We start from the raw sequence: 288,358 nt of genomic DNA on the forward strand, positions 1-288,358 counted from the left end.
GGTCAGTAAGATAATTTTTTCCTGTTTTATGCTTCTTCCTTGTGCATTCTGACTCCTCTCTGCAGCTGGAAAGATGACTGCAGATGTTGTCACACTAATGGCATTATTACAGCATGACAGCTGAGGAACAAAGATGTGGCAAAATTTGTAAGGCAAAGTAATATTTTTTTTCATTGGCCAACTGATACAGCCAGGTAAAAATAGATTAGCTTTTGGACACCATACCTTTACAGGAATATTAATTCAATATTGTACTTGGTTGTAGTTATAATTAATAAAATCATAGAATAGTTTGGGTTGAAAGGGACCTTTAAAGGTCATATATTCCAACCCCCCCTTGCTGTGGGCAGGGACATCTTCAACTAGATCAGGTTGCTCAGAGCCCCATCCAACCTGACCTTGAATGTTGCCAGGGATGGGGCATCTACCACCTCTCTGGGCAACTTGTGCCAGTGTTTCACCACCCGCATTGTAAAAAATTTCTTCCCTTATATCTAGTCTAAATCTACCCTCTTTTAGTTTAAAACCATTCCCCCTTGTCCTGTCGCAACAGGCCCTGCTAAAAAGTTTGTCCCCATCTTTCTTATAAGCCCCCTTTAAGTACCGATAGGCTGCAATAAGGTCTCCCCGAAGCCTTCTCTTCTCCAGGCTGAATAACCCCAACTCTCTCAGCCTTTCTTCATAGGAGAGGTGTTCCAGCCCTCTGATCATTTTCGTGGCCCTCCTCTGGACCCGCTCCAACAGGTCCACGTCTTTCTTGTGCTGAGGGCCCCAGAGCTGGACGCAGTACTCCAGGTGGGGTCTCACCAGAGCAGAGCAGAGGGGCAGAATCACCTCCCTCAACCTGCTGGCCACGCTTCTTGTGATGCAGCCCAGGATACGGTTGGCCTTCTAGGCTGTGAGTGCACATTGCTGGCTCATGTCCAACTTTTCGTCCACCAGTACCCCCAAGTCCTTCTCGGCCGGGCTGCTCTCAATCCCTTCATCCCCCAGCCCGTATGCATCCTGGGGGTTGCCCCGATCCAGGTGCAGGGCCCTGCACTTGGCCTTGTTGAACCTCATGAGGTTCACACAGGCCCACTTCTCGAGCTTGTCCAGGTCCCTCTGGATGACATCCCATCCCTCGGGTGTGTTAACTGCACCACTCAGCTTGGTATCGTCTTGCTGAGGATGTGCTCAATCCCACTGTCTATGTCACTGATGAAGATATTAAACAGTACTGGTCCCAATACAGACCCCTGAGGGACACCGCTTGTCACCGATCTCCATCTGGACATTGAGCTGTTGACCACTACCCTCTGGATGCGTCCGTCCAACCAATTCCTCATCCACTGTATAGTCCACCCATCAAATCCATACCTCTCTAATTTAGAAAGAAGGATGCTGTGGGGGACCGTGTCAAAGGCCTTACAGAGGTCCAGACAGACGACATCTGTAGCCTTTCCCATGTCCACTGATGTAGGCACTCCACCACAGAAGGCCACTAGGTTGATCAGGCAGGACTTGCCCTTGGTGAAGCCATGTGCTGGTCTCGAATCACCTCCCTGTCCTCCATGTGCCTTAGCATAGCTTCCAGGAGGATCTGCTCCATGGTCTTCCCAGGCACAGAGGTGAGACTGACTGGCCTGTAGTTCCCTGGGTCTTCCTTTTTTCCCTTTTTAAAAATGGGGGTTATGTTTCCCCTTATCCAGTCAGCGGGAACTTCACCGGACTGCCACGACTTCCCAAATACAATGGATAGTGGCTTAGCAACTTCATCTGCCAGTTTCTCCAGGAGCCACGGATGGATCTCATTGGGTCCCATGGACTTGTGCACCTTCAGGTTCGTTAGATGGTCTTGAACCTGATCTTCTCCTACAGTGGGCAGCTTTTCATTCTCCCAGTCCCTGCCTTTGCCTTCTGCAGCTTGGGTGGTGAGGCTTGAGCACTTGCCAGTGAAGACCAAGGCAAAAAAGTCATTAAGTACGTCCGCCTTCTCTGTATCTCAGGTTTCCCGTTTCGTTCCGGAGAGGGCTCACATTTTCCCTAGTCTTCCTTTTATCCCCGACATACCTGTAGAAGCTTTTCTTGTTGCCCTTAATGTCCCTGGCCAGATTTAATTCTATCAGGGCTTTAGCTTTCCTAACCTGATCCCTGGCTGCTCGGATTTATCTGTATTCCTCCCAGGCTACCTGTCTTTGCTTCCACCCTCTGTAGGCTTCCTTTTTGTGTTTGAGTGTGTCCAGGAGCTCCTTGTTCATCCATGCAGGCCTCCTGGCATTTTTGCCCGATTTCCTCTTTGTTGGGATGCATTGCTGCTGAGCTTGGAGTAGGTGATCCTTGAATATTAACCAGCTTTCTTGGGACCCTCTTCCCTCCAGGGCTTTGTCCCATGGCACTCTACCAAGCAGATCCCTGAAGCGGCCAAAGTCTGCTCTCCTGAAGTCCAGGGTAGTGAGCTCGCTGTGCGCCCTCCTCGGTGCCGTAAGGATCTTGAATTCCACCATTTCATAGTCACTGCAGCCAAGGCTGCCTTTGAGCTTCCCACTCCCCACCAGCCCCTCCTTGTTGGTGAGAACAAGGTCCAGCATAGCACCTCTCCTCGTTGGCTCCTCTGTCACTTGGAGAAGGAAGTTATCATCAATGCATTCCAGGAACCTCTCAGATTGCTTACGCCCTGCTGTGTTGTCCCTCCAAAAGAGTCTGTATCCCTCCATCCCAACACTCCAATCATAGGCGCCATCCCACCACGTCTCTGTGATGCCAATCAGATCGTAGCCCTGCAGGCGTGTGCACATCTCTAACTCCTCTTGTTTATTCCCCATGCTACGTGTGTTTGCATAGAGGCATTTAAGTTGGGCCCCCGATGAAGCTGTCTTACTGGCTGGAGTTCCTTTGTGCTGTTCTTCAGGTGCTGTCCTGCTGACCTGTGATCCTTCTCCAGGCTCTGGGCGTCTATTGCTGGCACTGGCATCAAACTGGTAGGAGTGGGATGGATTGAGGTTCCCCGCCCCCGGCAACTTTAATTCAAAGCCCTCTTCACCAGCTTGGCAAGCCTATGCCCGAAGATGCTCTTCCCCCTCTCTGACAGATGGACCCCAATTCTCCCCCTCCAATAGGATTATATAAAACTGTCTGTTATATCAGGGCTTAAAATGCTTTATTAGTGAGAATACACATTTGGTGGTGGTTGTAACAGAGCTGCAATGTAAATCCTGATAGGGAGAAGCATTATGGGAATTTGCCAACAGGTCTTTGTATGGGCATCTGCGCATCCATTCATAAAGGCATTCACACTATTGTGTTATTGTTACAGAGTGAGATTCGGATGCCAGTTTTTCAAACTGTATCAACAGGAGGAATACAGAGAAATCAGCCTGTTCAAAGGTGACACCGCACAAAAGCTGACCTACAATAATATGTCAGACAGGCGACGATTTCTGAACATTTTGCTGTTGTACATTTGGTCAAAACATATAGCAAAGGAGCACACAGTAGTTATAGCAGCGGGGAATAATGGCTGCCATTCGACACTAAATACCAGTTGGGGTTTTTTTCCAGATCCCTTCTCCCTCAGAAAACAAATCCACCCTTCACATAGATTCTACTAATGGAGCATGAAATACTTGCAGAACTGAGGGCACAGCGTAAAGCAAGGTATTTTAGTCAGGTGGTACCTGGGTGCATTCGGAAGATAACAGATTTACCTTGTAGGTATATGGCATGATAACATTTTCATCAACTGAAAGGATGCCGTAGCCTGAAAGCTGATTCCAATGCAACTCCTCTGCTAAATTCTGCAGAGCAGAAAGTGAGTGGGATGCTGAAGCGGAGGGGAAAAGCCCTGTTATTTTGGAAGTGAGAGGGCTTGAAAGGGAGCAAAGACAGAGTACCAAAGGATGCGTGTAGGAGTACAGGATTCTCTAAATGAAAGCAGGCAAAAACTGGATTTTTGGAAGGATGCAGCTCAGGTCTTCATGTGCGTTTTGGGCTGGGGGGAAGGGAAAGAGGAGGTCCTACTTTATAGCATGGAAAAGGTCCTTTCTCAGCTACAGCGGCGGTGCCAAGGAGCTGAGCAGGGTGTCAGCTCTGCCCGCAGGGGCAGAGGGGGAAAGCAAAGCTGGCGGAGCAGGAGCACGGCTGGCTCGGGGGTGTACCCACCCACTGTGAAGGAAAAGTCCTGGCGTGGCTGTGCGCTTTGCGTGGCTGTGGCGAATAAACAGGCAATAGAAAATGGGAGAAGAGTTCTGCCGATGCATTTTAGAGTGAAACCGCGAAAACCACAACACCGTTTTCCTTCTGATCAGTGGATAGTCACACTGTTTCTTCTGAGCGTTTAAAATGCATGTTATTCCGTGTTCTCACTCATTGCTTTTCTCTGTGCTGCTTTTTAAAGGCACTTCTCAATAACAACTTTTTTTTTCTGTAGTAGGGCTGCATATGAACCATGCCCAGAATAGCTAGCTTTTCTGGCTGGGGATCTTACTTGGGACCAAAATAATGAAGATGAGGTTAAATCTCTCCACTCAAGTTCTCACTAACATGGAGTAAAACAGAGAAGAATCATGCATGAATTTCAATTCTCTGCTTCAATTTAAAGACGTGGATTGTTGATCACTACCTCTCTACATCTTCTCAATGATTGCAAACTGTCACTGAAGTACTTAAGAGTATTTGCTTGTAAGCAAGATTCATGTTTGGCCGTTTATTCTTACCTTCCATTTATTCTCCGCCTGAAACTGTTATCCTCAGCGGAAAGCATTGGTGCACTTCTCTTCAGGGCTCACTGACAGAGGGAAAGGACAGAGACTGATAACGCTGCCTAGAAACAGATTTAACTATAGAGTAAAAGACCTGGGTTTGAGCTTCTCCTGGTGTATCTGTAATTTCCACAGAACGAGGCCAGGCGTTTTCAGTTCTCCATGACATGTCAGTAGCAACATAACAAGCTCTGTCTCATCTCTGCCTTGATCCACCTGGCTCCTTGCGGGTGGCAGGCGGGACACCGTGATGAAGTTACCAACCATGGACTGTTACAAATGCAGTGAACAGCCTCGGGGCTTCATGCTGAAACAGATTCAGAAAAAGAAGAGGAAAGGCTTAGGAGTATCTCACAGGTTCACAAATAAAAGATATCCCAAAGTCTTGTATCTCATTGTGCATGAGTAAAAGCCCTTTAATAAAGAAATAATCCCTCCCTACGTTACTTTGGGAGGGACTACATTACTGAAGAAATTAACAAATAATTGTATCGGTTGTATTTCGACCGATATCGATTGTTGTATCGATTCGACCGATAATTGCAAGCGTTTGGACAGTGAAAGAATAAGATTCATTCCTACTTTCTCGTGTTCTTTTCCACTTTCTGGTTTCCCAAGCAACACTGAGCCCCTGGGTTGTCTCTCTTCTCAGCTAAAGGTGAACAAAGAGGCAGAATTTAATTTGGGATACAGTTTTGCACGTTTTAATGTTTTTTTTTTTTTAATTTTTATGAGTCTAGCTAACCATGTTTTGAATTAATCTCCAGAGACTGATGGTTCTGTTTGTTTTTAATAGAGATGACCGAATAGGTTTTGGTTTATTTTACTGTTGGTAAATAGCTTCCTCACCAAAATGAAGATAGTTATCCTTCTCAAAATATTTTTTGTCAGACGTTGGCCAAAATGCCTTTCTCAATTTCTCTTCCCATTTTGTCCAGAGAAAACTGCTCTAATGCTCTAGACAGCTCTAGCTTATCAGATATAAATGAAAACAATATTTCTTATGCAATTACAAGTTTCTGGCATTTTTTTTATTCATTAGACATTATCATGTTAATACTATTTTTGTCAGCGTATAACTCTACACAGCAACACACTATGAAAGAGAATGTTTTTCTTCCTCTCAAGCACCAAAAGCACATTGAGATTTCCAAGCTTATATTTTACTGAGAACTAAGTAGTATCTGTTAGGGATCTCTAGCTGAAAATGCTGTATAAACACCCAGCTAGTATTTATGATTATTTTATTGCTACCTTATGGTCAGGACATAGTAAACTAACTGTGTCAACTTCCTTCATGCTTTCCTTCCTTCACCCAAAACATTTTTCAAAGCTTCCTTCAATCATTAGTCCAGGGGAAGTTCTGGACATTTGGAAAAAGAGCCGTGGAACTTGGGATTGTCTATTTTCAAACTCAAAAGTTGTTTCACTGAATATCTAATTGCTATGGCGAGAATCTTAAACCACAGATTTTTCTCTTGCTGCCCTTTGCTAGGTGACTAACTACTGACTTTCATCACTGTGCTTCAGACTATTTTAGCAGATGAGCTCGGTCCTACTTCCCTCCCCATCACCCGCCATGGTCAACACCTCCCTGCAAGATGTGCTGTGCTGACACGCCTTGAGTCAGGCGGAGGCTACTCCTTTGTCTTGAAAGGCTGTCAACATCTTGCTACGTTGGGTCTCCCGAGTTTAAAGCGCTCGAAGCCACCCCTTAGCTGCCACTCAACCCTCAAAGTGCCCAAAGTAGCCAAGACTGTGCTCCTGAAAAGCCTGGAAAGGAGCTGGCTACTGACTTATACACAACTCTTCCCAGGGCTTTGTGGGAGTCCACAGTGTTTCTCAATGGGTCTGATAGGGGTGTCTGGAAATGCTGAACACAAACTGATGGTACCAGCCCAGGCTGAATTTGCCTTTTATGCACTAGCCAGGAACTAGAGACTGGGCTGAAATTGGGGACTGCCTCAAATCCTTTCTGAGAGAACTTGAACTCGTCTCCCACGTTTCAGGCTACCTGATTACTGCAGAGAGGTGCTTTCTACTGCTGGAGTCACTCTGTTGCCATGAAATGACGACACCCTCTCTGCTGATTTGGGAGGGCTGCGGGCCATGTAGGGCAGGCGATGGGTTCCCAGTGCGAAGCATTGCCGCCGATGGGCAAGGCTCACGCTGCTGCTTCTTGGCTTGTGGGCAGCTTCTCTGCCCACTCTCCTACGCAGCAAGCACTTCAGCGATAACCCCAGCTGGGCTGGGACGCCCCATCAACTGCCCATGTCCCACCTGAGGGTATAATATATATATATATATATATATATATATATATATATATATTTATATATATATATATATAAAATATATATATAATATATTTTCTTCAAAGACCCAACGAAGCTGGTGGGTACACGCTGACATACAGCCACTGCTTTGGTAGCGGTGCTGCTGGCTGGAGCGTGCTCCTCTTTTAGGTTTGCCAAACCCCCCAGTTTGCTAAATTATCCATAAAATATCTTCACAGGATGTATTTTGACTGGGCGGGCACCGTGATCCCGGCTCCCAGGCTCCCGCCTCGAACGCGGGTCTGACCGCGGAGGACCCGACAGGCGCGAAGCGCTCCCGCACGCCCCGCAGGGAGACGCGGAGTGGGGACAGTGCGGGAGGGAGGGGGCCCGGGTCGCCGCCGCCGCCCCCGGGCGGGGGTCGATGTCCGCCAGGGCGCGCTGGAGAGCGGCGCGGCCGCCGCCGGGGCCCGCGGCTGCGGGGGGAGAAAGAGGGGCGCCGGGAGGGAGGGTGCGTGGGTGCCCTTGGCGCTGCCCATAGGAGCGAGCCCGGGCCGGGACCTCCCTCCCTCCCTCCCTCCGCCGCGGCTCGGCCGGTGCCGGCGGGTCAAGCGGGAGAGGCGGGGGGAGGTCGGGGCGCGGGGCCGCACCGGCGGAGCGGAGCCCCGCAGCAGCCGGCTCTCCGGCCGCCGTTCCCCTCCCTCCCCCGGCGGCGGGGCCCGCGGCACCCCGCGGCCGGGGCGGGGTGGAAATTTACCGGGGCCGTCCGCAGCGGGGTGGCGAGCGAGGGAGAGCGAGCGAGAGCTAGGGCTCGGCGGGAGGCGGAGGGAGGGAGGGCGGGGAGCGGCGGAGCATCGTCTGGCGGGGAAAGCGAGGGACCAAATGACTGTGAGGAAGGGCGGCAGCCGCCACCGCCGAGAGAGGAGCCAGCCGCGGCGCAGCGACAGCAGCCCCGGCAGGAGACCCGACGCCCGCGGGGCCCGACTCCCCCCCGGCCGGCTGGGCGGCGATGGCGGCGGGCGGCGGGCGGCGGGCGGGCCGCCGGCTTTAGGGCGCGGGCGGCGGCGGGGCTGAGGCGGGCCCCCCGCCCGGGGGCGCCGCATGGCGCGGGCCTGATGCCGGAGCGCGGCCCGGCGGCGCGGCGGTGCTGCGGGAGGAGGATGGCGGGGCTGGCGTGGAAGTGGCCGCGCACCCGCCTGCCCGTGGGGGCCAGCGCCCTGGGCGTTTTCGTCCTCTGCTGGCTCTACATCTTCCCCGTCTACCGGCTGCCCGACGAGAAGGAGATCGTGCAGGGGGTGCTGCTGCAGCAGGGCAAGGCGTGGAGGAGGAACCAGACTGCGGTCGCCCTGTTCAGGTAGCGCCGTGCGCGGCCCAAGGGCAGCCGGGGACGGGCGGCCGGGGACGGGCAGCCGCACGAAGCAAGCGGGCAGCCGGGCGGCGGGAGGGCAGCCGGGCGCCATCCCCACCCCGCCAAGCCCCAAACTTTATTTTTTCCTACCCGACCCTTTGTTTTTTTCCCAGCGGGCGAAGGGCAGGCAGGGCCCCTCTTGCCCAGCAAAACTTTTTGGGTGGCTCTGTTTGCTGCGGGGAGGAGAAGGGGCTCGGCGCGGGGGATGGAGGCTGGTTTCTCCTCGCAGGGAAATAAGCCCCTCTTAGATGCCTTTCCTAGGAGGGCTGAGGTTTCTGAGGCGTGCGGTGTTGCCTGCACAATAGGATGCTTCTTGCTGCCTGGATAACAGCTGCACCGGCAGCCCCTCTGGCTGCTAACAAAGCAAGGGGCTCGGAGCCTCGCTTCGCTTATTGATCGTGACTGCCTGCGTGCTGCCAGGGAAAGCTGAGCTTGTGGATCTCCCTGGGAGGCGTAAGGGAAGGCTTGCGTGGATGTTCATCCGTGTCAGCATCCTCGCTCCGAGGAACACTTTGGAAGCTCCGCGCTGGTCCTTGACTCGCTGCAGTTTATTATAGAAACCACATGAAAAGGCACCCTTTTCTCTTCTTTTCTTTTGACGTGGCTGGGAAATGGCGATAATCCTTGGAGCCCTTTTCACCTTCCCCAGCTGCACAGGAGAGGAGGAATGTTGCAGTCAGGGTGCCACGTCCGATAGTGGTGGAGAACCAGGTCCCTGCAGCGGGGAGGATTTTTTGAATGATCCTGGCTTAAAAGCGTGTGCAGTGGAGATTTGCATCCATCCCCTCGAAAATTTCTCACATGTCTGGGAAAAATACAGACAGTTGGAAGAGAGGCCGATTTCCCTCCCTTTCCTGGAGGGAAGCTGGGTTTTCTCCCTATCCTCTAAGTAGCAAATGAAAGATCAGAGTGAGGGGGAATCGAACTGCCTGCAAAAAGGCCCTCTTTCTTTAGTAAAATGCTGGAATGAATCAGATGCAAATTCCAAGGGACTTCTTTTCCTTTTTCTTTTTTTTTAGAGTGGTGTACAGCTTTATTTGATTTCTTCAATACTTTTTGAATGCAACTCAATTTGCGTTTGTCAAGAACTGGAGCCGGCATGTGATCGCTTAATATCTTGTCTGCTGGGATAACAGAAACTTTACAGTTCTTCAAAAGCACATTCTTCCTTTAGCCCCTGAAGCTTGCAGGAAATACAAGCAATGAGAGGTGATCAGTGGGCACGTGTTAATATAATCTCATTGGGTAGGCCTGGAAGTCCTCCCTTTAATACAGAGCTAGCAATAAGATACAGATGCAGGATTCTTTTCCTAAAACACTAACACTAGAAACTAGGTTGATCTTCTCAGATACTAATTCATCTTAATCCTGCTGTGCCACAGATTCCCATTTTTGGGGGTAGATGAATCCAGATTTTTAAAAATTACCCTGATAGGTGATGTAGGAAAGAGTTTGATGTATTATTTTTCATGTTTGTAAACCAAATGTTGTTTGAAGATAGATTGGTAACGCTGCTGCAACTTCAGTTTAAAAAACAGTTTTTAGACCATTTCCACCACATGGTTTAGTAACAAAAACTCTGCTTAGCTTGTCAACTACTCCACTTGCCCATATGTTTTTCCACTCCCTAAGCATAGTGATTATCTCAGAGATGCTATTGAAGAGAGTCTCTTGCAATAAAAGGAGCTATTGTTTCTGGTCTGTGTCTCTTGATGAGTTGGTGCAGCGCTAAATACAATGAGCTTTAAATCAATCTGCTTCAAAAAATAAAGTTTTTAAGAGGAAATGTACACTGGCGATATGTAGTGAGTATACCATAATATTTAAATAATTGTGACGTAGAACTCTATTTTGATATGTAAATTTGCTTCTCTTAATATTGGTAGAAGGTTATGAAATCGAAGTCTGTGTCAGGTAAGCTGCTGTATATCATGAGGTGATCAACAGAAACAATGTCCCGCTCTTTGCTACGATCCTGCTGTCTCTATGCAAGAGCACTGTAAAAGCTCCAAGTTTCGCTTTCAACTGGAAACTGCCTATGAATGTGACTCTCTGTTTTAATTGGGAAGGAGGTATAGAGCTTCACAGAAATCCTGCGTGCGGACTTTGAAGTAATACGGCTTTCCGTAATAGCCTAATATTAAGTGGGTTTTAATATATTATTAATATATCATTATTTAAGAATGACATTAATTGCCATTCTTCCTAGCCCTCCTGCCACATTCTGGTTACCAAACAATTTGAGTTTTACTCAGTTTTGAAAAATAAATTTGAATTTATCTGTGCTAAAAATATAAGTGAGAAAGTGCAAACTTTCACATTACTGCTTGTATAATACGGTGACATTTGTGGTACTGTACAGGTGTTTGAATAGCCAGGTTCTTGGTATGCAGAGAAAACATCTGATCGTTTTGTATCTTTCTCCTCCTATAAACTCACTGGACTCCTATTGTTGAAGTAGATTATTGTCCCCGACTAATTAACTTGATCAAAACATACTTTTCAAACCTCGGAAGTGCTATTCCCTCTTTGCCTTCTGTACCTGGATCAAAGACAGCTTCAGTAAGTAACTTAGCAAGGTCAGCGAAAATGTCTGGGGTAATTTGGGTTGAACCCTGGCAGCGGAGTGCCAGTAACTCCTCAATCTCCACTGCTCCTTCCTCCTCCTCTCTGTACAGCCAGGAACCTCATGTAAAGATCTGACGCATATAAACTCTTGCTTATGCAAGACTGTCCTGTTGCTTGTGGGATGGTTTACATGAGGCTTTTGTGTTTGAATATAGATTTGCAGAATCGGTTTTCAAATATAAATACCTGTGTAAATAGCCACGGATTGCTGCTTTTGAGGTGTGTGTTGCCTTGCTGCAGCTGTGAGTAAGGATGGTTTGTGGGAGTACCAAAATGAGCAGGATTAAGCCTTTGACTCCGGTGTGAGTCTGTGTTGAAAGCGTGCTCTCAGCCTTGACTCTGCATACACGGCTTCCGTGAGTAATCCTGGCCTGATGAGTGCGCCGAGTCCCTCTGCCAGCCGTCCAGTGGGTGTCTGTGCAAGAGCTGCCTGGGTTGGACGGAAGGACAGATCCTGAAAAGCCTGAAGATACAACTGAGGTTATTAAAAGAGCTCTTGGTCCAAATCCCTTCCTCAGTTGAACGTAGCTTCCTTTAAAGTCCTCAAATTCTGGGCATTTGGAGTTGAGCACAGCCCACTAGCAAGCTATCGCTATTAGCATCCTTTACATTTCAAGACACTAGTGGCTGAGGGTAGTCAAACTCTCTGCTGTGGAAACATCTCTCTGACAAATGCTGAATAATAGTCTGTCAGTCATGTCAGATGGTAAACTGCTTGATCTTGAACTACAAAGCGGTCAGGATAGGAATGAGACCGTCATTAGAGTCACAAATGGCTAACTTGTCTAATTTACCTACAATACAATGGCTTGTCATCTTCTGAGGTGGTTAATGTTATTGCGCCCTAATGGTTTTTACAGATTACTTAGTTTTCTTTTTTAGGGCCTAGTGGTGCTTAAATTATTTAGGCAAAAATGTTGTTAATTGCTGTTTGTTATTAGTGAAGTAAATGACATACAATAATACCTTTAGGATGATTTTATTTAAAATGATTGCAGTTGATTAAAGGCAGAGCTGGATCTTTTCATCTGCCTTAGAAGCTCCATACAAGCACAAATCCCAAGCGCCGTATGTTTATCTCGCACTTCTGCTTCATTTGTTGCCTGGGGTGGACCTCCTCTAGGGAGTGGGTACACTTGTGGGGGGCAGTGGGCTTTTGGCTGTCAGGACGCCCACTGAAAGAGTTTGATGGCGATTAATGACTTAGGTTAGAGGTTCTTCAGAAAGAGATGGGACAATCTTGTCTGCAAGGCAACAGAAAGGCTGCCCTTGAGATTCAGATTGTGTTCTTGCTTCTGCTGCAGCAGTTTTGTGTGATGCTGAAAGGTCACCCAGGGTTTCTTCTGGGGGTGGCTTGGTTGAGCTGGTGGCAGATGTCTCCTGTGAACTCCCTGTTTGTGACCTGCCTCCAGTCCAAAGCATCTGCTACAACTTGGCTCTGCTCCCCAGTGCTGTCCCCTCTGTCCCTACAGCCAAACTGGCCATGCTTATCTTGGCAAGTGGTTTCTTCACTCCTTTTTCGTCAGGTTTGCCCTCTTGTCCATTTTCCAGCGACAGAGAGGAGAAGCTCCTGGCCTGAAATCACACAGCAGGGTCAGTGGCTGAACTGGACAGAATATCCAGACGTGGTGGACTCTGGTGCTTGCAGTGTGAATGTGCACAGACTGCGTGAAGCCTCTTCTACTGTTAGCTTTCGTGTGCCTTGCAAAAATAATGCTCTGTTGCCGCCACGCGCCGTGCCGGAGGGGGTCTTCCCACTGTAACCTGCTCTGCCAGCTGCTCTCTGCCAGCTGTTAATGTCTGTACCTAGAGTGCAATCACAACAGGCACCGAAGAACGTCCCCTTGTGCAAATAATTTTTCATTCTAGATTGTATTAACACAGAACTAGAATTCCAGGTCACTTCCCTGTCTGGGTAAGACAAATGCTATTGCCAAGTCAGCGAGAGTTTCTTTAGTTCAGATGGCTTTTTTTCCTTGTCTTTTGATGTGAGCATTGCAAATTACAGGAGTGTTGCGATCCTCACTGGGATTTTTCAAGGCAAATCTGAGATGAAACTTCATCTTGCTCAGGTTGTCTAGATAAGAGTTTTGCCCCCCTTAAACAGCTTTAGCAGATACTGAATTATTCCCACTTCTTTCACTGAGACGTGTGGAGTGGAGTTAGGATTACAGCTTGGAGATGCTGGATTAGATTAGTTCTGCCTCTGTGGCCCATGAAGACCTGCCCTGAAACCATCAGATATGCTCAAATGTTGTGCGTTGGCAGTGGCCAAATCCAGCTCATTTTGCTCTCCTGAGTAGGAGTTGCTACTGCCTGGCTGTCTTTTTGACTAGGTTGTTAACATTTTGAATACTTTTTTTCAGTTGTATTTGCTGCATTGGTGATAATTGAGTATTTGTAATTTGTAGTTTCTTGGTGTCTCCAGCTGAGATGGGAAGTTGTTTTGGTGAAGAGGTACAATTTGAAGAGCAAGGTTAAAGGTGAGAGGAAAGAAATGTTCTTATTTTATTATTTGGAGATGAAGATGAAGAAAGCAAGCTGTAGAGAGATCTGGCTCCATATCTTCAAGGTCTTTAGGTGTCTTTGGTTACCTAAATTACATGAAAACAATGAGAATTCGTTATATGAGTTAGCTCATGGCATCTTTGCAGATGAAGGCTGTGGTGGCAAGATAGGAATTGACTTCAATTCCTGAGTTCCAGCTCATGGTATCCTCCTTCCTTGCCCCTAAGTAGCATTTTTTTACAGACCTTGATTCCACCTTCCTCATGAAACAGACAGTCGAGATCCCTATTTCTAGTATCTGCTCCTGCAAAGTTTTGGATTGCTGCTTTACTTTGAATTTGTAAAAACTCCAGTGCTGCCAGCATTTATGGGAGGGTGCAGCCAATTCCCTGAGGCTCTTTTCCTGTTAGCTGGGAGCATCCGAAGGCCCAGAGCCAGGCACTGGGGAACAAGAGGAACAGAGACTTTACTGGAATTTAGGTTACCCGACTAGGGCCCCCAAAGTCTGGTATGTACATACACAGACACTGCTGGATGTATGTATTTTCACATCTGTGCTTTCCCTTTTTCTGCCTTATAGTGGATGGAATGGGCACTGAATCATCCATACAATATAGTAACCGGTGATTTATTCCTCTTGTAATTTTCATCTTCAGAGCAGTCGAGAGTGTTGCTCCCATTTGATACGTGTTCAATGACATATATAAAAAGACCTATTTTTGAGGCTAATTCCTACTAAGTAAATGCATGGAAAATGAATTGTCTTTCCCCCTTTAGAATTTATCCTCCCACAGTGAGGATGAACCTCACTGAACTGAGGAGTCTGTTTGGACTGCAATCTTCTGTTGTTCCAGTTTTCTAAGCACCAAAAAATACTTAATTTTAAATCTCTGTATATATATTAATCTCTTTCTATATGCTGCATGTGATTCCCAAAATGCAAGAAAATTGCTCCTAATGTTAAATCATTTTAACATAGCTGCATGCAGTTAAATTCATACTGAAGCATATTAACCCATATTATGTAGTATTTGCAAACCTCAGTGGAGATTCGGGTTTTGTCGTGTCACAATTTTCTTATTAGAAGACCAGAGACAATTCTTCTCCCAGGTCTTGGAATCTAAACTGATCAGATAAACAGAGGATGGGGTGGGACATGGCACTGATAAGTCACTTAACCCTAGCAAAGTCTTTGTAAAGTAATTATTATGGAAGCTCTGAGCTTCATGAAGAAGCTGTGCCTGTTGACTTGACCTTAGCGGTATTTGAAATTTTTAACGAGGTGAATTACACTGTGGAGAACAACATCCTGGCTTTAACCAGGATTCTGGAGGTCACTTTCCCACTGCTCCATTCAGGAAAAAGGTGAAGGCTGTGAAATTAGATTGTTTTAAAACATTTTCTGGCCAGCAAAATGGTGGTTTTTTTGGTTGTTGTATTAAATCAACAGATTGAATTATTTCGACTTCTATTCCATCTGCCTGGAAAATGCCCTCCTGAATTTCTCGGTTTAGAGATTCTCTTTTCAAGTGGAGATGTGGCTACAATGAGGCTTTCAAACCTGCTGGAAACAGCTGAATAGAAATGGTTAACTTTTTTGTCTTCCATGTTTGCTGTGAACATCATTTCTTTTCCTGAACAACCATTCTGTTTATCTTTTTTTTTTTTTCCCTTCCACCTCTTCTTCAGTCTATTCCCATTCTGAAGCTGCTTGATGTCCTCCTCAGCTTTCAGGGGACTCCCATACCCTTTGGATGGCTCCTTTTATGATTATCCAATCAGCATCCATAGCAGTGACGTAAAGAACTTGTCTGAAATTACTTACTCCTGTATCTCCCTCCCCTACTGAGTTGCCAGTCACCTTCTTCAGAGTCCTGCAGCTCCCACTGATGCTCGGGGCATCTGTCGTTTTCTATCCTTAACATGCCAATTGTTGGCTCTCAGGCTTTCCAGGTAAACTGCAGACTTTGCCTTAATGTAGTAGCAAGATAAAGTCTCTACTTATCAGGTCTCCTCTGCTCTGAGGATGCCCAGGCAGCTTGAATTGAAAAGCTGCTATACAGCTCGCCTATATTTTAAGGAACGCTAGGAAAACAGATCAGCTATTTTGCTTGCTTTCCTGTGGGAAAACTTGCTCTGCCTATTTCTGGAATGCCTGGAGTGGCCATCGCTGTAATAGAGGAGTAACGGCTTTGTATTTCCTGTCAGAGATGAAAGACAAACAAACAAAACTTCCCCCTGTCCCGCCAGTGAAAAGATTTTAATGTTTTCCTATGTACTCTGTGGTGGCCAAATGTCAGCTCTGGTAATGCTGTTTCGTCTGCAGCAATGTTTGGAGTGTCTGTTGTATATGATGTTCCACTCATGCTGTTGGTCCCACGGTACGGTATGTCCCAGCGCAGGGCGGTGAGGTATCTACCGCTATAGGTAGTACTCAGAAGTGCCACCAGAGTTGAGAACAGCCCAAAAAGCACTCAAATATGCAATGAGGGGGTAATGCTGAATCCAAGGCTCACCCATGCCTGCCTCTCGGTGAAAGTCGCTAAGACTTAGGCTTAGTGACAAATGAGATGAAGACTCTCAAGTTACTCAGCTATGTTTGAATCTTTTTACTTTTGACTGTCAGGGGAGACTTGATTCTGGTTCCCCAGGTACTTTTATACAGCGAAGGAAATAGAGTTATAAAGGAAGTTAAGGAAATGGTGTCTCCATGACATGGTTCTCTCTTGTAACTGAACTTCAGGTCTAGGTCACCACTGAAGTCAGTAGGGAGTCCTGTGAATAATTACCAGTTTGTACAGAAATTATCATTTATTCGGTGCCATAAGCTTGCAGAGAGACATGCTGTGCTCTGAAGGATTTGCAGTGCAAGAATGTGTGTAGTGAGATTTATGTCAGCTATGCAGATTAGGAGTTTTGATTAATGGAATGGGTTTTCCCTCTGTTAGTACAATTTTTAATGCGAAGAAATACCTGGGCTATTTGCTAGTGACACGCCGCCTGAATGTTCTCTGGAAGAATGATCCAAATACTTGTGCTGAGGGTTTGGTGGGTACTGGTCCTTCTTGCTACTGGTACCTGGAGGCACCAGTTTACTACTTGTAAAGTGCTTAATGCTTTTGTGTAAATTTTTGTCTTCTTTCCATGGCTTCCACTGAAGCATTAATCTATTTAAAAGGGAATAGAATAGGTCTTTATTCCATGTATAGTATTCACTTAAGAAATGAACCCCTGTTCCTGGATAGTAAATTACAGTTTTACTTTGTTTTCCCTAATGAGTTGCAATGTTAGCAATGCTTGCATGGTCTTCTTTTTTCTAAATGTCGATAAATTTTTAATTACTGGTGGGTAAATATTTTCATTACATTTCACGCTCTTACATTTGTCACAAGTCCTCACCAGTATTTAAATGATGGTATGTTATCATTTGCAATAGGTTGTATGCTCTGTCTGGATCAGTATTTAAAAGCATGCATGTGGAATCAAATACGTGCCTTTGTGGGGAAAAACATAGGAAAGGATTAACCAGAGGCTAAGGTTAACAAAGAAGCCAAAGAATGAATCTTCAGCTACTGATGAAATTCAGATTCTCTACTTTTGACCACACACACTTTTTATTCTTCGGACTAAGTGACTGCTTGCTTTAACCATTGTCCTTCTCCTTGAGCTGTTTTTGTTCTCTGTTCTTTCCATTTATCTTATCTTCTACCAAAGTCTCATCTGGGGAGAAAAAACATAGCCATTGTAGAGCTTGTGTGCTGTTTGCTGCCATCGCCCTCCTCAGCTGCCTGGTACGTGCATTTTCCTCCCCCCCCCAGATTTCTCTTAAGTGTTCGGTCTCTGTCATCTCTCACTTACTGAGCAGCGCTGCCGGACAGCAGTGCACCCCTCAGCTTCATGCCGTCACATTGCACTCGCTGGCAGCCCCCAAGCAGCGGTGTTCCCTAACGCCTCATGTGGTGCCTCACGTGGCATTGTGCTTTGGGCCCTACAGCATTGCCCTGTGTCTCAGAGCCACTCGCCCCACAGCACAGGGGTCTTTCGGTCCCCTGCGCACTGGCCCCATGGCAGCACCTCCACATCATCCTCAGGCACGCCTCAAGACTTCTGCTGCAGTCGTAGGAGTCGGAGGGTGAAATGGTATTTGGCGCAAGGTGAGAGCTGCTTGTGTGGAATGGCAGGAAATTAGGACCGCAAGAAAGGCAAGGAGGCAAAGAGAAAGGAGGTATAAGGCTAGTTGGGGAGTTGAGCATGAGTATTTGTTACTCTTTCTTCTTGAAGCATCTTTTCAGTTGGTCTTCATGGTGAACCTGACCCATGGGAGCCATTGACGTAGTGTGTTCAGTTTCTGGGACTGTGGGAATAGGAATGATGGGAGAAGTCTCTTACTACAGCTTGCCTGAAGACAGATTATAGCAGTGCTTGCAGAACCACGTGCAGGGCTCCTTGCCTTTCCTGGCCTCCCACAGATTGCTGCTCTAGGAGGGCAAATAGTGACAGAGCAACTTGTGCAATTGTTAACCCTGAAAACAAGCGAACAGGGAGCAGACAGAAAGGGCTGTGAAGCGGGGAAAGTGTTGGCTTGTTTCTTCCCACAGCCTTTGAGCACAGGAATGGGTAAGAGCGGTGCAGTGACATCAGTGAGGTGGTGCAGTTCCGAAGCACGGAGGATGCTTCTGCGTTATATTATGTAGGATTCTCTGCGATGCATGCTACTGCCTGACGTGGGTTAAGGCTTTCCAAATTTTTTTCCAAATGTTTGCTGCAAGTGGGGAGTGTAGTGTGTGTATATGTGTTTGATGGGTGTGATGAGGATAGCCATTTCTGGAGTATGTGAGTGAACTATCAAGATGCCTGGAGTTCATGCTAATGCTTGAGTAAGCCTGCGTGGGCAAATGTAGAGCTAAAGAGCTTGCATCAGTGGAAGGCTATATGTTTTTATGTGATCGAGATGTTTTTGCAGAGCAGCAAGATTTCCAGAAAAGTCAGAACAAAGAAAGTTTTAAAAAGGAGGTGAACAAATAGGGAGAATCTTCAATGAAAGTAAATCATGTCTTGGGCAGGAAAAAGAGGGGAAAAATGCTTTTCTAGCAAGGAGGGAAAAAACCCTCTGCAGAATGATCTGTGAGGTGCACAGAAGATCATGGGCCATGCTGGAGCAGATGATTGCAACCCAGGTTGAGTGAAAAATACCTTTGAAAGAAATACTTGCTGGATTTAATTTTGATATGCTTTTTATTAGATCTCTGTAATTTTTTTGATATTAATTAAGAAAAACTGATGGGATGAGAAACTTAAGTCTGTCTACATATGTCTGTCCTGGACTTCTGAAGAATTATCTGTAAACCAGATAGTTCACCTGTAAGTTCTCAGAAAGTTTATACTTCAGTCACAACTATTCCTTGCTTACGTGGAGAGGAGTTTAAAATTTATTGCTGTGAGGGTCTTAATTAAGGAGTATTAGGAGACCTTTTTCGAAGGGCCATGACCCTGACTGTTTTCAGGCTCCGGAGCTCTAAGGCTCAGCAGTCAAGGGGATGTCCACCTGCAAAATTTTACCTGGCTTTGGTGATGGTTGCTCCTCTCCCAGAACAAAGCAGGAACAGATGCTGAACTATGTGTGCTTGTGGTTAGGGGCAGTTAACATGACTTGGGGAATGCTACAAAGTCTGTATTGCCCACCCTTGTAATAGTTGTGCCAGCCCCTGCAGTCAAGTGAATGTGTGATAGTCTTGATTTCATGGAATAAAAATGAAGAAGGAATTTTTTTTAGTCCTCATAACTAAAGTGAAGGGCTTGAAAACTTGAATGGCGGCTTGTGCCCCAAAAGGCAAATAAAAGTCCATTGTGGGTTGTTGTTTTTCAGATGTGTAATTTCTGTGCCTTAATCATAATTTTGGGGGCCTGACTCGATTTTTAACTGCTAGGGATTGCTATAGTGAGAATTACATATGAGCCTATAATTAGATGCATTTTTTTTTAACTAAGGAAACTGCAACAGTGAAGGGAATAGGAGAAACAAAACCAATCTGGGTATTCCTTTATAGGTCATGTTATTAATTGAACATTTTGTCTTGGCACCCAGCAAGCATCTAGCACAAACACACTTGCTGAGCCTTATGGACAAATGCTGAACATCTCCAGAGTTTAGTATGCCCAGTTGGATGAAGCAGTAAAAACGCATGAGATATTTATTCTTTCTATCCCACTCCAGTCATTGCCTTTAAATGTTTAAGCATATCCAGAAGGGAACAGCAGAGTGTGGAACTTGAGTTAGCTGATCCAAAAATGGTAACAACAACAAAAAAGTAAACCTATCATTAGAGAAATCATGTGTTTTGGTAGTTCTGTTTAGACAACAGAACAAGTGAAAACACTTATCTAGCGTAGTTCAGTAAATGCTAGTGGGTCCAGCATGTGATAACATGTTTATTTTTGCCTTGGGTCTTTGATGAGTGAACATAGTGCTTTCTCTCATTTTGTTTTAAAAAATCTGTTTTCTGCTTCACTTGTCAAACAGGCCATTGCTAGTGAAAGTCTTGTACTAAGAGGGTTGAGTTTGTTGCTCTTCTCCACCTAATCTGTGGAAAAATGTATTGGCTGGCCTGAGTAGTTATACAGTCAGTTGTAAGTTTAGTACAAATTCTGCTTTCTCTTCTTCTGCGGAACAGCAGATCTACATCATGGAGAAAAGGAAAGTTACCTCTGCTGGCATGGGGGCAAATGGGCTGGTGGGGTTTCCAGTGGGGTGCGGGCTCTCTTCTCTGTAGCATAACCAGGAGCATGTGTGTAGTGTGCTTTCACTTGAAATCACAGGTCAGCCTAGATGAATATGAGCTTACTCAGGACTGTAGAGCTTAATAAGTTCTTTCCCAAGTTTGACTTAATCATTGGGTTTTAGGTGGTGTCTTGTGTGACTGTGCAGTCTGTCCTGTGAGATTCTTACTCCTTTCCATTAAGGATCGATAACTTATTTTGCCTTAGAGAAATTAAAAAGAAATCCTAAAAGTCCTGAGAAGTAAGTTGTTTCCACTCATGAAATGCCCCCAGTCTACAGGTATTTCTTAAACAGTTTGGTAACTGCTAAGAACAGATTAGCTTTCAACAATTCAATGAATAGCTAGGCTTTGTCATTTCATTATCAATGGGTCTAAAGTAAATGGGTTGAATGTATTCGGGGAGGAAAATCTCCCCAAACACACTGGCTCTGGACTAGGTGGTACGCCTCCTCTCAAAAGAGGGCTAACTAACATTTCTGTCTTTGTGTGTCAAAGTTTGTATGACATTGAGTGTCTCAAGAGCAGACCTGCACTGGTGCACTTATCCGTTTATTTTAAACTGAAGCAGTTGGTGAAGACTCTACTCAAAGTTATTCTCTACAGCCAGCGTTGCTGCCATGTCCTCTCTGCTTACCAGCGCCTCCTCTGAACACCGCTGTCTGTTGCTGTTTTAGCAGCTCTTTGCTGGAGGGGTCCATTGCTGTCTTACACCATAATACCTGAACCCTCCCAGCATTAGAAAGGGAAAGAAATGCTACAAGTGTGCCGGTGGGGAGGTACCCGTAGGGTCTCTTACTTCCTCCCCCTGTCAGGCCCTCGCCATCCCTCCCTGCCTGGAGGCCCGGCGGTGGCTGCGGGTGCTGTCCCTTGAGAGCTTCACTCACGGGTGACGCTGCCGGCGCCCCGGCTCACGAATAACTTGTGCCCCGGTGTTTCTGAAGCGGATTACCTTAATGCTTTGGATCAACTCCAAAACTACCTCAGTTGTCACCAGCAACTCTTCCCACTTCAAAGAGTAAGTTGTTCTATAAATAGCAGTGCTAATTAGGCGCCGTTTGTGTCCCGGTTCCCTCAACTCCTTTTGTCCCCTGTGACACGACTGTGGAGCGAGAGGCAGCAGGTGCTGACCGAGCTCTGGCAGGGTGCACAGCTCTGCCGGCATGGGGCTCATAAATTTGGGTCTCCCTTCTACCCAAGTTTTCACAAAACTTGTAGGATCTTAATCGTATTTGATACTTCCCCTCTTCCCTGTGCAAATGTTGCTGAAGTTAACCAGCAAATTCAGAAGTCTTCAGAGGTGGACAGGACGGGTACATCAGCCAGTGCCCTCACTTAAGCTGTGTTTGCCATGCCTATTTAAAATACATCCTTTTCTCCCAGGTGCCCTCAGAATTGCCCTCGGGCCGCCGGAGCCCTGCCTCTCTGGGCCAGCCAGGGCCAGCCCAGCCCCTGCTCGGCGGGGAACAGCCTCCACTTTGTGACTGGGGGCAGGCAGCTCCCCGCAGCTGCCAGGCCTCTGTCCTCCTCCCAGCAGGCCTCCCCTGCTGGGAGCACAGCTCGGACCAAACCGTAAGCCATAGCGAGCCGTCAAGCCGGGAGCAGACCAAGGACAAGAGTGTGCTCTTTCCTGCCTGTGACAAACCACGTACGATATTCCTTCTCCCCTCCCCACATTAGTCTTGTCCTGATTGCTGGCTGTTCTCAGGGACAGGATGTCTTCCTTCATATATTCGTACTTAAAAACTGAGTTTTCTATTGGGAGATGTGTCAGAACGCTCTTGTCGGAGGGGAGGAAGGGATTGTGGCGTGGGGTACTCCAGGAGGAGAGAAAACCTATGTGCGTGGAGGGCAGGGTGGGAGGGGGTGACAGTAAGGTGGTGAGATGGAGGGGCCTTGGGAGGTTGGAAGGCAGGTGAAAGATTGGTAGGGTTTAACACAATAGAGGCAAGTAGTTTGTAATGGCAGGGGTGCTGAAGAAGAAGAAACATTAAAAGCAGAGAATAAAATAAAGAAACATTTATGTGAAGCAGTATAGCAGAGAAAGACTGTAGTTGAGAAATTTGAGAACAAATATGCGGATAAATCAGAAGGGCAATCAATTAAGAATGAAACATTCAGTGAAGTGCACAATTCAGTTAGTTAGGCAAGATAACCCAAGGAGGTAACAATTAATTAAAACAACATGGGTTAAATTATAATCTTAGTTAAGAAGATCAAGTATCAAATGGAAGCAGATCACTTGAGTAAATTGAGGGTCCAGTTTCAATGGCCTATGTGAGGTATAAGAGAGGCTATGAAACTGTAATAGGAGAGGGCATTTTCATGCCACAAGATAGGAGGAATGGGAATCATTTGGCTCTAGAGATGACTGTTAAAGTGGTGAGATTTGGAAGTAGAGTGATGAAATATGTGGAGTACAGCCCACTCACTGCAGCTATCTCTGGTACCTGTCCTACTTAAGAGCTGTGGTAGGGAAAATGTCCATATGGTTAGCAATAAGTCAGGAAGACAACATTTGTTGCTCTGTTTTTTTTCATTCTGCGATTGCATTTTGCCAACTAGACAATCCACAGACTTGGCATCTAGTGAACTTCATGTTTGCTGAGGTTTAGACTGTCCTCTGGGACACCAGCAGCTCATGCTTTTAGGGATGATGAATTACAATGGGTAATTCTTTGACTTCTCATCTCTAAAACTCGGGTTGGTTACTATGGTTTTGGGGTGAGACTTTAAAACAAAGGCACTCTTTGTTCTCTCTGGATGCCACCCATAGCATTTCTGCTGAGATGACTTTTCACTTGGTGTTCTAGTACGGTTGTATACGCGGTTGGCATTAAATTGATGCATAGATAATGTGTGTTTAGAAACAGGGACTCAAAACTGCTGAAGATATTCAGCTACTCCAGAATTCCTTGGCCACCTGCACTTGGCTAGTTTTGGTTCCAAACTGTGGAACAGCTCTGAGAAGGTGAGGGATTTGTGGGGGCAGACATGGAGCTTCTACGCTTCTCGTTGTCAAATGCCAGCACCTTCTCCAGACTGATCTCACCGGTCAGGAGGCAGAGTGGAAAGTGGCGAAATTCTGTGTCTCAGGTGTTCTCTCTCTCTTTCTTGTATTGCAACATTTTCATCATCTAGCTTCTGCCCCAAATATATCTGCTTTCCAGTGGCTGTGAAAATACACCCTTTGGGGATCTGCAGGGCAGTTTTGTGAGAAGTGTGCAGCATAAATCAATTGATAATGGACTTCTATTACAGTGCATAAGAAAACAGAAATGTCTTTAGTAGGACAGATTACTAGATCAAGTCCATTTAGTTTAGTTTCCTATCTCTGTCAAGGGCTGGCACCAAATGTTGCAGAGAAAGTCCTGCAATAGATAGGGATATGTAGTATAATCTCCCAAATAAATCAATGTCTCAGATTCTTATAGTTATGAGGCTTACCCTTCAGTAACTTAGTTTAATACCTCATTCAAAATTACTGTTGTTAATTATAACAACCTTTCGTATTCTTGGTGCATACATAAACAATCAATCCCTTCTTAACCTTCATTATGCTTAATTTAGGAAATGCAGGTGTTCTCAGAATGGTTAGTTCTTAAATATATATGTCTTATCCTTAGATTGCTGCTTAATCACTTTAAAAATACATATCTCCTCTTCGGCTGGTATACTCTTTTTGTACTAGTTTGCTTATCATCTGGTTTATTTTTAGATTGTAACATTGTACCAGAAAACAAAATGTCATCATGCCGTTGAAAACTAAATAGCTCATCTTCAGCCCTGTAGTAAACAGTTTAATTACTGTGGAAACTGAATTATTGCTCTTTAAAATTGTTCAGTTATTACTTCGGAAATATGATTCTTCTTTCTAAATAATTAACTGCTTGAATTTCTTTGAGTAGCATAGACCAATTGAAGGACATTCTCATGATTAAATATAGCTCTAATAACTTGTCATGCATTCTTGAGTTGCAAGGTGAATTTTCAAGATGAGTTTGAGACCTAAAAAGCTGGCAGTTGGACTGCCCAGTTGCTGGATGCTCTCAAAACGCTGCGTGAATTTTCACCACCTAGTTTCAGGCCTGGGAGCTCTGAATGTAATGAAAGGCTCAGTCAAAAGTGTTCCTAGAAAGCAAATGTTGGGTTAACTTTTGTGCAGTACACATCCTGTGAATGTGAAAGTCTTCTCACGCGAGAAGACGGAGGCATTTATCTGCCTGACAGGACACATTTCTCATGTTCACTCAGTAGCAGGAAGCAAAACCACAAACCCAGCAACTGTATTGGAGTCTATTGTTGGTTCATTATGAAATCAGTCCAGTGCTGCCCCAGCAAGCTGGGGAGGAAGGGGTCAGAAAAAGGGAGCATCCTGGGTGACCGTCTCTTTGGGCCAGGGACTGCCTCTGCTCCATGTGTCTGCTGTGGGACCCTTGTTTTTGACATGTAGTTTCCACAATACTCATAAATGATTATGAGCTACTTCCAGTCCAACCTGATGAGTTCAAGATCAGTCAATAAATTATAGAATCTGCTACTCTCCTTTCTCGCTCTCCTCAAGATCTTGAATGCCACTGTTTCATGGGCCAAGGTTTCTATTGATTATCATATCCCCAACCAGTGCTTCCTTGTTAGTGAATAGTAGATCCAGCTGTAAGTTGACCCATCAATACCTGTATTAAAAATTATCCCTGACACACTCCAGAAATCTCCCAGGTTGCTTGCATCACTCTATGTTGCCCTTCCTATAGATGTCAGGAGATGTAAGTCTCCTAGTGAGCCCAGAGTTTGTGATCCAGAGACTTCCTTGAGTTGTTTAAAGGAGGTTTCTGTTACCAGCACTATGCCTCACTCTTCTGGAACTGACAAGGTGGACGCCTGGGTAAAAGTAAACTCAGGTTACAGATCTGTTTGTAGGAGAGATGGGGAGTTGCTCAAGACCATCTGCAGCTGGAGGTGAAGCAATGGAGTATGAGGGGCAGAAGGTGGATGGGAAACAAGAAGGCGGTTCCTCCTTTGAGGAGAAGAGTGCTACTTGACAGTGGTTAAAGGATATCTCTGCTGTCTTGAAATAGTTTGTTCCCCATGGTGATTACCTAGCATGAGATGAAGGTAGAAGGTCTGAGCAGATGCACACCACTTCAGCTTGCTGCCTGTTTGCTATGGAGAAGGGCCCTGGTTGTTGGAGCTCCAGCTGTGCAGAGTTTGCATAATTCTTCAGGAGCAGTACAGCTCCTTTTCCCCTTTCCTGTTCAGTGGGATCGCTTGGACATGCCAGCCTGAGAGACTTTGCATGGCTGTGAGTTTTATGTCTTGTTCATAACTGCTGGTTTATAAATTCCCCTTTCAGCTCTTTTCAGAACCTAGTTCCAGTATTTTTTATTATTTAGATTTGTTTGGATTATGGGTAGTCTGTGAAAACTAGAGTGTGGCAGTTAATTAAATGTAGGATTTCAACAGTCCTTCAAGTAAAAATAGTTTCCTGTGATATGTGTGGCTGTATATGTCAAATGCTTCAGGTTTCACTTTTATTTAGAATTTCATAATGTTTCACTATATATAATTCTTGCAGGCATTACAAAATAGCATGTTTTGCATTGCTGTAGTATGCCAGACAGCTATCTAAACAGCAACAGTTTACCTATTTACTACCTTAACTCTAATGAATCCTGTAAACTGGGTTTTTGGGAATAAGGAAGTCTAGGAAGGAGGGAAGACTCTCAACCAGAGCAGAAAGAGGAGGGACAGTAAAACCCCAGACTTGAATTCTGACGGGAACGTTTCCCGTAGCTGTAGGGAAGCTGTTTTGCAGCACTGGAACCCTAGGGTTTCCCAAAACTGCCCGCTCGGCGGGCCTGCCTGTGCGGAGGAGGTGTGATGGTATAGCTGGAGGCAGGTCGGCAGATGGCAGAGGCAGGAGAAGTAGATGGAAAATAAACATCTTGGCAAAGTTAGGTAGGAGTCATAGTATGTAGTAATCTCTGCGGTTTTGTGTTTGATAGGCTTTTAGGAATTATTCTCTCACATTTAGTGTTAACTTGTTAAAGGCCACCAGATTAGACAGAGGGGTGAAGTTGGATACGTTGCTTTTTTTGCCAGGACTTCAGACCTGGAAGAGCTTAGCACATAAATCATGTTTATCCCCAGGGAAGCTGCTCCGGGTAATGGGGCTCGTGCATTCCTGACTTATTCCCAGCAGCACAGAGCATAGCGCAGCAAACTAGTTAGATTAGGATAGGCTCGAACATGGTTCCTGTCTCCTTCTCACCTCTTCTTTTTCACTGCCAAGCAACTGCCTGATTTCTTCTGCTGCTGCTCCTTCTATGCCTGTTTAGGCAACCTCCCCACCCCCAAGCCCTCAAAACGAAACCCAAACCACTAAACATTGTGGTGTGTCGTGAACCTCCGTGTTTGCAGTGAGTGCTGCCAAATATCAGTTGTTTAATGGTAATGGCAAAATAGTGTGCAATGAGTTGGAAGCTGGAGTTGTAAATATGTGATGACCTTGATGGCCGAAGCGGTTTGGATTATGCTAAGGACCGTTTCAGAGGCCTGACAAGATGGAGTGGTGTGCCTGTGAAATTCTGGGAGCTTTGGAAATGGGAGTTTCGGAAACTGTGCTTTCAGTGCCATGTGAATATTTGTCCTGAAAGGCCACGTTTATGTTCCCTGATTACACTGGCAAATTCTTTCTAGCTGGTTGGGGGAAGTGTTCAGGGGAATCCTGCCAGTTCCTCTTACGGTCTGGAATAGCTCAGATGATAAGCCTCTGCGGGTCCTTTGAAAGCAGCAGTTGACTAATAGAAACTCAGAGTACACGTTTAGAGTGCTTAGGTCCCGGCTACTTAAGTCTGACCCAGGAAATTCCCGATGTTTTATACACCCTGGAATCAAAGTGTATAGTTGTGGTGGTGAACAGTGAATTGGTGCTGTGACTCTAGCCAAAGGGACTTGGCTCAGGTTAGGTTGCCAGTGAAGGAGTGGCGTGACTCAGAAATGGGATGATGTGAGTGAAAAGTGTGAAAATGTCTGTTGGACTCTTCCATACCTCCTGTTAGATACTAGCTGGGTTACTTTGCAGTGGTGAGAACTGGTGAGAGTGGAGGTCTGAGCACATGTTAAGTAATCGCAAGAGACATTTCACATAGAGTTGTCAGTAAGTTGGCAGCACTGTTGAAAGCAAATGGCAAAAGTTTACTTTTGCATCAGCATTTTATCCTTTCTAATGAGGTGCTGGAGGGAGTAAGGTATACGGCAGTTTTTGTTACTGAGATATGTTCAGAAAGGAAAAAAAAAATATCACTTTCCTGTGATTGTGTTCCAATTGTCTAGGCCAGGGGATAAGCAACAGATTTTAAAGATGTGTAGTCACCTATGGATATAGCAGATTGAGGTTCATCACACTTACTTTAACTATCTAAAAGTTACATTTCTCTGTTAGTACTCTTACTATAGTTTCCTCCTGCTGTAAGTAATGAACAGGTGGAGGGACTTGCAGATACTGACAGCTCTCTTCTGCCTTAGATACCTGTGTTAGGGTAGGGTAAGTGTCTTTCTGTTGACTGTGGAAAGTCTAGGTGACCAACATAAAATAGATGCCTAACTGTGCGGTGGCTGGGCTTTGGTGGCATGAGCATCTTAGGAAGAACACTGAGACTTGAAGCGCACCAGTAGACTGTTACATGACTGCAAAATGGGGCTTCAAGCACTGAGTGCTCCTGCATCGTGATTCAGTTAATACAACCCATAGCTGTCACAGCCACTGAGGATGGAAGTAGGAGAGTTGCAAAAAGAAATCCTGTAGTCCAGAAACAGGCTTCGCATTTGCTTCTGCTTTTGCTTTATCATACCAGAGTCCCAGTTCTGCAGTATACCCTGATGATCATCAATAAACTTGTTTTTTGCTGGGCCTACAGGAAAGCAAGCTGTGAAGGCAGAGAGAGTATGTTGCTGCTTGTTCCTGGGACAGGTGTTTGGAGATGACTGGTGAAAGCATCTCAGCTGACCTTCCCTGTAAGAACAGACTCATTTCAACTCAGAGTTGGTGAGATCCTTTCTGATTTCAGTAAATCTGTAAAACAGGCAATAGCCAAAATTCAGATATGATGGAGTTAAAGATGAGTGCAAGATGACTGCTGTTTAACTTTTTTCTGTGGCTTCACAGAGGAGAAGAGAATTTAAAAAGACTTGGGATTGGAGCTTCTAATGAAAAGACGTTCCAAATGGGATGTGCCTTTCCTTTATTTTAATCCACTTACTGCATTTAGCAAAGTATTTGCATCAATGAAACTGATTTTATAGCACCTAGTACTCAGACAGGACTTAAAACACATTAGCAAAACTGCTTCAAAAATGAAGCTTGTAACCGCAAACAGTGGGAATGCAAGTTCAAGGTATGTTTCAGGTAAATGGCTCTGTTTTAATCTGTGATAATTTTACCATTCATTTTCATCTGTTAGAAGCCATCTGTCAGACAAGAAAGATCACACAAGAAGGATCACTGAACTTAGTTCAGAAATATCTTTGGATACTTGGCCAACTGATCATCAGCTGTTTTCAAAAGCGATGTTGATTGTTGCAGGAACTCGAGCTGCAAATGAAGTCCAGTGTCGGTGCTTGATAGTGCATTAAATCATGGCTTTCACCCAAAATTGGACTATTACAGCTTAACTGGTGTATAATTCTGGGTATGCAGGGGCAACAAAGAACACATAGTTTTGTCAATGTCCTTTTCAAGAAAGCTAAAGCAAGGCATTATTTGGCACTTATTGGATTCCCTGCCCCCACCCCCCGCCAGCCAGTAGGAAATGTGATATATATGACTGGAATCTCAATCATAATCCACCCCTTTATGAAATTTGTCTCATTGGCTAATTTCGTCCAAATTAGACAGAGTAATGGAAGTCTTAAAGATAATCAGTTCCTACAAGTTTCATGAAAAACAGCGGCTGGATAGAAGAGAGAGATCAAAACCGAGGCTTCCTATTTTGTTTGGCCTCCTGTTTGGCCGATCAGCTTGTCCTGCTAGCTGGCAGGGCATCATACGGATGCTTCCCAACCAGGCAAAACTCGCTCTGTCTCCTAAACAGCTGATAGTTATGAGATGTGGGAAGCAGTTTCTGAAAAGCGAGAGGAACAAGTTTCTCTTCAAAACAGGGCTTCCTTAGTTGTACATCTATTCATATGTCTTTGATGGGTTAAAGCGTCCCCCCAAATGTGCAGCTTCGTATGCCTTTGAAAATATATTTCATGCCTGTTCATGTGATACTTTTACATATTCTTGTCTCTATCACATGTATAGGCAATGGCTGCTTGGTTACCTACAGTTTTTGCTTCAAAAAGCACTCAGACTGACCAGTAGAGGATTATTCCTCTCCTCTTGATTTCTGTGGTCTCTGTTTTTAGGCATTTCAAGATGCTTAAATCTGTGTAATGGAGGAAAAATATTTTTTTTTCCCTGGGCAGTTCACCTTCTGTGGAGAGGCATGACTTAACTGATCAAATTAGTAAAAAGCTCCCTATGGACTTTCTTGGATTGGAGCGTGGGGACACTTTTGTGAGGAGCGTTATATAATACTTACAGGGCTTTTATTTGGGTTGCAGAAGCAGGTGAAGTCACTGTAGTGAGATAATTGACTGCTTAGATCTAGGTGGTATGTATCATCACTCTAGATATTACAAGCTCAAATGTAAGATTAGAGCTGCTCAATTTATTTTTAGTGAATCTCCTTCTCCTGGAAGAATACAGCCATTCTCTGCTCTTGTTGAAGTCAAATATTCCTTTGTGCTTGTAGGGGCGCAAAGCAAGCAGCAATTTTGCTGAAAGGAACAAGGGAAGTGGTAAGAACAACTCATTTTTCCCCCCTGCAGCAGCACCATCACATACTGTAACTTTCTGTCTCAGTTGATGGTTCTGCTATTTTGCAAGACAGCGATTCATTAATTTCACCTCATCTCTGTGAAAGCTGCTCTCCTGCCAGGTTTATAAGATTAAAAAAAAGAAGAACAGCGCATGAAGCAATTAATCTATTCCCCCTGCCCCACTCCCCTTTGCATCTGAATTCTCTCTGACAAAACTACCAGTTCATGCAGTTGTGCCATCTCATCTTGCTGACAGCCCATTGTAGGGCTGTATGAACAGAGCTGGAAGACGGTCAGATGAGGCTGCTGGCAAATAGCATCCTTCTCTGAGATGCTGTAGACAGGCAGAAAACCTACAGTCCCTCCCTCACAGCTCGCATTAACTGCAGAAGCCTTGATAGGCTTTCTGAGGTCTGGAGCAGCAGGTCTGGCTTCATGGATTGGAACTAAACTACCAAATGTAGATGTCTCCATCTAAAGTAGTTGGTCTCTTTATGGTCATTGGAGAGGAAATAGGTGTGTGTTTAGTTTCAGATGAATCACACCCTAAAAGAAGCTATATCTCCGCTACGAAGAAGCCTTGGAGTGACTTGGATAGAGGTGTTTACATTTCAAATACTGTGAAGCGAGATGAACCTTGTGTCTTCCCTGGGATGGGCCCTCAAACACAGTTGTTGTATTTAGGGGCTGGTGGTAGTGGCATTAACAAAGCAAAGGAGCAGACTGGTGCAGTGCCAGTGAATTCCAGCATCGTGTGAGGTCATTTCTCTTGAGCTGCTGGCCGCTACCCAGAAACCATCGGCCCATGCTCAAATTCATCACTTCTCAAGGGAATGTGGCTGTTCGTTGCAGTTCCTAGGTGAGATGACGCGTTACTGCTGCTGTCTCTCCTGGATGTGGTTGGGGTTTCATTGGGAACAATACAGACAACTCGGAGGCATCTAGTAGATTTTACTGCATGAGTAAGAAAGCAGCGCTACGGTGCTGTTTTTGCTATTGCAAGTCACAACTTGTGGTGGTTTCCTTATATATAGCTCTTTATACATCTGGTATGAGAGTCTTAGAAAAACTTCATCTGACCGAATACTAGAATTCATACTCAATAATTCATACATTATAATTTATACATTATAATTTGTGTTTCAAAGCTTATAAGCAGGCTTTGTGCATAGCAGTTTGAAGCAAGTTTGCATGAATCAAGATGTATTTTCTTTAAAAAGAGGCTAACAATTCTGTGTTTCAATAGCTTTCTAGATCAAATCGGCTCAGTTTCTAAGTAAAAGAATTGGCAGGAGGAAAGGTAAACTTAAGGCTTGTCAGATGTTCAGGTAGACTTCTATTCACTGAGAAATATCCTGGTTTCTTCTAGTTCATGAACATTGTTCAATAACAAAGATAGTCCCTGGCAAGTTTTGGCCTCATCTGTACTTCTACAATCTAAATGTTGCACAGTCCTCCTTTGCACTTGCAATATTAATGAAGGTATGGAATAAATTGATGTGATGCTATTGAAAGAATCATGTCTGTTTACAGTGGTAGAAAAGTATATCCTTTAAATTACTTTTCTTAAAATGCAGGGGTTTGACCAAAGAGAGAATGCATAATCAACTAAAGTAACTGCGTATCTTTATCACGCTCCCTGAAATTTGAGTTTAAATTCAAAGGAGAATTAAGAGATTAGATGATAGAGATTAAATAATCTGAAATCGTATGAAGATTCAGAGATTGAGCTGAGCCACAGTTCAATTTGAGAGAACGGAGTTTAGGCAAGTTTGGGGAATTACGAGGTGCGCCATGTAATACCGTTGCTAGTGCTGTCTTCTGAAAATGGATAAAAGACTTAAGATCCTTGAAATTTTAAGCACTAAGTCTATCTTTTTTTGTTTGGAAGGAGGGCAGAGGAAAAAAAAAAACACTTTCCATGATACTCTGAACATTTCTGGAAAAAAGGTATCACTTGTACATTTCCAAAACAAAAAAAAAAAAAGAAAAAAAAAAGAGTTGGACAAAATCAGTCACAGGTTAGGATAATATGCTGCAATGGCTGACAGCTCAGATTTTGCCTGCTGCAAGGCAGTAGGGTTCCTTTGTACCGGGCCAAGCTTGCAAGGATAGGGTAGCCCAACACACAGGAGAAAAAAACAGTTTTCTATTTCTTTTGCAGTCTGGAAAACAGAACTGCTAACTCTCTACGTGGGTGGCACCAAATGTTTTGTTCAGTGATTTTAAAATAAATAGCGAAAATCCAAAGATATAATATTCTCAGGTTAAATAAAATACTTTGTTTTCCTTTTGGGCACTTCAAAAAGGCCTGGAAGAAAGTTCTAAAGGAAAAGATACAGATGGTACAGAAAAGATGGAAGTGCTTGTTTTCATAATTTCCCCCCCAAACTATTAATTTGGCAATTTGTAGCAAATTATCCAACGGTTTATAGTTAAAATTTCTTAGTCACTTTAAAAAGTCCCATACAGCTCTCATGCTAAGCTAATGAAGGTGGTTTTCATGAACTGTCCTTATTCTGAGACGTATCGATGGTCTCTGCAACCTCTTTCCTTTCATGCAGGTTGCAGTGCCAGGCAGTTCAGTACATGATTTGCTTCTGCCTGTGACCTTATTATTGTTCTGATATCTTTCCTCTCTTGAGGAAGATGGGGGAAATATTACATGATCTTTGTAAAGTCCAGACACCAAGAATTGCTGCAGGGGACACTGAAATAGCCTGAAAGTTTCATAACAAGGAACAATATAATAATAAATGTGAGGAGAAAAACTGTCATCACTTTAGTCTTCATAAAATCTTATCATATTGCAGAAAGCTTGGCTGGGAAGTAGATCAGATTATCTCTCTGTTCTGCTCTGCGGTGTCCACTCTTTTTCATATTTCATTTTCATTGCATTTAGACCTATTCTTCAAGCTTAGGTAACTGGGAGATTTTCAGAAATGAACCCGTGCAGAGCAATGTATTCTTGATTTAGATGTTGTTTTTGGCAAAGGTCTTAATTTTAGTTAGAGCTTAAACTAGTACTGCTTTCCCAAAAAAACAATTTGGTATGCTTTTGTGACTATCAAGAGCATTTGCATTGGCTGTGCTCTTATGCTTTTGGTACTTGTCCATGATGTTCTTAGGAGGGGAATTTTAAGATCGTATTCCTGAATAGTTGTGCTGAGGGTAGTTTTAAATTTCATCTCAGGTGAGGTGGAGTCTGCTATAGAGAGGAGTGGTGCCAAAATACTTGACAAGGCTCAAGCCAGTTTTGGTTTTGATGTGAAGGAGAAAGACCACGTGGCTCTGTGTTGTGTGACTTGGAGTTCATTCAGTGCGTGTCCTTAGCATCTGGTGGTAGCAGAAAGGCAACAACCTCTTCCCTCCATCTCCCTAGTAAATTCATAGCGGTTACTCGTGTTCTACCCACAGCTTTGGTACAGGGGCAGTTTGGTGTTTGAAGCAAGAGTTTGATGTGTGTGATATCTGCCCTAATAAGAGAAGAACATTATATTGCACTTTCGGTTTCCTTACACTTGCTGTCTTCTGCCCTGCCTAAGGTGCAGGCTACCTTGCCTTGAACCCTTGAATAGTAAGGTACTTTAAACACCATGAAAACCTCAAAGCCTCAGTGACTTCTTCAAGCTAACCCCCAGTTACAAGTATTATATTGGGCGCTTTGGGAAAGAGAAATTCAATGTGTGTGACCAAATCCAACTAATGCTGTTTTCACAGAATATTCAGAAGCCAAATGCCAACTGCAGCTACAAGCTCATGCGACCACACTGACTGTAATTGAATCAGTGATTTTACTGTTATTGAATGGCTTCTGTAGCCTTCTGTAGAGCCATAAAATTCTCAGGCTGCCAGCTTGGAGCGAAAAATGGCCACAAATATAGCCATTATGTTGCTATATGAGAGGACTCTCTTATAGCTGTAAGCATTAGCTACTGCCTACTGTTGGAGAGGGGATATGGGCTAGATTTTTTTTATGTTCTTGGATGGTGATGGTCATTGGGTGGATGAATTCAGGATGTGTCCAGGTGTGAACTTGCTCAGATTAATTCTTGATCCTTTGCATTTCTTTTAATCAGTGATCTGCAAGACAACATTAACATATTGTTGATAAATTTTTCAGTTGAGAAAAGGAGAGGGCAGCAACTGAACCAGGGGACAGGCCCAGGGGACAGAGCAGCCTGGGTTTCCTGCTAAGCTTCCTAATTTTCAATAGAGCTGAATGTGAAATCTCACATTTAGCAAACCAGAGTGCAGGTTGCAGTTACAGATGGATGTCCCCATCCTGGAAAACATTGGCAGCAAAAAGAGTGCTAAATAGTTCATCAGTTAAATGGGCTTTGGCCTTGGACGTGGGACGCACGGGCAATAGCAGAGAGGTCATTTTGTCCCTGTAGTTGGCAGGGGGTGACTACCCTAGAAATATTATTTCCAGGCTTGGAATATTTAGAGGTGGATTTTGAAAAAGAGAGAATAGCCACAGGAATGATGGAAGCAGTAAAAAACTCTGTTCAAACCGAGAAATTCAGGAAACTCCAGCTTTTCCACTCATCAGAGGGGAGGTTGAAATTTGAGAAGCCAGGGATCTCTTAAGGGGGAGGCGGAAGAATAATTTTAAAAATCAGCCAAAACCTGAAATGCCAAAAATTCAAACTCTAAACTGGGTGCAAATTTGTTAAAGGCAAGATTTTAACCATTAAGCAACAATTGTGGTTTCTCCCCTGCCACCAAAACTTCTTGCAAGAACATGTAGATGTATTGTTCTTAGGGAAACATTACACTGAAGACCTAATTTAGAGAATTTCAGGATTAGATTTTGAGACTCATAAGTTGGAGGTGGTCAGACCAGTTGTGTTTCAGAGCCACTATTGATATTAATCCCTAAAGTATTTCTGATAGGGATGTTAGCCCAGGGTCCCTTAAGCGTGCATGAGCTGGGACATAGGTGTTGATGTAGTTGAGGAGTCCACGAGAAGGTCCTCCTGCCTCTACTGGGGGATACACAGATGGAAGTAATTAAGCAATTGCACTGAAATGGAGCTGTGCAAATCTTCCCTAATGAACCCAAGCGACCACCCGTACTCTGGATTTCAGCAGCGCCACAAATCCCTGGTTGTAAGCGAAGGCCTGATGGTTTTGGCTTGACACCAGCTGAAACTCCAAAGGCAGATTCATTTTTTTCTCTGGGTGTTCAGATTCATTTGATCCCAAAGCAAAACATGGGAAGTTGAGGCAAACATGAACTGCAATGTAAAGAAAAGGAGGTTTATGTCAGGCCAAATGCTGCAGCCTTGTGCTGTCAGTTCCTGGCTCCATTTTGTGGTCACCAGATGTAGGCTAGCATGATATCAGCTAAATCCAGGCAGCTGAGCAGAGTCTGACTAAAGCAATTGGTTTGACCAATTATTTTTATCTCAAACTTGAACCTGAACCTCAGTCATTATTTTAATGCTGCCATTAAAGCCAAACCGTAATGAAACAGTAATAACAAGTTTCATGTTACCATTTTTGAGCAATGGTTGAATCAGTGCCCTTGTTCAGCATGGGGACTGCTGGCGCTTGCTGGGAGCTGCCGAGCAGCATCAAGCTGTAGCCTCTCCTCTCCTCTCCCCCTCCCGTGCGTGCAGCATCATCCTTCACGGGGCACTGCTCTGCAGTCCTGATGGGGTCCTGTTCAGTGCAAGGTTCAGCAAGTGTCTGCGTGGGATTTGCTAGAAAACTGCTATCCCCTTGGGGCAGAAAAAGGGGTGTTGGTAGTGTTACCAGTGTCAGGGCACCAGTAGGCCTTAATAGCCCTGACCAGCCTCACCTGGGACCCTTACTCCCGCACCCCGTATGCCGTGCCATGCTACGCACCCTCTGCCCATCGCTCCATTTAAGATCAGGCTTAAGCCTTCAGTCCTCCTTCATGAAGCTTCCCTCCAGTTGCTGCTGCCTGACAAGTGGCTCCCTATCAACCTGATCTTTTCCTCATTGATGTACAACATCCCCCTTGCATGGATTTAAAAGGAAAAAATTGAGAGAAGGAATTTTTCTCCCCCTCCCTTGCACAGTGCTGATAGCACTTACGTGCTTTGTGTAGCGCAGCATCACAAGGCAGGCATGGCAAAGAGAGCTGGAGAAGTCGTGGTGTGCGGGGGAAGCAGGATCTGCTCCACCTGTGGAGAAGAGATAGCTAAAGGGCTGTAACCTCCTGGCTGACAACCCATGCTGTGGAATTGTCCATTTCTGCTTTTAGATGTCATGTTTGCTGGTTTTAAGCCATTTGGGATGATTGAACTAGCTACTGAGTCATTATTGGCTGGGACTCGAGTCAAATCAGGGTAAGATTAAGCGTTAACTGGCTGCAAACTGGAATCAAACTGAAAAAAAGTTCATTAACTTAAGATGAAGAATAAGTAGTTTGGGATTTTTATGCAAGCTCTTTCACTAACTTTATGTATGACTTTAGGTTTAGACTTTGCAAGGAGGTCTGGCTTCCCCTCTGCTTTTAGGTGGAGGAGAGTGCACCTGTATTAGCCCTTTGGTCAGAAGCGGGCTTTTGAGGCAAATCTCCTGATTGTCCCCAGTTACTGCACTTCAGTAACGCACTCACTGTGCTACAGCCACTCGCAGGCTCTTGTGGAATCAGACCAGAGTTAGTCTGCAGTAAATCCCATGAAAATAAGGTAATGTGGATGTAGGATCCTTGGCACCAACTATTTCACTCTGCTTCTTTCAATGTGCAGTGTCTGCTGGTATAACCTCAGCAAAGTATACCGCGGGGGTACGGCTAACGTCTCAGCAGAGCTGCTCAGCTCCCACCTTGTGCACAGGTTGCTGCTTGAGTTGATCTGCAGAGCCACTTCAGTGCTAACGCTGCCTTGTAGCTAATGACCTGCTCAGTGCCCAGTTCCGGCTGAAATCTTAGAGGCCTGAAGTGAGATTTTCAGAGTAACTTTCCTCCTGCTTCTCTCACAAGTAGGGACTTGTCCCTTAAGTGCTGTCAGATCTGAGGGCCCCCAGTGCCTTTTCAATACCAATATTCAAGTTTAATTCCTCTCATACATAGGTCTCCTCTGAATTGGCAATAACTTTGAGTCAAAGGTATATTATTTATGTCCTGGGAGTGAAGGAATACTTGCAGTGAATTGAAATCCTTGGCTAAAAGCTGCTGTAGTTTTGCAAATTCTGGATCAGAAAGGGAGACTGAATAATGGGAGATTTCTAATAATTATTCTTTTCTGACAGAAAACGCATGTGAGTGCACAAGATTTTTGTGCTAATACATACAGATGCATACTTGAACTAGTGACCTGCCTATCTGTGGACCTTCCAGGAGGCACCTACTGCTTTTCATAATAGGTTTATTAACGAAGGATTCAATGGGAACTGGAAGAACGCATTTTTGGGGAGGGGAAAGAGTAGGTATATATATCTAGTCTAATAGATGGGGGGGAGGGAAGAATCATACAAAGAGCTGTTCCTTAGTTCACCAGTTTACCCTGGCTAAGGAAAGATTCATTAATATAAAACATTCCCTAGATACTTTTCCACTGAGTTCTCTGTTATTTTTATGCTTCTTGCTCAGACCAGACTTCCAGAGAAGGTATGATTTGCAGGATTTCACTTGGAAATTTTAATTTTGTTATACAGTTGTATAACAAACAACTATATGTAGAGTTGAGGCTCTAGCTGATCTTGGATTACCTTGCGCTTTCTTGAAAAAGTTGCCGTGGGGATAGAAAATACAAAGAAAAGGAGGGGAAGGATAGGCAAAAATTATTTTCTTTCCGCTTGACAGAGAGAGAAATAATTTTCCAAAGGCTGCAAACTGGAGTTTGTGGACAGCCAGAAAAATCTCCACTCTCAAATCTTTTATTTGGAACAATATTCCGTGCCTGTCTTAAACTGTTTTGCAAAGGTTATTTGGTGAGAGATTTCAAATTTCCTCTAGTTTGATTTTCACAGTTCTGTGGTGAAGGCTTTGTTTGAGCATCAGCAGGAGGATGATGTGAAGCCTTTCAGCGGTGGGTATAGATAGACCCATTGGTGTTTCTAGGAATGGAAACTGCCACTCTGGCTAACACATTGCTTTGTTCTGCTCAGAGGGAGACAAACCAGCTCTGCAACGGGCAGTCTAAGGGAAAACAGTTCCAGAATCACAGAACCGCCGAGGTGGGAAGGGACCTCGTACAATCACCTGGTCCAACCTTTTGTGGGAAATGGAGCCTAGATGAGATTATCTAGTACCTTGTCCAGTTGCGTCTTGAAAACCGCCAGCGATGGGGACTGCACCACATCCCTGGGAAAGTTGTTCCAGGGAATGATTGTTCTCACTGTAAAAAATTTCTTTCTTAGATGAAACCTCTCCCAGTGCAACTTGTACCCATTGCCCCTTGTTCTTCTCCGTATGGCTCCTTGTGAAGGGAGAGCCTCCATCCTCTTTGTAACTGCCCTTCAAATACTGGAAAACTGTGATGAGGTCCCCTCTGCGTCTTGTCTTCTCCAGGGAGAAAAGACCTGACTTGTTAAGTCCTTCCCCATAGGATAGGTTTTCCTGCCCTTTGATCATCGCCATGGCCCTCCTTTGGATCCTTTCCAGTCTGTCTGCATCTTTCTTGAATTGCGTGGTCTAGAACCAGACACAGTTTTGTCCTAGACTTCAATAATTTGGGGTTGACTTACGCACCCGAGCATAGTAATTTACATCTTTTTCTGAAATATTTATACAGGTGGAGGAGTTCAGGTGTGTATGGAGAAAACACACGGAAACAAGTTAGTGCTCGTAACACTTCAGGCTGAGCGGCAGCACGTTCTGCGGTCGTGAGCCCTGTACCCTCACAGTGCCAGGTCTGGATATGTGGTGGAGCCTCATGCTCTGCAGTGCAGCACTGTGGGGTCAAATGGACAAAACATTGAAATTTTGAGATGCAGCACCCTGTCATAAGCTTCTGATTGAGTCTTCGTAAAAATCACTCACCTCTTTGGCTGCCTGTGGGGACAGAGGGGCTGCTCAGCCTATTACAGGGGGAGAGCTTACTTTGTGGCTCTTTGTAGAAGCTGACTCGACTTACAACAAAATGTGATATCCAGTTACCTTGTGTAATTTGTTTCCTTTTAACAGTCTAATCTGCCTGCATGTCATGTGCAAAGGCTACTCTCAGGTACCTGTTTTAGGAGAGGAGTGGACCTCCTGCCCTCAGTCCAGCTTCCCCACGCTTGCATCCTTGCTGTCCCTTGAGAGCCTTCCTCCACGCGAGGAAGTGTCCCAGGGGCCTGGGGTATCGGTGGGGGCAGCGCTGCCCTGGAGCTGAACCAGAGCAAATCACTGAACTTCCCCAGCGGGGAAAGCTAACGAATAGCACTGACACCCATAGATTTTCGGTTTGCCATGCAACATTTTCAAGCTGTTTCCTCTTCTTCTAAGATACAACAAATCACTCTACAGTTTTCATCAAATTTTCAGTTGAAATATATATGGAAAATGGTATTCACACGGTTGGAGAAAACTATTAACTTACAGCAAAATCAATTTTTGATAGGGGAAAATATTGATTTTTTTTTTAAATATCAATTTTTAGAGAAGAAAAGTAGCTGTAAAACTTTAAAAAATGCTAAAAAAACTTAAATGTTTCTGTGAATGACTTTGGGTTTTGAATAACATCTACTCTTATATAGAGGAGAACAGCTATATCAAGCATTTTACTAGTCACTAATAACTGATGTTTTTCTGCCTGCCACTTGCAACTCTTATGCAGCCACTGGAAATGGCGTCAGTCTCTTTAGGATTCCCTTTAAAATAAATGAGAAATGTATATAATAATATATTAATATACTGTAATGGCATAATTCTGCAATGTGTATTTTACATACATCTATTACATATAAAAACTAATAGGAGTGTCACCCTTCCTATAGAGAGCTACTCCTATGTGGGCTTCAGAAAGATAGGATATTCCTGCCCTGCAGATGTCTAGAGCTTTTCATCATTCTGTATTTTAGAATATTAATTGCTGAGTTTGCTGTGATGCAGAATTTTTGCTCAATACAACCTTCAACCACCTCACCAGCTCTCAAATTTCTACTCAAGCTGAGTAATAAGTATTTTGGGGAAATGAAAGTGTAAGAGGATATGCGGTTTCAGCGAGGAAACAAGAAGTATAATATCCACTATATATATCTATATCTATCTCTCATACTGGGATGACTCAAGTTGGACTTCAGTTAGAAGGTAGGCTCTAAAACTGCTGTGAATGTAGCACAAGGATATTTAGTAACTGGAGAGAGATGCCAAATTTTGCCATACTTAAGTTGTGTAACTGTGGGGTTTTAGGAGGCCTGCTCTTCATGAATAAGGTTTGGTACTGAATTTTCATATGCCTCAGATTTAATTTTCAAAGGAGCTTCTCTGATTTCTGTATGTGTTGGAGACCAGTTTTTTTTATTAATTAGAATGGGTTGTAGAGAATGGAGTTTCTTTTGCTCAATCTTGGTTCTATTACTATGCCATTCAGAAGTGAATGGAGGTTTAAATTTTTTACTGTCTATTTCTAAGATTTTATTAAATAAAATCGGGTTTTCTGGTCCTTCTGTAAGTAAGGAAGAGTCACCCATGGTTCATCCACTGGCTGGGAAGATGAATGGCTTGCTTTGGAGCATCTTAGAGCGGCAGGATCTCAGGTGTGACGGGTGGTCATTAGAGAAGGCAAGCTGAGGCTCTAATTAATATGGCTCTTTCTCTTTTGTTTGCCTTCCCTAGGAAACTGCTGGAAGAATGCTGTGACCCTGGGCAGCTCTTTGCTATGACAAAGCTGAACTCCCCAATGGGAAAGAACCTCTGGTTTGACGGGGAATTTTTATATTCTTTCACTATTGACAATGCAACTTACTCTCTCTTCCCACAGGTTAGTAACCTTCTTTTTCTTTTCACTTTAAGTATCAATATACTAAATGGTAACATGGTACAAATGAGTATAAATAGGCTAAACGCTCCTCAAGAAATTGTATCTTCATTTCTCAATACAAAACAGTCTCCTCTGTTTTTTTACTTCTATGTTCTGAAAATGATAAAGTGTTTGTACGCGTGTTAATATTTCCCTGGCCACTTTTCAGGTGTGCAGATGTACAAAAGGGATGAGATTGTCTTGATTTTTAAAATGCTAAGTTCTGGCTGTTTTAAGAAGGTAATTTCTGCATTTCAGTCAGTGATCACGCTCACTGGGAGCACCATCCCTCATCTAGGATTGCTTCAGTTCAGATCTGTTTAGCTAAGATGCGACAGTGCTTTGTGTGAAGGTGCCCAAGTTACTTCCAAATTAATGAAGTTTATTGATGGCAAGCAATGTGAGCCCAATAACAGAAGCCAACAACTTGACTTTGTCGATTCTTGCTGTGTTTTGAATATTAGAAGTGGTTTGTTGTTGTTCAGCAAAGGTGTTTTGGGTTAAGTGCAGGGTTTTTGAGTGCTGGGAATTTGTAATACCGATGAAGGCTTCTTCTATTTTTAATTAATATATGAACTGATGTTAAATAATGAGTTTGTTATATTGAATTTTGTATGTGGAAGGAGAGATGTTTTATGTGGCTACACATTTAAAGAAAGCCAAGCATCTGGACTTATTAATTGATTTACATGTTACTTTAATTTCTCAAATTAAAGACGTAGGTATTTATTAAGCCTCCCAGTTGAGTCGTTCACACTGGGCTTTTCACTTGTTGCTGTTTCAGTTAAACATGTAGCAGAGTTCTTACTTGTTAAACTCATCCTGCAAATAAAACATCAAAAAGGTCGTTTTTTTGGTTTTTTAAAAAAGTAGTTTCCAGATCTCAACAACAGACTTATGACTTCGAATGAGTTTCTTTTGTGGAGAAAGAGCGAGGGGAAGCTGCAGTGTAGGGAAGAGGAGATGGGAAGAGCCACTGTCTGTGTTCAGACATCATCCGGAGGAGCAGCGTTACAGCTGTGTCTTGTGTAGGCTGCCAGTCCGCCGTCTTGTCACTCGGCTGTGCCTGTTGCAGTGAACCGGTTAATGGACTGTCCTGGTTTCAGCTGGGATGGAGTTGATTTTCTTCCTATTAACTGGCATAGTGCTGTGTTTTGGGTGTAGTATGAGAATAATGCTGATAACACACTGATGTTTTAGTTGTTGCTAAGTAATGTTTACGCTAGTCAAGGACTTTTCATTTTCCCGTGCCCTGCCAGGTGCGCGGGGGGCTGGGAGGGAGTGTGGCCAGGACGGCTGGCCCAGCTGGCCAATGGGCTATTCCATACCATGTGACATCATGCTCAGCATATAAGGCTGGGCGAAGAAGAAGGAGGGGGGGACGTTCAGAGTGATGGCGTTTGTCTTCCTAAGTTACCGTTACGCATGATGGAGCCCTGCTTTCCTGGAGGTGGCTGAACACCTGCCTGCCCATGGGAAGTGGTGAATGAATTCCTTGTTCTGCTTTGCTTGCGTGCACGGCTTTTGCTTTACCTGTTAAACTGTCTTTATCTCAACCCACGAGTTTTCTCACTTTTACCCTTCTGATTCTCTCCCCCATCCCACCCGGAGGGGGGAGCAAGCGGCTGCGTGGGGCTCAGTGGCCGGCTGGGGTTAAACTACAACATGGACCTCTCCCTCCCTCAAGCTGCTCCCCAACTGCTGTGCCCCTGCAAGCCCAAAAAAACAAGTAGATGCTGAAATGTGCATGGCGAGTGTTTTTTCCTGCAGTAGAGCTGGAGAGGGGCTGCCCGGCTGGAGTGAATTTCTCTCCCCGCCTTTGAGACTGGTAGAAAGTTTATGGTGTGTCGCAGAGTAGCAGCTGTAAATCTTTTTTATGATGATTAGTATGATTTGTTGCTACAATATTGCACTGTTTATTGGAGAAAACTGAAATCCTTGGCAGAGCTGTGAGCTTTGTACCACACAAAGGTATTGGTGGCAGCTGCTCAAAATGTGTACATCCTTTCCAGTGTTTCAGAAAAGCCCCACCTGGGCTGGCACAGGAAGGTCATTATTTTGTGATAGATTTGGGATTTCAGATTTGGTTTTCTTTGGATTAAAACCTAGCACTGTGCCTGGCCACAGTGGTGTCCTACCTCCTCTCAGAAAAGAGGAGAGTGCTGGACGGGCTCCTTCAGAGCGGTAAATGCTGGCTAGAGAGGAATCACGGTCTCGGGAACTCCAGTGGTTCCCAGGCTCCCAAGCCCTATCCTCAAAGTTCATCAGCTGGCCGGATTGAGAGTGAGGATCTGGGAAGCCCGGGAGAGACAAACTGCTGAGGGAGAACATGAGCTAAGGAGTTGGGACTTCAGTGTCCCTTAGGCTTGCCAAGCAGGCTGCAAAGCAGATGGCTAGATGCTATTGTATGGGTGGCAGTGGAAAAGGTGAATTTTTATGGTGTTCCAACCCTAGAACAGTGCTAGAAAGCAGCTGTAGGACTGGTGCCAGAAATGCTATTCCTTTAATGAATTGATGGGCAGTTCATTTCTGACAAGTGCTACTCGCTACTACTCCCTCTTTTCTTGCAAGTACCACTGTCTCTAACTTGATGTGTTATTCCTATGTATTTCGCCCAGAGGAATTTTGTAAACCTTTATCAGATGAAATCCTGCTAGGCTTAAAAGCTTAGGAAGATCCATTTGCAGTAAATTCTTAAACGAAGTCTTTTTCTACCTCTGTCTTTGTTTCAAGAAAAATGCTCGCCTAAATTTTTCAGGCTCCTCCTTTGAAGAATGGTGTCTATTAGCTTGCTAGCAACCAGCAAGGGATTTTTGTGAAGATGAATATTCCTTTCAAAAGTATCCAGAAGCTTAAAACCACTCATAAAATATGGGTAATACTCTGAAATGCTCAGGAGATGTAACAGGAATGTAAAGGACCGCAGCTATGTTGATATAATCGAAAAAATATTTCCTCTGGAATAAATAAAAAAGGCTCCAGCCACATCAATCTGCTGGGCTTAAGCCATTTTGTGCTTGCAGAAGACATCTCAGTCCTGAACCAGTTATTAACTTATAGGATAAAGTAACTCAAAACTAAATAGGAAACTTGCTATATTTTATGGCATAGAATAAGCTGGCTATGCATCAGTGGAGACTTACACAGAAATAATGTAAGTATTTCAGAACTTAATATGTAAAATGTCACTTATTTTTGAATGTGAACAATACAAAATACAGTATTTTTTCTTCTGAGTAATCCGTAGATGAAGTTCTTACAGCTGGTTCAACATGTTCTGATGGAGTGCTTTTCCAATAAAAATGCTATTTCATCAAAATATAAATTTAGTATCAGCTCATTGGTTTTTCAATCTTTCTTTGAAGTGAAAAGGTTAAAAGGTTTTGGTGGTGTTTTGACATTTCATTTTACCATTTTTTGAATATAATATTTCAACTGTTTTTTTTCATCAGCTCCGTTGCTAGCTTTTTTTTTCCTCAAACTTTGCTTGATTATATTTCTCCTCTTTTTATTTTTTTTAAGTTTTTGATTGGCCAAGGGAGAAATTTGCAAAAGAAAAAAGCTTTTATGTAGAAATAGTCATTCGGTGTTTCATTTCAGTTTATAAGAACAAAATTTGAAGTTGCAGAGTTTTGCATGAACCAACAATTCCAGCTGCTGGAAGTGGCTCCTCTTACTCTCCCCCTCTCTCAGTGTCATTTTCCCCCTGATTTCTAGAATTAAAGTTTTTGGAAACACGAATGAAATATTATACAGACTGCACCATCCTTCCCATCCTGGAGAGAAACTGCTAGTGGCTCATTGTCAATACCTAACGGTCAGGAGAAGACGCGGGGCAGGACGTGGCTCATCACAGAAGATGGCCTAGAGTGCAGTGAGGGCGGGCATCCCACCTACATCTCATCTCCCAGCACGTACTATGGTGGCATTGCCTGGAGCTGTTGGATAATGGAGTGTCATTTTGATTAAAATCAGACATTTCTTGACAGCACCTTTGTTGTATTACTTGCTGTAATCTACAGCGTTATTTCCCACTCTTAGGAGACAAAAAGGGTAGAGTCTGCATATAACTGTAGGTGTAGTTTAATATTAACAACGAGACGCTATTCCTACTGCGTACCTACCACTTTTCTAAAGCTTTTCATGTAGACTTGAAGCTTCAATATTAGCCAGTAATTCTGATACGTATCTGGGGGCACTGAGAGTTCAGAGATGCAGGTGATCCTACTCCAGTCGAGATCAGCGGCATAGTTGGATAAACCTCTGAATAGCCAGGCTGCCATGTCTCAGGTTGGCCACTAAAGGCCATGGGTAACTTGTAAATGTAATTCCTCTCCATTGTGGTCCGACTATTATACAGAAAAAGGAACCGTGTGTTGGTGAGTATTCAGGAGTCCTGTCCCTTGACAGGACAGAGACATACACCCTCCTTGCTCTTCAGCCTGAAAGTTCAGCCATGTGACTCTGGTCGTGTTGCGTTGTATTGAGGCACGACTGAAGGCATGACTAGCATTTTCCCCCCTTTACTGTCTGACTAGAATGGAAGAAACCAGGCTTCCATATATTCCTGCAGTAATTTTTAGATGCTATGAGTAAACGTGATGTAACCACAGGAGTAGCTGGAATGTAACTCAAAGCCATGTGAGAGAAACGTGAACTAACACTCACCTGCTTTTGAGTTAGAGAATAAAACAAGCCCCAGTGTCAAACGTTTTTTGAAATAATTTTGCACTCCTTCCTGTCTTTTTCTTCCTCAGAGTTTCAAAAGCAAATTTCAGACTATCTTTACCATTATTGGGGAAAAAACCCTCACCCCAGTATTTAGCTGTTTATGCAAATAATTGATTTTTGTTGCTTGTTGGCAAAAGCTTATAGCAAGGAAGAACTGAGGTGAATTTCTGAGGTCTCCTCTCCCCTTCTCCCAAAAGGTTAAAGAAATAGTTAAATCAAGTGGAACTTTTCACTCCACCATGTAAAGTATTATTTTGGAGGGTAGAGGAGTGAATACATTTCAAAAGAAATTTCAAATGTTAAGCTTCAACTTTTTAATTTGACAAAAGAACTCATTGAAAAAATTTCAGGTTTTATTGTATTTCACCTGAAGCAGTTAGACACATTTGGTACCAGTAAATTATTTCAAATTACTAAAATATGATTCCCCAGCTGCTCAAATCCTTTCCAAAGTTTCACCTGCAAAATACTGTCAGCTAGAAGAATGCCTACTTGCAACGAGCTTCTCGTGAATAGTCATCACAAATGGTGTTTGAGAATTGCAAAGGAAATAGCTTCAAGCCACAAATAAATTTGGGAAAGCTGGCAGCTGTTTTTGGATACTTTGTGATAAGGAGAAAGGCAATATTTTTCAAATTATTAATTAGAGTTTAAATTCTTATCGTTAATATAAAGGCAGGGAAAAAGTTAATCTCTCTACCTGTAAGTGTAAGATGGAGACATTCTCTGACATTTTCCGGGTTATTGGGGTGAATGTCGTATTGGGTAACAGTGAATGATTTTACAATTGTGCTATGTGATTTGTGGTTTTCATTCAAGGGTACCTGTTAGATTCTGGGAATTTGTTTAATTTTTCTTGGTTGCTCACAACATTCCTTATTCGGCCGGAGATTTTATCGTGTCCTTCTCTGATGCTGGTACTTGTGCTGTGTCAAAGCGAATTCCCTGGTCTTACAGTAAGAGCCCGCAACTAGTAGAATAATTTGTAATTATTTTGGGGAGATAATTCAGATTTGGAAAGGGAGCTCAGTGTAGAGTCTGCGGGCTTCTCCCCTTTTTGCATGACGAGGATTACAGGAAAAACATACTCGTCCTGAGGAAGAAAATGGCAGTTTGATTCAGGTAAAAGGTGAGGTCTAGGAGCAGCAAGTACTGGGAAGGGTTGGGTGGGAGCACGGCTGCTGCGCAGACGCAGGTGGAATGTGAAGCTACAGCTGTATAAGGAATGTGAACCCTATTAAAAGGACAATACTAACTTGCTTAGGGCAAACGCTATGTGTTGTTTGGACCGATTTTTAGACCCAGGTGATTCAAAAATTGTGTATAAAATGGGAAACCACCTGAAATGAAGGGGGTTTGGATTTGATGGACTGCAGTGTGGCCTGGAGGCGTGAAATTATTGCCTTTGGTGTTGACTTTAGAAGCGCTCTGTTAATTTTTGCTACCAATCTAACTTACCGAAGTACTTTGTTCTCAGTGAAGCTCTGTAATTAATAGCTGCTTGGAGAAATACATTGAAATATTGGCTGTCATATGTGTCCTGATTTTTTTTTCTTAATGTCTTGGATAGGGGCATGAAGTGCCTGCAGACCTAACATTTATTAAGCAACTCTTATATTTACTTCCATTAATTCTACTGTGTAAATAGTACCTCCCTAACTTCTTCTGAGTTGTATTTAATTAGGATTTGGGGGGATTTCTTGGTGCTGTGTCTTTTCCCCCCTCCTTTTTCCCCCCTCCTTTTTCCCCCCTCCTTTTTCCCCCCTCCTTTTTCCCCCCTCCTTTTTCCCCCCTCCTTTTTCCCCCCTCCTTTTTCCCCCCTCCTTTTTCCCCCCTTCTTTTTCCCCCCTCCTTTCCCCCCCCTCCTTTTTCTCTTCTCCCCAAGTATACTGTAATGCAAACTATGTTCTTGATTGGGGCTACATATATTTATTCAAAATGAAAATGTAATAAACATTAGTTATTGCAAACATGGAAAACATATCATATTCTAAAAGGTGAAGAGGTAGTTATATCTTGTGAAGTGACATCTGCCTGTTAGGAATGCAATTAAAAAGAGATCTTCTGAATTATTCAAGCAATTGTACCATATAGTGCCTTTCATAAACTGGGATATGAAATACTATCTGTAGAGACCTGACAAATTGTGCTTTTTTGGAGCATGAGTGTTCCCTTCAGTCCTGGATAATCTCTAGCCATTGGCATCAGGGTGATTGAGAACAAAAATCTGGCTTAATATTTAGTTAAGTGAAACCCCTACCCTCACTTTGATTGCATACTGACTCATTAAGAATTGTGTAATTGGACCATTTTGTGCAGCCTGTTAGCAAAGCTGGAATAGGGCATCATCTGTTCTATCTGGTCAGTTAAGCAAAAGCCATAGTCCATCTGGAACTACTCCATATAGACAAGATGCAAACATGCCTGATGGTGAAAATCAAATTTATGCTAGAGAGACTGAGATGCAATGTGTATAGTTTGAAGTAATTAACTAGAGGATGGGCAACATGCTCTTGTTGAAGCGAGTTAAAACAGGCTAAGGAGTGGCTTTCTGTCCCTATTGATCATCGGATGTGTGCTTTGGTCTCTCTGGGCTTGCTAAGATGTCTTCAGCCAAGCTGCTTAGCCAGGCTGTCTTTGGTGAGCCCGATTTTTCTGGAGTTTATCTGCAGTAACACCCATGCCAAATTGGCTTTATCTCAGTCTGTGCAAATACATAAATAGATGCTGACCTTTCCAAATGTAACGGAGAGAAAGGGAAGGACTAGATCTGGCTGCAAAGTGTCAGTTTGGCCCGCAGGCAAAGAAAGAGGAATGGCTGCCCTAACTCAACGTTTCTATTTCAAATCTAAAGTGACTGAGCATCAATCACTCTCTTTCCCAGGTAACACAAGAGCTGATCCAAGCACACACCAGTGCCTTTGCCAGACAGACCCTCATGCCCTTGAGCATTAAAACCCCCCCACAGATCAATCCCATCCCTGTTTGGGATTTTGGGGATATGAGGGTGTGGAAGAGCAAATGTGGTCCAGCTTCTGCATTGTTATGGATACTGAGCAGTACTAAAAAAAGTATAAAACCCCGTGGGATTGTTGTGGAGCCACCGAAGACAGAAGGGACATGGGGTATTTTCAAGAGGATAAGTCAGCCATGAGGGTGTTGCAACTTGGAGTGATTTTATATTTGGAAAGCGCTTCAAAGAGCACATTTATTCATTTCTATTGGTACCCAGGGCTGTACAGTTACTGACTAGTGAAATGCCAGCCTGCGCATGGAGCAGCCGCTGGGCGTGAAGAGGCCACGGCAGGGCTGGAAACACGGGCAAGGCTGTCCCATGTGGCGGTGGTGTGCTGTCCCAGGGAGGGAGGGGACACTGTGGAAGGGCTTCTGCTAGCAGAGGCAGGGAGGATCTCGCAGCACAACACACTAGTGCAGATTTCTGCTTATCAGCTGCATAACAGAAATTTTCTACCTCAAGTAACGTTTTTGATGTACCTAGAAGTCACAGTTACAGATAAGAGATGTTATGCTGTGGAGTTGTAAAGCACAGAGCAAAAAGGCTGTTCTGAACCCAAAGAGGAAGCGGGCAATGCCAGAGAGGCTGTACTACTGCCCTGGGAATTTTATGGGCTTTTTAGTCAACGTTTGTCTGCTTTATGGGGACATAAAGTTGCTGCTTTATAAGCAAGAAATGTTGTAAGCAGAAGAATAATTAAAAGAAGTGGTCACAGATGAGAAGCTATAGGAAGAGCGAACTTCTGATGGCTAGGAGTAACTGCAGGGCATAGGAGCTGCCTGGCTGAGGGTATAAAAATAGAAGTAAGAGTTGGTTCTGGTCTGCCCAAAGGCAACACAGTTAGATTTCTTTTGTTTGTTTTATTGTAGCTTTATATAACTGATAAGATGCTAAAAGGAGGTTCTTTCTCCATGCAGGGGTTTTTCTGGCAGTGAACTCGTTTATATACCAAGACTTCCACCTACAGGTGCAATGAGACCTTTGCTTCTTTGGAAGTCAGTGTCTAAATCTTGAGTAAGCTTTATCCTTTATATCCTGACCACCTGTTAGCCTTTCTTATGATTTATGAATTTTATTTTTAAGAGTCATCTTGTTCAGTTTATAGACTTTTTACTGTATATGTGACTATATATTTGAATTATTCAGTGATCAGATTGCATTGCTGTATTCAGTAGTTAACTTTATTGATGAAATACTTCTAAAATAGGCTTAATACCAGTACTGGCTTATTTGAGGCTTAGGTTTGGTTGCATTTCGTGCCTGGCACTTACCACCTGGCAGAAGAATGAGTAGAAATTTATGAAATAGTACATATTTCTGTTTTTCATACAGTTGTTGGTTTTCTTGATGTGGCTTATGTAAACTGGTACTGGAGCGTGGCAGGATATCAGATTATGTTCAGAAAGTATTTCACCTGCAGCAAAGACGTAGCCCCCCTCTTCTTCCAGGTATTCCTAAATACGGGTGGAAGTGTGGCTTAGCAGAGTCTGCAGGCTTGAAGAAAGTCAGGGAAGGTTACACCACTGCAGAAGCTATTAAGAAGGGGTAGCACGGTTACAAATCTTGTAGGAGGATTATATAGTGACTTTCAAAAGATCCTTTATGTCTTCTTGCTTAGGGGGGAGTGTAAGCCCAGCTTTACATTTAATGAGAAAACTGCTGCATTACAGTCCAGGAATTGACTTATGTAGCCAGGCATGGTTGATTTAGAGTCCTTATAACCTGATATGGTGTGGAGGGGAAGGGCTGTGGTTCTCTTCTGGAACAACTTTTATCATCTTAATGGCTCCCGTGAGGCAGGCATTGGCTTCCAAATGACATTTTGGACGTTGGGAAAATAACACAGTACTGGTTTTCTTACAACAGGATGCACCGGATAAATCCTGTTGATGCTGGATGTGCAGGTGAAGTACCGTTTAACTTGCTTTTGCTCAGATCAGGAATTCAGGCTGTTTTTTCCTTCCTGATCAATAGAGCTTGAAGAACTTTTTCAAAGTTTTTAGGGAGAAATTTGACAATTAAATCTGTGCTGCTGATTGTCTAGTGGCCACCTCACTACTATCTGAGGTGACTGTTTTGTGTGTGGTGGCTAAAGGGATAGTCTGTAGTGGGAGGCAGAGGCAAGATAACTGAAAGCACTGGTGTCTTTCCAGCTGAAATGAGTCAGGATATGACATTTAACAGCCTTGTGAATCTGGACTTGTGTAATAGAACCGTGAATCCCAAGTGCAGAAAGAAATAGTTCTTTCCAGTGCGGAGATGGTGTCTTTTTTTTCTTCTTTTTTTATTTATTTTTTAAAGAATGTCCTAGACTTCTGCGAACTGTGGGCATTTGGGGCTGTGGACAGTTGGCAGTGCTGGTCTAAGTATGTTTTGGAGAAGAGCAACTTGCATACATGCATATCTGGGTTCGCAGGTGATTTGAAGGAGAGATACTTAAGCCCAAGACCATGGCTTACGCTCACTGACTTGAGTCCAGTCCATCAATCCCAGGAAGACTGCTTCAGGCATTCACAGGATATACTCATGTGAAGTACATTATTGCCAGTACGATTCTGCACACTGTCCTAAATGAACCCTTGACCTATAAGCTGAAAGTCAGTTATAAAATCCTGTGACCAGGGTTAGGGTGGAGGTTCAAGGTTCCTGGCATGCCAGCATGGTGGTTGCAGTAGAGCTACCTGAATATTGCCTCATGGAAGCTCAGTCTCCAATGGCTGTGTTTTTGTCAGTGTAAAATGTACTGGACTAGTGGTCTCCAATTTCAGAAGGTTCAGATGAAAGACATTGGGTTCCAGATGATCATTTGATCAAGAGGAAATTACCTGAATTACAAAATACAGGGGCACTGTCAGTTGATTCTAATGGTATCATAGTGAAACCTCTGCAAAGTCATTGTCTGGAGGGGATACTCAGTGGTCACTGCCCTCTTGCCTCTGTCCCGTGGCAGACAGCTCTACCTGGGCTGTACATGACAAATATTTATCTAGTAAATTTTTAAAGCTTCCAGTAATGGAAATTCCACAGCCCACTAGGCAGTCCATTCCAGTACTTTGCTGTCCTTATGTGTAGGATGTATTTCCTGATGTCTAACTTAAAATTCTCCCTTGACTATAATTTAAGAACATTTTTTCCTTATCTTTTCCATATATGACTGCTATCAAGTCTCCCCACAGTCTTTTTCTCTAGGCTAAACGACTGCAACTCTTTCAGTCAGATAGTTTTTTCTAAACCTCTGAACATTTTTGTTTTTCTGATAGTCTGTAAGGAAGATACATGACAATTAACCATGTGGTGCCCTCAGAGTGTATCCTGAGACTTTCCCTTTAGAGATGGTACAAACCATCAATGCCATATCCTCTGAACTGCAGAGCTTAATGGCACCTTTCTACTTGAACAAGCTTGTATTTAGTGTTGCTGATTATTCCTGTAGCTGTAAGATCACTGGATGTTGGTACTAGTGAGGCAAACCTAGTGTCCCTACATACACGCTCATCTTTTCTCCTTGATAATGATGTGCGCCGAGGACAAAACAGGGAACAGAACTCAGGAATCTTCTCCTTTCTAGGGTAAGATCCCTGTGTGCTGCAATCACAGCTTTGACAGCCTGCGTCGGCTAATCTCGCCCATCTCTCCACCTCAGTAAACTAAAAGTACTTAATGTAGCTGGAGACAGACAGACAGCGGCGAGCCCCCTCTCCAGGGGGCACAGTGAAGATTGCATGGAGCTACTATTGTACATCTTTATTTCTCAGTGTATAAAGCCAAGCTGAATTACACCTGCCTTCAGGGCATGAAATAATACCAAGCAACACTTTCTCTCTGTTGATGATTTTTAACGAGGCTGTGAATATGACAAGAATGTAGAATTGGAATGTGTAGTGTATTTGGGTTTTTAGGCTGGCTAACCTATTTATAGGCTAATTCATTAATAGACATTCCTCCATCCAGATCATCTCCAGTCTTTTACTCAATCTAAAACCCACTGACTTGTCTCACTTCCCTTCCCTTGCAGCAGGGCTTGACATATGCGCAGTGTAGCTTGGTATTCAGGAGCAACGCTGAAAATTTAAGTGATGAGACTAGGCTCAATAGGAGACAGTTTAGGTGAAAGGAGACAATAAATGCAAAGGCTACACAGATCTATTCTGTGATCCACTATTATGCCAGAAGAAGAAATGAAAAAGCCAAAGATAAATAATTCTTGGTATGAGCATGATGCTCTTTATAGCAATTCCCTGAAGCACTTTACAGTCATTCAAATTCAATGTATGGTGTTACTGCACAGTTAAATCTATGCCTAGAAATCTCTGGAGACAATTAAAATGAGGGTTTCTGCATGGGGAGTGTGTGGGGAGGAAATACTGCAAACCCCCGTTTTCCCATACAATAAACAGACATACATGATGAACCGCTATTCCTTTTGCTTCACAGTCAAAAAATTGGAAGAGAGCTATAAAGCCCCTGTGATATGAGTATGAGTATGTATGAGTATGGCAGACAGGAGCTCTTCTCCACCCTATGGTATTAAGCAAGGCCTTTGAAAAGCGGGACTACCTCAGTTTAAGCTCGCCAGCATTGCCTTCCTGGCTCCGGTCTTGGTAGACTTCTTGCAGTTCCAATTCTCCAGTTTAGGGTCTGTCCTCCAAGGGGTACCCAGGGCCAGCACTCCCTCATCCTAGCACGGCTGAGGCTGTGGCTGTGGTCAGCACCGTGCTTGCCTTCGTCTTTTCAAGGCGGTTACTGAGCGGGGAAGTGCGGGTGCTGGATAGTTAAGCACCAAAAGAAGCATGGTGGGGAAACGGGTAACAAACTATGTTGCAAAAAAGGTCAAGTGAAGCCTGGTTACACCAAAGTCAATAGCAATGTTCCAGTTGACTTCAGCATGGCCAGGATTTAGCCAACAGGATGCTCTTGCTGAGTACAGTTCTGCTAGGGACACGTACATTTGTTTTTGAGGCTTCTTCCCAGTTAACAAAGAATGACTTTTTTTTTTTTCCTTTTCTCGGCCTTCATGAGCCTTTGTTTTCATGTAGCGAATGAGTGATTTATACTCTTCATCTGAAAAATACTGGTTTATACCCCTTAAGGCAGACCCTGGGTGAAAAGGCAAGGCAAATTTGAAACAGCTACTTAGATGAGATAAAATGGAGCTTTTTGTCACTGGTCTTCCTTGCCCCCATCCCAGCTGACAACATCGTTTCTGTTGCTCATGCCAATAAGCAAGGAATCATCCTTGACTTGGTGCTTCGCTGAGTCCTTGCAAGCAGGCTATGTGGAAGTCTTGCAGAATCTTTGCACACTTTTCTACTTCTCCATCTCTCTCAATGAGCCGATCTTACTCTAAGACAGTCACTTTTGCAGGGCAAAGGCAACCTTTTTGATATGCTTGTGCACTGCCAGGAACGATGGAGTCTGTGTCTGTGTACGAGGATGGTGCATACAATGGTATGCCAAAATGGTCAACAACACCGTATTAAAGTGAGGTCATCCATAGTTTTGTTGGCTTTTATTTTTCGTTTTGTTTTTAAGTGGTACAGAGATCCTTGGCACGTGACCCAATGAAAGAAGTGAAATCATTGGCATCCTGGTTTCCTGATGCAGTAGTGGGTATGTTATTTTCTGCAGCTTTTTCTTGAGAGAGGATCAGATACTATCCTCTTCAGGTATGAATCTACCCCAAATTGTCATCAGGATGCCTGGGTAGTCCCTGTGTTTGGGATTTTGAAATTCAGTATCTGTTACTTGAGAACAGACTGTCTGAGAGATGAGGAAGTTGTAGAGAAAACCTATGTAGTGATAATTAGCAATGGTGGTTTCTCTTTAAAGTTTGATATTCGGTCCCACTGGGCACTTGCAAGGCTGAATACTTTTCTGAAACCTGCTGTTGTGTGAAGCCTACAAAATAAATAACTTTTCCAATGAAGATCAGAAACTTGCTTTTTGTGATTTCAAAGGGTCTTCTTTCATCAGAGATGGAAAACGTGGAGGCAAAGATAAAAAGTGTTCAGGGTGGTTCTACTCCAAAGTAAATTAGGTTCTTCCTGCTAGCTTCATTGCTAGTATTTTGATCCTGCAAGGAACATAGCTGTAGAATTCCTCATTCACACTAATTAGGTATGCAAGAGATGAAATAATATCTGGTTTTAGTCTTTTAAATATAAGCTTTCAGCCCTTCTTTCCATTTTTCCAGGCACTCCAAAGTTTGATATGCCAGCTACCTCCATCCAATATTACTCTTGCTAAGCATGTAAACTTGATTTTCACACTGATTTGGTTTGTAAAATGCATGTTAATAACTATGTCCCTGTTATCCTTCCTCTTTTCTTTCCCCTACTTCTGAGTACTGCTGGGTCTGCACTTCATATAACTTTGCACTTTATTCTCTTTGCCAGCTTTAGTTGAGGGTAATATTTGTCTAGGGTAAGGTAACCTGAAAGGCCAGCTTGACCTGGCAGGGGCCTTAATGTGGTGGCTGTTACAGACTCAGGTTTGGTGGTTCCAGCAAAGTGCTGAGGGGAGATGGAGTGAATGGGATGTAGCATAACACGCTCTCTGTGAGTGTAGCTCTATCAAGTCATTTAACTTGCATATATTTACAGAAATGTGAGCTTGTAAAAATGGCACCTTGTTACTCAACAGAGCCCCGTCGTTCATATCCCCAAAGTTTATCTTCCCACTGACGAAAGCAAGTTTTCATTCCTGTCATTCCTTCAGAGCACATTCAGCTACAGAAAAGCAAATCGGATTGTATGTTGCCTTGCTCCTAACTAGTGTTGCCAGCTTCATAGGGTTCTTATCATATATTTGCCAAGTGCTGAAATTTTACATGACTCTCTTACCCTTGCTTCTCCATGGAGCTGACAACATACAAGGCAGATCAAAATCAAACCTGATTTACTAAGAGACCTAACAGAGGTCTTGATTTCAGAAATTACGTGTTCTCATAATAGGCACTTTCTCTTTAAGTCTGTAAGAGCAAAACTCTGGCTTGTCAGTTGAGACAAGATCTTTCCATGCCTAACCTGAAATTTGAGCTGGTGTCTGACTGAGGGGGGGGAAAATATAAAACCACAGTAAATACACCTTCTGTCTGATAGCAGCAGAAATTTTGATAATATAGAAGTAAGGTGAACTAGTATGTACACTATACTATAGATGTGGTTAATCCTATTACAGGTAAGAGAGTGAGAGCAAATCAGTATTTTTCAAAACTCATTAATTCCAGTGTACTTTTGTGTTGGTTCTTGTCAAAGACATCTGCTGTCTACAGCATCCCTTTGGATCAGTATCCCCTTCTCCAACAGAGAAGACCTTTGTTTCTTTCCTGCTACACAGCACAAGAAAGTTACCCCCAGACACGAGATGCTCAGCCTTAGGTTTGACTCTCTTCAGAGGGAGCCTAGTTCCTGACTTCTTAATGTCCGAGTAACTCAGCCTGTCTTTCTCCCGGGTTCCAGCCCAAGCACCCTGTACCGAGCCACTGCTGACAGCTCTCTGGTCTGCTGCTTCAGGTCTTTATCCTGCTTTCTCACCGTGTTTTTGTCTGTGGCTCTGACATCTCTCCTAGGTAGTCTCCAGCCCTCCCCACCTCCTGCTGCTATTCTTCAATCTTTATTAGTGTCTCTTTCTAGTTGGCCTTTTAATCACAGTTAGGGGGTAAACTGACTCCCCCATTAATGCTTTCTGGGCTGCTGTCATGTTGTGTGGAGTTCATGCAGCTTATCGTAGACCTTAGAGACAGAGAGTCATTGCAGCGATAAAGTCGAGGAGCAAGAATCTCATTTTGCACCTGTTTCACAGCAGTGTAATTCTTCTGGCTTCTCTGCTTTATCCTGCTGTGGGGATTTGAATCCTGCATAAAGATGAGATAACCCCTTTCCACGTAAGTGCTACTCTATTAGTCCGATATGGGGTAATTTGCACACCTGGAGTGAAATTCAAAGTGTTTAGAAAAGAATTACAGGTTTTCATGCTCATTTTTTTCAACTGTAAAATGATTTGCTCATGATTGGCGTCAGATAGGGGTTGCAGTTGCTTTGCTGTTCCCTATTCCTTTGCTGTCTAAATGCCTTTTTTCCCCATAGTAATACTTTGTAATAATGTTCTCCTGATATTCTGATAGCCTTGTTATGGCTTTGAAGGTCTAAGAACACAGATAAAACAAACTTTGTAAGGAGAGGTAATATTTTTTTTATTGAAGCAAGATAAGCTTAGCTCTTCTAGGGTGGTCTTTCTTTGCAGACCCCACAGTACCGATTTTACTGTTGTTCTCTGTTTTATGGATGGGGAAACAAGCAGTTACCTAGGGGGATGAGGTGATTAGCAGAACCTAGAGCAGAGCTCCAGTTTGATGAACATATATGATATAGGTTGTATGTTTTGTTTGCCATGTCCAAAGCAAACAGTGCACAATTCTTAGAGGCTTTTAATGCTTATATGAGGTTTTGGTACATTCTGTATTTCCTTGATCTAAGCCACTGAGCTTCCACTCTTGTCCAGTGGTAAAAGAGGACTTCAGAAGGTTCACTGGCCTGAAAAAGTTTTTTTTTTCCTTTCAGATTGGTGGAATTTAAGCTCATCTCCTATGCTCGATGCACTAACATCCGAAGTTTAACTGGCTAGTTGCTAAATTTCATCAAGCAACGTAAAGTCAAAACAGGCAGGGTACTTACTAATCACAGGCAATATAAGGCAAAATGATGATTCTGCAGAAGGACTACACATGCATTTTTAGATTTCTAACTGAAATATTTTTGGAATTTCTTTTCTGTGAGAATTTTTATTCTTGGATTAGTTGGGGTTTACCTAACTTCAGCTGAATTACGGTTTTCTTTTCTTTAATCCTCCATAGTTAGAATCTTGTTGCTGATACTTATTTTCTGAATTTTCCTGCAGTGGGAAGTTCTCCATTATGGCATTGCACTATTTTAGTAATGATGTTTTTCTTGCATGTCTGAACATGCAGTATCCCCTCTTGTTAGCCCTCTTCCCAACCCATTATTTAAGAGTATAGGCACATTACCAATTTCTTTCTTTTGCTCTCTCCGTTTGTTTCTGTGTGGTTTTTTGATCTTTTCAAATCACAAAAATACCCAGATTCCATTCTCAGTTAACACGTTGTGATGATGTTTGGCTGTGGCATTTTAAAGTGAATTTGATATTGTTTTAATGCTCTACAGATCAGATTTTTGGAAATCATGTAAAATTATTTTGTTAAATATCTCATTAGCAGGCCAGGTATGGCACATTTTTGAAATCTCCTTGAAACTTGAGTAAATACAGAAAATCTAAGATGTGCAGCATTCCTAATTTGACAGTAAGGCAATCAGTCACTTAAGAGCCCTTTTAACTGTAAATTTAAGAGGTTTCTTCCAGCTTCTGGCAAATAGGTCTACATCCCATTTACTGTTGTACTTTCAAGGAAGCTAAATACAGTGTAACTTGCAAAAATGTGACAGGTATGTGTGTGGCTTTGATGAGTAGCCTTTCTGCCAGAGTTCATGGAAGTCCTCTTTCAAAATGCATTTCCTCTGAAATTATGCTTTCAGGGTCTTTTTCATTTCACTAACATATGCTTAACTACCATTTACTGGCAGTGCACTCCAAATTTCTGTCAGAGGGAGTAAATTTTAAAAACATGGGTTTGTACTTTAAAATTTGTCTTTTGATTGCCATATCTTTATGTTTTGCCTTCAACAGATGTCTAGCTACTTAGTCAAGGGAGAAAAAAGCTGTCTGCAAAAATGATGAGCTGACTGAAAATGATTTTTTACTTTGGCGGTGTGTTAAGAGCAATTTACACTGTGCATTGATATTCTTCCCACTCCTTTGGGACTTGTCAGGAATCATTTGTGATAGTTTCATTTGAATGGGGAATAGGAACTTTAATTTGAGGGAAGGAACAGAAAATAAGTCAGTTACGATAGAGGCTATATTGCAGCCTATAGGTTCTCTGGGGTTTGGAATCCCTGTGCTTGGAGTGCCATGGAAAGGCCGCTGGCGGATCAGATCCCAAGCATATGTATGATGATGATTGTTATTCTGTGGGCCACACTTACTTAACACCTTTCCTCAGATAATTTGACACCTGCAGGTGCAAAGTGCTCTGTGTCATTACCTCCAGCGCAGCAGGCTTAAAGGCCTTAAAGCAGGAACCCTTATGACCCAGCCTGACCTCCCGAGAACTCAAGCTGTAGGGTTGCATCTGGTGATTTCTCAGTCTACTACAGTAGCGGTGCTTCAGCTGCAGCACGTTAGCGCTACAAGGCTGCAGTTACTGTGCCACAGCACAGTTGCTGCATCTGGATACAAACTCCTTATGATAGAGGCTTTACCATACCCCAGAAGGAGTTCCAGTAACTCATTATTGCATCCAAAATATATCTTACTTCCACCATCCCCAGAAGTATACATGTGGGAATAGAACTGCTGACTTTGCCCATCAAACTATGCAATACCAAAATACATCACTGTATCTTAAAACACTGATTTTTAGAAAGTTTGCCACCTAAGTCTACCATGCAGACAAGACATATAAAATGTATTACCTTACCAAATCATTGAAACGCATGAACAATCAAAACACAAATGAAATACAACACACATCCTGATTGCAATCAGAATACTGAGAAATGCTAGCCATTATCCTAAATTTAAAATTCACTGTAGAAAAATACAGATTTTATGGAGAAAATATGTTAATTTCTATTTCTATCCCCACAGCTACTTGGGCTGTTAATTGAATGATTGAGCTTCTTTACTTTTGTGCTTTAGGTGCTTTAAAGCATTGCTCTGGCTGTGCAAATGGATATAAATTACATCAGTGTTTAGAGACAATGAAAGTTGGGATCTCTTGGGTGTCCGATCAGCTGTGTAGGATATTACCTCATCTGCTGGGTCAACAATGAGAACGTGCTCTTCTGTTACATTTATTGCAAAATCACTGCAGTATTTTTTTCATTCATTTATGAAGCTTGTTGGTTTAGCTTGATTCATCGTAATTTTCCCTATTTAATGCTTTTTCCCAGCCATTACAGTCTATAATTGCATTTTTGTCGTTATACTCTCGCTTTATAGGTATATCTGTGTGATACATATGAATGTAAAATTACACCATTCAGCACTTTGGAAGTAACTGACAATATTTTATCTACCAATGAAATCTCTGTTGAAAACTCTCCATGTTACGGCTTGATATTTCTCCATACGTAGACGTGCTTCTGGTTAGGAATTAAAGATTTTTTTATCTGACTAAGGTGTGAGGTTTTGCATTAGAGGTCTGTCCTTCGTATCAACCAGATCTACGGGCCTCAGCTAAAACCCTTCTTTCTGTCTGTCTGCCTGTGTGTCTTCATTTTGGAATACTTTTTTGTGCATGGCAGCAGATAGAAAGGGAGAAATGCGGAGTGCTGGCTGCCTGAAAGCATGCATCCCGCTATGCGATGCTCTTGGAAAGGGTATCTCTTCAACTTTCACTGACCCAGTATATGAAACTCCATGGAGCTACTCCCTGGGCCACTCAGTGGGAAGAAGCAGAGAGGTGCTTGTGGAGAAGTTAACTGTACCGTGAGATAGTGGATGTGACTGTGTGAGATATTCGTGAGAGGTTTCTAGGAGGCGAGGCTGCAGCTCCATGTGGAATGGCATTTCATGGAGTTTCTCTGGGCACGAGACTGTGGTGGGAGTCACACTTGCAGCTCTTCTCTTTCTTTAACAATCTGTGGGCTTATCAGGCAAGTGCATTTGGGATAAAAAGTCCTAAAGCAGGAGAGAATGACTAACTCGTACATTGATGACACCGTAGTGGGGGAATGTGATGCTGGGGATGAGTCTCATTCATAATACCTGAGGCTTGAAAGGTCTGAGAAGTGTTTCATCTCAGACCCTGGAGGACCTGACAGGCTATGGCTCCAACCCTGAAGCATATGGGTTTTGTTCTTGTTCTGTTGTGGGATGAGATCTCTGGGCGTGCAGCGAGCTCGTAGCTCTGTGTAGGGTCCCGTTACGTACCAATTACTGAGAGTTCAATGGAGCTGTAGCATTTCTTTGATGTAGTGAATCTGGATGTCTGAATTTTAAGTAGGAGTGGGAGAAGTGATTTAAACAAAATACTGTAGCCTGTGACCCATAGCTTTGCCAATCTCAATATGAAAGACTTGCCCATTTTGAATTCTAATGTAGAATCATTACTAATTTATCTTTAGCATGGTGTTGTGAAACAACCTCCTCTTCACTTCACTGCAATATTGGGAGTGCAGTATCTGCCAGTCAGTTGTATCTACAAGTATCCTCTTCAGGCTTAATGAAACCTTGATGAAAATTTTCACTGCTTAAATGGAAGCTTTGCAACTAGACTTTGTGAACAAAAAATGCAGGTCATTAATGCATTAATATCCATAAACTTCTCAGCTGAATCCTGATTTAGTTTGTGAAAGACTATGAATTTTACAGGCTTCCAAGATTTTCATGCAAAAACTCAATGAAACTCAGTAGTTCTGGTAAGGTTTCACTTTGGGATTTAACTCTGAAATGAACCAATGTGATTTTGAAAGGAAAGAAAAGAAGATGTTACATGTGTGAAACACAGTAAAACTAATCAGACTCTTTGGCCGTTTTATGTTGTGCTGTGGTTCTGCTAGACATCCAGGGGGCCGAGGGACTTCTAATCTTGTGCTGGACCATTATCTGTGTTTCTAGGTTGCCTTTTCTGTCATCAAAGCCTGCAGGTCTTTCACTCCAGCTCAAGAAGGACCATTACGTTTCCTAGGTTTTTACCATCCTCCCCACAAGAGGCCTCTGATTTAGTAAACTTCTTATGGGCATCCAGGTTATCTATACTCTAGCCTTTAACAAAGATGACAGCCCAACTGATCTTACAACAAGTGTTGTTAATCCAGGGGACAAGCGTAGCTGATAACAGAGGTAAAGTTTGGTGATATTGGCAATGTTTTTGACAGGAGATAGCAGAAGAGCCCTTCTCTTCACCTGTTTTGCTTGCTCTTAGCCTCCTGCCCTCAGAACAAGTGCAATTTGTCTTTGGTAAAGCTGCTTCTCAGAAAGTACTCTTCTCAGTGTGACAGCATGAGGCGGGTCAGAAATGTGGCTTCCAGCTCTGGCCCATGGGCTGCATTATGACCAGTACAACCATCATTCCATATGTGGTCACAGGCCACATGTGCCACGGCCTCTATGCCTGGGTGCTCTTCTGCGTTGGCCTGTTACGTTTTGGCAAATACCTTCCTTCTGCAAGTGGGTATGCAAAGGACTCCTGGTACAGTTAAACCAACCATAGCTTTTGACTGTATATCTTGGAGATGTACCAGACAGATAAGTTTTATTATGGATGTTTTACATATACTAGGCTAACTTGGCTGTGTTGGTGGTAGAAACAATGAAGGTAATACCCAAAATATGCCATGCCTTGCTAAAGCATGAGAAAATGTAGGCTGTGGCCATTCAAGACAAGCAGAGTCACATTTGTTCCCAGCGAAAAGAGTACAGATACATGTTGAGAGGCATGAAAATGTAATTAGGAATAGAAAAGGGATGCTGTAAAAAAGAATCTATTTAATCTACTTGTTCTCTGCATATTCTGAAGTGATTACACCCTTATTTACTGGAAAAAAGCACAGTATTATTGTTAACTTGGTTGTTACAGCAGAATGGTCTAATAGTCTTTTGTTTCCAGGTATGATGAATGGCACTGTCAGGAGACCAGCACAAAAATGGAAGATCTAGGCAGTCCACTTGTGCTCTTACTCTGTGCAGAATCTTTAATAGTGATGGTAAAAATACAAAAAGAGAAAAGAACCTGATCTGACTTTCTAATCAGAGGTCATATTTTGAGAAATTATATCCCTAGGGGAAAAACCATCTTTTTTATTTTAAGTGTGACATTTTTTAGCTGGATACAATTGAGAAGGAATACAATGTACAACATTCACAATGTCATTTTACAATAATTATTTTCTACGTCTGCCCTTTAAAGGCTATCCAGACATGAGTGGATAGCAACACCACTTGAACATCTCTCTTTAATTGACTGTCTGAGAGAGCTCTAAAAATAAACTTACAGATACTGTGGGAAGACGAAACTAGAGGACAGTTACATGTCTCATCAGAAGCCAACAACCAGGTTGTGCTGTATTTTTCCATGAGATTCCTCATGTGAATAAGGAAAGCTAAAAGAAAAGTTAGCAGATAAGTTTGGGGAGTATCATAATCAGACAAGTTAGTTTTCAAAGGGTGGAAGATCATGACAGTTCTTGTATGACTTCTGTCTTTGTAAAAGGATGAAAACTAAAGCAGTACTATTAGTGTAAAAGGCAGAGTGGTTTTCTTATCCAGAGAAACAAGCCTGGCAAGGATATGTGTTTAAAAATGCTGTATGGAAGCTACAGTCGTCTGTCATGTTTGAATGTTAGTGCTATATGCTAGCAAGTACTGAGAGTGGGTTCAGCATGAGGCTAATTAGTGACCTGTCATCCCTGTTGGGATCCCAGATGTTCTTCACTGATAAACTCCAAGTCCTTTGTTCTTTTACTGCTGTCCTTTTCCAAGTCACAAGGCTCAAATGTTTAGTGTTAGGAAACTTCGCTCCCCAGCCTAGCGTTTGAAAGGGGTTGAAGCAGGGCCCAAAAACTAAGTGGAGGCAAAGCCCTCCAGACCTTGAGAAGCTTGCTGCTCTGTAGTGTTGTGCACTCAGCAAGTAATCAATCACTCCTGCTGAGTGAGTCGGCTTGATGTTCGTTAGTTTACTCTGGAACTTTTGGTTTTAGAATAGCTTTTAGTGAAAAATAAAATTAGTTTTAGTCTAATAGAAAGCTGAAAAACTATTCATCCAGTCTACAATGTTAAAAAAAAAAAAAAAGAATATGATGGCTTAGTGGCTACTCTGGTTTCCGTGGTGTTTTGTTCAGCTGGCAGAAGAGCGCTGCAGCTTATAAAAACTTCTGACATTGTCTTTTCCAAATTGCAACCTCTGATAGGGGACAGCACATCATTTTTTGAACTTCTTCACTCAGTGAATGTAATTATACCGCTAAGAGATTTTTTTTTTCCTGACCAAACGGAACAGAGAGTAGAACATGAAAGACATGAACATAATGGGCCATCAAGAATATAGGGGCTGTATTTGCTCAGAGCAACAGGATGATCAAGGTACGACAAAGAATGGAGTGCTGTCTCATAGAGGCACACAGTTCGTTGTTACTGCAGTTCTTCACACCGGACCCCAAAGGCTAACACTTTCATCATCTAAACAAATAATCCCGGCGGGTACTTTGGACCATTCCTGCGGGTTTACAGCCGTGGCGGGGGCCCGGAGCAGGGCGGGGGCCCGGAGCAGGGCGGGGGCCGGGGGAGCCGCGGGGGCCGGAGCCCGGAGCAGGGCGGGGGCCCAGAGCAGGGCGGCGGGCCGGAGCAGGGCGGGGGCCGGGGGAGCCGCGGGGCCCGGGGCCCGGAGTAGGGCGGGGGCCGGGGGAGGCACGGCGGCGGCCCGGAGCTGACCAGGGTCCTGACCCGTGGGGACGGCGGCGGCCTGGGCCGGGCCCTGCCCTGCCGGGCCCCGGGCGGGTGCGGTCGGCGAAACAATCCAGCAAGTTGCAGTCGAAGGCGACCTGACTGACGCAGAGACACTGAAGCACGTAAGAAACAGCATATATTGACCAGTTGTCAGGGGTAACCCTGCCTGGGGCAGGAAGCTGGACTAGATACCTGAATTACGTGATGCTAAAACCAAGGGAAGCACCAAGTCAGGGAAAAAAGGTGTCCCTTTATGATAAATTAATTTTCTTCTGTATTGCCTTTCAGTAGGCTTGCGGTTGCCTCAGTCTGCACAATTTAACCGGACTTCTAATTTTCACATTCTGATGTCTACACTGCGCTACTGAGACTTCAGTCTTTGGTTGGGTTTGGTCCCTGATGCCTCGCGTCACTGTTTTGCTGTGCTCTCAGTAGAGGAGCTAGCCCCAAACAAACTTTTGTGTAGGCTTGCGACAAATGACACGTTCTGTTTGCTTTTTGGGGAATCTACACCCTTATATAATGAAATGACACTTTCCCCCATTTTAATCTTGTATTACTAAGTGGTTTATTATTGATACAGAAATTATAGTTGTTTATTCAAATCAGTTTACGATAAGTTATTCAAACAAGTTCATGAATTACTCTTATGCCTCCATGTGAAATACTATTCATTTTAAGGATTTTTGTTTTCATTACTGCAAATAACGAATAGCTTATGGAAACTTCATTGATTCTGTAATTGTAACAGCTTTTCCCCTCTGCCTCCCTGGACTTCTAAACTTCTGTTTTCATAACCTTTAGAGATGACATTACATGGCACTTTCCTTTAATTGCTTCCTTGTTTGGTAAACATCCATTTTTAAACAATTTGGTAGTCACTCATTATATGTAAATCCTATTATGCTGCTAACCACCTTTTTTACTTTCAGCAAGATCTTTTAATCTTGGCTCTACGTTTCTGCAGAAAGACTGCCCTAAAGAAAGATAGTACTCTAAATGAAGACCTATACCCTTGCTTTACACGTAGTCCTTAAAATTCTTTGTGTTGTTTTCTTTGCACACTATTATTTGCTTTTCAACTCTTATAGGTCGACTTTTCTTGTGTTGTTAGTTACATGAATGAACTCACATGCTATCTAGGTTTGTGGATGAAGGACAGCTAAAGATGTAAGATGCAGATTGATGCAGGCTTCTGACCTGGCCCAGACATAATGGCTCTTTGGAGCTGGGTACATTTATTGATTCCTCAAACTGTTTCTTATTTCTTAGTGTATTTTATGTATTTGGTTTGACTGTGTGCTATGGGAGGGGAAAAAGAGATCGCTCACTTCTCTGGATTCATGCCATTGTTTCGTCCAGTTCAGTAGTGCGTTTAGAAGAACCCACTGTATCTGTAAGATGATCTTACATATTGGGTTTTTTTTAATGTTTCTGGGCAGCCCTATATCATAAGGCTTTTTCATCCAATCATTACCCATAAACTATTCTAAACACTTTGAAACACCAGAGCCTGTAGAATGTTTCCTAGCTAGCCTTTCTCTGTTGTGGTTCTCTTTGCTGTTTATCTCCATTTACCTGATTGGAATCAGGGGGAATTGTTTGCTTTTTACTGAAAGAAAGATCGGTAAATGTATATGAATCTGTTTTATACAATTTGGAATTTTCAAAGTCTAAAATTTGGCTTGGATATTTCCTCTTTATCTATAAGATGAATGAAGCTTTCTTAAGAGGCTTAATTTTTCTTATTAATGGAGAAGAAAAAAAAAGTAATCTGCAAGTATTAAAGAAAGTCAACAGTGCTTTCATGCTGCCAGAAACCAATCTCAGTGTTTAAACTCCGCTCAAACTCTAATTGCAGATTTCCTAGAGAGATCAATCCTTGCTAGTTGTCTTTGATGTCTTTTTAACTAGTGATTCTCAATAGACGTCATTGATTCATCTGAACTATTCAGAGGTAAAGCAAAGGCAAGAAACATTTTTTGATTAGTGGATCTTTTCCTTGTAGAAGCTCATTGTTAATATTCTAGCTAAATGGAAGTGTATTGCTTTCAAGACATCCTAAAAAATAAAAGCCAAAGCTTTAAACTTTGGTATCTATCAGATGATAATTAAATCCGTATTTTGGTGCCTGTGTAAGTTGATTGATTTCCTTTGCTGCAGCTTCTTATTCTTATCAGTGGAATCAGAGGGCCTCCAGGAATTCAAAGAGCCATTCCTTTCTTTAAGTGTTATTGACTTTTAGACAAGTAGAATTGGAAGCCCTATATATTTTTTATGAGCTGAAACTAACCTTGTTTACTGCATATACTGTGTGCTGCTAATAAGATTTTAGAGAACTTCGTGTTTCTGTAGCTGGATGAGCTTTTTAGGAAATCAACCACATACGTGCAGATGGGTCTCTGATACTTCTTCAGAGCACTCCCGGGTGCTGTCTTTCCTACTGCCACCCACGTTCAATGCAGGCTATCGTTGCATTTCACAATTATTTGTATTCTGCTCATGCGATTGTAGAAACATTCATCCTGCATCAATTTTGCAGGGTTAGGATTGATCTTAAAATGCTTAGGAACTGTGTGTTTGATTGTGGATGGTCCTGGCAATAACCTTGCGCATATATGAAGCTGTGTTGAAAAATCCTTTGTAATGCTGGGAAAATAAGTGAGTAGTACTTGTTACTGAACAATAGCTGGTCTTGCAAAATTTCCAAATATTTTGCTATCTTTGCTGACTGTGTGTTGTCCCACGCTTTCACAAGAGAATAATTCAACATGAGAGTACATTGTCTACTTATTCCGCCACCAGGTATAAGTAAGCAGATACCCTGCAATTTTCCCTATTCTGTTTTGGTTTCAGCTTGTTACTCTTCTTCCATCCTGAAATCGTTGAGGGAGAAAGTACAGTCAGGGTTGGAGGACATTGTCACTGGGCAATCATATTATTTGTTTTCTGTCTACATGTCTCTAACTTGAATTTTATAGTTATTTACTTTAACAAAAACTTTCGTGCATAAAACTTAAAAGGTGTGCCTATATACAGTAACTTCCTCAGCTAGAAAATTGTGCACTGCACCGCAGGAGATTAATTAAAAAGTTTATACTGCATTTTCCCAGGTCTGCAGAATAACTCATTAAACTCTCATAAAATAGTAACTACTCTTGTTTAATAGACATGCATGACCTTAAAAACATAGTTTTTCCCCCCTGAAGTGATGGTTTGTGCTTACCCTTGTTTCCATGAAATATCTAGTCAAAATTCAAAAATGTTTCAATGCGCTGTTTTTGACTTAAGCTTAGAGCATTGTATCAATGTGACCCTGGCGTATACAGTTTGATGTACTTAGCTTTTTCTCTTCTGCTGAGACTTGGAGCAGATTAAGAAAGGAGCAGGGAAAAAGTAGAGGATGGGCAAAACCTTCAGAAGCAGCGTCTGAAAGTTAGGTCTCTAAGCCCAAAAGATAAGGGGTTGCTGCTAAGCATTCAGTGTAGTGCAATATTAAGTAACCACTGGACTATCTGGTGTGTCTGAATGTCTTTCTGCCATAGAGTGCCAGTGAACCGGGAGGTGAATTGCTGCCTGGTGTGTAAATGCTGTACAGTGCCAGCGTATACGTCTGAATCAGGTGAAATCTAAGTGGGGAGGGTGTTGCGTACCTCCCTCTGCAGGTGCTGGCAAAGTAGAGCAGGACTGAGAATCCCACACAACGGATGTTGTTTTCCTCTAAGCTCGCCATGGCTTAAGACGATGTCAGATGGTCAAGTAAAAGGAAGGATTTGCTGAGTGTTTCTGTGGCTATAGGCAGAGTTTAGTGATTTGACCTATGAATCGAAGTTTATCCTTGTTACCACACAGGATTAAAAAAAGAAAAAAAAAATCGATTGAGTTATTCAAAGGCGTAAGAAGGTGTTTAGGGAAGCCAACACAGGCAATTATTTACAAATTCTGGTCAAGCTGTTTTTCAGGAAATTTGTACATTATTTTTCCGTTTTGTACAGTTTACATGGGACTGGGGTGCTCCATGGAACATCTGAATGCAGCTATTTGGAAGGAAGCTTAAGTCCTTCTTGAGGCCTCTCCGTTCTGGAAATGTTGGAAGCTATAACATCTTCCAGAATAGGAGACACCCTCTTCACCCCAGTAGGTTGAGTTCTTTTTTATAATTAATCATGAAACAGTATTTCCTTTTTCTCATTTTTAATGCAAAGTTTGGGGTCCTAGTACATTGCAGGCCATAAAGTTTGGATCCAGAAATCTTCCAGAACTTTGAAATTTCCAACCCATTAATGTCTCCTTGTCTTAGATGTCACATAAAATAGAAGCATTCCTTTCACATTCCCAGAGCATTCATTGTTTAAAATACTGTTTATGATATACCATCAATAGTCTGTTTTTTAAAATAAACCGTTATACTCTCCAAATGTGAATTTTTTTCATACTCCCCACACTGTGCTATCCTGGCTGTATGAAGGCCAATTCCATTGAATTAAATGCCACAGTGGCAATTTGAAATGTTCTTTTAATTCACGGCAAGTACTCCCTTGCAGTGGCTTCATGCTGGGTGGAAAGCTATTAGAGAGCACACTGTTTTGAAGTTCCTACTTAAAGTACAGCTTGAACTAAAAGTGACTGCCAGCTAGTTACTGGTGCTCCATGTTTTTTGTGAATATGCAGGTATGTTGCAGAGCATTCTCTCTTTTGTGTGTGGTTCCTCTGCAGTTAATATCCCAGGTATCGTTTTGGATATAAGAGGGTTTTCTGTAACTGCAGAACAATGCGTTCAGTCTCCTAAGCGGTCTTTTGCAGTCCTATGTCCCTGTATAAATATTTCGCAAGATATTAATCTCATGAAAAACGATATTGCCTGAAGTACGTATTTGTGAAGAGCACAAAGTTTACATGAGCTTGAATGTTTAATTCCACTTCAATCCTTGATAAAGACACTGCTGTCATGACTGAGACATGCTTGCATGGTACCACGGAGAAGCTTGCCCCACCTGGACCACTTCTCTTTTCTGCAAGCAGTGAGCTTCAGGTTTCAAAATGTGTTAGTTGGCAGTGCCACTGTGGAGCAAGGAAACTATTAAAAAAAAAGAAACTGAAGAAGGTAGCTGGAGGTTCATTTTAAGATCTCTTTCTTATCTCCTAGAGGGATTTCATAGTCAGTCACTGTCACAGTTTCTTCCTGTAATAATTGCTTTGTAATCAAATGTTGGGGTTTGGTAGTATCCAAGTCCAGAATTTGAAAAACCATGCTCAGCTTATTTACTGATACTCATAATTAGCATGCACAAAGAGGCAGTGTGCTCCATACCTGGCATTGGTCTGGCAGGGGCTCCATTCTGATCTGTTCCACAAGATGACTGTAAGTATGCTTATACCTGTCCCGCTGTTCTGTGACAGCATTACTGCAGAGGCAAGGTTTTTGGCTTGCTTCTTACTTAACATTTCACATATTATTTCACGTATTAGTGGAATATAAAGAATTTTGTATGAGTTATAGCTAACACACACATTCAGCAAGTCTCAGTGGAAGATACATTGTGATTCTGACAGATTTTGCACATGCGAAATGTAGCTTTCAACAGTTTCACTAACGTGCTTTTGTAATACAGCTTTGTGTGAACACAAAAGTATTTACGAATTATATGGCATTCAGTAAATCCACCAGTAAAGTATTAACGTGGTTTCTTAGTATGTTGAAATGCAAGTATCTTCCAGCCCACGACATTCGCTCGAGATCTATGATATGGAAAGGATTTTCTCCCTTTCCAGCACTTGTACACAGACGCTTTCATTCTAATCCATGTTTCTTCTGTTTCTCTATAAAAAAGTAAGTTCTAAATTATTGTTAAAATTTTAGATGCATTTCAAACTTTGTGCAGTTATTTCAATCAGTAACTACAAACAGAAAGGCCATCCTGAAAACAGGTGTATGAAAGAAAATGTCTGAAGTTCCGAATTGCTACATGCAAGACCTTTTAGATAACAGTGCACCCAATTTGAAAGGAAATCTTCCTGAAAAAAAGTCCATCTTTTATTTTTCAAAATTTTCAGTTTTCACTAAAAAAACCCCAAGCCCTAACCCTAAGCATTTTTTGGTGGAAACAGTTACTTTCCTGAGAAAATAACAATTACTTCTAAAGGATGGAAAGAAGAACGTCAGCTGTCTCGCTGTAGTGGCGTAGTGTGGGAGGTGGGCTGAAAAGTCCTCTCTCTTTTAGGAGGAGCAGCTCCTCCTGACCTCTGTGATGTTCATTATCTTGCCATCAATAGTTTCTCCTTGCTCTGGGCTCTCGTGCCTGGGTCAGGGCAGGACTGGAGCAGTTTGGCGGAGAGGAGCGAGTGAAATGCAGGGAACCAGAGCCACCTTCCACATTCCCCTATAGAGAATACCCTGTCCCTGACGTTGATGTTTTTTGGAGCCGGTTGCCATCAAGCTGTCATGTCTTGACAGCTCTGTAGGAGGAACAAAAGGCCCATCAGACCGAAGATGATTTGTGAAAAATGAAGAAGGAGCATTTGCCACCCCGCCATGTCTGACAGTGTAAAAACCAATGCCAGGTTACCTGTGGCTGACACACAGAGAGTTATCCTTTAAAGTGTCAGCTGCTTCCTTATGCAAAGGTGCAAGAAAATGTTTTATTAAGAGCGGAATTTGGCTTCTCGTTAACTCTCGGGGTTTTGCTGTCTCTTTAGGAAAACCGGTAGAACAACGCCCTTCTCGTCAGGATGCTGCTTTCTCAAAAGGGACAGTAAAATCACAGCATCTCTTGCAAATTCAAAATGCTTATTTAAAAAACCATTTTATTCTAATTTATGTTCTCAGTGTTTTCATTGTTTTTGACATTTTCAGCATTACATCAGAGGCTGAATACTGTAATTTTTCCTGTTTTCCCAGTAAGAACTTGGTTGCTGATTAAAGTCTTTGGCAGGGAGTGGGCAAAAATTAATGCATTAACAACCTAACAATGAAATCAAAGTGAATTAGAGTAGCATTATCTAAAATAAATTGTATTTTGTTAGTACTGTGTAATGTTCTTTTAGCTGATGACAATGATTTATTTCTACTTAGATGAATGATGAAACTAATCAGTGAATTGCTGGATAGATGCTTTGTTAAATTAGTCCCATATTCAATTGGGAGTCTTTAATCTATTGCTTTGTGTGCTTATTTGTCATTGAATTCACAGGGGGATGTGCAGGTTCTTCCTTCATTTACATGAATATGAACTAGAACATCTTCATTGATTACCAGTGGAGTTTCATTGTGTTAAGCCAGGGAAAATGAGACAATGGGGCCTTTCCGTCTTCGGTTTTGTTTGGCGATGCCTTTTAAAAACCACCTTATGAAATCCTTTTTAAAATTATTTGAAACTTACTTTTAAAGGGAATTCATCCTGCTTATTTCCAATATGCAAGGTGTTTTTAGTTAACAGTATTTGCAAATGCTGTGGTAATGATTGCTTAAAAATGGAGGTGAGTTGGTAATTTATTTTTACATTTTCTCTATTACAGTAGATTAACTGATGCTGCGCTATTTTTTCTAGTCCACCCACAAGACTCCGGCTGTTCATTAAAATTTTATGAATGAAGAAATAACAAATGTGTTGACAATGAAAATAACAGAGTTTCAGGAAGCTAATATTAATGGAAATGCTTTTGTTACAACTTCACAGTCCAAAGCCAGCATTTTTCAGGCCAGCTTACAATTCTAAGGAGAAAAACAACTGAGCTTTTTGTGAGCATTTAGCATAAATGATAGCTGGGTCCCCACAATGTGAGAACTTGTATGCTGTTAACTATGAACTGACGGTTTGCCTAGAAAAGAGTTACCCTGTGGGAGGTAAAGAAGGAAAGCATGAGAAGGATTTTGTAAGTCCTGTGAAACATATTTTGCCGGTAATAGAAACCTAGAAGCAAACAAGGGTTCACTATATAGTATTATCTCCAAATAGCACCATCACCTTAAAAATATAACACTCTTGATTGAAAATTGCCTCTTACTGAAATTACAAGTAATGCCCAAGTCTGCTTTACCAGAAAGTAAAACTGGTTTAATTCTGGAGCAAGTTGTAGCATTCTTCTAACCCTTCAACCCCAAAATAACATTCAAAAAACCTGAAGGCAGATCACCCACACCATGAAGATAGCATAAGATCACTTGGCATGAGGAAACAAATCATTATTGGAGTCCATCTTTGATGTTTTTTACCCTTAGAGGAAAAAAATAACTCCAGGTCTTGATAATTAATTAAATATTAAATTCAACCTTAAATCCACAGTGCGTACCCTGACAAGCCAGCAGTAGGAACAGCTAGAGGTTGCAGGGAAACATCTTGAAAGCCCAGTAGTGATGTGGAAAGCTAGTAACAAGCTGAGTAATTCTACTGTGTGTTAGGGCTGGAACTACCTTTTGGTTAATTGTGTTGCAATTTTGCTTAAGCTGTTTGCACCTCCTATTTTGGGCGGCCCAAAGGAAGGAATGAGCTGAATGCTTATGGGAAGTCACAGAATGAAGCCCACAGCATTTTAGCTTTGAAGAGCCTCTAAGTGCCTTTATCTGTGCTATCTGTCCCATGAGCATCCTTTGGTTGTGGAGGGGAGGGACGCATGCCATTGCACTAACGTCCTGCAGCGGGTTGGGTATGCTGCTGCTAACTAGATGACAGGATGGTGATTGCCCAACAATTTCAAAGCCCAGGAGCCTGTTCCTTTGAAAGAGGGAAAAGAGAAATGCCTTTTGTAGAGAGAAAAAGGAGCCGTATGTTTCATAGTCGCTTAGGGGCAACACTTGAGTTTAAGGCTTGTATGATTTGTGTATGACCAGGCAGTTTGTTTGGACAGAGAGGCTCAGGGCAAAGTTCCTGAAATGCCCCTGCAGTCTCAGCAATAATACAGATCTGCGTTTTAAATGTTTGAAGAAAAGTCATGTTCAAGATAACAAATGCAGGTTTCTCCCAGGTCATCCTAAGCAATTGCTCTTCATTAAGCTCAAAGCAGCTGAAATCCCACCAAGCAGCGGGGACACTTACTCCTTAGGCCTTTACACCCCCCCAGCCCCACCTCGTGATGGTACGGGAACTCGGTCTTTTGCATAATGTCTGTAGAAAGTTTGTAAGTATGGTCTTCTGGAAAGTGCATCCGTTGAACATTCTGAGCTAAATGGTGGCATGTAGACTCAGTCTGATGTCTGTGCCATGTCCTGAATTTTCAGTACTTTGCTGGGGGAGGCAAAAGCTTCCGTGGGCTCTTGTGGGCATGGTGGCTTTTCACAGAGAACTGTGTTCAGTCTGGTTTTCCTCCCATGTCCATAGAGCGAGTGGACTTCTTCGCAGGTTAGGCAGAGGGACAACCACCATGGTGATTTTATCTGCCCCTTCTACTTTCCGTTGGCTCCCTCAAATCACCCTGGCAGCCCTGATCTTGCTCTTTTGTTTCTTGGACTCTCTGAAGGACGAGAGTTTCAAAGCTTCACATGCTTTTGGAAACAAAAGTATGTATGCAAATAACAACTAATATTATCATCTTTGAGCATAACAGGATATAAGCCTCCTTTGAAGAACAGCAAGTCTCTCAAGCAATATCAAAGGCTGTTTGCAACTCACAGAATTTTGAAGCATTTAGTAACTCCTAAATGTTTATTTTGGGGGTCTAATGCCACTCAACATGTACTAAAGCCACATAATTTATGTGACAGAGTGTCCACAGCTCTTAAAAACGAGAGTTAATGGCTGCTGCCTTTGTCTGTGATTTGTCACAGCCTTGCCTTTGTATAACTAGCTCTCTTGGAAGGAGCTTTGATATATCTTGAACAAGAAAAGTACTGTTATTTATAAAACATATCTCTTCTACATTTCCTCTGATTCCCCTCCCCCTCACTTTACTGAGCATGTGAGCTCTCATTTGGTCAGGGTCACCTCAGAGATGAGATGTCCTTTGAATTTCAAGATATGCTCCTAGTTCAATAACTGTGTAAATTAAAAAATGTTCTTGAGAAGGCAGATGCAGGACAAGAATGCAGCTGCATACTTAGTATTGCTCTGCTGTGCTATCACTGGGTTCTTAACTGTGGCTGGGCCTCAGGAAACTAAAATTTACTTTTCTGCTTTAGCATATCTTAATCCAGAGTTAGGATAAGCAAAATGCTTTAATGTTTTTCATTAGAAAGCAAGTTGTGGCTTTATACTAACTGAATGGAATCTAGTTTTCTGAGAAAGGAAGATAAAGCAAATAAATCTAAGGAAGAAAAGAAATAAGAAATTAGAAATAAGTCCTAACAAATACAGAGTTTGTGCTGTAACGCAAGGTCTGTTTTCTGGACCATGTACACTGTCGTAATGCCTGGTGAATACATGATGCAATGTTAGACGTTGCTCTGTACACATAAGTGAGGACAAGTGCTGGCACCGTTCCACCTTGTCCTCCCGGAGAGGAGACTTGTTTTGCGATGCTGCATCCTGTCACCGTGGTATTTGCATTCTCGGAGGCCTGTGCAGTAACTTCTGGCTCTACTGCAAAGACAGGTTTTGACAGGTTTGATAAATAAAAAATCCCTGCACAATTTTTTGCATGAAGAGAATACTAACTGTTGTATTGTAGACAAATTCCATTCTGTAACTAAATCACCCTGCTTTAAATTCACATGTCTTTTCACCACCTTTTTTTTTTTTTTTAATTAATATGCTGGGCTGCACTGATGCATTGCGTGCTGTTTAAATGACTGTCCTGACCTCACTAAAGGTGAATGACTTGGGGCTGACAGGAAGATGTCCCACTCATAGTTCTGAGATCCTCTGCAATGAAGACGACTATACAGATCTAATTTATTACTGTGTTTGATGCATAAGATAGAATGACAATTTGACCTTGCACTTTAATGCCCTGCTAAGCTGCTACAACAGCTGCTTAGTTAAAATGGTCCCTTTCTAATTTTAATTTGTGCTGTGTCTGGGCAGCTGAGTGTTTAAGGAGCTGCTGTCAAGCTCTAAATATCTCTGCCTAAGGCTTCGGAGTGACCTGTCCCAGCGACACAACCATGGAGGGAGTCAGGGTGACTTCTGATTCCCAGTGCCCTTCTGTCATCACCTTGTTCCCTGTTCCTTGCTTCCTTTCTTCCCCAGAGCTGTCTTTTGTATATCAGCTCAGGAAGGTCACTTTCATGGATTTTTTTTTTTTCTTCTTTTTTTCCTGGCTGTCTTATTTCCCCCGTGACCTTGCCGCTTGGCTAGAAGGCTCATTCTGACCTGACTGCCTGGCTTGGTCAGTATCTGCATCAGGACTTCAGGCAGTTTTGGTTTTGCAGAGATGTTGTTATCTTCTGTATCACGTTTGTTGCATCCTGGTTTGGGGAGTGGGGATAAGAACTGTCCTGTGTCTACTTACCAGCTAATTTCTGTACTTTTTTTTTTTCCCCCTAGCTCCTAATTCTCCCTTTTCTTTCATCACTTTGGGCCCTGCCAGCTCCCCGGGTTCTCCTGGAGCGGCTGCTACAAAGATGTGTGTGTTCTCCTCTGTAAAACCGGTCCTTGTTTTGTGTTGCTAGGCTACTCCCTTCCAGCTGCCACTGAAGAAATGCTCCGTGGTGGGAAACGGTGGGATCCTGAAAAAGAGCGGCTGCGGCAAAAAAATAGATCAAGCAGATTTTGTCATGCGGTAAGACAGAAACCTCAATGACACATTGTCTCCCCTTCCCCCTGCTAAGTCTTGGACTTTTCAAAGCTATTCAGTTATGATTAATCAATTATAATTTGCCTTGTTTCCCCCCACCCCCACCCCTTTGCAGGATGCTTTACACAAATGATTTGGGTAAAAGTGTGAGCAGAGGCAACAAAGAGAGTTTTGACTGGCTTCTGCAAATGTGTGTGTAGTGTGGGGGCAGTCTGCAGATGGATGGGTTAAGGTTGTGACAGATTGTGCAGTGTCACAGAGAGGTACTGAAGAGCTGCTTTTCTCTTTAATTATGCAGTGTTAGGCAGGGTCTGATACTGCACTGTGCTCTGTCTTCTGCAACTCTAAATGCCATTGTATGCAACCCATTGAACTCAAGATGAGTAGGTACTGATTTATGGGGCAAGGCTTAAGAAGTAAGTTGGAACAAGCTAAAATGTTCCGGTGTTTTTTTTCCCTCAAGACTGATTTGTGGCCGACTGTCTGAGGAAAGGCGAAACCTCTTTCCTTGATGCAGGTTTTTTGGGATTCCTCACATTTCCTTTCCCTCCAGCCTTCCTGAAGTTGTAAGAACCTGACAGGAGGGATGTTGAACCAGCTACTGCTTTTGTGATTGAATTTGGCACTTTCTAGGTCTGCATTCTTTAAGGAAGAAAGACAGAAATTAGTTCCTCCCTGTTAAACATGAACAAGAAAAACATTGTGGGGGAGAAACTAGACGAATGCTCCCAAAGAAGTGAGAAATTGAGTTTCTGTAGGTTTTGAGATGGATGCATAATGAACACCCACTTTAGCAAGTCTCCTTATTAGATCCTGATGGCTTATTATAAAGCCATACAAATTTGCTGCAAACCAAACAGTATTACTGTAATTTCTGGTTTGCATCTCAAAGACCAAAAATGCCTTCAATGTTAAAGCAAAGAAATACAACAAACTAAAGGCAAAAGGAAACGTCTACTTAGAGCATTCACAGAAGAGAAGACGTAAGGCACAGGGGGAGAGAGGCAGTGTGCTGATTGCCATTACTGCAAAACTCCTTAGGTGTTCCACAGACTAAATATAAGAAACTGCAGGGTATATACCATGGTAGTATTATCTAGATGCAATGGGAAATGGAAATGCTGTAGGAGCAATCAGTTACAAAAACAATAGAAACTTTTTTTAAAAAAACAGCATTTGTTGTAGCTTGATCAGAAAAATCCTTTTCTCTCCAGGGAGGGTAAAGCAACCATTATCTGTACAGAACTTATTTCGAATCGGAAATAAGTGAGAGGGAAAATCCTGCAAAAATCCCAGTAGCTGCCTGCAGGCTGTATTGTATTAGTGATGTGCAGCCATATTTATGGAAAATGTTTCAGTTCTTTTGGCTTAGAAGCTAATACACCACTGGGAGAAAATATTTTTATAGCAGGTGGAAGGCAGGATTTAGTTGATCTTTTCTAAATCTGACTTCTATAATCTGAGACCTGAGAGAGAAAGAGCACAATAGTGACTTGCATAACATCTTTCTTTTTTTTAAAAAGAAATTTGTGTAATATCTTTAAAGTATTTCCACAGTGTGAAATGTCATGCCAGGTTTTGCCCTTGTTCTTTTCTTCCATTCACGTGGTTTTTCATTTCACTTAAGTGTATTTCCATAACCTCTGACTGCAGCCATCTTCTCTGGTATATTGTAATCACTAAGGTTAATTAATGAGTTTAAACTCCTCTTGTTGCTGAGCATCTTCTACAAACACAGTTGTACCAACATAGAGATTAAAACAGCAGCAGTTTTCATCCCCTAAGGCATAGCACACTGCATCTGCAATGAAAAAGGTGCATCGTATATGGGCTACATGTTTAGGTAGTGTGGTTATAATAGGCTCTTCTGATACCTGGCTGGTTTTCAAGTTTGTAATCCTTATTTCTAAGAAAAAATTTGGATTTGCCCTCTCCCTTCCTGCTAACGCTTATTTTAAGAGAGAAGTGTTGGATAGTAAACCCTAAGCAATGTTTTTGTCTGTATTTTGACAGAGGAGACACATTTTCTTGGCATTAGATTTTGAAGAAATATTTCTACATCTCACAATTCTCCCTTCCCCCAAGCACTTTCCATGGCTCTGCTGTGGTTTGTACGTTTCCCAGAGAGAGGGTTTCCCCTTGTAAAACAACAGGGGATTGCGGGGAGTTCTCCAAGCTGTTTGCTGGTGAATTTATTCCAAAACTAGAAGCAACTTGTCGCTATTTCAAGTTGACTAGTGGCTGTCCTGGTTTGGGGAGGCCAAGCTGTTATCTTTTAATCATGCTGTGCCATGCCACCTAGCCATAGCAGCCTAGGTGGAGCTGGGGAGGTTAAATATGGTGGCACTTTGGGTTTTGTAGACAAGTCGAGAGAAACATGGCTTTCAGCTGCCTTATGCAGTTATTGTCTTGACATTGGCCAAGGTGCCGCAAAGGAATAAAAATGAATGTTTGCAATTACATATTAAATTCATGTTAGTCCCTAGTGTTTAGTGTGTGTACATATATAACATTCTGAAATAGCTAGATAGTCACATAGCATCTACCAAGTGCACATGCATCAGCCAAGTTGCCTGGATTCTCTGCACCTGCGGGACATGGACTTCTGCCTGGGCCAAACCCAGAAGAGCCGTTTCTGCCCAGTGAGGGTTGAAGGATCTCTCTCATTTTACCCTTGTAGCTGTTTCTACCTATTGAGTTGGAGGTCTCAGATGTGAAAAAGGCACACAAGAACTACTGTGCCTGTTGATGATTTTTTTTTCCCACCTAAAGGCTGGGTCTAAGTCAGTCTAAGTGGGTCTAAGCCTAAGAGTTCCGCTCTTCTGGTTAGACTCATGTCAAAAATGCTGGCCCAAAACGCTGTCCTGGTACTTCCTTCTTTCCTGCACATTCACGTACTTACTCCTCAGTACCAGGACCAAGAATAAGATAATTAAAAAGGCATTTCTTAGGATGAATCTTTTGTTTCTTGGTGTGTTCCTCACTTGCACAACACTCGGCACTCTGCTGACCTGTTCAAGAAAATAATCTGAAAGGCCAAGAAGTTTCTGTCAACCAACTGATTTCTTACTGAGCTTCCTCTGGATACTCGGGCCGTTTCTTAATATTTTATGCAGAACAAGCTGGGGATGAGATTTACTGATGAAAGGATGTGTTTAAATAATGCATCTGGGACTGGCTTGTGAAAGTAATTTAATTATTGAGATGTTAAGATGATAAAAACTAGGGAGAGATCTTGGTCCTTCATACTGCTTTTAAATGAACTTCAACCAAAAATGGCTTCTTAAAAGCTTGCCCTATGAATTTCTGTTTATTCAGATCAGAAGGCATTAAACTGTAATCTGCCAGTGGTTGTTTATGCCATCCCTCTGCTCTGAGGCAAATCACCTATATATCTTGCTTCACAAATATTTGTTTGACCTGCCATTGAAACTGCTACTGAGAGGGTTTTTACAACCTCTCCAAATAGTATTAATCTGATTAATTTGTATCCTACCCAGTGCAGGTGCAGGAAGCAATCTATTGCAGTCTTTTTTATTTATTTATTTTTTTATTTTATTGTAAACCTTTCTCGATTTTTAAGGTTTTATCATTCTTTATGTCTGGGAATTAAACTTCCCCTATGCTTCTAGTCTTTTTTTGTTTTCTCCTCAATGATTGCATTTTCTGAAACTTCTTATTTTGCTTCCTCTTTTCTGGCTTCTTTTTCAGTTGTCTAGCTTCTCTTCAATTGTGGTAGACCAAACTAGAAGCTGTTTCCTATCTGAGATCTCAATACATTGTACACATCTTAACAAATGTAGTCATGAAAAGGAGAAAATTTTATTTTTCTTGGTGAATGTGGTTGAATTCATCTATGTTCCATATAGGTGGGACTTTGCTGTCCTTCTCCTTGGCATTTCCTGATTATGTGAATTTAGGAATATGGTTTTGAGAGCTGGTATTTGTCTGCAAATAAATGAAATTAGCACTACTGTGTTTTTTCTTAGGGAATGTGGGATGTTTTGCATTAACAAACATTGCAGGGAGTATACCGTGTGCACACTAGTGCCCTCTCCGGCACTGACCTTGCACAAAACCATAACACGTGGAGATGTGGCTGGGAATTTGTGCAGCCTCGTTTGCTGCACTCTGCTGTCGCAAGCGCCTGGATACCTTCTCTGAATGCTGCAGAGGTCAGTGAAAATGCTAACGGAGGCAGCGACTGCTGTGGAAGCAAGGGCTTTCCTTGTGACGAGGCTGATTTTCCCAGCGTGGTGGAAGAGTATGGCAATCTGTAGTACAAGAGCCCAACAGTTTCTGCAGTAGCCCTGGAAACTGCCACCGAAACTGAACCATAGCTCACTTCACCAGCTCCCGCCTCTCACTAGTGTAGGAAATGGGCCTCTGAATTATTAAGATAAAAAAATCGGGTAAGCAACTCGTCGTTGTTGGACTCAAGGGTTTCATGACTGACACCGGCTGGCTGGAGGATGCCCGCAGAAGAAGTGGAGTGCTACAGCGGGTTTAATGGAGAAGCCGGTGAGAAAAATGACATAGATCTTCACAGGCCTAAGACCTGCAGCAAAGGAAGCCGTGTCTCCCTGGTACAAAGAGAAGTCATGAACATGAAACAACACCTCTCTGCGCTGCTGCCTGCCCTCTTCCAGTGCTGGGGCCTTGTCCTTCGTGGGGGTGGTTGTCTGCAGAGCTTGGAGGAACCAGGGGCTGCTTGACCCTCTTCTGTAGGGCCAGCATTTGCTCAGCACACGCTCTGGCTGGGAGCAGGAAGAGGCAGGAGCTGGCGCCCGAGCGTGCCCCTCGCCTTTCCTTTCCTCGTGCGCTCCGTCTCTGTGCTGCGCCTTTCCAGCGTGCTGCAGAGAAACAGTGAAACCAGCACGTGCAAATGGGGATGTCTTGGTTCAATGGTTAAACTTAAAAATTGGAGGGCAAATTTGGTTATGGTAGAGCCCAAAACTTTACAAAAAACAAACAAACAAACAAAAACCCCAACAAAACTCCCAAACCCAACAACACAAAAAACGGAAAGTCTTCTTCTGAAAAAATTCCAAATTCTACTTTTCTCTGAGAACCTTGGTTTCATTTTTGCCCTTTGAGCATTAAAAATACTCTTCATATGTTTGATTTTAAAAATTGGACAAATTTGAAATGAAAAATATTGTTTTGACACCCATTTTTGGTGTAATTTCTATGTATTGAGTAGATTTCTCCTGATGGTAATTTCTGGAGCAGTGCATAGGCTTGGATACTGTTGGAATGTATTTTCATCTTTATCTACGGCACCTTCCTTCTTCTCCTAGGTCTTTACTACAGAGCATTTAGGACTGCTTGTTGTCTGGAAGTTTCTCTCTACTACTGTTTTTTGGAGTCTTGGCTCTCTGCTTTCCAAAGTAAATTTGCTCAGTCGCTTTCTCTTGGTGACGTTATCAACCCACCCACCAGAACAAGACTGTGAGCAGAACTGAGATGCACATATTTTAATAGCCACTTAGAAGTTTTCTCTGTGTTTTCTTGGTAAATTCTGTACACTGAAGATACCCTGCAGTGTAATAATAAAAATGCTAGTCGCCCATTGTTTGCAAGACATGTAATGCTTGTAATACCATAGAGTGGTAACAGTCTGGAGCCTGATACTGGTAAACAAGACAGAACAGAGTGAAAAACAGAACTTTAAAAGAGTTTGGAAAAAAAAGTCTTTGCTATAGATAGTAACGGCCTCTTCCACAGCCTTTCAGCCTGTCGGAAATGCCAAGTCTGTGTCTTTGTTTTTGCTTAGTAGTTACATAAGATCATCTCTGCAAAAGGTTTTATTTCTACATTTCCCCACAATTTGGTACAAAAATGTCCTATTGTGCTTATAGGTGTGGTACAGTAGGGAACATTTGTAGCTTGGTTTAGTATTTATACAGCACTTTCACATTTTCTGACAGCTTGCTTTTTTTTTTTTAAAAAAAAAAAAAACACCCGCAAACTTGCAGATTAAAAAAGACTGAGGTTGAAGCCTATCAGTTTAAAATCTTGACTGTCTTTCTGTGCACAGGTGCAACCTTCCTCCTCTATCCAGTGAATACAGCAAGGACGTTGGATCGAAAACCCAGCTGGTGACTGCAAATCCCAGTATAATTCAGAAAAGGTAGAGAGCATGTTGTTCCTTCTCTGGTCAGGGGAAACAAAAAGAAAAATGCTTCATCTGTGTTATAGATATTAGTGCATCAGAGTTATGTTCTTAATGGTCTTCTGATCCTGGAAAAGGATCTGGAAAAGATGAAATAGGCAACATTTTGATGTTAGGTGAAATAATTCAAGACTAAACCCCTGCTCCTTTCACTGTAAGCAGGGAAACTAAGGGAGGCTGACTTTTACAGAACTATTTCTTCTACCATACTCCCTTCAGTGCTTCCAGCTCCCTCCCTTTACCATGCGCTGGGCACGTGCCAGAGGTGTTCTGGCTGCTCCCAAGCCAGGCACGTACTGATGGGTGGCCCAAACTACTCTGCCGGTCAGGCCAGCTGGCTGCTGCATCCCACAGTTAAGGAAGATGCTAATTTGGGTTTCTTTTTGCTTCACCACCGATAACCTCTGCGTCCTTACTGTCTTTGTATTATTTGTTTGATATTGACTTACGGGTACAAAAGTGGTTAGGATGGAACTGATTGGCAGGTTGTGATCATACAAGCCTCGCTTTCTTAGGAAACAGGGACAAATTTTTGTTGTTTAATTATTAGAGTCGGTTGAAATTTTCCAAATGTCAGTAGCTGATGAGACAGGGGAAGGGGGGGGGAAGTCAACGCCATCTCTCTGATTTTGCCTTCCTGAATTTTAATTGCTATGTTATTTGTTTATCACCCGGAATGAGGTAGGCTGTTCTCAGGCAGAACAAGATCTGGTAGTAACCTGCCATGCTCACTGAAAAACACAGAGAAAAGGCATAAATCAAGGGGATGAACAGGAAATGATTAGGCATAAAGAAATGTATAATGCGGATACTGGGAGGTGAAGGATTGTGAAAGGAAGCAAAGCAGGGAAATAAAATGAGTAACAGAAAGCCAGGTGTTCTAGAAAGAAGAAAGGCACAGACTTGGAAATGGATGTTTGATGGTATTTAAATGTAATATTTTTCCCCTCTATCAGGAATTGAAGGGTTCTCTAGTTTTGTGTGTGGAAAAGATGACAGTCTTTGACAGAGTAGAAAAGAGAGGGCGGGCAAGAGGGAAATGGAGTAGTAGTCAGCTTCAAGAGCTGATTCCAGGCATAGTGTCTGAATAGGAGAAGGCACAGAAGTGCTTCTGGGATGAGATCAAAGCAAACCAAGCAGAATTGGCAGAGGATGGCACCAGGTGCCAGGCAAGAAGAGGGAGCTGCTCGGGGCAGTGGACCTGAAGGTGGGGAATCTGAAAATCCTGTGGGACGTAGATGGCTAATGAGGTTGATTTAAGAAGTGGGATGAAATGGCTGGAACATCCCATCAAGGAAAAATCAGTTTGGCCGTGGCATTTTGGATAACATGAAGAGGAGCAGTGTGAAACATAAAGCTTACAAAGGATTTTACAGTTGTCAAGGCAGGGGATTATTAAACTCATGGATATTTATTTTGCACCCTCCCCTCCATCAAGGCCTAGAATGGAAAACTCACTGTACTCAGTATTTTTGAACAGAAGAAGAAAAGGAAGACGAGTTTTAGTGGTGCTACAGGGAGACTATGGAGCTACACTAGAGAGACTGTGGAGTTATCCAGCAAGAAGGAAGGGAAGGAGTGAGCAGGTGGTTGAAGAAGCAGATGGAAAAAGTGAGATGCTACTTTGTGAGAGGGGGATATCACAAGGAGGAGTGGAGGGGGAGGGAAATGGGAAAAGAGAAAGGGAGGAAGGAATAGATGGGGAACAGGAAACGGGATTGTGTTCAATGTCAGTTTTCAAAATGAGTGGACTATAACTGCTATGCAAGACCTTTGATGAGAAAGTAATGTGGGATGTATATGCATGTGTATTGATTAGGAGGAGATATACAACCAGTAACTGAGAATGACAAGGAGAACAAATTCATAGCGCTGAAAATTGGCAGAAACCTCCTCTGAGGCTTGGAGCTCTTGAGAGATCTGACACTTTGCTTCCTCTGCCTGGTCAGGAAGAGATTTTTTTTTTTAAATAATATTTTACTGATGTTTCCCGTATGCTGTCCAAACTCATTATTTTACTTCCTGTGTGTTACGTTAGAGTTGGAAAAAAAGGTTAAATCTTGGAAGTTAAAATAGAAAAAAAGACTACTACTCTGTCAACAAATGATCCATTTCTATGGAAAGAAGCTTTTTAAGGAATTAAGACTGCCTATAAGTCCAGACTTTCATGAAATTCAAGGACATTCAGATTGGTGACTGATATGTATCTGTTTCTAAGCTATAAGTTAACTATCTTCACATAACGGTATTATTCATTATCATTCTTGCCCTCTCCTTTTGTCCTTACTTTAAATAGGTTGATATTGATGAGGCTTGACATCTCAATTATCTCTCAAGTGTGTTATGGCAGATTTAGTGAATTGGTCCTGCAACACCATTCATGGCTTCTAAAAGATTTATCCTTACCAGATAATTTATGATTAGGCATGTTGGATAGGGCAAAGTTTTCATACCAGGTATGTGGAGGCAGTTTTCTGTGTTGTTCTAAAACCAGAATTATTGCCTTTAGAAAACTTAAGTTGTTGGCAGTAATTATTGCAGAGTGATATCTGAGCTACCACCATTTCCTTTTAGACTTACAGCCTTAGGATGGGAGAGTCAAGATTTTAATCTGAGAGTACATTGAGTTTAGAGATACCTTCTAAACATTGCCGTTTGCAGAACTTAGAGATCAAGTTCCTACTCCGTTTTCAGCAGGAAATGTGACTGTGCAGGTAGTACAGTTTTCACTTGTAAAATATTGTGCTCAGTTCTCACTGGGGTTTGAAAAACAATGAGGAATTTCCTACCCTAACTTTGCTTCATATAATACAAGAGTACTGACAATAGTCGTATTGTGATAGAAATTTCCCTGACTGACTAAGAGGATGCATGATGCCTGCCCCAGTTTCTTTTTTTGTCTAAAATATTTCACAGGCATCTCCCTTCAATGAATATTGGAACTTTGAGCCTGTGTAAGACTCCTTTTTCCACTTTGTATTCAAAATTTACTTCTCTGTCAAACCCTGGTTTGAGGTTGAATTGGGATTAAAATGTTGCATAAAGCTACTCCTGGGGCCACTGCGACCTCTCCCACCTCTCCCCCCCAATACTGTTGAGGGACTGCAAAAAGGTTGGTATCTTTGATGTTTCCAGTTCATTCCCCTGCCACCCTAGTCAGCATGGCCTTATCTGTAGGGAACCACTTTGTAGGCAGAAGATTATTCTATATTTGTTCTGGTTTTTCTTCTTTTTCCATAAGTAACTGCTGTAAGTCCCTGCTAGGAAAGAGGCAGTGCAGTAGCAAGACCTGTGATATGCCTACAGCCGTTCTTAGGCTCGGGGAAAAATCAACAAGGTTATGTCATTTACAGTGATTGTTTCTATATTCTGAACACTCGTCTACAGCTGTGGAGAGGGACTAGTCAGTGGTTCACACGTGAACATAAAAATGCTTAAATAGGTAGTGATGATTTTCGACCAGTGGCATAAGATTTTTGACTAAGAAATGCAAAGAGTTACTATTTGGGATGTGGATATTATGTGTTTCTGAAGTCACTGGCTCTGGGCTGTTTAATTGCAAATTCTAGCAATTTCTTCCATCTTCAACAACTCTTGCAAAGTCAGATAATAATACTCTTACCTTTTGTCTAAACTTTTAATTAAATCTGCAAACAAATGCTGTTTGCAGTAATCTTCCTTTGTAGTCACCATGTCTGCTTACTCTTTCTAACCCATGCACACATCTATCATCATTAATGTGTATATAATAGTCCAAATAGATGGTTTCCCAGCATTCAGCAAGTTTCAGATTGACTGATGTTTGTTGGTGAGTATTTTATCTACGAGCTGCGTGAGTGTTTCTGACCTGTGTAGAAACAATCTCATTAGAAAATGGCACGCCAACTATGGTAGCGTTCTTTATTCGCCACAATTCAGCATCAGTATAACCGACAGAAGCCCCCGAGGTATGTAAGACACACCTCCCAACACTGTCTTTGAGACGTAATCCGGTAATCGGTTGAATTGTGTGAAGCTCTTCCCCCTTCTCCGTTCAGGGTGCTGTATTTTCTCAGGACTGATGGTGCTGGAAGGAAGACATGTTGCACTTGGGGGAGAGCAGGCAGTCGTGCAGCTGCTCTGGGGGCTGCTGCTGCTGCTGCTCTCAGCTTGAGGAGCAGATGGTGAGGGGGGACCTGGGGTCGCTGCCCTCGCAATCCCCTCTGTATGATGAGTAATTAGATCTGCTCCTTTCCCTAGGGGAAACCCTTCTCGCCTCTGAAGGGAGAGCTCAGACTCTTTTGCTACCGGAGCCCTCCATGCTGGAAAGCACATCAGTCCGTGGCAGGGGCAGAGCGTGGACTGATGCCGCTGGTCTAGCGGGAGAGGAGAGCCCTGCTGCTGAAGGGAAGAGCCAAGGTGCCCTTCCCCACCTCCATCTCTCCTCTGCGGCTGCTTTGGTGCCGCGCAGGTCCCTGAGCGCGGGAGCTTTGTGCGTGCAGATGCTGCAGAGCCAGGCTCTGAGGCAGAGCTCTGCCGCCCCTGTTTGATGAGCTCTCCCCTCCTCACGTCAATCCACTTGGATGAGGACCGGGTCATTCCTGTATGTGTTTAGGGCTTTGGAGGTTACTGTAATTAGGTTCATTACGAAAATTTCTGTAAAATACCTGTGCTGTCAGAGACAGGGTGAGGGTGTAGGTGATCCGTGTTTCTGCTCCTACAGTGTTTCTACTAGAGCCTGCCTTGTCGCTTTGAATACAGAAATAAGTGAAGGGTTAGTTAAGGTGGTATCAATCTTCATTCTTTGAAATGTGGATATTTTTATTTAAGTCTTCATAGTGGAGTCTCTCAACGGTTGTATAACATTGCCAATGGAAATAGTCTGACTGAAACTTGGATAACCAGATTTAGGATCAGCCATTACACTTCGCAGCTCAGTATGAACTTCCATCACTGAAAGTGAACATTTTTTTTCAGTAAATTAATTCACTTTTTTGATCTCTGCGATGTTTGACAAGTTTTTGCTGCATCCAGTTTCCTGCACTAAAGCAAGATGAAGGAATGAGACTAAAGGCTAACAAATGCAATTATTCTGCCTCTGAGCTTTGAAATGTCAGTTAAATATCGCTGTTGTTTATTAGGTTCCCACGAAATTTGAGTGGGATTAAATTTGCTTTCCAGTTCTCCCTGCATCTTAGAGCCAACTAATAATCTTTCCTGGAGACATCTTTGAATCCAATTGACTTAAGCCATTAAGAATGAAAAGATGGAACTGAGGCAATTATTTAATTTGATAAAAGCTTCCTTCATCTTTGATTAAACAAATGTACAATATTAAGCCTGTTGCTGTCACTCATGAAAATGGTACATGGGAATTCCTCTTGACTATGTCTCCATGTAAAAACTATATATTCCGTTCCTAGGTAGTTACATTTTAATTTGGTAATTGCAAAAGATCAGAAAAAGAAAGAAAAAAAAAACCCACCCATAAAATAAGTCATTGAAGGAAAACCCCTCTTGCTCATCTTGTCCTTTGTTTAGGAGTCAGGTGATGAGAAGATCTTTCCTCGTAAAGTCATTTAATCACCAGATTTTAAATATTTCACATAGAGGCTCTTCTTTCATTCCTGGTATCTGAATATATTTCAGATTATTTCATTGAGAAGTACTCCAAAGTGATAAGAATCGCTGTTTTCATTCACATTGCAAAACTGCCCTTTTATGTTCTTCTGCAAGAGTCTGTGAACATCTATGCCAACAGCAAGGGGATAAAATTTCTGGGAAGCACTTCTTTAGAGGCAAGACTATAATAAACCCTTCTGTATATGGAGGTTGCGTGGAGCCCCATTTGTTGGTAATCAATCTTTTCTCTTCTCTAATACAAAATTCTTTTAAAAGCTTTAAATTTATTAACAACTGAAGCCTTAGTTTCCCTCTGCGAGGAACACCTATTTTTGTCCTCGTTCAAACAGAAAAGGAAGCGAAAGCGTGGTGATAGAGAGGACTTGCCAGTGTTACCACCAGGCCAAAGGCAGAGCCAGGAAAAAAAATCCAGAATTTGTGACTGGCTTTTGTGATTTATTAGCTGATGAACAGAAATATGTGGAGTTGCAACAAAGCCATGCTGTGATTAGGACAATTTGATGCTATTATTATATGACCCCATTTAAATCAATGGGTTTTACTTTCTTATCCATCCCCTCTCTCTATAATTTCCAGTGTGTACAGGATTATAATCTATTTTAAAGTCAGAAAAGTATATAGAATATTTTAAAAAAATGCTAATCTATTTTGTATTTTTTTCTGCTTTTTACAGATGAGATTTAGATAATTTTTCCTTTGAAAAGTTGCAGAGTTTGGCTGCAAAGTCATCTAGAAGTGATCTAGAAATCATAACCTATGTAGGGAGACTTATGTGGAACAGTCTTTTGCAGTCAAATCAAACATTGCCAAATAATTTAATTCATTTGAATTAAACCCCATATGTACAACTCCAATTTAAAGTCAGCTTTTGAAATCATAGCAGTATATCAGTCTCCCTGAAAAGCATCTATCTTCCCACTACAGATGTGCAGCCAAAACCAAATGAAGTGGCACTGCAAGCATTCGAGTTAGAATTCAAAGGTATAATGAAAAATTAGAGAAGCATTCTGAACTAAACAGGAAGCTATGCAGAAAAAACAAATGTAGAGTCCTCCACGTGGGGAGGAATATGCGAAAAACTGGGGGAGTTACTGGCTGTGGCATTTCTACAGAAAAGAAGCAGGCGGTGTTAGGTCAGTGACTGAGCAAGAATAGGCAGTCCTACTATTTAGATAACAGCAAATGCTGTGTTGGGTTATCTAAATAAGTGTAATGCATGAAGAGATATATTTAAACTCAACTATGGCCTCAGCTGGCGTACTGTACTTGGTTTTGGCACCATGTGGTTAAATAAGCCCCAAATCCCAAACATGGAGTGTCCACTGCAAGCAGCAAAGAGCAGGAAGAAAGAGAACTATGAAGCCTAAGCCCCAAGGAAAGGATTGTTGCATCTAGAGGTGTCTCAAAATATATCGGTGGCTTCAAAGAGAAATGTCGGTTGCTGTTGATGAGATGAGAAACAGTGGGCTGAAATCTTGGGTTAGGAAAATGAGAGTTGAGAAGAAAAGTTATTAATCTGGTAGGGGAGAAGAAAGGAGAAGGGAAAACTGTGGAGTGCTGTAACAGTTCCCGGTGGTGGGGTTAGCTAAGGTGGTGGAGGTGAGATAATACCTCATCAGCAAAAGCGATCGCTAGATACTAGGAAGAACTTCCCAGAGAGTGCTGTGAAATCCATGTAGCTTTTGCTTAAGTACAGGTCAGATAAGTCGGGCTATCCAAGTAAAATCTCCCCTGAGACAGAGAGCAGGTAAGTTGATATTTTGGGCAACTGTCTGTTCAATTAATCTCTAAAACTCTCCAGATTACAGTAATTTAAAGGGCTAATTGATAATGGGATGAAATGGGAAATTATAAATGAAATGTCATGAAATTATAGTTTGATGCTTTCTCTTAAACAAAAATAAATGTTTTATTAGGGATCATCATAAAGCAGAGAGAGAAGATATCGGGATTAAAATAATCCATTTGGATTTCTGATTGAAAAGTCCTCAAATTTCAATTCTAATGTGTGTTTATTGTAGAATTGGAGAGGAATAGGATGCATTATCTTACATGCGCATTTGTATATCTCCTACCTTAAACTGGGATTCTGATGATAATTGTAGTTATCTCTATTGTGAATGGCATTTTAATTGCAAATCTTTGCCTTACCAAAATCACCAGTGCTTGCCCATATGTGCTGATATTCATTAACACATTGTCTCACACATTTTCATTTTCTTGGCAAAGTCATTGCAGGAAGACTGTTGCTTTTTGGTTTGTTTTTTTTATCCCCACCTCCTGCTGTCTTCTTAAGACCACTGTATTGAAGAGTCTGCCAGCAGTACCAACCAGAAAGACAACCAACTGTCTGATTTTCCATTATTAGGTTTGTGAAATGGGAAAGCTATATATGTCCTTGAGCAAATAATGCGCTTAATTAAGGTGATTTTTTTTCATCCTTATATTGCTGCAGTAGGACTTGATATGAGAGCTTCTAAGTCCTACTACCAGTATGTGCCATAGCGTACCCAAGTGCCTCAAGTTTAAGTATGTGAGTAATATCTTCAAAGTCAGTGGAATAACTTATATGTGTTTTGCTGGATCAAGCAATTTAGTGTCTTGTATGAGCGACCCAAGTTTGTTGAGGGTAACAACCCAAAAGATTTTTAAGTGCCTAATCCTAATCTTTCTTTGGTCTTTGGCTTTAACCCAGATTTTTCTACCACTATCCCATCTCTTGAATTTTTTTCAGATATTGATTGGAAAGCAAATATCTTTTTTTAAATGAAGATACAAGGCATCCTGCAATCTCAAAGACTGCAAATAATGAGAACACAGAAAACTACTACTTCTCTGCAGTCTGTCAGATTGTGACATTCCCACCTTTTCTTTTGTTCCCATCTCTAAAAAATAACTTTCACTTTTAACAGCATCTGCAGCTGTGTGATCCCCTAAACTTCAAATAAAGCCTCCACATTCAGGAGATGGTCGCAGGAGTGTAAGAATTAACCTTACGGGCTTAGTCACAGGCCAAAAGCTTTAGGTTAAGCATAGGTGTCAAAGAAGCAGAGAGGTTAATTAGTATCTATTTTCTCATTAAACAGTGGAGGGGATTGCTGGGAATAAAATAATCTATCTGAGAAGACTGGTGAGTTTTATTCCTCTGCTAATCTCTGCTGATGTGTGCAGATTGGTGAGATCCCAGCGCTGCTGATCTCAGGCAGCGGCCGACGGGCTGTGCGGTAGGTTATTCAGCAGTCTTCAGTCTGGGCAGCAAGGTAGGTCAGGAAACCAGTTGCTAGGTTGGTCAGCAAGAGCTTGTGCCTTAGAAGCCTCCTCCCTGTTTTTACTTTTGCACTCTCAACTGGGGAGGACAAGATCTGGCCAATCATTTTCAGACAGAATTTGTTATAATGAATGCCAAAGTATTTGAAATGTTTTTCTGCTGACATTTTAGTTTTCATAGTCAACATTTCCATTCATATAATGTCTGGAAAGATTTGCTTGTTTGAAAGCAATGTTTTTCTCAATAAAAATTTTAGGATATTATTTCAATGTGAATTTCAGTGAGAAGTCTAAATCAGTAGGACTTAGAATAGATACTGAAGGAAAAGACAAATGGAGAGAGAAACGCCAGTGTGGAGTCCTTTAAGGGAACAGATTCTCTCCTGGTGTAAATCACTGTAGCTCCCACTCCAGTACTTTACACCCACCAAAAACCTGACTTGGATTTTTTTCTCACGAGGGAGGGTTGGCTCTTGCACTCACGTAGCTTTTGGCTGGACTTGCTTTCCAAGCCAAAAAATCCCAGAGGGTGTGGATGAGACAATCCCTTCTTCCCAGTCTGCTCTGGGGTCCGGGCAGCCTTCTCAGCCCACCCTCCGTGCTGGAAGTATGGCCTGCCCTTTGAAGAGGACATGTAGGCAAGTTGATTTGTTGGAAAGCATCAATACTAAGAGGCTGCTGGCAGAGGCAAGGCAAAAGCTGATGCTTCATAGCTAAGCCATTTGGTGTAGTTTTTAACTGGAGAGTTTTCAGCTCTAGGTACCAGTGCTAGTTCTGTTCTAGCCAGCTGGCACCATAGATGCTAGCCAGTGTGGAAATCAGAACACCTTTTTGACCCATAATTGGCTCTTTCTCATAACTGGGTTAGTACCAGCATGTGTAGATATTTCAGCACCATCATCTGTGGTCTATACATTTACTGTATAGACTTAGCGAGTTGCCAAAGTGCACGTCACTAGTCATGAAGATAGTCTCACAGAAACCCCCAAATTACTCCTAAACAGTCCACACTGAAAGAAAATCCTGTTACATCCCAGAGAAATATAAAGATTTGTTGACATTTGTTGTTTTTCAAACTATTACGCTCCCCCTAAGCTGGATGTGCAGTTTAAAATCTAGGAGTGTGAGGTTGTGACTCATGAAACGTTTTTAATAAGCAAAAACTGAGCTGATTAAAAGGACAATTGGCTTGAGTCAGAATGTTAAAAAACTGCTGTATCTTTCTTACAAAAGGATGCTGTTAAATTGCTAGAAATGAGTCATTGTAAGCACTAGAGAACATTTTTCATGATCAGCCTTTTATGTACGATAACAGAAATAGAATAATTTTCAGTGAAAATACACCTCCAAGTAGAAGCGGCTTTATTTTACTTTATAGTGAAACTGCTATTTTTCTGAACAGAACAAATCCACTTGTAAAAATTGGCATTTGCATTTTATTGCTTTTAGTTTACTTCTGTAGAAAATTTGGGAAGTTGACAGCTGTCAAATTAGTGTTTTCCTTACATTTGTTTAGATGAACGTTTAGCTATAAAGATCCTTGGAGGGTGATACACTCGCTTGGTGATACACTGTGACTGAACTACTGGATCATTTTGTGCGTAGGAAGGTTGGTTAATACAGTGTGAGAAGGCGTGGGGTTATCAGCGAAGGTCGGCTGCTCTGGTTAGCTAGGCAGACACGGGGCTTTTGGTCGGGTTGCTCTTCAGGGCCTCTTCCTGGTGCTGGTTCCTGCCAATATTTCATGGTTTCTCAGAGCAGAGGAAGAATCTGTGGCTGGAAAATTGAAGTCAGCTGTAAAAGGATGCCTGTTGCTCTCCGCATGACACAATTTTGGTGAATACTAGCAGCTAACCCTGTCTCTGAGATTTTATGAAGATCTGATGCTGAGCACTTCTACCTTATCTCTAAAACCAGGAGGAAATACGCTATTGCTTCTAAGGGAAAGGAGAGTGTAGTCAGGAAAGCTTTCTGAACAACAGTCCTTTGAAGAGGAACTGCTGTAAAAAGTTGACTGTAAAGGGATGAAGAGAGGATTATAAAGAGGAGGCAATGGGAAAAGATGTCTTCCTCTTAAGGACCTCAGAGTTTTCCTCCTTCAGGGGAGAAGACCAGTTTTAGATTTTATGATACCATGTTTATTCCCTGTCCATTCCTCTGCACAGAGCAGGTCATGACAGGAGGCTGTAAATAAAGGTAATGTGCTGGGGGAAGCATCAGCACCTTTGAAAGCACTGTGGGGTGACTGCCCTCCTCTCTCATGCTCATGTCCACTGTTCTGACCAGCTTGTCTGCTGGCAAAGAACAACTGGAAGAAAGATTTTTGCCGATAAACCTGTATAGATTGGGCAGTAAAATACTCAAGAACATACACCTTCCCAATAACTTCATGCCTATGGCTGTGACAGAGGCATATGAGGGAAGAAGGGGACGAACTCAACTCTAGATAGACACATCTGTTCTCCAGCAGTGCTCCTCATATTAGATGTATGAAAATATCTGTGGGGTTATTGAACTTGGTGGCTGCTTTGAGCTAGAGATACAGCAGGGTCTGTTGTCAGTTGAGGCACTGCTGTCTTGGAGACTGTCTCCAAGATCTGATATTTTTTCTAGTGAGGCACCACTGACGAGGAGGGAGGAACTACCAGTTGCCTCTCTTTCATGTAGTGTAGTAATAAAGAAATTGTACATTTTATCTTACTAACTCAGACATTTCCTGCCTTGCTTTATCTTTGCAGTTTCCTGTGAGGTACAGCTGCTTGTATGTTCTTTTCTGGAGGGCTGATGCTACTTAATATAGCCTCATCCCCTTTCTTTTTTAATGCTCCATATTAGGAGCTGGATGTTGATCCACTATCTTTTATTATTTGCTTACTGTTTGCCCTTTCTATTCCTTGGATTTGCTACTCTACATACAAGAATTGGTTTTGAAGGAAATGTATTTGAAATGTTAAAAAATGAATTGGAGAGGTAGGAGGAACAGAGCATGAACAGCAGAGGGGAAGAAACAACCTTTTAAAAGTACCTGCACGCTAAATTGAATCTTTTATCTTTTATAGTTTTTTTATTTTCTTTAGTTTCTCTGTGGGATGACTGAAGGGTAACAAATCTGGTCATTACATGATAAAGTTAAATTTGTGATTCATGAAATTCCAAACAAGAATTTTGCAGTAAAATTCTTAGAAATTGCTAGAAATTTATTAAAAGTGGAATAATACAACACCTGCAAGGCAATACTCTGATATCATTGAGGAAACTAGCATTTGAGAAACTGTAATACGCTGAAAGAAAGAGGAGGACGTAGGCTAGAGCAAGTCTAGTGCACGATAGTGAAGGAGTCAATACAGAGAAGATAAACATTTAGTCTTAACCAAGGGTTCAGAAGTGAAAATAGAGAACAAACAGGTTAAGGGATTTTTAGGTAAACCAGAAGTTAGAGAGATCTGTAGAAATTTTTTTCAGGAGTTTGTAAGTAAATAGCCAGAGCAGTATCAGAACCACTAAGGAATGATCTTTGGGACTATTTTTTCACATGTTCTCAGTGAATGGTAAAAAAGGAAGAGTAGTACCTGTATTAAGAGAGTGGGAAAAAATGAAGGGCAGAAGGAATTAGTTATTGTAACTTAGTTTAGTACACGGAAAGAGAATGGAAATGCTTAAACACTAAAGGAAGTATCTAGATGTTCAGAAGGCCTTTCACAGAAGGTAACAAAGAAGTTAAATGGCATCATCATTGAGCAAAATATCATCGGGGACTGAAATCTGTTTTTCAAAGCCAAGGAGTGCAAGGTATGGAAGTCAAATTTTCAAGTCTGTCTCGGAAAGTTGTGAGCTTCTTCTGATACTGATTGATTTATGTTCTGTAAGAAGTCTTGAAAATTGTAAATGGCTTAATTCTGACAACTCTGGAATGTGTTTGTAAACTTGGAAGCAGGGGGAGAGGAGGAAGAAAGCGTCGAGCAGCTCTACCCACAGACTCATTACTGTTCATTAAGAGGTCTTTGGAAGAAATGTTCTGATTTTATTGTAGAGATGTCTGTGTTTCACTTGTATGCAGGCTGACAGAATGAACAATTAGGTAACTGTGTATATGCAAAATGGGTAGAGTATTTATGGAAGCCAGCATTTCAAAATGACATAGCAGGGATAAAAAGACAGGTGAGTTTTTTTACCAGAATGGTCCTGTCTTTGTATTTCTCTTATGAATTAGTTAAATTTGTGAAGAAACATAAACTCAAAACTGAAGGATTCAGTTAATATATGACCAAGTCATGGTCTATTCCTGGAAAACTCTTTGGAGACCTTCCAGGAGGAGCAGTATGGACAACAAGGGGATACAATGGGTCGTTTTCTCTTTATTCATCATGCCTAGAAAGAGTTTTGCTTCCTTTGTTGGTTCAGTTTAGGGATACAAAAGATAAAGTCTGTAGGGAGAGAGAATATTCAATAAAAATATAGCCAAGCATTTAAGCACACAGAAGCCCTTCCACAAAACATAAACAAGAAAAAGTACCAAATTAACACTAACAGTTCTGAGAACTATTTCTGTTTTTTACGATGAATCAGCTGATCTAAGACACTACCTCTCCCTGTAGATCTTGCCTTGTGTATCTGCTGGGGAGGTAAAGGCATAGATCTTCTTTCAGTTCTCCTCTGCTCCATCCATACCCTGGCAGTGTAGCAAGAGTAATGCTCTCAAGTGTTGACCTCAGACCCACAGAAGTTAATGAAGCCATGCCCACATTGCAGTGAAAGAGCTGCTTCCAAAGCAGATGGAAGCCAGGGTATTGCTTCTGTTCTTCTGGCAGCCTGAGGCTTTTCTTTCATGAGTGTTTTTGGTAATGCAAGCCTGATTTGGTCCAGAGGACACATTTTGGCGACACCTGAAGTTGGACTCACAGATTCATACCATAGAAAAAAGACAAGCCTGGTCTTGAAGGTGGTCCTGGAGTAGCCAACAAGAGACGGTGAGTCGTGGTTGCAGAGGGTTCCTTTAAGGGTTTCCCTGGGCCGTGGGGGAGGGAAGAAAGTGTAATGTGTGGCCTACAGTGGCATCAGTTCATCTGCATCTTCCACCAGAGAGCTTAGCATCAGGAAGTCCTCTGCAAGAGGGTAAAAGGACCTCAAAAAGTGGATGGTAGTGACAAGGGAGAGAGTCTAGTGATGAAAGAAGTCTTAGTATCTTTGGAGGTCCTGGTGTGGTTTTGATTGTGCAAGTGCAAATGGAGAAAACACACAGTAGATGTGCCTGCATTTTGGGATCTGATGTGAGAGGCTGTCATGATTATTTGTAAACATGGAGGACTGTTTTATCAACTTACGGTTTCCTTTTCTGACTAAGCTAGAAATACCTTACAAGGAGAACGTATCTACTGCTGCTCTGCTTGGGCTCAAAGTGAATGTGGAGTTGCATTTAGTTTGGACCAGTAGAAAAGATAGGCCTAGAGGAGAGCAAGAAGGTGATTAGGACCAAAGGCTACAGTGTAAGTTGGGAAATGCTCTGAACATGTGGCATCAGCCATCTGACTGGGCAGGGGTTCCCCTCGTGTGCTCCATCTGCTGCCTTGTCCTTTCCCCATGCAGTGGAGAGCTGAGCTGGGGAATGTACCTGTGTGCTTGAACTAATCCAGAAAGACTTCCCCTGACTTCCATCAACACATAGGACATATCAAGGGAGAGTATGGCAATTTAAGCTCTACCTCCTGTCAGTTTTGTCATCCCTGCAAGGCTGAAAGTTTTCAGTGCGTTTACTTGCACTAATCAGGGATCCCTGCCCCACAGTGCTAGATGTTGTCTGAACAAAAGACAAAAAGATGGAGCAGGACAGCTCCAAAGAACTTGTGGTGGAAATGAAGGACAAAGAATAACGGTACAGAGACACGGAGGAGTTCAACAAAGCCATACGGTTTGGCATGACTAGCAGCAGCCTCCACATTGCCTGAGTTTCTTTTTTTTCATAAAGCCACTTGGCCAATGCATAGGCTGGATTGAGTTTCTTACCTTTCACTGTGCTGTTCTTATGAATAAAACCTGCTTCTCTTCGGACATAAGGCAAGAAATAAGGCAAGGCCTCTTTGAATTTGATACCATTTCTAAAGCAAAAACCTGCCATTTACATTAACGGAAACCTTATCTTGAGTGCTTCAGAGCAACTTCCACCAAAGTCCATCGATACTATGGTTTCTTTGGCTGGTCTGTACACAGCATTCACTTTTTCTTGTTTGAGATTGCACTTGAATAGCAAACACCCAGTTACACTGAGAGCTCCAAAGAAAAATCCATGACATCATAGTAAAAAATTAGGGCTTGAATGGCGAATAATCATAAAATAAGCTCAGGCTTGCATGAGTTTAAATTTGATAAATTAAAATAGAAAACTAGATCAGAGTGTGTAGACAGCTTGTAATGTTGAACTGTATTATTAACAGCTAATAAAAGATGGAGCTGTAAAGTGCGAGTATAAAAGAGCTCCAGTACAGTAATTTTAACACTCTCCCTTGAGTATGTGAATGTATAATTGTAAGATTTGGCATTGCTGATTTTGGCATGCTGTTTAAGCATTTGAATAACTTGTGTACTTCTTACTGAAGCAGGCGGGCTGCTAAAATCAGACCCTTAAGGTTCTGACTCTTTGAGTCAAATTGCACACTAAAATTAAGTGTTCATTTCACGTGAGTTTTGAAACAATACACAAGAGATTTCTCAAGTGTCTTAGAATAAGAAATTTTAGCCACCTTATGAACTTTTGTCCATGAAATCTTATAATTCTTTTTAACTTCACCCGTGCCAGCCTTCTAATGGGCTTTTCCACAGGGATGTGGATTCTTCTTTGTGCTTTAAAAGGAAAAGGAAATGCATTTCTTAGACTAGAATGTTCCACTGTGACTTTCCTATCTTTTCTTCTTTACTCTATCTAGAAGGATAGCAAACAATGTGCAAAATATGTGTGTTCTTGAATTTCTATTTCATTTATTTCATTACGTGCTGTGAGGGTGTTGATTCTTGTATGATAATTATTACTTCTGCTACTGTTGGCAGGGTTTACTTGCAAATAAGACAGTGTTTCTGCCTAGGTTTATGTCCAGAGCAATGTTTCAAATCAATAGCAGTGGTGAATATGTACTGTTCTCAGAAATAATCTTGGCTCAATTTTCTAGTGCCATGCCTGTTTCATACAGCAGGTTGGCATTAGTGAGTAATGCTGATATGAAGCGCAGTGTAGAATAGAGAGCTGAGTCCGTCACTGTTTCTATGGCAAGAGTTCATCCTGCAGCTTAAAAGATGGTGGCTCATTTATAACTTAAATCAAAATTTCCTTCCTGATTCTGGTCAAACTCTTATCAGCTTCATTCTCTGCTATCTTGCACTATCTAGTAATGAAGTACTGTGATACTGTAATACAGTAATGTAGACTTATACCGGATGGTTGTATTTTCTGTCCAACTAAGAAAGACACTAATCTAATATTACCTTTTCCAACTCTACTTCAGGCAGAGACTTGGCTAAATCCTGTGGGTAGATTTTTACATACTCAAGTCTAAGCATGTAGTGTGTAATATTCTGCTTAGATTTTTACATACCCAAGTCTAAGCATGTAATGTGTAATATTCTGCTTACTCTCTGGGGAGACTGAATGGGTGCAGATATTTTCATAACTAAGATTACTTGCCCAAGTCTTTGCAGTGCTGCAAATATACAATCAACACAGCCATCATCTTGGCAGGATAGAGTTGAAATCTTTTTTATAGCTAAGCCTGATCAGGATTCATGGAATCACAGAATGGTTGAGTTGCAAGGGACCCCTGGACGTCGTCTGCTCCAACCCCCTGAACAAGCAGGGCCCAGGACCATGTCCAGTTGGGTTTTGATTATCTCCAGGAATGGAGACACCACCACCTCTCCAGGCTACCTCTTCCAGTGTTTGACCACCCTGACAGAAAAAAACCTTTTCTCTGTGTTTAAACAGAATTTCCTGGTTTCACACACCAGTTGCCTGTGTCACTTGAGGTGTCTGGTTTGATAGGTCTGGTTAGCTGTGCATAGCTGAGAGTGCTATCAGTAGTTGCTAGAACTTGAGCTGAAGCTCTGTGATATAACCACATCTCTGTATAATGAGATCTTAATCTTTTTTTTCTCTTCCTCTGTTCCTGTCTAGTAGCTCTTTCTTTGTACTTGCTCTTCCATTTTGCATGCCAAAACATATTAAGGAGGCATTCTCCTTGTCACTGATACCTTAGGTCATGTACTCTTTTAAAGATTTTTTTAAAAAATTGAAATCTAGTCTAACGCATGTAGAAATACTCATCGTGCTTCTTCCACTCACTCCCAATGACAATATTAAAGACTGAGCTGAGCTACCTGGCCCATGGACCAGTGAGTTGGGTGGCACTACTCTGCTGTGTCCTAACTGGAGGTAAATCACAACCAACTAGAAGGAAAAACTGCCAAAATGAGTGAAAGACAAAATGTAATAAGCAGGATAAAAGGATGAAACATGACTTTGTTATTTTTTCTTTTTATAAAGGTCAGTTCAGTAACTCAAGATCTACTTACAACTGTACAAGGTAAAATGGGGTGTTTCTTAGATTCATTAGACTAATCAAACTATTTGGCTTGCTCTTGATATGGTGAAGGGTTGCTTTTCAGATATTTCTGACCAATCTACATCCTACCTTCCCCTATTTTTATGCCAGACTATCCTTTGGGGGAAACAACTCTCCAAGAAGTAGCCAGATTTGTATCCTCACAGTAGACTGCTTGAGCAGTAGTCAGGACAAGAAAACAGTAACTGTTAAGCCTTATTTTTTAAGAAAGAGAGTGAGTTATAAAACAAAAGAAAAAAAAAAAACAAACAAAACCAAACACACTATTCTTTATTTGCGGTTCAATTTTGTGAGACCTGGACCTTAAAATAGAAGGTACAAATTTAGTCAGATATACATCAGAGGTTGCCAACTAAAATATAGTGAAGGTTTGTGCCAGGTTTGTTGTAGGCTCCCGTTATTTGTGGAAGATAGGAATGATGAATAGCCAGGGGAATAGCCTGGTAAATCTGAGTCAGGTTAGGGGTTAAGGCGGAGTAATACTGAGCTTGTTTACCTATAAGAAAATGATCACGCTGCATGTAAAGATCCAGACCCTTTCATGGGTGTAAAGCACAGCTGTGGGAGCCAGTAAAGCTCGTTACTCTCTAAATGATTCATTACAGGAGACGGGCAGCTCATCATCTGCTCATGCTCTTCCCATCAGCCCTAAAAAGGTCAGGTAAGTTCAGTTTACTCTGGGGTGACCCAGCTGGGGCTTTAGCAGGGATGTGCCAAACGGATGGATATCCCAGGAGTCCTAGTCGTGCTCTGTCCTTAGGTCATGCTCCACGCTCTGTCCAGCTCTGCGTCACTCAGTCGAGCCGATTTTTACTGTGATCTCGTCTAGGCCAGTAGAAGTTAATGTAAGCGCAGAACAGGCTTGAATCACTGACTGCAAACTGCTTGGAGGTAGAACAAAAATAAAAACAAGTGTTCGTATTGGCATGAAGGTGTCTAAATACCTAAAATGTCTAAAAACAAGTAAAATGGGAGGCAGTTCAGAACTGCAGTTCCTTTACGGGTTGTCTCTTGGCTCGAGTCCAGTCATGCCTTGTCCCAGTCAGACTCCCAGTGAATGACGACTTAAGCTGTTTTCGTCCTTCTGTGTCAGGCAGGAAGGAGCCTTCGGAAAAGCTGCAGAGTGTGGGTGGTACTAAAGCATGTCTGACAGCCAGCTGCAAGGTTTACAGTTGGCCTTTAGGAAGGGTTTCTGACTGTTGATTGTGAACTGTAATGGAGAGCAGGAACCAAAATGCTTGTTTGTGGGGCGTGATATAAAAGATTTGATCTCCATCCCACTTCAGAAGGTGGGTTTTTTTGTAAATGGAGTAAGTTTAAGTCAAGCTGCTGTTTACAGACTGTGGCGAACCTGAAGCATTTAGCAAGGCAGATGAAATATCATTGTCCCTTATTTTCAGATAGGATAACAGAAACACGAGGGAGCCGTCACAGACCAACACTGAGTCAGAGTGAAATCCAGAGCACTGTATTCCTGGCTCTTTGCCCAGCCTTCAATCATAGGTGTTTGTTAAGGTACCCGTTATGAAGAGCAGACTTAGATTCTTGGCCACTCACGCAATCTTTTTCACGAGTATTAAATCTGCATAAAGAGATTAATGGGACCTGCCAGAGAACCTGTTTCTGTCTACAGAGTTGTTAATTGCTGTTCACACACTGTCAGAATATTGCAGGTTTGGTTCTCATCTCTGATGCTTCTTCCTCATATACAGAGGTGTTCATCAAGTGGCAAATTTACTGTCCAAGGAATTTTCTTCTAGCATGGACTGGCAGGACCCTGAGCATCCCACTTTTCTACAGAGCGCATGATATCCATCAGTTGTTCAGGGATGTGTCCCTTCCTATTAGTTTTTCACTATCACTGAGCAGCCACAGCACAGAAAGACCTTCAATATCCTCCTTTTATTTTCGTTAGCGTTCCTGGATGTTGCTGGGTCAGCTCAGTTCTGGATTAGTATTTACCCTTCCTCTCATTTTGCCCTTTGCAATCTTGCCTGAAAATGCGTCTCTGTGAAATGAAGCCTTAAATAAGCACCATTAGCAACAGTCATGGAAACCCAAGTAAAAAAATTATAAATTCATCATTGGTGGTGATGAATATTATTTACTTACTTGAAATAAAGTGGGTGTGAGATATTAATGCTTTTTTTCCTCCTTTGTGTGCTTACTAGTTGCGAAGGATAATTCTGTCCTATAGAGTGAACTGTCTTTTAAGGGACTGATTCCATCTTCATATGGAGAAAAGCATGCATGCATGCTTCAAATTGTGTTTTGTTGTCATCAGGTGGCTCTACTAAGGATCTGCTGGCTCTGGAGGTTCGGCAGCTGAAGCCCTGACCCACAGTTTTTAGTATGAATTTGCTTGGTTTGCACTACTCAGACTTCTTATTTCCTGAAGGATATTTATTGCTTATAGTGGAAGAGACATTGTAGCGGTCAGGGCAGGAACTGGGAACCAAGATTTCTGTTGTGTGCTAGCTTTCTGATATCAGGAAAGGTCATTTTTGCTTCAGATCACTTATTTGAAAAATTGGCTATAATGATACTCATTGGCATAGAAGGGGTTGATTTTTAGAATAAATGTTTGTGGAGTTCCTTGGTTAGAACTCAGATAACATCCTTTGCTTAAAACTGGAGCGAGACTGCTTTTGCCTTTCTAGCAGGGTGTGGTTCCTAAGTGAGTTGAGCTGGGATATTAGGTGATCTCATTCCTGTTTTCTATTATATGCTTTATTCTACTCTTTAATCTGAATCTGGCTTTATATGTAAAGCAGCATTGTCTAAATGGAGGGGAGTGTGTGGGCTGAATCCAGCTTTTGGAAAGCTTCTGTCCAGTCTATCTCCCTTTATGTGGCGGAGATGGGGAATGGCTGGTCAGACAGCAAACACAGTCTGACTAGCCAAGTGACTCCTTCAGAGCCTCCTTGCAGCCTGCCAAAGAGAAAATTGCTGCTGCTGCTGAAACCAGGGACGTATAGGGGGACTGGCAGCTACTGCACTGTACAGAGGGTTGGAAGAAGAGGTGGAAGAAGAGAGTGGCGTGAGGGTGTTTGGGAGATACAAAGATCTGAACCCTAGATCCGCTTCTGATCTTTCTTGTGTTATTTTTATCCTCTTTCCTCACGAAAAAAGAAACACGCTAAACACGTAACGCCAGCTCTGTGTGGTTGGAAGCAAAACTATGCCAGTGCCGTAGGAGAGTTTGCAGTGATAATGTATCTGAGTGAGGTAGGGGCAACATGTTCCCTCTGCTTCTCTGTATTGCACACGGACTAGTCATGAACGTCCGGCGGCTACCTGGAAAGGACTCTGTGAATTGCTCAGAGGCTTCGTTGCAACTTCCTTTTACGCAGTTTGCCAGAAGTTTTGAGTCGTGCAAAGTGGCTGAGCGGCTGCGTGCATAGACTGTAATCGTGAAGTGCAAGCTGTTCAGGCAGCTCTGACAGCAGCAGCCTGAAGAAAGAGGACATCCTAGTACATGATGAACTGACTGCTTTGAGGATGGTGGCTCGCTAATAGAGCCAGGCATATGTTGTCACTGTTTTTCTGTGCATGTTCCTTAACTTGCTGAGAAAATTTGCTGAGACCCAGATTTTTTTTCTTCCCTTTTCACATTTGCTCACAACAGAGAAGCATGTTTCTTCTCAAAATGTTTGCTGAACCTGTAAATTTGCCCTGAGTTCTATGGAATTATTATGGGTAGGAAAAAAAGGGGGGTTAAATAAAGAATTTTAAGAGCAAACTGTTTATAAGGTAGGAACCCTTTGGCTATCTCCCATCTTGCAGCAGCTTTGGACTTCATGCCGAGTGAGAACAACTTGAATATGGAATGTCATCTCAACAAATAAATAATTTTCCATGCCTTTTTTGTGTGTGCATGGACCACTCAGTGGACTGTTTAGTAGCCCCCTCAAAAACTGTGGTGGTGGTTGATTTGTTCTGCCATATTCACTTAGCTCTGAGTCATTGTGAGTTGAAGCAGAAATTATCTGTGAGTCTCTTCTTTGTATTTAAATTATATTAAGCAGTCTGCTTCATGCCATAGAAGTCTTGACTCAAAGATCTGGCTGGATTAGCAATGCAGGCACAGCTGGAGTTACAGATAATGGATAACATCCTCAGCTGGTGTATTATATCCGTATAATTCTAGTGAAGCCAACAGAGCTACACTAATTCTCACCATCTGAAAGCTATAGTTTCTGCAATTGCTCTCTTTCTCTCAGCTGCCAAAGCTTATGTTTGGGCCTTTGTGCTTCTCCAGCAGAACTTAATGATATCCCTTGTGTTTGAGTAGGGCAGAGTGCCCTGTAAACAATAGGTTTTCTTGCGAATGACTGAGTGTTAATGCTGGGAGGTGCTTTTGCCTTTCCTCGAAATGGAGGTGTCTGCAGCACTTCTGGAGGACCAGATCCTAGGTTATTTGTGAGGCACTTGTGATTTTCACTATACTTTTCATTTGTAATGAAGGTAGCACTGAACTAAGGCTCGTTATTTAAATTAGCAATTCATAAGCTAATTTCATACTGTAACTCTTAATTAATCGGAGACAGATTCCCCATTTCCTTTACCATTGTAATTATTTACACTTATGTATCTGCTCTCCAGATGTCCACAATGAAACACAAACAAATACAAATTATTACAGGAATCTGTAACAAACAAGCCTGTAGTTCTTAAAGACATAGGCCAATAATTTCTGAATATTTTTTCAAATGGTGTTTTTCCCTAGGGAAAATTTTCAGTACAGAAAACAACACTCCAGCATTACTTGTGTTTTTGGGCAAATGTATAAAAAAAAGAGTAGGATAGGAGTAACGTCGATAAATGAAGGGCTGGTTTGGATGAAATTTAATAACCTTGCATTTCCATGTGACAAAATACAGAACTTGCTATTGTAAGTGCTCACTTGGGGCAGCTGTGGAGCTTCAGATCCAACCGCGCTGCAAATCGTCTCACCTAACTGCAGGTATCACAAAGCCGAGGGTTTTCTGCAGTTAACGGAGAGAGAGAGAGGAGTGCTTTGTGAAGATGAACTCCCCTCTGAAGGTGCTTACTGCTCTGAGCTGGCAATGGGGATGGTGAAAATGACCTGCTTTGATTGAAATGTGTCTTAGCCCTCCTCCAAAGCCAGTCCTCTCCGGTCTCTCAAAGAGAGGAGAAGCTGCCTTACCTGGTGAACAATGTTTGCAGCTGCTGGGTCGCACTTCAAAAAGCATCTCTGATAACTAGCAGCAGCTTTCGATTTAGAAAGTTGTTCCATACAAAAAATTTTGATTTGTTACCATTGTGCAGTAGACTTGACATGGCTCTTGTTACCTGTTTGTTACCACCACACAAGCTAAAAATTGTTTGCTAATGAGTGTTACTGCAAAGAGACCAAAACAGGCTGCACATACCATTCGAGGAAACTGTAAAATACACCCAGCTCTCTCTCCCTCTCTTACATATGTACATATACGTGTGTGTGTGTGTATATATGTATATAAAATATCAAGATTTACTTCTGACAGTCTAATCTTAGAGCTGTGCAAATAGCTAGTTATTTTGTTAGCTGGAAGGTCCAAAGAAAGTGAAATAATTATTTTGAGTTATAGGAAATGTTTTTGAGGGATCAGACTGGAGTATTTAATTTTGTTTTGAAGCACTAAAAGTATATTTGTATTTGAGAAAAATGAAATCTGAAATACAATTTAAAGCAAGACCTGACTCTATTTTGAAATATCTTGATAGTTTTCCCCTCCAGCTCTTACTGTGAGATGATTTGCATCTAAGCATTTCAGATAGAAGGCTCCATCAAAAACATTGCCTAATTCCCATCAGTTAAGGTCAGCAAGCAGAAAAATTCTGAAACTCTTAGTAGCATTTTATTCTCATAGTAGCATTTTATCTCTCAACTCACTTACTCTGGATTTGCAATTACGTAATTAAAAGCAGAATTTGGGTTTGTTTTGTAGGAAACCTAAAGTTATTAAGAACCAGAAGCTACTGATTATTAGCTGAAATTGTAATTTCACATTGTTTTTATTCAATGATGAACTACAAAATGACTAAGAGAGCCCTTCTAGCCATGATTAATATTAATAGAAGTCTTAGTGTTTCCAAAAGGCTGTCACTCTCAGTTCCTATATATTTTCTGGTGCCTATACCTTTAAATTAATGTGATTTCTTTCAAAAGGGTAATTGGGTATTTTTATTGTGTGTAGCAGGGAAGACTGTCTAATATTTTGAAACATGACGTTTTGATGACTACCCAAAAAACAGCAGTCTGCTTTTGGCCACCAGAACGCTAACAATCATTTTTCTAGGAATCAGCCAGCCTGTAATATGCGTGACAGCAGCAGCGTTATTATTTATAAAAAAAGGCTATGTTATCCCATTTTTAATTTATTGTAATGCATGTACAGACTCCCATAAAAGCTTGAAGTCACAGTGTACATTCTTCTAATAGGTTAATGCTATGACTAAGGAGATAGACTCTAGTAAAGTAGTCTTCATTTCTAGGTATGACTTTGCAGTCTTACAGAATGAGGAGTGCCTTCTATTTTGGGCTAATATTTTTAAAAGTGTTGTACATGCAGTAGTTACAATATTGGACCGATAAAACCGAGAAGCAGCCCTGTGACTCTAGTGACAATATAATCGGTGTTGCCCATTATGGTTTATGAATTTCTCCTGCAACTGAATATATTAATTGCTAATATATTTGTCACCTTCAAAGCCAGTCTTTGGTATAGATAGAGGTACCATCTATTCTGCACCTCCAGCTCAGCTCCATGACTGGTTTCTCTGCATTTTTGCACAAAGCTGCTGCTTGATTTTGCTTTTGCCAGGGGATGCTTTGAGCAGCTTGAGCGTGAGAAAAAGATCCTTTACTTTCCTTGTATTTAAATGGCCAGAATGGCTGTCATCTCTGCAATGTCACAGCTTCATTGGTAGTGAGAACAGTTTAGCTGATTATAAAGTGAGAGAAAAGATACAAATCTTTTAGCTAAGCGCCGAGAACTGGAAGTGGCACCTGGCAATCGTAGGCTCAGACCGAGCATGCGTGTGAAGCCCTAGAGCCGGTGGCTGAGCTGGACAGATGGCTCACGTGTGGCAGCAGTGCCTACTGCTTCACCCTGTTTTAGCAGAAGTGAAACATGAATTTATATCCTCCCTGTAGGAGATTAGGAGATCCTAATCTCCACCAGATGGTTACTGAGTTCTGCTGTGAACTAAGAAAATCAGTTTTTCCCTGTTTACTTACCATTCTAAGAATTAAAAATAAGCTAATGAGTGTAAAGTGTTACATCTTTAACTTTTGATATTTCAAAAAAATGCTGATTAAAAGATAATAAACTAATTTATGGACGATGAATCATTCCCTCAGATAAAAGCCTCTTTACACCAGTTGGTGAAATCCCTCAGAGTGGTTATTCTTCAGGTAAGCTTTAAATTTCTGGCCCCTTTCCATACTCACAGGCTTAGACACAAGGGCCTTATGCCTTAGGTGTGTGTTTACTTAGCCAACACTGGAGGTGGATTCAAGTACTACCTGTGCCCCATCCCCAGCTGCTTGCTACTGATTTGAGGTGGAGTTTGTGGAATTTGATGCATGTTCTGTGGCTGTAGCTCAATGCACCTCTGAGTGTGGCGTTAGCAAAGTTGCAGAGCTTTGCGTTGACGCAGACCTCACAAGTTTCATTTTATTGACTTTCCTTAGAGGTAGTAACCGCTAGCAGGAGGCAGGAACAAACAGTTGGGAGAACAGGTCATTACATTTTAAATCATCACAATGTATGTGAGTTAAAGCCTGAAGCAATTCTGCAAATCCATCCAACTGTTTCTGTTTAGCTTTCGACTGTGTATTGTAACCCGTTTTAAATAGGCATCCTTTTTTCTTGTCCTTGCTGTAAGACATCAAACCTAGGAGTGTTGCTCTTGTGTGGCTGACAGTCGTTTACATCTGCCAGCATCGGTGTCTCTTAATGTCATAACTTAACCAACATAATTTTAAAAAAATCACCCCTGAAGTGCATTTAAAAGTGAGGAATAAGAAGTGAATTGTGATGGGTATACACTGCTTAGGAAAAAAACCAGAGGTACTGGGAATTTATGGTTGTTCAGTGGATGATAGAAGGACAGTTGGAGTAAGCCGTGCTGTGATACCTGCAGGGAACATTATAGTCCACAATTTTGAATGCTCCACAGAGAGCGTCTCTATTTTTCAGTAAGTGGCATCGGCCTGTTTGCCTCTTTTTTGCACTGCAAAAGCTTAGATGCTCTTGCTGAGAGTTCCCTGTTGTAGAATGAGAGGGAGAGCTTACAGTAAAGCTTTTATAAATCAGCAAAAGTGGGAAGTTGATCCCTGAATTACACAACAGCCATGCTAGCTAAAAATGGATAGGAAACATCTGTTTCAATATCAAGGGTTTTCTCCCCAGATAACCAAAAAAGTTCTCTTCACAAAAATAAAAACTTTTTTTTTTTGGTTGCACTGATAATCTTAGACAAACACATGATTCAGAGTGCTTAAGGACTGAAAGAGGAGTAGAGGTCCTTGAGTATTTCCTTCGCTGTTACAAGCAGCCCTTTCTTCCCCCAGTCCTAGGCCAGGGTGATAGGTCTGGATACGAGTGTCCAGGCACATTTAACAGACTCGTAAAGAAAAGGACTGTGTGTCTGCCTGGGGTAGATCTACCCCCAGGAGAGAAATATTTTGCGCAATGGTTCAACAGTGAAGGTGAAAAGGATAAAACTACTTGGCCTTTACATTTTGTTCTGCACTCACTTTTCCTTTATCTCAGTACAAATTAAATGCAAGAAGTTCTATAAATGTGTGCTCAGAAGATCTGAAGGTGAAAGCTGTTGTTTGAAATCCCAAAGATGATTAAAGCTTATTTCCTCACTGATTTTTGACTCAATTACAACATTAGACTTTGGTTCCTGTTGCACATCGCTTCCTGGGAAGCAAAGGCAAAAATACCCTTGGGTCCACAGCTAATAAGGCAGTTCCTTGTTGTTCTTGGAGGCCTTGTTTCAAGGGAGGCAACGCAATCCGTTTATGCGAACACTGTGTATGTTACTGTGTATTATTTTTGTGGCAAGAGCCACCTGTGTATTACTGTACTGTGGAGGATGTCAAAAGATAAATGAAGAACAGGGATAGGAAGAAGAAACGCTGGGAAACGGGCTCGTGGTGACATCTGAGAGTTCATGAGATGCTGTTGGGAGGTGAGGAGGAAAGGCAGACATAGGAGAGAAAGAGGGAGGGAGCTGGTGAGAAATACTGTGCCGTACAGGTACTTGCTACAGAATAATTTATCAGGAAACATTACGACATTTTACTTTGTGCTGTAAGTCAATTGATAAGGGTCCTCCGGAGAGGTTTGCGGGGTAGGGAGCATGTTACTGAACTGTCTCTGTTTAATTATTACTTTGCTAGTGTTCCCGTAAGCAAAATAAATGCTTTTGCTGTCACGATTGCAACTCCCATTTCCAACTGAATGAAATGTGAAAAATAAAAACATAGTATTTATTTACGTATTTATAAATCCAAGTCCCGCAGAATTAGGCATTTGAGGTAATGGTTAGGTTGGCGTTTTCTTCCCCAGAGCTCTCCTCTGCAGCGGTCGAAAATGGTTATTCCAGAGTCTTAAACCTCCACGAGCCCATCACTTGTTTGAAAACGGGTGCAGGCGTGCGTTTCAGCACTATGTGTGGTATGAGCCCGCTGACCGTCGCTCATAGGTTTGAGAGGGGAAATGGGAGCAGCCCCAGCAGATTCACTGCCATTTGCTCATCAAAACCTGAAACCTCTAACAAACCACCAAAAATCAGTCACTCCTCATCAGCCTAGCTACAAAATAATTTGTAAAGACATCTCCTCATCAGCCTAACGATAGAGGATGTCCTTGGCTGGCCTGGCCTTTGAGAAGGAAAAGCCCTCGCAGTCAATCATGATGAAGGCATTGAGAGGTTTTGTGATATAGAGAAATAGTGCCTAGATCAAAGGAGTGATTAATTTGTTACTGTGCAGTTAAAACCATGTTCAGAAATGCCCCACAGTACTAACCAGGAGGCAGATTCTCTCTCTGGTTTTTGGTTTGCTTGGTTTTCCTCCAGCGTGAGAGACGCGGGCCAGGCAAACCACTCTCTGCACTTGCAGCTGTGGCTCCTCTCACAGACGTGGCAAAGGGACTTCCAGGGTCCTCAGGAGCGGCTCCCAGGGCCATTTTTACTCCTTGCTAAACTCTGCCGTTAGCAGGAACCACCTGGCTCCACTGAACAGCAGCTCTCCTTGGGTGACAAAATGAGTTAAAAATTGCGGGTGTGTCCCATTCATTTCACATCAGAAGCAGTTGGATACAGTCTGATTTTTTTTTCTTTTCTTCCTTGTTTCTGCCCTTTAAATCAGTATTTAAAAACAATGCAACAAGCTCGTCAGCTCTGCTTCTCCTTTGGTTTGCTATTCTACTTGCCTTGTCCTTGTCTTTGATGATGACCTGTCAATCACTCGTTACCTCCTTCTATTTTCAAGTAGCTTCCTGGAGGAATTTGCCTGGTTACCCCTTTTCCTTTTCCACATATTGTGCAGTGTTTAAAATACACTTGGCTTCTCTTCCTTGTGGCTGTATGGGCCCCTCCTCTGAGGAGCCGAACACATCCTACAACGTGCCATTTATTTCCTTCTTCCTCGTCTGTCTTTTCTCTTCCCCACCATCCCCCCCAACAATCTCAAGGAGATTAATGGGAGTAGAGAATGTGTAACAACACAAGCTGGGCCAGGTCCCTGTTTGTAATCATTAAGCTATATTATCACGGCACATACGCAAACACGTGCATGCACAACCAGCAGATCCACAGCTGGGGTAAAACTGTCGTGCTACATGCTTGAGCTGTTGGAGAAGCTCTGGTATGAAAAGCTCTTTGCAAAATCTCCTAAAAATCTTTTTTTTCACATGTCTCTTTAGTTGCAACATTTTGGAGGGTTTAATTCCTTTGTGTAGCTACTGCTTTGGCTTTTGTTTTTGCCGGGTCAGTAAAAGAGTATAAAAATACCTGATGTGCTTCACATTCTGTGAGGCTTTAGTTATAGCTGTATGAGATATGTTTCTTCTATATTATTTGGTGTCTCAACAGTGTTTATGTCTGCTTTGTTTTCCTTCCTAAACTGTAAACTTTTCATTGCAGAGCCTGTGCTGGGGACACACTATACTAACCATTTCAGACACCGCTTGTTGAGCGTGATAATAGTGATAAAGCTAGAAAACAAAGGGGGAAAATGTCGTAGTTCATCGTGACCAATGTTTGTAGAATTATAGGCACCAGCACATCTTTTTCTTAATTAAGCTGTCAGCTGACTGGCCCTATGGTTCTGCTTAATGAAATAGGAGGCGGCTGGATGATGGAGCTAACTGTTCAGTGTGGGGCCAGCACATAGTTCATAGGGACAGTGGTGGCCTGCAGGGTCTAGATTAATGTTCCTCAGCACTAGAAAAGAGAGAAAAGATTTTGCTAGCAGATGTTAGCAAAGCATGAAAAGGTTCAGAGAAACCTTACCACGTTTGGAGCCTTTGGGCATGAACCATGGCCCAGAGAAGGCAATGGAGAAATTTTTGAAAGGTGTTTATGCTTACGTATAAACCTGTGTCATTTTAGGTCACCTTTGTCTGTCTTTCTCACCCTCTCTCAAACTGAATTCAACCTGTGACTCCCTTGTGGTTTGCACATTGCTAGTTTTAAAAATTTATTTCCACAGCATTGCTTTTTGATGTTTTATTGGGAATTTGCTCACTCTGCTTTTATGCTGCATCTCTCAAAGCATCTTTTCTGTGGCTCTGACCTCAGCCTGTTCGTAGGTGGTCTGTGTATCCTTTGCATCTTTTTCGTCTCTGCCTTTTGCTTGTCTCATTATATGACAACCCCAGCTTTGCAACAGACATGATTAGCCATTTAAATAGTCTGCATCTGCTAGCTGGTGTTAGTCCGTGCAGCTACCTCATTTCATAACATGCTCAAAGTGCTTTAAGGTAGAGATAATTTTGCACAGTGCAGGTTTTTTTGCAAAGTGAGGACAGTGTGTTAAACAGATCAAGTGAGGTGTTAGCAATGAAAAAGCAAGAGGATAGGCCATCTGCTGGGCAAGACATTGCCTTGGGGAGTTAAAAACCGGTATGACGCTATTATACCTGATCTTTGACCACCTGCGCTTGTGCTGTACAAGCAGGTTTTCAGGCTGTGCTGATGGGGCTTTGTTTTTATTCATGATTGCAGCTGCAGTGTTTTCACCGTGCTGGTGGTGAAATTGTTTGTTTTCATCATTCCTGTCGCTTTCTGCGTGATAGGCATCTCCAAACATGGCCTTTCAATATTTATTTATGTGTCTAAGTAGTTAAAGGTGAAGGAGGTTTTTTAAGTAGTGGCCATCCTTTAGGGGTTGTGGCTCATTTCTTGCACAGGGTCTAGTGAGGCTGACAGACTGTTGTTGACTCCAAAAGGCTTGGAGAAGGTCCCAGAGATTCCTCTTCTCTTCCTTTACTCCCTCCCCTGACAGGCGTGCATGTTTCAAAATGCTGCTGCCAGACTAATTGTGCCCTAATTGAGAAGAATCCCGGAGCGACTCCACCGAAGTCAGCCATGCCGTCAGCAGCGTTGCTCAGGCAGCGAGCGTTTGGTCCATTGTTCCCGTCCCACAGCACACTTCCCTGGTCCCAAATCGGGGCAGTGTAACTACGTGAAATGCATAGCATCTTTCAATAGGAGGTGCAGCCTCAGCACTTTAGGCACAGCAGGGGGATTTGCGTGTGGTCAGTGTTTGTGCTGGCAGACTTTTTGTCGTTTTCAATAATTCTGTTGGCTGACCAACGCGTTCGGTGTAAGATCCCGGCATTAGATAAGGCTTTATTCTTTGCTGGCAAGCAGATTACTTGTCATAACGCGTTCAGGGTGCACTGCTGGTGCATAATATACCGATCCATCATCCCCTAAATTTACAAGGATAAATGCAATCTCTCAAGCTAGGCTGATGTATATCATCTCAAAAGTACATTCACCTGGGATATATGTCAGGATGATATTGAATTAATCTTTGTTAGGTTTAGATAACTTCATCCCAGTGAATTTCTTGGTGTGACAATGATGCAGCTGGATAATAAGTCCACTTTTGTCAAGTGATGACAGCTTCACTTTCCAGACAATTCTCACCAATTTGATTTATGCAGTGTATTCCTGTATGCTGAAGGCAATAGGAATTTCTTTTTGGGCTCTCTGGGAGTGGAATCAGACCCTTTTGTTTGAAAGAAGTTGTTGTCTCTTTTTTTCGATGGCATCTGTTTCTAGAGCATGTCGGGGTTTTCAGTGTTTCACTATCTCTGAGCTGTTTGTTTCTACATGCATTTTAATGTCAGCTTCTGGCCTCATTATAGCTTTCTCTGGCTTCCATTGAGCTGATGAGGCATGGGTTTTATGCAGTGCTTTTTCGCTCAGTCATATTGAAGATGCAACATACTTAGGAGGACTGCTCCCCGCCATACAGCCAGCATGGGTGAGCTTGCATCTGGGATCAGCAATTCAAGGGTTATGAGGACTACTTGCTCACTAACATTCCCTGTTTATACCCTGTTCATCAGAAATGTGCATATGATTTGCACCAGTGACAGCTTTAATCCAGCAAAATCCACTTTTAAAGGTGCACATAGTTTCTGCCTCTAGTTCGCAGAGAACTGCAAGAGTCTGCGAGGAAGCCTATCACCTCTCAAGTATCTGAGCATGTCTTGCTGGCCTTCCTCCTCATTAGCCTTCTTCATCAACAGCCACCATGCACATGCTGAGCAGCTTGTCCCTGGCTATCACAGCATCTGTTATTTAGGGCAGCAGTGTTTTGTTTCGGAGTGTGCTTTCCTCCTGGTGTGTCTGTGCACGCAGTAGGACAGCTGTGTCCTAATCACTGACCAATCTTGGCTCCTTCTTGCTCTGATTTTCTTAGTCCGGTGCTCTTCTGGGGCTGTCCATGCCCAGTGTCCTTGGAGTTTAAGCCACGTATTTTTTTTTCTTTGTCTTTTCTTTTAATATAATGTTTGTGATTTGGAGAGGGTGGGTGGACAAGGACAAAAGATGAAGGTTTGATTTTTGATCTGAGCTCTGAAGCTGTGTTCATCGTTCATCAGAGAATCTATGTCTTTCTGATGCTTTGGTTATAAAGCATTAATTAATATCATGAGCATAATTTTGAATGTAGCTGTCTTGAAAGGATTTCCAGAACCTGGATTATTATTGCCCTTCACAGTATAGGAAATAGGTTTGGGATCCATAACTTACTTCTTTTATTACAAACAGCTCCCATGCCTTGGTGGTGGGGCTGCAGCTTCTGGATAGCACTGGGGTACATTTTCCAGAAGAATAATTTATTCATTGAAAAATACAATTTACTATATTTTGGAAGGTGAAAAAATGGTTTACAAGTTCTTCAAGACAGTAGTAGTTTATTCAATAAAAAATCAGTTAATTTTGGCATTTTCTAAATGGTCTGCAACGAGGATAACCGAAAGTCCAGAAGCAAGCATAAAAAAAGAAAAGGTCCAAGTATAAACACAAAAAAAAGATGGCAGTCAGGAGATCTCAGGTCAGGAAATGATTTTGTATTGCAGAACGTGATAAGATCCCTCTCTGGGATGTATTGAAGATGCATCTGTAGATAAGCATGACATGCAGGGTAACAAATGCAAACAGAACATTTTCTATTGGCTTGAGTGAAAATAAAAGAATAAAATGAAACGTTTTATTCTTTTCTTTCCAAGGCAAGAAAAATATTTTTCCTGTTAAGGGGTGTTAGGAGCAGCCACCTCCCCCCACAGCCCTGGCCAGGCCCCTCGCTGCTGGAGCCCAGCCCAGTGCCCTGGGAACCAGGGGACCAGGCTCTCTGCCCGGGCTGAAGGGACGTGGCTGCTGCGTTCCCGGTTGCAGGTTCTCACATTCCCTCATCAGTCTGACTGACCAGGTTTGGTTCTCCTCTCTGCCTCCATTATCATTTGTTGGTCAGATTTGTGTCCCTGTATGTTCTTGTTTGTGGATTTCTCCTTTTCTTACTATCCCTTTTTTAAAATTTTTTTTTTAAATTATTATTATTTTTTATTTATTGAACGGGTCCTTGACCAGATAGTCTTAAAGAAGCAGACAGTCTCCTTCCACATACCCTTACATTTCCTATTTTCCTCCTGATTTGTCTAGGAACTAAAAAGCAATTTTAAAAAGAAATAAAACCCTGTAGTATCTTTTCTTTATATGAACTTTAAAGAAGAAAAAGCTTTTATAAAATTGGGTGTTGAAGTATATAGTGAAGGAGTATATAAGAACCAGATGGATACATGTTAAGGGAGAGAGGAGGACAGGCAGGGTAGAAAGATTTGTGCAATTGTTCCAACAACACCGGAAAAAAAAGAGGTAGCAGCTGAAAATAGTAGATTGGAGTAGAAAGAGGAAATTATATTTTATGCTGACCAATATAACCAAAGGTCCAGGCAGAAACATCCTAAAGACTAACATGAGGGGAAAGAATGTGAGGGGAAGTACGTGCCGGAAATCAGTGCATTCTACCAAGAACAAAAATCCCTTTTTGTACCTCTAAACACAAAGTTCATGATGAATTGTTTCTTTTGTATTTGCCACTCAAGCTAGCCTCCAGGATCCTCATTTTTTTCTCTGCCTTGATGAACCCATCCAGATTTAGTACCAAGTGCAAGTGGCATTCATAGGTGCTTAATCCTGTTTTTCAGATTGTGTCTCCTGTCTTCGCCCATTAGATTCTTCCACTGCTTCAGCACAGTAGGAAATTGAAAAATCCTTTGAGGAAAGCATCCTGCAATCTCCAGCACATGGCGAGTGATTTAAAAATGTTGGCAATCTTGTTTTTATCCTCTTCTGATACTCTGCAAGAAGAATAATACATTTCAGCTGAGCTCAGATCCATTGCCCAGAAACAGCCAAACGGGAGGTGGGCGCAATCCTTACTAAGAAACTGAGCTGGTGATGTGTAAGACATAAGAAAACTCAGCTTCCTCCCTGTCTTTCTTGGCTTCTCAAAAATAACAGAAAGAAAAAGCAGTAAAAAGTTAGATTTTTTTTCTTAAGAAGGGTAGTTTTACTTACAAAAATAATGAATTATGATTTCTGTTCATGCTTTTTTAGTAAAAGGCAATAAATCCACTGTGAATTTCTTGTTAGCTAAACCCATCTGATTTTTGTCTTTACGTTTTATACCAGCGAATGCACTTCTCTGTAAAAGTAAAGGAATAGTATTCCTTCCCACAGTAATCTCCCCAGCTAAGTTAGACACATTCAAACTTAAAGGTTGAGTTTCTCTATCATATGTAGCTTTTGGGGAAAAGCTCAATGATTGAAAGTAGTTCTGTCTTTTTCATCTGGATAACATAGCAAAAGGCAAAAACTGCTTTTGTACTAAGTTCAGTCACTCTTTTTGAGGAAGTTTGTTTTAATCAGTTTTTTATGGCAGTTTTCTGCCATCTGGTCTGGAATGCATTACAGGCAAGAACTTCTACGGAATAAGTTAAATGAGAGATGTGCCACCCTAATACTTAATTTCTACTCCTTGCCTCCTCTCTTTCTTTTTTCTCTAGCAGTGATTCTTTTTTAATTTCTGATTTGAAAGAGTAAATTGTGAAAGCACAGTGATTTTCAAGATACATGGAGCACTTCGGTAGGTTAAAGCTGATCCGCTGGAATTTTTAATCTCTGCTTCATCGTTTTTCCACAATAGCTGGTTTGTTGGAAGAGGAAGCGGAAACCTGCCAAAAGCTGTCATTGCGCTGAGAGGGAACCAAATGGTACTTCTGAAAGATAAAGCAGGATGGAGAAAATCAAGCTGTCAGTATGTGTAGTGCAATTTAACAGGGCAGAGAATAATGTGGTTCTCATGGAAGAAAAATTTCCCCAGAATGAATTAAAAGTAGAATTTGAATCTACGCGTTTTATTTTTATATGGAAAAATAATAGTAGTTTCAAGTGACTCTGAAACTAGAGGGAGATGGAAAAATAGATTGAACAGTTTTTATTTACCTATGTAGCCAATTCCTGGGTCGCAGGGAGAATTTTCCTAGTGTATTAGCTGAAAAACCCTTAGCAAAATTATCTCTTCAGCTTTAATTGATTTCTTAGCTAATATGTACTTCCCTAACGACAGCCAATAACCTTCCATCAAACGCACAAACAGCAGCGCAGATGCTTAAAAGTTTTATGCCACTGAAATATTAGGATTTGTGGAAGGAAAATGAGAAAGTAACTTCTTCCATTATGGTTGTAATAAGCTATTCTTATGTACTAGATTTCTCGGTAAGTTATGGCTTAGCTGTGAATGCTTAAGGCTGATGTTAGAGAAATGTAAATAGCGAGCTTTCTAATACGAATTAAATTTTTTGAGTTATCTGAGAGCTTTATTTAAAATACTGCTGTATATTTAGAAGTACAAAACTGGTAACATAACTTCCTAAATTGTGCGTTTGTGAATTTGAGTATTGTGATCCTAGTATTTTATTCTTTATCGTCATTGGTTTTCAAAGACGACAAAGATTTTTTTTTTAATGAGGTTTCTATGTGGAGGGTATGGGCTGCTAATCTATCACATTTATATCAGAAACTGTATCATGCTGTGAAGTTTCAGAATGTTGTCATGGAAGAAAATTGAGGTTTTTTTTCATGATTCAGGGCAGCAAATCAGAAGGTGGCTACTTGAATCTTGCAGGAATTTTCCCAAAGGAAATGAAATTGGGAAAGATGATAAGCAGGATATTTTAAGTGTGAGGTTGTACGCATATGGAAGTTGAAAGCATGTGAAAGCATATAGCAACATACTCAGCATAAATGTAAAAATAAAGTAAAAAACTGTTGACAGTGCACAGATTGTGCTGTAAAGGGTATTATACAATTCTCTGTCCCCTCCTGCTAGAGTGGGGAATACACGACTGTGATCCTTCAAAGGGAGGCACTCACTTACTGTCCTTCCTAGGGTCCTTCCTCCCTGAGATAAGAGCTTGGTACAGCTGGAGCGAGACCAGTGCTCTGCCCTTCCCCAGCCTTTGGTGGCCTTGCCCTGGGTTTTTTTCCTGCAGGTAATATCTGGAGCATGAAGTTTACTCCCAGTTTCAGATGTGAACCTGACAGGAAAGCAAAGCACTGCCCTTGGCAGGCCCAGCTCAGTAAGCCCTTGTGTGCGCTCTACCCGTGCGTGATCACAAACCTTTTACCAGCGTGGGGACTCGCAGCAGCAAAGTGTTCAGGGCTTTGCTTTTAATTCCCTTGTAAGATCCCAGACTGACTTGTACGGACATCAGTAAGACCCACTGGTTGTTCCTGGCTAGTAAAGCTACGCAGCCTGAAGACAGGTTTGCTGGCTGCCTCCCAGTGCTGCCCTAGGCTCCCAGTTGTAATCCCAGAGACAGCTTGTGACAATGGCAAAATGTGGCTTGTTCCTCATCTCTCTTGCACTGCACTGCACTTCCCTTACCTGACGTGTGGCGGAGACATAGCTACCCCGGTAAATAGAGAGGGCTAGGGACCAACTCACGGCTCCAGTGCCGAGCAGCACAGACCGGCTTTCAAGGACATTGATTGAGTCCCTGTAGCGTATTTGTCTTGGAGAGAACTAGCTGGAGCACTTGGAACAGAGCCAAAGAGTGAGCTAACATCATTAAGCTATGTGAGCAATCAGGAATCCAGCACTTCCGCTGGCTTTGAGGTCCTTTTTAGTTTAACAGGGTCAATAAATTTCTCAGCACTATTACAGCACTGTATCCCCAGCAGTTATAAGGTATGGCTGTACAAAACTGTCGTCCTGAAAACAGATACTTGCACAAGTTCTTGGTGTTCTCTCGGGTAGGAGAATTTTTAGAACAAGGCTTAGACAGCGAAGATGGTATGGCTGCACTTGGTTGCCTATACATTTGACGTTGTGTGTCTCAATTTGTGCAGGTCTGAACCATCCAGTCTTACCAACTGAGACTGCCGAGTTTGGAACTGTGTTGGGTGGGGTTTGAGAGCTGGAGCTTGGGAGTCCTGAGCTGGAAAGCAGAAATAGTTTAAAGAAAGTGTGGGGAGAAAACGGATGTCTGCATCTGGGCTGAACAAGAAGTTTTTTCTCCATGTCGCTAGTGTGAACTGTGGGTCTGCTCATAGATTTTGCAGTACAAGCCACAGATGGCTTTTTAAAATCATCTGTGAGCTTTTTTTATAGCAAATATCATCATAGTTTAGAGGCAAGAGGACACTGGTGATGTCCCTGATTTCTTCTGCTTTTTTTTGAACATCTGACAGTTTTAGCATTTGATTCTTTATTACAGGTTTTATGTTAGTTACAGGACATTAGGAAGCATTTCAGGACTGCTGGAAGCTTCTAAAGAGCCTTCTGAAATCAGCATCTCTTACAGTGCTGACACTGCAGGATTTCCAACAAGCTCTTTGCTCTGCCTCTTCTCCGTTCCTCCTTGGATTCCCTTCTGGCATCTCAGCTCTGCCAGAACATCTGCAGCATGTCCCTGACTCAGCCACCGTAAACGCAGGTGATCCCTCCAGTCCTTTGTACCTGCGCCTTTGTTCCCTTGTCTGCTGGGGAAATTTGTACATGTTGCTACATACAAGTTAGTTGTTCACAAACAATTGAAATTAGATTGTGCTGAAAAAGATACCACTGCTGGGCTGTCCCAAGAGACCTGGGGGTTGGTATACTGTAGCTGAACTAGGTCATGCATCTGCCCTGTGCATACCTAGTACTCCAGCGCTTGGGACTACTTGGGACTGCAGAGAATGGCATTGAGAAGAATAAACCAGAGAACTAGCTGGCATGTATTGGCTGAACTGTTTTTGCCAACTGGCTTTCTGAAAGGAAATTCATTAGGCACGCTAGTATGGCCTCGTGCAAATTGCTTACGCTTTTGACTCCACGTTCCTAGGTCCATTAAGTTGGAAATGGAACTGGGTACAGCTGCTGGAACAGAACCCGCGGGACTTTTCTGCCAGAGCATTGGTGCAGTGTGCTGTCTTAGTTTTTTTTCTCACTTCATGCTCCAGCATAGTTGCTGCCATCCCTCATTTCTGCTAGTACATTAAACATCCAAGGTTCAGGAATGCAAATGATTATGCTGAATGAATCATCTCCATAGCCTTGTGCATCCAGATAATATCATTGTCTTTAGCTGTATATTCACAGTGTGCTTCTTGAATAATGCAGTGTACTAGTGGTTTCTGAACCTTTAAATATCTGGCATATGATATCATAAAGACTGACCTATATACTCATTTGATGAAAGTTCGTGTAAATCTGCTGATATCAGGGAAATTGTGTCAATTTAAAGCATCAACACAGGACCTTAATAATCATATTTCTACTCCCTTTCAAGGTATGTTTAAAATAGCGGAATCTTTTAAAATGTGACATTCCTTAGGTTGTTCTTTTTAACATAAAAAATGCAGATGTGGGGGGAGGTAGAAAAAACGGTCTAATTTTTATAACAAGCAGGACCAGTCTGAAGAGGACTTGGTATTACAAGCGAAGTGCTAGATTTGCTGGAGCACGTAAGGTTCCTGACTCTAGCTTGGTAAAGCAAAGCAGCACTGTGGCTTACTACAGTAGCAGATTAGGGAAGGGAAATTTTGGCCTTGAGGCAAATTCAGATAAAAATACATTGCTGGTTAAAAAGTGTATTTGTTTTCCAAATAATTATCTAGATAAAACCTCTGGATAAAAACCTCAGCAATAGCTCCCAAGTATTGCACATCACTGTACAAACTATTCTGGCCCCTGTCTGTGAAGCAAGAGGCTGAATTTCACCACTTGTACTGTTTGATTAGCTGCTTTGGGAATACGTGTACTGAGCTGCTAGGGACGTAAAGGTCTATCAGCCAAAGCAACTGATCACTGAATGATCCTTCTGGCATTTGGAAACCTTCTGGAAGCATAACCACTTCCTCAAGGGGGAGTTTATGGCCGTGGCTGTTGTTTGTCCCCTGTGATTCATGGCCAAACTCAGGTTCTTCAGAGCTGCTGACAGACTTGACATTTACAGCTACTTTCAAACCTACAATTTGGCCGTATCTGAAAAATACCTTGGCCTTATCAAATGGATGCCCTTAAGGTATTCTGTTTTTCTGTTTCTGACTTGTGCTGTAGACCCCAGACCATACCTTCCTCCTCACTCCAAAATACCCTTTAGCCTGGTTATTAGGTCCAAATCTAAAGTTTTTTCAGGTAATGTGTTACTGCTGTTTCAGGGAGACAAGCCACTAATGGTAGCTTTTGTTCCTGTTTGATTATTCAGTAATACTTTAAAATAATGGCTTAATCTGTGTTCATATCTTTGGTGAAAGCATAAAGCATGTGGAAGTTATTTAGTATTAATGTGATTGTCAGAAGTCCTTTGATAGAATTTCTACTGTAATTCAGTATTAATTACTCTGAGCATTAAAGAAAAGGAGCTTATTTTTTGTGCTGCCTGAATCTGAAAGAAATCTTCTTGATTCTGTAGGAGGTGGCAACTTACTTACCTTAAGCATTTGCATGTGAACATCTGTAAAAGCTGATGTTCTTTGGGTTTCAGAGAGAAAAGATAGCTCAAAGGGGTACAAACCCACAAGTTTATAGTTTGACCATAGTTTTACATACAGCACTTGTTGGTAAGGTGCTTACCATCTCCTCCACAACCCATGTGATATCAGTGGGTCACCTCAGTCTAACTCCTGTTGCAGTAATGTTTTGGCACCTTCACGAAGGGAATTGGTGCACAGACCTGAGCCAAATAAAAAGAAATGAAGCTAGGGCTGGATGTATTTTTTTGCTGACTAAAACTTCCAGATAATATAGTTTAAGTTGTCCCCAAACGATTTACAAAACCAGGCTGAGTAGTTTCAGCTGAACAACACAGTTGAAAGACCTCGGTTCAGAAAATCGGCCAAGGCAGATACCATATTTTATGAGAGGCGAGTAATCACCTCAGTCACTGAAGCTGTGGTAGGCCCAAGTTCTGTTCCCTTTTCTTGTGTGAGAGGACTTAAACCTCTATCTCTCATCTAGCAGGAGGCAGTCCTAACCATCAGCTGAAGGGGCATGCTGCGCTGGTGCCATCAGCATCATCTGTTGATATTGTTCCAGCTTGTGTGACTAAACAGGGAGGGCCTGAAGGCTCGGTGACTCCACCACCAGTTTAGATGGTCACCCTCTTCTTGTCTTCCTCTCTGATTTAATGAGTATTGTATGTCCAGCTTTAACAAGAGGGATTGAAAGACCCTTCTTCACTCATTGCTGATATCTGAGATTGCATTGCCCTGGCAAATATCCTGCCAATGTTGTCTTCTGGAGTCAAGCTCCATCCAGTTCTGACAATTCGTTGTTACTGATTGTTCACTGAGGTAGGGATCAAAAGAGAGAGAGGTTTTCTTGCCTGGTATTTCAGAATGTGAGAAGGTGGGACCACATCTGAGTTATGGTGTATTATATAAAACAAGAGGCATAGCACCTCTAGGTGTGTGACACGGGAAGAACACCAACTACAGTTACAAAGCTGCTCCTATATAATATAGTATCAATGCCGCTGACCCTCCTCTGGCATTTGGAAACTAAGAGAAATAGGGAATGGAATGTTTTGCTCCACTTTCCTCAGCCAGTGCATAGAGGGCTGTAAAGTACTCAGTGACATGCACTGCCTTTCAAAAGTATTACTTTGTCCTAGCAAATAGCATTTATTTCCTGCTACCTTAAAAGAAAAAAAAGTTTGGTTTTTACTTTTTTTACACTGTATCTCCTTTGAATGAAGTTAATGAGGGGAAAAAAGGTGAAGGAACTCTAGCACTTTCACAGGTTTCAAAACAGTTAAAGAGATTAGCAAAAGCTCCAGCATGTTTCAGCTATCTGTACTTTGATTTTTTTTTTTTTTTTTTGTCGTCGAGAGTGTTCTAGCTATAGCAATTTAAATTGAGTACAGGCTGTACTAACAGTTGAGGAGAAACCTTGGCAGTTTAATCGTGTTGAAAAGAAGTTTAAATGGCATTCTCAGCATTAAACACCATACATCTTGGAAAATATATCTGGATGATCTACTCAAAATAGTGGACTCTCCTAAGGGTACCATACTGGAAGCACAGTGCTAGGAGCATCTATCAAGCCTTAAGAAAAGGTAAAAGGAAGTTGACATCACTAAAGGGCAAAGAAAAGGGAGATTAATGGAAACAGAGAAACATCCTACCAAAAGCTGAAGTTGTTTCCAAAGGAAACAGAATTTATTATAAGCTCTGGCTGATTAAATATTTTATCTATGTGGCAGGCAGAAAAAGTTTCCAGAAAGAACTAACTAGAGGAATGAAAACCTAATGCTACATCCTCCTTCCAGCAACAGCTCAAGCCAAAAAAGAGCAAAAAACACCCACGCCCCACCTGCCATGTGTGTATGGTCAATTGATGACCAGGTGTAAAAGAAGTGCTCAGAGAAGACACAGGGAGGCTGTATGAACTATTTGCATCTGTGTTCACATCTGTGTTTACTGTGGAAGAAACTGAGGACATTCCCTGTGTCCATGGGGAGATTCAGCAGGCTGAAACTGAGGTAGTTATTAGAGAATTTATGGTATAGATACAGGATGGATGGGAACTTATTGGCAGGACCGGACTCACCGATGAGTGCTGAAGAACAGTAGTGTGTACTTCCTCACTTAAAACTGCCTTGGTACTTGAAGACTGGAAGGTGTTAAAAATGGGATCAGTGTTTAAAAATAGTTCAAATTAAAAATAGTTCAAGTAGATCTGTAAGCCTGACATCTCTATCAATCAGCTGAATTGGTAGAGACTATATTGTAAGATAATATTAATGAACACCTCTTGTGTTCTTGTGCTCTTGTGAAGAGTCAGCACTGTTGAGTCTAAGGGAAATTTTACCTTGTAAAACTCTTGGAGTTCTTTGAATAGATGCATGTGGATAAGGGTAATCTATATCCAGTAGATAAAGTCTATTTAAATTTTTAAAAGGCTTTTGACAAAGGGATCAAGGCAATCATGGCATAAGAGGGAAGGTATTGGTAAAATAATTGATTAGAAGGATGTGGAGAATAAGAGATTAGGCAAATATTTGGAAGTAAGATTCGCTGGGGTTACTGCATTGACAAACTACACCAGTATCAGGAAATCTTCTGAGCTGAAAATACTTGGATGTGCAGTTTAAAATGTACTGGTCATGTTCATACTCTTCCCTAGGTGTCCGCGTATGAGTTGCAGAGTGAAGGGTGGGCTCTTTCAAAGATAGAGCGTGCAGCAAATTAACTCATCTCAAACACTGTTGGAAGCCTTGAGAAGCATCTACTAATGCTTCTAGGCATAACTGAACAGCACCAGAATTGCTGAGAAATATTGCTGTAAATTGATATTAGATGAAAGTAAAGTCTTTTTCTTCAGAAGGGACATTTTGAAAGCTCACGGAATGTAGTGGCTTCGAGGTCTACAGGTGCAGTCCTTGGGTTGGCTTGAATTTTCCTGGCTCATTTCCATGACATGAGCTCTTGGGCCAGGGACTGGAAGGAACTTCCTTGTTTGTCGAACTGCTATTTGTTTCTCTCTTTTTTTATCTTTTTAGCCTCATGTTTGGCTTCTGCTAATCTAACTGCTCCAGAGCAATTTATCACCTCTTCTGCTTATACTCGGGTGGCCACTAGTTCATTGCTCACTTGCAATGCTCATTGCCCTAGGGATGCAAAACAGGTGAGGTTGCCCAGAGGGAGTGACTAATAGAGGAAATACAGAGATCTTCTTTTGTATATTTTAGAGTTGTGTGAATTGATTTTACCCCATTTAAAATATTGTACATGCACCACATATTCCTATGGGCTCTGAACAATTGTTTTTATTACGAAGCTTTTAGTTGACAGTGTTAATAGGGATCTGCACTCCAGCTGCAGGCCATGTGGCATGATCTCAGAGATTGCCAGCGATACATGTACTATAATGTAAAGAAGGTGCTCATATACTTAAAAAAGAGGCTATCCTAGTTACAGTTGTTGCCATAATGCCTGTCGAAGCATCTGCTGTTTTAAATAATTTCTCTTCAGTCTGCACTTTTTGTAGCACAGAGCATCTTTAAAAAGAAAACACATTCAGTTCAAACATTGCTGCTTTCTCTCTCTATCCAGTTCTCTTTGGAAAGAGCTCTAAGAGGTTGAAGAGAGGATATAGTTGAATGTCACCTTCATGGACATTTGCAAATTATTAATATGCGAAGGATGTTATGATGTTAAAGAGAAAACTCAAAAGACTTAGCAAAAGTGTTCTCAGCTATGAATAGGTCTTTCATGGCTGTAATAATTTGGTATGTTTTATATTTGGGTTGCAAAGCACATAAGGCCATGAACAGACAGGAAAGCATAATGTTACTAGCTTTGTGTTTGCTGCAGTGCTATTGCACACAGTGATCTACAGAGACCTATGTCTGGACAGTAGTTGGGTAAAAGACCTAGACGTGCAGGAGATACGGCGCTGTTCTGTTCCTGTTTGGTTGCTGTCCCAAAGACTCAGCAGCCTGTCTTAGGGAATCAAAAGTAAATATCCTGAAGATTCTATCTGGGCTTTGTTGCAGTTCTTTTTCCCCTTAAAACCTGGGAAAATGTGTGATCTGGTTACGTTTCTTCTCACAGGCTTGCTCTGGCATACAGTCCAGTGAAATTAAATGCTAAAGATATCAGGCTTAGTTCTGTAACTTTTTTTTCTAGCTGATTTCATTGGTTGTCTATTGTCTTATCCTCCAGACTTTCAGCTGTAAAAGCTGTGAAGTATTCAGAAGATTTAGAAATACTAGGCAGCAATTTCATTTTGACGATACAAGTAGTTTCCAGCCATGCTGTTCTGGCTATCCTTTTATATTATTTCCACTTGTGTGTGACTTTAGCAGCCACAATCTTTGAAGAGTCAAACTAAGATGAACAGCTCATCTTTTGAAAGCTAAGATTCAAGCTGTCAGATAACAGAAAGGATTGATGTTTAGCTCTGCTGGTTTTGGAAAGAGTAGCTATTAAAAGCACATTCTAATTTGAGTTGGCAGAATAAGGATCACACACAGTCCCAAAATACCAGTGAACGCTGATTTTAATGTTTCATTGCTTTGGTGTATAGGACAGCTCTGTGTTCCATTGAAAAACAGAGAGTCAGCTTTCCCTTGGCACTATATATAGTATTCCCAGGGCGACAGCGTAAGAGCAGCAATGGGTGGAGGTTTAAAAAAAAACCCTAATCAATACTGAATTCAGTCAAAAGGGGAGCCTGCCCCTTCATGGGGATTAGAGCCTACCTCTGCAATGTTTAACTGGACTTTCTGAGTGCATCAAATTATTCTGAAGGTCATATGCTAAGGACAGCATGTCATTAAGAAACAGGCTGGTGGAGAAAGATGTAGTCTGCAGTCACTGTGGAAAGAGTGTGTTTTGGGTCTTTGGAGCTGATGGTGGGAGTGACCAGAATCCCTGACCTGGGAAAAGCCATTGAAAAGGTGTATAAAAAGGAGAATCAGGCTAATTTGTTTGTCTTTAATCTTTGGGACCAGAGATGAGAGGAAAGCACAGGTTCTTCGAGGTTGGAAGCCTTGAGGAGGCAGTGCGAGGTCTCAGCAGGCTGTGGGCTGTGCCCGAGGGATGAGCTGAAGTGAGTTTTGGAGACAGTCATATCCTGAGAGGAGCGTGCGTCTCCGCCGAGAGTCTGAGTGGAAGATTTGCTGTCATTGGGTCCACAAAGGGCAGTCAGGTGGGAAGAGAGGAGAGCAAAGGGAAAGGAAAAGATGGGAATAGCATCACACCATCCGTGCCAGGAGCTCTTGACTGGGTGACCGTGGTGCCTGTGGAGGGGCCTGCGGTGAGAACAGGGCAGAATCCCTCATGCTGAAGCTGTTTGACATGACATTAGGCAAAGCACTGGGATCTACCACAGGAATAAAAGCCTCCTGCATGGATGGAGAACGTTTGGCATCTGTAATTTTATTGGTTTAATGATCAGCCTTTATGATTGCTCATGTTACTTCATACCTTTTCTAATCATTCTGAAGTGCATTGCAGGCCTGATTTTTTTTTCCTGAGGCTCCGAGCATACTTCCAGTGAGACCAGAGTTGGTTTTCCCATTGACTTTAATGGGATTATAATTGAATCTTAAGTCAGGTAGCTATCCTTAGGCTAAGTAAACAATGGCTTGTGTAGTTGGGGAAGTTGGGATAAAATAAGAGAGGGGGTCAATTTACAGTACTTTAAGTGCTCGTTTCTGGCTCCCTGTGTGGACAAGCAGAATGGTTTACCATGCACCTAATACATGCCAAAAGTGCCTGTGTGGAGAATGAGCACATGGAAACTCGTATGCTGTTAATTCAAATACAGTCTGTGTTTTAGTAAGGTTGGCTACACAAGCCCCAAAGGGGCAGATAATCAAGAAGTGCATGCTATGAATCAGAGCACAGGGCATTAAGGAGGGCATCGCTATTTGAAAGCATAAAAGCACTCTGAGAAATGAGTGCAGTAAAACTCCTCTGTCTCTGCAGTGGAGGTTCAGATGTGTGGTTGCAAGCTGACTTATTGTGACCCCAGCTGTAAGCATATTCCAACAGCTGCAGCAAACTGCTAAATCATTCTTGGCTAATGCTGACGTCAAATTATCTAAATAATTTTTGTAAGGTTATCCTTTGCCTTAGGGACAAATACATAAGTCTTTATATGCCTTTTGCTCTATTCCCTTGAGCTCTGTTAGTCTTAATTTTAAAATAATACACTATTTCTTTAGCATCTGAGCTGTTCCCCTCATTACTCAATCTTTTTTTTTTTTCCCGATAAGTCAACTTGTGATTAACCCAGAATGCTGAACTTGTGGCTTTGCAGATGCCAACACAGTAAGTGACTGGGATATCATCACAGGCATGAGGTAGTGACTCTCTGGGGACATCAAAAAGAAACCAAGATGCGAGAAAATGCTGCCATTATTATCTGCAAGCGGGTTAGCTCAATGTCACTGCAGCAAATTCTTTGTGATTACTGGAAGTCATCTCTTAGTACCAGAAAGCAGTCCTGTCCCCGAGTATCTGCTAAAGAACATCAATAAGAACCTTAAAAACAGATTAAAAACCCAAAACACTCAATGCTCTGTAGTCTTTGATTGTACTGTCATGGCAATGTTCTGTGGCAGTTTTCTCCTGGATGCATCGTTCTCTCTGGAAGAGTAGCACAGCATTTGAGGGAACTCTACAGCTGGTATCAAGGAAATTATTTCTCTGATACCTGTGCAGCTGTGCTTACACGTGCCTGTTGAAAGTTGTGCTTTTTAAGTTGATCTGTTATATGGACCTGACAGCAAAAGTGTGTTGCTGATGATTTTATTTGCTCGCTGTCCATTAATGAGTGTAGTGGAAGTGAAGCGCCTGGGCTGAACATGCTGTGATATGCTTTCACCAGCATCACAATCATCGGCACCTCTTCGGGCTGCCATCAAGCTGCCGGGACGCATTACTGCAAATCACTGAGCAATTCCCCTAGTCTTCAGGTGCTGCTCAGGGCTCGGGAGATTCCAGCTCCAGTTTTACCTAAATGCTGGCAACCTGCCATGCATTTGTGTGAGCTTGACTGCAGAAAGTCAGAGGATGACCCTGAAAGCTGTTCAGCTGTTTCTTGCTCAGAGCTGAGCTGGGGAGATAACGTCACTGGAGATGCACTCTTGCATGAGGGGCTGGATCATTTGATGGGTTTCTTTTGAAGCCCCGTGAGCAGGGAGGAGCTGCACAGCTTCTGGGCTGTGCCACTGAGAGTGCCGAGTGTTGAAAGCATGTCAGGTAGAGGCGAGCTCTCACTAGGAACCAGAGGCTCCTTGTTCAAAGAAGGCTGGGCAAGGATCGGCACGAGGGAAGGCGTTTCTGCCCATCTGGATGCGAGGACTGCACCAGGCTGGCGGCGTCCATGCCAGGACAAGCAGGAAGGAACCATATTGTCATGCTCACACGTGCGCTACAGAGCTGGTCAGCTCCAGAGGAAAAGCCCTCCTGGTCTTTCTGTCAGGCATGGAGTAGCCTCCTCGCTGTCTGCTGGCATGGATGCGGTGTGGTAACCCCAAAGCCACTGCTGGAATGGGGTTGCCTGCAGGCAATCCTTATCTGGATTGGGAGCTAAAGGAAAACACACTTGAGCTTCTAGTACCATTTCTAGAAACTTGCTGATGCACAACGTTCATCCCCAGATTTCTCAGCCTCTAACCAGCCTGTGAAATGTCAGAAAGCTGGACAGGGCTTCTATTTTTACAAATGGGGAACAGAAAATTTCATTTGCTTCTAATATCTCCCCTCATGAGGAGTGCAAGATGGGCAGCAGCTTTTTGGCTGTGTTAGGCCATCAGACCAGCCATAATCAGCATGTTTTATGCTTCTACATGGGCTCCTGGCCACCTGTATAATGTCCATCTGTTGAACTGGGCACGATGCCTGCCGACACTGCGATCCAGATCATTTGAATGAGGCACGGGTTTCTGGGAGGTGATGATGTTCTTGAAGGACAGTTTGCAACAGCATGACAAATGCTGTCCCTTCTGCATGGAGTCCCTCCCGGGCACCGCTCTCACGGCAGTGCCGGTCACTTCTCGTTACTTTAAGGCATTTGGGGAGATCTAGAAGAAACGTAAATGCGTTGTGGCAATGATAGCAAATGAATATTCAGAGACAATCCCTGGCCCTCTGTGACTGTATCTGAGCAATTTTAATATATTCATCCTAGAGCTGCGCAGTGCTTTTCTGTGAATGGTAAATTTGCTGAAAAATGCAGTTTTAGAATAACCACATCTATTTGCCATTTGAAGTGAAATTCGTTAACTAGCTGTAAGTGGGAAAGGACATGGTGAAACCGGCTTCCAGGAGTGGCAGAGGACCTGTTTCTGCTTTCCCCTCCATCAAGGTGCAGGGACCCCATCGCATCAAGCTGTGTGCTCCAGTTCGCCTTACTGTGAAAAGAAGTTTGAACCTGCATCTCCCACCGCCCAGTGGATGTCCCAAGTTATGGGGAGGGGGATAGTCTGAAAGCCTGCTACTGGTCTTATTCTACCTTTTATAAGCAATTAGGATTATTAGAACAGGGTTTGGATGCTGAGGCTGCAAGCGCCTAGGTAAATCCTGAAAGTATTAAGCTAGGGATTTTTTTTTTTGCCCTCAGTGACTGTGTCCTGATGGAAATGGAACAAGTTTGATAGGATGGACCCAACCTGTACCTGATAATCTGACAGGTTGTCTTGCTGCTCCTTAGGAAGAGAGGATGGTAAAGCCTGTTTTGGGGAACACTTAGTTAAAGGTCTGATAGTAACGGAGTGAGAGGGCCCATATGAGCCAGACAATGAATTTCTGCCAGGGCACCTTGGTCTTGGCTGGCCTTCTATGTTCAGCTGTGTCTTGACAATTTCTACAGAAAAGAATGCCAAATGCAATAAGTTATGAAATTATTTTTATTGTTTTGTTTTGTATGCTCAGGTTGAATTGATTTGCTTGGAAGACAGTGGCTTTGTCTACATTAGCAAATAGCACCATGCAGTAGGAGCAGATCTGCAGAGCAAAACAGTAATGAAGACCCAGGCAGATTTCAGGCAGTTTGCTTCAAAACAGCTTTATTCTAATCCCACTTGCAGGAAATTTTGAAAGAAACTTGTAGCAAATCAGGAGACCAAATATTGCATGTTGAAAATGTCAACAAAACCTTTCAACTTATTAGGAATATTTCAAGTTTTCTGCCAAAGCAAAGACTTGAAAAAACCTGGCACATGTTCATGAGACATTTCAATGCTGTTGAAGCTGTATTTTTTGTTGGCAATTGTTTCAGTTGAAATTTTATCTGGTGCTTCTTGAGGTCATCTGGCACCCTACTTAAACCTGTGTATCCTGCTGTGTGTGTAATTCTTGATGTTCTTTCAAAGACGTCTATACATAAAATTGATCTCTTCCTAATCCTTTAAAAAAGGATTCTTATACCTATCTCTGCCTGCACCAGGGAAAGGAAAAAAATCCAGTGCTGCTGTCTCAAGTTTTTTGTTCTGACTCCTCTGCTGCATGACTATGAAATCAGTCATGACACATTTGCCTTAGCTGCAGGAAACTGAGAGAGAGGAGGCAGCAACAAGGGCAAGACGGGCACTTGGGAGCTGAGGAGAAATTAGGGATCACATGCAGGAGAGCAACCCAGCTGCAATGAAAGGAGTGCGTGTGAGGCGTGTGCAGAAGTGGCTTTTAATGTAGTAAACTTTGCCTGCACGCTGAAGTCTATAGATACTGTCGCGTCGTAAAGGCGGGGAGGACTTACTGGTGATCTGAAGATTACGTGGACTCTGGAAAGAAAGCAGATTATCGAGAGTAAATCATAGGGGCTTGCTCATGCAAAGGTACCCTCCGATGCAGTCAACACCCCAGGACAGCAAGTGTTTCTGTTACTTAGTAAGTTTGTGGTTTAGGTATTGGATTTTACCCGTGGCTCTGACTGACCTCCATATCAGTTACATCCAATGATACATATTTGGGATACTTTAATATTGTACTGAAATGTGATTTGTTTAGTGTCAGACGTCAGGACAGGTCAAACATCAGTCCGGGTTTTGGTGTGTGAATGGCCTAGGATTTCCTGCCAAACATCTCGTTCCTCTTGGCATATCCAGAAGAATATGGCAAGGAAAGGTTATAGTCTTGACAGGATACTGGTTTTGGAGTATTACATAAGTCTAACATCAGGGATAAAATAGACATCAGCAAATAGCTATTGGCAGTTTAACAAATTGTAACCTGATGTGGTTTTTATATCAAGAGGTGAGAAGACTATCATATTAGAGATATAATCTGCACCTATGTATTGCCCCCCTCATAGTTGCCAACTAGTCTCTCCTTTAACTTGCATGCTACAAATACCAGCTGCTTTTAAACCTCCTCAGTGTGTAAATCATGCCATCTTAAACACCAACTCTGAATACTGTTTGGTGCCTGTGGCTAAATTTTTGTGGTGCCACTTGTCCTAAACAATTCATTGATTTCTGTTTTATTGTTTGTAACAAACTGTGTTCTTTGAGATTTCTCTCAGTTCCAGAACGAGAATTAACTACTATGGTAGTGCAACCTAAATCACTATACAGGCGTAACAAAAACAATTCTTACAAGTCTTACAAGTTTTATAAGTCCAAAGTTTCTATTTAAATATTTCTTGGTATTGCTTGTTCAGCACATAACTTGGATTCTTTTTTAGTATGCCTTTAGGAAACAAGAACAACACGGACTTTAAAATTTCTTTTAAAGATTCCTGTGCCTGAAAAAATAAGTTGGGTTTTGATCAAAAAGAAGAATGTCACTAAAAATGATTGATTTTCAGGAAAACTGTCAGTGTTCATTCAGGGTTTTTTTGAAAAGATTAAATCGGAAATGTTTTGGTTTCTGGAGTTAGCAGGATACCAGAGAGTGTTCAGCTGTCTATTCAGGTTTATGTTTTTAGAAGAGAGGCAGTGTCAGACAGTCAGAAGTTTGTCTGGACTTTCTCTGGGCTCGAGAAAGGTGTGCAGGTAATTGTAAATATGTGTATGAAGAGCAGCTTTTAGCTAGATTTTGAAATGACTGGGAAAACCTGTGCGTGACCAACTTGTTTTTCTCTGTTGTTTTACAGGTTCCAGAATCTGCTGTGGTCTCGAAAAGCGTTTGTGGACAGTGTGAAGGTGTATAACCACAGCTACATCTACATGCCAGCCTTCTCGATGAAGACGGGGACAGGACCCTCCCTACGAGTCTATTACACCCTGGAGGACTTTGGTGCCAAGCAGGCGGTCCTTTTCGCCAATCCCAATTTCCTGCGTGACATTGGCAAGTTCTGGAAGAGCAAAGGTATCCATGCCAAACGGCTTTCCACAGGACTTTTCCTAGTCAGTGCCGCCCTTGGTCTGTGTGAAGAAGTAACAATTTATGGCTTCTGGCCATTCTCGGTGGACCTGCACGGGAAGTTTATTAGCCATCATTACTATGACAATGTCTTGCCCGATTCTGGATTCCACGCCATGCCGGAGGAATTTCTACAGCTGTGGTTTCTTCATAAAAGTGGTGTACTGAGAATGCAGCTAGAACCATGTGAGGACCCTTTAACCCGGTCTTCTGCCTGAGGATCGTAGGAGTCGGTTTGGGAGATCCAATAGTTTTTAATTTCCATGCTCTCCAACAGAGAGTTCTGTTTTCTGTTGATTCTTTTAAAAGGGAAAATAATCGTGGATCTGCATGGACCATAAAAATGCTACTTGAAGGCCAAATGGAATACAGCACTAATGTATAGTGCTTTATGGAACTCGGGAGGGAGAAGCGAATCTCTCCATCGAGTCCATTCAGCAGCAGCATTGTGAAAATAATGTCAGAAGCAGCACAGCTGAACTTTCCGGGGGACGTTTTTAAATGACCGATGTAAAAAGGGCATTAAGGCTCAGAGAGACACAGGGCCACCCACAAGCTTTTGCTGACAGTGCCAAATATGACTGTCTGTTCAAAAATCCATTTCATTCCAGATGATTGGCACCTCGTACAACTTTCCTTTTTCCTTTTCCTTTTTCCTCTCTGTGGGGGTGTGTGTGTGTAGGAGAGCATTGTGTTGTTGACTTTCTCTGTTTCTTTCCTTTTTCTTTTTTTTCCCTTGTTTTTCTTTTTTTTCCCCAATGGAAGGAAAAGGAAAGGCTTAAAAGCCCCAGGAGCCAAGTACCATCAACTCCTCCAAAGACTCTTGGGAGAGTGAAGGGTGCTAAGAATCTGGTTAGAAGAATGTCCTAGGAATGCCCTGCTTCTGAGTATGGGTGGACCTACTTGCTGTAGGTTTTATCAGGATAGCTTAGGTCTTTGCACTTACAGCTATGCTAATGCTATACTGTGGGTCAGAGCTGGTTAAGGGAAACTGGTCTGAAAATAAAACTTGTGTTACAAAACCAGTAGTGAAGTGCAGCCTGGTTTCGGTTGACCTGCTGCAAGATTTCCACAGTGACTTTTGTAGCAGGGATGGTTCCTGACCTGTTTTGCTGTCCAGCCTTGGGGATTAATTCTGTATTAATTTGGACTCTAGATGTTCATTGACTGTCAAGGGGATTTGAGGTGTTCAGTGGAATACAGAATGAGGTTCTTCATTTGCTTGTAGCAGAAAAACTGCAGAAATGAATGTGTCATTTAAAAGGAGTTGAAGCTTCGAAAATCCTTTCTCTTTGTGTGACTAGCTCTTCTGCTTGGATTGTAACATTAGCCTTAAAGACTTGTACTTTTCTCGCAAGATTGTCTGTGGTTAAAGATAGTCTGAAAAATAAAACAGCCTTTGGGAGCACTGAAAAACTGCGTAGCCAGCAAGAAAAAAGTAAAAAAAAGAAAAGGGCAGGCCTTTACGTAAGGCAGCCTCTCTCCTCGCAGTGGGTGAATTACGCCAGTGTGCGCATTGCACGTGCGCGGCTCCGGCCAGCGCGGCGCCTGAAGGACTGTTTTATTTTGGGTTATTACTTGGGCAGCAGATGGTCCTATCACCATGTAAATGAGAAAATTTTTGTTTGTTTGCTTTGCTTTAGCACTGTAGGACAAGAAAAGAATACCAGCTCAGTCCACGGTGCAGTTTCAGCTGCAAGATGTTATCACCATTAACTTTAAAATCCAGACCAGTGTTCTCTTTCTTATCCTTCCATCATTAGCAGCTGAAATTCTAGTCAAAGTGTTGAAACAACAAAACTGTCATCAGGTTTCCACAACGAATTTCTGTGCTACCTGTTTTAGCTCCAAAGTGCTAGTATTTTGGGGGATGTGTCCTATCATATGTTGACAACATCTCTTTTTGTAGACTACCAGCTGCAAGTTATATAGATATAATTAAAAAAAAAAAAGGCAAAATCCATGGCTCTTCTTTAAACACGAATAATTCAACTATCTATGTAGAACACTGGAAAGAAAAAAGTCATGTTTTGCTTTTTAAACCTATGTTTCATAATAAAATCTTCTTTCTAAATATGGATATTCAAAGCATAAAGTGGCACTGTTCCACAGGATTACAGGGCAGTGCTAAACTGTAACGTGGAGATTTGGATTAAATAGTGTTCTAGAGATTGTTCTGATAAAATCTGAATGTGCTTCTATAACCCATTTTATCTTTGTCCATACCTTTGTTAAAAGCACAGTCAACACACTGATGGAACATCTCTTGATAATTCATTCCCTTTCATTATGTTTGTTTTATCTATGATGTGGGTACTTGGTGAGGAAGGATTTGAAAGTAAAATATTTTCTTTACTGCTTGTTATGGCAGAATTTTACTGAGCTGCCTTTCGTGGAGAAGAAGAATGGGTTTTATTGCACGCATCAAGTTTTGCGTTTTTAGTGCTTTTTGCACTGTTGAGTGCTTTAAAGATGACATTATCTGTGAGAACAACAGTCGAAACACGGTGTGCTAAAATGGCACTTCCGCAGGATGCCAGCATTTCCTTGGGGGTGGGAGGGAACGAGGAGAGTAGGGGGAACTGCCTCTTTGCTGGTCATTTTTTAATATTTTTACCAATACTTGGGAATTTAGTTCTGAACCTCTCTGATGGCTCTCAACCCTTTAGTAATCCTTTTTTCCATGTCTTGGGAAAATAATCTGATTAGAAGAACAAGAGAAAAACATGTATTTTTGTAGGAAAACTCTGTGCGGTGTTTCATAATGTCTGGCTCGTTCATGTTCAACCAGTGCCCTGGGTATCTGGAGGTGTTGTATTCCCCACCTCTGTAAGAGTGAGGCAGACCGAACCTGTAACCTGTGGTCTTTATGAGTCCCTTCTGATGTCTGCAGTCCAGATGTTTGCAAGGAGGTAGCTTCCAAAAAATTATGGGGGTAGGAGAGACCCAGGCTGTGTGTGATGTGTGACTGATGTTGGAGAAATTGATAATTCTGGCTCTGTTCACATTTATGTATAGTGAATATAACTGCATGTTACAAAGATAACCACATTTGATGGGGAAGTAAAGGCTTCAAGGATAAATAATTTTCTATAACTTCCAGAAAACTGGTAGCTGAGGAAAGAAGAGAAATGAAAATAATTGCCCCTTTTGAGAGAGCAAAATCTGTTTTAGCTGGCTGACTTGTCAGTCCATGCAGACACTGGCCAGCGATCAGCCTTTTGCCCAGCAAGTACAAAGGGACGCAGGAGAGTACTGCAAGTGTTTTGTGGCAAGAGCAGTCACAAAAAAAAAAGAAGAGCAGCTGGGAACGTGAGAGTGGCAGCTGCCTGACAGAAATGTTGGAGTAAATATGGTCCGTCCATACTGCTGCTCAGCGTGAGGCTTGTCTAAATTTAGGAGGCGGGGGGGATCCATGTATAGGATCATTGATGTGAAATATGGCGTTGCATGCAAGGGACTGAAGTTGCATCCTTCTTCAGGAGGGAGGTCACGCCATGGGATAGGACCACACTTTGCTTCAAGACAGGCACAAGCAAATCCAGGAGGCTAACTGTGTTACCCATGAGAAATCAGCATCTCACAGTCATGGCAAACTTTGGTCAGAATGATTATATCCATCTAGCATTTACCTATTGATTGATTCCGGTCCACTGATGGCAGTGCCCCTAATCAAATTTCATTGCTTGTGTTGCTATATTTTCCTTGAAGTGAATTGAAATCTTAATGTTTCATTAGCGAAATTCCGTACTCAGCTTCTCTATTTCCACTGCCAGTCCCTGAATTTCTCTGATGGTGTAGCTAAAGCTGCACAAATCTTTGCCAGGCTGAAAGCTACTGAAATTCATCTTCAATAAAAACTAGTTCAGACTGGCCAAATGATTTGTTAATGTTCCTAGTTATTAATTTTATCATAGAGGTGCCAAGGTACAGAAGCACTGGAATCATTGCTCCGCATAGGAAGCATTGCCCCATGTTTGTAAGTAGAATAAATTAAATTCCTTTACAAGAGCTGTGTATGGAAGATATTCAGTACTGAAATCGCTCTAGATATAATCTTTTTGGGGGTGTATATGCTTTTAAGTAAATCAAGACCAATTTTTGAATTTGCACCAAAACTATGTAAAACTTCTCCTTCCTGTTGATTATGAAGCCTTTGGAGCTCCTTCTAAAACAGACAAGCAAAAGAGAAGCCAACAAACTAAAATCATAGAGAAGGGGGGTGTGTGCTCATGCGAATAAAAACATTTATATTTTTGGCACAGACTTTGCTATAATACTAAGAACTCTTATTCATGAATGTTGTATTTTTATATTTTTGCTGAAATGAAGATAGCAAGTTTGGGGTGAACCAGCTACAAAAGTCAAAGGTCCGAGCCTCTGTTACAGCTTAACTTTTGTAGAATATAGAAACATTGGCCGTTTTGTCGACTTTACTACTTTCACCTTTTTGTTAGCTTCATCAAAATGGTGTCATAACATACACTGCTGAGTTTGCACCTCTGTGGGAGCTGAAACTAAGCAAAGCATCTGCTTTTTTAAGCTAAATGTCTGAACTATGGTAGTTATGTAAAACCCTTCCTCTATACATCTTCATGGAAACTGGTTTAATATCTGGCTCACCCTTGCCTGTAATTAATAAGGCGAACACAAGTGAGGAAACTTCTATTCTAGAAGTGAGGATGATGAAGGAGGTGAATGTTATCTCACCATTTGCTGCCTGCTTTGGTTCTTCAGCTCAATAAATTAGTAAGTATTGGAAGAAGTCCAGGTTGTATGAAGGACAGGCAGTTCTTGAAGGGTTGGGTGATGCTGGAAAAAAGGAAGATCAAATCAGTCGTGTAACAAATTGGAGTGTAGCAATTCTTGATAAAGATCCCCAGTTTTAAGCAACTGTAGAACATTTTCATCTGGTAATGACTGTGAAAAATGGACTACCTATGACCTACCGAAGGTTTTCTGCAGGACAGCAGCAAAGCAAAATGCTATGAGGAGGGGAAACACTGATTAAACAGAAAGGGAAATACAATGGAACAAAGAATGATGATGAAAAATCTGTCTTTCCCTTCTCTCCTGCCACTCTCCCCAAACACATATATGAAATGGACTAACCAGCTATTATCCTCAGTCACCGTCTCCTTCATGAAATGATGTGGTGGGATTTCCATTAGCTGATACTTCCTAGTAAACAAAATTCATCAGAGCTTGTCCAGAAATGCCTGTTCCCCGGCTCCATGGCTGGCGGGGGGATGCTCTGGGGGCTGTGGCTGTGCTGGTGTGCTGTGATCTCCCTAACGGGACCTGCTCCTGATGCCATGTGGTTCCATCAGGTCTCCCTCTGGGAACACCTGGACTTGTATTTGTGCCCCAAGAAGTCATCCTAAAGGATCTCTCTGCTTTATCCTTCCTGATGACCATCCTCCTTGGGGTTAGAAGTGTGATTTAAAAAATCAGCTATAAGGTAGCTAATACACGTTGTCGTTTTGAATCATCTTTTCTTGTAAAATGTTGATAAATCCAACAAGAGTTAGCTCCAAATTGAAAATACAACTTCATTTAGGTTTTGCTAATTCCACCACTGGAGAATGAAAAGCGGATGAAGAAGGCTGTGTTTTTCAAAGCGATTGTTGTAAAATAGCGTCTCTTTCCTTGAATTCCCAGATTGCGTCACTTGGAATCTATCAGATATTTGACTTTTTGGTAGTTTTTGAACAGAACAATTAGTAAAAGACTTCCTGGCCTTTTTGTTAAATATTAGCAAACTCATTTTCCTAAGCGTAACACAAATACCCAACAGGAGGCCTAACCTATTCTCCCTAGCTGATATTTCTTTGGCAGCAATGAGAACTTAAACAGCTACTTATTCCTCCCTGATTATTCATTTTCTTCAGTTTTTATTACAGCAGGTTGAGCCCTAGCGTATTCAGCCTCTTCAGCTTAATGCATATACTTAAAAATGAACCTCACTCTGTCTTTTTAGCTGTAAAAAAAAGAAAAAGTTGTTAATTGAAAATGGCTGCGTAGGTTCTCTCTACAATCGGGAGAGGCAGGCACCTCCAGACGGGGATTCATGCTTTTTCTGAACACGGGCTGCATTCAGGGGTCTCCGCAGGACTGTGAAAACACCCCAGCTGTGTCTGTAAGGCTAGGCTGTACAGGGCAGAGCACAACCTTCAGTGTTTTCCCTCGTGGTGTACGGTTTGCTCGTGAGCATACTGCTGTGGCTTTGCCAGGCGCCCACCGAAGCTCCGGCATTGCACGGGGCGGGGGATGCAGCCCAGTGACCTGCTCCCGGTATAATCCATGCGGATGATGCCAGCTTGGTCTGAGGAATTCAGCTGTGTGTTGAGTTCAGCCAACCCTGGCGTGCCGCTTGTGCTGGGGAGCAGCAAGTAGTCCTCACCCGTGTGAGGGCAGCAGGTACGTTCAGGGCAGTAGCACATGAGGACAAGGCTGTTGACTGCTACTGGGACTTGGCAGTCACCGGAGTGGCTCCATTTAGATCTGCCGTGGGTACGATTCAGCAAGTGCCGTTGCAAACCAGGTCCTAGATAATTACCCGTGGCAAGGTTAGCCCTCTCCTGCTTCCCAGTCAGAAGTGCAGGGCTTACTAGAAATGATGGCAGCTCATCCCTTTGGAGACCAGCCTGCTTCTCGCCCTGAAACACTTGATCCCTGGCAAGTCTCAGAAGGGCCTATTAAAACTGCATCTTAAAATAATCTACATGTGCTCCCTGCTGCTACTGAGTTGGTCAGCTTTCTGTTGAGCTGAATATTGATCCTGTTTGGGACCCTCTAAGGCAAGTGAACCTTTAGCACTCACACCACCTGGGATTTACTGTGTTATTCGGTGTCTTCACCTTCCGAGTTAAACCCTTTCTTCTTTTAGGCTAGATTTAGCTATTGTGAGTGAATCCAAAGTGAATATAAGAAAGCAACACTGAACAAGTAGTTGTTCTCTGGGTTTATGAATAAGCTGGTGTTCAATAAAACACTAAAGTACCTTTTGAATAGTTCCTGTTGATTTCTAATTGTATATTCAATGAATTGTTTCGCTCCGATGGGGCCCATAGCAAAGATGAGTTGCATCATTTTCTGTTTATTGGAAGGGAACAATTACAGATGCATAATATATTTTAAGCTAAATTCTTACCAAGAAGTTAGGGAATCTACATATTCTGCAAGAAGCCTTGTTATTGTGTGATTACCTCGGTAGTAAAGGAAACATTTTCACTGAAAATAGATCCACAGAGGAAAAGAGATTTTGATTAGAACAGTATAATCTGGAGCACTGAGACCCAGATTCGAGTCCCTGCTCGGATGTCTTCGACCAGGATCTTGGTGTGCTGCGAGAGTGCCATAATCACAACTTCTTTTTCTTCTCTGCACATATTAATTTTTGTAGAAAATGCTTGAACACTTTTTTTTTATAATTCCTACGTGCGCTGAAATGAAACACTCCTTTTTTCAAGAGAGCAAGTTTCCTTTTCGGATACCCATAGCTTTTAGTATGCCGAGCAAAACTGACAGAAGATGTCCGGTTTTCAGGAGAATGCTGTTTTGGAGTAGTCTGGCAGGTCTCCTGCAAACACGCGACTTGATTGCTGCCTCTTGAGCTGTAGAGCTTCAGCAGATGATACAGAGTGTGCTGCACTGACAATTAAAAAAGATATTTTAGCCGCAGCTCTGCCTGCTCGATGTCTCCCATATGCTGAGTGGTATTTCTTAGTTCTGCGAGGGCCCTTCAAGCGTGGACTTTGATCCTGAAGATCATACGTTGGCTAATTTTAAAGGGCTGGACTTTGAATGTACTGAAAACTCAAAGAAGCATGGAAATAACTTGAAATAGGTCCTTAAGCGTATCATTTGGTCATGCTGGATTGTTTGGCCTGTTACAAAACAGACCTGTCTGTATGCGAAAGCCATTTTATCTGAGGATGAGACTTGTGCCTATGAGGAGGTCACTGAAACATGAGTGCCTGATGCGGCATAAGACAAGGACTTCCAAAAAACACTTATTGTGTTTTTATTTATACCAGTAATGAAATCCCCATTCAGCCAATATTGGGTTAGGTCCGCATTCAGTGCTCTTGAAGCTCCTACCCCATAAGCATTTCCAAGAATTCTGCCATGCACGGGCAGAAACAGTAGATTTTTCTTTTCTTCATGTGCTTCACCTTGCATTGAAAATGGAATGAAGTGTCAACGAGAACTCTTATTTACCCTTTTTAGAGGTCTCTGTAGACTACCTAAATAATATATAGGCACACACAATTCTATAAATATAAACAAAATAGCTGCTAGCGTGAAGTTTATATCTCAGACACTGATTAGTATCTTGAAGAATTGCTTTAAAATCATTTAGTGAAAAAAAAATTGCACAAATTTTATATGTGAAAAAAGATCCCATTTTTTCCTAAAATACACCAATAACTGAACAAACTCTATGCGAAGAGATATGTGAATGTTTCTCCTGGTTTTCAAGTTATTCTGCACTTCTAGCTTTGTACTCAAGTCTGTACTTCTGCAAAGCTTCCAATTGTAGACTACTCCGTGTGGTGTCCTTTGATTAAAAATTAAATGTTGTACTCCAAATGTAGTCAAAAAAGAAAGAAAAACAAACTCAGGACAGAGGTTCAGATCTTCTGAAGTCCGTTACTGTTTATGTACTGCCATTTAGTCGTGCTCTCTAAAGAACTAGCCAAAGATCAGAAAGGAGATAAATATGCAAGATGACACAGTCTTTCTGGTAAAGATAAAGGGATGCAAGCATGTATTTAAATGCTTTGCTGAATTGGGACCTAAAGTTATTAACAGATGTTAGGTCTTTACTCTTTTGCTTCTCTTTTCCTCGGTTCTTGCGGTACCAGGGTGAACCCTGCTGCGTTCACAAGTCCTCTGCACTACAGTGAGCTTTCCTCCAGGCTCTAAACCTAAAAGCATAACAGAGACACATAAACCACTTTAGGTTTATTAATACTGAGTGCAAGCAAGCTTGGATGCAGTATTTCATGTCTTCCTAGTACTAATTTACTGTATTAACTCAGAATTAAAATGAAGGCTTTCTTATTTCCGATACCACTTACCTCAGAATGTTTGGTATCTTTCTGCGGATGTTTCTCTGTCAGGTGGATGGAAATTGTATTTAGCTCACTGGGAGATATTTTGAGAGTTAGTTAGCTCATGCTTGGGAAGTAAAGTGAAAAAAGAGAAATTTTATAAAATATAAAGGTTTATTTGTTTTGAACAGTGAAAACAAGCAAATGAATAAACCTTTTTATTTGACTGAATTTATGCTTCTATGTTAAAATCCACCTTCATTGTTAGTAAGTACAGTAAGGACATTACCTTCAGATAATGCATAGATTGTAGGGAAGTGAAAAGTCATGCATTTTAATGAGAAAAGGAGGTTTTCTTCTCTCTGCCCTGCCCTTCTATTTATAAGCCAAATTCTCTGCTCTCTCTTACTGTTCTGGCTCCTGTCAAGTCAATAGAATTGCCTAGATTTTAAGCAGCTGTCTGTTCTCAAACCTGAGGCAATTAATCCTATGAAAATTTTAAATTAAGAGCTGCCTAGTTAAAGGTTCCTGTTCTGTAAAAGTTACTGATTTTTCCACAAGTGTAGAACATGAGCATTTTATGCAATTTGTTGTTGGTGGTTGTAAGGCAGATACCTTACTGGAATTAATATAAGATATCTTACTGGAATTAATCCTATGAAAATTTTAAATTAAGATATTTTAAAGCAGTACCAAATTATGCTGCCTAGTTAAAGGTTCCTGTTCTGTAAGTTACTGATTTTTCCACAAGTGTAGAACATGAGCATTTTATGCAATTTGTTGTTGGTGGTTGTAAGGCAGATATCTTACTGCATTTCAAACATCTGCCGCACTAAGGTATCACAGTCTGAAATCAAATAATGATTTAAGTCCTTGTTTCAGCAAGTTGCATAGAAGTGATCCATGTGCTGCTTTGTCTGTCAAGTATATTGTATGAGGCAAGTGAAAATGAAAAAAGGATTTTGCTACAGTGTGAAGCCTGACCATTGACTGGCTGTATCTGGGAATTAGATATCCTAAGTAATTTATTGTGCATGATGGATCTAATGCCTGCTAATGTTTCCACTCATTGCCAAATAATTTTGTTAGACTTCTTTATTGATGCAATGATATGATCTTTCCCCCCTGCTATTCGACTGCAATTTTCTGATAGTTTTTGCAGGGAAGAAATCTTTCTTTATTCTCTTTTTTTTTTAAATGACAATTTATATCTAAGGCTCAATTCTAATCTCAGATGCTGGTTGTCTTAAAAATGCTGGTCTTATGCTTTTTTCATGTGTTGTGCACAGTATCTTCTTTTCATAACACTACGTATGATGATCAACAACAAAGTCTCAACAAATTATCTTCCTCTTAAATATTAGAAGTCTTTGAGAACTGAAAATTCCTCAGGCTTTCATAAAACCCAGTCTGGCTGTAAGAGTCTTTGGGTTTTAGCCTAAATTGCACGCGGTCAAATCTTGAATCTTTGCAATATCTTAGTGCACTCATAGTCAATCAGGCATCAGTAAAATACAAACTCACGCCCAAAATTGCTTTCAACCTCAGTGAAAAACAAGGAGTCTTTAATAAACCTTCTTAATAATGGCCTGTAACTACCACGATGATAAATTTTTTTTTTAGTTTCATTTTATGTCTCATGGAAGTTACAAGTCGAGACATGGATATAAACAACTCGAATCAGTATCAATCTAGTTTTTCTTTTGTGATTCTATCAATCATTTTTTCTTTTGTTTGCATCTCAGTGAATATCTCAGATTCTCGTCCAATACCTAAATTATTACTACATGTAATATACAGGAATTGCACTTAGTAAGGTTTCTGTTCCTCTGGAGAGTTTACTAGTAGTGTGAATTTTAAATGAAAGGGGTTTTATCCTCTTCTTGAGGGGCTTTGGGGGATGCTCAGGGGTGCTGCCGGGGCTGTACCTTGTGCTGAGCAGTGGGGCCAGGCTGGCACAGGGGTTTGGGATGGTCCCAGGGCTGCTGGGTGCTCACGGTCCTGCTGGGCGAGAGGGGAGCCAGCGGGCAGCAGAAGGTGATACAAGCCCCGGGATGAAATGCGCAGTGTGGTCCCAGCCCTTGCTTGCCAGGAGCCGCAGGAGCTGCTGCCGTCTGCTTCCCGCTGCGTGCTCCCTCCCCGGGACGTGGCGTGGTGCTCAGACACAGCCAGCCTCGCTGACCCTGCTGGGAAGGATAGTTCTGCATCTGAGAAGTAGTCTCCCAGCTGGAAATTCATGGAGCAGGGTTATGTTGTCCCCTGCCCTGCCTTTCCTGGTCCTGAGCAGCTCATCACCAGAGCTGGGTGCTGGGTGCTGGGAGCTCCCCTTGGCTGGGTGGCTCCGCGCTGCAGCCTCCCGGTGCCGCAGTGGAGCCAAGACATCTGCTGAGGGATGAGCCAGCAAGTGTCTGGGCCCTCTTAAAAGCAGAGGAGACTTCAACTGCAACTGCTAGAGCAATCAACACAAACAGCAACACAACCCTTTTTCCTTTGCTGTGAAAGGGAAGACAGTGCAAAGTGTTTTCATGCCAGGCTTTAGCCACTTACAGGTCAAGAGCAAGAAGTTTGAATGTGCAAACAGTTTGCTGTAAAGTCTGATTTTTCACCCTGAGCATAGGATAGAAATGTCTCCTATTTTAATTTAGAAACTTAGACTTTTTTTTTTTTTAATTTATTTAAGGACAAATATAAGTATCTAAGTTAGCAACTAAAATCTTGTAGAGTCATTTTCATCTTCTCCAGCTCTGGCAGTTCAAGGTGACACAGCAATTCTGCCTTCATGCTGGAAGTCCTTTAATGACTTGTAAACCTTTGTGTTTCTTACGTATACCAGACACCTCCTTTTAACCTGTGTCACTGCTGGTTCCACCTGGCTATTTCTGAAAGCTCAAGAGAAAAGCAAACAAACAAAGACATGAAGGAAATTAAAGGTGCTTCGCTGTGATATAGAGTAGTACATTGCTTTGATAATGAGCTGTGAAACGTAGCATGCGGATGATGATGATGAATGTAAAGGACTGCATGTGTTTTTATTTGAATGTCGTGTCCATGAGCTGGATTATTAGTATGAGCTCTGTAGTGTAAAAAAGAGAAGTGAAATGGAAAGAAGGTATTTCTAGCAGTTTTTGCAGTGAACCACATCCTCTTTCGTCCATCTCCCTTTTCACAACCAGACTTTACCGTTACGATGGTAATAAACAAACTGCTCTCCTCCTAGAATTAAATACACTTACTTCCAGCATTGTAAGGGAAAACCTATTTACATTTCCAGCAGATCAGACTTCTTCCGAGGCATGGGCCCATAGGGCTGCACTGGCTGGGAGATCAGTCGGGCTCGCTGATGTTGCCATACCACGTGTTTCTTGCCCACGGAATTCAAAAGTCTGTTCCTGTGCCAGGAAAATAAGTGACTGTGGTTTGGTACGGTTTGCTGCTTGCTTATGGCTGGAAGCTGAAGTGCAAGCTAAAACACCGTGAGCTCGCTTCCATTTCTGGTAGGCATAGACGTGCACGCAACATGAGGAAGGAGGTTTGAGCTTGACGAGAACACAAATGGGCCGGCAAAGGTTTTTCAAAATTATTAATTTTGCATTTACCCGACGGAGTTATTCATGAGAAGTCAGTGATTTCAGGAGGGACTGACATTTGTTCCCTTATGCCCGAGTTGCAGCGATCCTGAAATACCTGCCCAGCCACAGGGGCCCAGGGAACCCACAGCTGGCTCATCACTGGGGTTATACCAACTCCCTGGTGCTTTGCTTTGGGAACAAAATAGGTTATTTGAAGGCAAGCAGCCCAGGAAGCATTGCTTGAAGGATCATGATTGGCTTCTGCTTGCCTCCACCTGTAGCTGCAAGGTCCCTGCTCTCACCCTCCCTGTCATACCCCCTGCACATCTCAGACCTCCTGCTCTGTAGCTGACCCTATCTTCAAGGCTGGCTATGAGAGAGGGCAAGCCTCCCTCCTGGTCGAGTGCTCAAGCACATGAGGCTTGAATCAATGGTGAAACATGCCATACCATAAACATATGTTTGGAAGGAGCTCAGTGTTTGGTTAAAACAAGCTGACTTGAGGTGGGTGTTGGTCTCTTCTCCCAAGTAACTAGCGATAGGTCTCTTCTCCCAAGTTGCGCCAAGGGAGGTTTAGATTGGACATTAGGAAAAATTTCTTTACTGAAAGAGTGGTCAGGCCTTGGAAGAGGCTGCCCAGGGAAGTGGTTGAGTCACCACCCCTGGAAGTATTTAAAAGACGTGTAGATGAGGCGCTTAGGGACATGGTTTAGTGGGCACGGTGGTGTTGAGTTGACGGTTGGACTGGATGGTCTTAGAGGTCTCTTCCAACCTTAATGATTCTATGATTCTATGACTTGGGATGAGTCTGTGGTTTATAGTAATGCTGGTATACAATAGCCCAGGCAGGACAGATGCAAGGTGTCTCCTGACTCTTTAGGGACTGGGCATAACTGCCATTTTTGCTCTCTCACACAGTATTTCCAAAGGAGCAATGTGATGTGGGACTTCAGTGTTAGCTGGTGAATTTTGCCCTTGCATAATTCTAGTACTTTGATTTGCGTTCCTTCTTATCTTGCCCAGTTTATTGAAAAATGTGATGGTAATGTGGTAGTTCATTGTCTTGAGATGGTTTTAAAGTGGATAAGCAAACCATTATGCCTCTGAGGTTGCATAATTCCATGGATTTGTCTTACCTCCAGTGACTGGCATGTAATATTTATTGTATCATTTATGATGTATGTAAGCTTTACAGGCTGGATGTCGTGTCAAAATGATGTAAGCACTTGGGTAAACATCTCCTTGAATCACCATCGTTTTGGCACGCTCAGGGGCAAAGGTACTTGTGTGGAGTGTGTTAAACATCACAAAACGTGTTGTTGTTTAGAGTCTTGTGATTAGGGCTTCAATCTAATTCGCTCCAATGTAGCAAATGTTTGCTGTCGGCTAACACTGTTACAAGGACTAAGGGTTTATATTTCTTTGCTGGCAATAATGTATTTTCTATTATGTTAGTAGAATTTGTTCATTTTCACGTAGTGTGCAGTGCTCCTTTGAAGAATGTCTCTTTTTCAGGTGGTTTCATGGTGACTGTACCCCAAAATGTCTAGATGTCTCTCAATAGCAAAAATTGCTTTGTTATTGAATGTATTATTTATTAACAGTATCTTGTTGTCTTTTTCTAGTTGCATTTTACAAAATATGGCACAAGCATCTTATAATTTTTATAAGGAAAGTCTTATTTATAATATTCATGCAAGTGAAAGGAAAAAAATCTCAATTTTATAGTAGTCCATGCCTTTTTTTCATAGCTGCGGAGTCTTAATGAGCATGATCAGAAGGGACAGGCTCATTGTTTTGTTTAGTTTTGATGGAATTTTTCAAAGGTAACTATTATGTTATTTATAATTTGGATTTAATTATCTTCACAAATAAATATCTCCATTTTAAGAATGAAAATAGTATTTGTGGGGCTTCTTTTTCTTCTCTTTTCCCCATTCTCTAACTCAGTATGTCCAAACAATCAAGGTCATTTCCTCTTCCTCTTTATGTTGTTCTATATAGTCTATTGTCACATCAAGATTTACATCCATTGTCCTCATCTGATATTTCTGGTTATTCTGCTTACTCGATTCCTTTTCTTTGTAGCGTAGTCAGCGAGGCAACTTTATCTACAGTGTTAGTCTGAGAATTAACCTGGGGCTGAACCTGTACATTTTTGCCTTCCCAGAACAACCCAGAAACACAACTTTGGGTGCACATAAGAATCTCAGGGAGACACAGGTATTTTGTCAAAGAGGTTCCCATTCTGCACTCGAATCAGCGTCACTGAATCCCACTTGCTTGGACTGGATGTTCCAGTGCTCAGTCTAATACCCACATAAAAGGCCTTGAGTACATTTTCTAAAGCAAAGGATGATTCCAGTATCTGAACATCTGATTGACCTAGCTTAGATGTCTTTAGATTTTCAAGCCAGATTTTCCAAGTGCAGATTTTCTGTGCACAAGCCTCTTCAAGATAGCTGGAGTTTGACACTGAATTCCTTTTGAGATTATGCAAATGTCATCTCTCACTTTAAACCTCCCCACCCCCCCTTAAAACCAATGGAAGATATAGGATGAAGTGGTCCTGGCCATTCCAGGGACAGTTGGAGTAGGGTTCCTCAGCCTGGTGGAAACAAAAAAGCAAGCACCTCTGTCTACCTTCATTTTACTGCAAGAATTATCCACAGCAAAAATGGTCTTTGCTAAGGCAAGAGGGGAAGACAGAAGCTCCTTTTCCTTTAGCCACGGCTGTTCTTTTTCAAAAACCTGCCAACTGAAGATGAGCGAGAGACCATTTAACTTCCAGTTTACTCAGGTTTGGGCAAATAGAAATTGCTGAAGCCCGTTGAGGATGAAGTCCCAGTGATTATATTTATGCTAGAAATCCTCAGATGATGCCTTAACTTTCCTTGGCTCTCTAGCATGTTTATTTCCTTTCCCTAAATACATTTTTCTACCCAGTGAGTAAACGAGAGTTCCTTGTTCTTCTCATTTAATATTTCTTAGTTTTCAGAATATAACATCTCCATCTAGGTCACTCACTGGATTTCCTCCTGTTGCAAGGAAGGGCAAATGTCAATGGGGGCTCACAAAATGAGAACTCCCAGCCTCTGAGGACTTCTGCCAGGTGAGTTGTCAATGGGTGGAAGCTTCTGCACAGGGTCTCTCTGTTGTGTGCTTGCTTGTACAGTGCACATTGGCAACACTGACTCGGGCGGTGGGAAACCTAGGTCAAATCTCTAAGTCCTTGAAACTACATTTCACTTTCAGCTGGTGAAGTGCTACTTGAAAGCTATGTCTGGCAGCTCCTGTTAAAGTTTTTCCCTCCAGAAGGGAATCGCACCTTAGCCATACCACTGACCCCAGGTATTTTTTTTAGCCCTGTCCGTCTTCTTCCTAGCTCTTTAGCCTTGATAAGCTAATATTCATTCCTTGTATGAAAATGTTCTGTGGAAAGGCAAAATGTCAACAGAATCGGTGCCTCATACTCCCTCCATCTGGCTTTAACAGGAGATGCTTGAATGTCATAGGGAAGGTCGTTGCTGGGACAAGAGAAACCTACCCAATGCAGGAAATTCTCTTGGTATCCCACTCTAAATCCTCTTCTATCCAGATTTCCAGCCCACTGTCACATACCCAGCTTGGACAGCTTGGTGAGGGTGTTACTTAAGCACTTTGGCTTCTGAGTATCTGTTTCCTTTACGTGCTTTCCCAGTTCACCTCTTCATGGCATTTTAGCAGAAATGTTACACATCTTCTATTGCTTGATCTGGATATCTGGTAGAAAATACACTCCTAAATGAAAAGACCAGCTGTCACTGAGAACTGCAGTGTAAGTATTGTGGCGTTAATGAGTATAGTTTAATGGAGGTGTTCCCATCTGGTGCAATTGTGCCTAACTCTGTTCAGAAGATTTATGAAGTTGTTGCATCAGGCCTTTGCACAGGGATCTACCAGTTGGCTGTGGCACGTTTGCTTAAGCCTGTTCAGCAACAAAGAGATTTTAGGCTCCATCAGGTAGCAGATGATGTACAGCATGCGCTGTCTCCCTAATGACCACGAAAGTGGTTTATGTGTAACCTGAGTAACAACTTGAAGTAGAGGTTTTCAGGAGAAGACACATAGGAGAAAAGGATTCACTTGTGATTTCTGCTACAGATTGCCTGCTTACCCCCTCAAACTGATTAACGGCTTCACGTCAAATTGCTGCTATCTGCTAACAAAGACTAATTCTTCCCAGTCTCACAGATGTTCAGGTAAAATATTTTTAATGTATTTTGAAAAATGGTAGCAGAGAGAATTGGAGTCTTGAAAGAAATGAGCTGCCCTGCCTAAAGAAGTTCACCTAGTTTGCTAGTCACAGGTCACTATGACATTTTGCTTTGCCGTAGCTGGTTAGAGAATATTTTAAGTGTACCACAACCATGAGAGGTTGCATTATGTCCATCTTGATTAAACTGATACTTCATAAAGCATTTTCCTGTATTGCCCACTCCGTGTGGTAATTAACTTTCCATCATGTAGTGCAGCTTTTTCTCCATCTATCAAGCCAAAGGCCTTGAATCTTCCCTCCTCCAGACTAAGACTCCCTAGCCTATTCAGTTATTGTTTTTAATGAAAGCCATCCAGTAATTGTGATTATCCCTGTTGCTCTTCCCTGCAGTCTTTCTGGTCCTACTTCTTTCTTTTTGAGATAGAAGGTTTAGAATCCTGTGGATATTAAATTACGAGGTTTCTTTTCACTATTTTCAGTGGTTGTCAAATCAGACCTTACTCATCTCCAGCTTTTAGTCTCTCCCCTGACAAGCTCAAGATCTGCAAGTCTGGTGGGGTTAGCAACTGAAACTAAAATTTAGAATTAAAACATTTTTTCTTTGTGTTTTCTTTAATGTAAATGTTCTATTTAATTTCTGTACACATCCTGGGTTTTCATGAAAATGCCTAAGATACCTAAAGTAGACTTCTGACTAAAGAGAGATTTAAACGGAAACCCTATCTATTTGGATATTTTTTAGAAAGAATATTAGGACACAATTACTTTCTGTGAAAAGATCTGCCTGGGCTTCTTTTCTAAAGAAGAAAAAGAATTAATTTCCTTACCTTGAAAAATACTGTGAGATGGAATCATTGGCTCTGGTCCACTCTGCTACAGACTCCTTTTATTTTGTAGGCATTGTTTTAGGCCCTGTCTACCCAATTTGATCCAGTTCTCCAAAAGATCACTGTAGTATTTTTAATATTTTGATCAGTCAGTTCATCCACTTTGTACTTTTCCTTTATTATGTGGCCCATAAATGAACGCAAAACTAGCGTTTTCTTGATCAGTACCAGCGTTGTAGACAATTGCAAAATGGTTAAAAAATAGACAAGCACGTGTATATACTGCCAAAGAAAAATTCAGTACTGCAAAAAAGGTTCCAGATAATTTTCAGGCAGGATATATACATAGATTTCCTGGAACTTTGTATTCACTATTTAGAATTAAAACTGGTGATACTTACAGATGTACTTGTTGAAATTAATCTATACCCATGTTATTATACAAAAATATTTCATAAGACATAGAGTACTTTCTCAAGAAAGGGAATATTCTTTTACTGTGTTATGCAGGCTTACTACAAGAAGAACATTATAGATGATGAGGAATAGTTATTCAGAATCCCTGTTTTAGAAATGGTCTGTCATGATACTAAAAATAAAATACAACTGTGTATGCCAAATCATCATCAGACTCTCTGTGTGGTGTTTAAATTTAAAAAGAAGTATTTTAAAATAAAACAAACTACTTGAAAATCAAGTGAGTGTAACATTTTCCAGTAAGGAGATGAGACTGAAAATATGCACGGGAGAGACAGCACAAAGTTCAAAATAGTTCTATCACAATCTCTTATAATCCTATGCCATAACTGAGCATTTTTATCTTGGGTTAATGTGTTTTTCAGAGTCTTTCTTAGAATCTAGATCTCTCAAAAATTGTTTCATTCAAGTTATTAAAAACAAGATGTAATTTGAAGGCTTCAACTGTTTGAACATGTATTGTTAACAAAAGCAATTTTAAAAATCTGATAGCCCATCTCTGGTAGATCAGGTGCTTTGCCGTTCAGCGTTAACCACTTGCTTTCCTCGCACTCCCCATCTCCAAACCTACCATTCATTGCCATTGCGAACACTTGCTGGCTACTGACAAATGCTCGATGAGAGAGACCACCTTTGGCGACACACCAGACACGTCTGGGGACAGGGAAAGAGTAACAAAAACATGACAAGGAAAGGCAATCACGAGTGACAGCGGTATGCCCTTAGGTTCATTGAGTGACATGACGCTTTTGGCTTAGATTGCATGTGGCCTGTCAAATGTGGTTTAGCTCTTGGAATTATTAACTGTCTGGATGAATAATTGTTAGAGATATCAGCCGTCAGCAAAGTTCATGGCTGATAGAAAAAGACAAGTGCAAAGTTTTTCACGTGGGACAGACTCCAGCAGGCTCGGGTACAGCCTTTGTAGCAAGAGGGCCTGGGCTCCGGAGGACAGCAAGTTGGCGTTTAGTCAACAGCGTGCGCTTGCAATGATAACCACCAACCGCACGGTGTAGCCAGGAGGCTGAGGTAGGGGATTTTTCCCATGCGAGGTAATTGTGAGTCTGCATCTGGAGTACTACCTCTGATGTTGGATGCCCTGGTACCACAGAGATACTGAAAAAATGGAGTGACTCCAGAGAACACGGGGTGGGAACACAGGACGCCCAAAGAGAATGGGGGCAGCTGCTCCTTTGCTCAGCTTGAACAAAAGAAGTCTGCAGGGGCAGCTCATGGTGCTCTTCAGCTTCCTGCAGGGAAGGTGAGAGACAGCAGAGCCATGCTCCTCTCAAAGGTACACAGTGAAAGGATGAGAGGCAACAGCCACAGGTTGCAGAAAAGGAACCTCTTGTTAGGTATAAGGAAAAAAATTTGCTGTGAGGGTCATCGGACACTAGACCAAGCACCCGGGAAGGCTGTGGGTTCTCCAACTTTGGAGATCTCCACCCAAAATGAGACTGGACAAGGCCTGAGCAACCTGCCTGAACCTTGAAGATAGCTCTGAGCTCCAGAGATCCCTTCCAACCTGAATTAATCTGTGAGTAGTAGGGATGTCAATAATAGTGCTGTGTGACAAAGTGGGTCCCAGAGAGTCGATGCTAAAACTTGCCCGGAGGCAGGATGCTACTGCAAGATGTGAAGCTCTGTTCCTTTACCCTGTGACATGGGACTGCCAAGAGAAGGGCTTGCATTTCCTTTTCCATGAACTGCAGGAGACTGGAGCAATTACATCGTACCAGTATGCCTTCCTAAATCTCTTTTCCATTCCAGATGGACTCATGTAAGAGCACTTCTCTTGATACTGTTGGCCCGCCTACTTGGAAACAAATTGCCTGATGAGGCTGCTGCTCTTTCATCAGTGGGGCTGTTCAACAGCCTAAGGGACCTCACTGTTTCCTTTTCCATGTCCAAATTTTCTTTTGCTCAAGCCTGACACGGAGAAGGACGACTAGGCAGTGTACAGGTGTGTATGTCCTCTGCGGGCAGCAGACGGTACAGGCTGGTGGGACGGTGCCCGGGTGGCTGGGACAGGGGGACGGAGCATGTCCCTTTGGGTTTCTGTGGGATTGGGGCCCCAGTGGATGAGGGCTGGTTTTCCCTTTGCCTTGCAGATCCCTTCCTGCTCCCATCTGCTCTGGCCAACCCCTCTCAGACCATTCATCTTTCCCAATTTTTTGAGTACGCCACATTTCGCCTTCTTTTCCTCCATTTCATCCCTTACCTCTTGCTCCCTCCCACTTCTTTCTGATCTCCAACCTTCTACCTCCCTGCTGGGCCCTGCTGTCCTCTCTTGCTCCCTGCCCGCTCCCCCCGCGCTGGTCACAGGCTTCGCGTCCTCTCAGCTCCCCACTTCTTTCCACTCGGATCCCTACAGGCATTGCTAAAACTGCCGCTCTGCGTTAAAGATATTTGACAGACTGAGGCAGATGCTGTAGGGAAAAATGCCACAAAAGTAGCCTGGAGGAAGCAAATACTTTTTCATCAGTGCATGTTTTGATGGTAAGAACTCTAGAAAGCTCAGGGCAACTGCACTGAATATAAAAGAAGTATAAATAACTATTTAGTCAGTGTACAAAGGAGAGATTCCTGTTCAGGAAAAAAAAAAAAAAGTATGTAACTCACAGTGCAGGTGCACAAGGGAAGTGGAAGGAGCTGGGACCTGAACGTTGCACAAACTTAGTTCTTGTATTTTCTAATTCTGAAGTGCTTGGCCTCATGATTTACTGTTCTTTGAATGTAGTTCTTTTGGATATAATTTTATGTATATTTCCTCAGACATTTATGTTAGTAATTTTGAATACTTGTCGGCAAGGGAGGAAAAATAGCTAAAAAGCTGAAGTAAATGCATAACCTTAGCTTGATGTAATCCATTGACTGTATCTAGACAAGCTTTCGCAGGTACTTCTACAGTACCCACCTGTAAGCAGGTCCTGAATCTAATCTAAGTGTTAATATCAAAGCTTAGCAGCATTTTGTCAGGGTGTTCTCTGCTCTGACACAGTCTGTGCTCAGGTCTTCAGATAGAAATAGAAGAGAGAGAGAGAGCAAACTGGAGCAGGCAGCCACCAGCATATGAGGGTGGGAAGGAAGTGAAGGCAAATAAGACTATTTTGATCCTCATGCTGCACTGTGAGCTCGCCCAGGTTTGGAGCAGCCTCGTCAGCTCACCAGATCCTGCTGTGGCCTCTGAGATTGCCCAGTTGGAGTCAGTGAGAAGAAATGGGCATCTCTTGGGTGTGGTGAATGTCCTAAACTAGATCAGATGAGCTACGCCCTTGACGTGCTTATTCCTTTCTTTATTACCAGGGCACCTCTTTGGGCTTCAGCAGGTCCGTGTTGAATTCTTACCTCTGGTGCTGAAGAGGTCCCTTTGCGCCTCTGTTTCCTTCCTGTAAAATTCTTCCCTTCCCTTAGATTTAGCCTGATAGTGTTACAACTTCATCCAGAATCTTTAGGCAAAACCACAATACAAATAATATTGTGTAATAATACAAACATAACATAGTCATAATATAACATAACCTAATGGGTGATCCCTTGCTTCTTAAAGCAGTTTATCCATTTAAAGTGCAGAAATAATTTTCAGCATTGTACAGTATAGTGCATCAAAATCAACATTTAAAATGCTCCAATGGCACACACACACTAGTGTCTTATCTTCTAATACTTGATTCATATTCATACGATTGAAAATGAGTGCTCATCCAATGAAAAGCAGACTGGAATTGCCAGAAATTGCAGAAATTGAATATGACATCTTGGGAGGCAATCTGCTCCCTTCTCCTTCCAAATAAAATAAAACCTAGCCACCAAAAGAAACCTGACCCATATATTGTATGTTTCAGAATATATTGCTCTCAATTTTATCCTATAACAATGGCTGGCACTATATATCCTGAGCTTAGAAACACAATTTAGTTCAACTTCTTCACAGGCACTTGACAGTTTAGGTGCCTCTTAATAGCACGTAGCTGGGACCAACAGCACTCCAGCTGATTTTTGCAATCCTGCTGTATCTCTCCCAATCCGTTGTTATCAGTAGAAATTAAATATCTTGAAGTATTAGTGGTCATGAAGTGTCACCGCTAGCTGTTGTGATGCCATCCCCAATGTCAAGTCAGCAGAGAGCCAACCCTGGGTTGAACTGACTTTAATTTGACAGGTTGTGTTATTGATGACAGTCGTTATAGTAGACTACTTTGAAGCTATCGAGCTGTGGGGTGGAAAGTCGTGTGAGAATGCTGTCTCCATTTGTCTTGTCAGCATGCTGTACTTCTCAGAGGGTCTGGAGATTTCTGATGGAGCCCCCCGAGAGTCCATGTCTGTTGCTGTGAAAGCACAGGAGACCCATATGCATCTGAGATCCTCTGGCAGCTGCACCTCAGTATTTGTAGTAAGGTTCATTTGGTTGTGGGTCACGCCTCAGCTTCATCTTCTTGATTTGTGTTTCGGTGTCTTTCTAAGATAGTATCTTTTCTAACATCATTTTGCCGCTATTCTAGGGACTCCCCCACCGTTGATAACAAACTCCATTGCTTTTCCCAAGACAAAAGTCATATATCACACTGTGAAACACTTTGGGGTAGGGAAGCTCCCCAATGGCACGTTAGGATCTTTGTGATTGAAGACAAATGGATGTCTAAAACCATCCTCTTTGTCTATTCTCTCTACTAGTGACGCTCTTCTAAGCACCCAAGGTCTAGCATATTGAGAACTATTGTTCTGAGCTTTTGATGGATGTGCCAGACAGACTTTGGTCCTTGTCTTTTGGAAACAGCCCTGTGACATTGGGTGTGCGTAGGGTGACACTGGGTTCTGTGAGTGTCAAAGGAGTTGGCAAGTCTGTACTTCTCTGCCCCACAACAGCCAGTCCACACTTTATCTTCCTGAGATAGAGCTTCCTTAGGAAACTGATAGATGTCTCCCTGTTTTTCTGCAAGCAGTAAACACAAAGAAGACAAAATCACAACAAATGGACAGACTTTGTTTTCTTTGTGTCATCTTCCTTATTTTAAAAGGATGCACCTGAAGTTCTGCCTCTCTGAACACAGTGGAAACAACCTCAGCCAACAATTCCCTCCTCAGAAAACTCCCCATGTGTTGCTCCAGGCGGCTTTGTGTTTAAGCTGCTCTTTTTCTTCAATCCTCTCGGCAGGGCGAGGATGGGGAGGGAAGGCGGCTGCTGTTGCTGGAGGCCTGGTGTTCTCAAACCGTGGCGTCTGATCTCCATCCCTTGCCTCCTGCACAAAGATTCATCTGTCTTCTTTCTCACGCATGGGCAAACCAGACATTTAGACATAGAAGTACTGATCCTTGATGGTTTTATGGAGCTCTTCTGCATTTGTATGCCTCATTGCAAAATCTCCAAAATAATTTCAAATTAATGCCTCCATATAAGGCATGCAAGAAACGGTCATAAAAGAGAAAAGCAATACAGTTTCAGATTTAGCACTGCCCTATGTCTATGCTACACTGTGCGTTGCTCCACTTTATCCTAACCCTCTGTAACTCTGAATATTGGCAGCCCTGAATAAGTCAGGGATGTAAGTCATGTACACCAGTGTACCGTGCAGTGGGGCGAGAAAGAGGCGTACAGAAAACCAACACTGTTAAAAGGGTGCTTTTGTAGATGATGCAAATGTCACACTTCTGACAAATACTGGTATCCATCCATAATCCAGATGGGTATTATCTACTGTATAAGCCTGTTACGAAACTTAATATTTATAAAAGCGTGTGCAGTTCTGAGTTCATAGATCCCCTGGGCTTAATTCTGCAAACCCTGCTGGCACCAGGCAGAGCTCAGAACAGATGTATTTAGAAAGTGGAAACAAATATTATGCAACCTTTTCCATAAATGCCTGGCACAGGCTGGCCATCTCCAGTATTTACTGACAGCAACACAAACCCGTTGACTAGGGCGGGATAGCTGATCTAAAATACTCTATGCAAAGTGGCAGAAGGAAGACTTGTAAATAAAAATTGTTATTATGTGATATCACAAACGATGTCTGTGAACTGGTGCGTGTCCTCCGCCAGGACATCCCTGAAGCAGTGTATCCGACAGAGATGTCACAGGCGCCGTCGCTGGCACAGCTGCACCGTTCCCCGATGCCCAGCTGCTCTAGGAAAGACGTCAAAATTCAGGGGTGATTTACAGGTCCCATTGGCGTGCCCCTCCATGCCGCAGTACCAGGCACAGCAGTAACCTAATACAGATAGGATATTAAAATCCTCTTTTATGAGTAGGGAGTTTTTCTTCTCTGGGCTTAACAGGGAAGAGTGCCATGAACTGTACAGAGAAAAGCAAGGGTGTACCCCAGCCCTGAGCTTTGCTCACCGTGTAGCTCTGCAAATGCTTTGCCACAGCCCCAGGGAGGGATGGAAGGTCAAGGGCATGGTGGGACTAGTGGGGTTATGCAGAGGGTGATCGGACCAGGCTGTGCAGAGCACAACATGGCACAAGGTTTGCAGTATGAGGTCTGGAAGTATCAATGCAAATTGCTTTAATAGCGGGTGGTAATCACAGGAATTACAGTGCCGCCTTCAGCAGAGGCGGCAGAGATCTTTCTATGCTGTTCTCCCCATTTCAAGGCCGGTGCTCTTAGCATTTCAAGTAGATGCTATATATACAAGAACAGTTTGGGAAGCAACCTTGGGTAAGACCCAGCAGTCTCAATGTGTGTTTTTGAGTCCGGCCTTGTTGAATCAGTAATATTTTTATAACACTATTAGCCTTCAAAAGATTGATCTCTCTTTTGTGTCTACTATTGAAGGTTGTTATTGACTCTCACTGGTGCTACTGCTACTGCTCCAGCAAAGAGACCGCAGGTCCATAAAGGCTGGAAAGGGTCAAGAAAAAGGGGAATCCCAGGGGATATGGGATTTCCTGGCCACAGGAGTGTCCTGTGTGCGCATGTAGGAATCATATACATAATAATACACTTGGAAAACTTCAGTGGGCAGGGATACAGGCTGGGCACCTGAAAAGAAGTAGAGCAGATCTCTTCCTTTTCTCTTGTGTATCTCAAGAAGAGCCTCATAATTTTGATCACCATCCAGCTAAATAAGCTGCAAAGCCCTCAGGTAAAAGGGCCTCGTCCGATCATACGGTAGACTCCAAGAAGCAGAAATAATTCATAGTCTCTGGAGCCAGCAGGGCAACGTCTGGAGGCTAATGAAGATGAAGTTTATGATGATGATGAAGATGAACAATAATCTCCAGCATAAAATTGGTAGTGGAATAGATTTGATTAGTAGGCAAAATTTGGGAAGGTATCTGCACTGCAGAGAGTTGAGTCAGAGGGGATGTAAATAAAAAGGAGTTCTGCAAGTCCAGTAACTAAAGCTGGTTGACTTTTATATCCATTTTTTGTCTCAACTAGCTGTTTTTCTGGCCTAAAATACTCTTTGCTTGGTTCAAATTCAAACTAGATAATAATTTCTCTTTCAACTCTTGAAATATTGAGTAACCAGCAACTGATGGCAATTGTTTGGGCAGTTTCCCGTCACTGGCCCGCTCCACACAGCAAGAGCCTCGTGTTGACACTGCATCAGCAGTGCTCTGGCAGTATGGAAACAATTCGGGCAAGATCTTTAGATCTTTGTTTCTTCTCTTCTTCTTTTTGTTTTTTCTTTTTATCCTTTTTTTTTTTTAAAAAAAATATTGTGAAATTGCCCTGCTGTCTATGTGTGGATGTGCACAAGCATTTAGCCTTACTAATGGACTAATACAGGCCCAACTACATTCTGCCTCAGTCTCACTTCTGTGTTGAAAGGACTGGGTTTTCAAGGCTCTCACTTGGCTCCTGTCCCCAAGATGCCTTCTGTGTACATTCCCAGATGTGTCTCTGTCTTGAAAATGCTGAGTTTGAGTCCAGTTAAAGCTAAAAGTTCAAACAAACAAAGCTTCTGAAGGAAAAGGTGGAAATGTTCCTCACATGGAGGAATAGGTGGACCTCTTTTTGCAGCTTGCTTAGAGAGCAGGGTGTTTACTATTTCATAACTTGCCAGTGCAATGTTTTCTTCTTCCCTTCTGTTTCTCATTAAGAAATATGATTGTTGAAGCTTGTCTCAAGATATAATGCAATTGGAAGGAATGTGTTCATTTTTTAATACATTTCCAATAGTTCATAAGCCTTTTGCCATGCAATTAATGAAACAGAATATGAACCAGACTTTTCTGATTTCAGATTGATCATGAACCATATAAGTCTGATGTGTAAAGGGAAAAGTTCACTTCTGTGTTAAAGAAACTTGTGGACAGATGGTTTGGATTTAAAGAGAAGAGTAGCGGAATTTCTGGAAAAATTACACAGGATTAATAAAAATGTAAGCTGAGTTCAAGCTCAGTTCACCAAAAATCTGAAGGCTAAAGAATTAGAAACTCCATTTCAGTTTGATTTGAAAAGAGCAGAAATGAAACTGCCCAGAGATATATATTGAAAAGTCTTGCTAGTAATTTACATTTCTGTTAAAATTGTTGAGAATTAGCAACATCCCTGTAAGTCTTTAATCATAGAATCATAGAATCATAGAATCATTAAGGTTGGAAAAGACCTCTAAGATCATCGAGTCCAACCGTCAACCCAACACACCATGCCCACTACACCATGTCCCTAAGCGCTTCATCTACATGTCTTTTAAATACCTCCAGGGATGGTGACTCCACCACTTCCCTGGGCAGCCTGTTCCAAGGCTTGACCACTCTTTCAGTAAAGAAATTTTTCCTAATATCCAATCTAAACCTCCCTTGGCGCAACTTGAGGCCATTTCCTCTTGTCCTATCGCTAGTTACTTGGGAGAAGAGACCAACACCCACCTCGCTACAACCTCCTTTCAGGTAGTTGTAGAGTGCGATGAGGTCTGCCCTCAGCCTCCTCTTCTCCAGGCTAAACAACCCCAGTTCCCTCAGCCACTCCTCATCAGACTTGTGCTCCAGGCCCTTCACCAGCTTCGTTGCCCTCCTCTGGACACGCTCCAGCACCTCCATGTCCTTCTTGTAGTGAGGGGCCCAAAACTGAACACAGTATTCGAGGTGCAGCCTCACCAGTGCCGAGTACAGGGGCACGATCACCTCCCTACTCCTGCTGGCCACACTATTCCTAATACAGGCCAGCATGCCGTTGGCCTTCTTGGCCACCTGAGCACATTGCCGGCTCATGTTCAGCCGGCTGTCAATCAGCACCCCCAGGTCCTTTTCCTCTGGGCAGCTTTCCAGCCACTCTTCCCCAAGCCTGTAGCGTTGCCTGGGGTTGTTGTGGCCGAAGTGCAGGACCCGACACTTGGCCTTGTTGAACCTCATACAGTTGGCCTCGGCCCATCGATCCAGCCTGTCCAGGTCCCTCTGCAGAGCCTTCCTACCCTCCAGCAGATCAACACTCCCGCCCAACTTGGTGTCGTCTGCAAACTTACTGAGGGAGCACTCGATCCCCTCATCCAGATCATTGATAAAGATATTGAACAGGACCGGCCCCGGTACTGAGCCCTGGGGAACACCGCTCGTGACCGGCCGCCAACTGGATTTCATTCCGTTGACCACAACTAATTTTAACACTAACTAATATTACTGTCAGGCTCAGATTATTGTTTGTAAAGGGTTAGTATACATTTACCCATTCGAAGACAGACTTCCATAGGAAGATTAAACTGTACTCAAGTGCTACCTGAGCAGCATTGGAGAAGCATATATGAAATAGAAATCATTAGCAGAGTTTAGAGTTGAAAGTTATTGATACTCTCTGGACATGTCCTTTTTCAGATGTGAGAATCTGAATGCTAAATAACTAATCTTAACTTTTTGTTACGACAAGAAAAGATTAAGGTCTGAATTTTCAAAAGGATCCAGTGGTGGTTTGGCTAAAGTCTGGGCAGTTTCCAAATTCAGCCTGGGGCATTGCTGGGTCCTGTTTTTCAGCAGCTGTCTGCTAAGAACGATGCTGCTCTTGGACAGGCTCTTGCACTTAAACTTGCAAAAATTGATCCTTCCAAAAGCACTAAAAATACTGGCTGTCGGGATGATTTTTTGTTTTGTTTCCCTGAAAGAAGTAAATATCCCTTACAGACCTCTCCTATCATTCTGCAAGAGCCAGGTATATTAGCAAACGCAGGGGTCTAGGAGGGCAAATCCCATGTAACTGATTAACGTAACCATTATCCACAGCTGTTGACACTGGCTGACATCTGAATACTGGGGGGGAGTTTGTATAACACTTAGAGGGTCACGCAAAAAGCTTTTTGTCTAAACACATGCGGGGCTATTTGGTGGCTGAATAATGACTTGACTGCAGCAGCAAATGCCAGAGTAAGAGCATTCATTTCAGGAGGGGGAGATGTGTCTACATGTAGTGTAACAGAGTGGCTCCTGGTGTTTTGGGTTGTCCTCAGTGGATTCCCATGCTGGAGAAATGAGGATGAGTTATGATCCGCTATTTGTCATTGCCGGAGACTTTATGGCTGCGTCTCTGCTAGTAAACTCCGTGGTGCCTGGGCTGGCTCCCAGGCACAGGAACACAATCATTTATACTAGTAAGCTGTCAGCATGATCCCGTGCCTTTGCCAGCTGGGGGTCTCCCAAATGTTTGCCAGGCACAGTTTAGGAATTAGGATAATCCAGGGACCATTCCCAAAAGCACTTTGTATGCCAGTCTCTTTTTTTGGACAGGAGTTTATTAATTATGGCTGTGGGCAAGACTGGCACAGGGCCCAAGGAAATCACTGAGCTTAATTTATTGGTATAGGCGTAGTCTCTGGGTCCATCTGTTGAAAGAAGGTTTTGGAAATGGATAATGCCTTTAGTTTCTGCTTTGCAAATGCGAAGAAAATTGCTGCCAGTAGTTATGGTAGACAAAAGTGAACCAAAAGCATCTGCAAAGCTCTCATATTCTTCTGGATCTGGATTTGGGAACTGGGTCATTTATAAAATGAGGTGAAGTAGTTTGGGGTCTGTGTGGGAGGAAAGAGCAGTAGATCGGTTGGGGTTTTCTTATTTTTAGTTTCCAAGCCTGATTTTTGACATTCCCATGATACGATGTGGAGCGCCACAGTATCAGCCGCGAGGGCTGACTCAGTATTTGCACAGGCCTGAAGCCCAGGCTCCGAAGCACCGGGTTCTCACGGCTCGTGGGCTTTCTATTTATGGACCTAGGACACAGTAAGGTAGTGTTGGGAGTTTGAGAGCAGATTAGGCTGTGCAGTCATACATACTGTGTCTAACGAGATAATTACACCTTCTACCTCAAATTAAAAGCCCATTGCTACTATGGTTTATGGTATATATTGGCAGGTATCTTGACAGTGGTATTAGAGCTGACAAAATGCAGAAAGGTGCCTTCCTAAGTCCTGGGTGCACTGCAGCAAGCGCAGCCCTTTTGCCTGCCCATGCACATCAGCCTGTTGGCAGCACTAAGGGAGTAGAGACAAGGTGGTGAGATCCACCAGTGCAGGGTGGAAGCGCTTCCTGCACTTCTCCCTCAGACAGACGTGTGGACAACAAGATGGGGCATGAAGCGCAGCACCCTATTCGCCTAGTTTGAACTGGGTCAGTGCAGAGCTTATCCACATCCCCCTGCCTTACCTGTGTCAGCGAACAAGAGGTTTTAGCAGCTTTTAAATTTCCTGCTCCACCCTGCCAAGGGGGTTTGAGGGCAGAGCAAAGGACATAAAGCTATTTGCAAAATAGCACATTAGTCACTGACTCCAGTGTGTAAACAAGTCATTAAAAAAGGAACTGTCACAAGAGAGAAGCTCTTTCTGCAGCAATTAAGATGACCTCCGCAGAGCAATTAGATATGCAAGGATTGCATAGGCATTATCTAACACGTCCGGATAGATGAAGGTAATCTTTTGCAGTGTGTAGTTGTTACTACAACTGGTAGTCTATTTTGAGGTAGTGGGGATATCGTGGGTTTCCTAGAGCAGTCGCGCTGTTCACACTTACAGTAGCAGCCAGGAAGCAGCTCCTACGATCCATGTATTTGCAGACATGGGAATTACAGATAGAGATGCTCTGAGAAAGGACGTGGGTAAAAGTGTAAGAGGAAAAACACCAGCAGTAAATCCTGTTCTATATGGGGCAGATGCGTACAAGGCTAAGGGGAGGAAGAGCATTACTGAAATGTATGAAGTAGGAGCAATGGACGAGTGTGCTATCTTGATTTGGAATAAGGCATGTGTTTTGCTAACTAGTGGCATTATTTTTTTCATGAAAAACAGATTGGAAATCTCAGGAGGGTAACTTGGGCAAAAGTTCAAAGGTATCCTAGCTAGAGCAAAGCAATAATGCAGGGACCCATCCTTAGTGTTTTCCCACTTCCCCCTCTATGGCTAGCAGGGATCTCGGATCAAGGTCTGAGTTTTGGTCAGTATCTGAAGCTTGGGGCTGGCTCAGAGGGAGAGATCCGGTTGTGATGGAGATGGTTTCCTAGTGACTGGCTTGGAAATGTCGAGCTGTTGAAAACAACACATAAATTTCAATGCCTCTGAAATATTTTTTGCAAAACAGGGTAAAACGTGTGGCAGAATGTTCTATTGTCATGAGAAGCTCAGGGGAAAACTAGTGGAAGTGAATTTTTTTTGCTTGATTTTAACTAACTTTGAAGGAAGTGGAGGAAGAGCTGGAAACTCCCTGCACTCCTTTTCTCTCTTAAAGTCACGCTCCTGTGGAGCCAAGATGATCTATCTTGATCTATCTTTGATTTAGTCTGATACTTTGCATTTTATTTTTTAAGTAGATACTGTCTCTTTCATTTTGGTTTACTATTTTCTTCCCGCCCTTTTTTTTTTTTGTTTGTTGTTGTTTTTATCCACTTCAGGTATGGCCTATATTTTGAAATAATTTTTCCCCCTTTTCTGTAAAAATGCCAGAACAGCAGCCCTGGACTGCTGGTCCAAAGGCAGCAGAAAAGCCGAGGCTGAACACTGCTCTGACGACCTGACTACCTCGGCAGAACCACAGCTCCTTGGCTTTGCTGCCAAGAGTGCAAACTCGTGCTGTTGGCAGCCTCTCCCATGACGTTTAGCAGGGTGGACGGCTGCTTGCTGGGAACTGTGCTGGAGCCTCCAGTTCAGTTCATAGCAGCTCTCCAGAAACCCCATCTGGTAGCGATAGCTTTTGGTTAGAAGTGTCTCGCAGGCTGCCGCTGCAGTCAGCCTCCACGTGCCCGTGCAGCTGGGGCTGTGAAGGTCCACAGGGGCACCGACGCACAGGAGGCCACCGACGCACCAGCACAACCTGGGTTTGCACTAGAAACAGTAGATCCTATGGTTTCTGACACTAATAGGTTGTCTTCTGCAACACTTCCACCATGTCTGGTTTTCAGATTCATGGGTATTTCTGATACTATACCTGTCCCAATGCATCCGGTGCAATAGTTGCTCTCACTTCACTATTAGAATGTTTTCCTTTTACTATTGCTGATTTTTGGTTCATTTTCCCATATTTAAGGCTTTTCAACATGAATAACTTTTTCGGTTTTATTTTACTTGCCTATGGATTTTTTGGGGGTCATTCATATTCATGTTTTATGTATCCCAATCTACATTAAGCCTGTTTTCCTGTTCATAACATCCATTTGCAGCATGTCATGACTATTCAGCTGTGGGCAGTGCTGGAATGATTTATTTCATGACCAGAACTGCAATTAGCCTTCTTCCAGTTCCTAAATTAGCTGCCACCCTTAATAAAGTCAAATGTTTCTTAGCATAAAAATAAAATATCTCCACATCTACTCACCTCTGGGTTACCCGCAGTTTGATTTCCCCGCAGCCTCTCACCTCGCCGCGATACTCCCAAGGAAACACTGCCCTCCGATGTTGTAGATGGGATGAGTTTTGCTGGTCTGAATCCAAACTCAGCCGTTGTGCTCAGCCAGGTCATTTTTTTTCAGCCGTTCGGAGCACAGACGTTGACTTGGTGAAAACCGCCTGGCCACTGTTCAAAGCTGGCGAGCCCTGTTGTGCCCCTCGTGGTGTGCCAGCCGCCGGTACCCTCGCCAGAGCCCTGTTCCCACGCAGAGGGGTGGAGATCTTTGCCAGGGAGAACACAGCTTTCTGGGGAGCATTTGCCAACACCAGCATCTTCTGCCGGCGAGAAGCACCTTACGTGGGACTGTGGCAGGAGCGGAAAGAGGTGAATTGGAGCAACCTGCCTCTGCCCTGAAAGAGTCCTTAAATGCAGACATGTGAGTAGCGGGGTTTCATTCTTTAAAAGGGCAATTAAGCCTTTGTATTTTCTTCCTTGGTTACGTTGGGCTGGCAGAAATGGAGAAAAGAGTAGCAAAAGAGTTATTTTGATATAACCTCAGTACAGCCTAGTGAAATCAAAGCTACCCCCCGGTCCAAATTGCTTTTGGTTACTGTAGGCTATTGCAAGGTTATTCTGCTGAGACTGAAACCTTATCTCTCTTGTAGCAGCAGTGCAACAGAATCCACACAGCAATGACTTTCTGCAGCATTTATTCTACTCTCCCCTCTAAAAAGTGGTTCTGAATATGTGAAAGTGGCTATAGAGCAGCCTCGTGAAGAAAGTGGGAATTAGGGATCCCAGGGCTGTTTTCTTGGCTTTCTGTCAACATGAAGATGTTCAGTGCCATCCTCATGTTGCACGTGTGGTAAGCATAACATCCAGGCAAAGGGGAGTTGTCCTTACTGAGGGTGGAGGCATAAAAGCGGCCTGGATCCTACCCAAAACCCAGCACAGGCCCTCCCCTCCATCCCAATGCTGAGCCCTGGGGTATTCAGTTCGGTCAAGGCAAAGTAATGGCGCCAACCACCATGTTGGCCATGACTTGCAGCAAGTTGGGCTGCATTAGGAATAACTGAATGTCCGCCCAGCTGTGGAGCACAGTCTGAAACCACCCCTCAAAACTGCTGCTGCTTGCTGTGGCTGCTGGTGCACGAGCCCCTGCCAGTGGAGGCAGCTATCTGGCCCCAAAACAAAGTGCTCTCTGAGCTTTTCTCCTACAGGCACCCTCTGCTCAGAAAAATCATGCCTTTATACATACTCGCACCTCTGTGGGAGAAAGTTCTCCTTCCAGAAAGGCTGTTGGCCCCATGGGACCCCATCTATGTTGAATTTTGGGGGCTGCAGAGTACTTTGAGGCTGTAGAAACAATTTAGAAAGGAAAGCCATTATTGTTTTCAAGGCATTGCTGGTAGGATGAGAGAATTGCCTGGTTCTTAGTTTCTAACAAACAGTGATATATATTGCAGGCTAGATGCCATACCTTCACATGCTCTGTTCTGTAGCCGAGAGACAACTTTCAACAGAATAAATTTTTACAGCTCCCTGGAGTTTTGCCTTTCATGTCTTCCCCCCGCCCCATTCCTCTCTCCTTTTTTTTCTGTCTCAAGACCTACCTAAGATGGAGAGGAGTTTTTGTTGGTTTCATTTCCAGAATAAGCTGACACATCCATTTAATCTTGTATACCAAGAGAGTCTCCCACATAGGTGCTTGAATCTCTTCTGGTTCATTGTGCGTTGTTGGGAAAGAGGTCTGAAGTAAAGTAAGATAGTCCCCTGACTCTCATCCTGAAATACAGGTGTTGGCATAGAGGATTTTTACCAGTAGACCTAGACCACCTCTACTGACAATGTTTTGCTGGGATATATGGAGTCTGAATTCCCTTTTCGCTTCTTACAGCAATTCACGATGAAATAGTTACCATAGCCATGTCAATTGACATTTTCAAGCCTCAGAATTTGTTCTGCGGGGAGGTGGGATCTCCCCCTCTCCCACCGCTGGTGCCGAAAACCTCTGCTCTCAGCCTGCAGACTCCCGTGTGGCTACACCAGCAGGTCCCTTTGTGGGCAAGGAGGGCCAGCCAGCCCCAGTCTTCCTGCCTGCTTCTGCACTCCCTGCACAGAGATAATTTTTGATTCAGTAAAGTATTAAATCTTTTCTGACTCAGAAATCTGCAAAGAAATTGGACTGTCAGCAGGTAATTTTATAGCTCTTGGATTTCTTTGCTGTAGCTGTAAATAGCAGAAGAGGTACATTTCTGCCCTCTCTGAGGATTTCTGAATGCTCAAATGATAGAAGTTGGGGTTGTAAATCCTGCCTGTATGTATTATCAGGTAATACCGAAAAATAGATTAAACTAATATATTACAATTAAACCAGAAATCTAATAAGCAGAGGTCTGTGTACAAAATATGGGGCTGTAAATTAACTAGGGAAGCTTGCAGAAATGTTTACTTTTTATAACTATAGTGACAGGATGACTGGGGAGTGATGTTTACTTAAAAAAAAAAAAAATCTTCTAAATTCTCTATCATCTCCAGAACTACAAATCAATCCGTATATCAATCTAACCCATTTTTGAGAATCAACTGACAAGTTAAGAACTTGGGCACCTTACTCCCCCTGTAATAGAGAAATAAATATTTTAAGAGGTCTTGAAGAGGGTTGACTGATTTTAATGTATTGAGCCAATTGCTTTTAGAGGTCACCTCCTCCACACGTGAAAGAAATGGGACTCTGGCTCTGTGTTCATTTGACACATCATCTGGATCCTTTTCCTTTTGTGCCTGCTAACAGAAAAGTACCAGAAGTGCTGACCTGAGAGCTGACAATATCTGACACGATCAAAGAGCCAGAGCGTGGCAGGTCCGCACAGCCCTTTGAGGGAGGGGAGGCAGCTGGAGGAGAAAAACCGCATCAGGAGGATCACAAGAAGCCCTTGTGTATAAGGGGAATGTGGTGGCCACGTCAGTCTTTGGCGTGATCCTCATTGACCTACACTAGGAAGGATCAAGAGAGTCCTTCCAATGATCCTTCCCTCTCCCACCCATGCACTCTAACCCACAGTCCCACCTGGGGGTGGATGGTGTGGGCAGGCAGCCTGCAAGGGAAGGGCTGTGCTTAACCCCTGCTTGTTGTGCCCCTCTTCATCCTCTGCACGCCATACCCTGGGCAAGGGTGAGTCATCTCCTGGTGTCATACAGATGATGGAAGAGGAGCTTCATACGGGTGCTGTATCTCCAGCCACGGCCATTTCTTAACTAGGAAGTGTCCTCTTCTGTCCTGGGCAGCTCTAAACACAGCATGGGGAACTACAACACCGTGTTAGCCATGTTACCTCACTGAGAGTTTTCCCAAGGAGAAGACTGAATTCTTCTGACTAAATCCCACAAACCTTATTAGGGTGACTCTTATTGATGTGTTACTAAAGAGACAATTACCCAGAGGAGGAAAATTATGTGCTTGGTTTGTCTGAGCCACTGTAAGAACCAAGGTCAGTGCTAGAATAAAAATTCAGGATTGGTTTACATGCCACGTTCATCAATGTGAAACAGCCTGTGAAACCTCAACAGCCAAAAGCAAGCTGATCACCTGGTTATGGAGCGTGCTCTTCTGCTTTCCTATGCAAAATTGCTATCCTGTAAAGTAGATGGAGTAAGTAATTTCACTAAGTAATTGCTCCAGGGTCATGGAAATGGTCTTCACACCTCATCTTGGGAAACTGTGATTAGGAGTTAAGAGGACAAATGTTTTTAGTGATGTCATCTGAGGTGGAGGTTGTGTGCAAGTATTGTGAGCAGTGCTTCCAGCTCTGCTGGTGACAGAGCAGCTCTGCTAAAGGAAAAGGATCAATTAAAATTTTCTCACTGACGGGCCAGGCTCTTTGTAGCAGGCTTTACAGAACAGGGCAGTGCTCTCGCTCCCTCAGTGGCACAGTTTACGCCCACTTGAATTCTTGATTTGCTGCCTACCTAAGGAATAACTGAGTTTAAGGATTTGTTAACACCTGTATGTTAACCTCTTGAATGTTCTTAGCATCCAGTGTTGGGACGGTTCCCTGCCTCTCCAGGACTCCCACCTCAGGTACTAGGAATATCTGAGACCTCTACCAGGAAACTCTTGTAATGAATACTGAATGGTCCTGCTTTTGATGCATTGCTTAAACATTGTCTGTAATGGCCTTCAGCATGTGGATCTCTTCCCCTGCCTCCCTGGGAGCCATCTAGAATAAGATGGTCTCCCAGCAGAACCATAACCCTTCCCCTGTAGGTCTAGCTGGTGGTGAGCCAAGGCCCAGTTCGGTTCAGCAGAGCTGTGTGGTCGTGATCACATTTACCAAGAAAACTGTTCTTGAGTTGTGACAAAGTACACGGGCTAAAGCCATGCAAGATGAGAAAAGTGAGATGATGGAGTAAAGTTGTTGCATCGGTGATATTAGCAACTACAGGATTCAAAAGAAGACTACTGACATGAAATGGTACAAAACCCTAAGGAAAAAAAAAACAGAAAACAAAGCAACTCAATGATCAGCCCTTCCCAAGAAACCACAGAGGTCTACACTTGTCCAGCTGGTTGGTACCTGGCCAGCAGGTAAGTTACACTTACCCTAGCAGCACGTAGTCCTCACTATCTACTGGGAGTGTCAGCCAAAAAGTGGTTGCTCTGTACTCTCAGAAATTGTATGTATCCAGTTTGGAAAGCCCCTTTGCACCTATTTGAACAGAAGTGACCCAGTGAGGGATGGTTACAGAGGGAAACTTTCATAAGCTGGAAGGGAACCAAAGCAGGCAGCTGGTGTTTCTGATGGCACAGAAGTATTAAAAAGTTTAATTTTTAAGATGGTCTGACAGTGAAAGCCACAGTAATTCTTGGAAATATTTGACGAGACAACTTCACTGATAACTTTGTGCACCTCATTTCTACTCTGAAGTCACTTAACTTCCTGTTAAGGCCACTGGATCTTCTTGTGTCTGCCTGCTAGACTGAAGAAAGCTGTATTTGCACATACTTGCCTCCACAGAAATATCTGCAGACCTATGATCATCATTCCCCTGCTACCTCGCTAAACTTCCTCAAGGCCGGCTGCAGAATGTGTTGTAACACTTTAATAAACTCCCAGATTGCTTTCCTCAGTCTTCTACTTTTTCAAAAGCTTTCTTGAAATGTGGGCAGCAAAGCAGCTTGTAGTATTCCAAAAACATTTGTACCAGTACTAAATGCAGATTTAATGGAGTATGAACCATCATTGTCTGGATTTTATCCTAACAGAAGGTTACATTTTAATTACATCAATTCATGAAGAAGTTTTTATTTCCTTCTTTCTTCATATGGCTTATTACATTTTTTTATACAGTGATAGTCTAATATTCTTATAGATTTCATATGCATATCAACTTAATGGGTATGTTTAGATTGCAACATTGTTCCACAGACGAAGCCTAGACTTCAAAACCTGATCAAGACACTAAGTAAAAATACAGTCTGAGCAGGTTTCTTTTTCAATTTAAAGTTAGCTTTCGTTTGTGCTGTGCGGCCACAACAGATGCACAAGTATAGACAAATATCATCGGTTGAAAAGCAGCCTGTGCTTCAGCACAAGCAATTTTATACTCTTTTAGTATGTATGGGACATTCTGTCCAAGAATTTGTATATTCATACACACAGTCATGGTATATTCATATAGAGTCAGCAATGAAGCAAAAAGACAGTTTGATTTGGCTCATTTGATTGTCCCCATGGTGGGCATTTGGCTATTACTTCTGGCTAATCAAGCTCTCTTGAATGCAGTGTGAACCTTCATGTAAAACACACCATTTATGGAGCAATTAGTCAGCTGTGCAAGACTGACTACTGGGATAATCAAAAATAGGAAACTTCTTCAACTGTCAAACAGTTGACAGCAATTGTCTAAATGGGTAAATTACAATTCTTTTGGTAATTCATATTAGTTTTTTCTAGCGCAATGCAGATGTTTTGCTGTCGTGGAAAGCAGACACTTGGAGATGGGAACAATGGACACAAATTAATTGTCATTTCAAGTGAAAAACATACTTGGGAAATATATCAAACATTTAACTAATACCACCCAACAAAGCATGAAATCCCTCATGCCAATGTTATTCCTACTGCATATGCCCTAGGTCTAATGTAATATTGTTGCTATATTTTCTTTATCCTGTTATTACCTTTCTGCCTTCTCCCAGATAATAGCTTCTTCATTGTTTTATGTTCTGATTAGTTAGTCATTTAATGGACCTGCAAGAGAAGGCAAGCTAATCAGATGGCGAAACCTCCAGCTTCCACCCCGAGCCATGATAAGGTGCTTTGATCCCCCACAGATGACAGCAGGCCGTAGGATGATAAGGCTTCCAATTTCCTTTTCTTGTTAATCATGGTTGCAAGCATGGGATCTAATCTTTGTGGCAGTGATTCTAATTGAAATAGGGAATTTTCCAAATTAGAAAGTTCCTTACGCAAGCTCTCCTTTAGTGAGAGTATAGCATCAACATTTCATGAATTTACATGTCAGGGGAACACATACAGGAGTGAAGAAAAACGGAATTGTTGGTTCAGATGATTATAGCTGTGCGGCAATTCTGCTGATTCAGGAGACAACCTCCAGCCAATCTGTCTTTGTTTTCATGAACAAGCTTGCATAAGTTCGTAAAGAATTAACCACTAGTGCTTTCACAATTAAAAACAAAACAAGAAGTCTGGTGGTCAGTGGGAAATTACAGCTGACTCTCAGAAGTCTTCTTCAAATCTCTGGTAGCCAAATATTTTGGGAAGATAAAATATACATACGCTGTAGTGCAGCCAGACAGAGGTATGCCAGAGTGGGCTGGCATGAATTATAAGGAATCCAGGATGCTCCCAATGGCAAGTGAAGGGGGACCTGAGCCAGGGGATAGAAATATAGCCTGGTGACATTGTTTTCAGATTAAAAACACTCAGGAAAAAAAAATCTACTTCTGACTAAATATATTATTTTTCCTGTAGTTTTAAAAGAGAATTACAGAGGGTGTGCTGCTTTCCACCACATAGACATGTCCTGAAACTCAGTTGAAAACCTTAACCTGAAATGATCTGTACTGAGCACTGCTTATTTACCTAATTCATTTTTATTAATGAGTTTTCTGGTATATTCCTTGGAGATGGCTGTGATAATAGAAAGAAAAAAAATTTTCCTCAGTTAGTTCAAAAATAGGGCTTGAGAGGACAGTGTAGAATCATAGAATCATAGAATCATTAAGGTTGGAAAAGACCTCTAAGATCACCCAGTCCAACCGTCAACCCAACACCACCATGCCCACTAAACCATGTCCCTAAGCGCCTCATCTACACGTCTTTTAAATACCTCCAGGGTTGGTGACTCAACCACTTCCCTGGGCAGCCTGTTCCAAGGCCTGACCACTCTTTCAGTAAAGAAATTTCTCCTAATGTCCAGTCTAAACCTCCCTTGGCGCAACCTGAGGCCATTTCCTCTTGTCCTATCGCTTGTTACTTGGCAGAAGAGACCAACACCCACCTCGCTACAACCTCCTTTCAGGGAGTTGTAGAGCGCGATGAGGTCTCCCCTCAGCCTCCTCTTCTCCAGGCTAAACAACCCCAGTTCCCTCAGCCGCTCCTCATAAGACTTGTGCTCCAGGCCCTTCACCAGCTTCGTTGCCCTTCTCTGGACACGCTCCAGCACCTCCATGTCCTTCTTGTAGTGAGGGGCCCAAAACTGAACACAGGATTCGAGGTGCGGCCTCACCAGTGCCGAGTGCAGGGGCACGATCACCTCCCTACTCCTGCTGGCCACACTATTTCTGATACAGGCCAGCATGCCGTTGGTCTTCTTGGCCACCTGAGCACATTGCCGGCTCATGTTCAGCCGGCTGTCAATCAGCACCCCCAGGTCCTTTTCCTCCGGGCAGCTTTCCAGCCACTCTTCCCCAAGCCTGTAGCGTTGCCTGGGGTTGTTGTGGCCGAAGTGCAGGACCCGGCACTTGGCCTTGTTGAACCTCATACAGTTGGCCTCGGCCCATCGATCCAGCCTGTCCAGATCCCTCTGCAGAGCCTTCCTACCCTCCAGCAGATCAACACTCCCGCCCAACTTGGTGTCATCTGCACACTTACTGAGGGAGCACTCAATCCTCTCATCCGATCATTGATAAAGATATTGAACAGGACCGGCCCCAGTACTGAGCCCTGGGGAACACCGCTCGTGACCGGCTGCCAACTGGATTTAACTCCATTAACCACAGCTCTCTGGGCTCGGCCATCCAGCCAGTTTTTTACCCAGAGAAGAGTGCACCTGTCTAGGCCGTGAGCCGCCAGCTTCTCTAGGAGAATGCTGTGGGAGACAGTGTCAAAGGCTTTACTGAAGTCCAAGTAGACCACATCCACAGCCTTTCCCTCATCCACGAGGCGGGTCACCTGGTCATAGAAGGAGATCAGGTTGGTCAAGCAGGACCTGCCTTCCATGAACCTGTGCTGGCTGGGCCTGATCCCCTGGTTGTCCCGGACATGGCTCGTGAGCGCCCTCAAGACGAACTGCTCCATAACCTTCCCGGCACCGAGGTCAGGCTGACCGGCCTGTAGTTCCCCGGATCCTCCTTCCAGCCCTTCTTGTAGATCGGCGTCACATTGGCAAGCCTCCAGTCGTCCGGGGCCTCTCCAGTTAACCAGGACTGCTGGTAGATGATGGAGAGTGGCTTGGCAAGCTCCTCCGCCAGCTCCTTTAGTACCCTCAGGTGGATCCCATCTGGCCCCATAGACTTGTGAACGTCCAGGTGGCACAGCAGGTCGTTAACTGCTTCCTCTTGGATTATGGGGAGTTTATCCTGCTCACCGTCCCTGTCTTCCAGCTCAGGGGGCTGAGTACCCTGTGGATAACTGCTCTGACTATTAAAGACTGAGGCAAAGAAGGCGTTAAGTACCTCAGCCTTATCTTCGTCCTAGGTGGCAACGTTCCCCCTCCCCGCCCCGCATCCAATAAAGGATGGAGATTCTCCTTGGCTCTCCTTTTGTCATTAGTAGTGTCAAAGTATCATAATAGAGTGATTGTGCTGGGTTTTTTCCCTAAATATTTTGTGCTATCTCTTCCCCATTTTTTTCTTTTTTCTTTGCATGGTGAGATCTTGCACCATCTCCTTAGTGCTTCACTGCGGAAAAACCTTCTGAAGAGTTCCCTCCCATCCCTCCCCTCCAAAGACGCATTTGATGCTCTTTGGTATCGCTGTTTCTGATTTTTTTTGTGATCCTAAAAGACAATTATAGCACAATAGTGCTTCTCTCTATTAACGTTACTCAACAGGTGCTGAGGTAATTTCTTCCTTCTGTTAGAAACTGGAGGGAGTTTACTGTGGTAGAAATATAAGAGTGCTGGGTTTGTTTTCCCCTCATCTTCTGTTTCTATCTGTATGGACCTCATTTAGAGTCTTCCTGGCAAGCTTTTCTGGTGGAACAGCTCCATATTGCCACCGTATCCCCACGTTGCTTTCTTTTGGCAATGTCATTATTTGTTTGGCCACAGCTGAAACTGAGCTGAGGTATGACCTGTGTGACAAATTCATTTTTAACAAGAGAGTTTGTGCATTTTCAGTGTTGCTTGGGCATCTTGCTTGGTCCTGGTGCCCAAGGTGCAAAAGAGAAGTAACAGCCAAGATGAAGCATGATGAAGTACAGATGAAATAACAGTAGGTGGGATCCATTTGTTGCTAATGTGTCCTTGGTGTAAAGCCAGAGCTGCACCGTGATGTTGAATTAACGAGTAAAAATAAAACCCTAGATACTACACCATCCTTGTGATCAGTGCGCTCCTTTGCAAGAACCAGCTTTTTCTAAAATAGAAGTAACGATTCAATTACTCTAACACTAAAATATGAATTGTCTACTAAACCAAATTAAAGCAAGGGAAGAGAGAGTTATCTAATTATTACGCATATAAATCTTGCCTTCAACAACACAGATATGGAAGATCAATTGTAAGTGCAAATGGCTGTAAGCTGTAGGTCTAATTTAGTGTTAGTACAAACTACCTAAAAGAAAAAATACAGAGCAGATGGATCATTCTCCATGTATGAAAGTACATTTAATGTTATAGTGAAATTATTGCATTACAATCACTTTAAATTATTTTGCTTTAACTAAAAAAATAAGTCTTCCATGCTGTTTTATACAAGTTATTAAGCAACAGTGACTGGAAACCACAGAAGTGTGAGAAATTGATTGTTAGTTTTTTAAACTTTCCTAAGATTTATAACAAAGTTAATATTATGACTAGGCCAGGTTATTTTAAAATTCGATCATGTTGTAAGTGATTTCATAGCTCAAAAGGTAAAAGGAATGTTTCTGTAGGTCTCAAACATCTGAGTCAGTAGATGCATGTGGTACGCATGGAACTTCTTACGGGAGTGAGTTTAGTATGGATGTAACAGGGCATGAAGTCTTTCATTGCCCTGGAGGACCGAAATGTTGCCTTCATTTTGCAATCAAAAGTACTTGATGCATGGTTCAAAAACTTTGTGTGGTACAGGAGTAGAATATTTCAATTATGATACAAATGGGAGGCTTTGATATAGGAAGAGCAACTTCAGTCAGTGCAAAGTAGCAGCCTTTACAATTTTAAAGATACGATAATTGAATGATTGAGCTGGTGCATGGCAAACACTAACCCTTAAACTATGTTTCTGGAAGGGGAGCAGAGAAGTCAACATATGTTTCACTGTGGGTTGCTGATATTTAGGCAGATGGGTCTCTTTTGTACTTACACAGGTCCAAGATATTCATTGGTTAAAGCACATCCCATCGCCATTTTGATTTATCAGTAGTTTATTATGCATGGCTACTTATGTAACTCAATTTTAATAGGTAAGACAATGAGAATGAAAGCAAAACAATGAAATTCAGACAATGTCGTTTCAGTTTTTCTTTGCAGTAGTCTTCACCTTTTGATTTTTTCCCCCTCAAACTACTATTTTGACAAAAACCTCATTCTTCCAGAGGAAAAAAAAAAAACATTTAAAAACTAGTTTTCCCTAGTTTAGAATTGTGTCCAGAAAAGGAAAGCATTCAGCATTACCTTCTCTCTTACAGCTTAACAGTTCAGAGGATTAGCCCTGTAGTATGAATTTTTGGTCCCATTTAAATGAATGGTGAAATCAATACTGAAATTGTATCATCCATTGAGACTGATTTATAGAAAACTAGCAGAGTGTATCAACAAGGGTGTTCCTCTTTATGTCAAAATGTAGAAGGCTGAGGATCTTAATGCGCAGAGACAAGGACTAAATACAGTCCTTTCCAAATGCATGGGAGAAGATAATCTTATAGCTGTATAACAAAGTGATCTATAATTCTTATTGGTTCAATTACAGGAAGCTTTGCACTAATCCTATTACTTCTTGTTCATGAACTATTCATCCAAAATCTTATTTAAAAAAAAAAAGTGCAGTTCCTATGAACACTGGCATTTCCTGGACAGCTCGTTATACAGCATTTGAAGACCCCAGGAAAGAGAACATAATTGAATATCCAAGGGGCATGTTTTTTGACACGCTGCTGCTGGAACTGTCTCAACAGATGACAATTGTAACAATAAACAGAAGATGCATTTCATTTAGACATGACAGATATTGTCAGAACTAGAGCAAAAAAAAGCTGGAGAGAGAATAAAGTCGCAGGAATAAGCAGGAACAGCAAATGCATGTGTAGGTATTTAAGAAGCAAGTTTCTTTTTAAATGAAGAGACAGATAATATGAACAGGAATTATATTTGCCTGACTTATACACACACCCTACCACACACTTCAATGCAGCCCCAAGATCTAGCTTCTGGCTGCTGAATTTTCCTTTTTCTTAAATGAAAAAAGCTGTGATCTGCAAATGGTAATAATAATATATTCTGTCCTTACAATGTTTTTCACCTAATCTGATCTCCCGAGTAACATGGGGCAAAAATTTGTCTAGAAGAGATCTGAGTCAAGCTAAATAACATATGCTTAGCTAACTTTCGCCCTCCAGAGAGGCATTCAGGACTATCTGGAAATTATTTGTTTTAGTGATTTTGTTACTTTCTCCAGTAATTTCTTTCCAATTCTAATAATCACCTTTATTGAAAATGTTCGCGAAGTTTTGCCCTCTTTCTAATTTGAAGTTTTCTGGCTTTTATTTCTAGCTATCAGTTCTTATTCTGCCTTTTCTAAGCAGCATTAATAAGATATGGTAATGTCAAAGATGAAAGCGGTATCTAGAAAACCCCCGCCTTTTCCAATATGCAGTTCTGAACAAAATCACTGATTGCTTCAAGGTTTAATTCCATTATACATGGATGTAATGAAATGAAAATCCAGCTGGTTTCATATTACTAAACAGCCTCTCACCTACCAGGAATATGATGTATAGAAGTCTGTAGACAGGTCTGAAACTGGATTTCAAGTTCTTTAATTAAAAAAAAAGAAATTGATAGAAAGGTTGGGGAATTATGAGTTCTATCAATTACATTACCTCTGAAAGAACAGTGATTTTGTAGAAGAGAGGACAGCCAGAAAAATATGGACCCCATTTCACACTAGATAAGATGGAGTTTATACATATACAATTGATGGAGAATCACAAATCAAAAGAAAGTGAATGGCGTGTTGGGAAAAAAAACACGCTTCTTCCATCTGATGTCATCCTTCTGATAAAAATTCTTTTAATAGCTGAATGGCAAACAAATGCTTTGAGATGGAGAAAATTAATTTGTCCTATACAGATTTTGGGCTAGATCCAAAAAGAGATTTAATCCCTGCACTGAACTTGTTCTGGCCTCATTTACCCTCAGATAATATACCTAGTGCTACTCACACATGCATATTAATTAGCTCTGAAGCACTTGGGTACCTTAGTTCACATAACTAAGCAGTAAAAGCATCTTTTTGTTTTTACTGTCATTACACACATTCATCAAACAGTGTTCTGCCTCTTTCCAAATCCCCAGAGAGCTCCAATGAGCCCCCAGCCAAGGCACTGCACTTTCCCAAAAGCAGGAGCAGCCCCAGGGAAAGCACTACCCGACACACTTACAGCAGAGATTTTGGCTCTGCTAAGTACAGGGGAGAGTAACTATCCCCCAGGCCCATACCAGCAATAACTCACTGCTTGGTGTTGCTGTCAAGCCTTACCCACCCCCCTTTCCACCATTTTTCCAAGAGACAGTGAAAACCACAGATACAGCATCAATTAAAGAAGCAAAACTCCAAAACCTCCTCCTCAGACTGCCTGCAGTCCCATCTTACTGACTTCCCATTCTCTACCTAGTAAAGCTTCCTCTTCAGTTATCACACTTAGTCCCAAGTGCTGATGATGGGCTTTTATCCTGCTGGATTTTTAGTGTTCTTCCCTAATGCTGATTAACAAGGATGCGTATGGAGCCTGCTGAGGGTCATGAGCAGTAACAGCTGGATGTGGGGAGGTGGCAATGCCAGCAGCAGCAGGGAGGCAGAAGGACGTGAGACGAGGGATGTGATGACTAGGGACTGACAAAGCGAGGAATAGCATTGCCTCTGCCTCCCCTTGAAAAGTTGCAATAATTTTAATATCACCTTGAAGAAGATCTTCCAACCTTGCTGGAGCAGCAGTCTCCAGGGAAGATGGATGTAGCTAACAGGCTACTCATTTAGAAAGAGCAGCACAGCTGTTTGGCATCTCTTTGCAGCATGCATCAAAGTAATACGTTTTAATGACCCACCATCAGGCATTTCCCTAATGAAGATGAGCAAGGAAAGCACGCAAGGTAGGAAACAAATCATCACAGAAGCACTAATGTGGCTGTGAAGGACAGTAGCATAAGTTCACTTATTATTGCTAGTTGCCTTGCCAGTAATGCGCTCGTTTGAACCCGGCACAAAAAGAACAGCTTATACAGCTGCATCTTAACCCATAAGGTGACTGAAGGAGCACTGGTCAGCGTAAGCAGGAGGTTTCCTCCAAGCACACTGCTAGCCAAGCTGGGCTGCCGTGTTTGCCTGTGTTGCTGATACAGTGCCTTGTTTTGCTCGTGGGTTGGTTGTTGGTTCGCTGGTGTCTTTGTGGGTGTGATGATGGATATACAAGGGTTATAAATCATCTTCTTTGTGCTTGGTAGCAAGAATTGCAGTCCAAAAGCTTTGAAAAAAAAGCATGGCTAGTATTAGGAAAGGAATCTGAAGAGACTATCTAGTCCTTTCTCTTATACCAAGGTCTGATTAAGTCTGAACCAAACTATATAAAAAAATATTTAGTTAATTTTTCTTTACAAAGTCTGCTGAGGGAGGCAGTCTCCGCAGTCACTTCTGCTAAATCTATTCCGGTGGTTTACTATTTTCATGATTAGGAAGTTACTTTTTGTAATCACTACCCTGAATCTCCCTTGTTGTAATGTCATCTCATTGCTTCTTAACCCTGATGAGCTCTGGACTTGGAGAACTGATCGTCCTCTTGTTTGCTGCAGTTGTTTTTTATGTATTTGAACACTGCCATTAGAGCTCCCTTCAGTTGTTTCTTCTTTGACCAAACAGTCCCAACTCCTGCCTGGAACAATGCGGCATTTTAAGGTACATTTGTTGGCAGGGATCAAACCCCAGGAGATTATCATGACTGAGATGCACCTTCCCCTCGATTATCCTCAGTGAGTTTCAATTATCAACTGTCCAGCTGGAAAAGAGTTTGTCAGGGCAAAAGTAATGCAAATTTTGGGCGAGTATTTTGTAGCGTATAACAGGGTTCAACAAAAATTAACTTAAAAACCTACAGAGCTGGACAGAGAATTGCCTCCTTGATCCCTGTTACTTTCCACCACCTGCGGAATTCTCTAGGGGAGGTTAAAATCTTTCTCCATGTGATAAGGCAGTTTCTGTATTGACTCTCTGTAAGACTAAAGCTCTTGCTTTTAGCTAGGGTTTTGAAAATGTCATCCTTTGTCTTTTTTTCTGATTCTTGCTTGTGAAAGGTGCTAATGGTATTACTTGGTTTCTGGGGACGTAGAGCGGTCAGACCGTCAGGTGGTGTGGCAGGAAGGGATGCTGAAGGCCTGATCCTACATCGCTAGCCTCGTCAAAAGCTGAGTGCCAGCATCATCATGTTCAAATTGGCAAGGCTGGGTTTAGTGTTCTTACTTTTTACCAAATGACCCACTGTCTGCAAAGTCAAAATGATAAAAAAAGGAATAAAGAAGTCAAGAATGGAGGGAAGAGCTCTGAAAAGTGGAATCAGATGGAATGGCATTCCCACAGCTATTAGTGGTTCCTCTTTAAATTATATTAATTTTGATGATGGACAAATACCCAAAGGTCTGTGGGCTTGTATTGTTAACCTCACTGGTTTGCAAAATTCGACATGAAATCTTGTATGTCCTCTCAGATTTGGGATTTGCCTATTTCTAGATACCTTGGGAGAGACTAGATGCTGTAGGAGAAGCCCCTTATGATTTTCAGGTTTAGCTGTAACTACCCCCAGCAACGCTCAAAATTTTTAAATGTCGACAACTGTGGAAGGCAGCAGGACCTCCTGCTCTCTGTGTTTTGGTAATAGGTCCCCTTACTCCTTGTTTCAAAGGTGCATTCTCCTTTTTGTGTGTGCATTTGCACTCACTGACTCTTTCCGATCGGTTCCTGGTCTGTTCTACTGATGCTGCCGGCAGCGGGTGCAGACTCCTGCCCGCCTTGGGAGGCGTCCAAAGGCAAACTAGATTTCTGGATTCTGAAACTGCCATCGACATCCCTAGCAGGCTCCTCTTTCTGGGAGGTGCAATGTGAAGCCAATGCCAGTAAAACCTCTGTTATTTCTGTGAAAATAGTCACAGGAATAACCATTACAACTAGAGTCCATGGATAGATATACTTATTTTCATGTAAGAAGGCCTCAATTCATTTACAAATGAGGTTCAATCCTATTTTGCCCGTGTATTGCAGGGCAGTAAAATCTGAGCAGAGTGGCAGTAAATTCTCTCTAATATATGTGTATTTATTTAGCTTTAAGTACCTTCATGGTTCCTGGTTTCATAACCTCCCTTAGCTGCTTATTCTAATGGTTATAAAATTTTTTCTCTCGTTTAACCTAAATTTTCACAACTGCAGTTTAAGCTCGTTACTGCTTGCTCTATCTTCAGTGCTAACGAGAAAATTTTTTATCCTGGTTGTCTTTAAAGCATCTTTTTGTACATTAGTAAAATGTTAATGTCTCCTCTCAGTCATCTTCTCCTCTGCTGAAAATCATCCATCCTTGACATTGCTGGGCCTTTTCCAGGTACTTTGTTTCTCTACTTGAAGTCTTTAATTTGTCTCTCTTTAAGCAAAGCACCCAGATTGTAAGTGCAGTACTCCTGACTGAAAGCCAGTCGGTACCACGGAGAAATATCTCCTCCCTTGGTTTATAAGCACTGCTCCTCCAGGCAGCAAAGCAGAGCTCGTGTGTCTCCCGTGACAGTGTTAACCTGCCTGCAGTTATCCACTGGGGTAATGAGATCCTACCGTGGTACAGTTTGCCATCTGCTGACCAGAAAGTGCTTAATATATGACTGGTTTTGTTCACGAGTATCGATTGTTTTCTTGTTTCACTGGTTTTAGATTTCTGAGGTTGAAAGAGCAGAGATTTTGTCCAGAGCTCGCGGATGTAAATCGGGCTACCTTTAATCCCTTGAATAAGGGTGACCTGGGCTCCAGAGCGGCGAAATACCTGGGGGTGAGAACCTGACCTCTGCACTCCTGCGTGGTACACAGAGGACCTTGTGGTGACCCGCTGACTGGCCGCAGGAGTTTCCTGGGGACCTGGTGCGGGTCTTCGGGGAGCAGGCAGGAGGACACAGGGGGTGAGCATCTGGGGCAGAGCCAAGAGGCAACTGAAGGAGCAGACCTGTGGTGGCTGGTACGGTGCGTATCATCAAAACGGATGAATAGAAACCAGTGCCGCATCTTTCAAGATTGTCAAAATGACATGAGAGACCATTACTAGAGCAGCCTGCAACAGGGAGAGCTTTGCTTTATTTCGAGGAGTACGGTGGGTTGACAATACGGCGGTTTGGCAAATCCACGCTGTGGGCCACGTTTCCATCTGGCATCACTCGGCTTTTATCTTCAGATATTTACACAAGCTGAAGATTTTGGACAATGTATACGCCCGTTTGTGCACGTACATATATTAGGTTCACATTAGATGTCTTAATCGTGCTGCTTAAGAGCTCCCTTCTATAATATCTTCATTTCAACAGAATTTGTCATCTTGTCAGATTATTATCTTTACAGCAGTTGGTACTAAATAGTGGCATTATGCTAAACTGTTAAGAGCTTCCATGGTGCTATACCCTCTTTATAACCTGGCCCATCCCCGGACTCTTGGCATATTATCTCTGCGTATAATTTTCAGCTCATCATGCTTTGTCCTTTGGGAAAGGGCTGCTATTAGAACCAGAAAAGTAGCAGTGCAAGTTATTTATTTTCCATTCTTGGTAATGACTCACTTTTAGTTAATGAATTGGAAAAAAGTACATGAAATTAATGAAGCGAGGTGTTGTCTAACTGTAAAGCAGGGGATGCTGTTCCCGGCCCTGTGATTCTTCCCTAGGTAAAGGTCAGGGACTCGCTGACTTTGGGCATGTTCTGCTTTGTACTCTGTTTCCCAGCTGAAAAATAGCACCGTTAATCACATGGCTTGTGGGATCAGAAGAGATTTGCAAAGGCAAGGAGAGCAATCGGACCTTTAGCATCTATTGCAAACTAACAGGTGCCTAATTCACGTTTGTCCTTTAAAGAAACCCTCTCTTAATTACTATCATAGTGCTTGGTAATCCTGGGATAAAGCTTCCATTTATTAAAGGATAAACCACAATTACGAATCCTAGCTCTATGAGCTGCTGGGCAGCCAAGTGTGTACAGTTTTCAACTAGGACACTTCAGATCTGCTTCTATTTGCAGCTCTGCTAATAACCTACTACAGGGCACTGAGCAAGCCACATTCCCTTCCTACTGCCATCTGGTAATGGGCTTCTGACGAAGTAGCAGCTGATACCAGTATTGTGATATTGATCTCTCTGAGTTCTATAGATAAGCGCTATTTAAAATTTAGCAGGCATTATGATTATTTGTTTTCCTCAGCACAGTGGAATTACACTGTATTTGCAGTTATTTTATCAACTTTTGGCTTTACTAAAGCTTACTGTCCATTCAGGTCCTCTAAAAATGAGACTCCTGTGTATTACTTATTTTGGCAACAGCTAAATAGGGGTAGAAAAATTGTACTTTCATAAGTATTAGCCCTTTTTATACAATTGCACCTACCTGTTCTACTTAGAATATGCGATTAGTTTGGGAATATGGTTGCAACTGTGACATGCAGAGGTACGTGAGTTAAGGTTCACAGGGAAAGAGATTGCCTCTTGGCACAGACGGTACCGTATGAATCTGGGAAGCAATGCCGTCAGCAGAGTGACTGCCTGAGCAAGAAGCAGTGTGCTGTGAAGTCCAAGTTCCCTCACATGACTGTGTGGGAGCAGGGATAAGAGCAACAGTGGATGGTTTTGACTTTGTATCATTGAACAAACCCTGGGCAAGCGCTGAAGCCTTGCTGGCACAGAAACCATGAGAACAGCAAGAAGGGAGTGAATATTGCTGATCCTGAAACCGAGATGGGAACAGTGAGGCAGGTGGCCGAAACCCCCGTGACTGATGGCTTGGAAACAAAGTAATGCAAAGATTGGCTGCTTGTCACGAGATGCAAAAAATTGTAACAAGGGCTAACACATAGACAGTATTGTAGCACGTAGACAACAAGTAGATAGTAGTATATAAGCTGTGCGGATTGGCAAGAATAAAGATCTTTTTACTACTTCCACGGAGCGTTGCGCTGATTATTTTTGAACAATACGCCACATGACTGTTTGGTAATGTGCTGCTTCCCTAGCTGTATGGGTCTTCTCAAGAGCAGATACTAGTGGGCAAGGATCAGTTTCATGAAAAAGTGAGAAGGAAAAGAAAAGTGAGAAGGAAAAGAAGACAGTGCTCTGGAAGGCTTAGCTGAGAAATAAGATTCTTAGTAGACATGGAGTGTCTTCTCCTAGAAACAGTCCTGTGAAGGTTGCCTGTGGAAACTAATGTTTATGTACTTAAACAAGGTTGCCTGTGGAAACTAATGGTGTACCTGAAATCAGATAATAAAATGTGGTGGGTTTTTTTTTTCTTCCCCACATTTTTTCCTTATCACTGCTGGATGGGCAGAAACAACAACAAAGGAGACCTTTTGACGTGGTTGAGAAATATGAATATGTGCATAACTTAGATACAAGTTGCAACAAAACCCCTTCCAGATTGGAAGAAGATTGGATGGAGACCCAGCTACAAATCTGAAGTCAGGAAATATCTTTACCAGAACCTACTACCGGGTTTTGAACTGGCTTCAGTCGTGTGCGCCGTGTGCTCTATGTTACAGCCTCTCGAAAGGCCATGGCGTCGTGCCCTGGAAGTGGGATTGCTCTGCCTTCCATGCTTGCTCTCGATTTTTCTCTTTCAAAAGTTAAGTTTCTAGTTTTCCTTTGAATAAAGTTTGGCTTGACTTTCAAAGCCTTTTGACCTTTTTTGGACAGTTCATTCCAAGTAAGTTCAACCTACAGCTGATTCAGAGTGTGTCACAGCCCCAAAGAGCACTTTCCCCCAGTCTGTCCTCCTCCCCTTCTTAAATTGTCACTGTTCTCCTAGATTTTGGCTGGGACACGTGAGAGTGCCCTAATCTGTGTTACCATTTGTGGTATGCTGCTCTGATAGGCCAGAAAACAGGGTTAGCAAAAACTGGAAACCCAGCTTCCCAAAGGATGTTTCATTTAGACAGAATTGTGAGAAAGAAAAAAGAAAATCTGTAATACCAAGCTCCACACACATATTAATCTTGTGTGGATTCTGCCTTGCTGTTCCAAGTGACTATTTTCTAAGATCTTTCAAAGCATCAGGCTAAAAGAACAGGGTGCATTTGATGTTGGATCATTTTGTACTAACGATGACATTACCTGATGAGAGAAAACACTGCTGAAACTCTCTTCATTGACATTTAGCAATGTCTAATAAGCAGGATTTAAAACGAAGGTGGTTTAAAACACCACTTGTATTCAGTATGATAATTGGAAGTGGGAGTCTGATCTTGCTTCCCTTAAGTCAATGCGAAAGCTATGATTAACTTAACTTAGACCCAATACTATTTTTATTTACTTAATTGGCTTCTTCTAGGGAGCTTTTAGTGAAGCGTGCCTAGGAAGTGCATTTAGAAAGCGCTCCAGCTCTGCAGAAACTGCTGTTCTGTTCCCCTGTGGTGCTGATTTTGACAGAAGACAGAAATAGATATGGGAGCTGGCACTCAGAAGTTGTGGAAAAAGCTGAATAACACCCACCCAAGGGTGACAGGTTTTGGTAAGATTTGCTTAACGACACATCTTATCTAGACCTGAAGGGTATTGGAATTTGAGGTCTGGTCCACCTCCCGAGAATAACCATGCTCTGCTGTCTGCACGGGGAAAAGCTTAGTCTGTGTTTATCAGCAAAATGTCCTTTGTATGTCAAGGTTATTGCAGTACACGGAAGAAAAGTGATCATGTCGTACCTGCAGTCCCAAGTGCCCTTTCCAAAGTACATCATGGGAATGTCTGGGCGGCAGACAACATCTCAACTCCATTGTATTTTCAGAGGTCATATGTCTTCTTAACAGACTAGCAAGATATTTTATCACTGACTCTGCAATACTTTTCTTCAGACCTCACACCCGAAAAAGAAAGCATCTAAAGCATCCAGTGGTATCTGGAAATAAGTAAGCACTGCCTGAAAATGGGAAAACCCAGCAATGGAAATCAATATTAATGGTGGGACTGATGAAATTATTAGAAGGTATTGGCCGTGTTAGCAGGGAATCTGTACAGATGTGTGTTTTAGAGGAACAGTGATATAAAATATTTTGCAATCTATTTATCTTTACTTTTGTGTGGCTAGGCCAAGCTTTTATGTCATGAAGAAAAAGGGTCTAGGTGGAAAATGCATCCCCGTTGAGTATAGCAGAGCTGTGATTTTCAAATACACCTTAGTGTTCACCTTCTAAGTTCAAAGCTGTGGAGCAACTGAGGGTCATCAATGTTAAGATGGTAGAGAAGCTTGCAACAAAAATGAGTATGAGGTGGACAGTGACAGCTGTCTTTACTGTATATTAGGATCGCTGTAAGCGAGTGTAGCAGTCAGCATAATTTTCCAGTAGGACCTCATTATGTTTTGAGGAAGCACCCAGTGCTCTTCCTTCCCACATATTTTAACATGCTTCCTTTCCACTGGTTGCTGGGGTTTTTTTTACCCCCCCGAATTTTAAATATATGACACTTTCTCTTTCCATTTTTCTCTGACTTAAGTGACATTGACAACTGTGTCAACATAATATTTCAGGAAGAAACGGGCCCTTTGATTTAAAGAGGTTCATATTGGTATAACCTGAGAGGGAAAACATAGGCTAAAAATTATAGATATTTATGGGCCAGCAAAAGTACGTCTGGAAGAATGGTTCAAAAACCTAGGGCGCTTCTCTAGGTGACGATGCAAGAAAAAAAGTTTAATAAAGGCGTAAGGTGTAAAAGCTATCAGAGTTTTCAGTAGCCAGTTGTGGGTCATCTTTTGTACCTAGAGTTTCACTTGGGAATTGAGAGTGGGAGTATTTGGACAGGAGAGAAAAGCTCTGAGGGGATTTCTTCTGATGAACATTTCTCACTGGGAGAAGAGTTGTGAAGGTGTCTGTCAGATTTCTGGTGTGGAAGAGGGAGGTGGTGACCCCCATTTTGGAGTCCATGGCAGTTGGCCCTGGGCTCTGCTCCCCCCCAAGACAGGTTCAGCCCAGCTCCTCCCCTCCCCACGCTGTGTGGCAACAGCGTCCCCCCTGCAGGGCCCCATGGGGCTGGGGAGGGGGGCTGCCACGTAGCTTTGGGTCCCACCACGGCATTGAGGTGGCACCTGTGCAGCTCACAGGAGATGTGGGGCCTGGGAAGCCCAGGCAGGGTCCCACACCCAGATGTAGAGCTGCAGTCTGGCCTTGAGGAGGTGGCTACAAAAAGGAGCTCTTGGGCCAGAGGGCAGCCACAAGCCGAAACTGTACTTTAGTCCTGGCTGAACAGAGCGTAGCAACTCGCTAGCCTTGTCTTTCCAGAATTGCTTTCAAAAAGCCCCAAACTGGCTCTACTGAATCATGCATAGAATATCTGTTTTAGTAATACATAGGTTTTTTTGGGGGGGACTGTGTGCTACTCCAAGATTTTTTTTTTTTTTTTTTGTGAAAATACCAAGATATTTAATGTTTTGTACTGGAAACAAAAAGCTGTTTTTTTGTCTGCTACTGAGCTTTCTTAATTATTTAAGATACTCATTATCTAGCTTCCAGCTAACTGTTTTTTTCCATCACATTGCACCATTGAAATGGTTACATAATATTAATAGACACTTTACATAACATTTCTGGAATACCAAAAAATGAGCATATTTTATAGTTGCCATCAGAGGTTTCAGTAGCTCTAATAAAAAATTATAATGGTGACCTGGAAAAATATACTCTTCAGTAAAGTTTCTAATTCCTGGTTGATTTAACAAATTGTGGTAGCACAGATTGTGCATTTAATATACACTTTAAGTAAATGATCACATATAAAAAGCTATCCATCATCTCTATTTCTAATGCTACCTGTAGATTTTATTGCCTTTAGAGATGAGCCATTTAAGTACTTATTTTGTGTTCATAGAGAGCTAACTGGAGTGTGTCATGAAGCCCAAGAATGTCTTTTTGATGACAAATATACTGATGATTGTAACTGATGGTGTGTGAATGTAAGCTTGAGATTTGACACCAAACTCATACCACTTGCAGTTAGTCTTTCCATTGTGGTCATTTACTCAGGCCAAGTGAAAAAGATATTGCAAACATCACTGAAAGCAGTGATAGAAATATAAATAGAATAGAAATATAGATAGAAATATAAATAGAAAAATATCTGGATGTTGGATGTGTACAATTAGAAATGTCAGATTCTTGATTATCATTTTGTTATCAGCTGTTTATGAGAAGGACCCTCAAACCACCTGTTTCTGTAGATTTCCTTGAAGATCTCAGTCACCAGTCAGCTACCTCTGCTTAGGATAAATTTGTGTCATTGTTTGCTATTTATTTATTTTCAGTAACTTGTGATTTGCATTTTTTTCTGATTAGCTCTTCACTCTGAAACAAATCAGTATTTTTGAATAATTATTTTGTCTAGATTCCTGCTGCAGCTGCTGCTGTTCACAATAGCTGATTTTCCTGCATGAGCAATACAAAACGTCTTGTTGGTCACATCAGTATAGATCAATAGTTGCCAGATCTCTCTTCCCAGTCATGCATTTATTAGTATGAAATTCTATTAGCCACATAGCAGCTATTTGTATGTTGCCAGTTATAGGCATGGTAAGTAAACCAGCTTTAAGAAAAGCTGGAGGGCCCCTATTATATCAAGATTGAGATATTTTTCTACATTTGCGTCACAGTCTTGTATTTCTGAATGGATGGACTCTCCGATGTGCTCTGGGCTCTGAGTCAATGCAGACATCTGCATGTGCGGGTTGCACATGTCTCTGCTGCTGGTGGACAGCTTGGCATTAGATAGTGGGTGTCAGTAGCATGTTCTCCCAGATTTTCTTGCTACTCCATTGGAAATAAACAATTTTCAGTATTATTAAGCCTGGATACCTTAGCAGGGAACTTCCTATTTGTAATGATTTTCTCATAATACAACCAATATTATATAGTCCATGATACCAAGTTTGGGTTTTAATTATCCATCTAGTTTGAGAATCATCCATGTGTCATTGTTTCCATAGGCCAAAACTGGATGCAAAACACTCGTAAATATATGTTTAGGATATATATTTACAAAAAATATATTTAAACATCAGTAGAGATTGAATATACTTAGCTACATTGAAATTCCAATGAATTCTGATAATGAACTTGAATAATATGTCATCAACATGTTTTGCCAAAAAAGGATTTTCTTGAGATCTCAATATTTGCCATTTTTACATTGTAATGAAATGAAGAAGTTTTAACGAAAAAAGAAAGATGGAAGGAAAAAGAAAGATGGGGCAAAAAAAGAAAGATTAAAGAAAAAGAACATAGGATATCCTCACACTACAGCCTGGAAACTAAGGGACTCCTCAGAAATTATTTAATCTGTGTTTCAGATTACTCAGACCAGAGGCTTGAACCTCAAACTCCCACATTGCAGCAATGATGTGCAGAAAGGGAAAACCAGCTAGTGCCAGGATCCTGCATGCACAGGAAAGCAAAATTACTCTCTTGATGCTCTAGACACTGTTTTTGTGCCCTGTGTGAGCTGTCCTGGGCAGGGTAGCCCGACTCTGCTCTTTACTAACCAATCCCACCTCAACTTGTCTTCTCCCTGACTCTTCTGTGGATCTGGACCACTACGTTTTCCACAGTCTCTCAGCAAAGAGAGAGTGCACAAGGGACTCCTTGCAGGCCCTCCCCTCCCTTTCTTCACGGATGCTCTTCCTCCTCCGAGCAGGAGGGAGCAGGGCCGTGTGGGGGGCCAATGGGCTCAGGGGGCTCAGTGGATGCTGTACTGGCGGAGGGGCACCAAGGCCCACCTGGCCATGGAGCGGGGTCTGCGGTGATGAGTCCCTTCCAGAGAGGTCAGATCTGGTAGGCAGGAGGAAAGGATAGTAGGGCAATGGCGATAGAAACGTGCTGCCTGTTGCCACTGTCCCCTGGAACAGCAACAGGCTGTTGTCTAGAGGTTTAATAGCACTATACCTAGCGATGTAGAGTCCACCGTGGGGATATTGCAAGCTGCTCCTCCATGTGTTAAATACCCCATTTTGGATAGCAGAGCTGACGCTTGCTAGATATCGCTATTAACTTAGTTTGGCAATTAGCTGGGTGGTGCCAACATAGTTCAGGCAAGGAGCATCGGTGGAAAGGAGCAGTGCACCTTTTCACTCATGCATGGAAAGCATCCCTTTCTCCCATGGAAAGCCAGCTGGTTTAGAGACATTCATTTCTTCTGGGAATCGGGCACTGTGCCGCTTTGATGTCTGATTTGACAAGAAGGCATTGTCTCAGGACAAGGTAGTAGGGCATCAGGTCCCACTAAGTTTGATATAACACAGGGTGTGAGAGGGTGGTGGTTGCAAGCCAGACAGCAAAGCGTTTAAGAGTTGAACAATGAAGGTGGGGGCAGTCATATGATAACAGGATTTGCATGTTTTACATCCCTACCCACTGCTGACGTGACAGCTTGTCTCCCAATGAATTCCCTTGTTGCAGCATAGTAAATTGTTTGTTTATTTTGCCCAAATCCTGTATTTTCTTAAAAAAGCTGATGCCAAATTGTACCTCTACTTGACAAATGCATGTTGTGATGACTCTTATTTAACATTTGCTGTTCCTCTGTGTATTTGAGGGGGCTATATAATTTACTAGTAAGGTATTTTTAATTTACTTTATAACCACTTCTTTGTCAGGTATTGTCTGAGCCAGCTGCTAAATTCTTATTTTATATCTATGTTGACTTAATCTTTTCTTCAGGGAAGAAATTACTCTACATAATGATAGACAATTACTGTGACATGTCCTTTTGCATGAATATCTCAACTGCTTTCTGTTTCTTTGTATTATGTATTTTGCCTAGGCTTTTTATTCTGAATTTCCTCGCCTTGTGTCTGTTCCCTGCTTTGTATTACTTGGTTGTCCAAGTGTTCTTATTTGACTGCTTTGTCTTCCCTGCCTGCAGGTGAATGCATTCCCTTCATCCGTGTGCTCTCTCGTGTCTTGCTTCTGAGGATTTGTCTGTTGCCTTTATTGCTCTTACTCTCATCTTCTAGTTTTTATTTCCCTAAATCAAGCATTAACTGACTTATCTGGGGGAATGTTTGAGTGAAGTAAGGTTGAAGCTAATATTAATCTGAATGCCATTACAGATTTGACATAAGTTAATTACTCTTATCTACTCTATTCACATTCTTGCATTTTCAAAAGGCTTTGGCTATTTATACAGTGACACTTATTGCTTATTCAGAAAAAGAGTTTTTTCAGTTTTTAAGACTAATATCTAATTTTAAAGCAGTGTATATTGAAAACTATGACTTTGCTGACATCTAATTTTCTCTGCATGGAGACTTGCTGACCCGAATGACTCATCAGCCTGCTGGTTCTATTCATATCTACTGTCTTTGGGTAAAATTTTCAAGCTGTGTTAGGAGCCCAGTTCCTGTTCATTTTCATTTGGGGCAGGGAGGGAGGAACGTTGGAAGCTTTTGAGAAGTAGCCTTTTCTCAAGCCCTCAATTCCTAGCTGGCTGGTACAAAGTCATTTTTCAACATCTGTTGGGATTTGCAAATGAAAGGGTTTGAAAAACAAAGCTGTTGCTGCCATGCGGGTTTGTGTACTATCACACTTGGGAGAAGCTGGGGTTGAGGGCTTCTGCGGCTCCTTCTGCTCCTCTCTCCCTTTTTGTTTCTTATTTCCCAGTGTGGCTACTTTATATTTGGACTACCTACTCTTTGGCTGGTTTCCTGGACTATGAAAGTACAATCCTTTGAAATTGATTTTCTGAGTCACATGGAAGAAGGCTTCTATATTACCCCTACTCTGTCTTCCAAACCTGATTTCCAATACCCTTCAGCCTTAGTGACAATGGGCTAGGACAAATATTAGTAATTTATTTAATATAGCATTTCTTGGGAGCGTTCTTGCCAACACTAGTTCATCCTGGGTTTCATCGAGAGAGGTAGCATATAGACTGCTAGACAAGGCAATGAGCTGGTGCTGGGAACCTTTGCTCTCCTCTCTCACTGGCCTGTGGTGCAACCTTGCCCTCTTCATCTTTGTTTCTTCTCCCTCCCTTTGTCTGGTTTGTCTGTTTAGAAAATAAGCTTTTTTTTGCGTGTCTAAGGTTCTTTTCTGCTTCAATTTTACAGCGCCTACATCAATTATAATCACAGATGGAGCCCCCAGGTGTACTTGTAATACAAATCTTTAAGAAGAATAATCTGGTTACAGCTGATTTGAATGTCTATTGCTTCTGAAGGAGAGGATAATCCCCAGAAATAAGTAGGCAAGCACTGCGTATAATGCTTGTGAGTTTTTTAATCTGTTTTTTTTCTTCTCCCTCCTTCCCCCCCATAAGAATAAGAGAACCTCTTTGGGATCCTTATGAAGCAAAATTTTCTGTTCATCCCTTCCATTTCACAGTCTATTCCACTCCGTATTCCAGCCACATGAGGTCTGAGGAGGATATTTTCAAAAGCTCACCTCCTAAATTCCTGCTATAGTCAACAGCAGGTCAGAGCTGGGCTTTAATTGCTTTGAATTGCCCCCAGAGAGGATCTTGTTATAATGGGGGAAGCCAGGAGAGTTTGCCTCCCTAAGCTAGAGGTAGCTTTGGGAAATAACTTCTTAAGATTAAAGAACTGTGTTTTCTCCGAACTCTGTAAAGATTGTTTTGTTGTCACCTTTATTAATGGGCATTATTAATCCGTAACCTGGAAAGATGATTAAAGAAACCAGTTAAAGTTGAAATTAGTTTTCACTCTCTCTCAGCTGCTGATCTAATACAAGCCAGTTCTTCCTTCTTACATTACCTTCCTGTGCACATTAGATCAGGGTGATAGCCTTTGCTTGCACTGACTTTACTACTATATAGGTGAGGTTTTTAACTGCCCCGTTCACCTGGGTTCATCTAAATCCTCTGGAGAGACTGATACAGCACTCTAAAGATAATAGAAAACCTCCTGATTCCTTCAGTGGGCGTTTGCTAGGGCTCTTTTTAAATGAGATCAAGACTAAGAGATTTCATAAACCTGCAATGCCTCTTGCTTCAGTGTCAACTGTGTAATACCCTTCCCGGTGTTGTGTAGTTCTCTGCAAGCCTTTTTGTTTCCGCACTTGCCCTTTCTCGTGTTTAGGAAACATTTGTCACATGCAGCACAAGTTGAATAAAGTCATCAATGCTGCACAGAGAACATCCCTTGCTAATGGCCTGGAATACGAGGCAGAGGAGTTTGGGGCTGGTGGCAGCAGGTTTCCTTGGCAGAGCTTACCCCGGACTGACAGTCCTGCTCTAATGAAAGGGAAATTTGCTATGCCTTCACATCTTTATGTCTCATATATGATACCCTTGGTCGGGTGGCGTGCCTCCCCAGATGATACCCCTCCTGCGAGGAGGCAGGCGGCAGCAGCAGCAGTGGTTTTCAACATGTGTCATCCCCAACTTATCATTAGGCTCCATTTATCTTTCCTTCTTATTATCTGGGTCTATATAATGCGTGGTGAACCTTGGCATCAAATGAATCAGCAATGCAGCTGGAGCCCTAAGGGAGGACAGTTATATAAGAAAATATTGTTAAAATCTAGCTTGGAAGATAAACATAAATTGGAGGCAGTGTCCTGGATGAGTTTTTCAAATAACATGGCTACAGGACCTTTCTAAGTGTACTGGCTCTTTCCCTACCAGTGTTTCACAGCTGTTTTAATTTTTCTGCCCTTCTCCGTGCTGTTTCACCTTCCCACAAAGCCTGCCTACTCCTCCTGGGACAAATTTTTGGCAAGAGGCATCTGGGGTATAAACAGCAGTACATGCTGGTTGAATGCCTCAGTTTGCCAGGCCTGCCTGTTCCCCCCTGTTCCTGTATACGTGTTCGCCTATGCAAAACCAAACATGAACCTCCCTGCAGATTTCGTATTTTCCTGTTTTCTTCCTCCACGGAGATGCAGCTACTATAGCTTCTGGAAATCTGCCGTGGAAGTTGTTTCTGGCATGCAGACCGTCACTAGTATGACCCCTGCTTTCAAAATCACCTAAAAGTTTAGGGGGAAGGTCTCTGCTTATCACTTTCTATATTTCTTCATTCTCTCTTAGGCTGGAAGGGGTGATGGGCCACCAGCATCACAAAGAGCATTTTAAACAATTTTAAATATGGTAGCACTTTGCTTTGGAAGAACTTTGCACTCCTTTGACTGCATTATTACCAGAAGACTGCTTGAATGTTCTTTGAATTTTGATTAATAGCCCTTTTAATTTTGCAGCACTGTTGATGTGAACAATAAACGTTAATCTGTAGCTCTTTGGTGGGAGTGTTTTCCCCTGAATGTTGTAAAGTTGCCCATTTCACTTGGGTCTGAACATAGCTTCCTTTCTCTTTTCTAATGTTCCCTGGTAGCTTTTTTGAGTTGTTCTTGTCTGGTGGTTAGTTTGTGGTGCAAGGGCTTGCAGTGCTCTATCTTGTAGTATTTTGCAGGCTTGTTTGAAACATCCTGATGCATTTATTATGAGGCCTTGGTACGTGTAATTTAGGAGATGCTCAGCCTTTTGTAATAAAAGAAGAAATGCCTTTCTCCCCATACATTTGAGAGAATGTGCTACATGCTTTTGTATCTGCAGAGTTTACTGACACCAAGAATTCATGAAAGCTGGTGGCTTCCCAAGGGGTTTGTGTAAATATGTTTTATTTCAACTCACAGGATTTTTCTCAATTGAAGCCAAACATTTTGTGTTGTGCTTTCTCTTGGAAGAAAGCAGAAAGTAATGCTAGGAGATACCACTTAATCACACCAGCAAAACACCCCTGGCAAGTTCTCTCGAAATACTTAAGGGCCATAAGAAAGAATTAATCAGATAGTTGCTAACTGGATCCCGGCAGACAGCTGTCATCCCCATGGATCTTGTATAGGAGACGAGGCGAAAGAGAGATCTCAAGTGAGGCAGTGCTCACATCTGGAATTTGGCTCTGGGACCGTATTCTTCCATAACAGGCCAAACTAGCCCCTTTGGTGGATGTACAAAATGGGGGCTTTGAGAAGGACTGGAGGCTTGGATAAGATAAAGGTCAAATTGATTGGACTGTCCTAAAAGCCTTTATTCTTCTCTGCGCTATCGGCCATTTCATGTATCTCCTGTCAGGGCAGGGACAGCGAGGCAAATTCAGGTCCTGGTGTTGCTAGCCTGGCGGGGAGCTTGAACTGCTCCAAATTCACATCGCTGCTACTATCGTGAGAATCCTAGTCTCCATTTTGAATTGAAGAATTCAGAAAATTGCAAATAAGTTTGTTAGAAAGGACGCTTTGTGTGGTTTAGCTATCATTAATAATAGTTAGTTCTTCTCCTAAGCAAAGATCCCTGTAAAAAAGGCCTACGTTTAGTCAATCTCTACATTCATAGTCAAAGGCTAGACCTGGACAGCTTGTGATCTTGTGGTCCATCGAGTAAATATGCGCTCATGAAATGCTTAAATGCACATTTACAGAAGCTTAGACAGATTTGAATCCAGGAGAGTGTAGCCGCTCTGGAGGAAATGTTATAGTCCCTCGTCAGGCTTCAGACAGCCCAGTGACACATTACGCGCCTGCTCTGCACCGTGGCTTTCCCCAAAGCTTCTTCTCAGACAACAGCAAAATGCTGTTTTTGAAGTGGCACCCAGCAGGCAAGTGGAAAGAGTGTGACGTGCAGAAGCGTTACCCTTTCACCTGCTGGTAGAGATGCCCCAAACTGTTCATTTTGAATCCCAGAGGAGACTTGCCAGGTTTAGGACCTCCGTCAAACACAGTCTGGGATAGCTGAGTGAATGATGGTTGCACAAACGACTCCGCTGGCTTTCTCCACTTTCTATATGTAACCAGATACAACAAAATGGCCTGAAATAGACCTCAGTGTCTTGAGCGCATCTCCACGAGCACCTCAAAATGCATGTCTGTACCCATCAGAGTCAAACAACAAACACCCCTTATGTCACATGGGTAACAGTATTTGCACTTCTCCCTTTCATCTTGTGCTGAAACATCCTCAGAGGCTTTGGGATTAATTCTTGCACCCTCTAGCACGCTAATAAGGGGCAGTAATCGAGGGGAATGATCTCGGTTTCAAGTAGAACCACTATTTAGAGATACAGCACTGCATGCTACTGTGGCATCGTATTTACCCTCTTTGTTTATAGTGGACTTCAGTTAACCGGAAGGAAAAATGTCCATGATTTATCAGTGGAACAAATCAAGATTGCTTTCACGACTTCAGTAAATAACCTAATATTCACCGGCTGATTTTCTAGTTTAACTACTCTGTGTTATTGTACATGTACTGATAGGGATTGACCTATTGACAGAGCTATCCCACACACTTATTTTCTCTGAAGATCTTTAATAATTTTGTTTCAACAAACTTGCTTAACATGTTAATCTGTACAATACATGTCACAATCCTTTATCTCAAGAAATGGTAAACAGGAAGATAAGCCTTTTAAATGCAAACTAAAATCAGAGGTCAGAGAGGGCAAAGAGGTGTTAAGCTATCTAGTCTGATTTTCTCTGACAGTGCAAGATCATTCTCTGAAAACACCACTGTGTATGCATGGGTGTGTGTGGGTGTGTGTGTATGTATTTACATTTGAATATGAAATATATGCATTTCCTCTTTCTATGGAAGATATTTTTCCTACTCTTTTTAAAATGAACATTGACAAGAGATTGGTCCACAAAAGAGAATCTACTGTTATTTATGTTGCTAATGGCTGTCAATGTTAGCAGTAAAATAGAATGAATACATTAAAAATTAATTATTCAGCAGCACCTGCTGGTGTCCTTAGAAATACTGCAACGCATTTCTGGTAAATGTTTCTTCATTACCCTAAATTTTTTGCTACCTAACCCATCAGTTGGGAGATTACAATATAAGGAAAGGAAAAAACATATTTTCTTTTAATAGCCATCAATTCTTTTTTTATTAGGCTTACATCCCTCTCTAATGCAGCTCTGCCTCTCCAGGGAGCAGCAAACCAACCACAGAGGATCTTGGTCCCATCTGTGCAGTAACAATTAGAAGCATTTTAACTCTGTGTGCAGCGGGATGAAATTACATTATTCATGAAGTGATCCCTTGCAGCTGTCTGGCATTACCTCAGCTTGCCTCACGGATTTGTCACTCACTCATTTTCAATAAGTGGCAGCTATTAGCAGCTCCATGGCCTCCCCCAGTTCTCTTAGCTCATGCCCTGGAGTCAAGGAAGCACCATCAGTTTTAACAACAACAAGTTCTAAAAATCACTTGTGATCCGTAAGTTGGTAAATTAGCTAGTTTCGTTCTCTCGCAGTCAAAATTTCCATTGACACCTCTGAGGAAAAGCAAGGCTGCTATTCCATTAGGTGTTTTCTTGCATTATTAGAGAGCTTCTAACACGGCCAGCTTGCCATGCTCGTTTAAATTCTAGTTTGGATGTCGCATAGCTGTGAAATGGAACATCTCAGCAAAAAGTAAGAAAGGGCTAAAGGACATGGTTTGGCTTACACACCAATGCAAAGACATGAGTGAAAGTAGGTACTTCTTCTGTTAAAGCTTTCTGTGCCAAAATTCGGGGTCAGGCCGATGATGTCATCAGCTGATGACAATAATGACATGGAGATTTGACTCCATGTACCTACTAAGTGGATAGAAGAGCCAAGCTGTCATGGCAACAGACCTCTTGTTTTGCTCGTTTAGTACTACTCTCTCCTTCCTCTTCTGTGGAGAAAGCAGAGCAATGGAGGGACTCTATTTCCAGTTCATATTTGCAATACAAGTTGCCCCTGACCCCAACCGGGGTGCAGGGTACCAGGAATGGAAAGAGAGTTGCTGTTTGTCAGATAAATTATGACTTGTAAACTGCTCACTCAGCTCTCCCTCCATCTCTAGATTAGTTAATCTCTGAAAAGGGCTACCCTATCAGCGTAATGTTCACATCGATTTGTATGGGAGCAAGCCAGGATTATCCTCAGCAGGAGGACATGTGTATGATGCTATATATTATGTTGTCTCCCTGTTCTACAGGTATAAAAATGAGTAACTGCTTCTGCCAGTGTAACATATTTCTTTATTGCTGGTGGCTGTGAAAAAAGAATAAGCCTGTATTGTGTTATACCTTTGAGAAAAGTAATAGGATGGGTGTTAGCTCTAGCTTTCAGTCACACTTGCACTAATCCCATGTTGACAAACAGTTTATCTATCTTTGACCTTGAAGAAGGTGGAGTTCATAAAACAAGAAGAGAAACCATTCAATTAGAGATAATAGGAAAAAATTCTCTGGTACAGAGTCCATTTCATGGCCTTGGTGACTTCTCAAAACAGAAACATTCTACTTACCTGAATTGTTTTCTTAAAGAATTCCAGATATCAAGCATGAAACAATTAAAATACTAGTTAAGGTCCTCTCTGAAATCGTTTAAGCCCTACCTTAAATTGTTTTCCCATTGAAACGCAGCCAGACAATGGGACTAGTCTGATTTCTTCCCATGCAGGCATCTAAGCTGTTACAGTGCAATCTTTCCTGAGAAACGACTGAATGCAGGGACCACTAATTATTAGCCTTTCAGTCTGCTACAAAGCTCAGCTCTCTGTCTCCGTACCCTCTTGTTTCAGATTGTCATTAAGAATGAATTGTGCTGACAAGGGCACCCTCATTATGATGAGGCAAAGTTTCTTCACAAGGAAATGCCATTCATTCTGCAGAGACAGAAAGCAAATCTTGTCCAATGACTAAATGACTGATCTGGAAAAGTTAAAAAAGAGGGGAATTATTGTATAGGTAATAGAGTTTCTAAAGAAATAAGGAAAGAAAAAAACATATTGTTAATGCATAGCAAAATATATGAATCAGAAGAAGAAATACTGATAGAGACTCAAGTATAAATATTGCAGTGAAGCACTTCTGAGTGTTTACCCATCCTGTCTTTTCTGTAGCTGCCAGGCCTCCGCAGGATGAGATCTAAGCACTCACTGAGTTTCAGCTAATTTGGGTAGGAAGTCTGGAGCACTCATTTCTCTCTCTTAGTTGCACAATAAAATAAGTACGTAAAGGAAAGGTGTGTTGAGCTTGGGGAACAAAAAAGAATCTTGTTAATCCAATTCTGCCAGTCCTTTACACTCAGCTCAAAATGAGCTGCTTCAAACATACTGCAGCTTTTCCCTTTTTCCCCTGAGCTCTCCAGTGCAGCTTGTGAGGCTCTAGGTCAGGCATCAGGATTGACACATTAAGGGGAGTTTGAGAAGACAGCGGTGGTTTAAGTACTAACAAAATGGACTGACTTTTCCCCCCAGCCACCGCACCACCTCTGCTGTTTTGTCATACAGAGGGCAAACACTCCCCTGAGATTTATGATTCTGTTAATTAAGCAGCAGCTGCAACCCTCCATGTAATTTCATCTGCTGGTGGCATGTGCGTTGTCTGGAGAGCTGCAAATTCCCCAGTCATCAAGTTCACCAGGGTGTGAATTTGCTCCCCCTGATGCTAAAAGCAATATATATATAAAACACACCCATCAAAGCCAGTCGCGTTTACCTTAGCATTCTTGTGAACCTGGATTGTGTATGTGATCCATTTTGCTTAAGGCACATAAGTAATCATTTGGGCTGAAATACCAGCTGCTGCATAAACACAGATCGTGCAGTTGCAAACAATTTTATTGATATTTATAGGTTTTCAGATTTAGTTATTTGGAAGTTTTGCTACATAAAATGTATTCCAGGTAATATGACTACAGGTAATATTTGGACTATAGCTAGTAAGCTGTTTTCCCTCGCTGGATATTTAAAGAACACTCCAAATTGAAATATATCCATTATAAGGTTTATTAAATGCCTGGTATTTTGTTTCCCTATTGTAATTTTCTTTTTTTTCATCATTTAGTACATTAAGCTAAATTCATTGCTGTCCTGCTCCTTGGTGATAGAGATCCAAATCAGAATGACATTTTTCTAAATCCAGCTGCACTCGTGTCTAAGCTGTGCAATGCAAGGCAATGCAGAGATAACAAAGTCACCTGTGAATGAATATGGTCACACCAGCATGACAATTTTCCTGAAGTAAGTGGCTGAGTCACTTGGCTAATTAGCTTAGGCACAGCACCGCAGTAAGGTGCCTATATGTCCTTCCAGGGCCATTGCTAGTGCCTCTATACCCAAATACACAACACGGCTGGGATCAGGCTTGCAAAGCGCCATCACATATAGCTGTCCATCATCCCCCAAAATGCTGAAAAACTGGAGAAGGCTTCATAAAACAATGACAGAGTGACTTCAACGCTTGAAAATCTGCTTTATACTGGGAGATTTAGAAACTCCTCTGATTTAGCTCATCAGAGAGAGCATGAGGACATAAGCTGGTTGTGGTCTGAAACAAAAATATTTTTCTTTAGATAAAATAATGGAAAAATTAGGGTCCAGGTAAAGGTAAGGGGGGATTCACCTTTCCAGATGTAGATTTCTACAGTGCAGAAATGTACTTGAGGTTATATATCTTGGAGTTCAGTATAGAGATAATATATCTCTGGTAAATATACCTCTAGTACATACACTTAAACTAGACCTCCTTTTAGGCAACGGGAGAAAAAGAAGTGACTTGTCTAGGTCACTCTTCAGCTGATCTAAAATAGGTCAGCTGAACTGTGCTTTGGCAATGCCTATTTTTTTCCACTGCCTATAAAAAGAGTCTAGCTCAGGCGTAGGTGTCTAGAACTGAGAGAGAAAAATTCTGCTTCCAACATACATTTTAAAACAATATGGGTCACTGTGAACTGGAATAACTTGCAAAGGGAAGGGGACTGGTTTTTATACCTTTTGCCATCTGTAAATCAAGATCGGGTACTTTTTTTAAAGATACGGTCTTGCTCAACCTGATCTTGGAATAGGAATTATTAAGTAGGATGCCTTGGATGGTGACGTATAGTTGTGACCATTACAGTCCTGTCTGGCCAAAAATAATCAGTGGCCATAAAGAATGACGCAAATGCAGGGTGATGAAGTACAAGTCCTTGTACTGTACCACTGGATTTCTTGTGAAAGCGTTTGATGCCCTTGACTTTGCTATTAAGAGGTGGTGTGAATAACCAGAAGGTTTCGGCACATCGCAGATCATATCTGGATATGATGCAAAACGAATTCAGCCATCTGAAAGCTGATTGAAAGATGGGGAGCTGAAACCCCATCTTTAGTGCCTAGTAGAGATGAACTGAAGTCAGTAATGACACAATGCACCAAGAGGAAGAGGTCCACCAAACCTCTGCCACTTGAAGGTGGACTGTCATTTAGAGTATCACGGCTGATTTCCTTACTGACTGGTGAATCCAGTCGCTTACACCTGGGGTTTCTTTTGCTGCCCACTCCTTGCTGGAGAACAGTACACAACAAAACACTCCCATTGCTCCCAAAAGGAAGATTCAAGCCTGGTCTTGGGGAAAATATTGTTCTTTATTCACCTAAAGACTGTGACAATCCATGTTTTATAAATAGGTCAGCTGTTGGGAAAAAGGCTATTAAAGTAATTTCAAATAATTTAATTGTCAATAACTTTAAATAACTTCATTGATGATTATAAAACTATGGAAGGTTTTATGGATGCCTGGATTTCCATGTGCAATATGCTAATTAGAAGTTGTGCCAATTTGTCAGTATACCAAATTGAAACCAGTAGCTTTACTTTGGTGTCCTCATACATATGCAGAAGTCAGTGCAATCAAAAGTAAATTGTTTTTCAGGTTTTCTGCTTTTAAAACCTAAATGACGCTAGCAAAACAAGAAAAAAGACCATAAGTTTTAAATATTGTTTTATCTTCCCTAAGCACAAAATATTCCCTGCATGCAGTTTAATCAAATAACATGAAAATAAATTCTAAGTCAGTCGAGACATGCCAATAAAAATGTCTCAGCTGCTAAATCCTAACCAGCTGAAGAACTTAGTGTCTTGCTAGAAAAGAAACAAAAAAAATCTAGCTTATATTTTCTGTTAAGCTTCTTTTTATAGTTTGCAGTCAATTTATATGTCTGTATGCAATACCCTGGAATATAGAGGTAAAAACGTACTGCCAGAGTATTCATTTCACTTTGGGAAAGCTCATAACGCTTCCTGATCAATAGCGATTCACTGTTTCAACTAAGTGTAAATGTCACACCTGAAATAGGCTGGTAAACCCTGTGAGGAGTTTAAGTCCATAAGTTGCTACCTTCCACGAAGGCACTTTTCTTCAAAGGTGCAGGAAAAAAAATCATGAATGTGCCTGTCCAACCACAAGCTAAATGGTATAGGAGATGAGTTAACTGGCAACAGATTTAAACTCTTGCTGTGCTGTAAAATTATTTCTCAAGCGAAGACCATTTGTCAAATGAAAGGTCCTTCTCAGCCCTGCTCTTACACATCTCGGCCCTGCCCCACACACCACGCTCAGCTTGTGCTGGCAATTGCTGCGGGGGGTGGCAGCGGGAAATGATCAGGTCTGGCAACTGGAATATTTTGGTAAGGGTAGGGGGAGTCTCAGGTTCTTTTAAACTGACAGGGCATGTTGCTGTAGTTTTAGGTATAATTACATCCATCATTAAAGGGGAGAAGGTAATTGCTGCTTTGTAACGTACATGAGCTTCAGTAATTGCTGCAGCATCTTAGATGGCTCTTCAATCTCTCAGCCAGAGGTCACTGGAACTAACAATCCAGTCCCAAAATGTTAATGAGTGTGCTCTGGTGGCTGAATATGCACTTTGTCAGCACAGTTGTGTGTTAGCATTTAATGCTGGTGTTACTCTCCTACATGGGCTGAGGGCTTGCACTTCAGTAAGCAAAATGATTGCTTGCTCTGACTGGGACACTGGTCCTCATCTGACACAACTGCCCAGGACGAGTGGGCGAGGACTTGGGATTCCCTCAACCACACTCAGAGGAACTCCTTTGGAATAGTGCATGGATGGTTAAAGCCAGGTGCTGGTGCCAGTGAAGTGAAGGTGAGAGTAGAAGGAAAGATGGCTTAGTAACAAAACAGAAAACTTGAGTTTCTTTGGACTCATCCAAAGGGTGTTAATCAACTGCATAATTAACAAGTCTTCAGAATTCATGAAGATCCACTAATCTTCCCCCCTTCTGCAAAGATCTCATTTCTTGCAAACCTCAGAGCTTGTATATTTGGAAGAAGGAAGTTTGACAAAACTAAAAGAATATGTCATTGGGGTAAGTACAAGGAGTTAGACTTTCAACGCTGCCTGCTCTTCCAGGCTTGCCAGTGGGGTGTCCTACCTGCCATAAAACATAGGAAGATGTAGCCTTTGGTACACTGTCAGACATGTTGCCTTATGCTATTGCCACCAAGAGGCTGCGGCAGAGAAGAGCATTCATGAGAAGCTTAGAAGCAACGTGTAGATCAAAGCTGGGGCTTGAAAGGGAGCTCCTCCGTGGGGTTATCTGTACCCTAGGATTTTCCACATGATACACGGCATGGGAGAGAAACACAAGACTGGTGCAAAGGGAACTCTAAGTGTCACAATTATATACCAAGTGCAGCTATTATTTTATTAAATGAGAAAAAAACCCTGAAATGTCAACATATATGGGTGCAGATCTTACCTGGCACCAGTTTCCACCCTGGTCCTTTCATACACACCAAGAGGAAGGCGAACTAGTAAATGGGATTAGCAGATGCTTCTTGGTGTTGCTCTGTAATAGTAAGACACATGTTGTAGTATCACAAGATATTTATTGGAGCTTAGTGAGCCACTGTGCCTCAGACTATGAACCCTTAGGTTTGAGTTATTAAAGGCTTATACTGGGCAACATTGTTTTACCTTCTGGCCATCCATCCTCCAGCATTGCTCAGAATCTTGTTTAAATGCCATACAAAATAAATGCCCTCTGCTTAAACCCTTGGGTTAAAATGCCGAGCAAAAGTATTAATCATAATGATAAAAAACTATGTTTCTGTACAAAAACGTTCGTGATAGTTGTCAGAGCAATAAACTTTTAAATAAAGCTTTTTCTGAACTGCTTGTCTTCCACCACTGTGTAAACACATTTGATAGTCATAATTTCACTCAACATGTCCAAGCACGTGGGTTTGCTTTGTGGCATCGTAAATACGGACAGTCTCTGGGGGAGATTTGAAAGCTAATAGGTTCCATATGTCCAAAGCACAGCCTGGCCTCCGCGTGCCTGTTAACAGGCACATCCTTCCCTTCAGCTTCACATCTGGGCTGCTCACGCTTTGCGGTGACAACACAGAGAGGGGGGCAGGTTGGGACCGAGGATCACAACGCAGCGTAACAGAGAGCCCTTTCCTTTAGAGCCTGAGAAAATGCACGAATGGAACCTGGGATACCACATAGGCCCATGTGTTGCAAATACCGAGCCTTCATTTAAAATGTTTTGGGTCTAGCATCTTGACTCCATGTTGGGGTATATGAGAGCATTTGCTAGCAAGGAATGCTGGAGCAGCTGGGAGAAGTCTGGGGATTTCTTTCCCATCTAGCTCATCTATACAAAATTTCACAGGGCCTTTTTTAATAGGCACTTGTCACAACTATACATCCACTGGTTCGCATCATGTTTTAAACATAGCATTTGAGCTCAGGCAGAGCAGTTAGACAATGTGGATTCTCCCTATGGATCAATCTACAAGTTAAAAGTTGATGTCTAATTTCTTGGAGAGAAAGGAATTTTGTAATAGCTTTCCAAGCTATAAATCTAACAGGGTGAAAGCTTTGTTTCAGTCACTTTTGAAGGAGTCTCAGACTTCACAGTCTCAGTGTCTTCCTATTGGAAATAGTTTTGAACCTGTGGCTGCTCTCTTGAATCTGTAAGGAGAACAAGATGATTAGGGTCTTGCCAGATATCACCTATAGAGATCAATAGTATATATTTGGTGCTGTTCTGTAGGATTATTTTTCCCAGCTTGTGGACTGCTTTATTAGTGTGATGGATGCAATGTGAGACTCGTGGATGAGGAAACATAAGATAGTTGCCAACTCTCTCTTCTGAAGCATTTGTGTAATTTGGAAGCTGCTACAATGACCGATGCACACACCATGCAATAGAACAGTGTCTTCCTTGCTATTGACTAGCAAGACCACTGACATTTGTAGGTTTCTAGAGTGTTGTTGCCATTTAAAGTCTATATTTGCTAAAGTTACCAAAAGTTACCATGTATGGCATCTGACTTGTAACAAGCTTTATCCATGGGACATTTTATGCAGGAAGACCACGCTAGCAAGCTTTAGTCCATTTTGTGGAAGCATAAGGTCAACTGTTTGCTTAAGGTTGGGTTTTGAAAGGTTGCTAAAGGAATGGGACACTGAAATTCAGTAGGACTTGGATGTCAAATTCTAGTAGGTTCATTTGAAATTCCAACTCCAGTAACCTGGCAGGAGGTGATGGGTTTCTGTTTACTGTAATACCGAGTCTTAGTGGTAGCTGTGTCACTGAGAGGGCCCCAGTTCAGGACAGAAGCAAGCATATGCTTAACTGCGCACGAGTAGCCATTTTCACTTCATTAACTAACCACGTGTGCAAGAACTTTCCCAACAGAAATGCGTCCTTTAATGGGGTTTTGCTTTAGGACTTCTTGGCAAGTCTGCAAAACATGAATGTTGTTTAACTTACGGAGGTGTCATAAGGCTTATTTAATGAAGAACAAAGACCTGCTGTGTTAGAAGAAACTGCAGAATAATTCTAGTTTTAGACTTCATTTTCTATATGATCAAAGTATACAGTATAAATTGCAGATTTTCTGTAGATCTGATTATTTTTATTAACTTTGCTTTTTTTAATCATATCTTTAGAAATAGTTCTACCCAAAATGCCACTACCAGGTGAAATATTTCATACTTTTTCAAAACCATTAGAATCAGAGCAATCTGAATGTTTTAGTTATGAAAAAAACCCAAAATGCAGAGGAGATGAAGAGAGAACAACTGTCCCCTTTTTTCTTGTTATCCAAGAAACAGCGCACCCAATGTACTCATGGTGCTGCCAGTTTAAAACAAAAGTATATTTTTCACAGAGCTTGCAGTTAAACTACTGAACTCACGGTTGCAGGATATTGGGAAGCCAAAAGTCTGAAGAAATTCAAAAAGGAGCCAGGCAGAATCATAGAAGAAAGCTCTGCAAGCAGCTATTAAACACAACCATAGCATGATCCTAAAGGACCGACTGTCAGAATTTGGGAATATATAGTAGTGATAGGACCCTTCTTTACATGCCTTCCTTGTTAAAGAGGGGATACTGGGCTATCCAGGCACTTCGCTGGACCTAGCACAGGAGATCAGGTATTCCTAGGAATTTCACTTGTTGGAATAAAGCAGAAACAGAAGCAGAATGGGTAAATAATTGAGGTATGGGCATCTGAAACTCGGGACAACCAGGGTCAGTCCTTTCTCCTCTCTTGCTCCCTCAGCCTCCAGGTCTCCTGTGCGAATTCTGCTTGGAATTTAGGCACAGATGCCCCCAAGGACTTCACATTTACCAAACTGCAGGTGCCTAAACTCCTTCGGTGCTGTGGGTCAAGTGTACTTGTACACTCTCTCTCTATCTGTAAAGTGAGCGCTTTCTTACTTCACCAGTTTATGAGGGTAAATATGTTTTTAACACTCCAGAAGCACTGAGACATTACTGTAATAGCAGAGAGATAAATATTTTATAAGAGGTAGCTGTGTAATAGACTGCTCTATTAAAAATCTGTGAAGTGAATCGTCAGATGATGTTAGCTGCCTACCTCCACTGAAGTTGAACGGATGATCTGGGTCCTTTATCTTCATGTCTTCAATTACCATCCAAGCATCAAGTTGTTGTGTCTCACTGGGTCCTGCACATAGCACCACTGTCAAAGAGCTGTCCCCACTTATGTTCTCTGCAGGAAGAAAAAAAGGCAAAATCATATATTTTCTATACAGATCTTTGGCTAGATTCACATACTGTGAACATGTCACTGCATATTATTAGGAGGCAGGATAATTGGATGGGGTGAGTAAGAATTAAAGTCATCAAGTTAGAGAATAGGAAAGTTGATGCACAGCACCAGCCAGATCTTTCGGGGGGAGCCAGAATTTGGTCCACCTCCTCCCGTTTGAAACAAAATATGTGGGTTATACACTTGTCTCTGTTATATCCAGATACAACAATATCAAACCAGATCAGCATGGATTTAAGCCAAAAATCTGGTTCCTTATTCTGCTGGCACAAAAGTGAGTATTCAGTTACAAGATCTTAAATTCACACATTTGCATACCTAATAGTGTTACTATGCGAAAAGCAAGAAGTTATACAAGCCTAATTTGCTTTTCCTTCAGAGCAGAAGCTCCTTCATATTTACGTACTGAATTATTCACATCACAGTGAGTTGAGCCCTATCATTCTTTGTTTTAGAAAATTTCCATAGTGGACAATACACTGCACATATAAAACTACATCACTTCATAACAGCTGAATATCTGATCTGAAGTCTCCTGGGATTTCTGCAACTGCTCTGTCTTTATAGCAAGACTACAGATTAATTTTTTCTCACTCAGTTTGAAATTCAATATTACATTCATATTCGTTATAAGCCCTCTTTAGATGTTGAGGAATCTGTACACTCTTTTAGGAGCTATTTGCTCTATATTTGAGATCCAATATTAAATTAATGGTAGTTCTAAACCTTCAGATGTGAGGTATTCTGGCTTATAACTTAGGATTCCTCACTGATGCATTAAATAATAAAAATTTCTCAGAGACATCCAGGACACTGTATAGGCAGGTAACATGTAAAATAAAGATGCACTATCATAAATTCAAACATTGAAAACTATAACCTCATATCAATCAATTTTTAGATTTTGTTTTGAATTGTGTCATCTATAGTTTGAGTATTCTGTGGTGTATGGTTATTGTATGTTTTACTTATGTAGATTATGAAATCATTATTAGGCATTTATATAGCACCATAAATTTGCCATCACAGAGCAAAGCACATTCACTGTATATATGTACTTCTGCATTTTGCAATGTAGCATTCTGGGTGAGTTGGATAATTCTGAATATGTCAACATCTAAACGTACAGTCAGCAAGGACCTGAAAGACATTCAGACTACTGAAATGCTGCAGTTTCCTCTGTGTAATCAGGTATCAAAATTCACCTCTGAATTCAGTGTCCTAAGAACTTTGTCATTCTTAATATGCCCTTTCTTAAACAGATGCTGAAGGAAGCATAGATTTGTGACTGCAATGGCTTTAGATGAGGTAGTATATACCTGTTTTACAAATTATTGTTTGTATTTTTATAACAATTGGTATTAATATTAACACACAACGAATAAGTAGAATTCAGGATCTCTCAGCCACCCATGTTTCGACAGTGTGAGGCCGTTCTACCTGCATTACTGAGTAAGCTGGATGCTGAGGTAAGGAGATCTCTGTGAATGTGAGCATGCATGCTAGAAATCTACATGCGTTATAGGAAAATTATTTCTAGTGTTTGAAAATTACAGCAAGTGGGCTTGAAATTAATATTTTCCTACCAGAATGCTCCAGTAGTTTGAAACTATGCCTGTTAAGTTCCTGTAGTGGTCAAATGTTGTATCATTTCTGTATATAAAATTGTCAGAGATTTAAAATCAGTTGTAGCAGGGATATCCTAGGATTAGATGAAAGTGCTTAAATGCCTCATATAGATATTGTACTACTTGCTGCAATGGCAAGTTGATAAAAATCAGTAATTACAGTTTTATGGACAAGAATTCTCTGCTCCAACAGCACTGGAAAGCTTCCACTTCAATTTTGCTGCCTTACCACAGGGTTGCAAAATTGAGTTTGCTTGTCCTGAAAATGTTTCTCTCTGGCTTTTTTTCTTTCTGTCAGCCTGTCTGTTTTTCTGTTGTCTGACTCTCTCTCAGCAGCATGGCTGAATGATTTCTAAGTGTAAGCCCTATTTTGGAGATGTGAGAGAATGATTTTTCAAACCCTCCAGCAAGCTGGAGAGGCTCAAGCGTACCCTGCAAAGGATAAATGGCCAGAACTGGGGATGGGGAGGCAGGGTCACCCCTGTACCTGTGCTATAAGGCAACACAGCATTTCTGTTGCTAGCACTGTCAACACACTGTCCTTCAGCTTAATTCGCTCTGTTTCTAAATCATTGTGCTGGTTTTGCTTAATATAATTTTTCTCTTCGAGAACAATATTATTTCCTATTTGACAGTCCCTTGCGAAGGCACCAGTGTCTTAATGTGCTTGTATTAAGCACGCAGCTTCTGCAACTTTCCGGTGGGAACAGCGCTTTATAATTTATGGATGTGCTTTCTGAAATAATAACTCAAAATTACATTCTGTTTTATTTAATCTTTTTTAATTGGCATCTCAGAGGCGTTGCAGGAGTCTGGCTGCAGATTTTCCACTTGCTATTGGATTAGACTTTTTCTTTACTATTAACTACTGCATGCAGAGAAAAGCACACTCTTTGACAACAGTCCCTGCATGAAGATTCTTAATTAAATTGTACTCAGCGTGTTGTAAAAATTGCAAGGTTTTGGAGACATGAGGTGCACGGATAATGTGGCAATTTACATGACAGCTTTGCATTTCAGCAGGATTCCACAGCACTTTCTTTGCCTCCAACATAAAATAGTGCTAAAGGAAATGACCTAAAAACTGCATATACTTTGTCTTCTGCTAAGTTTTAATTGCTTATCTTTCTTAAAGGTTGTTAAATAGGCCTCTTACCATTGCTGTTAGGGTATATATAACATTTATTCATGCATACAAAATAGATTTAGGATACAGATAAATTCCAAGCTCATACACACAAATATCCATTGATGCATGACTCCAGCTGCTTAATTAAAATAGTAAAAAACCCCAACCTTTCAAATGGAAAAGGAAAGAAAAAAAATTGAAAATAAGTCCCACTCACCAGACACACTTTGGATTTTTGACCAGTTCTATTCGTGATGTGTTTTACCCATAAGTACCTCCGTTCCTCCTATGTGCGTGTGCATGCACACATGTGTGCATGGTTCCATGCCACAGGAAAACAAACGGAGTGCTGACAAAAGAGAAAGGAGAATATAATGCCTCCAGGCCTCTCCCATTTCAGCTTGATTGTAGGAGAGCAGCTGACTTCACCGCTTGTATTTTTGTGTGAAAATATTGAATGCCCACAACTCAACAAGCACCTTTTCCTCTTAGCTTCTTCCTGTCCTCATTGCTTTCACGGCAGATGCCCCAGGTGTCGGTGAGACCTTGCTCATCGGCGGGGTGGCCGGGGGCCTGCTGAACGCGTGCAAGTGCCGTTCGGTTCCTGCAGGAGGCTGGTGCGCCCAGGTGCAGCTGGATACACTCCGATTTTGTGATCGGTCTGCTGAGGTGCTGCAGTCGTTTGGCCAGAGTCGTCATTTGGTTGATGCCATTTTCTCCATTAATTGAGTGCTCGCAGCTCCCTTCCCACGGGGCGTTCCCTGACCCTGGACCACTCTGGGACGCAGAGCGTGGGGAGAAACAAGGTTCCCCTTTGCCAATAAAGCTCAGGTTTGGCTCTTATGAGGCTTTTGCAACATTTTTTCCTCCTTTGGCCAAGCTTTTTTTTCCTCCATTTCAGATGCCTCCAGTATATATGGGTGCCTCTCTACCACACTCTTTTGAAACAAAAGAGAACCCACAGCTTGCTAAGTGCAGTGCAGCTTGCTTTAAGGACTAATGCTAAAAAAAAAAAAAAAAGAAATTAAGGAAACAAGGGGAAAGAGACAGCAATGGGGAATAATGTGTGAGAGCAGATGACACCACTCTGATTAATGCTGATGGTTTTGACACCAACATAATCAGTTTTTTTCGAATGACTCCCAGTGTTATCTGGATGACAGTGCAGACTGTAGCCTGCAGGGCATCTCCTCTCCTGTCCGCCTCTGAGAAGAAACTTCTCTGTCTCTTGTGCATTAACAGCAGCTCTCTGGACCTCGCAGCAATGAAATGGGCCACTCGCACCAGGATGACCGGTTCCCTTCCTGGCCAGAAGAAGTCCATACCTGCCTGCTGGGCTGACTGCGGGCACTGCCTGGACATGAAATGCACATGGGTGGGAAAGAGTTTCCCAAAATGGATGCTCCTCCTTTCTTTCTCCATCAGGAAGGGCTGTGTGCTGAAATGCTACACAGTTTTTTTCTCGTAGGGATCAGTTAGAGTCCAAGTTTCCAGTGGTGGCCAAGCTGCGAGAAGAGGTCCCTCCTCCACCATTGTCCACCTACCTCTTCCCTTGCCCAGGTGCTATCCCAATCCCAGCATTGCACTCCCCGTGTGGTCCCTTCACTTCTCCCAAGGCAACTCTTCCTGGGGTGCATGGCAAGGCCAGCTCTGAAAGGATCATGGTGAAAGCATCACCCCAAGAAGCCTATTTTCCAATCTTAGATCCCTCACTCTACGTTCACAGCAGAGCCCTACAACTAGAGGCAGAAGTGTGCCAAGTGGGGCAGGGCCAAGGGGTCGGCAACTCTTCGGGTGGTTTCACACCAAATAAAATGTCATATCCTTCCTGTTTTGGGGGAGCAGGAGAGGGATATTTACCGGACTGCAGAGGAGAGCAGTTTGCAAGCAACGGGTGACAAAGTGTCTCTTCTCGTACACTTCCCTCCTTTCTCCTTAACCTTCCCGTGCAAGCTCCTGTGGGGGAAATCGCAAGTCACAGTTTTGAAAGCTTTTTCCACACTCTTGTGCCCACACCATGCAGGGGGACTGTGGGAGGGAAAATTAACAGTGACTCCTTTAGAGGTTTCCGGGACACGCTGTGCTGGTGCGGGGGAGTGTTAGCCGTCCTTTCCCTTTCTCTCGTGGGAGCGATGCTGCTGTAAGCCTTGCAGGCAGGCATGTGGGTCTGGCACCTCCTTCAGGGACTCTGGTGGATGGGAAACCATCCCTGCTAAGCCGCGGCAGACCTGCAAACGTGTATTCAAGTGAGCCTTCCCACCTGCTCTGTACTGAGAGGAAGGTTGACTCCTAGGCTTGCATGGGCTGCAAAGAGAGTAGCGACGTGATCCAACATAACGACATGCAATTCTCAGCAGAGCATGGCCTATAACCGAGTCTTGCTTTTCAGGAACTGCCTGTGAATTCAGCCCTTGCAAGGAACCCCTGACTGAGATCCTTGCAAAGGAAGGGCTCTGCTTATCCCTAGCATATCTCCCGTACATGTAGCACCCCTGCATGCAGATGTCTCCCCTGCACTGTGACTTGTGGGGCAGTCTGCCAGGGGATGTCCAAATGGGGCCATGACCTGCAGCTGCAGTGACAAAAAAATCTATATTAGTAACAAACACCAAAGAAAGTAATTTCCATAGTCAGGCCATGGTGTCTCACTATGTGTTGTAGCATGTGCAGCCCGGGTGGGTTTCCTAAACAGAATTGGAAAGCGGGACACGAGAATCTCACTCCAGCTTTGCTTTAAGATGTCGGCTCATGTCTGTCCTGCCAACCCACCTATCTCTGTACTTCTTGTGGTCACTTATTAGGAGTAAATCAGACAGTGACAGATGCATGGTTTTACAGATATGAGCCATTATGATATGACATATATGTGCCGACAGGATTAAATAAATGTTACATGAAGCTCAAAGCCTCTAAGAAATACAGATAATTGTAAGCTGAAAAATCTCCTACTTTTTGTTGCCTACTCCAGTGATTGACAGGCATCCATTCCTCTGGCTGTCCTGCACACTAGGTATAACAGAAATAGCCATTAATCTCTATGGAGAAGATTTCATGCCAGTATAGCACATCTGGATGCAACTTGAAGTGCTCACATAGCCTCAGGGGAACCTGAAACAAAACCCAGCCAGCTACTATTTGCAATAGGCTCAGTATAAAACAGAAACAAATTATCTCTGCTTTATTTTCCTCAGAAGGGGATACATTCCCCAGCCTTCAATATTCAGGTCTCTGATCAATCACTAAAACAGTCTGCAATATATATTTGATAGAGAATAATAAATCTGCAACACCTACAGAAGAGTTCTCTAGGCTGCGTACCTCTCTCCCATTTGTGTATTGAGAAAGCCTTATTCCTACATGTAAAAAATACCCCCTCCAACATTATAATTGCTTATTTTTGAATGAAAGCTCTCTATTAACAAACACAGAGATCCAGATAGCCCTGTTACTGCTTCCCTGTGATGAGCTCTTCAAAAAAAAGCCATTAGGACCTTTATAAATTCAAGTCATCTGTAAGAGCAGCTCTCTTCATTATTTCTGCAACAAAGTTATCTCTGCAGTGTATAAGGGTGTGTGGGAGGTAGTTCCTGCAGGGAGATAAAGAAAACCCCTGTAATCTCAGGAACTTGCTAGAAAAATCCAACCCATGCTTTCAGCAAAAGATTTAATTGGTCGTTTTCAATTATTGCAAAGAATAGGACAGAAATACAAACTTTGTAACCAAAAGACAAGCAAAATAGCAGATTTGCTAGCTCCCTTAATATGAATGTCTTGCTCCTTAAAGTCTCTGTCTTTATTTGTGGTAGTTATGTATTGGTATAACTTTGTTCATCTTGGACAGTTTCCAAACGCAGCCCTTCTTGAACCCCAAGGATCTGCGCCGGATCCTTCACTTGCACAAATCCGTGTTACTCTACGTAACTGTCAACAGGACAAAGCCTGGATCTGGTCCTGATCCACCTGAGTTTTGGGATTTTTTTCTGTCTAAGGTAATCAGTGTGTGAGAGAAGCACGGAAGGGCTTCAGTTTTCAAGCCAGCATTACCTTTATAAAGTGGGCATCCCTATTCACCGCGTGCATTTGGTCCTGTGCAGGATACGGGACTGGAGGCTCTGGGTTGCCTTCCGACTCACTGTTTTCCTTGTGTATTAACAAGTTAATTTTGCTGATTTGAGTAGGGTCACTCTGGATGCTGTGCACGGAAAGGCCGATTCACCTCATGGAAGGACCTGACCCAGGGAACTGGGTGTGTACAAAGGGAAGGAGACTTATCTTCCCATCAGTCAAAGAAAGGGAAGTTTCCACTGATGAAAACCGTTAAAGAACCACCAATCTCTCTTGAGGCTTAACCTGACAACTGATGTTCATTCAAGCACCCATCCACATACGCTTCAATTTAGATTTCAGATTAATTTTAGAGCCACTTGTTCATTAATACAGTAGTTAATTAATTTTGCTGTTACCTATTTTCATTTCTCAGCAGAATAATCAGATATCTCTTCCCTACTAAATCAAACCTGCCTGCAGTATATCAGAATGAATATGATCATCTATTTAATTTCCCAGGCATTAAATAATTAAAGCTTCCTTGAAGCGGAGGACAGTGCGTTACCACCACTGGTGAACAGATATGACAGAGATGTACTTTCTTTAGGGAAACGTACAGAGGATGAAATATCTCCTATCCATGTATGCCATGGTTTATCTCTATGCTTTGCTTTTATTACTAATGAATACTACTAATTAACCGCGCTAAAATACCTCTCAGGGGGTGCTATATATCTGAAGTGCGATATTGTCAACTGTGGATCATTTCAGGGTACTTGGAGCTGCTGTCTGCCAGTACCCCGCAGAAAGCCCACGTGAAAGCGCTGTGCTGGAAAGCAGCATGACGGGCACTCTGGGAGGAGACCCCCCAGCCAGGGCCCGTGCCGTAGCCACAGTCATTCATGTTGCGATACGCTGACACAGCGCAAAGCCATCCTTGTCGTGCTAGTCTTGCCATGAGGAGTGAGGAAGGATCTCATCAAATTCAGTAGAGTCGAGGAGGACAGGTATTAGCTTTATCCAATGCTCTGCATTGACCAAGCTGCAGGAGAAACTGGTGCTGTTAGTGGGAGAGCTCAGGTCGGCTCTGTGTGTGCCAGCACGATGCTGCCAAAATGGATTGGGGAGCGAAACAGAAGATTTTTCCAGCCTTCTTGGAGCACATTCGTAGTTGTTTGGGTTTTTTTCCTGTCAGGAAATAAAGTGGCTGAAATCTTAAAATACGATAGTGACATTTTTTAAAAGCCGAGATGCTCATGGTGTTTTGGCAAAAGCCTAGAACGAAGGAAAGCTACAGCTGGTCTCCTTTTTTCAGGACCAACTCCTCTCTTCACATCTTTGAACCCCCTTTACTGGGAGACGTTTGTAGGGACCTGAAGTTCAGTTAAGCCTTGGGGAAAAAAAATAGAGAAAGAGAAACTTTTAGAAAACACTGCAAATAACATTAGAGCTCTGTTGTGCAGTGCAGTGATGTTTGTGTAGCTACCTGGAAGAAACACAAGTGTCCTGATGTTTGCCCTCAGGATGCAAAAGAGATGCAGCGAGATTTGCTCAGGAAAAAGATGTTACCATACGGGAAGTCATGAGACACACCATCCACCGAGATGGAGAGAAGAGGTTGAAGCCAGGAAATATTTTGATGAATATAGTCATCATGATAAAGGGCATGTGAAGCTGACCTGCTGGCTTTTCCCTGATGAGACTGTTTCGTTCTTGGAGGGTGGTTATTAAGCTTTCAACTTCTGACTGTCAGGCTGTGGAATAAAGAGAAGGGCTTCCCTAAGGCCAGTTACAGAAAATACTCTGTCTGTTCATGCTGGTGTCAGGTTTTGCTGGGCAGAGGGAGGACATCTGAGAAAGGGCCGTGTCCCACAGGAGTCATAAGAAGATGCTGGGCAGAGCCAGGAATGGGAGCGTGCCCTCGTGCCTACCATTGGGCGAGCATTGCCCGACCAGCGCTCTGCCCAGACAGGTAAGTGAAGCCTGCACAAGGTCAGGTAGGGGGGGAAGAGAAAAATGCCTCTGCTTCTTTTACTGAGTGCTGTGATCGGTCCTTAGGGCTTGCCTGGCCTCCTCTCCTGTGGAAGAGAGCTGAGCACCATGCTATAGATCTCACAGTATTTATATACTTATTCTCACAATGCTTTTTTAGGATGGAGTGTTGGATTTGCCTTCTTTGCCTCAGTCTTTAGTAGTCAGAGTGGTTATCCTCAGGGTACTCAGCCCCCTGAGCTGGAAGACAAGGACGACGAGCAGGATAAACCCCCCATAATTCAAGAGGATGAAGTTAATGACCTGCTATGCCACCTGGACGTTCACAAGTCTATGGGGCCGGATGGGATCCACCTGAGGGTACTGAGGGAGCTGGCAGAGGAGCTTGCCAAGTGCTCTCCATCATTTACCAGCAGTCCTGGTTAACTGGGGAGGTCCCGGACGACTGGAGGCTTGCCAATGTGACGCCGATCTATAAGAAGGGCCGGAAGGAGGATCCGGGGAACTACAGGCTGGTCAGCCTGACCTCGGTGCCAGGGAAGATCATGGAGCGGTTGGTTTTGAGGGTGCTCACGAGCCATGTCCGGGACAACCAGGGGATCAGACCCAGCCAGCACGGGTTCATGGAAGGCAGGTCCTGCTTGACCAACCTGATCTCCTTCTATGAGCAGGTCACCCGCCTGGTGGATGAGGGAAAGGCTGTGGATGTGGTCTGCCTGGACTTCAGTAAAGCCTTTGACACTGTCTCCCACAGCATTCTCCTAGAGAAGCTGGCGGCTCACGGCCTAGACAGGTGCACTCTTCGCTGGGTAAAAACCTGGCTGGACGGCCGAGCCCAGAGAGTTGTGGTGAACGGAGTTAAATCCAGTTGGTGGCCGGTCACGAGCGGTGTTCCCCAGGGCTCAGTTTTGGGGCCGGTCCTGTTCAATATCTTTATCAATGATCTGGATGAGGGGATCGAGTGCTCCCTCAGTAAGTTTGCAGATGACACCAAGTTGGGTGGGAGTGTTGATCTGCTGGAGGGTAGGAAGGCTCTGCAGAGGGACCTGGACAGGCTGGATCGATGGGCCGAGGCCAACTGTATGAGGTTCAACAAGGCCAAGTGCCGGGTCCTGCACTTCGGCCACAACAACCCCAGGCAACGCTACAGGCTTGGGGAAGAATGGCTGGAAAGCTGCCCAGAGGAAAAGGACCTGGGGGTGCTGATTGACAGCCGGCTGAACATGAGCCGGCAGTGTGCCCAGGTGGCCAAAAAGGCCAACGGCATCCTGGCCTGTATTAGGAATAGTGTGGCCAGCAGGAGTAGGGAGGTGATCGTGCCCCTGTACTCGGCACTGGTGAGGCCGCACCTCGAATACTGTGTTCAGTTTTGGGCCCCTCACTACAAGAAGGACATTGAGGTGTTGGAGCGTGTCCAGAGGAGGGCAACGAAGCTGGTGAAGGGCCTGGAGCACAAGTCTTATGAGGAGCGGCTGAGGGAACTGGGACGGTTTAGCCTGGAGAAGAGGAGGCTGAGGGGAGACCTCATCGCGCTCTACAACTACCTGAAGGGAGGTTGTAGTGAGGTGGGTGTTGGTCTCTTCTCCCAAGTAACAAGCGATAGGACGAGAGGAAATGGCCTCAAGTTGCGCCAAGGGAGGTTTAGATTGGACATTAGGAGAAATTTCTTTACTGAAAGAGTGGTCAAGCCTTGGAACAGGCTGCCCAGGGAAGTGGTGGAGTCACCATCCCTGGAGGTATTTAAAAGACGTGTAGATGAGGCGCTTAGGGACATGGTTTAGTGGGCATGGTGTGTTGGGTTGACGGTTGGACTGGATGATCTTAGAGGTCTTTTCCAACCTGTATGATTCTATGATTCTATGATTTTTTTCCTTGGGAAAGACTGTCTTCTGATGTAAAGGTAACCAAAGGCAGGAGAGGGAGCTGGTAAGGTGGTGGGGTAACCAGGTGAGTGGCTCCACACACAAGCGTGCTTTATAAGTAAGTCCAGGCATTTAGCCCAAAATAATTAAGGAAGTCCCTTGCAAGTAGAGATTCGTACCAAAACCACATCTCCAGCCAGATTACATGACTAAATCTCAAACAGACCTGAGAGCTTCCCCTCTTCGTCCAACAGGAGCAGGTCTACCAGGGGCCCAAGGGGACGTTAGGGGCTATGTCAGAAGTGCCCAGCCCAGCACAGCTGCCCAGCACATCTGCCCATCTGGAGGTCTCAAAAACTGGCAAAGGTGCAAGAGAACATCGACTCCAGGGTGTACCCACAGTGAGAGTGGGGTGGTCCAACAGTGTTGACGCGGTGGTGGGGCAGATGCATCCTCGGTCCCCATCCAGATGTGAGAGGGGAGGCTGGGGGTCTGCCACCCTCCCTCCTGCCCTCTCCCCTCTCCCCAGGCAGCCTCGGGGCTGGTCCCTGGCTGTAGCTCCAGCTGCTTGGGTCAGCCCCGGTTTAGCGCTCCTACTTCACCAAGTTTTTTAAGGTTTTTCCAGAAAAGGATCTCCAGATCCTTGTTTTCTGCTTGCTAAGGCTTTGACTTTCTTTCCCTTTTTCCACTGCTTTAGCTTGATGTTTTTGATAACGTTGCCCCCCAGTCAACCTTGCAGACAAATGGTGTATGAAATTATACCCTGGAGTGAGACCAAAAAGGCTTTGGCAAACCCTGTTTCTAAATGTTCCTTTTAAAAGCTGAAGAGAACACAGGCTGTTGAAGAAACTAAGTGTTTCTCTTTGGTGTTTGATACTGAAGTAATGCCACATGTTATGCTAATTCCTTTGATTCAGTAACGTAACATAAATGAAAGCGAGTACTGTAGTCCCCTGGCATAGTGCCAAAAAAGCAAGACAGCAGCTAGTGCAAGCTAATGAAAACAAGTGCAATTTTATACGGTCTAGAGGCTAATGAGCTGAGCTTTAACCACACCAGCCAATTTGAAATGCTTGCATATGCAGGCGTCCAACGTTCCTGAAAAGTCAGACCACAGGCTCGTACATATTCATTGCTAGCTCATCTGTAAGGGTGGTGATGTATGGGCATGTGCATCTATATGTTTGCGGCATGGGTGAAAGGACCTTTGAATATTTCTGTATTTAAGAGAAAACTTCTCAATGGGCAGGACAATATGGGTCACTCTCATCTCTGAACCTTATTCTCACTCGTCTTCATCTTCAAGATAATCAGAATTGGCCATTAAAATGAGCCAAATATTCAGAGCTGCATTCTTAGTTATCTATGAATATTGGATAATCTGCAATGAAACTGAGTGAAAATTCCAAACTTTAACCTCCAGGAATATATATGAAAGTTCAGTGTAAAAGCTCATTTTTGCTAGTTCTTTTTTTCTGGTTTTAGATGTTTCAACCAGTCAGGAAAAAAATGCCATGTGAGAGGCGGCAATTTGCCATCCAAATAATGATCAGTGAATAGCTGAAGCAAAGCTTCCCACTAGTTAAAAAAATTGTTAGGTTGATTACCTGACACAGAATTGCATCTAATGGATGCATTTCCAAACATTGAGTTGGCTATTGAAAACATTCAACCATTAAAAATGAAGCCAGCCTAATAACGAGGAAGTACGAAAATTTCAGTGATGCTGTCCCTTGCTTTTCCTAACCTTGATCTCACTTTACTCTCTTCAGTCATTTTGACATTTGCCTCTTTGTTCAGTGTAACGCGTAAAGTGCTGCTGTGTACGTTTGGACTGATAGCATGTGTCTGAAGTAGAAAAGTCAGCAAATGGAAGATCCTATTATTTACTGGTGATGAGATGCTGGATACTTGGGGTGTTTTCTCTCCACATCTGTCCAAATTTTTCTGCTCAGTCATAATCAAATCTTCTTCCTTCCACTTCCCCTCCTTGCCCCACATATTCAAAGTGAGGGGTGCTGCTGCTTACAGGCCAGCTCTGGACCTTGCCGTGGGTTCAGAGCAGGGAGGCAAAGGCTGTGAGCCTGCCCCAGGAGGCCAGCGAGGTCTCTCTCCCCGGGCGGTGGTTGGGAGCAAGAGGTGCTCCTTACGCAGGGAAAGGCACAGAACATCTTTTTTCGGGACCACATGTTTTTGGAAGCGTTTAAATCAAACCTTGTGCCACCTTGTGTCCCTACGGAGTTCCCTGGTTATCTAAATGCCAGCGCTCCAGGCCAGGTCTCTGATGGTGGCTGCCTGCGTGCAGGAGGCACTGCTGGGGCCAGAGGGCCAGAGGGAGAATAAATGAGAGATTTGTAGCTCAGGGAACAGGAGATACTGGTGAGAAAAGACAAGGGAGGAAAATTTGATTCCAAACAAGAAGGTAATAGGAATCACTCTGTTAAAGTCAAGTGCCTACTTTTCATGCTGCTGCCCTTCTGGTCTGCGTCTGGCCCTTAAGCGCAATTAATGTCTATTTTTTCCTCTGAAGAAAATTACTTTCAAAAATGGTCCACCTCAGCCTGGCACAATTAAGATTCAGGGCAGCTAAGTGGGCAGGATGTAAGGAGGGGGAGCCATAATTTGTGTGTGTGTGTGTGTACATTTCTGTCAGATTCAGTAACTAGTGTAGGGATAAAAAAATCTTTCACCTTATGAAACTTTGTGAACAAACCATCCTATCTCCTGTTACAGCTGTAACTGCAATCGCACGGCTCCTAGGAATCCTTTTTGTTACGATTTTGTGGTAGCCTACGGATTGCATGGTAGGGTATGCTTTCCACTTAAACTAAGTAGTGTACTTGTGATTTATAAAAGAGTAATAAATGATAACGCTGCATGTCTTAGGTAAAAATACCAAACAGAAAGGACAATATGATCCTGTTGATACCTGCTATCCAGCAAGCCTGACACATCAGGGGCTGGACAGGAGAAGATGTTCTTAGAATTTGCCACGTAGAATATTATGTTCCAAAGAAGATAAAAAGCTGGGGAAAATTTGCTTCCCTGGCTGTGATGATGCTTGGGAATTTTATTGGTCTCTTTTGTTGTAAAGAGAGAGATCTAGATACAGGAGTATTACAAAGATACATCAAAGCTTTTCCACTTGACTTGTTGCAGCTTCAGAAATTCCCCAGGTTCGTAATTCACATCTGATTAATCAGGTTCTAAATCTCTTTAATCAATACTTAGAGAATTAGGCCAGCAGAGCCAACAGCCTTTTATTCCTGTTAGCGGCAAGAGGCAGATGCTGTTCCCAGCCCTTCCGCACGCACACGTGCAGCCACGGCCGCAGGGCAGCTGTGCAACACCTGTGTGGCGAGTCCCAGTCCCAGTATGTTACTGGGGATCTCGGTCTCCGCCACTTTGAAAGGGCAGCCTCCAGAAGTGCCTCCTGGGCTGCCTCCCTCCACGCACGGGGCGACACGTTTTACTCTCTAGTGGCAAGGCTGGGCACGAGGGGTCTTTAGTGCTCAAAAAGGCACCTTCCAGCAGTGCCCTGTGCCTGTATGCCACGGTTTGCTGTCTGGGAAGAAGTCAAATCTGGTTTTAAAGGTATTTTTTGACCACACCTCAAAATAAAATTTGGGCATATCTGTTATGAATTCAGGCTGCCATGCTATTATAGCCGTGGTCATGCAGGAGTGAAGGCTGATCTCTGTATTTATACTAACACATTATCCTCCTTGTCATCATGGTTATTAATCTCATATGTAATTCCTTGATATCCTTACAGACATTTTGTTTTAATCTAGGTGAACAGTCTGTAACATCACCATTTTAATCCGCTGCATATATTTTAATCCATTAGCTGATGACTGTCTGATAGCAGAGCAGAAGAAAACAGGATTGGATCACCACAATTAGTGGGGAAAATGTCTCAGTGACATTCATATGAATTATTCAGTATACTTCGTAATCCACAAAGTTACAATCCTTTTATTATATGACAAAGCCAATGCATCAGAGACTATGGAAAAGATAAGTTATATCTGAAATGTGAAGCTTTATTAATATCATTGCTTTCCATCCACATCCTTTAAAATCCACCCTGACTTTTTAAGAGATCATAATACTTCATCTTTCCCCATCCTTCCCTCAGGAGAGTTACTTCAGTAGTAGATCTTTATACACTATAAAATAGGTTTGCCAAATACAGGGTAAGCATTAGCTTTCCAGGTCAAGCTTCAGCTTCCCTTGCATGTATATTTTTCATTCTTGTCTGAGGATAGACACGCTTATGTGTCATTGCACTGCAGGGGAAGAGTTATTTATTCAATGGTTTATAGACTTGCCGGTATCAGAATGACCCAACACTGCATTTACATCTCTATCATGGTGATAATATTGTGCAATATAGCAGATGTGGTATACAATTTGTCAGTGTTTTTATGTGCTTATAGGGTATACTAATGGCAAGATCTCTTGCTGAGTGATTTTCTTTTGATATATAAAAGATTAATTTGGGGGAGACTTGTATATAATGAGCATTAGGCTAAACTATAGCACTGTTGTATTCAATACTCAACTGCAGGATCTGCATAAGGCTTTTATTCATTATATTTCTTACTGGCAGGAAAAGAAATTAAAATCTGGTACGTAGTTGAACATTTATTTTTAGGCATCATGTGGCTTAGCAAATCTCTATCAACCACCTGAGCTCCCATAATTAGCGATGTATTACTTTCAGTCTAATTAAAAAATGAAATGCATTAGTTCAAGCTATGTCTTTATTCTTCTGTCCACATACTGACTGTAATTAACCGTTATTCTATTTTTTATGAAGGCATATTTGTTTTGCCACCCCATGATACCTTAAAAAGCTCCTTCTGTTTTCAGGTAAAGAGACTCGGTTTCAGTTTCTAATACATCAATGTCTAACATAAATCTTTACTTACTGCATTTAAAAGGAGAAAAACAAAGAAACTTCATCCTCTACCAACATGGGAGAAACTCCATTGTTGGTAGGAGGTTTGTTATGTCCCTTCACTATCAGGAGACACCCAGTCACTTGTGCATGTGTCATTGCAACCACCCCACAGGAGCAGATTACTTTGCCAGTCTGTATTCTTCTCGCATTGGAACACGCAACAAAAAAGACCATGGTGTATATATATATACTCAGGTGTTCATAGATGTATACATTTAAGCATTTAAAGCATCACCATGTTGCCAACTTAACTACTTTTTAGCTTAATAAAAAAAAAAAATCCTTCTTGGTTTAAGATTTCATAACATCTTTAATTTTTTTGTTGCTGTCTTCCATATTTTCCCACTTTGTACTTTTCTCTTTGAATGTTTTTACCATTCCTTCCCCTCCACTGTCTGTGCCACTTATAAACAAAGAGACTACGCAAAGCCCAGGCTGAGGTGGGAATAGTCAGTGAAGAGCACGACTCCTTCAGAAGCTCAAGTACCCTCAGCCGTACCGTTCCATTCACAGCCTTAAATCCACTCACTTCTGGGAATAAACACATCAGCCCTCTTGTAAATATGAACAACTAAACCCAGCAGTCTGGGTGAGCAAATGAAAATCAGGCAAGCAGCTACGGTGGCAGAGAGACTTCAGGTGGCAGAAGTCAAATATGCGAAGAATTTGCTGTTATAATTAAAAACTACTGAGAAAAGAAAACTGCTCAATGACTCACAGTTCCTAGACGCACCAGAACAGACCTGAAAAATGCAACAAATCCTGTCCAATGGAGACGCCGTGGTACGTTTTCACTTAGTTTATAGTGGTTGAACACTTCTTCCTAAAGCTCTGTACCCCGTGGTTTCCTCACAGAAAACGACTCTTTCTGCGGTCCATCAAGCAGCTAAAATGGTTCGTAACAGCCCACATCAATGGCAGCTATTAAGACATTACTCATTTCTTTTCCCCTTCAGTACTTCATGCAGTAAATGGCACAGCTATTGACTTCATGCAGACAGCAGTTTTAGGAAAATGGAGGTGCTTCGGGACAGTTTCCTTGAGTGGTTTTTTTTCCTGACCATCGGAGGTTAGTCTCAGATTGCTGAAGTACAGTATCCTGATATAAAAGCTCCACACTTCAGATGTCAAAATAAGCACCCTCAATGCAAGTAAATGACGAGATGACATACCACAAGTATGTATCTCCCCGAGTTTCAATTTGTCTAAATGTTTGGCTCCTGAGCTTAAAATGTATCCCTGCAGCTACGCTCCCTGTAAACGGTTTTGTCAGCACCATTTTAGACTTCATAGCTGAGCTGGTCAGAAATTGAAAGAGCCCAGTAAAAAGCAGGTGGTGGGAAGACTGAGGCACTTGGCAGCTGCTGCAGACAGAAGAAAAAGAGAGGCTCAGGGGATGTTGGGAATATCCTCAGATTTACAGGAGGTCAAGGAGATCAAATGGGTCTCAGGAGAACAAATGGTCAGAGATTCAGGTTCCCTGTAGGCTATTTCAGTTTTAGGGCCAAAACCATCTGGATCCAATATATAGTCTTGAAGAAAGCAAGGAAGTATCTACCTTGATGCTTTTGCAATGCAAGCATGTCAATGTTTTCTTGGCAATAGGCTCTTGGCTTATCCAGTTTATTTCCAGTTTCCATAGTACTTGCAGCTGCTGAGGATTATTGCAGATGCTGTAACATAAAACACTGTGGATGAAGCCCCCCAATGGGAAAGTTCAGGTTGCTTGGCTTATTTATTGAAGATATATCTGTTGCCTATAGCAGCTGCATCCTTACACACTAATTGCATTCAGATTTTAATTGTACTGAGTCTCCTTAATTGTTAGTCAGATGGGGTAATCAGAAATGCAAAAATATGGAGGATCATATGGGTATGCAGAATATGTCTACAGTTTCTTAGAGTCATGGACGTTATGCACAAAAAAATGAGGCACAGTAATTTAAAGGCCATTTGAAAACATGAGAGCTTTGCTTCTGAGCATTCACTGACTCTGAAGCAATAAAAAGCCATGCCAGGTTTTGATTATTCAGTAGGCATTGTTTCTGAGTAAGAAGTCTTTTTGTTCTGATTTTGGCTTCTTGAACAAGAGTAGCCATGCACAGAAACTCAGTTTTGAAGCTGAAGATGGTACAATGCTCTTTTCTTGACATTTCTCCCTTATAGAAAATTATAGCTTTCGAACAGTTAGGCCAAGCTGCACTTCAGAATATAAATAGGTCTTTGTCTCAAAACAAGTCAGTCCCCCCCTCCTGCCTACTGCAGCATCTAAAAGTAGACACCAAGGTTTCCCAAAATTTCATATGGATGTAGATTTCGCCTCTGTCCCTTTCCCACAGTTCTGGGAATGTACCCCTCCCACCTCTGCAGAAGAAGAGCGGGAGGCAGAGGGCTGGCATCCAACGTTGGGTCATATAATCAGGTACCATGTAATGTTTGTAATGTTTCTCTCATTACGTGTCCTGATACAGGGAGTGTTTGGGGTTTTTTATGCAAATAATAGGTTGCCCTAAGCTAGCTGGCCCTCTTGCATGGCATAAACTGTAGACTTTCCCTCTGTATTTCCACCTATAGATAGAAAGAATCTTCTCTCCTAGGCAAGAGGACCCTGTTGCACTTCAACAAATTTCAGTAAAAGTGAAATGTATCTTTCAGAAAGCCATCACATCACGATTTAAGGGTTGAGCGAGGATGAATATTTCCTTTCAGTTGGTGTCTGTACTAGCTTGCCTTACTAAAGAGTTGCTACTTCTCATTTGTATTTTAGCTTCTCACTACTGGGTGTTTTTACAACCTGAGTTCATCTAAAGAGCTTTTAAAATTAGCTGTTCCCTGTACAGATTCATACAGATGTTGCTTGAGGACATTTGTTCTGAAGAACTAGATGTCCTATGTCTATTAGCTGGTGAGGTGGTAGGTGAGTGTGTGGGAGGGCAGAAGAGGCAGAGCTAGAAACCAGTCAGTACTAGCACTAGAAACCAGTCAGTACTAGCACTAGAAACCAGTCAGTACTAGCACGTGCGAGCCCCCCCGCTCCTCCAGCCAGGCTCGGCTGCCTCCCGCTGACTGCCCTCAGAGAGCCAAGTCAAGGACACAGACTCCCAGAGGGCAGAAGTGATGTGCATGCCTCCGGCTTTCTAATACACTTTTTAGCCTTCAGTGCAAGATATTCTTGTATTTAGCAAAGAAAAAGCTGTCACAGGCCATTTAAGTTTTGTGAATTTAAAGCAAGGGGAATGAAAGAAAAGGAGGACAGACCCACCGTGTGCTCCAGACTTGAGCCTGTAGCTTTGTTCAGGGAAACTTCCACAGTTTTGTAGTATTGAAGATAGGCCTGAACCTTAGAAAACTCGGATCCAGAAGTAAAGTACAGTGTTCATTGAAATCAGCTTTGATTTGACTGGGGCTTCTCTGTTGTAACACTGATCCATCTTACCTGTCTTCCGAGTGTGATAAATTGCAGCAAGATTTCCTTGCCACCAGCTTTGAACCTAATAGTTCAGATTGGTTGAACCACTGAATAATTTACTTGATGAATTCCATACTGGTTTTGAAAGACTTATCTCTGAAAGTTGTTTTTCACTTTCCATACAGCTCTGCGAGATAAGTGCTAGAGGAGTTCCTGACAAATTTCTTGGAAGTAAAAGCAATTACTGTTAGCAAACAGCCTTCGAAGAAACATATGTTCATCCATTTTAGTCCTGCCTGTGTTGTATATCTAAAATTATAATGTATTTTCACTGGAGAAGAACCTACACTGTTAAATCTGTCAGTGGACTGTAACAGGATGGTGCCAGGCAAGAAAACGGACACCTGTGGCTCTTCTGAAGATAATTGGCTTGGCTGTGTGAGACAAGTGATGCGGCTCTTCTGGGAAGAAATATGTATTAAATGAAATGCCAGTTTGAGTAGTTTAAGAATGATTCCTCCTTCCATGGAATCATCAATTTTCATCTTACATTAATGGTTTTAAAACCTGCCTTAACAAAACGGGTAGCTCAGAGAATTATTGTGTGTTTCCCTCTGACTGCATGAAACATAATACATCCATGGAAAGAAACTTAGTGTCTCCACCTCCACAGAATCAGGTCAATGTTTCCATCCTCCTAGCAAGACAGATGGTTTCCACAGCAGAGGATTATTTTTGGGTGGTGGTGACGAATAGAAGTGTAAACATCTAAAGTTTTCAACAACACTGAGAAGATTCTCCACCCGGGAACAGCAGTGTGGGAAAGATGGAAAACAGTCTATTTTGTTCCCATCAACGTGGTATCTCCCACACATCCTGATACTTCATTTATTCCGGTTTGAGAATAAAAACAAGTAGTGGGATTTCCAAGGCAATCGTTACTGCTTTTTATCCTACATATCGACCTCCTTGTGTGTGGAAATGATAGTTTCTCTGCTTTTTTCATGTCTCTTCTGATTACTCCTCTCATAAATTGGTGTTGTTCTCTTTCTCCTCTGCCAACCCACAATTGCTTAGCTACTTACTCAGAGGCAATATGATTGACTCAACAGATAGTGCCATCCCCCCTGGGAACGTGTACAGAACATGTGCAGCAAGTCTGATGTCCCAAAAATTACAAATCTGCGTATATAAATACATTGTCAGGTGGGGAATCAGAGACTATAGAGTATAGGACTCACCTGGCTTTAGGATGAGATATATGCCCTGCTTTACTAAACATGTGCAGCAGATGGAGTGGGGAATGCAAAAGTTTACTGAGGGGATGGTCAGGCATGTCGGGAGGCAGACATTTACATGCCTGGGGAACACTGATGACAGAAAAGTCTGCGCCAAGAACTGGAGGCACACCAGTGCCTGAAATGGGACTTCTTCACCTAAATCTACATCGACATCCCACTCTAAGGTCTTATCCCAAGTCCTGTAGCAATGTCATGGTAAATAGTGGCACAGAATTCAGATTTTCTGGGATACAGACAGGGTAATTTGCCCATATTGTTGACCTACATCATTTCCTTCCCATTCAGTTTAAGTCTGGTTTTGTTCACACAGTGAACAAAAAAGGGAGCCTTTATTGCATGCTTTTATGTCAAGATTAAAGCCATTCATTTATGTCCATAAATTAATTTAATCCAGAACTGATGTTTAATCTGCAGATTTAATGCAGGATTTTCTCATATCCTAATGACTTCTTCACTTTTAGAACAGAATACCGTTTCTTTTAAGAGTCTGTAGTAATTAATACAAGCAGACAGTGTTCCTAATAGCTTCAGAAGCCAACAACAACATGGTGATATCATGTTGTGTCAAGAAACAGCAGAGCAATTCCTGAGAAAACATTTTTTTCCAATTCATTTAGGTGCTTGGCTTTTATTTCACTGTGTCTCCTCTCATTTCTTTTAGCAAAACAGCTAATACCAAGCTTGTTACAAGACTCTTCATCTTCTCAGGAGAAGTACTGAAAGGATATGGACACAGGCAGTATTTGTTTTCCCCTAGAGAAAGTGATGTTCTCCGTGTTTTTCCAACAACAAGTTGATTGCTTTCCTAGATGGGATCTTTCACTCTCCCGCCTAATAACTCAGTTATAAGTGTACCACCTTTCATGAGGCTACCCTGGATAGCCAAACATTGCCACTTGTAAGATTTGGGAACTTAATGCTGTTCCCATGAAGGCTTGGCTTCCACCTGGCTCCCATAGCTTTTGTGAAAGCATTGCCTTTGGGTTATTTTTAATCTCTTTGAGACATCAGATAACTTTTGAATGAATATGGCTCTATTTGTGAAAGGAATATGCCACTAATTTCCCACATTTCCACTACGCTATGTTGTGGTAGAGTCAGATTTCTGTACCTCTTGCATCCAAATCACCAGATAAGACAGCGCAAGCTATGAATTGGTGCTTAGCCAGTGCTCAAGTCAGAGGTACTGGAATATCTCATTTTGACCTGGAAAAGTGGAAGACTTGGTCACAGTTCCGGATAACAAGTTTTCCCCAGACTTTTCAAGCTAATGTATTTGCAGGAAGCTAATTAAAAGTTTCAATGAGCAATCATGTAAGAAATCTCCTGAAAGTTAAAGTTATATTCCTTTAGCCCTGGAGCACAAATAATATAATGTGAGTCTGTGACGGATCACAACCCTGCAGTGCATCCTGAATGTCTCGTTTTTAAATAAATTCATACTAGAAACAAAATTTAATTTCATACGCATCCAGACATATAATTCCAATATGAAATTGAATGTGCAGATATTGTACTAAAAGAAGAACACAAGATTAACTGGTATAACTATCCTTTACTCTTCACTCTTTTCTTACATATTGCAAACTCTGAAGCAAATTAGGACCTGAAACACAAGCTCCTCTTATCATGCCTTAAGCACAAGACTATCCTTTTTTTCATGTATGGTAAAAATCATGTCATTAACTACTTATTCCCACCCACAGAAGAGTAAGGAAAATTCTTCAGGGATTTTAGGCTAGTTACGAAGGAGCTATAAGAAACACTTCTTGATCTAAGGGATTATTTTATAATAATGTGGCTAAGTCTAGGAAGTGTTTTACTGCTGTCAGCAAAGGGTTCATTTTCAGCAAAAGGAAATGAGTGCAGATGCAGTAGCACTGCCAGGGCTACTACTTAATGAATTTAATTCTCTTTGACCCTCGTGACGCCACTTCTTCACTTGGTCTGCAGATTAAAACAAACGTGCAAAAGAGCAACAGAACCAATGAAGTTAGGTTTCCTATAGATTTGTGTGCAAAATCTTCCACTGCCACAACCATCTCAGCTAATCATTCCTGTTTCATCTGCGTCCTCACTGTACTGCTTCAATAACATGCGGTTAAAATCTGTGCTTAATGTACACCAGGTATTGCATCCTGGTACACAGGAGGAACTCCTGCATTGTCGGCAGATATTGTTCAGCAATAACTAAGGACAGCAGTTGCTGTAGACAAAGTCAGACTCTTTTCAACAACTTCACAGGGAGGAGGAGGTAGATTTATCAAATCATATATCATACCGTATTAACAGTTTTATCAAATATTAAAAGTTTTATCAAAGATGATGAATGAGCATCGTTTGTGCACTTTCTCTGTCAAATTGGCCACTTCAAAAAAAAAAAAAGAAAGCATTTGTTAGTTATAAATGCTCATTAGTAGTCAGCTGGAACTACATATGCTTAATGAGTTAGCGACCTGCCACCTTTGGGCCAGGACCTTGCACCAGTGTCTGTTTACAGAGCAATCTGTTGTTTGCAGGATTTACAACTAGGAGTACTCTTTTGGCATGAGGCATCGTTCAGACTGCATGACACAAGAAGTTCCTGTCACAGTATTTGTCAAAGACTTGGCTGAGAACTTCTTTTTGCCCTTAGTGAGTGGTTACTTCTGTGTCTTCCTACAGTAATGTCCCATTTGCAAGTAACTTCCTGTATGAGGTATGGCTGTATGTTCTTCTTGGGAGTGAATGAACTACAAAGGGTAAAGTATAAAGAGGCTTCACTGTGTTGTTCAAATGTTTCCTAGCCCAATGGGAAGACCTCGCTGTAATTATCTGACCCAACATAGTTTTCTGTGGCAGAGATGTCCCTATCTCGACTGTTCTCCAAGTTCCCATTCTGGTCAGCAAAGAGAAATGAACATTTCTAGGGCACAATTTATCTCAGTCTGTTGCTGACTTCTAAATTAAGCGAGCTGCATCCTGAAATGCCGGTGTCTTTCCATGGACAAAGTCAGCTGAAAACGACTACATCGGATCTCCTCTGTACACACCTTGTAGACTAGCTCCCCGTTATCACAGAGGGAGCTTAGCAAGCAAGCTTATAGGTCCCCTAGGGTGGACACTAAAGTTGAGTAAGATGAACCCCAGTGCACCTGGCTATTTGTTCCTGTGTTTTCAGAAGCGTTTGCAAACTGTGTTGTCTGCTTTTCACATATACTTTGTTTTCTTCTTAAATTGGCCTGGCTTTAGCTAAAAATGATGTTTAGATAACTGATTTATGTCAAATGAATGCATCCTTTCCTGGATGTTGAAAAAACTTGCAAGAGAACGAAGGACAGGACTATCGTTTGGGTTACTGAAGACTGAACTTGGTAAAGCACTACAAATATAACAAGCACTTATAAGAAGTTTCAGGCTCGTTTTTTTCCTTTTTCTTCCCTCCACTTGATTATTTTGTTAGGGTTTTATTCTGTGTCTTACCATATCAATACTACATCTAGTTAAATTACAGATATGCTCTGTAAGAAGGAGTTGGAAAAGGGAAGGGAGATAGGACTGCAAAGCTCTCACCCTGATGCTATCAAAACAAGCTAAATTAACCTCCCAAATTCAATTTTATCTGTCTGTGAAAAGACATAAGATGTTGCTATTAACCACTGCTTTGAAGAGAGTAATACCTGATCCTTCTGTGATGGCTCTTGACTCTAGATTGCAAAGCAGGTCTGTACCAATATCCCTGCTTCACCTCTGCTGTGCAAACAGAGGGAAGGCCATGGTCACCCAGCAATTGCCGAGCCTATATGAAATTTGCTATTTTGCTTAGGGATCACGCAGAAGAGAAGTTGAATGAATTCCTTAAATGATTAGTGGATTTCCTGCTAAAATCTTTGTCTCTCCAAGCAGCACTTCTTTCTTTGCAGGAGACAGGTAGACATGAAATGGACATTTCCTCAACTTCTCTGGCACTCGCTGGATGCCTCACAGCACAAACAATGAGGTTCACCGACAATGCAGAAACCTGCTGTGTGGCCAGCCAGGGAATATTTCTAAGGGGTAAAATAGATAGCTCAGAAAATCAATAAGCTTTAGCGTAGGGAGTAGCCGTGGCAAGACAATGTGTTTGCAAAAGCCCAGCCTCCACAATTTCTGCCGGTGGGCTCAAGTGGGAGAAAATTGATTGTCATTCATATCTGATCTCATTAGCTGAGCTCCTGCTTTCCTTTCAGAAAGAGGCACTTCTCAGAGACAGGTGGCTTGGGAAACAGTGGTGCTGTGCAGAGTGTTGGGCAATCAGCAGCATATTATATGCATGTTTATGCCTTTGGATGCTAGTCGGAATAATTCAACAGGCCTGATCCTTATTTGGCTCATTTGTTAATGGTGTTAATCAATGGCATTAGTCCAATGCACGTTAGTTGAGAAGGAAGTTTTGCACAAGTGCAGGGCTGAAATTAGGCATTCAGATAGAAATAATACAAGATAATAGATGCATTTTCATCTGATGAAAATACGTGCTAAAATTCATGGTATGTCACTAATCCATTAGACAGCTGTCTGTCACAGTTACTCTGGTTCATGGGTGGTCATCTCTTGGTCCCTGTGCCGCCGTAGTGTGAGCCAGGTGATAAATCTGAAAGCCTATCTATATGGCAGGGGAAGCTGTGCGGTGATTTAAGTGCAGTGTGGAGGCACGTAAGAAGCTGTCTGGCCTTGCAGACATGGAGCCTCTCTGTGCTGAGACGATTCCTGGGGGTGAGCGGTGTGCACGTCATGAACTGCTGTCAATGAAAAGAGGATTTGTCCTCTTTCTGGAGGGGAGAGATAGGCCTGCCCTGGAGGGAGGGAGGCCACTGTTCAGTCATAAAAGCTTTGGGGAATTGGACGCACTCTCCTGAGGTCAGAGCAGACCTGCTAAGCATGTTAGCAATATCAAGGATAGTAAGAAACTTTTGACAAAAATAATGAAATGTCTGTTAGAATTAAAATTATGTTTAACCAAACAGTAGCAAAATGGTTTTTACAGGGAGAAATTTAATATCAATGCCCCCCAAAATGAGGCAGTCTGTAGCTCACTTCAGTTTGCCAGAACCCCTTTCCCTCTTTCAAATAGCAGATGGAGCAGAAACCAGGGTATGTTAGTATCACTGCTCAAATATGTGAATCAAAAAATGGTAACTGTAAACAAAGAATTTCAATTCCTTTGTTCCAAATGGGCAGTGGGGGTTGTCCTATGGAGCTGAAATATGCTTTTTCCTTCTGCAATTTGCTTTGAAAACTTTAATGCTGCCTCAAATTAAAATACTGAGTTCTGCTCTGCTTTGGGAAGAATGTAGTGTTTATGCCTCTGGGGGTCCTGAAGAAAAATTGCTTGGGTAGTCTTTACATTATTTTGCAGTAACTGGGGCTGATGTGATTATATTGACACAACAAAAGTCTAACAGATATGACCCACCACAAGTATACTGACTTTGGAATAACTTCTCCCAACTTTTTTCACGTTTTTTTCTAATTTTCTACCTACTTAGTCCCTATGTTTCACTCTAAACACCTCTAAGCACTTGAGTACAGCTGCAGAGTCCACCCTGGAAGCTAGCTCAGGATAAACTGAGCTTATAAGTAAATTCACAGCCTGGCTGAGTCAACATTAGCTTATCCAAACAGCAAAGCTCCGTTACAGACACAGCAAGTGACGGGCTTCATTTCAAGGCTCTATCAGGCCACTGGTATCTGGCCCCTGACTCCCCCAGCCCAGCCCAGGGTGGCCAGGTGGCAGAAGTTCAGGGAGTGTTGCATCCCCAGATCGCTTCCTTATCAGAAAAATGAATCTCCCCAATGAATTGGCTCATCACCACTACCTGTAAGACCTCCTCTTCATTCACTTTGTTACTAGTTCATATTGCTGCATCCAAATTACAGCCAAACCTTTGGTTACTAAACCAAACACAAGCATTAGGGGTATAATTCCCTTCAGCAGTAGTAAGATAATATTTATATATACAGCGCTGCAAGGTGACAGAGTGATCATTTTTGCATACCTAATTCTGAAGCATTGGTGCTTGCACAACTAGTGGTTTTAATTGCAGTCTTTATACACTTTAAAAGATGTCTTTGTTCAAAATAATCAGTTATGGGCATACGTAATATGGTTTTTTATGGTTTAGTTATAGGATGTGTATACCATTATTCACCATGAGGTTCCTGTTTTCTTTCCACAGCCTTTGAGATGTAACATCCTCACAGCATAACTAATGGCTTCATTAACACAATCTAGCCATGCATACCTCCTTGTTAAAGGGTTATTTATTTTGTTAGGCCCTAAAACTGGTCCCTCTCATAGTTATATTCCTTCAGTGAAGAGTAATCAGCCACTAAAAATGTCTATTTATAGCCCTGGGGATGCTGACTTCATCCTGTGCCTGTATTCTCAAAACCTCTATCCTCTTGTGAGAGTTCACAGTACATATTCTTATTTTAGGGTCATTGATAGTTCAGCCTACATGGTAATGGTCACTTACAATAATTTATATAATCCTTTGGTAAGTGTTTGTTACTAATACCTGTGGCAGCACCACTAGCACGTTATCAAAATTGCTTTACAACAATACATAATGTACAGCCACTGTTCCGATGTGCCTGATAAAGCTAGAAAACTCTTACCAAGCTGTCGCCTGCTTTGTCACCTGCTAGCAGCTGCTAGCTGGCTTTCATGTTGCAACGCTTCTCCAGTGTCTGTCCACTCGCTCACTTCCGAGAAGTGAGCTTGCAGAACTGCTGCGTCAGGCTTCGAGTTTCTGCACTTTTCTCCTTTCATGTCAGTCATTTTGGATGGCCTCCTTTTGCTTACATACTTTTGCACATGTTATCCCACTTCCCACTTTCCACATCACACCTTTTTTTCCCCCCTCATTTTCTTTCCCTTCTGAGCAACTATCCTGATTACTAAAATAGTAATTTGGTTTGAAGACTGTGGTGTCCTTGCTGCTGACTGTGTAACTGGGATATTTGTTTTTCAAGACTGGCATCTTTAGTTCTCTCACATAGGCTATGTATTTCTTTCTGCACAAAGTAAAATAAAGGTTGCAATGAGCAGTTGAAGGTGTAGCGGTGAAATCTGGGCAAGCTACCAATATTTCCTACTCAGGAATCAATTTTTTTTTTATTCCATTTAGTTCACTTCAGTGTGAATAGGCAAATAAGTATTTCTCCTCTGGGTCCATGGTCAACAAGATGAGAATTATTAAAATATTATCTCCATGCAGTGCTTCTGCAGAAAAAATGTTGCCGGACGGTGATGTTTTCCATGCTTCCAAAGACTGTATGAAAATTATAAGCTGAAGATATTGTTCTGATCTGTATTAAGCCTCTCACCTGAATATAAATTTTCATTTTCTTCTAACAAACCTAAGTGGTAATTTCATCTGCTTTTGCAAATGACCTGATCACTACCAAACACTTAGTCATTTGGGCAAATCCGCCATAGCCTTGGTCAGCAACTCATAGCTGGTATTACAGATCGACGGCATACCGAAAAACCGGGGCCCAAGGGCTGCCAGCCCAAAATCACTGTCAGCCCAGGGTGGCTGGTTTCAGTCAGTTCAGAGCTGTGCAAGTTGTATCGCAGGTGGGATGGGGTTGTGATGCCCATTTAGCTCCTCTGAGGGCACCAGCAGGCACTACTCACCCAAAAGCACCCCCAGAGTGAGAACTGGGGAGGGAAGACTCTCTTTTCCAGCCATCAGGGTACCTCCAGGCTGCTCTGACACTGAGAAATCGGATTACTGTAGGAGGGGTGCATCTCTGATTCCCTTCACAAGGCTGAGCAACGCACGCTGTCATTGCAGGTACTTCTCTTGCGATGTGCCTTGAAAAAAAAGCTGTCCCAGTTCAGAGGGCAGGCATTAACCGTAGCTCAAAAGGGAAAAAGAGGTATGAATCTTTTCACAAAAATTTATCTTTCAGATGACTACTAAACCTACCAGTTTTACAGCTGCATGCACATGGGGGCCTCACTGGGGGTTGTTTGACTGTGATGCAAATGACTCAAATGTTCCCCGTATTTTTTGCTTGGGCAGTGAAGAGATAAAGGTGAGGAGAAGAAGGGCTTTATTTTATCTTCATTTGAAAATGGTCCTTTTCACAATAACAGATTACAGAATCAATATCCTTCTCAAAACTACTACTGTGATATAATTTTCCCCCAAAGTGAAAAACCCTGACATATAGCTAAATTTTTGCCAGGAAAATATCTTCATAAAGCATGTATTGATGTTGTTTTATTTACCATAGTTGGTTTGACAACTACAATAGGAAATGGTCCCCTCTATATTTTTGACTTTACTCTTTTTTAAATGGAGGAAAATCCCACTGTACTTTACTTAATGGCACTAATATGACTGTGGCCTGTATTGTTCCTTTCATTCCTCACTATAATGTCACCACCACTGTTACTTATGAAATTTTACCTAATGCGCAGCTACCTGAAACAGCTGTATAGATAGACATTTTAACTACTGCAGGGCTAATTCCTCCCTGCAGTAATTCCTTTGCTTACAATGACTTACCTCCAGCAGTGATTTGGCATGAATAATAACACATCTGACATTTGTGCCCACAAGTGCTCCCATCTACTTACAGAGATGATGTTTCAATTAGAAATTTCTAGCAGGTCAACCAAACAGAAGTACATGAAAACAGACAGAGTAAATTATCCACGTTGTTAGACCCAGCTGTTGGAGCTCTCAGTGGGGCACTTAGCTGCATGTATTTTGGTAATGTTAATGGGAATCACACATTTGTCTTCCCTCATATCATCGACATTGTACTCCCCTATGGCTAGAGCTGAGCAGATCTCAGAATTTTTATTTTCATGGCATTTTGCAAGTCCTCTGAACATGTTGCCTGCCGCGAGCGTTCTCTTGCCCACCTCTGTCTGCTCTTCCTTTTCCTTACACATCTCCTAAACCCTCTGCCAGTTTTATACCCTCTGTCATTTATATATGACAGCTGCACATAGCAGCTCCAATTGCAATTGGAATCCTACAGTGTTACCCACTGCACACAAAATAAAGATACTGACTTCAAAAAGTGCCAGGTAAGTAGACAAAACACTTACATGAGAGGCAGAGATTGATGGCAAATCCAGATTTGCTGCTTTTTAATGTAAACTATCTACCTGATTAGGCTAGTTCTTCTTCATAGGTATAGTTTCCCCCAGGTCATTCTCCTTTCCCAGGTGTTTGTTTCATGTCTGTTTTCATGTTCTTTCTTCTCTCTGTACACATACTGTGCCGGTAACACTTTTATCCAGTTGTTATTCTAATATCTTTTTTCTTTATTTTCTATACCTTTCCCTAACGCCTCCATTATTATCATGATGCTCTCTTCAGTTCTATCAGTCAAAATATCCTCCCCTCACCCTTAGTCTTCTTTATAGCTCAGTCCTAAGAAAAAATAGGTAGGCAGCTACACATTGTATCTTTAAAGACCTTATTCAGCGGGGTTAGGAAAACCTGGTGGCCTCCCCTTGCTGGAACTCAGTGCTGACACATTTTGAGGAACTGGAGCTTGGGTCAGTTTTCTTCCTGTTGCTCTTTCAGTAGGCTTTTCTTCTTTTTTGCCTGAACATAAAAGCCACAATGATGGCAGCTGGGGACAACAAACTAAGACCGAGAAACAGGTTTTGAGTTGGGATTTCATAATTGTGCTGTGTTTTAAGGAGTAATGGGGCAGTTCCAAAGTCCTTGGTTAGTCAAACCAATAATGAAGTCAAAAGCAGATAACAGACTAAGACATGGGATGCTTACAGTAAAAGCCACAAAAATTGGCCAACATACATTAACTTTATCTTCTTATGTGAAGGTGGGCCTTGGCAAAGTGTCTGTTTGTCAAATAATCGTTTTCAAAAAAACGGTTATCAATGCATTCTGATTGCTTCAGTGGTTGTTCTATATTCGTCACATCGGCTTTGCTTTGGCTATACTAGAGAAGGGAGTGGGAACATTATGATGGGCAGAGGTTGAAGACTGAAATAGATGGAGCTAAGCTGCTGAAAGAGCACTGGAGTCTGTCCTTTCCCCATCCTCAGGCTAAATTTTATTTATGGTCTGGACAGAATACTTTTATAAAGTGCATAAAACCTTCTTTAATGCACCTCCTGGCATCTTTAGGAGGTAACTACCTGGGGAATGGAGACGGTTCCACCTGAATTTTTTATAGTTTTTTTTTCATTTTCTTGGAATACAGTCCCTACTAAAATACCCACCTGTTTAAAGATTGCATATCTCTCTCTTTTCTCAGTGGAAATTCTTCTGCCAAACTTTGTTAAATAGGCTTCTGAAGGTTGGGAGAGATTTAATCTAAAGACATTGGAAAAGCCAAAGTACAGTTGCTAAATTCTTAAGCAAGAAATCTGACTAAAAAACAAACAAAAAATACACCCAGAAGAACTGAATAGCTTAAGGGATTAGTAATGGATTTGCACATCTCAATCAGTGGCTCAAATCCAGCGCAGGTTAATAACAAGGGGAGTTCCACCGTTCAGTCAGCGCCTAAATACATGCGGTCTCTTCTCTAAGGCTGTTTTTATGAGACTTCACTTAGTGAAGACACCTGGGCACTAATCTCTTTAAGACTCAACGCATTTTTAATGTTTCTGCATGAAATCCACTGTGTAAATCCCGTCTGTGACTTTTTCTGCTGTTACCTTATTACACCTTATTTCATCTAATTTAAGCAAGCTCAACTACCCCGTGACAGCATCCCATGCCCTCTGCGCTGTGTGAAATAGCACCGGTGGGATCGCACAGCCACAGAGAGAATTACAGACACCCACGGACTTCTCTGGGACCAGAGTCAAGTTCTAAAAGGACAAAACGAACAACATCATCAACAGAGAAAACAACTCATGTACCTTCCCACAAGGTTGTACAGAGATTGATTAGATAACGGATCAAATTCCAAATACCCTCATTTCTCACTGAGTTCAGTGTTTACAAAGCACTGTGAGTACCATTTGTGCTAAATAGTGCGAGTACATACCTGTCACAGCTGGGGATGTTGTTAAGTAAAGTGATCAGACAGAACTGCTGGAGATGTTAATGGAGCTGGCTAAATAATTGAAGACATTTTTTCTGCTAGAAAATACCACCTCATCAAAACCCAAGCAGTTTACAGAAACATGCACTTTCCGGTATAAGCGTCCTCAGAATGTAAGAGAGTGGCTGATCTAGTTAAAATAAAGATCTAGAGCATTTTGTATGGAGCTGAAGAAGGGAGTTTGCTTTTTCAATGTTCATCTGACTGTAATGCCTCTCCCAGCTGTTGGCAAGTGACTGATTGGAGTTTGCAATTTTTGCAAAGAAAAATTTTTAATGGTTCATTTTTTGGAAAGGATATTGAAAAAACACCAGAGTAAGGATTATTTCCCCCCCACACACACTAAATAAATAGTTTGTTTTCTCTGCAGCCCTAATTATTACCCAGAACTCAGTTGCTAGATTCTTTCCCGAAAGAACGGTTAGAAGCTTTGAAAGATTCCTACTGGAAATAAGATCCCCCTCAGCTAATGCTTAGTAGGCCAAACCATGTAATCCTTCATCACTCTCATGCATTTCAACAGTAATTCTACAAGGAAGAGGATTGCAGAAAAGGGTGTCATGAAGACGTTTCAAGCTGACTCAGTTGCCGAGTTGCTCAGTGGGCTGTTTTGTACTCTTTCTGATGGTTTTCAACATAGTATATGTTATTCTGTGGGAAGAGAACTAAGCCATTTGATCTGAATACCCGAGGGACTGGACTGCCTGAGTCAGCTAATTATATGAGATGGTCTCCAAATAAAGGAAGAACAGATCTATATTTACATTGGACCAGATGAATACATGAGGGCCTTTCTTTTGATTTCAATAGGCTTTGGAAGATGCCTCTGCTTTGGAAATCTGCCTAGTAGAGTTGATCAGTTGGCTTTTCAAAAAGGTTTTATTGTACTTCAGAGAAGCAAGAAAACAAACAAAGCCCCCTGAAAACAAACAAACAAACAAACATGAATTAATAGCAGAATAACTTTCCAGAGCAAGGAATCTGTATTTCTGAGTCTGATCTCACTGTGGTGCCTTTTGCTCTATTATGCCAGAAGTAGTAACTCAGATATTTGTATTTTTACTTTCCAAGATTTAACATTTTTTTTCTTTATTTTCTTCTTTTCCAAATATACCCACTTACCCAAATATGAAACGTTTTTCTCTTAGCCCCCTCTAAATGCCTACTAGGGCAATTATCCTAAGCTTGCACTGATGTGTGATGTTTCACTTGTAAGGAGACTAATCTAAGCCTGTCAGGCTTTGCATCTAGAAGCATTTATAGCTGTCAAATCTAATGATAGTCAAGTGATTGATCTTCTAGGTAGCAGCTGCAGCATCCTCCAGAAACTAATTTAATATGAGACCTGTGGCAAATCCACAGAAATAATGTTGCTTAGATGCTCATTTTACTTCCCATTTTTTCTTTGGTTTGTTTAAACACAATGGGCCAAGAGAGGATAATAAGGTTGCAGAAGCAGATGTGAGAGGAGAATTTCTCCCAACAGGTGTAACACTATTCAGAAGGAACTGGAATGGATTGGACATTCAGAGAACCTCACCTATTTTGAGGATTTTGTGTCCCACCCACCCCCAAGTTGCAAATATTTTCCTGACAGTTTTTTGGCTGTTTATAGAATCATAGAATAGTTTGGGTTGGAAGGGACCTCTAAAGGTCATCTAGTCCAACCCCCCTGCCATGGGCAGGGACATCTTCAACTAGATCAGGTTGCTCAGAGCCCCGTCCAACCTGACCTTGAATGTTTCCAGGGATGGGGCATCTACCACCTCTCATCTATCACCACAGATAGGGCAACCTGTTCCAGTGTTTCACCACCCTCATTGTAAAAATTTTCTTTCTTATAGCTAGTCTAAATCTGCCCTCTTTTAGTTTAAAACCATTCCCCCATGTCCTGTCACAACAGGCCCTGCTAACAAGTTTGCCACCATCTTTCTTATAAGCCCCCTTAAGTACTGATAGGCTGCAATAAGGTCTCCCCGAAGCCTTCTCTTCTCCAGGCTGAATAACCCCAACTCTCTCAGCCTTTCCTCATAGGAGAGGCGTTCCACCCTCCTGACGACTTTTGTGGCCCTCCTCTGGACCCGCTCCAACAGGTCCATGTCTTTCCTGTGCTGAGGGCTCCAGAGCTGGACGCAGTACTCCAGGTGGGGTCTCACCAGCGCAGAGCAGAGGGGCAGAATCATCTCCCCACACTTCTTGTGATGCAGCCCAGGATACGGTTGGCTTTCTGGGCTGTGAGCGCACATTATCGGCTCATGTCCAGCTTTTCATCCATGAGTACCCCCAAGTCCTTCTTGGCTGGGCTGCTCTCAATCCCTTCATCCTCCAGCCTGTATTGATACTGGGGGTTGCCCCGACCCAGGTGCAGGTCCCTGCACTTGGCCTTGTTGAACCTCATGAGGTTCACACGGGCCCACTTCTCAAGCTTGTCCAGGTCCCTCTGGATGGCATCCCGTCCCTCAGGCATGTCGACCGCTTGGTGTCATCTGCAAACTTGCTGAAGGTGCACTCGATCCCACTGTCTATGTCATTGATGAAGATATTAAACAGTACCGGTCCCAGTACGGACCCCTGTGGGACACCACGCATCACCGACCTCCATCTGGACATTGAGCCTTTGACCACTACCCTCTGGATGCGTCTATCCAACCAATTCCTCACCCACCGGACAGTCCGCCCATATTTGTCTCATGCATAACAGATGCTGCAAACAATTGTATTGATAGTAGATTGCGGATTCGGTGCTTCTGTAACTCCTTTGGTGCTCCTATAACACTAGTAAAAATATCTTGTTATTTGTCTTGTCATGTGGCTGCTCTCAGTTTTGGTTTATTAATATATCCAATATAGCAAATCATTTCTCAGGTTGCTTTCTGTGGTTTGGTCTGAACTGCCTCCTGCACATGCCAGACTGTAGGTGATACATTATAAATAATCAACCCAGACCACAGGACTTAGGTTCTGTATGAGACACAGGTCCTAAAAGTATCTTGTTCTTTTCAAGCACAAAATCGTCCTGCCTGTGACCCTGTACCACAGTGGAGCATCTTTTATATTATCAGTGTATGACAAGAAGACAATTTAAGGATCAATTCTAAGTGTTTTAAATGGTCCCCAAATCTAAGACATTCATCGTTTTCTTATTTGCTGCATAGTTAACTCTACACATTTGGGGTAGTACCAATATAGTGACATTCAAAAAGGGTGAAGCTGTCTGGATATGTCTAAGCAAAATGCTCACATCCCTATATACTGTCCTGCATATGTGCAGAAAGACTTTTTAAGATGGTTTCTAGAAGGCTATTTTCCATGTGATTTGAATATTCCAAAGGGCTATGTTGTGTTATCAAATCTAAACTGCACTTGGACAATGTTAACCTGTGCGGGATAGGTAAAAACCAAAAAATGGAAGCCACAAGCTGCCTCTGTCGGTATTGTTTGAGAGGGTGAGAAATGCTGTCAGGTGCAGATGCCTTCAACTATGTAAAACTTGAAGAACGTTTTAAAGAATAAAAATTGCACCAGTGAACTTTTATTGGCAAAGGGTTCAGGAGAAGAGTAGCTGGGGATTGCAAGGACCGCAGCTAACCAGAGATTGAGACTAGAAGAGAAGAGGTATGGGTGAGGTTGATGTGGACATGACAGTGAAGGGAAAGATACTGGTGGATCTGAAAGAGGAATCCTGCATGAGCTGGTGCGGAGGGTCTCAGGTGGGAGAAAGTGACTGGAAGCATCTCTCCAAGGTGGGGACATGGCCGAACCATTCTTCTCCCTTCCTCTGCTGATCAGAAATTTGGAGGTCTCCTGGCTAGAAAGCAGACCGACTGATCCACTTTCATTGCCCACAGCACACGTGCTGGTGTCTAGAGAAGCCCACAGCCTGTGTGTGGGAAATTGGCCTGCAGTCTGGGGGAGACCCTCACCTACCCTGAACCTTCTCATATATAAATAGGCTGGGAGACTTAGCCTCGGGGTCTCAGATACCTCTCCAAGAGCTCCAGACAAGTTGTAATTGTCTTGTATGTCTTTGGGTCTTGCACCTCTCATTACCTCCCTCACATGAGAAAGAGTACGGGGTCTTTTATCTTTCAGAGGTGTTGAGTGAAGGGAGAGAGAGATAGTCAGCAGAATGAGAGATGTAGCAGATATTAAGGGCCTGATTTGATGTCCTCTAATAAACTGCTGGCTGTGATGTGCCTACACATCAGCAAGAACTGTCAGTCAGCAAAGATCAGGGTTTTTTTAATGTCTTTACTACTAGTACTAATAGCTCAATAGCACATAGCGGCGAGGGATTGGTGGAAGAAGTGCTGGAAGGGGGAGGAGGAGGAGGGGGAGTGCACGTTGAGGGGAAATTACTGTAGAGCAAGAAAGAAATGCCAGTTTCCCCCAGTTAGCTACCACGCTCCCTGCAGATACGCCTGTCAAGATCTGAGAGTGTTGACCAAGGCTGTACCTGTACAGTTGTGTACGGCTAGTCCTGAGCTCGGCTTGTCACTGCTGTAACCCACACCAGCGCAGAGCAGACCTGATTCAGAAGCACATCCACGGCAGAGCGCAGCTCCCTTTGCACAGACCCATCCTTCTCTTTCCCCGAGAGCGGACAAGGCTTGAGGGAAGAGGCCCTGCGATTCCCCCTGACACGTGCGGGAGGGCTTGGGGCAAGCTGCTTTGCTGCTCCTTGTGCTGCTCCACACTTAAGACTGAGACTGAGGTGCGAAGTTCAAGTCTATCAACGTACCCTAAGAGAGCTAACAGCATCAGGTAGTCAGAATTAATCTTGTCAGCCAGCTAAAAGGCACCTTCAGACCAGAGGGAGAACTTCATTTGCTCAACTTCAGAAGACAAACACAGATTTATGAATTTTAGACTGACTAGGTTTGATATTTATATTATTTGGTATTTATATTATTATCTAAAACCAGGATCTTCACATTCCAGAGCTCAAAACTGAGACATTAGGAACTGCATTCAAGCCCTAATGTTTGCCACACCTTAATTTATATGTTTACAAAAGAAGGAATATCTATTACACTGTTTGCTGCTGGTCAGTAGAAATATGCCTTAATGGTAGAACCGGCCTCTGTTCACTAAGCGAATAAATAAATACCATAAATGTAATTTAGTTGTTATTTAGAAATTAATTCGAATCAATCAAAATGTTATCTACTCATAAAACTAACCAGTGGCACAATGCCCAGCACAAAAAGTACACATCTAGACTTATGTCTCAAAAATTAATAAGCATTAATTCTGCATTAAGGTGCATGATATTGGCTGGCTGCACGGTATTTCTGCTGCACTTCTCTTTCACATTTCATCAAAAGAGCAGCAAAAGTAATTGAAAAATAGCTTGAAGATTTTAATATATCTTCATCAAACGAGAGTGATGTAGTCACTGCTTATTGTGCTGCCTGACAATGAGGGCAGACCTCTGATGTTAAATCTTTCACTGTCAGCAGGATAAATCATTTTACAAGCTTAAAGAAAAGAAATAGACCTAATAACTGCGTAAGATCTTTGCACAAATCATAAATATTCATTTGAAGATCTCTCTGATTTTAAGAATAAAAGAAAATCCGTATTACATTTACATATATTCATTTCATATATTCATATATTCATTTCCACAGTCCAAAGCCATGTCTTCCGTACATGTGTGCGACTTTGCATACACATTTAAAGAAGCCATGCACATAACTATTTCATTGTATATTCAGCAATTGAGAACTGTTGCAAAGTGACATTCTTGCAGCTGGTAACATTTAATATTTTTATTTCTATCCTCCAAAAAAATTATTTTCCCATCAGTCAGACCTACTAATGAAAAATCCAGATTCTGCCACCCATGCATAAACATACTGCTCCCACTACAGTCAACGTTATTTCCTATTTTCTGAATACGAAAGACAGCACTGACCCTAGAGTTACATTCATGCGAGAAAGGAAGAAACATTTTTTAATGAAGTATATGGTTTTGAGGCAAAATGCTGGATACACTTGAAACCTTGAAGAAATATGAGTCTGTATTTTGATATTTATATTTATTATCTGTATTTTATTTTATTTCAAGGCTCATTTTAGGAATTTCACTGCAATCCAATGTGCAGAGATAAACCACACATTCTTTCTCTTCCATTAACTTTTCTTTTTATCCCTCAGCCAGCCACTTTTTCTTCTTTTTGTATAATAATAACAGGATGGTACAAGTATAAGAAATAATGATCTGAAAATGCAGGAAATTGAGGGCAATTTTGTGAAAAGCAGCTGGAATTCTAGATCTGTAATGCTGGCACTAATTTGCTCGATTTTGCATTTAACCTGTCGGTCTTCAGAGGCATTTGCTTTTCTTCAGAGAAAAATAAAATAGCTCATGAAGTTATTACTAAGCTGACAGCATGAGAGAATTTTGAAAAAGTTTGCTGATTAAAGGGCATCTGAAGAAATTATGCACTCCGTCAGTTAATAAAGATGTTGCTGTTGTGAACAGAAGTTACTGAAGCTGGCTAGCCCTGCTGCAGTGTGGAACCTAGCGAGTCAACAAGTAAAATAGAAAAAAGAACTAATAGATCACCCCACATCACACCTTAATCACAGACTTTCCTATATCTTCTGCCAAGGTAACTTGGAAAACAGAGAGCCAGCCAATGTGAAATATTAAGCCTAGGAACTTGGATGACATTTAGGAGGTCTTAATGTGGATCCACGAATTTAAAAATTGATGTGGATGTTGGCCCAGCAGTCTTTAAAGGTTCTCAGCTTAGTTAGTGCGGATTGGATTCTGATTTTTTAATCATGACTTTTTAATCATATAAGACAAGGATAACTATTTCAGCTAATGGTTTTTGTGACGTGGTTACATATACTATGATTCCTCAATTATATTCTAAAAGTTACAAAGGTCTTGGAGGCCTTACCCAACATTTTTAGGACAGAAAATGATCATTCATTAGTAGTGATGGGGAAGACACCTCCACTCTGCATCAGTTAACTTTTGGGATTTTCTCATAAATTGCAGAAAAAAGTAGTTGCTAGTGAAGACAAAAACTGACCTAGGTAGAACACTAGTTGGATTTGAGGTGGCTGTTCTTTTATTGTTTATTTAGGTGGAAATTTCACACTTAAGATCCGACTTGGAAAGATATGATTAACTCCATTTATTTTAGTGAAGTTTTACCTTTACATCATCATGCTATCCACAGAACACTGTATATATCAAGACAACATTCATTAGATGAAAATATCTGCTTCAAATTTGTACAAATGCGGATTGTGTTTTAACAGTGGTTATCGTTCAATTGTGAAATACAGAACCACAGAGCAATCCAGGTAGGAAGGAAATTCAGGAGAGCACCTATTCCTAGCCCACCAAAGTGACAAGCTAGATTGGTTTGCTCAGGTTCTTGTCCACTCTACTGTTGAATCATTTCAAGGATGGAGATTTCACAGCTTCTCTGGGCAACCTATTCCAATGTTCGACCACTCCCATGGCGAGAAAGTTTTCCTAATATCTAACTGGAATCTCCCTTGTCGCAGCTTGTGTTTGTTGCCACACATCCTGTCGCTATGCACTTCTTGAGAAGCATTTGGCTCCACCTACTCTACAAGCACCCACTAGGTAGGTGTAGACAGCACTGAGAATTCTCCTTGACCTTCTCCAGGCTGAGCAGATGCAGGTCTCGCAGCCTCTCCTTGTACATCGTGTGCTCCAGCCCCGGTCAGCTTGGTGGTCCTCTGCTGGACTTACCCCAGTTTCCCAATACCTCTCTTGTACCAGGGGATCCAAAACTGGACAGAGTACCCCTCAGTGTGGCCTCAGAAGTGCTCCACAGAGGGAATAATCACTTTCCTTAGCCTGCTGGCTACGCTCTTTCTTATGCGGCCCGATATGCAGTTCATCACTGCAAGAGTGCACTGGTGACTCATATTCATATCTGAGTAAAGACCATATCCAGGCTTGTCTTCAGCAGTACGTTCAAGAGTAGTTCATCTGTGTACGTTTTGCACACAGCATTACAAATCAGCTGGATAGAAAACAACTCTCTTTGCAAGACCTGTATCTTCAGCAATGTGACTGTGCTAGCCTGAGCACAACGCCTTTGAGAGCTTGTTTGGATTGTCCTGGTGACACGTAGAGCAGATCTGTGTGACTCCTTGTCGTGGTTTAACCCCAGCCAGCAAAAATAAACCCCATGCAGCCGCTCGATCACACCCCCCCTCCGGTGAGATGGGGGAGAGAATCGGGAGGGCACAAGTAGGAAAGCTCCCGGGTTGAGATAAAACCAGTTTAATAATTGAAATAAAACTAAGTAGAACAGTAATAATAACAATGAGAACAACAACGACAGAATACACAAAGCAGGCAATGCACAACGCAACTGCTCGCCGACCGCCGACCGCGTGTCACGAACGGGGGGCGCGCCCCTCCCCCCTCCCCCCCCCCCCCCCGGTTTTTATACTGAGCATGATGTCCCATGGTATAGAATACCCCATTGGCCAGCTGGGTCCACCACCCCGGCCGTGCTCCCGCCTCCCGGTGCAAGCATCACCCAGCAACAGCCAAAGCATCAATGGGCCATCAAGCTCCTTTCACACCGAACCCAAAACACAGCACACCCCCCAGGCTACTGGGAAGAAAGTTAACCCTGTCCCAGCTGGAACCAGGACACTCCCAATGAAGAGCACATAGACCTAAACATAAAGGGAAGAGACTCCATACCCTGTAAGCAGACAAGAAGCAGAAATATAAATGATTTTTCTTCTCTTCTCTTTTGAGGGAGAAAGTTGCAGCAACTTGAATGCACAAAATAGCTACTGCAATTGGTCTTTACATGTATGTGTATATTCTATAAATATAGATTAATAAATAGAAGCAAAATATAATAACTAGACAAAAGTGGTTAATTGATTTGATTCAGCCAATATCCCTACCCAATTTTGAACACCTGTTAGAGAACAAGGGCTGTTAAACCTGCAGATTACAACTCACTGCTGTGGGGAGGAGTCTGAAGGTGTGGATGGGACTGAAGAGTGTGTTTATAACTCAGGGTGGTGGGTGCTGCTGACCAAATCTCTCTTAGGCATGAGGAAACAACCCCACCCCTCCACCATGTCAAAAGATAACAAGTCCTTGATAACGCCACATTTGTGTTTATCACAAATGGCTACTATGGAGGTGCCCCTTCTAAGGAACAGGATGTTTCCTCTGACCTTTCCACTGCAGATAGGAGCTGTGCTGCAACGTGAGGTCTGTACTGCTGATATGGGTCCTGCCGCTGAGCCACTAACAGGTCTCCATGTCGATGTTCTGAATGGTACCTCCTAACTGATAAGGAGCAGACCTAGAGCCCACGGGTCAGCCTCCTTATGTCAGGGAGAGGTAACACTGAGGTTGGCACTGGTTGATCACTGCTTTATTTCCTCCTGGGAGAAGTGAGGTGCTTGCAGAGTTGTCATAGTGGGCTGGCTGGAGGGACAGCAAAACCGGGGGTACATGCTCCTGGTCACCGGCCTTGTGCTGCCACACCTTATCTGGCCCTTGGCTGTCATGAGGACGTGGGCAAATGAGACGTGGTGCAATGGGGCTGTCAGCTGTCCTGCGTGAGGCTCTCTGCAAGCTCTGTGTGCAGCTCGGGGACCTGGAGACCTCTGGACCCTCATGGCCAAGGTTGGCTCCCCTCCAGCATTTGCATGAGCCCAAGGTTTCCAGTCAGTTCCCTCAAATGCAAACTGCACTGTCTCTTACCTCAGGATCACCCCGCTGATTTGGGTTGGACCCACCAGAGAGCTGGCACAGAGCGCAACAGCCTGCGTGCTGGGCACTGTCTCACTGTGCGTATGGACACAAGGGCTCCTCTTCCCCTTTGTACGCTTCCACTGGTTGTGGCCCACAAGCCTTCCCAGGGGTAGCTGTGGTTAGCTGGACTGCTGGTTTCCCCAGCTGCTGGATTTAAAGGCAGTGTGCGAACTGACAGGATAGCATTGGCCATCAGACTTGCTTGCTCTGATTTTTCTGCGTGCAGTGATGCTCCACAGGGTGTAGATCTGTGAAGGACATACAACTCAAAAGGCTTTTTTGCTGGAATTTGCCTGGCTCCCTACAGAATACTATAACCTACTATTGTATGTGTGCTTCAAAATATCAGACAATTTCTAAGTAGTTATGCTAACAAATCAAAACAAGGTGAAGCCATTTGACATCACTAGTGAAGTCACTAGCATCACTTGAAGTGCTAGTGCACTAGCAATAACAGGGTGACTCATCAGTTTCTGTTGTTTATGCCTCTCCCAGTAAGCCTCCACATTAGATATGACAATAAAGATAAGCAGAAAATAAACCAGGCCTCCAAGGCCTCTCGTCTCACCCTAGGGACCTGGAATAGCCCCAGGCAATCCCACCCTGACAGACAAGCACGTGCCAGGGAGAGAGCTCACCTGGCTGAGCCCTCCTGCACGTACACAGCATCACCTTTTTTACTCCTCGTTTGCTTTTCTTTTTTACATCCCGCTGCCCGTGTCTTCGTTAGGTATGTGTTCATGCCCTGAAGGTACCGTCACATGCTGTTGCACGCAGGAGCTGGGGCAGTAGTGGTAACCTCACAGCTGTGGCATTGCCCGCCAGATCCCCAAAGTGCACAGCTCTGCTGGCAGCAATGGGATTGTTATGAATAGCTGTATCAGTTGTGGATCTGGCACAAAATATCCTCAGGCAATGATTTGTTGTAAGAGGGATAAAAGAAGGTCAAAGAACTTTATAATCTGACATGCCATAAATGCAACATGACTGCGCATATGGTTGACTTCCTGCACAGTATACCTAAATGCGGGCGTAGCTGCCACAGATAGCAATGACTGTGAAATCAGAGACTTCTGAAACCAGAGTTGTTAAATCATAGTACTTGATTAGTGTTGAAGTATGGGACAATGAAGGGAGGCTTCTTTGCAAGAGTACAGGCACTGCAAGGAAGCCTACCAGGTAGGGGGACTGTTGTTGGAAGTGTAAAGCAATGCAATGCCCATCTCAATGAAGTGGGTTTGCTAATTCACACTACCTGACAGTTGGGACCAGCTCAGCGTGCACCGATGGACAGTTACTACAGCTCAGCTGAGTCTTGATGTGTTGTGGACAGCCCTATATCCACCCTGCAACTAAGGGTTTTTTAGAAGCACACAGAAGCCCAGGGTTAGGTTCCTAAACAGTCGACATCTAGGCACTGAGGTGCCCTAATTTCCCGATCAGTCTGAGCACTCATGCTGTATTTAACATTTTGCAGGCTGTCTCTATTAAATAGTCATTGACCATAAACTTAAAAGAGACACTTCAGTTGTAACATTAAAATAAGTAGGGATGTCATTCTGCAATATGGGCAAGCAAAGGTTGGATGGAGTGATCCTTATAGAAATGACTCTGAGGATCATTGCGGAGAAAAGTTGGAGCTGTGGAAAGGACTACACAGCTTACCCGTAACAGTGGATTTCCTGACTGAAACTGTATTGGGGATAGTCTTGCACACTTTGTAACAGCAGCTGTGTTTGATATTCTGCACTGAAATAGTCTTGGAAGATTTCACTCCTTCATCACTGTTGCAGAGCCTGTGTACAAATTTTACATAGATGCACAGGAACAATCTTTATGGACATAACTTCTACTAATTTAAGGTGACTGATGTATCTGGTGGAGAATTAGAGCAACAAAACCTTATGACCGGCAGTGTCAGTTTTACCTCTCCATTCATCAGTCAATATGACAAGACTGAAATACTTCATGGCTTTAGGGCATTTCAAAAAATGAGAAACCTGATGCTTGACAGTGCTAGCTAAAAACTTTCAGAGCCCTGTGGATGTACCTCCCAATTCTGATTCATGTAACCAACACATATGACTTCATCTGCATATTTTCCACAATGTCACTATTTCTTTTAGTACATGCTGCCTGAGATGTGTTTGGAGGGAAACAGTATTGTGATTGGCTTCAGTTGAGAAATCTTCAGTTGAAGGAGATGTACATGGTACCGTCTCTTATCAAGCAGAGAAGAGAATGGTGAGCCTGAAGTGGAGGTGGCAGGGCAGGTACAGAACTGACAAATTTTTTGAGTCACTTAAAGTAACAGAAAGAAGTCACTCACCCAGACAAGGATAAAGATGGGAGAAGGTAAGTTGGAGGCAGAAGGAGCTGGACTGAAGCAGCCCAAGTGCAGTGTCCAGCTACCAAGCTGCATTTTCCTCACACCATGGAGAGACCCCAAACTCCAAATTTAACATTGCTTTCCTGATAGCAAGTATCTGTGAAACCTGCTGGTAAAATGGGCACTCCATCTGCATCGATAGCAGGGCCAGAGACCAGGACAAGGACAACCTGCTGCTGGGAGAAGCTCCTCAGAGCCTGCGGCAGAGATCTAGGTGGTAGATACGGGAATCCTTCGGCATTAGCTTGTCATGCCTGTGTTCATCTGGTTCAAAATGCTCCAGCTGTAGTCTACATTCTGTGTTGTAACACCGATAAAGGAAAAAATTAAAGTTGGATGGAGGATTTAGCATGGCATTCTTTAAACCCGTGCTCTCTTTGTATAACGTAGCTATAATAATGTACTTTTTATGCTAAAGTAGTTAGCATAGTTTTTCTAATAACTTAATAAGAAGGTGTTTTTTTTCCTGCAAGGTGCTGAATAGTCTCTTTTCCCTTAAGTCATTGCAATTCAGGATACTGTTCCCTTGCAAGGGTGGGCCCTGTTTTCCAAGTACAGGCAGCATTTGAGGAGGGCCAGTTTCAGTTTGATTCCCCTGGATTAACGTTACGCATGCTGAAAAGAGAAGCTAGTATAAAAAGCAATTGAGATGAGTTAAGAGAGTTGGAATTTTCTTTGCTACTGTATTGCTTCTGTTTTACACCTTGGCCATTTCATTTGTGAATGATTCATTAAGGTCTAAGAGATTCGATTAGGCAAATGTGCTGACTCAAAACATAATAGGATGCAGGAAGAAATGAAAGGGAAAAGGCACATTAAATATGCAACACATTTTGCTATAAGCTTATTTTTGCTAGGTCAAGGTAACACACTTTTATTAGCTTGTGTTAAATGCATATGGCTGGAATGATGACTGCAAAATAAACCTTAGAAATATCTGTATTCAGACTAATACAGATGTTCAGAATAACATAGAAACAGGATTCATTATGCCTCCAAATATACTTTGTATACCTGAAGTAACAAAAGTGAAATCTGTTGATAGAGGATTTAGACCCTAAGATATAAAGCGATGGCTTAGGTCTTCAGACTGTTAGCAAAAGAAAAATGTTGAGCTCCTCACCACTGAGAGATCTCCCAAATCCTACCTGGGCATCAGTATCCATGTGTTTCTTGTACCCTCACTGACTCACTCTATCACTGCCTGGAAAGACTCCCCCGTCTCCTCTCGTCCCGAGTGATAGGGAACATGTCTCTAGAGCATATTTGCCATGATTTTGATCCCCACCTGGCCCTGCGTAACTGGAACTTGGAGTTTCCTGTTGGCACAGGGCACAGTTTGCAGGCAGTTGCTGTTTAAGGGCAGCCTTATAGGCAACACTGGTGAGACGATCTAGGCTTGCTGACTTCAATTCTCTTTGACTGGCAGGCTGGCAATGCTGCAGGAGGGGAAAAATCAATCCTATTATGCTGGCTTTTCTGGAGATTGAATTAGAAAGAAGCACGTACAGAAGCTGACAACTGTTCTTACTCCTTGTGAGTAATCTTGACTGCTCAGATGTTTCTTGGAAGGGCATCTCTAATCATTAACTTCTTACCAGGGGTCATGGGAGGTACATTTGGTAGTCAGCTCCCATGACCAAACCTAAGTTATCATAAATAATAAAACAAGGACTGGGACATTGGTAAACTTGGGAAATTCCTGAAGGACTGCTTTATTTTAAAACAAGGTTTGCATGTGGGTTCTCAGGTTGAGTTGAAGACATTGAAGGGCCTCAGCTGAATATATTGTAGGAGGTTTTCGATAGGAATAGTGAAGCCACTGGATGTTTGAGGAAAAGAATGTAAAAACAAGTAAATTAATTTGTGGCCATGGGAAGGAAAATTGAAAATATTAGGCATTCCAAAATGTTTTGATTCAAACCTGAGCTATTTATTTTACTCTGATGCTTTCACATTTCTTAAGGTCACTTTAAACAAAAGTGAAGCTTTCAGTTTGAAAAACATTAATGACAATTTCTACAGATTCAAAATTTTTCAAAAAATACATTTCAAAACATGTCGTTAATTGAGAACTGCCTCTTTCCTGCAAGCGATTTTATTTTGATGAATCTGCTTATTCTGTGGAAAGATTTAAAAATCTTCAACCACTTCTAGTCATGAAACATGCAGGATTCAAGCCAATGTTAAATATCTATTTTAAATTTGCAATTTTTGTTGTCTGTACTCCTCTTATGGAGACATGTGACAGCTTAAAAATTGATTTTGTCTCTAAGTACCTCTGTTTTTAAGATGCCTCAGGTGGAAATTCTAAAATGTTCAAAAAACTAGTTCCTTAACATCACAAAATTCAAACATTTGGAATTGATTTGCACTTTTGAAAATTCAAGCTGTTGTTTATTTGCTAAAACAAAACCAAAAATATTTCATTCACATAAAATAAGACACTGTTTTTGTATTCATAAAAAGTATTTTAAGATGTAGCTTTTTCCTTGGAAGCTAAACCAGCTTCCAACAAAGTGTAACTTATAGAATAATCATATTAAGCGTATTTTAAGGCAACATATAATGTTCCTTCTTGAAATTTTCCACAATTAATACATTTTGACTATCACCTCATTACTTTATCTGGAAAGCTAATAAATGACAAATGACATGCATTTTCCATGACTCTGCATTTCAGTCATTTATCAAGTTATCTCTAATAGTTCAGTTGCCTTTGTCAATTACCTGGAAAAATCAATATCCGATAGGACTCCATGGTGTGTAGCAAAGTATATAAGCATATATTGCTTCGTGTCAATTTGTCACTTCAAACCATCTGACTGAGAAGTGACTCTTAAATCCTCTTGTCATTTCACTGTTATCTGATTTGCAGGAATCCAGGACTTAAGCAACCATGTCCAACACCAGTGAGGCAGAACTCATTCACATGTTTAAGGGGATTCTCTTTACCGCTAGGTCTTCTCCAGAACTTTTAAAATCCTTGGATACTTTTGATGCTAGAGAAGATGATGTCCTTTTGGTTTCCTATCCCAAATCTGGTAAGTTCTACTTTTAGATGTTAATTGCAAGTCTCGATTGTTTGTTTCATGTTCTCTGCTTAAACTACTTGGGAAATGTCTGTGTACAAGAAACAGGGAAGGATGTTTTAGTATGTGAATATATTATTTTGTCAGTAAGTGTTCAAATGACTAAAAAATATGGGTCATTTATCTAAATTTTGATTCTTTAATTGAAAATAATCTCAGGTGTTTTCGTATTGGAAAGCAAATAAATATTTATTTCTTGTAAGCAAAATTTGTACTTGAAGGATTTTCCTGAGGACTTTCTACATTCAATTATGAGCAAGTCAAGAGTTATATTAAATTATTTGTATGGCTCTTGGCTGTAGATTTATTCATTTCTTATTCCCTCTCCCCTGCCTTACTTGCACACAGAAGCACACACCAAGAAGCTCAATCAGTACTACCCAAATATACAGACTCGAGTTACTACAACATAAAAAACCCCAGGTTCTTCTAAAATTAATGATAAAAATAATATAACCACCCCTCAACTGACAAGCAGTTTGTCTCATGAGAGTGTTTTGGTACCGGTATTAACAATTCTCACAGAGTTACTCTGTACTTCAACTACAGCCCTAATTTTTCCAGTATTTATACATTTGGAGCCAACGGGATTATTCAGTTGTGTAAAGTTTCTTGACTCTGAGGGATTAGAAGTATCACTTGCGCACTAGCAAGCTGTTTCCATATGCAAAAAAACGCATGTTCCACATATTTTATCAGTAACAAATCTTCCTTCTTTTCTTTTTTTTTTTCTCCTTAAAATTACTTTTCTGCAGGCACTCACTGGCTTGCAGGAGTTATAACAAAGCTTTACAATGCTCAAGTTACACTAACATCTCCCATTGAATTTGGAGACATATCCAAACTGGAGGAACTGAATAAACTCTCATCGAAGAGAATCATCCCAACGCACCTAGACTACAACATGTTACCTCCAAATTTTAAGAATAAAAAATGCAAGGTAAGGCAAAAAGATATAAAAGCAGTAAGATATGTTAAGTGTCTGTTAGGAATTTATTTTGTCTTGTTGATCCTTAATAATTTCTAAATGATTTACAGTTTCCAGAAGTGGTTTGCAGTGAATTTTGGAGATACAACTGACCAGCAGTCAAAGGCAGCATGAGCAGAGACTTGGGCTAGGGACTGGGTTCTGCTCCTGCCCCACTACTCCCATGGGGTTATTTGAATGAAAAGCCAAAATTTATGTTTTGCAGCTGTCCTGTGAATGTTAATTAGTAAATGGTTTCATATGTTAGATTTATGAGATAGTATACTGACTCATGAGTTAAAATGAACACTCATAGAACATAAACAGTACCCAGCTGCAGGAAACACACATCTGTCCACACGGAATTATTTACTAACCACTACTGACTTCTGCCTAAGCAGGGACAAATGCATTTCTATCTTAATGGCATGGTCACCGATGGAGGAATCCTAAAGGAAAGGGTTTTGACGCTGCAAACTGCCTGTGAAAATGCTACATTTATGCACAGAGCTCCTCTAAAATAAAGGAAGAATATCACCATTAATAACCATATCATCTTCATTTACAGATGATCTACATCAGCAGAAATCCAAAAGATACCGCCGTTTCCATGTATCATTACTACAGAGATAATCCAAACCTTCCTACTATTGACACCTGGACTGCTTTCTTTGACTTGTTCTTAAAAGGAGATGGTAAGGATAAATATTATGTTTTCTCCTTGCAGTTTACATTAGCTTCTTATGCACAGAAAGAGTTAAGAAACATGAACTGTGTGAAAACTCCTTATTGCACTCGTATTCATATGGCTTTAGTTGGGGTTTTTCTTCAGGACAAATTCTAATGCCAAACTAAACAAGAGCAAATAATAGGATGCTATCTTCAGCCCTGCAAGGAGACATTTTGATAAGCGGCTGCATTATTTCAGTACAACAGCCCTTTGCAGGTTTTTGCTGTTCTTTGACATAGCTGTTAAAAAACATTCTCACAGACAAGCTACTGATTTCATTTCTTCCCACAAACACTCTGAAACCCCTGACAATTTGTTGATTCTGATGTGGATTTGCTTGTGTTAAAATATTTCCGTCCTTGTCTTGCGAGCCACAATAACAGACTGCTTCCTACCAAGAACTGATGTTTAAATTTTGATAGAGGAGGTATGTGTATACAGCTCCTCCCAAGCAGGCGTAAGGGCAGCTGGGCTCACCGCAGGCAGCTCCTGTCCTTGGTGAGCAGGCCAGCGGGGCCGGCGCTCTTTTGGAGGGTGCTCAGCCAGCTCTGTGTGGCTCCCTGCCATGCTGAAGTGCAGGCAATGGGGAGACCATGCCCAGGCTGCACTGAGAGCTATGCTTGCAGGCATCGTGTCCTCTCCCATCTTAAAGACAGCCTTGGGTGGCCCTTCAAAGGGAGTCTAGATGCTTTCATAAAGCCCTCCTGCACGCGCTCTGCCTGATGCGTTGGCTTAGCAGCAGGGTCCAAAGACTAAGGACAAGAGTGAGATTTTTATGAGTGGCAGTGCTGGCATGGAAGCTCACAACAGGGCCATGTTCCAGTTAGCCACTCCCATTTTTAGTGTTTTATTACTCCTTTGAGGACACGTGTTCCTGCTATACAACCATAAGCGACGATAACAGCAACAATGATAGATCAGCTTGAAAACTTTAAAAGAAAATTGCCATTGCAGTCATCATGGGCTTACATGAAAGATCCAGAAGTCAATTTGTCTACTGGCTTGTGTGGGCTTTGGCTCAGCTCTTGTGTTCCTAGTTCAGAGCAGCCCTAAGGCATGTGCTTCAGTGATTTGCAGGATCTTGGCTTGTTAGTATCAACTCTGAACATACAATGGTGAAAAAAAGAGGAGAGGATTATATCAAATTTTAAAAATATTTCCCATTTATCTGTAAATTAGTCACCACCTTCTATTTTCTGTGTGCTTATGCATGGCATAAAAAGATAACTAAGTTGATTACAATAGAAATTTATGTAAGAGGTGATAGCGAGAGAGAGTTTGTCATTTTTGCTCTTAATAGAAACATATGAAGGCTGTGCTGCTTGATTCAGATCCTGTAGTACTCTTGCAGAGTTAATCTCAGTTCAGAACAAGGGTGAGGACACACAGAGACAACTGAGATGCTGTCCCTCCAGGCTCCGAGACTGTATGCTGTACCCCTGAAGTCAACAGGGCTATTCTGTGCTATTGTTGGCCACATCTCCAGTGTGGTTGACCAGGAGAGGAGGGTTTCATTGCACTCTGTGGAGCACACATGCCTTGCAGTTAGACAGTGCTTTATGTGCAGGAGGCGGCTATAGACTGGAGCATTCAGCAAAATACTTAATTACATCTCAAGGTTTGCAACCAAAATGATGCCCATTACAATGTTATACTTTTATGGTAGCAGTTATAAAGCAAAGTCACAGTTCTGGAGAATGCTGGCTGCGATTGCTCTGTCCAAGCCTCTTCTCATCGCCCTACAGTAGTCTTTCAACTCGTCTTTCAATGCAGTCCATCTTGTGCATCAACCAGAAGGGTCAGAATTTTGTTTTTTAAAAGAAAGCTGAAATTTAGCTCTCCTCCCATGGTTCAGCATTTAGACAAAACAAGTACTATGAGTCGACTATAAAACCATAAGCTAGCTATGTCGTTGGCTGAATGATGTATTTGGATGACAAATTGTTTACATAATTCTTCTTTGACTTTTAAAAATAATACGGATTTCTCCTCTGCTGGACAAAATAGAGCTAACAATAGCGTGCTCCATTTCACAGACTCGTTATTTCATTTCCTAGTGAAGTGATCGTATTTCTAGCTGTGACCACAGACATGCAGTCATTTGCTGAGATGCTCAGACCTTGTTAGGCCAGTACATTTTCCTTCATTACTGGCCCTTCCTTAGATTTGGAGCCTGTTTCCACTACAGAATTATATCTCAGAATAGTATCTGCATCTCTGATACAAAACCAAATTCCAACAAGAATGGTAACCTCTTTGGATTGTAAGTTTGAGTCACTTCACAAAAAGAACTAAATCTGTTTTAGAGGAATAAATGGTACACACTAAGAAGGAGGAGATCATTCCCCTAAATGTGCGAGGTGCAGTCAGAGTTATTTATGAATAAAGTTTACATGAATCTCTTTTACACGGGTTTTCTTTTCAGTTGTCTGTGGATCTTGGTTTGATCATTTCCTAAGTTGGGAAGAACATGAAAATGACAAAAACATCCTGTTTTTGTTCTATGAAGACATGAAGAAGGTAAATGTGCTTTCTGCTCTTATTTCAGAATGCATTACTTGTAAATTAACATCATTAAAGTGTCAAAGAGCAAATTATAATGAAAAACGAGAAAGAAGAAAAACGTGAATGTATGTGTTTGGGCATATTTTATATTTGCATAGAACTTTATATTAGTGAACTAATTCTGACTGCACAAGTTATATAAATATCAAATCCCATGAGAGCTGCATTTCATAGATGTAGGAGTGGGACACATATTACATGATTTTCCCCAGGCTACAAGAAGAATTTTAAGTTCCTCATTCTTGGCCCTATGGAAAGACCAACCAAGGACATCTGTTGAGGGCCACACATTAACCTGCTATGTCTGACATTTCAGGTGGAATTTTCAAAAAGTCATGTAAGACAACAGAACTACTCATGGTCAGTGGGACTTGTGCTCCCAATAAACAAGAAAATTAGAGGTTGGAGGGTGTAGGAAAAAAATTTTCATGAAAGGCAATTATTACGCAGAAACTGCTTTGCTATTCTTAAAAAACAGTCAAATACCAACATACCTTTGCTTTCAGAGAATGAATTTTTGGGTGAATAGAAAACACTTTCTAGTGTTTCCATTAAAATAGTTTTGTTCGTTTTTTGGGAAAATAGGAATATAAACAAGCCATTTTGGATCTTGAGTCACTTGTTGGATCTCTAGATATAACACCTCCAATGAAATAAGCTACTTGCACAGAAGCTGAGCTTTGAGTATTTCGCTATTCCCGGTGAAATAATTCTGAGAGACAGGAGAACACTTTGCCTGAACTGGGAGTAAAATTGCAATGTCACTGTATTTGGTATCACATACTCAGCATTTACTTGTTTCTCTGCATATGGGTAAAAGGGGAATCAGGTTTACTGCACCTGTCATCTACACAGGCCAACGACATGTTTAGCTTTGCTTGAAAGCAAATAAATGTGTGATAAACTTGGTATGTAATAAAAGGGATCATTTTCATATCAACTAGAAGTCTGATAATCAGCTCAGAAATATAAAAGCTTTATTTTTCTTGTACCTCAGGATCTCCCTAAGATTGTAAAGGAAATTAGTCTGTTCCTGTGTTTAAATGTCAGTGATAATGATATCCAAGACATCTGCAAGAAGTCCTCGTTCTCACAGATGAAAAGCGACACAGAAAAGGAAAACAGCGATCCCAGTCACACCGTTTGTGCACTGACGTCCAACAGGAAGCTGATTTTCCGAAAAGGTAAGTTCCCTGGGCTGGGCTTGACACAGCAGAAGGAGTGGGAATCCAGCCAGAGGCTGCAGTCCAGGTCTTTCCCAGACTGTAGTGACGCTTGGGTCAGCCCTGGGAAGCAGTGACAGGATTCTTCAATTTGAAGCCATCTTAAAAATCACTTTCTTTCTAAGTTCTCTGGTTGCAAATGTAGGCTTATACTAGAGAAGCACAGAGGAGTCTGAACAGCAGTCTGACTACTATTGCTCTCTGTGAGCTTTTCAGCTAAAAGGAAAGGTTCATGAAGCATTACTCTCTATCTGTCTTTTTCTATCTAAAAGTTGACCACCTCAGTCTTTTACAACATGTAAAAGACCCTGATATCGCCTGCGAAGGTCACTTAGTTTACTAGAATGCGAAAGAGCAAGACACATTCCTTGTTAGAGAGACTGCTTGTAGCCTTTATCTTCCTTACCACCTCTTATCTTATTGAAATGTTCCTGAAAAAGGAATATGCTGACAATGACAACAATGGAGGAATGGATGACTCAGTCACCTGATGGCCTCATAGGTAGCTTTCAGACCTTGGCCGAGCTGGAATCCGTGGTAAAATCTTCAACAGTGCTTAGCGCAGATGCGACTTAAAAATACATGCAGGAGCTGTTTCTTGCTACTGACGTTTCAGAAGCTTGCTCAGATTTGGATAATAAGTCAGTCAAAACCATCATGTTTAGATGGATTTTGATTATTTTTGCTTAGTTAATTTTTGAACAATAATTGACAGTGTAAAACTAAGAGTTGTTTCAATTAAGAAAAACTTGTTTTCATTTATAATTAGGGAAATGGTACATTTTGCTAATTCAGAATGTTTTTACCAATAAGCTGAAGCAAATGCCGAAATACAATCTGTCAGTAAAAAGCAAACAAACAAACAAAAAGCTCAGATACACTTTTCTAAGTCAGTGAACTTTAACAAAGCTAAGTTGAAAAATTTGAAAAATCCCAACAGTTTCACTTCCAAGTAGTTCCTATGCAATTCCCAGGGGTTTAACCAGTTTCAGCCAGTTTATGGAAGATTTATACAGATATATTATTCTTCAGGCTCTTTTTTCTTGTCCTTGCTGTCCGGAATGCTGTTTTAGTCAGCAGTTTTGGGATGCAGCATCTTTAGATGATGCACATGAGGGAAGACTGTAAGCTTTGTCTCATTAAAATATGTCGGTTTAAAAAACAATTTCCAATTTACTCAAACTGGGTAACAGTTGAAACACTTTACTGAACACGAGTGTGCATGGTCACCCAGAAGTAGTTAACTGCCCACTTAAGCAGTGGGACATCTCATCTGTAGAAAGCCCTAGAGATTAGGAGTGGGTGTGAGGGTGGGATTCATCTATCAGGTCATTCTGGGCTCCTTTTTTGGGAGTCATCTTTAGTCAATGGAGACATGTGGCTGCTTTTGGGGCACCGTTCATTTGATGAGTTTTAGGTGTTGACTAGGATGAGATGGGTTTCAGCCAGGAGGTAACCATTTTCCTCTACTAGCTGTGGAGACCATTAACTGCATACATCGAAGGTGTGGCAAGATGCCTCTCTGCTGAGATGACCAAGAGCTCTAATTCCATCTAGGAAACCTGCTGCTCTTCATGTACCACTTAGCGTTGTTGGCACTAAACAAGTCTGAGCCTGAGGATTTAACACCCTTTATGGACGATGATCCAGCTGCTTCCATCAGAGTCTCACCAGGCCAATAAAACAATTACTCATGATCATGACATACCGCAGAGACTATGGTTAATAATGTATTAATAATTCATGCCAGCTACAACATTAACAAACTAGGCTGCCTTTAAATCACTTTCTGCACTATAAATCATTAGCCTCACTGTTCTTTTTTTGTTCCTGCTCTCCTAGGTGCTGTCGGTGATTGGAAGAACCATTTCACTCCAAAACAGAATCGAAAGTTTGAGGAGATATTTAATGAGAAAATGAAACTCAGCAAAATGGCAAAAAGTCTCACTTATGAATTTTGACTCCGTGCGAAGAACAATACCCAATTATCAACAAACACAGATAGAGCAATTGGTGGGAAATTCTAAATGGGGGATCCTATTCAGTTTATAACCCTCTCAATAGAAAGGATTGTAAATATGAGATTTTGAGGACAGGAAAATTCTGACACAATGCCAGAGCTGAACTCGGTTTTCAGCAGGCAGATGTATATAGTTTTACAGAGTCAGGTGTCAGACTGATTTTTCTACAACCAAATCTACTTTATTATTTATTTATTTTTTGCTCTAGAGGAATACGAATGGACTTCTTAGATCTGATTTAGGAATTTTACTTAAGATGTTAAGATAAAAACAAAAAACAAACTCGTAAGAATCAGAACATAAAAAAAGTCTAAAAACACATCATAAGAAAATGACAAAATATTTGACCCTGGACTCGCTCCCTCCCTGATCTATCGTGATTTGGAAAGTGTCTATCTTATCAGACTTTGTTATTGATACTGAAGTTGAAAACTGCAGCTGTGTATTTGAAGATCTGGAGTGAAGTTCGTTTATAAAATGTTTTGTTTGTTTTTTTTTTTTTACAATATGTAGTTCTTTGATGTAACTTATTTCTGGATTATGTACTGTATAGTGTTTGTGTTTTAAATGCAACTGATATAAATCCGTGTAAATTTCTGCATCATATGTTGGAGAACTATAAACGTGGTTTTTTTCCATTTGACTTTCTTCTTGCAAAATATTTGTTTCCAGTGTTTTGATGAGAATCATTTTACTTCACGGTCCTTGTGCAATAGAACTCAGCAGTTCCACTGTGGCAAACAAATTGCTACTCAGAGACAGTTTAATCTGAACACAACTTATTTATTTACCTTGCCCTGATAAGACAGATTTTCCAAGAATCAGCTGTCTGTGTTCACATCCAAGGGACTGTTCTAGGAACTCAGTGAAGATTTTTCTTCTGATTTATTCTGTGATGCGTTTTCTGTCCTCACCCTCAATTTGCTTTGCAGGTTGGCTTTAAGGACTCTTCTCTCCAAACTAGTTCTCCCCAACAATATAATTCCAAGGCATCAGCAGGCAGAAAAAAATGTATGAAAAGCTGTTCAAAAAGAAACTCATGCAGACAAGCATGATTACTCTGCTTTGACTCCTGTGTGCTCCTGAAGGCACACATCTGTAAGGCAAGCTCATCCTCTAGGTTTCTGAAAAGCTGAGGTATGGCCTTATTTACAGGGACCACTAATGCTCTCTCTAGCCACACATTTCACTCTTGCCACACAGCCCTTCCATTTCATACCTTGCTTGTGCAAGCTGACATCAATACCCACCGATTTTGCATCTGCACAAATGATACAGAAGTTACGTGCTGAAGAGATCAGTGAGGGAAAAGCCTGTTCAATAGCAGTCCCTTGCCATTTACCAATTCAACACAATTTCAGGGAAATGCTGCCCTGAACACTGTTTTATGCAAATAACCCATTTGGAAACCAGAAGTATGTTTGTGTTGCATTGCTCTTCTGACACTAAAATCACTCTCTCTCCCTCTAAAATGCCATGAACCACAGTTGCCCTCCTTTTAGGTGTCACTCTTCCACTACTCTCCACTACTTCCAATAAATGGCAGGAGATCAGCTAATGATGATGCTTGAACATTTTAGTTAAAGACTTGTTTTTTCTAGCCCTTTAAGTATGGAAAAAGCCGAAGTGTCCTTGGGCAAACGAAGTTTGCAAGCGAGTTTATTAACTGCATTAAGAAGACTGCTGTAAGCAGCATTTATATGTATATTCACAGTATGAAACTGTGTGTGAAGGAACAGGGTGAGGACATGCCATGTGGATCAATGAGGGGGTTAAAGTGTGCAGTCCTAACTGGCTGAAGGGATAGCATTCGAGTATAAGGTAGCGAGTGTTTTGCCAACTGTCTGACCTCTAGCACTGCATTGCAGAGTTAAATGGACTTGCAAAATAAAGTTCCTCTCAGTAACATTTTGTACTCACACGGCACTTTAATCTCCAAATACAGCTTTACTCAAGCTTTACGCAATGCAGCCACACCTGAGGAAGAGTGCAGCAACCGGTAGGCAGTGAGTAACAGCCAAGAAAGTAGCTTCTGCTAGTAAAACTACAGGGTAGCAGGACCATCCTGGCGCTGGCACATCCCAGTGCAGCTGCGGATAGTGTAGCAAAAATGGCCTATGTCAAAGGTCCAGAAAGCTAGACTGGGCCCTGTTCCTAAAGGACGGGGGTATGTGATGATAGCCACTGGCAACCAGGGTCTCCCAGCAGTTGCTACACCTACCATTTCTTTCATCCATCCTCTTTTCTCTTGCTCTCCCCACTGTGCTGCTGCTCCCCCTCCCCTTCCTATGGCTGTAGCATCCCCCACCACCAAGAGGGATTCAAACTGAATTTTTCACAGAGTTGTCAATCTGGCTCCACAAGTCATTTTGGCAGGTCATGGAGATGTCAAAAAATTTTCAAAACTTCCATAACAAGGTGGTGTAAAAATGTTTCTTCCCCCCTCTGTTTTTCTTCCTTTTTTTCTATGATGATTACAACTGTTGGAGAGAGAAAAATTTCATCCTAACAGGATATAAAAATACTGGTCCAAAATGTACCTAGACCACAGTAATACTAGGTTTGGAAGAAACAAAGCCCTGTGCAATCTCTATTACATGTAAATCGTTACAATACTTCTTTCCTATTCGGGTAATATACTGCACCTTCCTGAGTAAGGGTTCTTCTGAAGATTGACTTAATTAGGGAGGACAGCATTAAATATTTATGCCATCAGAGCTGAGACACGAAGCTTCTACCCGCTGTTGTTGAAGTTAGCCTGCTTTGCTTGCTACCCAGGCTTACCCGGCCTTCGGGTCAGATGAAAAAGAGAGCAAAAGCATCTGAAGGGCTAGAACTCTTGTGAGAAGAACGCATGAATTCCAGGCCTTGCTTCAAGGAATTTTTTCCCTGAAAACATCACATAACCATCTTCTAAAGTAGCTCTCGGAGAAGAAAAGGTGCTCAGGTAAACATCCTAGTAACCTGACTTTAAGTCACATCAGTTCTAATACAATGAGTTTGATGCCTAAAGCAGTTTCTTGGAGGAAAACAATGACGGGTGAAAAAAACTCTCAGAATAGCTTCAGAAACATCTTGTAGAAGAGGCAAGGGAGTCTGGGGAGGTGAGAGTGGGAAGAATCTGAGCTAGTTCTGGTAATCTTTGAAGCCAGAAGTCATAGGAAAATAGAGAAGACTCAAGGCAGGAAATCAATTGGTGGGTTTCTGCACTGGGTCTAAGTAGAGCAAAGATGCTCGGGGGATGAAGACAAGGCTTTACTTGTAACCATCGGTCAGCTGGAAAAGTAAACGTGGAGGACCAGGAGGAATTTTCATGGGGCTCGCTTCATGACCAGCCGATGACAGAGGAAAGAGAGTCACAAAGAGCAAAGGGCACTCCTGCTGCAAAGACCCAGTGGGGACGGGGTGGGAGGAATCAAGCCTGACAGAAAGGGCTGAGTGTGGGAGTGAAGGCGATCACTGAAAGACCATGTTCAGAAAAGGGGAAAAGGACTGAGCGGCCATATCACTCCTTCACCAGTTCCAGCCTCACAGGTGACCACAATCCACCTTCTTTCAAAGGACCAGCAACCATGAGAGATGATTCTGCAGCAACTTCTTTATTAATTTTGATAGGAGACAGTCATCCCCTTTCTCTGAATCTGTTTACCTGTGCTGCATACTGCAGAGGACAAACTGTAGGAAAGGACAGTGAAAGTCGGTGGGTGTGCATGGTGAGACACTGCCCTTCCTGGGCTCCCGAGGAAGACAGTTCTTCTTCGCCAAGCAGAGAGGAGTGGTGGCACCTCACAGCCCCAGTAGGGAGCGAGCAGGAGCACCTGACAGCTGCTCGAGTGAAAAGCATGAAATCACAAATGACATTGCCATGCCTCCTTTCGACCTCTTTCCAAACTGGTCCCGCAGGCCAATGCTAAGTGGAGAAATAGCCGTCTTGGAAATGACCGCAACCCATGGCACCAGAGACGAGCCCACTCTGGCGCGGGCTCTGCAGCCATCTAGCAAGCTTTCTGCCAATAGGAAGGGAAGTAGCGCTGCCTCCAAAGGGAACAGAAATGTTTGTTCTTCGCTGACATCTATTGACTGCAGTGTTTTAACTGCAAAGCTCTGCACAAGAATTAGGCATTTATTTTTGCAGGATGCTGTGGCGCTCAAAAGCAGAAGCAGACTCTGACGGGAATCAGACACAGCTTTGAGGGGAGCAGGTCTGTCTCTGGGACAGTCCTGATGCATAGCCTGCTTAAGAAGTCCTTCATTTTTGACTGCCAGCATCTGCAAGGATGTACCTGGGAATGATCAGTCTGCACCACTGAGAATCTACTAGCAGCCACAGCAGAGACAGGGTGATGGGACAGATGATGGCATTCACATATTCATGTAAGCAAATATTAATGCTTAGGAGTAATAAAAGCAGATTTTCCTTTTCTGCCTGCAAGGCCTTGCACTAAAACAAAGGCTAACTCTGTCATTTGTGACCTTGGTAAACTACTTAGACCTAATCCAACAGCCAGGTAGGTATCACTGTGCTGCTTAAACTGCAGTTAGTTGCCTAGCTACTTAAGAGGGATGAGGAATTAGTCAGTCTACAGCATTGCCTACTGGCTAAATTAAGGACTTACAATAAAAACTTTTTTAAGAAGCACAGCGGGACTTCATAGGCAGGTGAATGAAGCACAATATAAAGCTAGCTTATATATCTCTGTGCTATCCAAGCTCAGACACCAATGACAGTAGCTTAATTGAAGCAGCCCAGACTTGAGTTCCCCCGCTTCTCGGCAGGGGCATCAGTAAACCGCCGCACAGATCCAGTCAGCTCATTGTTCTCTACATTGCCATGCGCTGCCTGCAACTTTGTCCTGAAAACCCCTGAAATCTCTTGGCCTCCATTATAAATCAAACATGTGCTCTCTTTAAACAAACAAGAAACCTGGGGAGCCTCGCTCTTATGAGCTGCAAGGTGCTCAATGACGTGATGGTAAAAACCTGGCAGTGTATTAAGCAGACAAGAGCAAGAAGTAAAAAGCAGCATGGCTTGCAGATAGCCCACAGTTTTTTTACAGTGAGAGTGCACAAGGACACAAGGATGTTGATATACTGATGTGGCGAGTCAGGACTAGGGCTTGTTTGCAAGTCATCAGAACTACTGCCCGAAAAATCCGTTCATACTCCAGTCTGAGGAAATCGTTAAGTTCATTAAGTCAAATGAATGGATGTGTTTTATATTAATCTACATCAGATTACTTCATACCATTCTCAAGCTTTTTAGACAAGGCTTCACCTAATCAATCACAACATGTCAGTTGGGCATCGCTGATCAGAAGGATTCACTGGTGACACATCCCCTTCGAACTTAAGACTGTATTGCTGTGGACAAGATGTAACCAGGAAAAAAAGGTGGGAGAATAAAAGTAGTCAAACTTTTAAATGGGCTGTAGAATCATAGAATCATTAAGGTTGGAAAAGACCTCTAAGATCATCCAGTTCAACTATCAACTCAACACCACCATGCCCACTAAACCATGTCCCTAAGCGCCTCATCTACACGTCTTTTAAATATTTCCAGGGATGGTGACTCCACCACTTCCCTGGGCAGCCTGTTCCAAGGCCTGACCACTCTTTCAGTAAAGAAATTTCTCCTAATGTCCAATCTAAACCTCCCTTGGCGCAACTTGAGGCCATTTCCTCTCGTCCTATCGCTTGTTACTTGGGAGAAGAGACCAACACCCACCTCACTACAACCTCCTTCCAGGTAGTTGTAGAGCATGATGAGGTCTCCCCTCAGCCTCCTCTTCTCCAGACTAAACAACCCCAGTTCCCTCAGCCGCTCCTCATCAGACTTGTGCTCCAGGCCCTTCACCAGCTTCGTTGTCCTTCTCTGGACACGCTCCAGCACCTCCATGTCCTTCTTGTAGTGAGGGGCCCAAAACTGAACACAGTATTCGAGGTGCGGCCTCACCAGTGCCGAGTACAGGGGCACGATCACCTCCCTACTCCTGCTGGCCACACTATTTCTGATACAGGCCAGGATGCCATTGGCCTTCTTGGCCACCTGAGCACACTGCCGGCTCATGTTCAGCCGGCTGTCAATCAGCACCCCCAGGTCCTTTTCCCCTGGGCAGCTTTCCAGCCACTCTTCCCCAGGCCTGTAGCGTTGCCTGGGGTTGTTGTGGCCGAAGTGCAGGATCCAGCACTTGGCCTTGTTGAACCTCATACAGTTGGCCTCAGCCCATCGATCCAGCCTGTCCAGGTCCTTCTGCAGAGCCTTCCTACCCTCCAGCAGATCAACACTCCCACCCAACTTGGTGTCGTCTGCAAACTTACTGAGGGAGCACTCGATCCCCTCGTCCAGATCATTGATGAAGATATTGAACAAGACCGGCCCCAGTACTGAGCCCTGGGGAACACCGCTCGTGACCGGCCGCCAACTGGATTTAACTCCGTTCACCACAACTCTCTGGGCCCGGCCGTCCAGCCAGTTTTTTACCCAGCGAAGAGTGCACCTGTCTAAGCTGTGAGCCGCCAGCTTCTCTAGGACAATGCCGTGGGAGACAGTGTCAAAGGCTTTACTGAAGTCCAGGCAGACCACATCCACAGCCTTTCCCTCACCCACGAGGCGGGTCACCTGGTCATAGAAGGAGATCAGGTTGGTCAAGCAGGACCTGCCTTCCTTGAACCCCTGCTGGCTGGGCCTGATCCCCTGGTTGTCCCGGACATGGCTCGTGTGTGCCCTCAAGACAAACCGCTCCATAATCTTCCCCGGCACCGAGGTCAGGCTGACAGGCCTGTAGTTCCCCGGATCCTCCTTCCGGCCCTTCTTGTAGATGGGAGTCACATTGGTCTGGGACCTCCCCTGTTAACCAGGACTGCTGGTAAATGATGGAGAGTGGCTTGGCAAGCTCCTCCGCCAGCTCCCTCAGTACTTTCGGGTGGATCCCATCCGGCTCCATAGACTTGTGTGCATCCAGGTGGTGTAGCAGGTCGTTAACTGCTTTCTCTTGGATTCTGGGGGCTTCATTCTGCTCCCTGTCCCTGTCTTCCTCTCAGGGGGCTGAATACCCTGTGGATAACTACTCTGACTATTAAAGACTGAGGCAAAGAAGGCATTAAGTATCTCAGCCTTTTCCTTGTCCTCAGTGGCAATGTTCTCCCCCGCATCCAATAAAGCATGGAGATTCTCCTTGGCACTCTTTTTGTCATTAATATATTTGTAAAAACATTTTTTGTTGTCTCTTACAATAGTGGCCAGATTGCATTCTAGCTGGACTTTTGCTTTTCTAATTTCCTCTCTGCACGACCTAGCGAGATCCCTGTACTCTTCTTGAGCTGTCTGCCCCGTCTTCCACAAGTGCTAAACTCTCCTTTTTTCCCTGAGTCCCAGCCAGAGCTCCCCGTTCAGCCAGGCCGGTCGCCTTCCCCGCCCGTTCTTCTTACGGCACATGGGGACAGCCCGCTCCTGCGCCTTTAAGACTTCCTTCTTGAAGAACGTCCAGCCTTCCTGGACCCCTTTGCCCTTCAGGACTGTCTCCCAAGGGACACTCTCGACCAGTGTCCTGAGCAGGCCAAAGTCTGCCCTCTGGAAGTCCATGGTAGCAGTTTTGCTGGCCACCCTCTTTATTTCACTAAGTATTGAGTATTCTATCATTTCACGGTCACTAAGCCCAAGACGGCCTCCGACCACCACATTTCCCACGAGTCCTTCTCTGTTTGTGAAGACCAGGTCAAGCGAGGCACCTGCCCTGGTAGGCTCGCTTACCAGCTCCGTCAGGAAGTTATCCTCCACACACTCCAGGAACCTCCTCAAGTCTTTCCTCTCTGCCGTGTTGTATTTCCAGCAGACGTCCGGAAAGTTGAAGTCCCCCACAAGAACAAGGGGTAGCGATTGTGAGACTTCTGCCAACCTCTTGTAGAATACTTCACCTGCCTCTTCATCCTGGTTAGGTGGTCTATAACAGACTCCCAGCAGGATACCTGCCTTGTTGGCCTTCCCCCTCATCCTTACCCACAAGCACTCGACCTTATCATCACTATCATTGAGCTCTAAACAATCGAAGCACTCCCTAACATACAGAGTTACCCCACTGCCTCTCCTTCCTCGCCTGTCCCTTCTGAAGAGCTTATAGCCATCCATTGCAGCACTCCAATCATGAGAGTCATCCCACCATGTTTCTGTGATGGCGACTAAGTCATAGCTACCCCGCTGCACAATGGCTTCCAGCTCCTCCTGTTTGCCGCCCATGCTGTGTGCATTGGTGTAGATGCACTTGAGCTGGGCTACTGATTTCGCCCCTAACATTGGCGTGCCACCCCTAGGCTCTTCTCTAGTGAGCCTGGTTTTATCCCCTTTCGAACCCAGTTTAAAGCCCTCTCGATGAGGCCCGCCAACTCATAAGTGAGAATCCTTTTCTCCCTATGAGACAGCTGTACAGGCAGTAAAAAGTTGTGCAACTATAGCCTTAGTTAAAAGTTACATCCCTGGAGAGACTATCTCCATGTTTAATACAAGAGTGGCCATACTAGCTCAGATATATGTCAATTTAGCCCAGAAACTTGTCTGCAAGCGTATGTGAACAAACCGGACAAGCACATGATATTTTCTTGAATATTCTCCCAACCTCCAATTACATTTTGTTCAAGAACTTCTAAGCAGTTTACCATTAGTATCTATGACCAATGGATGCCAATTCAGCTGATGTCATCATACTCTCACACAGTTCTGCGTGCACTTTTGTCCTATTTTCAATGTGTTTGTAAGATCAGATGATTAATTCCTATTCGTAATAGTAACACCATGTCCTCCTCACTCAGAGCTACACATTGACGTTTTAGAATGAATCACTGATATATGTTGCAAAATAAGGATAAAAACGCACTTAGGTATTTCCAATACAAGAAACAGGAGGAAGAAACCAAGGTTCAGAACCAGAGGAACCATATCGGATATCAGAGTCATAGAACACATGGCCAAAGGCTGTTTTAAGAGTGCTGAGGGTTACTAAATGCCTGTAAGCCATGTCCAGCTTTGGAAAACCATGAGCTGCAAATGTTTGGGGGCCACAGGAAAGCTGGAAAGAGCTGCCAAATACAACATGGCAAATTTATACTCCTCAGGCATCTGCTTTTGGTCACTGCTAGTTTCTTCAGTGGTCTTTCCCTAGCTCCCCGTCCCTCTTAGTTTTACAGATACCTAACACAACTCCTTTCAGCCATCCTTCTTCCAAAGTAAATAATTCTTACTTGGCTGTTGCTCACACTGAACCCGATTCCTTCCTTTCATCATCCGTTTTATCATCCCACAAGCCTTTTGAGTCCTACAATTCTTTTAAACGGGTAAGAAACAGAACACCCAGTATTCAAGACACGTGCAAATCACTGATTTAAACAGTGGAATAATGACTTTTATCCCTTTTATCCTTTTTATTGTATACCTTTTTCCTAATAATTCCTAAAATTCCGTCTGCTTTTTTAACTGCTAGCACACACTTCGAACCAATAGATATTTTCCTGGATTATAACCCCTCAGTAGAAATAGATATTTTTATACATGACGTTAGGATTGTTTTTCTATTAAGTGCATTTCATATGTATCTATTCAGTTTCATCAGCCCTGCTCTTTACTACCCTGAATAATGTGGTATCGTTGCCTCCACATTGCTCACTGCTCATTCCCTTTAGAACATCTTTTATAAACAATTAAAAAAATCCTTCCACCTGCAAAAAGAAAATAATGGCAACCCTTTTAGGGGAAGTGGTCTGCAATGCTACAGAGGTGTGGGAGACACCTATAGCATGCCACTGCTCCCAAATGTTTCTCTTTCCTCCAGTATCTCCAGCAGTGGAAAAGTTCTGTTAAAACAGAGCCACATACATAAACCTATCTAGGGTCAGAAATGGGGATAGACAAACCTGCCTGAGAACAAGAGAGAGAAACAAACCTACCATCCAAGGAGTTTTCAGACAAATGCATTAATGACAAGTTTTTCTAAAATCATTTAGGCAACAGGTTCATGCATAATAGAGTGTTTTTCTTCCACTGGACATACCTTATTATTGCTCTTGTAACGCTGACATTTAGGATAATTAGTCCTGTGGGGTGTAATTAGACTGATTTGGAGTTATTTCTGGACACAGGAAATAGGAAGACATAATTTAAAAAAAAACCTTCCCACATGGGCTCTGGAAAAGCTAGTTAAGAACTTGAAGTCACCAAGTGTTATAAAATCTCTCTGACCTCAAAGGCTGAGTTTTATATGATTCATATTGATTTGACATGAACTAAGGCCAGGACTTGTTGCATCACCCTACAGGAAATGGCACAGAACTGGAGAGAAACATATATTGAGTAGGACAAAGATCAGATAAAAATAAATCAATAGAGCCAGAAGTAGGTGAAGGGCTAACCCCTACCCCTTGTGCCAAATCTAATCACAGTATGTCACTGTCTATCCTTCTGCCCCCTCCTCAACCCTCCTGGCAAGAGCCACCAAACAGCCAAAACCAGTAGAGATCTCAAGGCCTAACCAAAACGGGAATTCTCTCCAAGAACATCCTGCCAAGCAATTCTCAATACGTTCTGCTCAATTTACAAGATTATCCTTCTATAGAAATACTAGGCTGGCTTTGATAGCTCAGAAAACTGAGAGATGAATCCTACTTTTCACAAACACAGGCACAAAGCACACAGCGCTGTGAAACCAGCTATTTGAAAACATGGAACACAGGCAAGTGAAGAAGGTTATTTAAGAGGGTATAACCACACACACACAACACACTCAAGATTTGCCTCCAAGACCAGATCAAGATGAAGATTTTGAGTAACTGACGGTGTGTACATGTGATTAATTTGGGCATTAAATTTGTCCGCCTTCCATTTTTATCCATTCGTGTGGCACGTGAACTTGGAACTGAATGATTTACAGTACACAAATTCATCACAAATCACCCCATAACCATTCTCTACTCAAAAGACTAAAGAAAACTGTTTATTTCAAATTTCAGGTAATCAGCTATTTTTTCACAGTAGTTTATTATAAATTATTACATAGCTTACTTTTTTCAGTTTCACAAAATTATGATAAAACAGCCCACATTGTCTTTTTTGGAACACACTAGGCAACTTAAAGTTAAACACAAGTGCTCCCATGACCAAAAGAGATTATTTGAAAGTTAGCCCACTGTAACAAAAATGACCACTGAAATCTAGTCTGAGTGAACTACGCACCTCTAATGAAAGGCAATCATGGTGCCAGGATACGTACTGAAACAGCAGTCATTGGCAAAAGACTCCACTTTTGAAGCTTGCCCGGGAACTGGGACTTCCCCTTTAAGGTGACTATTAAGAGTTATTCTCACTATCTCTGCCCCTCTGGGAGCCCTAAATCCTTCATATGATTAAGGATCTTCTGTAAAAATCAAGAGGTGTAATTAAGACATCCCTTGTGCTACTCTAGTTTATAGTTAGGCTTTCCCTTGCAGTGTGGACAGCATAAATCTGAACTTTTCAGGCAGCAGATCATGCATCTCTCATATCCTCAAACAAGCTTTGTTTTGTAAATAGTCTCTAGAGCTCTTTTATTCTTCATATTCTTCCTATATATCCAATGTAAGATTATACCATCTTTTTCTAAACAAGAGTTTGTTAAAGTGAAAACATTTAGGTATCAGCTACCATTTCTTTCTGCCCATTACCAACACTCACACACAAGTGTTTCTGCGTTTATTTTTACCCAAAATTTGTACATGTATCAGAGACCTAATGTATATGCAGCACATTCAGCAAGTAGCTGAAACATTAAAAGAGTTCTTGATTCAAACAGCAAGCTACAAACAGTACTGCCAACTCATATCTCTGTTATAACTGCACTGACTCATATTTGTGCTTTCTCTGACATAAAAGGAAATGGAATCAAGTTCATCACAGACACCTTGTTTAAAGCTATCTATCCACAAGAAACTGCTCTTGAAATCAAAGTCAGCAAGTTACTTGATGATGAGATTTATCCAGTGCAGAACCCTAAAACCTCACTGAAAGGAAATACTTAATGATAACTTTGAGCTGATTAGTACAATAAACAATTCACCTGTTAACCTTGCTACTGTAGATAGGCAGTAAAAGAATTCAGTTTAAAGTTTTGCTCTGTAAAGCAAAACACAAAGTTAATCAACAGAGGGCAATATATCAGGTGATATTATATTGGGAGTGTCTATTTAGCGGAGAAACAAAATAAAGTGACAAGCCATTATTATTCACCTCAGTAGTAACTGCCTCTGTACCACAGGTATTTTTTCGCATAACCCAAGGCAGAACTTGACTCACTGATAAATACTAGGATTGAAAACTGATGCATATTTTTAGTGTCAGTTCTAGAACTTTTTACAGATGAGTTTTTTAAATCAAGACACAGTAAAAATTGTATTGTACATAAACACAAACATACATATACACCAGCTTTACATTAACATGCTAAAAATTGAATATATATTTTATATAAACCCACAATCAACAACTATCTTCTGGGGTTTTTTTAAACAGCAGTTACTTCTCCATACAATAAACATTAAAGACATTTTTTTTATTTTTAATCATCAGTGGTTGTAATAAAGCCTTCATAGGAAGAAACCAAGTTTCTGCAAAGGAAAGATCTCAAAGTTAATGGGAAATTTAACTCCAAATTTGGCAAAGCATTTGGGTATGTTAATTTAAGCACTTCAATAAAACCCAATTCAGATTCAAAGATTAAGAGGCACAATTCCAAATGCCATTTAATTATTTATGAGCTGAAAATTGAACAAATACTTAAGTGCTTTTCTTAACTAATACTAATATTAACTGGTTTTACAGCAAATGAGCTGTCTTTGTAAAATGTAGGAAGAAGTTTGATAGTTACTTTACACGTGACCTCTCCAGCATATGCTAAAACTCTTCCTTACTAGGGACGAATCGTATAAAAAGCAAGCACACAACTACAACATCATATTGACATTCGATAGAGGAAGTGTAAACGAGTAAAACAGACAGAAAATTTTTTTACAAAGTCTGAATTACAAATCCTTAACTCATGCAAAATCACTGATCCCTGAAAATATTCGGATTATAAAATAAAGACACACCATTCCTGTAGGACACGTGTAATGATTAAGAGTAGATTTGCAGGACACTACCTTTTGTAGCATTCCTTCCATTGCACTTAAATGGCTTTTAAAATAATCACGAATATGATCATGATTATCAGCATACAATCATGAATATCAGCACTTAAAGTGGGACCTTTAATTAGAGGGAAACATTTTTTTAACTCTACTGCAATGTAAAACTTGAAAGATAAGCCATCCTTTGGAATACAGGATTGACCACCTGTGTTACTCTTCTTTCATTAGTTCCTTGTTTCCTCTCCCGTTGTTCTCATTTCACCCTGTTTCCTTTCCTGCTGAACTCACTTCTTCCATTTGCTTTCTTGCAGAGTTCACTTTTTCTAACAACAGGAATATGTGTTCTGCAAACTCCCGGACAGCTCCGCAGCCACCATTGCTTTTACAAATATAACCAGCAGCCTTCTGAGCAACTGTACAAGCATCAGCAGGCACACCACTCATGCCAGCTTTCTTCAGGCACTCCACATCAGACTCTTCATTTCCTATTGAGAAAGATGACAGACAAGGCAAAATATCACAGAGGGGAAAAACTGAGCAAACTCAGTATTTTTCTGTGTACATAGCAATCTATTTTTAAAAATTTGTATTCTTGCCACAATTTTCATCTCAGCAGCTCAAGAGCACTTTGCACATGCACGGAAAATCTTAGTGATACATGTAAACGCTGATCACACTTTACACAATCTTCAGGCAAGAGAATGGTACTTTTAAGAGTAGTAAAGTTATTTCAGCAACTGAATAAGCATTTGCATATACACTTAAGCTGTCACTGAAATATAGTTTTGTACAGAATCATATGGCTTTCAGTTTTAATTCTGTCCATTTCTTGTTTCCATTTCAGAATATAATCTGTACAATATCCATCTGAAATAAACTAGAGTCAGTTCAAAATTGTGAGCTGTAACTGTATGCTTCTGTAATATCAAAAGCTTTCCTAAATCTCATTATAAAAACAGCTAAGACTTCCCTTACCAAATTAGACACCGATTCATAATATTTATGATTAATATTTAATATTAATTGCAATTTAATATTAATATTTAATATTAATATTTAGATTGTACCCTAACAAGCCTTAAAATACGTACCTGCTTTTGGTGATTGTGTGCTGTAATTTGTACATCAATCCCATTAAGTTTAGTGTATTAACAAAGCACAAAGTGTTTTGAAGCTGAGCAGCACTATGAAGTTTGTATTTGTGTATGCTATATGAAATTTTACTACCAAAAAAAAAAAGGAACTGACCTAAGTAAGCGACTTCTTTCCAGCTCAAACCCATGTCTTTTTGCCAGTCCTCCAGGACTTGTAATTTATTTGTTGCACTAACTTTTGCTACACATCCCAGCTGCATGGCTGACAGTGTTTTTGAACAATCCCTTTCAGAAATGAATCGAACCTATTAAAATAAAGTGAAGTTAGACTAAATTCTACATACAAAGAAAACAAACATGTAAGTTCATTTATTAAGACAACAGTAGAAGTTTTGCTCATAGAAGCTCTCAGATACCAGAAAAGCATTGAATAACTGGTTTCTTCAATCAAAACTCGGAGCAGAAGTGATTAGTATCCAAAACCACATTACAGTCTTGAAGTTGCTTTGGGAAAGTGAAACACCATTCTGTAGGCTTCCCTGAGGTTCAAAAAAAGAAATTTACATTTGCCTTTTTAAATGCAACATGTACCAAATAAAATACTGGATATCACAGTACAGTGGCATGCTGACTACCTAGTGCAATATCATCTAATTAAGCCACAGTAGGGAATAAGAGAATTTCCAAGGAAGATGTCTGTAATGTTTGTAGAAATAGAATATTATGAAGTATTTTCCATGACTCCTCTACCTAGTAACATCATTTTATTTACAAATAGACTTCAAAGCATCAACAGAACACTAAACAGACTGAAGGAACACAGCACATTAATCTCATTAATCTCATTTGGAAAGTTCATTCCAAATTTGAAATTTCAGAAACAATATACAAGTTAGGCTAAAACCAGAAGATTATTGCAGCAGAATTTTTTAAAATCTCGGACACAAATCCTTCAAGTTTCCTGTCCAAGCTGTGGACAAGCTTATCTTCCCTAATTGCTTTTAAATACTAATAAATACTTGGCACTGATTTTAAGTACAGAATGAACAGAAGTGGTGAAAAAGCAAGAGTATATATCAGCAACATATACTAGAACTACATAAAGTGCAGCACAAAGACCAGCAGGTTTTTAATGACAGATTCCAAGTCACAGCAAGTATGGAAATAGGCTCCCACAGGCAACAAAACAATGATTACAAGGTTCCTTCCCCTTTTGCCTCACAGAAAATGAAGTTGAGGGAGTTTTGAAAACCCATCTACTCCATTTCACTGCCCCAAGGCAGCAACAGCTGCATCCAAGCATGTCATGAATGTCTCGTGTAATCTGTTATTAAAAAAAATCCTACAATAGAGACTCCAAAAATGTATCTGGAGAAGTCTACTTGGGTTATAGCTACCTTCGTCTTATCCATGCCTATCTCCATCTGCAACAGGACTGAGTTAAGGCTCTTTGAAGGCAGCCTAAAGTTGTACTTAGTTCTTACCCCAAAAAATTCTTCTAGCTGTAGCAAAGGAGGCTAGTTTTACATAAATGCAAGCAAATATTCAGATCAGCAGAATTTAGTAGCAGTAATAACAATCAATAATAACAATAATAGTATCCATGTTACCATCTGTGTTGTTTCAGTTTTTCACTTACACTGAATTCTTACAACTTCAAAGCACATAGGTTACAGTTAAAACAAATATGCAGACAAAAGTGTTTGGGGGGTTGATTCCCCCCTCTTTGCAAAAATCATGGGTCATCTAGGATGAACCAAGTTACTTGCCTGGGTATTTCTTCCTCTTCTATAGCCAAGAGGTAACAACACATCCCTGCCTGGTAAAGCTCACTTCTAATTAATGAGTGTCTAGACTACACAGAACACTATGACTGGTGCTAGCAAAACACCATGAAAACGTCTTCCCACATTTTTCCAGGACAAAAAGAGAAAGATGCTAAGCTACTATGAATGAGTTTGAGAACTTTCTCAAAACACTTATTTTCCTCCAAGGGATCTGAGAGCAACATTTGTCCCAACCCTGAACCAATGTATTATGCTGCTGGATCACAAGTACTCTGAAGAAACTCCACCTTATATGCTGCAGAGTTTTAAAATCTTTTAATGTTCAGGTTACATCAGAAATAAAGCCTCACACTGCAGAACAACACTTACCTGGATTCCTTTTTTCTTTAAGAGATCGATACCAACAATATCTCTATAATCGTAGGAGACCATTTCCTTCTGATCTTCTGTCACATAAATGCGACCATTTGTCAGGCATCCATCAATACTGCAAACCAATAGCTTCACCTCTTTTAATGGCTCTTTGCCAAAATATCCAAAGCTAGACAAAGAAGTTATCTTTTTAGGATGGAAGTTTTTGCACACTCCAAAGCCAAATATTTCAAATACAATTGTGATCTTCAGACAGAAGAATCAGCTTTGAAATTCTTTTTTTCTAATGTCTTTTCTCATTATCTTCACTTTCCAACTATATTCTCCCTCTTCAAAGAAAAAAACAGAATGATCCAAAAGACAGCTCAGTTATGATCTCCATTTAAAAATTAGGAAGACATTTATTTTCTTAGCATAAAAGGTTATGTTCTGTAGCATTTATTTGGGGCAAACCCAAAATGGAGTAAAGGATGAAAAAGGCACAGAAAACATATTCCATTTCCACCCATTATTTCCTTAGAGAGATGCAGAGTAGCTGCAAAGAAAAGGCAGCTGGCAAAATGTAATCAGCTCATGCCTTCTACATGAACACTCTCAGTCATGTGCATCAGTAAATGTGGTCCAGACCATGGAAGCCTAGGACAACTCAGCTGGAAAAGCCAGAGATGACGCTAACACATTGCTATGGTATAGCAGGGCTTATACTTTTCCACAAGCTGAACTTTTGAAGGAAAAAAAAACCCAAAACAACCACAACAACACATAGCAAAGGTAATTCAGATGATTTCATCAGAGATAGGAAAAAATGATGGGTGGAAATAAAGTTGTCCAATTATCTTTGATCTTGATTACTTACATTACATACATTATGAATTCACATGACCATATTTTGAAACAATGAATGATATCAAAGAAATAAAGGAATAAAAAGTGCTTTTACCTCAATACTCTCTGTTCTGCAATAGGCCAATCAATGTCTATATCAATATCCACACTGTGCTCTGCACGCATTTCATAGTAGGCCATTTTACCACCCTAAATAAAATAGAACCCATTAAAATTTTCTGCTTGGGTTTCTAGAAATACAAAACTGTACAATTTAGTACCATGTAATGAAAGCTAAGTATCTGGTTACACAGTGGTCACAGTAGCTTAAATATAAGTGAACCATCAATAATGATATTTGGCCAGTGACACAGAACCAAGCATGTGAAACAACTTTCTACAGGCAATGGTTAATAAGTATTTTCATTTTACAACTAAAGAAAGTGTGCAAGAAAGATGTTATGCATTATGGTCATTACATCATACTGATTTCACTAGGTCTTTTAATACAGTAAAATAGTAATACCTTTAGCATTTACTTAGTAAGAGTACGCTTATTTTTTGTTTGCTATCTACACAAAGACTTAATTTCAATTGGAAAAGTATCTGCCACACCCCAATGTAATTAAAAAAACTAAAAGCCCTGATCCTCAGAGGGCCCAACCTTCATAAAATGTAGAATTCAGCACAATTGTACTATCAAGATCAATGCCTGCAAGTCCACACAGCACTAGCTGGCACTGCATGGGTCTGTGCAAACTATAGAGACCTAAAGTTAGTATCTCTGCATTAGTGAGGTATCTAGAAAAGAGAGAAATAAGAACCTGGTATTCTTGACATAGCTAGTAAGGCATTCCCATTACAAATATGGAAATATCTACACTAGGCTTTTTTTCAGTTCTGCTTACAAATATTGGAAATGATCTGTAAGGTGGAGAACTTGTCTTGCATGAGAAAACTAGGAGACTATACTCGTAGACAAACAGAGTGAAAGTGAAGTAAATGCATTTGTTCTGCATTAATACACTGGGATGTAAACATCAGGAAAGGGAAAAAGACTGTTTAAGTTACAGTACAAAATTGGCGTAAGACTAAACGGGCCAAGAATACAAGTTTATAGATTATATGAGAAGCCTATGACTCTGCATGAAGGTCAGTTTCACACCCTTAGTAACACTAAAATGAATTATAAGATACACACTTACAACCTGGCGAACTGATGTGAAACTGAGTATTATATTGTTTTAGGCTTATAGCTATATACTGTTCAATATTATTTGTATAAATTTGTTTGTTGTGCAGGATGCTGTAACTGGAACTGCCCTAGCTACAGCTAGCCCTGGCAAGTTACACATAATAAACAAACTGTTCTGAGGTCAAAGTGCTGTTACTTCATACTGACTGCATTAGGAATAGAAATACATTATTGAATTCAGAACCCTCTATAACAAGAGTAAAAGATGTATTATTCTAACATAAGCACTAACCTGCAAGTAGCCTTTCTCAATCAAATGTCTCTTGGCAAAATAAAATGAGCCATTCTCATACAGCTCCCCAGGCCAATCTTGCCTCCGGTACCGTTTTGCTGGATTCAGGTTTTGGGGCTCTGTCATTTTGTTTTCTGTTAAGAGAGAAAAATGAAAAAATAAGTTTTCCAGAATCCCTGTTCAGAGTCACTTAACTTTCTTTAAATAGCTTTCTATTGAAAAATTAAGGATACAATTCAATCACCAACTTTTTTCATTATTGCCTCTTGTTGGTTAGTTTTATAAAGAATCACTGAATTGCTTGCTCTTTCTTAGAACTGTGGATAACAAACTGGAGGACTGCATTTCTAGCAGCAGAGAAGGAGATTTTTCATCCCAGCTTACAAAACCCCAAAAAAACCTGAGAGGTCGTCAGCTCCAAAACTGGTTACTAAAAGGAGTAGGGGAGACATGCTTCTAGACTGTCCTTGCCAATGTGAAAGAAATACTATACTCTATCTCCTAGTATACTATAGGAAGGGGTTTAAATTACGGTGAGGGTAAACACAAAAAACCCATTCAGCTACCTACACCTAAAACCAAGAATGCCCTGAATGAACTCCGAGAGCTGAGAGGACCAATCTGAAATCTGGAAGGTGAAAAAAGAGCATATGAAAAGAAATTTTGCCCGTGAAAACATCTTGGCACTTCCCCAAAATACTTCCTATTTAAGGATACACATTATGTTAACTTTTCATAAGTGGTTTAATCAGTGTCCACAAATAAACAAACAAGTGTCTTTGAACAAGCATGATTCCATAAGATCCCGTATTGTTATCAATGCCAGTAGTGCATGAACCAGGGACCAGAGACTTCTGTCCTTACGCCACCCAAATTCACACGCACAAAGCAGCTAAAATTCACCAGGTCTCATGATCTAGTAACCAAGAAAAAGTTAGAGGGCATTCTCAAACACCCAAAACATCCTGAGGCTTTAGTATATATACACAGCTTGTATTTCATAAATACACACTAGAGCTTTGCGCTCAATGAAGTAAACATTTCCAGTGAGAGAGACACACACCTTTCTCTTTTAGGGTGCATCAATATTAAACCTTAATGCAGAAGGAACAAGAGAAATACACAGGAAAAGATTTAAAATTCTTTTAACATAATCAGTACTTCAAAAAAGTACGTCTGAAAAAAAAGAAAAAAAGAGTACAATGCTCTTGTATTGTATATGTATATGCTGTATATGTATATTGTAATGTATAACGCTCCTGTGAATCACTGCCACCTGAAACACCACACTCCTGAAAGACCATTTGCTTTTACCCTTAAGCTGCTAATGTATGCACACCTTATGCACACCTTTGTGTTCCTTGTTCTCGTCGCATATACTCGTTGCAACTGAATGATTCTTTATCTCTCACCACATTAGAAGACGTCAGATGTCATTTTATACTAAAGAATTATTTGCTCTTTTAGGTAGGTCTTGAGGCTTTTTCATTTTAATAATCTACCTATAGAGACTAGGGGGCACACAATCACTTCAGAAAACCACACGGTACATCCAAATGAGATTTAGTCTTTCACAGATGTCCATTCTAGCATCTCAAGACGTAAAGTGGACTTTCACTTGGTTGCCTGAAGTGCAATCCACAGAACCCTGAACTGCCATCCACGATTTCGATACTCCTCTTATACTTTATGAACGAACTGTGTCACGTTATTTCTTCTCTTATGAGGAACAATGAGAATGTCCAAGTTATCTGTTTATTCTAAACAAAGGCCTAACTTTTATTCCAACTTACCTCTAATATCAAGCTTCATTTATTTCGCATGCTCTTTTACAGCATGCTTTGTAAACTCATATAAAATGCTTCAGATGAATTTTTTTTAATCTCAATAGAATAATTGTAATGTCTGAGTACACATTTATTTTTTAAAAATAAAAATAACGATGTGGCAGTATCTGCACTAACCATTTCGAGAAAAAGAAGCAAACATTTCTGCTTTAATCACAGAAACAAAAGCAACACAGATAATGTGTGCAATAGTTCTTTGTACAAGGACAAAAGGTACTTCTACAGCTACAACAAGGTATAATCTTTATTTGTAAGTAAAGAGTTCAGTCTTTAGTCATCTTGGTAACTGTAGCCGAGAGGCATATTTTCTCAGGGAAAAATAGTCATATTCTTCTGAATGAGCTAATTAACATGAGTTCAGCCCTCATGGCAGTTTGCAATTTGACATAAGTCAGCAACCAAATTAGCAGGCTGAAACAAACTCTAAGTCTCCAGGCTAAGAGGTTGCCATCCCATCTTCACTAAGATTTTACCTCAAAACCTCATATTATTTGTCATTTGTTAGCTACTGCATAGTAAGAACAAACTCTTTCCTAGCTAAGACAGGACCTCAGTGTCATGTCTACATTCACATGAATACCCACCAAGCAGAAGTTAAATGTAAAGTTTTTGGGAGCTATATTTTGAGCCTAGACAAGTTAATAACATTTCAATTTTCAATACCGTATCGCTTCTACAAAACAATTACAGAAAGGCTGAGCAATGATCAGTAATATCAAAACAGCACTACTTAAAAGGAATTTCTAAGCCATCTCACACCTCTCCAAGAACTCAGCCCCTGCCTCTGATACCACTTGCTAATGTAAATACCCTGGGTATGAAAATAAACCATCTGAAAAAAAAATTAATGAAGTGAAACTGTAACCAGAAACAGCTAAATATTACCTCCTTTTTTTACCTCGCTCCATCTAAATTGATGCCGTCTCACAACAGAGAAGACAGAATCAAACCCCTCCTTCTGGATCAGATCTGCCACTTTTATAAGATCACTGGGATGTAAACAGGGAGATGTTGCTTGTATATTTCCTACAATATCAACCTCTAAAGAAAAACAAACAAACATTTATGAAACAATGAATATTTTTAATACACACAACTGCAAAGTGTGGTATGAGTGGATGCCACAAAAAAAAGGAGAGTTGTTATAGCTTTTATTTACTAAAGGCTTTACTTATTTTTCTAAATAATAAGTGGCTTTACTGATTTTTCTAAAAAGTAAGTGCATCATCCCTCTGGGGCTACAACATAAAAGCTCAGCATATTTCATTACTGATTTACCATGATGATGATTAAGAAACTCTCTAATAGCTTCTAGAGAAGTTGAGGAGTCTTGAGATACTTCGGGGCTTCTGCGATGAACTTGAGCACCAAACTGCTTTGCAACCTTCTCAATTTCATCATGGTCTGTAGAAACCCATACACTGTTGGCAGACAGTGACAGAAATAAATATAAAGAATAAATCCCAGCATTGTTGACCTGCCTGCCATAATCTAACTTGAACACCCTGGTTTATATATGTATTACACCTTGCAATGAAAGAAACTAGTTCTTACATTCGCGTTAGTAAAACGATCCCTGTCAGACCAACAAGCAACTTTTAACAATAGGGATAAAACACACACATTCACTAGATTGTAAAATCTCAAGGCTGGGTTGCACTTCAATTTAATACTGTAGAGTGCTTGATCTACCACGTATGTAGGGAGCTCAAGCAACATAAAATTCAGAAGCATTACCAGAAAAATCCAATGTCAGCACACCATAATTTGTTAGGCACGCTAACAGATCAATGAATTGTGAATGGGTTGAATGAGGCATTCAAAATCATTTAAGAGTTCAGAAACAAGGCTGACAACAAATAAGATTGCCACACACTTAGAAGATTAGCTTATTCTGGAAGTGTTTTAAAATGTGTTAATTAGGCTCCTTACAATCCCAGAGAAAGAGCTGTTCAAGTTACAATCACATATGTTTTGGCACAGAAAACCTTCAATACTGGTAAAGCAAGATTGTGATTGTTCAGGGATAATAAACATTCACAAAAGGAAGGGCTAAGTCTGAGTATTATGTGGTGATAAACACTGGCTGAGCACTGTGAGGCCACTGCTGCCATCATTATGACAAAAAAGCACGTGAGATATAAAAACAAAAATTAAGAAAAATAACCCTTCTTCTCTCAGCAACACTGGCATTCTCAATGCACTGTACATAGCAAATGGTGCTTCAGTTAAGTTTTTCCCATCCAAAGACACCATGGGATCAAGAGAATAAAAATATGTATGACAGCCACAGCAACATCAAGTCACACCCATTGACCAAATGCAGAAACAGTATTTTCCATGAACTGCCTCAGGCTGTTTAATATACATACCTGTTAAATATACACTCCCCATTCAACTATCAGAGTTTTGTTGTGTAACATGCACCCTGTCACACAGCTGTTTCAAAGGGGACTCAAAAACCTAGTGCACTTCCATCTAATGCACCTGTTATGACTCAAAGTTAGGCTACGGAACCCTAACTGGCTTCCTGTTGGGCAAATTCAGATGCCAATTAGAAAATGAGGAGGTCACTGAAACTACCATATCCACCACAGGTCATTAAGCAATATGTATTCACATGCATTAAAAAAAAATTTATTAAAAACAAAATCAAGTCAGCGATGCTTCCTCTACTTTTCAGATACAGTAAAAAAGATTTTCCAGAATAGGTAATGGTACAGCAGCTGTAAGATACAGAAGGCTCATGCTTACCTCCAGCTCTGAATCTAGCTGGGCTACATTTCTACGTGACTACAGTAAGTCACTGCTCTGAACATAATGCAGTTAGGTTTGCACTGGGAACTTCCACCTAGGTATGCTACGTACCAAGTGCACCCTAACCACCCACTGGTTTTAGTTATCAGTACGTGTGTAGAAAATTCTCAGTTTTGTTCTGACAGAAAAAAATAATCTGTAATGCCCATATTCTTAACACTAACAATATACTTGTTTCTCTCTAGCTCTAATTATTGCTACTAAAGTTTCCTGCTCTTTGCCACAAACTGAGCTTCTGTGTCACACTAGCACACATGATTACTTCTTTCTGCTCAACATTTATGGGACTGCCTCTGACATGTTGTGTCCAGCTGTGGGCTCCCCGATACACGGAAGAAAAACTGGAGCAAGCCCAGCAGAGAGCCAGCACGACGACTGGTGCCTGGGAGCACACGCATGCCAGGAGAGGCTGAAAGAGCCGTCTGGATTCAGTCTTACAAAGAGAAGGCAAGGGGGAGACTTCATTGCTGTCTTCAAGTACATAGTGGGCAGGTAGAGAGAAAACAGAGACGCCTCTCCTGGACAAGCGCAGTAAGAGGACACAGGCACACACCACAAGAACAGGAGTGCCAGTTAGATAGCACAAAACAATTTTTCACCATGAGGGCTATCAGTCCCTGGAACCGGAAAGGCTGTGGGGTCTCCAACCTCGGAGATACCCGAGCTCAGCTGCATGCGACCCCGAGCAGCCCTAACCAGCCCAGCTTTGCACAGCGGGTGGGACCAGACGACCAACAACCGAAGTTACCCTGTGATTCAGTGAATCACAGGAGATTAGCTACAGCCTGGCACTTTCATTTAATGCAGCCATCTTAATAAAGTAAAAACGCCAAGACTTACTAGCAAACATTGTCAACTAGGGGCTCCCAACCACGAATGAGAACAACTTTAGTTTCAAGTTGCCGTGTCGTAAGACTTTGATTCCTTCGTTCCTTCGCAGCTCACCCTCACCAGCAAGGGACAGCGACGCTCCTGGCGGGGTGCAGCCTGCCTGCCCCGCATCGCGCCCTGCCTTGCCCGATCCTTAACCTGGTGCCCCGGTAACTGCACCCCTCGTCTTCAGTGCGGGTCTCCTACTACACACCTGCCTCATCCACGAACCCGAAGGGGCCGTTTCAGCGAGGCTAAAGACGCGCCGGGGGAGACCAGCCGCCCCACTGTAACAGCCTGCCGCTAGCGCTCCGCCGAGCCCGTCAGGGAGAAGCCAGCTGGGAAGGGAGGGCTGCCCCGGAAGCCTGCTGCGGGCAGGGGCCGCTCCCCCTCCCCTCCCCGCGCCGGGGCCCCTCGGCACCCCCGTCCCGGCCTGGGACCCCCCTCCTGGGGGCTGCGCGCCTTGGCGGGCGGGCGGGGGGACGCGCAGCCCACCCTCCCGCGGGAGGGGGGAGCAGGCGCATGCGCACCTGTGGAAGACGCCGGCGTCGCTGGCGGCGCGCAGGACCCAGCCGATGAGCGGCACCCCCGCCAGCAGCTTGATGTTCTTCAGCGGGATCCCCTTGCTGCCGCCGCGCGCCAGCACCAGCGCGGCCAGGTGGGCGCGCGGCCGCCCCTCCCCCGCCTCCATTACCGCGCTCCTCGCCTCAGCCCCTCGCCCGCCGCGCCCTGCCACGCGCCCTTCCCCGCGCCCAACGTGCATGCTGGGAAGTGTAGTCCTCCTCCGGGGCGGGGCGCCGGCCCTGCCGCGCCTGCGTGCAGGAAGGGAGAGGGCACGCGAGGCGGGAGGCCGGTGGAGGGGCGTGGCGGAGGTGGACGGCAAAGGGGAAGGCGGCTGTCGGGGTGTAGGGGTCGGGCACCCAGTACACCTCAGTTTGGGGGAGGCGGGGGTGAGGCGCCCATCCTGCCTGTGAAGAGAGGGCGCGGTACCCCTTTTTGGCATGGGGTACCCCGCAAAGCCCTGCCCTGGGCGCGGGAGGCGCCCAGCGTCTCCTCAGGTGGCGCTTTCGAGACGGGGTGGAGGGTCCCTAGCGCCCTGCGGTACGGACGTGGCCCGGTATCTCTCTTTATGCAGGTTAAAAAAAAAAGTCTGCATTTCCTGTCGGCACAGGGGACGTGGCGTTAAGGCGGTCAGCTCCGGTACTGCGAAGCCCTCGCGGCTGGGAGCTGGTCCCGCACCGCAGCCTGCGTCCGGAGAGCTGCACAAGCACCGGCCGACCGGATTCAGTAGTTTTTTCCTCAGCCACCAGCACAAATCCTCAGACTTCGGTGGTTTCTCCTGCGTCATGCGCTTCCCGCGTGAGGAGTGCCGGCAGAGGGCAGGGTAGTCACACCGCAGCCTTTTTACGTGGGAAAGGAAGCCTCCCCTCCCTCCTCGCTTCTTTTTTCCACCTCCTAAAAAGTGTATTCAAACATAAAAACACCCCATGTTAAGTTATACGAACTTACCTGTAGAAATCGGATGGATAAAATAAAGTAATATACCACCAGCGTAAGGCTGCAGAGGAATTTGGTTTTTAATGTAATTTGGAAAATGGAAAGTAGGGGCCGTTGAACAGCATCATGAAGTCACTCCTGGAGACTTGGGGTCTCAGTCCATAACGGAAACGTATCACATGCAGTTCACTGAAGTTGTCCTCAGGTTACTTAAGATGTGTGGCGGAGCAGAAGGGCCTCTTCTACCACTGCCAAAGGAAATGCTCCCAGTTATATTCAGCTGTAGGCAGGCATTTAAGAAGAATCGTTGGGGGTTTTGTTCCTTCTTTCTGAAGTGGACATCTGTTCAAAGAAACCCAGCAGAGATAGACAGCTTGCTCTTCTACTATGCAGATCAAGGCAGCACCTTTTAGGCCTCTTTTTTTTTAAGATGACATTGAAATTAGTAGCCGTAAGCTGCTAAGTACTGTATTTCCTGCAGGCCACTTTCCATGCACTTCATTTTGAAATTTTTTTAACTCTAGAGTTTCAAGCCTTTGTCGCATCTAAGTTCTTACCTGTTTAGCACGACGCTTCTGTCAGAGGTTGCTGTGCCCGCAACAGACCGAGTTCAACAAAACCTGTGCCTGAACAAGATCAACTTCAGTGCAAAGTCTGGTGGTCTTGCTGAGAGCTGCCAACTCTGCTGTACAGGCAGGAATCTCCAGGAGGGTCTAAAGAAAAGTCCTGTTAGTGCTAACTTTGTAACCTAGCGCAACTAGTTTGCTAGATCCTGTCAACCCTTTTAGACATAGATGTAACAAAAAGGAATATCAAATGCCTGCCAAACTTCTGAACAAACACAACAGCTACAGGGCACACTTCTGCTGCAAACAAAGGTCCTTTTTGTTGAGAAGAAAGATACAAGTCCTTTTGAGGTCAGTTTTATGGACTGACTTTTACTCTTAATCATATGATTTTGTGCAGTTCTCTGAGAAATTCCTTTAAAGTAGCCAGAGATGGCACCTGTATAGCGTATTATGTTACAAAGAAAATATACAAGGTTTTAACAACTGAAGAATGAGAAATCATATGCTGTATTAAATCTCTTTCAGAGTTTCCTAGATAATTGTTACAATATTCAAAATACCTACATGTTAAGTAGCAATGGGTTGAAAACATCTGTATTTTGGTTCATCACATTGTGAAAATTAGATGATTTATCAATAATAATATTTCAGCTACATAATTCAGTTCAGTACTTTCTCATAGTCCGGGAATATCCCAAGCAGGGAGCTGAGCCTGGATTCAACTTTCATTTACAGAAAAAACAAATTACATTAGAAGATCTGGCATACATCATAGATCTTCTAGATGGGGTTTCTCTAGTAAGAATTTTTTTACAAGCCTGTGCCTAATTAAAACCTGTTTAATCTTTTTTTTTTATCTTCACGTCAAAAGCAAATCTTTCACTCATAGGGCTGAAATGGCCCTCCAGCAAGTATCTTAAATACCTTTGTCCTTCTTCATAGACACGTATCTAACCCAGTCCTAAAAACTATCAGTAATGTTGACTGCGTAACCTGTCCAGGCAATCTAGAGATCCATATGATAGCAAAGCTTTTCCTGATCTTTACTGAATTTTCTTTTCTGCAATGTAAGTCCATTAATTCCTGTCTTATCCAACACAGATCTAGAGAACAGATTATTTCCTATCTTTCTTCAGCAGGCATATGCGTATTTGAAAACAGGCACCATCTCAACTCTTAGAACTTTCATTTTCAGGATCATACCCATTAGTTCAGTTTTTCTCCTAGTTCAAATCTTCCAGACTTCCGATCGTTGCCATTATTCTCCTCTGGACTGCTTGTAATGTAGTACTCAAACAGAATATTGCGAGTGAAGCAGAAGGATTACTACTTCACATACCTTGAAGGTTGTACTCTCATTTATACATCTCTGTATAATTTACCTTTTCTTGCATAATATTGACATAATTCAGCCAGTGGTTCACTATGACCTAAGATTTGTTTCTGCAAGAGCTGTTACATAGCCAGGTACTTCCAACCTCTGTCTTTGCATCTGGCTATATCTGCCCAAATGCAGTATCTTGCATTTATTCCTACACCAGA

At 42.2% G+C, this 288,358-nt stretch overlaps 3 protein-coding genes across 4 annotated transcripts; 2 read left to right on the top strand and 1 right to left on the bottom strand.

Annotated features, from left to right (window-relative positions):
* Window positions 1-8,130: 8,130 nt before the first annotated feature.
* On the top strand, window positions 8,131-134,075 carry ST8SIA1 (ST8 alpha-N-acetyl-neuraminide alpha-2,8-sialyltransferase 1). The gene is made up of 5 exons (XM_075160736.1): window positions 8,131-8,369; window positions 40,941-41,085; window positions 75,939-76,048; window positions 82,104-82,196; window positions 132,378-134,075. Exons 1-5 carry the CDS (start codon window positions 8,131-8,133, stop codon window positions 132,862-132,864), a joined length of 1,074 nt encoding a protein of 357 aa, XP_075016837.1. The 3' UTR covers window positions 132,865-134,075.
* Window positions 134,076-252,809: 118,734 nt separating this feature from the next.
* On the top strand, window positions 252,810-261,151 carry LOC142088623 (sulfotransferase 6B1-like). The gene is made up of 6 exons (XM_075164148.1): window positions 252,810-252,954; window positions 253,758-253,942; window positions 254,538-254,664; window positions 257,125-257,219; window positions 258,262-258,448; window positions 260,330-261,151. The coding sequence occupies exons 1-6, from the start codon at window positions 252,810-252,812 to the stop codon at window positions 260,446-260,448; spliced, it is 858 nt and encodes a 285-aa protein (XP_075020249.1). The 3' UTR covers window positions 260,449-261,151.
* Window positions 261,152-271,471: 10,320 nt separating this feature from the next.
* On the bottom strand, window positions 271,472-285,501 carry CMAS (cytidine monophosphate N-acetylneuraminic acid synthetase). 2 transcript variants are annotated; one of them, XM_075160779.1, is made up of 8 exons: window positions 285,281-285,500; window positions 282,342-282,484; window positions 281,949-282,104; window positions 279,217-279,350; window positions 277,845-277,939; window positions 276,902-277,073; window positions 274,900-275,050; window positions 271,472-274,136 (listed from the first exon to the last, which is right to left on the bottom strand). In XM_075160779.1, the coding sequence occupies exons 1-8, from the start codon at window positions 285,439-285,441 to the stop codon at window positions 273,910-273,912; spliced, it is 1,239 nt and encodes a 412-aa protein (XP_075016880.1). In that variant the 5' UTR covers window positions 285,442-285,500; the 3' UTR covers window positions 271,472-273,909. The 2 variants fall into 2 exon arrangements, with proteins under 2 accessions (XP_075016880.1, XP_075016872.1); XM_075160771.1 differs by lacking the exon at window positions 281,949-282,104 and having other exon boundaries at window positions 285,281-285,501.
* Window positions 285,502-288,358: the final 2,857 nt, after the last annotated feature.

Source organism: Calonectris borealis, chromosome 1, assembly GCF_964195595.1.
Source record: "Calonectris borealis chromosome 1, bCalBor7.hap1.2, whole genome shotgun sequence".
Classification (NCBI taxonomy): Eukaryota; Metazoa; Chordata; class Aves; order Procellariiformes; family Procellariidae; genus Calonectris; species Calonectris borealis.

Excerpts from the sequence above, each read along its gene's own strand:
- ST8SIA1 (XM_075160736.1), top strand. The coding sequence starts at position 8,131 with ATGCCGGAGCGCGGCCCGGCGGCGCGGCGGTGCTGCGGGAGGAGGATG. Across the intron at positions 41,086-75,938 it reads CTTACTCTCTCTTCCCACAG|GCTACTCCCTTCCAGCTGCC; the intron begins GTTAGTAACCTT and ends TTGTGTTGCTAG. Across the intron at positions 76,049-82,103 it reads CAAGCAGATTTTGTCATGCG|GTGCAACCTTCCTCCTCTAT; the intron begins GTAAGACAGAAA and ends TTCTGTGCACAG.
- LOC142088623 (XM_075164148.1), top strand. The coding sequence starts at position 252,810 with ATGTCCAACACCAGTGAGGCAGAACTCATTCACATGTTTAAGGGGATT. Across the intron at positions 253,943-254,537 it reads TTAAGAATAAAAAATGCAAG|ATGATCTACATCAGCAGAAA; the intron begins GTAAGGCAAAAA and ends CTTCATTTACAG. Across the intron at positions 257,220-258,261 it reads TCTATGAAGACATGAAGAAG|GATCTCCCTAAGATTGTAAA; the intron begins GTAAATGTGCTT and ends CTTGTACCTCAG.
- CMAS (XM_075160779.1), bottom strand. The coding sequence starts at position 285,441 with ATGGAGGCGGGGGAGGGGCGGCCGCGCGCCCACCTGGCCGCGCTGGTG. Across the intron at positions 279,351-281,948 it reads GAGCGAGGTAAAAAAAGGAG|AAAACAAAATGACAGAGCCC; the intron begins GTAATATTTAGC and ends CTCTCTTAACAG. Across the intron at positions 277,940-279,216 it reads TTGAGAAAGGCTACTTGCAG|GGTGGTAAAATGGCCTACTA; the intron begins GTTAGTGCTTAT and ends TATTTTATTTAG.